General features: G+C 46.7%; 4 protein-coding genes, 1 long non-coding RNA gene and 2 other non-coding genes across 9 annotated transcripts; 2 read left to right on the top strand and 5 right to left on the bottom strand.

The window, feature by feature from the left end:
• Positions 1–19301: 19301 nt before the first annotated feature.
• On the bottom strand, positions 19302–36686 carry LOC146174347 (uncharacterized). Its single transcript, XM_084585380.1, has 7 exons — positions 36250–36686; positions 34951–35720; positions 30154–30740; positions 29837–29852; positions 27837–28801; positions 26096–26482; positions 19302–21617 (listed from the first exon to the last, which is right to left on the bottom strand). The coding sequence occupies exons 1-7, from the start codon at positions 36684–36686 to the stop codon at positions 21195–21197; spliced, it is 3585 nt and encodes a 1194-aa protein (XP_084441506.1). The 3' UTR covers positions 19302–21194.
• Positions 36687–49588: 12902 nt separating this feature from the next.
• On the bottom strand, positions 49589–126383 carry spas (spastin). 3 transcript variants are annotated; one of them, XM_084585687.1, is made up of 15 exons: positions 121451–121589; positions 119882–120260; positions 86011–86097; positions 85764–85847; positions 81467–81718; positions 80138–80367; positions 77631–77876; positions 75564–75710; positions 70842–70917; positions 68711–68802; positions 67607–67686; positions 66598–66720; positions 60866–60936; positions 60321–60361; positions 49589–53495 (listed from the first exon to the last, which is right to left on the bottom strand). In XM_084585687.1, exons 2-15 carry the CDS (start codon positions 120258–120260, stop codon positions 53373–53375), a joined length of 2031 nt encoding a protein of 676 aa, XP_084441813.1. In that variant the 5' UTR covers positions 121451–121589; the 3' UTR covers positions 49589–53372. The 3 variants fall into 3 exon arrangements, with proteins under 3 accessions (XP_084441813.1, XP_084441812.1, XP_084441811.1); XM_084585685.1 differs by lacking the exons at positions 49589–53495; positions 121451–121589 and adding exons at positions 60051–60256; positions 126366–126383; XM_084585686.1 differs by lacking the exons at positions 85764–85847; positions 86011–86097; positions 121451–121589.
• A 3324-nt stretch (positions 126384–129707) lies between these two features.
• LOC146174343 (uncharacterized) lies at positions 129708–181838 on the bottom strand. Its single transcript, XR_014702398.1, has 3 exons — positions 181693–181838; positions 133796–133876; positions 129708–129763 (listed from the first exon to the last, which is right to left on the bottom strand). It is a non-coding gene; the product is annotated as an uncharacterized LOC146174343 (long non-coding RNA).
• TRNAG-UCC (transfer RNA glycine (anticodon UCC)) lies at positions 148429–148500 on the top strand. The gene has a single exon. It is a non-coding gene; the product is annotated as a tRNA-Gly (tRNA).
• Positions 149145–149216, top strand: TRNAG-UCC (transfer RNA glycine (anticodon UCC)). The gene has a single exon. It is a non-coding gene; the product is annotated as a tRNA-Gly (tRNA).
• Positions 181839–215567: 33729 nt separating the features above from the next.
• On the bottom strand, positions 215568–230263 carry LOC146174342 (uncharacterized). The gene is made up of 5 exons (XM_084585682.1): positions 229988–230263; positions 227506–227658; positions 226225–226342; positions 224406–224482; positions 215568–219044 (listed from the first exon to the last, which is right to left on the bottom strand). The coding sequence occupies exons 1-5, from the start codon at positions 230083–230085 to the stop codon at positions 218825–218827; spliced, it is 666 nt and encodes a 221-aa protein (XP_084441808.1). The 5' UTR covers positions 230086–230263; the 3' UTR covers positions 215568–218824.
• Positions 230264–234385: 4122 nt separating this feature from the next.
• LOC146174341 (fructose-2,6-bisphosphatase TIGAR-like) lies at positions 234386–265381 on the bottom strand. Its single transcript, XM_084585680.1, has 6 exons — positions 265161–265381; positions 264358–264395; positions 256531–256649; positions 253039–253113; positions 250799–250909; positions 234386–241414 (listed from the first exon to the last, which is right to left on the bottom strand). The coding sequence occupies exons 1-6, from the start codon at positions 265184–265186 to the stop codon at positions 240692–240694; spliced, it is 1092 nt and encodes a 363-aa protein (XP_084441806.1). The 5' UTR covers positions 265187–265381; the 3' UTR covers positions 234386–240691.
• Positions 265382–288358: the final 22977 nt, after the last annotated feature.

The raw sequence follows: 288358 nt of genomic DNA, 5'->3' as shown, positions 1-288358 counted from the left end.
GCTCCAGCGCGCACCTTCTAGTTCATAACCTTCGCCGCTAGGGAACGAACACTACGGGTAGCCTGGCGCTACTGTAAACCTGTTGATAAAAAGGGTCTATTAGTTCTTTCATTTTTCTTCGTGGTTATAGTTTAATTACCTGTCCACGCTATAATGCACAAGCACCTGTTCTGCGCGTGCGCGCAGCCATTTTTTTTTTCCTTCTTTTTTGAGTTGATTCCGCCGTCAGAGAGCGTACGCGCAGCCGAGGCAGAATCGCGCATTTTTCAAATCCGTTAATTAATGGGCTCATAAAGAAAGTTGTTACAATATAATAAAATGATGTGTATTGGCATTGCCCAAAGAAAACAACAAGACCCTACAGACATTCACGAACAGCAATTGTTTTTGTGGCAGACGACAGGCAGACTGCGGGAAAATATCTGCTGCTCGGTGCTCGGTGCGACCGAGCCAGATTAGATGTAATCGATTGTATGTCTTAAATTATATTTAGCGCAAATTCAGACAAGTTGCGATTGTGTTCGCTTTGGAAGCGACTTATTTGTTCGATGGCATAAAGCGAGTAGCACAGCTAAAGCAAGCAGAATGGTTTACTGCTGCGTACCATTCTGCAAATCTGAGCACGGAAAAACGCCTGGCATAAGCTTTCATGAGTTTCCTGTGACTTGTATGCGGGACCAGTGGATTCGGAATATTGCGAGAAAATGTAAAAACTGTTTTAAATCTCCCATCACTTTCAGCTAGACGACAAAATAACGAGATAGGCAGGTTACAAATTAGAACAGTGGAGAAATATTGAAACCAAACTGTACGCAACGGGTACCACGGGTTTAGCGTTGCAGCATGATTAATTATGAGAGCTTGTAGGCTATCAAATAGAGTCATTCACCCAAGCGGAGCATAGGATATATCCTGTATCTGTTCTTTAACTGTAATGCAAAATTTATCGCATCAGTCGTTTACGTTTAAATACTGGGGAACTTGTGCCAATCATATGCGCCAAATATAAGCATATTAGAAAACAGTAATAGTAACGTGCGCTGGGGAACAACAACTTTATATTATATCTCGCTTTCTCTTCTTATTTCCTTCGGTAAGGCCCAGAAAACCAGCTTTGGCAGCCAACAGACCGGTCGAAAGTGTGCAGTCTGCACTTCACACCTGATGATTTCAGAACAGGCTTGAAGCGACGGGTGCTGAAAAGTGAAGCCGTGCCCTCATTATTTTTACGCCACACCGGGCATGTGATCCCAACTGGAAGGAAGCAGTCATTGCATGCCTTAGATGCGCCGAGAGGAAACCTAGACGACAACGGTGAAAAGTGAGCCATATACGCCACAAAAGTTACTTATTAAACCGGCCACGTACAGTCGCCGCATATGTGATGAATATATATTAAAACTCAATTTTTTTATTTTTTTCGCAGTAGACAAACACTGCCTATTTCATCGTCCTCTCAACTAAGTCAAAATTCTGAGCCCTTCGGTCCACCCTCTCCAACAGCGAGTTATGAGCAAGCTCTCGCGGAACCCTCTGCATCTAACGGCGTCACATTGAGACCTGGACGGAGGAAACCGTCGGTGTCGGCACAAACAAACCTGACATCAAAAAAGATGCGCCTTACAGAAGTGGCCACGAAGACGTTGAAACGAAAAGAACAAAAAATTCTGAAAGAGAACTCTATTTTGAAGAAACAAGTTTCCGAACTGAAGAAAAAGGTATCCAAGGTCAGCGGATACTCGCAGCTTGCTAATGCCGCAATACTTCAGGTACCATTGCACATAATTAAACGAGGTTCTTCAACCTAAGCCTGAGGATTGGCGCACTAAATACCGTAACAAAGTTTCTGTTTTCCAGCAGAAAGTACACGAAAATCACCCCAAAGCGCATTTTCTAAAAGAACACCTGTCCTGTTTGGATAAGAAAAATCACCGCTGGTCAGAGGAGACAATCAGGCAAGCCATACTATGGCATTCCAAATCACCGTGCGCCTATGAAATGCTACGGGAATCGGGGCACTTAAGCCTTCCAAGTCGCACCACGCTGAAAAGGTACATCGGACTATGTAGCGGAGAAGTAGTATCCTCATTAATGAAGCAGCGTTTACACCAGGAAGCTGCACGTTTGTGCGAACGGGTAAGCTCGGGAGATTTATGCGACGGCGCCTATTATAACGCGTGCACTTTTAGTGTTGCATCTCACAGCGCGTTTTTCCTATATGCAGGAAAAAAATGGGATCCCTAGTGGTCGATGAAATGTCGCTAAGGCAGGGTGCAAGCTACCAGAAGCAAGGAGATGCCGTGCATGGGCTTGTGGAAATGGGAGGCCTCGAGAAAGAAGTAGGACTCCAAAATGAGCTGGCAACACACCTTCTTGCCTTCGTCTTTGTGGGCCTGTCAAAGCACTACACGTGAGATATATATATATATATACCAACAATTACACAATGATAAAAGCAATTGGTAAGGATGAAAATCGTCGGACAAATGTAATCTGACGTGGACGTGCAACATTTTTTCAGTCTTCCAGTAGGATACTACTTTACCCAATCCATTAAATGGGAGGAGCTGCACCACTTGACGATGCAAGTAATGAGGCCCGTAGAAGAAGCTGAATTCAAGGTGGTGCGCCTGGTAGCAGACAATCATGCCTCCAACTGCAAAATGTTTGCCATATTAAGCAATGGCAAAATAAGCCCGATGGTGACGTAAGTATTTTTGACGTTATTTCTTGTTTACACGCATGCGCATAACTCTGCTGGGCCTCGGATCAGGTTGTACTACAACTTGACAAACGTTTTTTTTTTTGTTGTTTTTTTTTATTCCCCGCGCATGGTCCTCGTTTGCTGGACGAGGTATCCGCTATTTAGAAGTTCACAGTTTGGTTTATTCTTTTAGGTAAGTAGGTTTAGTAAGTAATTTTAAGGTTTTGTATGTCAGCGTTATCACCTTCATATTCATCGATGTTAATCAGATGAATTAGTTGCGAAGCAACAGCATTAGCGCTATGCTAGCTAAAAGCGGTTAGTTTGCTTGCAATGACCTCAAAAAAAATTAAGATATGGTATATTTTACTTCCTCCACGGCTTTATTCAGTTTTCTTTTCTTTTTTTTTTCAGGCACCCTATAGACAGCAGCAGAAAGTTATTCCTGGCATTTGATCACTGTCACATCCAGAAGAACCTGAGGAACCAGCTACTCGCCTCAAACCGACATCTGTGCAACGGGAATCAAAACTACAGCCCCAAATATCTTAGAATGCTGCTAGAGATCATCGCACGACAGCCTTCTTTCAAGCTAGTGAGATGCCTCACCCGGAAGCACATCTTCCCGACCAATTTTGAGAAGAAGAATGTCAAAAGGGCCCTTGACGTGTTTTCTCCGGAGGCACGTACCAATGATATTTGTTATTTAAAGCCAAAAAAAAATAAGAAGGCACTGAGTCACTGACACGTACTCATCTGCGAGATGCCTAACAAATTTTGCCTCGTGCTTGTTCTTTTTTTTTCTTGTTTTTTTTTCAGGTTACAGCTGTCCTCCGATATCTCCAGCAACACGGACAGAGATTCGGGGTCACCGGGTTTGAAGACAGCCTGCCAACAGTAGACCTGATGGAACTCGTTTTTAAATGGTTCACGATCCACAACATACGCAGCACTACCTTTTATTTTGTGAGCAGGGATCCCAACAGGATGCCATTCAGCTCTCCTGACGATGAGAGGTATAGTCTGTCATATTTTTTGATCGCGCATTGTCATTTTCCTTGGCGATCATTTCAGGTTGTCCTGGTTGGAGAACGAGTTCCTCCCTTTCTTTGATGCGTGGAAGAAAGCAGCGCCCAACAAGAGTGCATTCCTGTCACTCGAAACCTATGAAGCGCTCCGGGTGACAACGGTTTCAACAGTTCTGTGCACCAGATACTTAATTCAATCAGGCTTCGTCTATGTTTTAACTGCAAAATTTTCCAGCGATCCTGTCGAAGCCCTTTTTTCTGGAATCCGGCGCCTGAACGGCTGCGACGACCAGACAGATGCTCGTGCCGCGCTGTCGTCTCTCCAGAAAATGCTTGTCGCTGGTGTTGTTTGCTCTCCATCAAGTAGCAACATCGGGAAAGTTGCCGCCCCACTGGGCTCCGCTCAGCCACTTTCAGGCTATCTGGTGTCACAGACACAGCCAACAGAGACTGGTGCCACACGACAGGAGGAGACACAGGAATCATCGTCTGCCGCTATATCCAGCGGCAGCGGATTCAACGATGCTGGATTTGCCGCAGAACGCGGCGTCACCACCCATGCCAACTCTGCTTTGCAAATGGAACGGGCTATGCAGCCGCACCTTGATGCTCTAAGGATCTCCAATGGTGAACCCCTCCGTTTGTAACCATGCTAGAAACCTTTTTGTGCGTAGAAAGTACAATTTATGAGCACCTTCATTTATAGTTTACTAAAACAAAACTGTTAAGTAAAGGCGCAAATCTCATATAAATTGAAATTATCCCACACAAATTAATGATCTGCAATAGCAAATGAGACAAAAGTATAAAATTATTTAGTTTGTATAGCCTACTTTTACCTTCATTGCTTAAACGAATGATTGCAAACATAACCATTCGCCTCCATAGTATTACCACATGAAGTACCCTAGTGCAATTTTATACGCATGTATTTTCTTCACTGCCTATCTGTCAGTTTGTTTTCTTTGGCTGCTTGATTGCATAGCATGAAAAAGAAAAATGTGACGAGGGACGTAAATGATTACGTAATTAACCAACCTGAGGCACAAAATAATTGTGGTAATTGGGATTCACTCTCCATTTTATTTGCAAAGTATACGAAGCTGAACGATGTACTATTACGTGTATAGCTCTAATTGTAACCTCAGCTAAACATTTGGTTCTCTCTCTCAGGTGCCCCAATTCCTGGGATCAGGACCACCACACTGGGCCTTATAGCAGGATTTTTAGTGAGGGCAGTGGAAGACGGAGTCGATTGTCACCTGTGCGGCGAGAACATCAAGGCCCCACGGTCTTCCGGCCCTGCTACAGCGGTGATATTCAATATGGATCGGGGGGGGGGGGGGGGGGGGGGGCTCTCATACGCTAACTCTGAGTTCATTTCTTTTGTTTGCGCGTTGGAAAAAGCAGCAGAAGCTTTCTCGCCAATGCTCATTTCCAGAAAGAAACCTATGGCACTGTTTGTAAAAAGCGCCTTTCCGGCGGCGGCTCAAAACAGGCTCTTCAGGCATGACGGGTCGACAAAAGAGCACACGGAGACGGTCACGCGGCTCGTCCTAGAAAAGTTCAGCAGGCCTTTTTTCTCTAACTACCTAACCGACAAGACCACTAAGGAAGGAAAAGTAAAAAGAATATCTGAGAAGCCAAAATCTCGAAAGGTGTTTAAAGTTTAAAGCCCCGCGACGGCCGCCAGCTTGCTGCGTGGTCTCGATCAAGAGAGAGATATTTAATGGCAACTGGCGATGTGGGTCTTGATCAAGATATGTTCATGCGACAAAGCCCAATCGACTGGACTGATATCCTCATCGTCTCACAATTTTCTCGCACCAAAAGTGTCAAAATGTATACAAAAAGCAAAACTTGCACGTCTGGATTTTGGTAAGCTCTGATTACATAAGTTTGGAGCTACTGTTTCACTTACGTGCATATACAAACCCGGAAGCATATGAGGCGTAGAGCTCTGCAGTAATTATATATGCACTTCGTCATGACATATGTTCGTCATGACATATGGCACTGAAGAAGAGGCTTCCGTTGCTAACATCAAACTGGGACGTAACAAACTGCGAAAAATGGGTACAACGCACCATCCTTTAGATGTTGGCTTTACCCCCTTGGCTAACTGTACATCTGATTGACCTAATTAGATTTGATTATATATCTAAGTACTTTGCATGCACTAAAGTTTTTCCAGTCGACATTTTTCTGTCCTTTATAAAGTACAACCTTAACTTTTCTTATCACTTCTTTCCTTCCAACTTAATCCTGCCAACAAACTTCTGGTGACACAAAATAGCCGATGCCTGATTGACTTGATAACCTGTCATTAAATAACCGATTACTGTGCATAAAGTTTTCCCCAGCGAGATTCTTTAATTTTGTATCTAGTGCGGCCATTCGCATTCTTATCACTCGCTTCGCTTGAACTTAACCCTGCCAACAATAATCTGGAGGCACAACTTCGAAAACATACCTACCTAATATTTACTCATTAACAATAATAATTGGTTCACACAAAAAAGTACGACGCAGTACCTGTCATCATTGCTCTGTGGATGGATTGATTGATCTATAGGAAGTGAAAAGAGCGGTAACTGTCTCACTTGTTTTCTGTGGGCACCTCTGATTCAAAAAACTGATTTATTTATGGGAAGGGAAAGGCGCGGTAACTGTCTCACTTGTTTTCTGTGAACATCGCAACCACGCCGTAAGGGATGGGAGTGAAAGTGGAAAGAGAGAAAGAGGAGCCGTAGTGGAAGGCTACGAAGTAATTGCGACCACCGGGGGATCTTTAACGTGCGCTGACATCGCACAGCACAAGACGCATCTTGCTCTGTGCACACTGATTGATTGATTTGTAGGAAAGGAAAGGCGCGGTAACTGTCTCACCTGTTTTTTGTGGACACCTCAACCGCGCCGTAAGGGAAGGGAGGAAGGTGAAAGAGCAAGGGGAAGAGAGAAAGGGGAGCTGTAGTGGAGGGCTACGGAGTAATTTCGACCACCTGGGGATCTTTAACGTGCGCTGACATCGCACAGCACACGGACGCCTCTTCATTTCGCCTCCATCGAAACGCAGCCGCCGAGGTCGGATTCGAACCCGGGTACTCCGGCACAGTAGACGGGCGTCTTACCACTGTACCACCCCGGCGGGGCGAAAACGCAGCCGCGCCTGACGCTTACTGATTTATTTATAGGAAGGGAAAACCGCGGTAACTGTCTCACTTGTTTTCTGTGGACACCGCAACCGCGGCGTAAGGGAAGGGAGGAAGGTGGGAGTGAAAGTGGAAAGAGAGAAAGAGGAGCCGTAGTGGAGGGCTACGGAGTAATTTCGACCACCCGGGGATCTTTAACGTGCGCTGACATCGCACAGCACGCACCTGACCACTGCCGTTAGGGACGAGAGAAGGGAGGGGGGGGGGGGGGAAGCTGAAAGAGAAATAGGTGCCATTATGGCGGGCTGCATAGTAATTTTAACCAGCGCTTTTCAATACTACCTGTTGCGAAACTTGCCATAGAGCCCATGTATCAAAGAACAGCGGTTTTGTTTGGTCAAAATTCTGGTGGATGGATGCATGGAACATAGGAGCGTGCCCTTTGAAACGGGGTGGTAGCAGATGCTATCATGCTCGTATTTTTGTCCTTTATCTTAATCATTGTTTTAGATTGGTACACCATCATTCTGTGTATTGAAATTTTATTTCTACATTACTGACATGTTACTTTTCTGCTTTAAAGCCACCAATCTTCCCAGCGTTTTTTACTAGCTTCCCGCGCGCTCCTTCCCCGAGCCTCCTCTCTCTCGGATCAAACGTATGCATCCCCGGTATGCATCACCGATCCGTACATACACACACACGGCGCACGTCTTTCCTTCTGTACATACACAGAACTGCTTGAACACTACAGTCTGTCTCGCCGTACATTACCTCCCCCTTCTCCCACCCTGTGTATACTCAAGAAGCAGCAACTTACCGCCGCCTGCAAGTTACTAATACCTTTATTACACCATTTCTCCTAAACCTCCGGTACCCCTCCCTTTATTCTTCTGACTGCCCACATTGCGGTGAGCGCCTCTTCGTTTCGCCTCCATCGAAACGCAGCCGCCGAGGTGGGATTCGAACCCGGGTACTCCGGCACAGTAGTCGGGCGTCTTACCACTGCACCACCCCAGCGGGGCAAGGCGAAAGCCTTCAATAGCTCATGCAATCAGGACGCCGAAAAAGCGGGACACACTTTGTCCAAGGCGAAAGCTTTTAATGGCTCATGCTGTCATGGACAAAGTGTGTCCCGCTTTCGCGGCGTCCTGATTGGCCGAGGCGGGATGCGTCCCTGCCATCTGCAATTCCACACTTGAACGCGCGCCAAGGAGCGCCATGCGACAGGAGGGGTGGTGTACCGTCCAAACACATTTGCCTGAGAAAGTGTGAAAGGTACTGCGCCTTTCCTTTCCGACAAGAGGCTAAAGATGGGAGGCAAAATTATAGAATAGTTTGGGTAGGCTTTCGCCATTCTCCTCTTAAGAGACTTCTGAGAGACCCTCTAATAATTTACATTTTTGTATGTCATATGTAAATAGCATCCTTATTGGTTTTGTTTTCATGAAATGCAATGTGGCAGGGCCAGGCAATAAATAAAAACGCGAACCCCGGTGGCTTCCGAACTCCGGCCTACGAACTACGAGCTGGGAGCGCCGAACAACTATGTCATGGGCACAGTTGCTCTCTGTCTCTCTCCCTCGCTCGACACACCACCTTTCTCCCATTACTCCTCGTACTTAACTATACTGTGATGGGCATGGCTGCTCTCTCATTCCCGCTCTGTCACTCGACACACCCTTTCTCCACTTCCTCCGCTGGGGTTGCGGTGGCTATGGCTCTCGCGCATGCGCAGCTTGGTCGGCGCAGAGGACGCGCGAAAGTCCTTCAAACCCGCGCAGTGTAGCTCCGGTGTGTGATGCTAAAAGACCAAAACCGAACACGTACACGGTTAGTAAGAAGGGGCACTACACATTACACGTCGCAGAAATACATGAAAATTCAGTAATTACAGACGACTAGATGACGTGTATTACCATTGAATCCGAAGTGCTAGGTTTTGTATTCTGAAAGCAATTCTTGAAAACGGTCTCGAGTGCGCAAGACAACTGTGAGCACTGTTTATATGCTCTTCCAGTAACATCATGCGAATGCACCACAAATGCCCTATTTAAGTTTTCTTCCCTGCTGCGTGCCTACCTTTTACATGGTTGCGATTAAAAGTAGTAATTTAAGCGCGTCGGGGAAGTAGAAGACGCAATCTCTTCAGCCGCTGTTCCTCTGTATTCTTATAATCGTTTTGAGGTCGAACACACGAAAAACTTTTCAGGTTATCTTTGTAAGCTCCTTTTATCGCACCGGCAAAGTTGATTTCGTCGTAATAAGTATTGCTCCATCACAAAGCCCGAATCGTCCGTCAGGAAGAAGACTCGAGCACTAGAGTCCCTGTAGTGGATTCAGTTTGAATTACCCGCACAAGGCCACATTATTATTACTTCCCGAAACAGCATAGTTACTCATGTGACGGGACAAACAATAACGGGGTTATGATTAGGCTTAACACGGACGCTTGGTGTTCGCATCAGCTCCTCCAATTTTCGACCGTGAGTGCGGAATTCTTGACTGTTCATGTTTCGAATAGCCACAATCGACGCATGAAGGTGTTAAGCACCTGCCCACCCTCTCTTCGGGTCCGTCTTCCCGAGTTTGCGGATAAACTTTGAGATTGCTCTGTGAGCCGGCCACCGCCACATTAGGCCTAGGCCTAACCCTTCACTCCCCCGACTTCACGGCCCACCAACAGCGGCATGGTGCGCACTGAAGATGGGACTACTGATACTGCATCAAGATGGGACCGGGCCATGGAGGCTCGACGTATGGCTCACCCCGATGTCCTCTCTGCCCAGCAAGCCCCCACGAGCTCGACTCATCAGCCCCCGGCCGGCACAGCCACACCAACGCAGCCTACGCAAGGCAAGTCTTCCACCGTTCTAAAGCGTCCGCCACCGTTGCCCAAGCTCCCAACACGAGACCTTAAAATCGTATTCCGCCCCGGTGGAGGCCTCGACCTAAGTAAACACAACGGGGGCTATATACTGTCTCTAGTCACCAGCGCTCTGCAGCTACCGATAGACGCAGTGCGAACACAAGACGCCATCCGAATCAACCCCAGACACAATTCATTCACTATCAGCACGCCAGCCGAAGACCGTGCCCGCAGATATGTACAACTAGAATCTATAAAGATAATCGACCAAGTCTACCCAATGAAAACGTATATCGCTCCTCCGGACAACGCCATTCGAGGCATTATTTATAATGCTATCTACGACCAGACATCTGAAGAAATTTTTACAGCGCTAATAACGTTCTTGCCTGTACTCACCTATGGGGCTGAAACGTGGAGGCTAACCAAGAGAGTTCTACTTAAGTTGCGGACAACCCAGAGGGCTATGGAACGAAAAATGGTGGGAGTAACATTAAGAGATAGGAAGCGTGCAGAGTGGGTGAGAGAAGTTACTGACATTCTACTGGAAATTAAGAAGAAGAAGAAATGGAGATTGGCAGGACATGTAGTGCGAAGAGAGGATAACCGATGGTCGCTTAGGGTAACAAACTGGATTCCAAGGGAAGGAAAGCGTAGCAGGGGGCGGCAGAAAGTTAGGTGAGCGGATGAGATTAAGAAGTTCGCAGGGGTCAAGGGGATGCAGCTAGCGCAGAACCGGGTAAAGTGGAGAAATATGGGAGAGGCCTTCGCCCTGCAGTGGGTATAATCAGGCTGATGATGATGATGAAAAACGTTCAACCAAACCCCCTCCTATCTCATCACCGATGCACGCTGACTCGGCCACACCAAATCAATTCTGGTCACCTTCATAAATACCAAATCAGGACCTCAACAGCTGCGCTTCTATGGAGCGGTCTACCGCTGCCCTCCATTCATCGCCAAAGCAGAAGCCTGCTTCAACTGCCGTCGTCCGGGACATCGCGCAGCGACGTGTGCACGGCACCCAAAAAGGACTTATGCCAACGATGTGGGGAGACCCATGTACCGACCGACCCTCCAACGTGTCCACCCCAGTGCATTCTATGCGGCGGCCCTCATTTTACGGGCTCCCGCGATTGCTCGGAGCGATTCAACAGACCGGGCAACAAGAGACTGACACCCTCGACAGCTGGTGCAGACGCCGAGCAAACAACCCGGGAGTCCCGAAGCAAGCACCGGACGAGTTCCACTAACCGCGTCCGCTCCAGGTCCGCCGCGTCCGCCGCTTCGACCAACGCCAGGAACCGCTCGCCATCTTTCCCGCCCCTGACCGACCAGCCTTCGCCGGAAAATAAGATGAGCTGGGGCAACTACTTCTAACACCGTGGCCGGGGCCCACGATCTTCCTCCCTTGTCCGAGAAAATAAGCAACTTAAAGAAAAGCTAGAAACTCAGGGCAAGCAAATTCAGCAACAGAATGATCAGATAAAAAAAACGATGATCATATTGCAAAGCTCACTCAGCAAATGCAAACGCTAATTCTCAGGCTCCCCCCCAGAGGGAATGGAAAGTTCTTCCACTCCCCTCCCAGGTCATTCCACCCCACTTCCGCCTCCTCCTCCCACATGCAACAACACAGCATCTACTACTAAAACTCATACACCCGCCAAACGGAAGGCACCTCACCAAGACATTCCTACAGTGGTCGACTCCCAAAAGCCTGATCTGGTCGCCTCCATAGCTTTACTCGAAGAGAAGCTTGCGGAAAAATTTGAATCTATGACCACCAGCACGAACGCATGGGCAGCTGGAGTAGACGCGCGGATAGCGATGCTCGAGCAGCAGATGCAGCAGCAACAGATCCAGATTCAAACTGCTCTAGAAAAGTTACTCTCTACCACAGTACCTCAAATGACCCCACCCGAATCTCAGCCCCAAGATGGCAGGACGTCGACAGGACATTAAGGTGTGGCAGTGGAACTGCAGAGGCTTTCGTTCCAAGCGTAATAATCTGCAGCTCTACATTCAATCCCTTCCGGCCGATGAAACACCAGCGGTAATCGCACTGCAGGAAACAAACTCCCCTGTAAAACTGCTCAATTACACTCCTCATACACCAACAAACTGTCCTCAGTACAGAGTGGCGACGCTGGTTCACCGCAACTACACAGCAACTGATCATAACATGGACGTTGCAGATATCGACTTCCATTTGATAGAGCTGCTTCCCAAAGAGCGGAAAGGAACGAGTCTATTCATTCTGAATATCTACAGCCCCCCGAAAGGGAGAACTGCTCCTCTAATGGCGGCCATGAAAAAAGCCCTCCAAATAAGCGCTAACCGACCATTGATAGTTGCAGGAGACTTTAATGCCCGCCATATCACATGGGGATGCAAAACGACTTGCAGTAAAGGCGCCCGACTCTGGACACTTCTCCAAAATGAGGGCATAACCCTTGTCAATGATACACAACAGTACACGCGCATCGGCAACAGTGTACAGAACAACACCACCCCCGATCTTACACTCACGAAAAACATAACACAATCCTATTGTACAAACACGCAAACCTCTCTTGGTAGCGATCACTATATAACTGAGACCTCTTTCTCACTATCCTCCATAACCCCCGTGTAAAGTGGAAACTCAAAATCACCAACTGGGATCGCTTTCGCGATCTTCGTACCGCGGCCCCGAAGCAGATAGACCACCTTACAAATTGGCTGGCTAACCTCAACAAGGACATGAACATGGCCACATCGGAAATGCCGTGCAAACAAACCTCGGAAGTGATTGACAGCCGATTACTCCACATGTGGGAAGCTCACTCGAGCTTACAGAAGCGATGGCTTAAAAACAATCACAATCGCGCCATGACGCTACGCATCTCCGCTCTCATAAGAGAAATGGAGACGCACGCGGCACAGCTCGGTCACCAGCAATGGGGTCAAGTATGCGACCGCCTTGCTGGAAACCTAGGACTTAAGGACACGTGGCGGTTGCTACGATGCCTTCTTGAACCCGATCACGCCAAGAATGTACAGCAGAAAAATGTGACGCGTCTTATCCATGGCATAGACATGGACAACGACAACATTATTCAATCCTTAAAAGATACATACCTCACAACCACACCGAAGACACCCTTACCACAGTACCTTGGAACCCAAAACCATGAGCTAGACGAAGACATCACAAAGTATGAAGTCAGAGCAGCCATGCTCCAACTCCGCACTACGTCTGCTCCAGGAGCCGATCAGGTCACGAACAAAACACTTAGAAACCTCGATGAAAACTCCATCTAGGCAATAACGGCTCTTTAACAAACACTGGCGAGAGGGAACGCTTCCCTCTAAGTGGACTCACGCTCAGGTTACCTTTATACCTAAACCGGGCAAACCGCTCACTCTTTCAAACCTTAGGCCCATTTCGCTAACTTCATGTCTTGGTAAACTTTTTGAACACGTTGTCTTGAATCGGCTACATACACACATGCAAACCCGCGACCTTCTTCCTCACACAATGCTGGATTTCCGCAGCCACCTATGCACCCAAGATGTCATGCTACACATATCAGAAGAAATTCTCCATCCCCGACACTGCAAACGCACAAGAGCATTGCTGGCTCTAGACTTGCAAAAGGCATTTGACAATGTCTATCACTCCTCTATATTGGATGCACTATCCACTGTGAATGTGGGAAACCGAACACATGCTTACATTTCAGCATTTCTCCGGGATCGCACAGCAGAAATTCGGTTCGGTCCCCTAAAATCCCCCACTTTTACCCTCGGTAATAGAGGCACCCCGCAGGGATCAGTCCTTTCCCCTTTTTTATTTAACATCACACTCATCTCCATGGCTAAAAAGCTGTCACAAATCCCAAACCTCTCCCATTCTCTATATGCAGATGATATCACCCTGTGGGCCACCACTGGGAATGTAGGTAGCATGGAAGAAACTCTTCAGGAGGGGGCAGACATGGTGTCAAGATGCGCAGCTTCAATAGGCCTTGCATGTTCCTCCACCAAATCCGAGCTCCTGATACTCCACCCAAGCCCGCGGAAACACCACCAACCCCCTATGCTCATCACAGTAGATGGTCAGCCAGTACCACAAGTTCACAAACTTCGAATACTAGGTATGTTCATACAAGACAACGGCCTTAGCACGGATACACTCTCCAGACTGACTAACACAACACATCAGGTCACCCGCCTAATCAAACGTGTAGCCAACAAGCACTGTGGAATGCGCGAGCATGACATCAGACGCTTAGTACAGGCATTTATTACAAGCCGCATTCTTTACTCGATTCCGTATTTATATCTAACAAAAACAGAGACCGACAAGGCGGATCTGTCCACGGTGAGCGCGCAACGCTTTACCACATGATTTGGGCGTGCCAAGTTACCCCTTCAAGCCCTCTCCCCCACCCCTGCATGGAGGATTGGGAGGCCGCCCTGCACATCCTGGACTGAGGGTCACTAGGACACTAGGACACAGCACACCACTAAGTTGGATGCAACGCGACTTCCTTTAGATGTTGACGTTACCTCCCTTGACTATTTTGACATCTGATTGAATTAATTGGCTATAAACAATTACCTAAATATTCTGCATGCACAAAATTATTTCCGTTGCAAGATGTTTCGTCCTATACCTGGTGCTAGCATTCGTTTCATATTAACATGTTTCGTTCAGACAATCTCGCCAACAATCTTCTGGTACTAAACTTGACAACGTATCCGACATCTGATTATGTGAAGTGGCTCTAATAAATAACTACTTACTCTGCATGCACCAAACGTTTTCCCCCGCAAGATTTTTTCTGTATCCATTTCCACCATTGCTTTTCTTCATCGCAGTTTGGTGTTAACATCATCCTGCCACTGGTGGCAAAATATACCCAACGTCTGATTGGCTTAATTGGCGCCAATTAAAAACTAATTATTGTACATAAACCATATTTTCCCAGCAAGATTTTCTATCTAGCGCGATCATTCGTTTTCTTATCATTCGTTTCGTTCGAACGTGATCCTGCCGACAAACTTCTGGTACACGGCCTTGAAAACATACCCAATTAATGCTTCCGTATTGTGAATATTAGTTTATCCACAAAAAAGGACAGGCGCAGTATCTGTCAAACTTACTTAATGGACACCTGACCTGAGCAGTAAGGGAAGAGGGTGGGTAAAGCTCAAAGAGAGAGAAATAGGTGCCATAGTGGAGGACCCTAGTGAAAAAATCTATATGAGTCACAATAACCCCATACAAGTTCTCATACTAAGCTCATACTAAACTCGTACAAATCTCATTCAACGTATGAGAAATATGAGAGATTGTATGACATTTGTATGAGTTTAGTATGAGACCTTTGTTGAGGTTATTGTGACTCATGGCTTTTTTCACTAGGGGACCGCAAAGTAATTTCAATCACATAGGTATCTTAGCGTAGCCTTCATCTCTATATTCGCCTCCATCGAAACGCAGCTGCCGACAATCGGGATCCAACCCGGGATCCAACCGGGGGATCAAACAAATGTGTAATTGCGATCGTTCTTTCACACCAGGGGAACGGGGGCAGAGAGGATCACACTTGTGCGCAGCTAAAAAGAAAAACAATATAAAATGCGTGGGACACCACCATTACGAACAGCACAGCACACACATACAAATCCAACAAAAGGAATAGTTCATAGCCTCTATAGCCCAGCAGACCGCGGCGGTGGCACATCTTCAGTTCTGCATTGAGTTGTCATTCGCGGGGCACTTTTCCAAGAGTTTGCTTGAGAAACATTACGGGCATTTTTTTTTTCAAGTCTATCAAATGTATCACAGCAGGATGCTCCACGCACACCTTCTGAACACGACTCATAACCGCTGTGCAGCAGGTTTGGCACGTCACGTAAGCAACGGGCCGGTTGCATACGCAGCTCTGATGTGCACCGCGTGTGGACGTGACAGCTTCGATGTAAGCGTCCGAACACGCAACTTGCCGTGACATGGCTCAACTGGGATGTGTGAACTGTGAACAACGTAGCACCATAAACGTTCCTCACACGCGCACAGAACATGGTCCTTGATTTTTACCGTAGCAGGCAGGCTACTGGCGAGCTTTTACTCTCAACAACTGGCGCCATCAGCCGTACGCATGCGGCCTGGCACTACTTGTCGCGGGGGCGTCTCAAGTAGATTAAGTTTTACTGAGAAAGAGAGTAAACTTTAATTGTTTAACGGAATAGCGTGAATGGTTTCCTCAGTCCAAGATACCATTGGCCTGGGCTGTCTCCCGTGCCCTGGTGAGCAGGCTGCGCTGCTCAGAGAGACCCGTGTGGGCCAGCTCTGCCTCCCACTCCGCTTGGCTGAGCGCTCGAACTTTACATTTCTCTAATTGCTCTTTGCAGTTACATATCAAAAAATTAGAAAGAAAACGATACGCAGAACCGCACAAAAACCTCAGCAGACAGGAGGCAGTACCCTGGAGGAACTTACAGGCTAGGACATTCCCAAACTTAGCAAAGTGTCACAAAATCTGCCCAGAAAAATTCAAAAATAACACATGCACTGTGCGGTGAAGTTTTACTGGCCTAGCTTCTGATATTCTGTCGCTGACGCGCTGTACCAGCTGTGCATGTAGGCGTGTGTTTTTCACCCTTCGTAGTTTTCCTGTTCCAGCGAAAACTTCTTCAATTTTAAGTGCAATATTATCTCGATGACACGATGTTCGAGGGCAGTCTACAACGCCTGCTACGAACTGTTAATCGATATTTAACGTTGCTGCTTTTTTTTCTTTTGACTGCCCTTCACATGGGATATATGCATAGATATTAGTTTTTGACTTCGTGCATGTCAATGTAAATGTTTATCTCACTTTTGGTGTATAAGGATCGTCGAGGCTGGCGCTGAAATTTCCAAATTACAATCCATATTGGTATTTCCGTATATGGGCAATGGCTGAGCGTGGTATCTTTTTTCTCTCAGGGTCTGCCGCAGGCGCAACAAATAAGCATGGCTTCATTACATGCTAAGACAGTTGCCCAAGCGACTACGCAACGCTTTCGTACGCACTAGTAGCTTCAAAATGAACGATATACTCAGGCTCTGGCTGCGGAGTAGCGATAACTGGCTATGCTGTTCATAATTATTCTACCTAATAAATTAAATTGGTTCACAGGAAGGGAAAGGCGCAGTAACTGTCACACTTGCTCTGTGGACACCCGAACCGCGCCGTAAGGGAAGGGAGGAAGGTGGGAATGAAAGTGGACAGAGAGAAAGAGGAGCCGTAGTGGAGGGCTACGGAGTAATTTCGACCACCTGGGGATCTTTAACGTGCGCTGACATCGCACAGCACACGACACCTCTTCGTTTCGCCTCCATCGAAACGCAGCCGCCGCGGTCGGGTTCGAACCCGGGAACTCCGGCACAGTAGTCGGGCGTCTTACCACTGCACCACCCAAATGGCAAAACGGTGTTGGGCCCCACACCCTCTCGTTATGGGTCTTGACTGCTGAACCCAAATGTGAGTTCGGTCACAATTAAAATGGCCTCGCTTCCATATAGGCAAAGCAAAAGATTCCCGTGTAGTGTGCGATGTAAGCGGATGTTAGGGAACGCCAAATGGTCGGCATTTACTGAACCCTTTGCTACGGTGTACGTCGATTCCACTTGGGGATGCTAAACAATGTATTCCACACGACAACTGAGTTTTTATGCTCCAGATAGCATTACTTTGCTGTTATGCCTTTATTTGGCATGCAGTACAATGCAAGCCATTTTAGAATCATATAAAAAGTAACAACCCTAATGAGACGATGTTTAGAAATAAGGAGCAGAAGAACTTGCCTGCTGCTAGCTTGTCAACTAAGGTGGGCCCGCAGCGATATTTTAGCGATTTGGCTGTACAACGCAAGCGACAATACAGCCTAGTTGGTTAGGTTAGCTGTCCTTGGCACGAAGGATGAAAAAGACAGCAGTGAAGGTAGAATTATATGTGAGCCTTTGTTGATAATGTTTTAGGCAATTTTTGATGTTTTCTCAGATCTAGGGCCCCCAAACGGCGCATTAGTGGGGCTGCGTGCTGAGAACTAACACAATGTGAATGTTCTTCTGTCTTTGTGCTTTTTAATTTATAAAATGACACTATGTAAGATCACGTCATCTGTTCGACTTTTTCAGACGGCTTCGTGATCGATAAAAATGGCTCTGGTTTTCTTCGGTTAAATCGAGTGCGAAGCGCGCCTCTACACATACTCGAGAATGACATCAGCGATCATGTGTCTCGCCACACAGCGGCTCATGCGTTCAGATACATCCCATGTCAGGTGACATTTGACCTTTCTTTATTGTTTCCTTGGGCATTGTCTAAGAGGGCAGCGAGGCTAAAAGGTGACACAGCACCTGACAATAGTCGCTACCACTTTACACAGGCAAAAAATAGCGACGTTTCCTGATGTGTGGCCCAGCACTCATCCTAGACTAAGACAGTGGGAACCTAAGCAAAACAAATGACTAGTTACTATGTGACTGGCATGCTAACACAGGAATTTGATTGGCTATACAGTAACACGTGAAAGGGAAAGTGAATAAACTATAGATCACAAAAATGTCACAGGAATAGACCAATGCGCGCACAGTATACTCCAATGGGAGATTTCTATGTCTTCCCGCAGAGCCAAGTCCTCTCAAATCCAAGGCACAGCAGCACAGCTTCATCATGACCAACCATAATTGTTGGAAATAACAGGAGCATAACAAAGGAACACTTTTTTGGAATAATTTACAGTCATAAAAACTTCAGTTGGTATTCAAAAGAAACTGCCTGCAGTATTTCTTAAATGTTTCTCTATTAAAAATTATCTCCATATCGTAAACCGACAAGATATGCAGACATATTTTAACAGACATTGTGTCGCACAGATGCAGAATAAATGCAATATTGGTATGATACCGTTACCTTCACATTCCTTGTGTGTTCCAGTACATATAACAGAACTGAAGATTTGGCGAGTTGTTGATGATCATACGTATAAAAACCAGCGATTACGATTGCGGACAGAAGCCGAGACGAAACAGCGCCTTCGCATGTAGCACCTTCTGATTCTTTCGTGTCGTCCTCTGTCCTAAAATAAAAATTATCCAGTCACAAGCACATCACACAAAATATCAGACAAGTCTTAATTAGAGAAAAGTATTCATAACTAGGGGCCGTATCGTTTTTAAGCCGTTAGTGATTAATTGTTTCTGATGGCGTGAGGAGAAAAAAATGCAGAAAGCAGCATGTCCATCCGCAAGTGCGATTCTAATGCACAACTTACACATATAAATTGATCGACTCTTGCGAAATGATATAATTCATTTTCCAGTGTCTTAACACTTCCAGCTTCTCACAGTATATTCACTTTTTGTAATAATGCTCCGATTCGATTTTAACAGATCTTTCAGTACACGTTCAATATTTTGAGGGTCATCTTTAGAGGTTTAAAGAATTCAAGAACCACGGAAGATGCGCAATCATTCCAGACAGGATCAGTCTAGGGTTCTCACTTGTACGCTCCTTGTATCAGAATCGGAGACAGTATAATGTTGCCCCGTGACTGATACCCGGTAACAGTTCCGGGTTAGGGCCATCAGATGCGAAGTGTCCGTCTATTTGGGTTACGAGTTAGGTTGTAACTCAAATCGGTGCTAACGTCGCTGGGCCTATTCTGTCATTGTCAGCCTCAGCCAGCAAAGGTCGGAGTGTTCTGATAAATAAAATGGGAAAAAAAGGTGAAAGTCATGGCTCAAACAAAGCAGCGAGAAGAGACGCACACACACCTGCAGCTAAGTTGAGATTTTATTGTGAAGCGCGCTTCTTTTTTCATACACATAGAAGAACAACCATATTGCAAAAAAGCGTTAAAACTGGAGCTCTCACTTATCCACTGCCGACGGTTGCATCAGCCATGCCACACCTTCAGCATGACGCTCGCAGGGATAGGGACTCACGTGACTAATCCGAGGCGGCTAGCGCCAGTCCCGGCCTCATCAGAAGATTGTATGCTAAGGAGGCTATCCTGTGCTTGACTATCTGACGACGACAGCATGCCAGTGGAATAAACTCTATTGGCAAGCGCCTTGGCTCGACTTGTGTCTATACATTCATGCGAGTCAGTCTCACCACTGACAGAGCGGTACATGACGAGCATGTGCACTGGCAAAGTAGGGAAGAGCATTTGCACGTCGTCATTTGTAAGTTCAAAATTGCTAGTCATTATAACAAACACATGAGCTCCTAATCGATTTGATCTTGAGTACTTGCCAGAAACACGCAATACATGTGACATTGCACTGCGTGTTACAACCTGCTGCTGCGAAAATGCGCCTAGGGATCATACGGCAAATTGACAAGCCACAGTGTAACCATTTGTTTTCCCGATTGTTCAAAATAGTTGAATTCCAGTGAGGTGCATTCAAATACTCATGTGCATCAATAAGGCTAATATACAACCAAGGTGCCCATTTAGGCAGACAACGCAACAGGCTCTGGCTCTTGCAGCACAGGGCTGGGCGCAATATTCATAACTGTGTATGTACTCCATATGAACTGATAAAAATAATTATCGTCAAGAGAGCCGGTAAAGATAACGCGAAAAAGTAGTGTGATGTGCATTACCTGCTTATTATTTACGAGCCAGCTTTTCAGTATCTAATCAGCAGGACCCTAGCAGCATAATGTGCACTGCGAGGTTTTCTATAAACACAAACACATATGCAGCAAATAAAAGTGAGTCATACAAAACATCAGGGACAATATACAAAATGTACACCTTATGCTAAACCAGTCTCCGTGTTCGACAAGTAATAAGGCCCAACAACGATTCACTTTCTTTTATGAAACTGAGCTTTACAGTTCGAAGTTTCCCGCTTGCTTTGAATAACGAATTCCATTCTGTGAATTAAACAGCAAACGTCTATGCTTATGAGGGCTATATTAAGGGAAATCAAGAAATTCTTGCAGATATTCTACATTCAGATCATGAGGGATACAACTGAACCTAGAACAAATATGCCACATTCTGCTATTCATTGGTTCCCCTGAGACTAGTTACCTGTAGTATACGGCAGGATGAATAATTACAAACCGGACAGTTAGTACGGTAAATTATCTACAAGGAGGAAAAACCGAAGCATTGAAGTTAAACGTATTTTGTGTAAGGATTAATAGAACCTGATTGGCCTCGCAAAGCACTCATCAGTCAGCCTACGGGGCTAGCACCGATGTTTCTCCCATACGATACCGTCTTCAAACCCGTCCACCAGGCCAAATCGCAAAGGCCAAACTCGGAAATCTTCGATGCGGGGCGGTATTTTGAGTTTTAGACACAATTTGGCAACAAGCGTCCAACCCATGTCATAAAACATGACGTGTCGCGCACGCAAAACGTTCCTTCTTGTGTTACTGTAGGCAAGTGTATGCGGCGAAATCCTCGCGCGTGGTGCAGCCAAAAACAGCGCCGAACTCCGGCATGTTGTGTAGCGGCACGAGGCAGTTGGCGCGGGGCTGCAGTGGCCTGGGCGTCTCGTTGGCATCGCACGACAGCAGGCAGAAGCGAGCGAAGAAGGCCGCCTGTGCCTCGGCCCAGAGCTGCCGGAAGCCATGGGTGGTTGTCGCTATACCGAAGCTGGCCACCAGTCCGTCGTACGCCAGTCGCAGTCCCTGGACGCGGAGGAACATGTCTCGCCCCTGTTGGTCTACTGCGCCACTCTGGTGACGCTGCAGGCCCAGGCGGTTTATCAGTCGGTTAAGACACCTGCTGGTCTCATTGTAGTGGCTGCTCATTTCCGGCACCCACCAAATATCACCGAGTTGACGACGGGTCTGAAATAAGCGTAAATACAGAAACAACAACGCACTGCTGCAAATATGTAAATTCAGGTATATGTTACACGCTGGCTTTACAGAGAAGCACAGCAATCGATTATGTAAAGCGATGCTTCAAATGGGGACTCATACAAAATGGGTATGGTTGCTTAAAGCTTATTATAAAACCCCTTTTCTGCGTGACCATTTATTATAAAAATCCTGTCTACAAACAATCGCTGATTGACGGTAGGCCTAGGTTTCAGCTGTAGATATACAGACAACAGAAAAATCATTAAAATAACGTAGTTTGAAAAAAACGGTATGGGTTCGACCATGGCTTGAACCTAGCAAGACGACCGAAACGTCTGTTAATCATGATTACGTATGACTTAGCAAGGTTGTATACGGTGTGACGGTCTGAATTAGGGGGACGCCGAAGCTTCACTAAATATGGACGTTGTGCACGGCCCCGCGTCGGGTGATGAACAACTTTTACTCCCGATAAGAAGATGTATATATACAGTGGGCTGACGTATTTGGTCATGCGCAAAATAGGCTGGAGCTAGTGACGTCAGCATTACTCAGATCTGCTACATCTTCCTTTTTACGGAAAAACAAGGTTTAGCGTCGCTCGGGTAGAGGGTAGCGACAGGGTTCGCGTCCCTGCCTTGTGCTTCGACGTAGCTCTTGGGCGGGCTTTGTGCAAGGGCCTTCTTGAGGGGCGGGACTTGTTTCAGGTTGCCGTCCTATCTTAGACGTTATCGTGTGCGTCGAATTTCCCTGCCGTCCTAAGTTTTGACGATCGCTGAGCGAGGTTCGTTAGCTGGCCTTCTGCAGTGAGCACGTGTCCCAGGCAGCGTACCTCAGGCTGGAAAAATAAACATTTCTTCAAGTTCAGTTTCAGCTTATGTTCGCGGCAGCGTATTAAAAGATGCTGCAAGTGGTAGCCTTGCCCCCTAAGAGGATTTCAACCATTACTACTGCGACATTTGGCAAACCTTCTTGCACGCGGTGCATTGCTGCTTGAAACACTTCCGGGGCTGAGGCAATTCCCAAAGGCATGCCCAGAAAGCGATAGCGTCCTTAAAGTGTGCTCATTGTGCAGAGCTTGGAGCTTGCGTCGCAAGTTTTAGGCAGATACGTACTTTTTCTTTCTTAACTGCAGTGACTATGTGACTGGACCATTCTGTACGCTCATTTACCTTGGATATGACGCCTTGTTCTTTCATGCTCTGGAGCTCCTCCTTGACGCTTTCTTAAAAGGCCACTGGAACTCTCCTCGCCGGGACGACCACTCCCACGGCTTCGGGCTTTAACTCACCGTGTACTTATCGCCTTTTAACTATCCCAGTCCACTGAAAACATCTGCAAATGATTGCGCTGCTGGGTGCACCTGGTCGACATGAACAGTTTCTACGCGAAAAATAAAACCAAGGCGTTCAGCTACTGAACCACTGAGAGTCACTGGCACATTTTGGTCAACCACGAAAAACGTCTCTTTGTGAACTTTGCTGTTCGAGCACAAATGCACCGGAATTTTTGTTTTGACCAGAGTTTTGTGACCGAAGAACGCTGTTAACGTTGCGCGACATTCTTGGCGAGGATTGTTCGGCAGCTTGCCGGCATCCTTACTCGAGATTACACAGCAGTTCGCTCCTGTGTCCAGCTTGCATGTGAATGGGCGTCCTTCAATGTCAACTGTCACGCTCCAATGGTCTGAGGCTCCAGCGCCGACGGCCAAAGTTTGTAAAATGAAATCACCGTCATCCTCGCCTTTCAGTTCGCGCAGTTCCTTTTTCGAACCTGTGTTATGACGGCGCGCAGATACTTTGCATGCTTGGGCGAAGTGATTACGCCCACCGCACTTTGTGCAGACCTTCCCTTGGGCCGGGCGTGTTACGCCACGGTGAGTGAAATAACCACGACTACAAGGTCGCTTTCGCGGACCGACTGCATGGACTACTGCGTCGCATGCTGTTTCAGTGCCTTCGCTGATTTCCTTAAATTGTTCCTTAGCTCGTGGGTTCGACATATTGCAACTGGCTTCTCATACGAGGGGTTTTCGGCTACAAAGTCTTGCTGTAAAAATTTGTCCTGCACTCCCAGGATAATGCGGCTACGGAGCAAGTGGTCCTCCAAGTCTTCGAACTCGCAGTTATTTGCTAGCAAGCAGCCTTAGGTCTGTCAGCCAGTCATTAAAAGGTTCCCCTTGCTTTTGGTCTCTTGATCCGAAGCGGAACTCATGAAATGTCAAATTTGTGGATGGTTTGTGGAATTCCACAAACATTTTAGGCAAAATGTCGACGCTGTTCTTGTCCTCTTCGTTGTCGAATTTGAAAGAGCTATAAGTTTTCCTTCCGTCTTCTCCGATTGTTAGAGGTAACGTTGCTGCCTGCACTTCTTTAGGCTGTTTACTTAACTGGGTGGCAGTAGAAAATAGCATGAACTCACTTTTCCATGTTTTTCATGCAGCCCATGCCTCTTCCGAGGTATCCAGTGGTTTCGGGACCGGGAGCAGGGTCGACGGAGCGAACATAGTGAATGGCACCGCTGCCACCATGAGCACGGCCCCACGTCGGGTGAGGAACGACTTTTATTGCCAATAAGAGGGTGTATATGTAGTGTGCTGGCGTATTGGGTCATGTGCAGATTAGGCTAGAGCAAATGACGTCAGCTTTACTCAGATCGCTGACGTCATTTGCTCTAGCCTAATCTGCACATGACCCATATAAATATATATATATATATATATATATATATATATATATATATATATATATATATATATATATATATATATATATATATATCTGGAGAAGCGCAGCGTCTGTCTCCAATTTCCGTTGAGCATGTATAATAATTAGGCCAAGGTGACTCTGACACAGCGATCCGAGAGCAGGTCCATTTAGACCCAGTGAAGCAAAATCTGTATTTGCACCTCGACAATTAAAGCCTTAGCTCTAAAGCGTCTAGAGGCGCTATGAAGTTTCTCTTGCATGTTAACAGATGTTCAGCAGAGCTGCACTAAATCATCAGCGTGCCCCGCCTGCTTCTGTACACTTCTGTACTTCTGCACGTTACCGGTTGCGTTACGACCTACGATGCCCGCTAAATAATTATCTATATAGTGACATGAAAGCATCCGAGTGTAAACGCTGTCGATTGCGGATATGTAGAATTATAGCTTATTTCGAACTCTAAGAAACTCCTCTTGAAAAGCCGATTCAACGTACAGCAGTGGTGTTCGCCTTTATCAAACTCCGGTTGAGCGGAACAATTGATATATCAAACTGAGCGCCGTGCTTCTGCAAGGGTTACTTCTCTTAATAGTAACCCCTTTTCGTCGCCTACATGCAGCACTATCGAATAAAAATGCTCGACAAGTGTACATCAAGTCAGATTGAGAGAGGCCTTCAGTGTAAGATGCTCGTTTTCAAAGCGGCACTGCTGCAACGAGAAGGCAGTGTTCGGTGTACTGGTTGTCATGCAATGGAGCTAGCCTAACTGGTCGAAAACTTGAGACGGCTTTCGCATGTCCTGCTTCGCGGCGGAAGGAGAAGAATAAATAAACTATTTTTTTAATTGCATTTATACTCTGCCAGTAACAGAATTAGACCTTTCAGGATGAGCGCTGGTATTCTGCGAAGCACCTTCCGCAATAGCTTTGATGTCAACCCCGACCTCAAAGGCACTTACGGCATACGGTGCAGGGCGTGAGCATTGACACCCCGATTTGTTCCTGTGAAATAATGTGAGTGCGCGCGCTCACGGAGCGGCAGTCAGTGAGACGCTCCTCTTTTTAACGCTTGGTGCGAAGTGAAGGGTGCGCGCGTCTACGCCGCGAGATGTTCACGCTGTGAGCGGTTCGCAGCCGGTACGCCAGCAGGATGCAGGAAGAGCCCCGCTTGCACGTGTACATAAAACAGCTGCTTTAGGTTAGAGAAACTCATCTGTTGGCATGTTTTATATATCGAACCATTGATATATCGAATTATTTCCAGATTTCCTTCAAATTCGATATACCGGACTGACTATATTGCTGTGAAAGACATATTTTGCCCGGCTGGACAGTTTCCCACTTTGAACAGTACAGTACGTTGATTGTGTCGAGAGGAGCAGCCAGAAGCAGTTAAATACAAACATCACTCTACGGCAGGTATGTTTATTTGAATAGCAAGCGGGCACCAGATGCCCGAAAAGGCCCTAAGCTCATCCGTCCATCGAACACAGTGCCGCGTCCTGCTATGGAATTGCCGACTTGTACACTAACCTTCCAGATTATGTAATACTTCATACGGATTGAAATATCCTCTTTAATTTTTAATGCGTAAGTCGCATAACTGCGCTAAGCAAAAAGCTGCATCATAAAGCCCTATAAAGACAAATCCTTAGGGTATACACGACTGGACGTTCGCTCTTCAAGGCGGAAAGTTGCAAAGTGGCAACAGAGGCTTACGTAGTGTGATTTTACTAGACCAACAGCAGTGCGTTACCGTCTCTGCCAAGGAGGATAGAGCCGGTCCAACGGCGTCTGCGATGCTCGATGCCAGCAGTGCCCCAATGGTTCCGTAGTTGAAGTAGGATGGTACTCCCGTCGGGTACAGGTACGGCGGGCTCTGGTACACTGTGGGAACTACCACGGAGTGTATTTCGCTCGAGTATGCCAGCTCGCTGCGCGGCTCCAGGCGCGAAATGATGAAGCGAGCTATCGTTGGAGGATTTCGGAGGCGTTTTTTGTGAGCCACGCTCAGCACCTTCAGGAAGAGCTCGACGAAATTCGCGTCACTGTCCATGAGGGCGCCGACGTCTACAGGGGGGCTGTATTTCATGTCGATCCACGCGCCTTTGGGCTGCGGCATGGAGGATATTTTCAATTTCAGTTAGCAGCGCTTTTATCACCTTCAGGTACACATTATTTTTCTATTCTTTCGAGGTGTCTAAAACCTTACGCGCGAATATTTGTAAGCTGTTGTTTAAACGTCAAAGCAAATTATTTCGAAACCTTCCGCATTCATGCAAGGTGTCACGAGCGCGAAATGTGAGCTTTATAATTCCTTCAAACACAGATGTTCCGAGTAATTGCATTTTTCTACATCCGAAGGTTTCCAGTTCTAGATGAGTAGACCATTCAGTCTCGCCAGGGGAAGTGACAAAACGAGGCTGTATTTCCTAAGTGCACAGCAAACCATTGCGACAACCACCTTTAAAATACTTGAAAAGCGATCTTTTTACACCAGTAAAGGGTGAGCTATTAACTTATTCAGAGGTGTCCAATTAGGTTGATTTCAACTGATTTCGTGCCGCAGACACCAAAACGTTTTAGAAAGGTTTTAAAAAGTGCTGCGCGCAATCGCACACCCGATGCCCCAAAGATATATAATTGGCGAAGATGATCGATTCGTTCAAATTTCCACGGCCCGTCAACGTATCCCTCCTACATCACACAATGCTGCGCAAGTGTTTAGGGGCACTCAACAGCTAAGCACAATGATCCAAATCCATGCCGGCTCTGGTGGCAAAATGCAAGGTGGATGTGTGTATTATGCGAGGCCAGCCCACATTCAGTAATGCTAGCTGAAGTAAATACATTCGGAAACTTTCACGACGTTCCCCGAGTTTTCTTTTCTTGCCAATTCTTACTTATTTTCACCCGCACTGTCTCGAACAGCACACTTAGACACCGTGCTTTTATCATTTTATTCAACAATCTGCAAGGAAACTAGACCCTGATGACAGTGAACACCTAGTCAAAGTAGATTATTGCGCGCTGATGCGCGCATAGCGTGAGAGAGACTTTGTAATGGAAAGTTTCGTATTGCGTTTGACCACCCAAGGCTTCTCAATGTGCCTAGATATCGTGCACTACTGACATTCTCTTTAATATTAACTTCTATCGAAATACCGCCACCACGATCTTAAAAGTAGAAGCCAATGGCACGGCCACCGACAACCGTGGCGTATTATACGGCACTCTAGTATTTTCATCCCAAGAAGCTATTTTCATACGATATGTACCGCTAAGTTTCAAGCACCATGTCATAACCGTGGCCTTTACGTTGCAACCTAGCGATACTTATGAAACCTGATTCATTCAGGCTATTCTGCAGTTCTAGCAATGTACCATTAACACTGCTAACAGATTAAATATGGCCAAATGTTTGTGGAGCTTCCCTATCGCACGCGTACTGGATAATACAAAGCGTGCCTTCGGTGCACTGAGCAAGCGTCACTCACCCACACAGCCTCGGAAACGACCATCAGCTGCACTTTCTGAACCTCTTCTTCCACATACGGGCGCATCATTTTGTGTATCCACGTGAACATTGCGGACTCTTTAAATGAGCCTTGAAGCTGGCTGTGCAGCGTCTGCAGGACCTCACTACTCCCACGTAACTTCAGGAGCCTGGCAGCGAGTTCTGGCCAAAGAAAGGCGTGAGACCTTTGCACCAGCTCCAAGCAAAAACCCGCCGTCTTCATGCGGTCTGAAGAAGCCCGCCTTCCTGACAGTTCCAGACGCAGCACCTCGGCGTCCAAATGAGACGCCAAGTACAACGATACGTCCCTGATTCCGCCTTGGGCGGCAATGTTCTTGAACACCATCCGGATCCTATCTATGCCGGACGCCAGGGCAAGGTCCGAATGCCGCACGGTGTACATACCTAGTGGCGTAAGTACGTCATTAACTGCCACCATCCAATCGGTCTCCTTGGTACCTGGTAAGAGATCATCGATAAACTCCTCCAGCAGACCCCGTATTTCATCGCCTAGCTGTGTTTTGGGGAAGTCACCGGTGTACAGATCCCTTTGGACGATGGCGTCAAACTCGAGAATCTTGGGCAGGTGTTTCGCCTCATAATCCAATAGTCTTCGAAAAATAGCCTGCAGGTTTCCGCCCTGGTCATGTAGGCTCATAATCTTCTGGTGCAGTGATTTCCCTCGCGAAAGTCTCATGACAGCGCGGCCTTCATGACTGAGGACTTCCAATACCATAACTGTATGAAATCCGACCAGCAGTGACGTCTGTACCAGGACTGTGAGAAGTTCGCGGTAATCCCGGCAGCCCACCATTTTGGACCAGTTCAGCTGCTTCCGCGCCGTCTGCAAAGTCCGCTTGAAAGATGATGTGGTCGACCTTTCGGACACGTAGCGATAACACTCGCGGTATACTCCAAGCACCAGACGCATGTCCTCCGTATCATCTGCATCAGAAGTACCATACATAATTATGTATCAGGAACCTTTAAGTCTTGTCACCACTGTGGTGGCATGCGTTAAGGCCATTGCTTCCTGAATCACAAATGGAACAAAATACACTCAACCCTGAAATACCGAATATTCTTTTTCTTTATTGCTGAAATACCGAATATTTATTTGGTATCGGGGTGGGCACCCCCACCCCTATGTTCCAGGAAGCAGCATCGATTGTTATATAGCTCTGACTGCATGGGAGACTTCTCCCGTCTGTTTTAAGGGTCACTTCCTCCGCGTTACCTAAGCTTGCCCCTAGCGCAGGCTATATGGGCACTGCCGGTCATGCACATCAGTAATAGTAATAATAATTGGTTCACGGGAAAGGAACGGCGCAGTATTAGCTGTCACAATTGTTCCGTAGACACCTGAGCCGCACCGTAAAGGGAGGGCGGAAGGGGAGAGTGCATAGGATAGAGAGAAAGGGTAGGCCGTAGTGGGGGGCTACGGAGTAATTTCAACCACCTGGGGATCTTTAACATGCGCTGACATCACACAGCACACGGACGCCTCTTCGTTTTGCCTCCATAGAAACGCAGGCGCAGGCGGTAGAGACATCAGGTGTTTCTATTTCTTTGAAACAACCGCTGTAGTGGCACATTCTTTCTGTTGACGAATGATCAAGGTGACAAACGCGTTACAGGATCAAATATTATATACAACGAACGCTCATCCATTAGTGTAGCTGTTGTTGGATAACAACTAAATGTGTAACACTAAAAAAAACTATTTGACATTCACAAAGAAAAACAGTGCAGTGCACACTAAAATAAATATAGAATCTACAATGTCTGTGAGTTCGAACATTGATTTAGCACAAGTCGACGAAAATTTTTTTCTGAAATCGTGTTGACCAAAAAACGGGCATCTTTTAAGCTGATGGCCAAAAACCATAATTACAAATACGTTTACTATCCATGCAGTGTGAACTGTCTGCCTATCTCTCCCCAAGAAAACTGCTCCAAGGACACAGAAACTTACTATACTTGAGCTGAACACCAACTGTTGGACATAAATCCGATATTCCAGTCCTATGCTTAGCGCTCTGTGATTGGAAGCTCTCCAACCTCGTGTATACCATGGATTCATCAATTTTATGAAAAATGTAAGGATTTAAGCAGATACATTGAGTAGCACAACAAAAGATTTCGCGCACAGATGGAAGTTGATGGAGACGACGACGTACAGTGCAGCGCATGAGAAAGTGCTGAAGTATACGCGCGGGGCGATCAACTGCCGTGATCGTTATGACATTATCTACTCGATTCACAGAAGAAATTTCCGCATTCAAACCTGCTCAAGCCCAGTAATTCCTTTGGCATGAAAGCGCTACAAGCCGAAACAGTAGTGTCACACGTTTTTGCAGGCTGGGAACTTCCGCATAAGTCCTTTCACACAAAAACTTCAAAGATCTTCGAAAAATCGCCGAATGGAGTTCTCGGCGACAGCGATATTGCAGCCCAGCGATCACGTTGGCCAATGACATTCCGTTCTTAAATTTAGCATTTCCGAGCATTGTCCGTACTCTCATACCAACGTCGATCTTGTGGTTCCAAAGTGATTCGTTGATTCTGGCCAGAGATGCAGCGACGCTGTCCTCGTGGAAGCTCCCACCATCCGGACCTCGCGCAAGCCACGAGTCGCACACGTAGCCGTAGAAGTCGCTGCAGGCGTCCTTGCTCTTATTGAGGAGCCCGGCGAGGTAGTCGCGCGCTGCCATGCACTCAGCTGTGACGCATGCCAGCGGCGACACAATGCGGTTGGCGTACAGCAACAGAACAACAGCCGCGATCAGCAACGAGGATGTGACAGCGATGAAGGCGACCACGGCTGCAAGCAGCACTCGTGCCTCGTGACTGTTCATCTCCGTCACGAATGTCACGTTCAGAGCTGCGGTGTTGCAGAGACACAGAAATCACCGGTAAGAATTTTGAATGAGGCTGCACACAAAATCGGGCAGCTCAGCATATTTAATTTGGCATTTATCTGGCAGATTGCTGCATCTTTTAATGCAGGATCATCATCATCATCACCAGCCTGACTATACCCACTGCAGGGCGAAGGCCTCCCATATTTCTCCACCTAACCCGGTTCTGTGCTAGCTGCATCCACTTGACCCCTGCGAACTTCTTAATCTCATCCGCCCACCTAACTTGCTGCCGCCCCCTGCTGCGCTTTCCTTCCCTTGGAATCCAATTTGTTACCCTAAGCGACCATCGGTTATCCTCTCTTCGCACTACATGTCCTGCCCATGTCCATTTCTTCTTAATTTCCACTAGAATGTCGGTAACTTGAGTTATTTCTCTGACCCACTCTGCACGCTTCCTATCTCTGCAGGATGTTTACAGCCAAATATGCAGTCGGGTTCAAACTAAAGGATTTAGGCGGGAACGGCATACCAGAGTCCGCGGTAGATAAGGACGTACTGTTGCCCCACAACGTCCTATCACAATAAAAAACCTGACATTTTAGATCACTTTCTTTGTGCATTTCTGTGGCTGGATAAACATACTCGCCTACTCCGCCAGTGATCAAGCCGGGCACTGTGATCCCAACGCCATCACAAACGATTTCACCTCAAGAAGTGAAATTGCATCGCCCTGGGAAATAAATCTCACTCCCGAGATTTACGTTTCACTGCGGGCTTTGTGCCAACCGAGTCGCGAAGTCAAACCATCAGATTCCCCTAACCACTTGATAGAGTAATATATACGGGGTGATAATGAATGCGCCTAAGTAAAACCAAATTAACGGTCTGAAGAATGCAAATAGAGCACCCAGTGACTTAAAACATTTGACGTATCACGCACGAGGAAGAGGCTTGAAATGCAACGTGTAAGAAATTGGCAGCGAATCAGAACCATTGGCAAGTAATAGAAGAGATATCTGGGCGAGTTAGTACGGTGACATGATGAATAAACAACGCTACAGACTAGGACGAAGATCAAGAAACAAACAGGACGGGCGCTGACTCGCAACTGAAGTTTATTGAAAAACACAAAGTATAAATATCCAAGCCAAGCCAAGACGCATCAAACCACACATTAAACAAAAGCCAAATCATGATGCAGCACACACACCACGTTCAAGAAACCCAACCTCATTATCTGTGGTGTGTGTGCGAGGTCATCATGATTTGGTTTTTGTTTAATGTGTAGTGCGGCTTGGCTTGGCTTGAATATTTATACAATGTTTTTTCAATAAACTTCAGTTGCGAGTGAGCGCCCGTCCTCTTAGCTTCTTGATCTTCATCCTAGTATGTAGCGCTGTTTATTCATCATGTCATTGACAAGGTAATGTAATATATTCAAAACAATTATCTAGAAACCACAAGGTTTGTAGGCAAGGACGCGAACACAACTACGTGCGACCTCGCGCTAAAAGCACGCCTGGAAGTACTGTGGTTCTATAATGAGCTAAAAAATAACCTGGCAAGAAACATACCCTCTTGCAAGAGTTTGCACTAGCCAAAATAACAGTACACTATATTTGCATAACAAATACGAATTAAAAATTTGGATTTTTTAAGTTTCCTGGTAGCACCCTGTTGCTCTGGCTTTCTCCGCTAATGTACTAAGCCTTATTTGGGGCAGTTATTAAAAAAAAAAACTCGCTTACTCCATCTTTCTTTGTATGCTGGGCTATTTCCCATGCATGGTATTTTGGGCTCATTATTCCATCGACCTCCTTCAGTGTATAGAAGGCACTATTTTGTTACCTGACTGCCACCAGATTGAGTAACAAATTGTCACTGTGCTCCACGTCCCTTTTCTCTTCCTACCTTCCATCCCTTTTAGAGGTGTGCACGGGCTGAACCTTTCAGCCCGAACTCAGCCCGACCCGGCACTGAAAGGGCCTGATCCCTTCCCAGCCCTGCCTGGCGCTCAGATTTAAGACCCGCCTTGCCCGGCCCGACGTGCCATAATTGCAGTTAAAGCGACGATACAGAAAGAAAAATTGATTGTGGTGAGTTCATCTAAGATCTTGAAATACTAACTTCCAAAATTTGTAGCACATCGTAGAATTACCCTTCTTACTTATATGCAAAAACAAGTTCTGCAGTTATGATGGCTTGAGGCATTATTGGCGGCGCTCCTTGACCATGAATCCGATAGGGCTGAAGTTTCTTTCGGTGCTTAACTTGTGGCTTGAAGGATTATACGTGTTCTTGGCGAAATGAAACAAACTCGGGTAGAACAGGGTAATTATTTTCATCCCCAAAAGTGCGTTAGCTTTAAATCTAAACAAGCATTTGATTCTGTGGCGAAGAACTCGGTGAGCATGTCTAGATCACCGTCTGTTTCACAAGTACTTTTCACAGCACCGGCAAGGTGTACCACGGCATTGCCTGCGCCTAGAATCAGGAAGAAGCTGAAGCAATGCTTGTGCTTGCTTTGAGCTATGTGCCGCTTCAACCGAGGCATGTCGAGGCAGCAGCAGCCCAAAACATAGACGCGTGAGAAGCGACAGCGTGGAGGCAATCCGAAACGAATACCTAAACAACTTCGCCGGCGTTACGGAAGCAGAGATACGAAACAAACTCATAGCACAAAAGTGGACCCACTGTTCAGGTATCAATGGCTAGCAACGATTCGTTCACAGTGAGGCACGGAGGAAAAGCGGATCGACGCTGGGAAAGACCTCTGAAGTTCTCGAGGGAGGAGGACGCAGGAAAATGCTATGCATTCTAGACGCTTATTCCACCGCAGCCGTGTTCGAGCTTTCACAAAGGTTGCATATGTGCTGGCCCGGCCTGGCCCGACCCAGAAAAATACACCTTGACCCAGGCCCAGCTCGAGCCCGAGGCAAAGGGCTTTTGAGTGGGCCTGAGCACAGCCTGCGGACCGGGCCAGGTACGGGTTTTCGGGCCGGCTGAGCCCGTGCTCAGCTCTAATTTCCAATATCTCTTTTCCCCAATGCAGGGTAGCCAACCGGAAGCCTTTCTGGTTAACATCCCTGCCTTTTTGCCTTCTCTTCCTACATATCCATCCATCCATCCATGCATCCTTCCCTCCCTCGAAACAATTCGATGGTGGAAGGCGCATACAGGGGACACGACTGCTTCGGGGCATAAAACTGGCAGATGGCCCTTCAGTCGACACCTGGAAGAATATCCCATCAAGATACACTGCTACAACCGGCTTTATAAGCGTGTAAACTAGGCGATGTTGCGAAAGTGAGCAAAAAGCCAGCACTTTATGGAGAGAGCTTTTAATAGCACACAACTCATGAAAAATGTCCGAATTCCTCGCGAGATTCCGCGGGATTCCACTTCTCAGTCATCCTGATGGTGTTATCGTAAAAATAAACATCCTGTCTCCCCCACAACCGAACCTTCTTTCCTCGGATCTCCAGCAGGGCGCTTTAACCAACAGCGCCACGTCTGGCAACGTGAAACGTGCATCATTCTCCTTGTCTGCCGTGAGGATGATAGTAGCCAGATTCCCCTTTCCTGTACACAATTTAGAACGCCGTTAAACTTTGATGCTTTCAACGGAACACTGATTGTGTTTGACGAGAGGTGCACGATGTACCATGTCCAGCGGCAACGGTCAGGCTTTTGCATTTCTCCGCAGCAGATGCTGAAATGCACTCGAAATGTTTTCAACAACCATCAAAGCTTATGACGTACTGAAGCACGAGCGTTTTTGTTTTGCAGTTTTTCTTAAACAAACAGAGACTACAATTATTTCAGCCGTTATATATACTACACAACAAAAGATCCCGAAGAAAGGGTAAACAAAAATATATCTTCTGCAAGTTATTGGATGTGCCAGAGTCCAAGGTGCTGTATGAGACCTTAGTTTCAAAAGCAGTCTTGGAAATTTTCCAGTAAGGAAGTGTGGTACAGTTGCTTGTAAGAGGTCCACATCTCTAACCTCTAAATATTCTATGGAAAAATACGTAGGCCATAAACCAAGTAATTTCAATATTTTACGTGACATATCAATTGAAGTAGGCGTGAGCATCTGAGAATGCACTCCGATAATCTCACCCCAAGATGTCGAGGTAAACGTCTCGTCGCTGCAATAAAGATAAGCTAATTTTGTTGCTCGCCCGAAAAAAAAAATCATTTCGGAGAAAGGTATTATAAACGTACGATAGAAAGACCAGTAGGACGATGAGCCAAGGCGGGTCTTTCGTTGAGCGTCGTCGGCTTGCGCATCGCTCCCAACGCCGCCAACTCGCTTGGTGTCAGAGGCGCTTTCACTCTTCAGGTATGTCTCTCGCCCGCCAGAGGTTCCGAGCTGATCCGAGGAGAGGGGATGTCCCTGTGAACTGGTCGCCGAAGACGTAGGCTGAATCAATGGATCCGCCTCGATTTTATCTTCACATTTCGTTGTCTGCGCTTCGCCCTGGGGATGACTAAGCACAACGGCCTTTTTGGTCGTTGGTGCTGCCCCCACAGAGACCCGTCGCTCTTCGGAATTTGCTCGCGTTGCTACTCGTTCGTCGGTAGTCTTACTGTCGTGTGCCGTGTCTACTTGAGTCTTCCCCTGGTTGTCAGCCCCAGTGGTGACACCAACCGACGGCACAGCTGAATAATCCGATAGAGCATGGCAGCTGTCCGCGTTTCTGCCCGCAGAGGCATCAGTAGGGAGAACGCACGAGGACCCTCGTTGCTCTGTGCAAGTAGGCGGAGACCCGCTTGTCGAACTAGCGATCGTCTTGTCAGGCTCAGGCCTAATAACTTCACCAAACATTTGTAACACCCCTGGGGTAGCAGACAGCTGCGCCTCTGTCCCTGATAAAGTGCCGCACGCCTGAGTGTTCCATGAGGAGCCAACGTTTGTCGTTGCAGATATAGCCTCCGGTGGTTTGTCCTCGGAGCGTCCATCAACACCGACCTTTTCATGTGATATATTAAGCCTGCAGTGAGTAAGTATATACGTTGTTGTACACAACCAACCGTGGCATGCATGCAGCGACGCTTATGAAAAGCAGCGTCAGTCAAACGTGAAAATGAGGTACGTAAACTACGCAGGAACAGCCAGCATATATGACACTGTAACGCATGACAGCACAGGATCAGCAGAAATCGAGAATGGCACGATGCCGAACAACCGGCAAGCAGCGTATTGCTATCGGACGACTGCGTTTTTGTGCTATTGATCACATTTATCTTTTAGCATGGCGCGTGAAATCGCAGCTAAAAATGCATTCCTACCTCATTCCTTTACTCATTCTCATATCCTCAATATGTACACAAGGACACACGAACATTTTTCCGGGAGGAAGAACTGGGACCGCTTCACTGAATTAGAGCAGATCCGTCGCCGAGAACATTTTCGGAGCCAATAACAAGATGGACAGTAGCAGTTCGTGTTTTTCCTCCTATATGGCGGGCCTTTTTGAATATCCCCTATTTGGCTGTCTCAAACAGTTAAGCGGAACTAACCTTATTTGGTCGTTGGCTTGTTCGGATTCCAGGAGGTGGGGTGTCATTGTTCTAGTTGAATCTGTGATGGCTTCCTTTTTCGATCGCTGGCTCGATGCAGAGGATGACGATGACAGAGTTGAGGTCTTCGAAGTTTTCCTCTTGGACCGCTTCTCCCTTCGTGCAGAGCGGCGAGCGGAGCGACGAGATGAAGTCTTCGAACGTTCTTCAACAGCGACAATAGCGCCAGCCACGGGAAGTAAGTTGCCTTCAGCGGCAGAGGTCAGACTGGGCTTCCTCTCTGAAATGCCAACACCATCGATCTCTACCGCAGGCAGTACTGAGGGCGGAGGGACGCCCACACTAGAAGCGGCCTGCTTCTTGCTTCTTTCTTTGCGGGCCAAAGTTTTCTTGCGTTTGCGGTTGTCCCTCACACCTTCCTGCTCGACACCGTCCATCTTGCAGCTGAAGAGCTCTCTTCCCTCACAACGTTTGCCTCCTAAATGTGAGCGTCGGTGCCCAGGGCGGATGACAGCGTAGCTTACTAGTCTTCTTCTTTGTTCTCCACCTAAAGTCACGCGCCGAAAAGGACTAGTCAGCACGTGATTTCTTGTAAGCATGAATACTGTATCTTACTTGACGAATATTTTTGCTGCTTTTATTTTTGCGCGAGTTATCCCGTCAGCTTTTTATAAACTTTCGCAAACTCTATAGCAAGGGCACGACTGCGCCCGAAAATCAATACGAAGCTAACTAAGCAGTGGTGTACAGTGTATTTAATTAATCTTGCTACTTTCATCATAAAGCGAAAGTATATACAGATCAATCAACTAAGGAACCAACGTGCAGAATACAGGCATGACACAACTCAGTGAATGAAATACTGATCATCCAACATATTTTCTTGCTTTTAAGATAGCTGGAATTGTATGTGCAAAAAAAAACCTAATGCACAAGCAAGTTCTTTGGAGCAGGTTACCAGCAGCAGGTACAACATGGATGCCCTCCAAACGTTAAAAACACATAATTTAGTACCCCCCTGGTTAGCACAAAGTCAGAAGAAAGAAAACCCTCCAGGCCGTACCACCACAATCAGTGCTCGGATTACACCTAGCAAAGACGATATTTGGGCCCGACCCAAGCTCTTATCCATTTGAGAGTTCGTGCTTGAGGCAGGCATTGGTGTCGAAATGTGATCTTACTGTACCTACTTCCCTCTCCTGTGAATAAGCCTTCGTGCCAGCTTCACTCAAAACAATGGCTCACTCCCTCACGTCACTAGCACTTGAATACAGTCATACTTTTTATCGGATAATCAAAATGAACATTTGTAACTCACAGAAGAAATAGTACGCGACATTCAAACCATTTTTTTTTTCTCCCCCGAGCAGTATCTCCAGAAGACCTCTACAGAAGGACTCTCCGGCGTCTTTAGGGAACGGCTAAGCTTCTATATCACACTCTTAATGCCCGAAGGGACATTTTGCCCCATGCCGCTTTCCTCGAACATAGCAAATAGGAGACAAAATTATAATATTAAGTTGTCTATGATATTTCACATAAACAGGATGTGTGCAAGACGTTGCATAGCTAGTAATCCGATCACAAATTTTGAAACATGACAGAGGTGCTCTTAAGTACCTAGACTTTACGAAACGCTATCATACTCTATAGAGTGAAAATCTGATAATTGGGATTCAGACAGTGTTTTTCATACTTAGAAGTGTAATTTTAAAAGCCGATGTAATGCACTTTGCACTAACCTCTGTCTTTTGATATTTTCAACCACAATGGTAAATAACGCGCAACCTCTCGACTGTACGCGCATAGTTTGTATAGACCAACACCGTGTTTACAAGCACAGGGGGCGCTAGCGGCGCCGAAGTAGACTGGGGGTGAAAAGTAGGGTTAGCGCCCATAAGAACATGGGACCGAAAGATTTCAAAGCAGTTTCCTCATTTCACGGGGCACCTATGATGGGGTTATTCGGTGAAAAGTAACCGTGAACATCCTAGAATAGATCGTGAAAGTAAGGTATCTCAAACCGAGGTGAAGTATATCTAAAACGCCGCTAAACGCATGGGGGTGCAAGTTTGGGAGGGCGGCTCATAGAAACACGTGTAGACATAACTTACCGCAACATTTTTTCTCGTTTTGCAGAGCACCAGAAGTGGTGGCCGGTCGTTAAACGTTGGCCAGCGCTTTGAAGAAGTGTGTGACAAAGTATGCTGCCTTATTGCAGAGGCAGTCCACTTTCAAACCTCCCTCAATAATCTATCGTGAATCCGGACACCCCCAAAATGCTCATGTAGCGAATCACGCTGTTACGTTTACAGTCTTATATGCTGCCGCATGGGGTAAAATTAGCTTGATAATACTGCCGCTAAAGGTATACATCCTAGACAGAATTACATTTAAAAAGCAGTTGTCAAACATATGGGAATATATGGGTCCCGCAACTAGGGAACCCCCCCCCCCCCCCCCAACTGGTGCAAGCATGAACCACAGAATTATTTCGGGCACAATAAATGTTGATTACTCCCATCGCCCTCCAAGCTACACTCTCAATACAATCCAGCCGTCTTCTACCAGTGAAAATCTGGATGTCGCCGAGATCATGTCCTTCACTAAGAAGCTCGTCGTATCCATTGCATCACAAGAGCGCTTGAAGACCTGCTATGGTGGTCACCGCCGGTATGGCATACGCTACGGGCGATATGATCTGGCTTTGAAGTCCAATCCGGTGCCACTACTATAGCCCTTATGCTGTTGTAGCCGGAGTGACATCACATAAGAAATCACATGCGTCACCACCGTGGCCGCCGTTCTGCGAAAACTGAACTGCCACACGTCGCTCGTCTTAAGCCATCTGTCGTGAGACAGCAGAACTCGCCGTAACAATATAATTGTGTGTGTGTGTGTGTGTGTGTGTGTGTGTGTGTGTGTGTGTGTGTGTGTGTGTGTGTGTGTGTGTGTGTGTGTGTGTGTGTGTGTGTGTGTGTGTGTGTGTGTGTGTGTGTGTGTGTGTGTGTGTGTGTGTGTGTGTGTGTGTGTGTGTGTGTGTGTGTGTGTGTGTGTGCGTGTGTGTGTGTGTGTGTGTGTGTGTGTGTGTGTGTGTGTGTGTGTGTGTGTGTGTGTGTGTGTGTGTGTGTGTGTGTGTGTGTGTGTGTGTGTGTGTGTGTGTGTGTGTGTGTGTGTGTGTGTGTGTGTGTGTGTGTGTGTGTGTGTGTGTGTGTGTGTGTGTGTGTGTGTGTGTGTGTGTGTGTGTGTGCGTGTGTGTGTGTGTGTGTGTGGGTGTGTGTGTGCGTGCGTGCGTGCGTGCGTGTGTGTGTGTGTGTGTGTGTGTGGCTTCGCAACACAGCATGACAATGCTTTTGCTTGCATAACCGGGCGCAGCCGCGCTAAGCCGCAGCCATTTGTCACTGCTGCATTTATAGAGGAATATGGTGGCAGTGATCCCTTTCATGGATCACTGCCTTGTCGTGGCGGAGGGGCTTGCGAAACTCGATGAAGTCGTGAGCTTTGCTTTGTAGGGCCACCCAAGATAGACAAGTCACGGCACAGAGTTCTGACAAAATGTGATTCACTGGAGAAGGTAATGGCAACCCACTCCAGTATTTCCTGCCAAGAAAACCCTATGGCCAGTCACAATAGCATTAATTATATGGCGCCGGAAGATGAGCCCCCCCCCCCCCCCCCAGGTTGGAAGGCGTCTCACATGTTACTGGGGATGAACAAAGGGCGATTCCTAGTAGCTCCAGTGCGAATAAAGCGGCTAGGCTAAAGCCAAAAGGACGCTCAGTTGTAGATGTGTCGGGAAGCGACCGGAAAGTCCGATGTTGCAAGGAGATGTATCACATAGCAACATGGAATGTAAGATCTATGACGCAAGGTAAACTGGATGTCGTCAAGCGAGAAATGGACAGATTGAACATTGATATCTTGGGTATCAGCGAGCTCAAGTGGACCGGAATGGGAGAATTCAATTCCGGCGACCATTATGTCTTTTATTGTGGGCACGAATCCAAGAGAAGGAATGGGGTCGCTCTCATAGTAAACAGAAGAATGGGCAAAGCAGTGCTAGTGTACAACCCCAAAAACGATCGAATGATTTCACATCGGATCCAAGGTGACCCTTTCAACATAACAGTTATCCAAGTCTATGCACCAACCACTACTGCTGAAGAAGCTGACATTGAGAGATGTTATGCGGACCTTCAATGCATTTTAGACCACACTCCATCATCAGACGTCGTTTTTCTCATAGGAGACTAGAACGCTAAGGTGGGGAGTGAAGAAATATCCAGAATTACAGGCAAGTTCGGTCTTGGTGAGCCAAATGAAGCTGGGAAGAGGCTAGTAGAGTTTTGTCAAGAAAACAACCTGACCATAGCGAATACGCACGTTAAAGAACCCCAGGTGGTCGAAATTTCCGGAGTCCTCCACTACGGCGTCTCTCATAGCCTGAGTCGCTTTGGGACGCTAAACCCCACAAACCAACCAACCATTTTCAACAGCACAAGAGGCGCCTGTACACATGGACTTCACCAGAAGAGATGGAGAAGCGCTATACAAGCAGTAAAAACAAGGCCTGGGGCCGATTGTGGCACTGATCATCAGCTTCTTGTTTCCAAATTTAAGCTTCGATTCAAGAAACCTCGGAGAACTAGAAGGCCTTTCAGGTATGATCTGGATCAAATTCCATCAGAATATGCTGTGGAAGTGAGGAATCGATTTCAAGAATTAGATATAGAAGACAGAAAGCCTGTGGAGATGTGGACTGATGTTCGTGATATAATACAAGAAGTTGCAACTAAGGTAGTTCCAAAGCAAAAGAAATGCAAGAAAGCAAACTGGTGATCTGAAGAGGCTTTGCAAATAGCTGAGGAAAGGAGGATGGCAAACGTTATGGGGGAAAGAGAAAGATGCAAGGTTCTCAATGCGGATTTTCAGAAAATAGCAAGGAGAGAAGAATGCCTTCCTGAACATACAGTGCCAAGCAGCTGAGGACAACAGCCAATTAAGGAACACAAGAGGTCTGTATAAGACCATCAAAGATATCAAAGGAAGCTTCTGTGCTAAGCTGGGCGTGATAAAGGACAAACGATGCAAGGACTTCACTGAAGCCTCAGAGATAAAGAAGAGGTGGCAGGAATGCACAGAAGAGCTGTACAAGAAGGACCCGGATGTGCTAACCCAGCATAAGATGGTTGTAATTACTGATCTCGAGCCGGGCATCCTGAAGAGTGAAGTTGAATGGGCCTTAGCCAGCTTGGAACAAAGCTAGCGGAATTGATGGCATTCCAGCTGAGTTGCTTCAAAACCTCAACATTGACGCTGTTAACATTCTGCATACATTATGTCAGAAGATTTGGACAACACTGCAGTGGCCACAGGATTGGAGGAGGTCAGCTTACATCCCCATTCCAAAGAAAGGCAGTGCCAAAGATTGTTCCAACTACCGCACGATCGCGCTTATTTCGCATGCTAGCAAGGTGATGTTGAAAATGCTCCAAGGTAGGCTGCAGCAGTATGTGGATCGGGAGCTTCCGGACGTGCGTGCAAGCTGGGTTTCGCAAGGGCAGAGTAACTAGAGACCAGATTGCCAACCTTCGCTGGATCATGTAAAAAGCAAGAGTTCCAGAAACCCATCTACTTCTGCTTTATTGATTGTGCGAAAGCGTTTGACTGTGTAGATCACAGCAGATTGTGGCAACCTCTCCAAGAAATGGGAGTTCCAATTCACCTCTTCTGTCTCCTCAGAAACCTGTATGAAGGGCAAGAGGCCATAGTCAGAACTGGGCATGGTCTTACTGATTGGTTTCCGATTGAGAAAGGAGTGAGACAAGGCTGCAGACTGTCGCCTTGAATATTTAACCTATATGCAGAGTGCATCATGAGGAAGGCCGGCCTGGACGAGTCTTCAGCTGGAGTGAAGATTGCTGGAAAACGTATCAACAACCTTAGATATGCAGATGATACCACTTTAATGACAGAAAGTGAAGTGGAACTCGAGACTTCTGATGGGCGTACAAGAAGAGAGTGAGAAGTTTGGGCTTAAACTGAACATTAAAAAGGCAAAGATCATGGCGTCTGGCCCTATCATGTCCTGGAGCATCAAGGGACAAGAAGTGGGAGCTGTGACAGATTTTCTCTTTTTGGGCTCCAAGATTACCCCGGAAGGAGACTGCAGCTTCTGGGAAAGAGAGCCATGGTTAGCCTTGACCGCCTAGTAAAGAGCAGAGACATTAGTCTGCCAACCAAGATCCGTATAACTCGTGCTATGGTCTTTCCAGTTGTGATGTATGGATGCGAGAGTTGGACTGTGAAGAAGGCTGACCGCCGAGGAATTGTTGCGTTTTAATTGTGGTGCTGACGGAGACTCTTGAGAGTTCCTTGGACTGCCAGAAGATCAAATCAGTCGATATTCGTCTCAGTTCTTCCTCCTTGTAGCATTTCAGACATTTGCCTTGTGCCGCTGCTTTCAGCATCTTGACTTGCTGGCGCCTTTGCCGCATCGTTTCGACTTCTCGTAGCCCCATATCTTCGTCACCACGTTGTCGTTGACGCTTCGCAAGATCAGCACGGCGCGTGGACGGTGAAACGCAGACCTTTAGTGAGGCTTTGCACGACTCACCTCGTCGCTGTCTACAAAATTGCAGTGACGCCCACCCGTAGAACAAGCTAATGTGTGCTGTCCGCTTCCCGTGGATCAAGCGTGAATGAGAGGTGGAACACATACACGAGCGCAGAGGTTGTCCTTGGCGCGCTCTTCCGACAGAGAGAGAGAGAGAAACAACTTTATTTGCTCGAGCTAAATACGACGTCTGCTTAGACGCCGTCGATGGGAGTGGTTCCCTCTTCACGGGACCCATATGCATCCCTGGCCGCCTGGCCTCTGGAGATCAGGACGAGCTGGTCTTCTACGGCGGGGCTGGTTAGCAAGGTCTCCCATCGCTCGGTAAGGGAGGATGACAAAGACCTTGCACCGCCCTCTGAGGGGAAGGAGTACGGAGAAATTATATTCCATCATCAAGTGATCCAAGTTCAGGTTACGCGTCAAAAGCATTGCACTCACTGGTGACTGCTTGGATTTTGCTCGTCTTGTGTTCCTTTGCTGTGGTGTTCGTCTGTCGCGCTGTTTTTCCATCCAATATGTTCCACCAACTCGCCCGTTTGCCTATAGTGTTGTACTTGGATTTCTTGGGGCAGTGTTCCAAGAGCGCAACAGTTTCCTGCGCAGCTCCTTATCAAGCCCCTGCCTCTTACCTTCGACTTCGCGCTGCCGGGCGACGTACTGAGCGTACAGCCGAACGTACCCAGCACGGTCAGGACTGAAATGGCTACCGCAGTATTGATGCCTGCCATCACCATTGGGCGAACCGTCGTTCTGGCGCTGGGCTGGCATATGACAGTTCATCGAATCCGTCAGACAGGCCTCTACTATCCGGCGACTCATGACATCCTTCGCTTCCTACCGACATCCTATCCTCGTGGCAGTCATCTCCAGGCAAGTCTCTTTCTACGTAACGGCAAACAACTGGTGGACTTCCTAAGTTGATCAACCCTTCACCATCTTCCAGGTTCCCAGTCAAATCCCCTCTTCCACGCACAAAGGCCTCCTCTCATCAACTGCAGTCATAGCTGTGGCGAGCACAGCCCTTTGTAATGACCCCATTGAACGCCGCGAGCTGAAGAATGCGCTTAACCGCACAAAAGGAAGAAACCAACGGGAGCAGATTGGCTCACGCTCCAGATGCTCCACTACCTGGACGCCCTGAGAGGACTGCCTACTTGCTAACTTCAATGAAATCTGGCACAGCAGTATCCTAGAAGAAGCCTGGAGGAAAGCCATCGGTGTTCCTATACTAAAGCCTCATAATTCAAATAAGGGACTGGCCTCATACCGTACTGTCTCTCACCTCGGCGCCTGCAAGGCCATAGAGTTCGTGTCCCTGCAACGGCTCTCCTGAATTGTAATGGCCCCGAACCTCCTCCGCGAGATGAAGCAGGATTCCGGAGGCTTCGTTGTACCGCAGATTTCATCGCGAACGTGATCTCCGCACTCTAGGAAACCAAACAGTGAGGACGTTGCCTTCTTAGTTCTTCTAGACGTTCAGTCTGCATTTGGCAACATGCCACATCCCATTATTCAGCAGCCACTGAATGACCTTGGAGTTAGTGGTAATCTCAGGCAATTTATCTCGTCATTCCTCACTAGCCGGCCCTAGCTCCCCCCCCCCCCCCCCGTCTTATCATCTCAAGCATACCACAAAGATTGGCCCTTACTTAGTCATCGGCTATTCTATCTTGTTCGGGCTGGCGTACCGAACAGATGGCACGAGCATTCCTGATTCATCTAAACGGAAGTCTGGCTCTGGATCCGGACTACAAACAGGTAGATTGTCTCAGCTAGAAAGGCCATGTAGCGAGGCCCCAACGGAGTCCAGGACTTCTTAAGGGGTTGCCCGTCTCAGCAAACTAAATCCTAGGACTTGGTCATTCATCTCAGACGAGCACGGAGCACTGACCCACCTACTATCCTAGCTACTTATCCGAGGAACTATCCTGTCTTGAAAATGCTAAGCGGAATACCTTGATCTCACAGTTGAGTATTGGCTCAACCGGATCCCTGCAGACAAGGCTCTCTTGCTCCACCTTGACCATATTGACAAAGCAGTCGAACGCTTCCTAGCCAGACGCAACAGCTATTCCTCCACCTGGGTCATCATCCTCTTGAAAGCAGCGGCGAAATCAGTCATTTACGCCCTGATCTTAGTCTCCTTCCGGCCTACAGTCTCAACCAACTGAATATGATCTATTGGATCCGCTGATTCCTTGATGTCCCTCAAAAGTCTCATATTCCGGCCATCATGGCAGAGGCTGGCGTCTACCATCTGGGCCTCTTCCTCCTCCAGAGTGGAATGAAGCACGTCGACCATCTCAGCCATGCCCCCTACGGTATTGTCATTCTTTCACGACTGTAAGACCAGCGTCCTCCTAGGATTTTCATTTGTCGGCCGTATTCCTTGAAATCATCGAAATTAGTCCCAATTTCCTCGTTGTTGCCTCCATTGCCTAATCTTCCTCTTTGCGGGATTCTCAGGGTCTGGATGGTTTATCAAAGCGGCACACGCTGCTCCCTCCGAGAATCTACCGCACCCTTTGTGGAAGAGTGCAGTTCCACCTTCCTCTTCACGGATGGCTCGGTCGTACCATTCAATGGGCACGCAGTGGTAGTCCTGGCAGTGCCTAAGCTGGATCGGTGTAGGTTTGGTCGCATGTCCTTTCTTGCTAGCCTAACTGCTGCAGAGCTGGCTAGTCTCCACTTAGCCGCGCAGTTCATCGGATCCAGTGTACCACCTGGAATTGTGAATACTCTTGTGACTCCATACCAGTTCTACAGCTCTTGAGCAACCATCAAGGCACCAACCTTATGGTGAATCCTCTCCGAGCCCGCCTCCTTGCCCTCGAGTATTTCACGTATCAACTGTTCCTTCACTTGGTTGCAAAACATACGGGGGAGGAAGCAGGCTCCCTCGCCGAAGCTGTCATGATTAGGGGGCCCGGTCTCTATGGATGTCATGCCTCATGACTCCTCAAGACCTGTTGAGAAAGGCAGTGAAGTCCTTTCACCCTTATTGCCGCGGGAGAACATCTCCAGCGGCTATGGGACAAGGCCCCCTCGAGAAACGTCCTCCTGTTTTCGCCTATGACATATAGGACCATCTCGCATGCTCTCCTGTGGACACGTGCTCTCCGCGGCCTGTCCCTCGTGCGGTGACACTGGCACACTGGGGCATCTTGCATGCTCAACCTTTGCCCATCATCGTCTTTGACTCCAGGCTGGCTACCGGAACCTAGGTATACCTATATGCCGATACGGAACCGCATTTGCTCTTCTCGGCTCGAGTCCAACTTTCAGCCCACCGGCTCCACCTGAGCTTTCTATGAGTATGGCGTTAGCACTGCTCTTTAGGCCCGCACAAGCCACGCATGTAATGTGCTCACCGACGGCAGCGACACAAACGCCTTTGTCGCCACCCTGTCCACCAATTCCTACATCATCCTTCCTATTCCCCTGATTGCCAGGAGTGATGCCATCATGTTGGCTAAGTAGCAACCAGTATCCCCTACTATATAATGCACTATTATTTATTTATTTATTTATTTATTTATTTATTTATTTATTTATTTATTTATTTATTTATTTATTTATTTATTTATTTATTTATTTATTTATTTATTTATTTATTTATTTGAAAATACCTTACAGGCCCATTAGGCATTGTGTAAGGGGGACATAAAATCTATACAGTGCAATATATACATAAAATGTAAGGAAACAGGCAAAAAATACAAAGGTAATTAATATATGAACAAACAAAATAGTACGACGTGGAAATTATTATATCATTAAGAAAAAGAAATACGCGACACAGATTAAAGCACAATGGTACACACACAGATTAAGCACAATAAAAAGCAAGCGGCACACAGTGCCCCGAATGGCGCTTTAAAAAAATGGTAAGGAAAAAAAAAACCGGAAAGAGTACATAGGCAAACACAAGTAAATAAAGCCCATCAAGACATTTAACAGCTGCAACAAATTTAATAAGAATGTATATATAAGACAAATAAGGCAAAATGAAGGCTCAGTGGTATAATGTAATGAGTTGGCGACGGAACGCTTCTAGATTAGGAAGAGAAGCGATAATGTCTGGCAGGTTATTCCATAATCTGATGGCTCGTGGAAGTGCTGATGTGTCACCGTATATTCTTGTAAAACTGAGGTGATTGTGCAATCTTTTGGACGTGCGGGATGGAACATCGAGGTGAAGCGGACAGGATCGATTGGGGTATACATACTTGTGAAATAGTGTTAGGAGGGCGATGTCGTGGCGTGTACCTAAGGATTCTAACGAAATGTTACTTTTAATCACAGTTACACTTGAATGGTAGTTATAGTTTCGAGATATGAATCGTGCTGCCCTATTTTGGATGGATTCTATTGCGGTGATCATGTTGTTATGATAGGGAGACCAAATGGATGAAGCAAATTCAAGTTGTGGACGAAAGGTAAGCTAGTTTACGAATATTAGCAGGAGAATTCCTGAGATTACGTCGTAGGTACCCTATTGACTTTGAGGCGGCAGCGCATATGGGTGTAATATGGAAGGGCCATGAAATATCAGAGGAAAGATTAACACCGAGGTATTTGTAATGGGATACGACAGTCAGTAAATCGTCTTGAATGCGGTATGGAAAGCTGGAATTGTTTCTTTTGCGGCTAAATGATATTATTTTGCACTTCGATACGTTAAGGGTCATTAACCATGAGTTGCACCATTCGTTAATAAGAAGCAGATCTGATTGGAGCGCCAGGTGGTCATCAGAAGATTTAATGGGGCGATAGATGATGCAATCATCCGCGAAAATTCGCATACAAGAGGATATGTTAGTAGGTAAATCATTTATATAAATAAGAAATAATAAGGGTCCGAGCACGCTACCTTGCGGCACACAGGAGATAACAGGGGAAATATTAGAGCACAGATTGTTAACAAATACGAACTGTTGCCGATGCGAAAGGAAGTTACGAAGCCATGTTAAAGTTAACGAGTCTAGACGGAGTGATGATAATTTTGAAATCAGGCGGCAGTGAGCTACCCGATCGGAAGCTTTGGCGAAGTCAAGGAATATACAATCAGTTTGAAGGCTTTCATTCATATCGAAATGCAAGACAGTTGTTAGTTCGAATAACTGTGTTTCGCAGGAATGACCCTTCCTTAATCCATGTTGATTAGTATAGAAAAAGTTGTTCTGCTCAAGATGACTGAAAACGTGAGATGAAATTATGTGTTCAAGCATTTTACAACAGATGCATGCGAGAGATATTGAACGATAATTTTCAGCTGAACTTTTGTTTCCTGCTTTAAAAATCGGTATTATTTTAGCTATCTTCCAATCCGCGGGCAGCAATCCACTAGTTAAAGATTGGTGAAAAATATGAAATAAAAATTTAGTAGAGATTGAAATGGTGTCTTTTTAAGATTTTAGAATTAATGCCATCAACACCAGCTGAAGTAGATACCTTAAGGTTATTTATGAGAGAGATGATACCTTCCTCAGTTATTTCAATGGGTGTCATGTAGCGGCAATTAATGTCGGGTACCTCCGGTAGGTTAGAGCTATCTTCGGAAGAGAATACAGATGAAAAGTATGTGTTGAACATTGCTGGACATTTAATATCTAAAACTGGAATGTTGTTACATTGTAGAGATATGGAACCTCCACCCCGATCTGGACATATGTGTTTCCAAAACTTTTTGGGATTAGTTTTTATAAGGGAAGGAAGGTCGTGTGAAAAGTACTTATCTTTCCCGGAGGATAAGGCGGAGCAATATGTTTTTAGCGTGTCACTGTATTTATTACAAGCAGAACTGGTGCACGCATGCTTAGCATTACACCGTGCATTATATGCAGGTCCATATTATATGCAGCTTTTACGACAAATTTAGCCCCTTTTATTCTCCCAGGTCCATCCACAATGAGAGACTAATGAAACGATCATCACCGTGTTGCTATTCATCCTACAAATTTCACTGGTTGGGTGCAACGAGTTGGGAGCCCCTTAAAAGGCCCACTGTCCACCTACCGGTCGAAAATACTTTTTCACGGTGACTGTGAGACTTGGCCCCCAGAACGCAAGGCCGGAAAAAGGTTTTGAAAACTAATAAAGCAGTTACAGCCACCGCAATCACTTGATTCTGTCATGTTTCTCTTCTACCGTTCCCTCGCAAAGGTTTTTCAGAACTCTCTTGTCCGGTCAGCATCCGCAAGACAAATTCCCCTTCCTCCGCGTTTGGCGGGAGGTGGGGCGCGAAAAAAAAAATGAATAAAACAGGCGAGGGTGCGCGCGCCGCTGCTTTCAGTCCGCACGTGGCAAGGGAAAAGCGCGCAGCGAGCGGTGGACACAATTAGTGGTATATGCCCATCCTTCACCCGACGGACAGCGAGACTGACCAATGGATGTCGTTTCCTGCTCCGACGTCAGCCTTGCAGCTCATAGAGAACTGAGAAGCTGATTTCCCAAGGCGGGTATGAGAGAGCTTTCATTTGTATTTTTGCTGCTTTGCGGCGCCGCGCGTATCGCTGTAACATTTTGCACCGACTATCTCCGGTACCTGATCGAAGCACTGGGCTCCTTTGCTTAAAGGGTCCTTCCCTGGACAGGGGCCCTTTATGAGAGATATGACACAAAACGAGCCAGATTTTGGCACCCACTCTGAGCATAGATACACACAATACCACAACGCTTTAATTACCAGTTGAAAATAAAATCACAAGATACTAAAAGTGGTAAGATCCATCTTTATTTTAAAAACATTCCTTTCACACCCAAGCGTATGAACAGGCCATTATGTCAAAACATTACAATTAAAGATATGAACAAGCCATCAAAACAGTGAATAAGCAGCATTCTCGAAGCAGAGTTTTTTACAAAGCAGTGTTGTGCAAACATTTCTGGACCAGCAGAACACGCTCACCACAGTGAAACGAGAGGAAAATTATACAATATATAAAACATTGAGAGCCAAATATCCTGAAGACCATATGGACACCATATGCAATTTTTTTTGTGCGATGCAAGCACCCTTGTGCGGCCCTCGTCCAATCACCACTTCGTTTGACGGCGTGCGTCGCACTCGCTTAACGCCGCTAAGAATGACTGCGCTGAGCAGAGTGGACGTGGCGCAAACGTCATACAACCGCTTCAAGTGCACGCTTCGTTTGCAGGTAAGCAAATTCGAACGGCACGAGCATATTGACAGCAAGAGCCTAGCGACATTTTTTCAACACAAAGGGCAATGCAAAGCTATTTTCAGGGATACAGCAACGCGAAAATTATGCTAGCTGGTTATTGCTGCCATGTTGGTTACCATGGCAACCACTCCCAACACATCCAAAATGCAGCCAATTTTTTATTTACAGAACAGCTGTAATGTGTAGTCTTGCTACTTTAAACTAGGATGAAACTATGTGACGGAGTGATTTTATAAGCTGTGTTCTGTATTCATCTGTCAGAGGTGTGAAAAATTATGCACAAACAACTGGACCATTTAGGCTCAAATGCCGAACACAGGGTAACTTATGACTCAATATTTTTCGACCATGTAATTAAACGTCTGATCTCTGCTGAATTTTCTGGAATCGGCAAAAAAATCTGCAGTTGTCTGCAGCAAACTTTTCGTCGTGGCAAGCAAATCAGCCGATTTGACCAAGTGCACCAAATGCCAAACTGCGAGGCGACACATCACGCATACGATGCAGTGGGCCTCGCAGGTCGCCAGATGGCGCACCTTGTCAGATCGGCTGATCTGCCTGCCATGAGCAAATGTTCTGCTGCAGTAGACTGCTGCTTTTTTTGCAGATTCCAGAAAATACAGCAAATTCAGACGTCAACTTATATCGTCGAAAACATGGACCATCCCCAGTTACCTATGTAATCGGCATTTGAGCCCGAATAATCCGGTAGTTTGCATGGGAGAATTTTTCACAACTCCAACAGATAAATATAAAACACCCTGTACATGTATGTTTAGCAAGGTAAACCGACATGATTTGGAACCACTTAATGCACTCCGATTGACGTGTTTCGTTCAAAGGCTCTCACAGCAAACAACGGTAGTAACACATACAGGCACGTGGAGGAAACTAGAGGCACGTTTCCACATCTCTAACATGTTGCTTTTTCCGGCAATTTGCATACTGCTGCACTTAACATGGAAAAATAGCCCTCCTTAAAAATACACAGCTCTTCTACAAACTGTATTTTAGCACCTTGGTGGTAACAGAAATTGTAAGCCGAGTCCTAGAGGGTGGGCTCATTTGGGTGTGGCATATTGACAGCGCAAACCTCCAATCTTGGTAGTTGTCAGCTGATGCTAGCGAAGGACCTAAGACTGTCAAAATACAGTACCAACCAGCCCAAACCTCCACTCTGTTCCAGGTGTGGACTAACTATTGATCACAGTTCTCTATTGCAGCTTCCCACTCGGAGCATGGCCGGAGATAAGTGCAGCTTAGCTCGACATACAACTAAGACAATTTGATCTCTAATTTGGTGCACACATAAAAACGAATGTCAAATGTCAGAATGTCGGGTCCCCATAACTGGATTTTCACATATTTCTCTCTCAATAACTTTCAGTAGCAGCTAGCTATAGAATCGGGCCTTAATGGTGATATCTTGAACTTACAGGGCTGTTAAAATAATGCATCTTTCGTGTACTTATATTATCGCTTTGAATCTTAGTTGCTGCAAGCAGTAAAAGAATCTGAACCTTAAAACGAAAATTAACACAGCTTTACCAGCTTATGGCACAGCCTTAATAACCGCAAGATTTATTACTTATAGTAACGAAGAAAATTCTTAATGCAACCATAACCAGGCAGCATAAACACAGTATCACAAAAAGGCTGCTCACATAAAGGATTTACAAAATCTCTGCAAAGACATGCAGCCACACACATTGGCACTGAAAAATTTAATACAAATCATACTATTTACACTAAAATGCACACACAACACACACACAGCCAAACAGGTAAGAGCGGCGTCTTCACATTTGGAATCTTACAGTATCCTAACAGATTATGCAAAGTAGTCTAGAGTCCCCTTTTAGGCTTAAGATAAAGCCATCACTTATCACCCTTCATACAAACCCTGTCACAACGAAACATTTCCGCTAGCCAGCCCTGAACGAAGCATTTCCATGATGCCATGTCAAAAATTCCAATCTATCAAACCTTTGAAGTTTTACTTCGAAAGCAGTCAAAAAAGCTTTATATCAGGTCCTCATTTTTAACCTCATTTACCTGTAGCTTTAATGCATCATTAGCATGGCAGAAATGAACTACAGCAATGTAGAGGTATCATGCTGTAAACATCAAAAGTGAACACAAGATAACCTAAATGTAAAGTCACATATACCGACAAGCCAACCTCACTGTTTTCCCATGGCCAATAACGCCCCTTCCAAATTCTTCAGAGGCAATAACTGACATTGTGTAAGGTGAAGCAAAAGGGCAGAGTTTTAGAGAACCGTCTACAAAAACTGCCTAGAGCTGTGTTAGTGAAAGGGCATCGGCAATTTTTTAAAGTTCTCAGATGCCATCATGTACAGTAGTAATAGTTCTAAGTCTACGCATTTAAAAAATGCTTTCATTAAGGGGCAGCCGTACCGCAAATGAAAAGTAATTAAACACAAGCAGTTACGTCTTACACATACTCCAAACAAGGGTCAGGGGAAGGAGAAAGGCATCCATTCTCAAATGAGCTTTAGTTGAGAAAAACAAGCTGACTTCTTAAACTGGGTACCCAGTACCAATCTAAGATAAAAACTATGAAACAAGAACGTGTAATGTGTGTCCTTTATACATCTATGCTAACCTATTTTTATTCTAAAGGGATGAGAGAGCTTAAGAATGCTATGTGGTCGTTGCGAACATTGTCCATTCAAAAGACTGTCGTCCGCAGGTTTGAAGTTATGGCCTGTTGCTATATACATCAACTATGACGTGCATGTGCGAAGAGCCTCCGTTTTATACAACCCTTCGAAGCCACGTAACTCCATCAGCTGACACATTGTGATCCAATCCAGATTTCTTTTGCTGCAAGATATCATCACGGGCTATCGCCACAACTGTTCGACACCTAGTGGCGCCACAGGTCCGCTTTTTTACCACAAGCAGGCGACAAAAGGCAACTTTTCCCACCCTCATCCGTTCTAGACAGCTCACCAGCGTTTCCCAGCTACCTTTGCTCTTCCAATTCTAACTTTATTTACTTGTAACAGACAAATTTTGTGCACCAAGGTGTCCACAACTGCAAAAGTGGCCGAATCTCTGCGAACAGCACGAGAGAAAATGAGCACGGGGCAGAGGTGAACGAAGGACATTATGAAGCTATGTACAATGCTTGGTGCCTACATGTAAAACCAAATGCAGTGCTGGTCATAGTCATCGAACACATAAAATTGTGAAGCTATGCACAATGCTTCAAGTCTACAAGTAAAAGAAGACCTCCGCTGCCAGTCAGCCAAGCATGGAAAGAAAGAAAACCACAACACAAACAGTTGTCAGACGGTTATATCTCCAAACTGCTGGTTCCACCGATCGTAGAACTCGAGGCTTTGTTGTGGAACACTGCGGCGGACTTTCTTCAGTGACGTCATGAAATCTTCCAGGGTGATGTTTCGCATCTGACCAGGAAAGAGACCAAACAAATGCGTCTGTTATGCGCAAGCCGAGAACCATTACCTTGGTAACCAAATAAAAAGAGAATTTGGAAACATGAACAGCAAAGGTCACCATGCAGTGATGCGCCATGATCACGTGACATAACTAACCACATTTTCTCACCATTCACACTAGGCTGACAGAGCAATGGTGTAACATGCATCAAGTTAGGTTATCTTTGGTAGCTCAGGTCATGTAAGGAGTGACAGCTAAAGCATACATGACCAGGGTGTCTAGCAAGCTATTTTCAAAATCCCTGACTTTTCTAGGTTTTCCCTAACTACTTCAGTTCAAGTTCCCTGACGAGTGAAGAGTCTCAAAAATGTAGCTGATGATGATAATGAGCATAGACGAATAATTTCCAACAAAAAGCTATTTATTAATCACATTCTGCAATATACAATAGCGAACGGCTGCTATTAGTGTTAATGGCCGGTAAAACCGTCAAAAGTTTACTGAAAATTAAAAGCGCTCTGATGCCAGCCTCAGCAGAGCTCTGACACTACCAGTTGCAAAACTTCCTATACAGTCAAACCCGAATATAACGAACTCGGATAGAGCAAATTATGTTTTATATCGAACACTCGAATTTCCGCTAGCATTATGCATATAAAATGTATTTTTTATAACGAACTACACATCGGATATAGCGAACTCAGCGCGCGCGATCTGTCGCCAAACGCCCGCCAACGGGCGGGCCTTTGTGCCGGCTCCGAGTTCTCTCCGGGCAGCCCACGCTGCCGGGCCGCAATACTTCTAGCGCATGCCGTTGTCAGATGGGAGGGGGATTGGCGACGGCTCCGTTCCCCAAGGTCTCGCACAGCGCATACGTCATCACGCGCCCGCTAGGGTGGTGCTGCTGCTTCTGCGCCGATGCCACGCTTCCGTAAAACGCAGGAGGGGCTTTCTACAGCAGCTTCCACAAGGAACCCTTCTGTACGCATGCGCGGCCGTCGCCCGGAGTAGCGTGAGTAGCCTTTAAAATCCGCGCCATCGGTCAGCCTCTCTTTGCAGCGCTCCTATTCGGCAGCTGCCTACCATGTGATCAAAGACGTTCGAGCAGCTCCGGACCTATTGCGCTTCGAGAAAGAAGCAACACCGGCCAGAACTGGTTTCAAGTTTGGGCGAAGGGAAGGCAGCCTCCGAACAACGAACGCGTCAGTGGCGAACTTTCCCGCATCCTCGGAGCTTTCTTTGTTCGCGTTTGCAAGTCGTGCTGCTGCTATCCTCATGATTCCGACGTGCCTAAGTTGCTGCTGGCTTGCATTCCGGCGCTACATCCTGCAAGATGACGACGAAGCAGCGGCGTGCCCTACCGCTTTCCGACAAGCTGGAGATAATTCGCCGCGTTGGCTGCGGCGAAAAAAAGTCTGACGTTGCCGCGCATTTCAAGATTCCGCGGAGCACGTTAAGCACCATTTTGAAAAACCAGTCGGCCATCAGAGGCAATGCACAGGAACGACCAAATGGTGACTGCTTTCGCCACCGCAAGCCGGCTTACGACCAAGTAGAGAAAGCGCTGTACCAATGGTTCTTGGACGTTCCCGCGCGAAATCTGCCGGTCTCTGGCCCCATGCTACAACAGAAGGCAAAAGATTTTGCCTCCATCCTGGACGTCGAGGGGTTTACAGCGGGCAGTGGTTGGCTCCAACGATTTAAAGACCGCTACTCCATCACCGGGAAGGTGGTTGCAGGTGAAAGCCAAGCAGTGGACGCTGAGAGTGCTGAAAAGTGGATGCAAGACTTGTGGCGTGCTGTCACGGAGAGATACGAACCGTGCAATATTTTTAACACCGACGAGACTGCCTTGTTTTGGCAACTGCTGCCGAGCAGAACCTTGGCGCTAAAGAATGAGAAGTGCCATGGCGGCAAATTGAATAAGGCCCGAGTCACCGTTCTTCTCACGACAAACATGGACGGTTCATCAAAGCTGCGGCCGCTTGTCATAGGCAAGTTCAAGTCTCCTGTGTGCCTGCGAGGATGCACTTCACTCCCAGTCACATACAACTCAAATTCTAAGGCATGAATGACCAGAACATTGTTCGAAGCGTGGCTGCGTGGCTGGGACGAGGAACTTGCAACGAGCGGGCGAAAGATTTGCCTCCTCCTCGTTAACTGTTCTGCGCACCACTGCGGCATCACGCTCAAGAACATCGAGCTTTGTTTCCTGCCACCGAACGCAACAGCGGTTTTGCAGCCCCTCGATCAGGGGATCATCCGCGCTTTCAAGCTGGGCTACAGGAAACGCGTCGTTGAGCGGCTGTTGGTGAAATTGCGGGTTAACGACGAGCTCAAGATTAATTTGCTGGCCGCAATAGAAATGATTAACCGTGCCTGGCAAGACGTGACGCAATCCACAATCCGCAACTGCTTCCACCATGCTGGACTATGTCGAGAGGATGCAGAAGCTGCTAGTGAAGCGCGCACTGTGCAAGATGACAGCGATGTTGCCACGCTGTGGGAAGAACTCGCTGATGTTCCGGACGCTGTGCCCGAAGAAGTTGCCCTGGAGGATTTTCTCACTGTTGACGACAACGTAGCCATGACAGCGAGCCCGTTGGACTCGGAAATTGTTGCCGACATGCTGGCATCTGGTGCGAACGAGGAGACCGAGGAGCCGCCGCCGGAGGACGATCGCCCTCGCCCGACGTTGCACGAAGCCCTCGCTGCTACCGATCTGCTGCGCCGATACTGCTCCGGAATACAGGGAAGCGGACTGGAGTTTGTGTAAATGATGTCGCGTGTGGAAAGTGCGATTCTCGCTGATGGAGTTAAATGCAGTGTTCAGGCGAAGATCACTGCCTACTGCAAATAAGTGAGCATTTATCTGCAATAAATTTCTTTTGTAGATTCATGGCGAGTGGCACGGTTTTTCTTTAGTTAGTGCGTTTTCGCTGCGCTGTCTGGACATCGTGTATAACGAATTTGGTACTGAAGTTCGTTATAAACGGGTTTGGTTATAGCGAAATACTTTATATAGCGAACAAATTGCGTTGAATTACGCAGTTCGTTATAACCGGATTTGACTGTAGTACTCATCTATCAAAGAATGGCGATTTTGATTGGTCAAAATTTGGGTGTATATAGAATGCCTCCGATCAAGGCACACTAGGTGCATAATAGTGGCGGCACCCGCGGCCATTAAAGGAAGCTGCATCTAAGTTGCAAACTTTCAGATTGTTGATAAATGCGCAAAGAGGAAATTTGTGCGAAATTCCCCGCGCCGCGGGCGTTGCAGCCGGCCGATCATCGCAATCGTGAGCTTGGTTTCAAGTTTTTATTTGTGCGGAATTTGCGCCATCTCAAAATAGCTTCGTTCAAGCGGACTGGCTACGCATGCCGGCTTTCCGAAGACCGTTTATGGTCTCCAATTACACCTCGCACGGCGCACTCCGTTCTGAGCCTCCCATTGGCTGGCATGATCGGCACGTAAATTTTTCTTTTCTGTTTTGCATTCGCCGCTGCCGCTGCGCCAGCGCACTGTGCTGAGTGGTCGACGCAAAATCCATTCCGTCAGGGAAGTCAGCAAGCCAACGCGAGTTTCACCTGAACGTTAGCGTGGAATGCTACGCCAGTACCGAGTTCATGATTGTGGACATGGAAATGTTAAGTGCGGCCGCAGTGGCAGCCACGCTTAACACTTCTGCATGAATCTGCAGCATAAAAAATATGCATGAATAACATGCTTGCTGTGTGCCACCTTAAAATGAAAATGCACTGCAGAATATATCGTGACATTTTTTCTGACTTGGCAAAATTTTTGACGATTTCCCTGACATTTCCAAGATTTTTCCCGGTGCATAAAATTTCCCTGACAATTCCCGGTTGTCCTGGTTGCTAGACACCCTGATGACCCAAGTAAACAAAGCAACCATATTCGATACTTTCCAAATTGTTTCTCATTCGTAGCTGTTGTAAGCAGCATCCTTGTTTGTGCTCTTGAAGCTATTCTCAAACCCGCATCGTGAACAGAATCTACAAATTGCTGTGCCTTCAGTAGCCCCACACAACCCCAAACATTCTCATTTTGTCGAGATTTCCTCGTTAGTACAAATGCGCTGCACTTGTGTATTTAGGGACAAAATATATGCTGTCGACTGCTGCCATCAGTAATGTTCGTGAGGAAAGCGATGGAAGTGCCCCTATCAAACAAAAGTCACATTTATCTATAAAGACATTCTAAATACTAAATACTTCCAAAATAAAAAAACTAGACAAAATACCACAACAAAACTTCTCCAAAGGGGCAAGAACCAAAAGGTATAATAAAAAGCCATTATGGGTTAAAATGCATTAACGTGTTGAGCAAACAGTTAAGCCAGCACAACTAATACAGCGATACAATGGGGTTAAACCAATTAAAAATAAATAAATTGGTCCATCCAAACAAAGTACTCTTGGCAACTGAGACAATTACAGGAACCGATTTTCACGCTGGTACTACCACTGTTGCAATCCTAACACATTAAGCTACCGCTGTGACATATGATTTGATGACACAAATGTGTATAAATGGACCAGCCAGAGTTAGCCAGATAAGCTCGTGAAACTCCAAAGCTTCCCCGCAATCTGCATGAATTGACAATCAGCAAATCGCAGCAGAAAAATCGGCACCTCACGCTTGTCAGCAAAAGTTGTCCCAGAAAAAGCTTAAATGGTTTAAAAGAGGGCCACGGAACATAGCAATACCGATTAGTCTTCAGTACATCCACAAAATGCCTGCAGGATGACTCAAGTTAGTACTGAGCCATGGCTCAGTAACGTTCCCAATGTTCATGTGGCTGGTAAAGCGATGGACCACCTTTGCAGCCGATGGTGACAAAGTGACCATCATTGCAGCTATGGGCCGACTGCAGACGCAACTAATTCTATCTTGTATGCAAATGCTGGCTCCTTCGTTCTGCACACCCCACTGATTTATTGCACAATATCTGCCTCTAATCTCGTCTCGACCTAACTCCAAGCCCAGTCCAAACAAAGAGTTTGCGATGAGGAAGCAAAGACAATGGAGATGACGCAGAACTTTAAGCAGATGTTTATGTGCCTGTACCTTGCAGCTTCATCCCCATTGCGGAATTTGCAAGTACGGAGAGGAAGCACAATGCTTTAACAGTAGGGTAAGGAGTAGATGTGATATGTATATGTACAATAACCTGAATACAAATAAAAACATGCATATATTTAGTCAGACAATTTTCAGCTATCTAGGTAATATATTTTGTGTATTTCATAACAAAAGTTGGCCAAAATAGCAAAGAAGATAAGTGCAGCACTCCACCTCTTCGCCGTTATTAATTCCCTGTGCCTAAAAAAATATTTTTCCAGCAAAACCAATTGCAGATCTCTTCTTTCCAGTCATCAGGCAGCAATATATAAAACTTACTTTGAAATAAATATGAAAAGTTGACTGACAATCCTTTGTTCCATCTTGCGTGGAAACATCCACCTCTACTTCCCTGCACACTGCTTCAAAAAAGATCTCAGATCCGTTCCAATGAAAACTTGCTATATAAACTTGAGGCTTAAGAATCTCTACCACCCCAGCCTTTCCTGCTGTGTGAAGGCACTGCACCCCACACCGTTTCAGTTATCCTAAGAAAGTTTTCCCCAGTTATCTATAGCTCCAATAAAGCCTTCCTCTCTTCAAAAAATGGGGGGAATAAGTGCTTCTACCGCATGAGGCGGACTTATGGTTGTTCGATTTTGGAACAAATCATTGACCTATCAGCGCAACTTTTTGGTCCATGACCTGGTACCCCTATATGCAAGGCAGATGCTCTACGGCAAGGTCACTGCTTCATTGTCCAGTTTTCAAGAACAACTAATTTTTAATTTTATTTTAATGAAATTCCACCCCATGAAGGGAGTTTTTAAGCAAATAAAACTGAACTGAACCGAACCTGCGTAAATTCCTGCACAAGCTTCAGAGCACTGCTTGGCACTAGAGCACCGCAGTGCTGTTGACAAAGGGCAAAAGTTATGACGCCCTTAGTACTGCCGGCCGTCCTGCAATGTGTGAACCCCTGTCTTTAAGTGACTGATACTTCCGGACAGACCCTGTATGCTTCATATGGAAAGAATATGTGGCACTCTTAAAAGCCATTTAGCAGACAAGGAAAGAGAAAAGAGTGGCATGTTAGCACTACATAATAGAGACAGCAGTTCCCGAAACTTAGGAAAGCGTATAGCGAATGCCAAATTGGAAACCTAATTAATTGTCATGCTAACTCAAATTCACAGTTAACGCTTCAGGGCTGAAAGATGAGCCACTGCAAAGTAAAGGAGATACCACCGTCCAGGTGTGTGTGATCCGAACCTACGACCTCTGAATTTTGCATACGGTGCTCGCCAATGGAATTATGTCCAAGTATAAACACAACAAATACAAAGCAAGAAACATTTCCCTATGTCGTCACTCGTTTTATTGACTATTGGTTTCCTTCTCGTAGAAGGCGCGATCACACGAACCCACCACCGTGGCTTTGCCCAGCCCCATCCAGTCCCATTAATCGACAGGCACAGTTATCATTAGCAGCTTCTTCGGGCCAAACAAAGCGGTTCTCTAGTCTGCAGGCAGGCATGGTCAGTTTCTGAGCAGGTCAGCAGCGAAGCAGATGGCATCAAATGCTTCGCTCTCTTTTTATCCACCTGCCTGTTTTTGCGTGAAGCAAATCTCGCACCTCCGCAATCCCTTTCTGCTCACATCAGAATCCGACCAGCGAGCCTGTCAAACAGGAGAGAGCGAACAGAACTGTGGAGAAAGAGAAACAAATGCGTGCTGGTCGTACCTTCTTGGGATCCACACACCTAACTTGCTCAGGGTTCAGTTCTGCAGAGAGAAAAAAAAAAGAAAGAAGGCAAACTCTTTAGCAGCATTCCTCGTAATCATCACCAGCCCAGCCATGTCCACAGCAGAACAGCGGCCTCTCAATTAACTTAATACAGGGTGGCTGTAGGCCAGTTGGCGGGACATCATAAGCAATTGCAAACTGCGCCTATCTGATCCATGTAAGCCAAGTGTGCTTTCAAGTGTGCTTGCAAGACATTATTTGTCATTACTGCCCCTGTTGTTGCCTTGCCTTGGTCCTGTCGTTTCTGCGATTTCGTTCCTGATTTCTCAATTAAACCAGTCCAGTGCCAACTGTACTCACAAAAATTCTACAGTTAAACTTCTAAGCGACAAAGCTCCAAACAGGAAATTCCTCAATGTTACAAGTTTCCTCGATTCACCAATACACATGCTGCAGGATGGCATTCCAGTTATATTATCTGCGACTTGCACCGCTTAAAACAGAAGTTAAAAGCAGAGAAGACACAGCCCCAGGAAATGTACCTCTGATTGGTCCCAGTGCAGCGTCCTTTGCTAGGCCTGTCAGGTCACTCCCCGAGTACCCGGAGGTTATCCTGCAGAACACAAAAACGGCACTCGCATTTTCAAGGAAAGGACACCACTGCAAGGTCAAGAGGGAGTGAAGGCACAGTAAACAAAGCAGCCATTAGTGAAAGAACATTATATTCTTGAAGGAGTGAAGGGAAAAATCAATACAGGCAAGAAATACTGTAAGGAAACACGTCGCAGTCAAGGGAGTAGTAAGGACACCAAAACATTAGATCTATAGGTGTCCACAAGTTTTCTAAATGCGAGAATCATTAAAAACCAGAATTTCTTTGCTCTCTAAAAGCTCTGCAAGGCATTGAGGGATTGATTATATAGTTTGCCCAGGGATAACGCGCCACCACCCTATTCAAGCTTATTCAGGCACTATAAGTGCTTAGATTTTCGAGCGATTAATTTTGTGTTCTCATTTTAGCGTTGCAAAAACTTTTGTAGGCACCTGTATATAAAAAAATTTTATCACCACATGAAGCTGGCACATCGACAGTCACACTACAGGTATGAATTTCTTCTCCCGCATGATTTCAGTATCGGCTGAACTGTCACTAAGGCGTACAGAGGACGTCAGGAGGAACAAGACATACCAAAAGGTGAAACTGTTTCTAGCTTCAATTAGAACCAACCTCCCACCATTCCACTCACGAGTTAAAATGACAAAAATAAGGAGGAGCCATTACATAGCTGCTTTTGTACGCCAGCTGCTGAAAGCAGAACAGGAGAGAAAATATAATTTAATAACTTTTTTTTTAAGAGATTTCTACCCCATGAGCCAGGCACATTAATATCTTGCATATATAGTGGCGTGTAAGTAGTGATTTTTTCTTTTTTCTTGTAGTGAATTTTCAATTTTTAAATGAAAAGTTTTCCAAGCGAAAGTCAAACAACATAGCTTAGTGCTTCCGTGCGCGAACCAGGTACAGTATTCATATAAAGTGCAGGATGAATGACAAAGTAGTGATCTAGCACAAAATGTTTTGCCCCAAATTGTTTTAATATAAGGCAACTAAACTATCCTGCAATGAGCCTTATTCAGACTGATCTATTATGCACAGCAGGTAATTTTTCTCATCCATCCTTATTAATAAAGGCTGGGTAAATCAGGTAAAGTACACTAGAAGACAACAGCTGAATTTTTGCCAACAGTAGAGCTCACAAGCATTGTAGATTTGAAACAGGATGAGACTGTTGCTGAACAGGTACTATTTGTTCAGCTCTCCAATAGCTATTGTACAATACATCCAGATACTCTAAGTGAGTCACTAACATCTTATTTGGTTTGCTTTATGGTTCAGTTTATAACGTTTAACACACCAAAGCAACACTGACTATGATGGATTGTGATGGAAAGAGTTCGAAATTTTGACCACCTTGAGTTGTTCACAGGGCCCCGATATTGCACATTACATGGGTACCTCGTGCTCTATAGTACTTTCAAGTAATATTTATGGTACAGTGAAAGTTCATTAATTTTAACTTAAGAGAAAGGGGAAAGCATTCCAAATTTTCTCAAAGTTCAACTTGCAGGGGTGGAAATAGGCTCAAGCCTTTTGAAGCAGCTCAGGGAACAGTAATACAGCCATTTTGGAGCAGCTTTGGAGCAATAAAATGACTTTGGAGCCGTCAAATTATTGGTGAATTCCAATCACAGGGCTGGAGCCCTTCCAGAGCAACGTTTTCTGCTCTTTTCAAAGCAATTATACTCCAAATGCAGATCCGGAACACTGATCGCGTATTTCAGACACAGATGGGGAGCAATCACCGAGCCAAGGTCGCTCCCATGGAGTAGTCAAAAGTGCTCCGCCGAAATCGGAGGAACCAGCCCAAAGTTTGCGTGATGTACTCCTTCAGGAGCGCTCTCTATTTCCGCCCACTTGTCGTCTCGGTCATGCAGGCTCCGCCCTCTATGCTTTTTAGCAGACAATCAGTACTTGCCGCCGCTTTCGATGAAAATTCTCATCGCGAACTAGTGCTCCCACTTGGGGACATCGGGCTGGAGAACAGCCTCATCTCAAAGGGAGACTTCAAAACTGTCTTTATGTGCTTCAATTTCATAATTTCGTAAACTCCATGCCATTCAATTATATACTGCTATGCTTTGGGCGACTGAAAACGGCGCACTGCGACTGTTTTATTCGAAAAGCTGCGAAGAACTCTTACCGTGTGCGCCCGCGTTTGACTGTTCGACCATGAATGAAATGATCGCGTAGAATATTGATGTCAATATTTCAAGAACCAGCGGGAGCAACTTAGATATGTTACAGGTTTGAAAACAGACGATACAGCCTATACATGAAGCACAGACAAGAGCAAGGAATGATGAGTTTTTTCTCCGTCAGTTGGCGAACGCTACCTACTCGCTTCGACTGGAGCATGAGTGTTCGAAATGCAGAGACAGAACGCATGCTCTCCGCTGGATTCGAGCACTTTGTCACGAAGTGTGCGGGCCACTCTGGTTCTGTGATTGGAAATATGTTTTGGAGCATGTTTCTTGGCTCAAACGCTTTAAAATGGCAATGGCATCCTATTTGAATGTTTGTGACTCGAAATTCAACGTTTTACTGACTATGCACACATCTCTAACAAGACATGACAAATAGTCGGAACATGTACAGATCTTTAAAGTTGCATTAGAGTTACAGAACTGACCTAAGCAACAATTTGAAAGAGACTAGCAGCAAATGAAATGCTTGCTCCTCTCCTTCATAGCTGAACATCGACTTTGAAAAGTGGTTCACTATTTCGACTTGACAGATTCAAAGGTGGAGTCTACCACTTCAGTGCGCTAAAGTACCAACGCTAATTTTTACCTCACGTAGATGAGAAGCACATTTCTGCTCACTACTCTGTGCACATCTTTTTGATCCTAAGCCTGTGCTGATAATTTTCTGGGCACTAGTCAGTAGCAGCTACAGGGAGGATAGACGGCGCTCCAGATTTTCTACTTCACGGCCTTCTGTCAGCGAAAGCTCACATTATCAGTTGACCTATGCTTGGTCTTCCTTAATTTCAGTACGCTGGCAATAGGCCCGGTGTAGCTTACCAACACTCTCGAGAACGCTTTTAATGGTTGGCACCTAAGTGAAGTCACCCCCACAACAGTTCAAGTATCCTTTCATCTCGCATAGCCTTGACAGCCTCAACGATGTAGCACCTAGTGGTTTGCAAAGCAGAACCATTAGTACAACTCATGTGGTTCTTTGCACAACCACTTAACGGCTCGTAGTACTTCGCGGTGTCTGCTTCACTCAGGCTGAAAAGGTTGAAGAAAGTGCGATGTCATGTGCATAGAGCTTTTTTGTTCTTTTGCAATATCAACTCCCTTCAATCACTTGTGGCTCGTTTGGGAACAAACATTCATTATGCTCCATGCTCTTGTAGTTTACGAATATTTTATATGTATTAAGCCCAGTGAGAGGCGCATTACACCTCTACCACTGGTGTGCTGCCCATAGTTTTGACTAGGCGGCCCCTATACCATGTACACGCAACTCGCATGTCAGCACCCTGCTGCGCTTCTCACGGTCACTTAATAAAAATGCAGTGGATCTCAGTTTTTGTAATCAACATTATTACTGGTCGCTAAATTCAATGGCAAAACACCGCAGCAGCCCATTTGGAGCAATGTTAAGTTTGGCAGCAGGATGGTGCAGGCAAAGCAGTTTGGAGCAGAATGGAGTAAATGGCGCAGAACTTCCACCCCTGGACTTGTCGACTGACTCAGGAAAAAGCTTAATGAACTTTGTATTGTATGTTGGCTGGTGAAATAATGCGGAATGGTTGACAGATTTTGAGCCAAGGCGAGTGCACAACTGGCCACTTTCTCGCTGTTCCTCCAGTGCTCTATTGTATGTACAGTGTTGGCAGCATTGCGGCAGAAATGGTAAAAAAAATCGCAAGGGACTCCCGCATCCTCCATAGTGCAACATGATCAAGCACCAGCATTATCCCCATCATGAGTGGGGATGATGCACGTGGAAGCTTCAATTAAAATTGATTGCTGGGCTAGTTGGTGCATGGTCACATAAAGGAAAGGTTAATCGCGCAGCAAAAGACCCTCACAAATAGACACACAGAACAGGCGCCGACTCCAACGTCTTTCTCGGAACACCACCATACAAACTACTACTTCTTCAACATCCAGATACTCTCACAAAGTCAGCAACAAAGTCATCACAGCATTTTAGGCCTACCCTACGTAACACCATTTAACAGTTGACCTTCACAACTATGCAGCGAGAGAGATGATTCACTAATACATTTTGAACCAAGTCTTTTTATATACGCGGCTTCTAGCAGCTCAGGGGAAAGATTATCCCTGCTCCTGCCTAAAAGCTTAATTTCTTTGAACTTCGGTTCACATTTTGTCTTGAAATGCAAACGCACTGAAAAGGAGGCTTGCACAACCAGACAAGCACTGGCACTTTGCCAAGTTCACTTCCCCCCCCCACCCTCCCTCCTGCTGGAGCTAAAGTCAAAAGATAAACAAGCCATTATCACTGCGCAGCACCTTGACACACTGAAAAGACTTGTTGTGGACCATGACAGCGCGAAACAGAGGTAACAGAGGTACGCACTAACAACTGACGCCTTCTTTTTTTTTTCAGATTCATAGGCACAAATCAGGGCTGGGTGGGTTCATTATGCGAGCAAGTTCGTTACTCGACTAAGTACGGTACATTTACTGTAATACAAATGGTTCTTGTCAGTTTTTTCGAGGCCATTCGATAATTCGAACATCGGATAATTTGAACTTTTTCCCGGTCCCGTAAAGTTCAAATTAACGAGCTTTTACAACCCTCAAACCTCTTAACTCTTCCATCCACCTGACCTTGTGCTGCCCTTTCCTTGGAATCCACTGCAATATCCTCAGGGGCCGCATTGTTATCTTCCCTTTACACTATGTAACCTCCACAACCTCCCATGTCCATCTTTACCCAATTTCAGAGACAATGTTGTTAACTGGCATTTATTCCCTGACTCACTGCACCCTCTTTCCGTCGCTTGATGTTAGACTTGCCTAATTCGATCAAAAGTCGGATGTTCCCATTGTATGCGGCGGCAGCGATGCAAAAGAAGCCGCTTCCCCAACGGTAACACGTCAGAGGCGCCATCTCGTGCTGTTTCCGGCAACTCTGTCACTGCACAATGAAAGGTGATTTAAAGTTGTTGCACAAGATGGCCCCACCGATGTTAGCATTGAGGCAGTGATTTTTTTTACTTTCCCGCCACCACATACGGTAAGAACATCTGGCTTTTTTTGAATTGGGCAAGTAAACCAAACAAATTTGGTATTAAAACATACTAACGACACAATTGCCATTTCCGTGCGAAATTTGTGCTGCGAGGATACCGCGGTTTAGCTGGGAGACGCATTCTAAAGTGCACCGGTGATTGTGCAACGCGCTGTATTTTTGTTAGCCCTGAACTTGGTAAACACGGTGTAACGTCTTATGAAAGGAAAATTACCGGTGCAACATTCAGCAACTAGAAAGAGTCCGGAAGTGCAGGCCTCAGTGGCTGTGATGCGAAGCAGGCCAAGCCTAGCAACCAGTGCACTGCTCGCATTCTCTGACTAGTTGCGATGCTTTTCCTTGCCTACAGTAAACTGTATAGTATACAGTTGAATCCCAATCATTAACATGCTCCAACAGGATTACACGTTGGGTTACCTTGCTAGGTATTTGAGCTTGTCCAGTGAGAGCGGGCTGTTCTGCTTCCTCAGCAGCTTCTCCAGCAGTACCAGCCGGGTGTCTTCGTCTGGCAGCGTCACATACACTCGTTTCGAGAAGCGCCTGCAACACAGAAGCAACACACGCTACGTCACATCGCTAACCGCCTTTGCTGGCACGTCAAACACTGTCTCCAATGCGGCTAGCACGAAGAAACAAAAAGCTCCCAGAAAGCCTAAGTGGTAAGAGAGTCTCACTTAAACGAATAGAGTTCTTATTAACACTTCAACTGCCAGCCTCTAGCTGTATGCTTCGTGAGCGATTGTGCCAATATCGCATATTGCCGACCCTCAAGAATTTGTTTCCCACGGCGACCAACCTTGTGATGCGCACTCACCGAGGAAACGCTAGCAGCCGAGAAAGAACCACCCTCAAAGCAGTTTTTTTTTATTTCTTACTCCTAAACAGAAACCAACGAAGTAATACATTTCAAAAATGCGCGTGTAATGAATGCTTTTTAAGATTTGGATAAAAATCAGGAGTGCAGCAAATGCACAAATCAAAAGAACATTTTCAGTGGTACTTGCCTTTATTAAAACACAGGAGTGTAAGAATGTTATTCACTATAAGTGAGCACAAGTGAGCACGCAATTTTTAACAGGTTCTCAATATGCAATTTAAGTGTGCATAATCGAAGTTGCCAGTGCCTTTAGGCAATACATTATGTAGCTTTATTTTCTTAGTGCTTTTAAAAAAATTCTACTCCAGGCAACTTGTTAAAATGCGTGCTACTCATTTATCATGACAAAGATTGCAAGGAAGGTTAGAATTATGATCTTGTGCATCATAAAACTATCGAGGTTGGCATTTCTGAGAAAGGAATTTTAAATTTTTCTTCCCTAAACAGTGCAACAATGGTGTGCATCTCACACTAAGCGTCGTGTGATGGTTGCCAGCCCACGCACCACAATAAACAAGTCAGGCCGCAGCTGACCTATCAGCAACTCACCTCAACGCTGCATCGTCCAGCTCCTGGGGCCTGTTCGTTGCACCCATCACGAGCACTCGCTCTTCGCTGTCCGTGTGAAGCTGCAGTGAGAAAGGCAGCACATGAAGACACGCAACTTGGACACCTCTACATTCACTACATTCACCTCTACATTCACTGCATTCAACTGCTGTTGCAACACAGACTTGCATACACAACACAGCCCACTGACGACCCGCGATGCAATAACACGTTAACGTGCACCAACATGCATAACAGAGATAGTCGCTGGTCGCTCTGGAGCACGTTTTCTTGCTCAGAGATGACCGGTTTCGCATTTGATTGGTCAACCAAGACAGGCTGAGCGTATTACCCAGGCCGTTTGGAGCAACTCTGGGCACTCTAGCTCGATCCGTCGAGCAAAGTCCGATCTTGCCGCACTTTGTAATCATTCTGTATTGTAAACATTCTACTTGTCTTGCACATTCCTTGAAATATAGAGTGACTGAATTCCTTTCTTTGGTACCTGATGGCTGGAGGAAGGGGGATTATTACGAACATAAAATATCATGTTTCCAGTTAGCGCTTTGTTGTTCAACTTGTTAGTGATGTCATAGCATGACAAGTCCCAAAACTTCCGCACTACGGGCTTTGTATGCACATGACAGATGGTGCGGCGCTACACCCCAGTCATTTTATTTTGCTCACTGATTCCTGACTGCTCGCAAAATTGGCACGTAAAAGGGCAAATGTAGAATGTGGTCTGTATCGGCTGCAGTTTTAGTTCACATCCGATTGTCAAGGTGGCTACTGGTACGTACATGCAATCCACGAGGACTTCATTAAATCAAAACCACAGATAATATTACTTTGTTAAGTTCCAAAAAATATGCAATTTTCAATAGGGCAGAGATTGGGAAATGAAATATGTTAAATGGCGAATTACGTTACATTGAGGTTTCTCATATTGAGCTTCGATTGTACCAGGTGTATAAAACCACGACCAGATTTCGCTTGAAAGAAGTGTTGGAGGTTATAACCCTAAAACTGTGCGTAGCCACTGTGTACTTACTGTTCCCTACTCCAGATGGTACTTTGGAAAAGATCATAAAGCCAGGCACTCACCCCGTCAAACTCCACCAGGAACTCTGTCTTGAGCCTCCGCGTTGCCTCATGCTCATTGTCTTTCCTCTCACTCAACAGGGAGTCAACCTCATCTGCGCAAAGGACCAAGCAGAGCAAACAATTCTCGAATCCATTTCAGTGCGCCGGCAAAAAGCAAGGATGACTATTTTGCTTTGAGAACCACAGACAACCCTCACAAGCCACACCATGTGGAATGCACAAGAAAATATGAGCAATGTCCTAAAAATGTGCAAGGACGATTCTAGAACGATTGCAGGCCCACCTTATGCAAAATTTGCTTACCCAAGAACGTCACCAACCCAGCCTAGTTATCACTCGACCACTTCCCATATCTAACTAGACAAACAATTACTACAGTGCGCAAACCATTGCAATCTACCATGAAGGCAATGGAAGCCACAGGCAACTAAAACACGAAGCGAATTCCTCAATATCGCAAAGTTTTTCGATTCCCAATGCTGCCCCCACTGATATGAGTGCATTTGAAGACTCAATGAACAAATCTGCAGCAGCAATTTGACCATTTAATGAACTCACAGTGCCAGCTATCTCTCAAGTATTGATGAATTACTAAAAAATTTCATCAAGCCCTGTAAGTTTCATGAAGATAAAGCGCAAACTGACGTGTGAGGAGTGTCTAAAATCGCAATGAGTGACCTCATTTGATACAATGCGCCATGAGATTCATGAAGATAAAGTACGATGTGACGATCATCTACGATCGCAACGAACGACCATGGTAGATATGACACGCTGTCTTTCAGCGATAAAAGTGCATCTACACAGTAAAAGCAGCAGTCTCCGCACTGCTGTCATTTTTGGAACATTAATGCTCAAAAGGAGTGAAAAATATCGGTTAAAGATAAAATACGCTCGGCGAGCTACACCCATTGCCACCATGCAGTTGCTCGCAAGAAACTTTTAAGATTTGCTGCAAACATTTTCGAGGTAGTTTCCTTGGTTTGCTTTAGGTTCAGTTATTAATCTGGTTTCCATTTTCCATTGTCATTTTGAGTTTTCAAGCACAAACTGCATATAATGAAAACGTGGATGTAACGAATAATCGCAGACATTTTACAATTTCATTACAACCAGGTTTCACTTTAGAGAATTTCTACACTAGGTTTCCTGAAAACATCGTTAAAGTGACTGTGCTGGAGGGGCTTCGTCAACAGCAGTTCTTGAGCGTGAAAGTAACGCCGACAAGTCCAAGTAGCATTCTCTCGCAGTTTCAGTGTTGGACGACTTTAGCACAAATGGCAGACTTAAACTTTTAACGTATCAATCACCAGCAGAGGAGGCATAGGAGAATTTATCCCACTTTACATGAAGCGAGTAAGACAAGGCATAAAACCAGCTCACGCTGCTCTACTTGAAAATGACTACGGTGTTTTTCTTGTTTTGTTTTTTTGTCATTGTTACATTGTATCCCACAGGAGCTGCTTTTTTTTCTGATTTTTCTTTTCAATCAGAAGCCACAACTTGTCACCACTCCACATGAAGCATAGCTGTTGCCATATGTAAGGATGTGCAAGCATGTGAAAGCAACTTTTCGTGTACCACAGGCATATAAATTTCCGACAGTAACATGGCGTCAGTGGAAAAAGAGGCCTCGAAGTTGTTAAGCCTCAAATTAACAACGGTTTGTTTGTGGGGTTTAATTTTCCAAAGCATTTCATGCCACGAAAGACGCCGTAGTGGAGGACTCTGGAATTTTCATCCCCTTGGTCGCTTTAGCCTGCACTGACATCGCACAGCACAGGGGCGCCTTGCTTTTTCACCTCCATCGAAAAGCGGCCGCCGTGGGCGGGATTCGATCCTGCGTCCTTGGGCACGGCGGTTCAGTGCCCTAACCACTGTCGACCCCTAACCATGGCAGACCTCCACCAGTGCAGGAGCAATGGTGCCTTGGCTTTCCCAAACCGGTTAAAAAGCCTACCCCCCTTGCATCAAGAATGCATCACAGCAGTTCACTGCGAAGGTGAGCAGAACCCATTTTGCAGGCATGTGCATTCTGCAGCACAAGCACGTTATCAAATTTTTAGTGGATTGCAAATACTGAAACATTTTAATACAAACCAAATATAAATATGCGGACAAAAACACTCACCAATAAAGATGATGCTCGGCTGAAGCTCCCGTGCAACAGCAAACAGAGCTCGCACCAGCTTTTCACCCTCACCAACCTACATTGGGAAGAGAGGACAGAGGAAGGTGAAGTGCGAGAGGGAAATGGAAGTATGGTATTTCCTGTGATGCTGAACATGTGCATCAATTGCAGTCAAACTATTTTTCCCTCCCATGAGAGCTATTGCTTTCCTGTGCGGACAGAAGCCATTTATTGGGAGATTTAGAGCAGTAGTCGTGCAAAGATTGGAAAGTTTCAGAATCCGAAGTCTGGAGTCTTCTCAAATGAGGAGGGCTGGCAGGTATGCTTATAACATCCGCTATCTGTCAACTATGGGAAGGGAAGGGGGGGGCAATGCTGAAATAATGCAACAAGATGCATCACAAAACACACTCCATACAAGCAACCTGAGATGTGACGCAAGCAAGAGCATGTCTTCTTCCCGGTTCATCCCCCCACCAGTTCTGCATTTTTGTTTCACCCTCTCTCTCGGGCCAGCCTCAAACAACACAAGCCTTGGCCAGATTTGTTTGCACTGTACTGTGCACTGCCCGATCCCTGACTTGCCACTATATGGTTTCTATCTTTGCATTTCGTGGATCCAGATTTCAAAACGACAGTGTTGTTCGCGTACTGAGGACAGGGATACACAGTAAGGAAGAGGAAACTTGGGGAACATAAGTTCACAAAAATTAGACTAGTATTAGAGGACCTGCGTAGTCACCGGGGGCCCCTTAGCACCTATTGCATGCAGAAATCATGTCTAACGAAGTGCTTTTTAACCCACTCGAACGAATGTGCACTAGTGGCATAAGCGTAGTGCACCTGACACAGAATGTCCCAAAGAGACTCAGGTTATGAGACACGCCGTAATGAAGGGCTCCGGAAATTTCGACTGCCTGGAGTTCTTTAACGTGCACTGACATCGCACAAAAAGCTCAGAGGTTCAAATCTGCTACTTTGCTTTGCAAAATAGCAGAGATGGCAGAGATTCAAAGGTGGCACTTCTCCAGTAGCTTTGATGAGGCCCAACTAGTTATAATTGGCCTTAAAGCTTGATTCATACCCTATTACACTTCTTAAGCATTCTAAATTGTTTTCATGTTCTCACAATTGTGTGGGGGTTTTCTGTTCAGACAGTAAGGTCTGTTCAAGCAAGAACCCAGATTTTACTTTTGTATTATTTCAGAAACTGAGTAGACTCCCGTTAAGACGAACTCGCTTAAGATGAACCCTCGGTTAAGATGAACAGTGGAGGTCGTTTGTTTGGTTCCCCATAGAGTCAATGCAAAAAACATCCGCTTAAGATGAACACTTTGCAATCGCTAATCGGTAAAGATGAATTTTCACGGCCGGCCGCACCCCACCCACGCAGCTTACTCGACCGTCCGAGCAGCGCTTCAGCGGAAAGAAAAAAAAAAAGCTTTTCAGTGCCACGACCATCCGTGCCGCCAACGCACGCAGACCCAAACACGTCGGCGTCGGAAATGAGATTCTACGAAGGCGGAAGAGTGCCGCTGCTCGTCCTCTCCCACCGTTCCCCCGCTCACTCCTTTCGTCCCCGCAGTAGGAGTAGGTTTGCATTTCGCGTCGCGCCGGCTGTCTTGGTACGACCTCGGGCAAGGACGAAACAGAGCGCAGAGAGGAAGAGAGAGAGAAAAAAAAATAGAGCATGCGCGGCCCGGCCAGCAAAACTAGCAAAACGCGAGAAAAAAAACGGTGAGAAGAAAAAGCAGCCAATGACGTTTCCCAATGGTGATCACGTGATAGTGTCGTCATGCCAGTGCTACCGAGCTCCGCGCCTTTGCTGACCGCCAACAACGCCTACTACACAGTGCACAGATCCATTGTTTGTGGCGGGTGTGCGTGTCGTGTCCCGCAATTTTCTACTAGGCTGTACGCTGCCACCTCGTGGTGTGCACCGTTTGTTTTCGTGCGCGCCGTTTTCGCCGTGTTGCTACTATGGCTAGTTGGCCAACAACTCGAAAAAAGCCGCTTGAGCTCCGTGAGAAGGCCGAAGTTTTGACCGAAGTTCGCGCCGGCTGGCTTTCAAAGACTGAAATAGCGTGCAAGTTCGGCATCGCGAAAAGTACCGTGAGCGGTATCGTGAAGGACGAAGTGCGGATTACCAGTGCTTTGGAAGATGGTGAGTTTGCGCTGAAGCGGAAGAGGATGCGCACAGCTACGCACAAAGACCTTGAAGACGTTCTGCTTGCCTGGGTGAAGAGAGCGCGCAGTGCGAATTTGCCAGTGAATGGAGTGCTACTGAAAGCTAAGGTGGAAAAAATCGCCCTGCGACTGAATGTCGAGTTTGCGTGCAGCAATGGGTGGCTCGACCGTTTTTGGAAAAGGCATGGGCTGGCCTTTCGTTGTGTTGTCGGTGAGGCCGCTGCAGTGGATGAAGCGGTCTGCAGCGATTGGAGGCAGAACAAGATGGATGAACTCATGGACGAATATGACCCTCAAGACATATACAATGTAGACGAAACTGCGCTTTTCTACCAGCTGCTCCCAAATAAAATGCTCGCATTTGCTGGTGATGACTGCGTGGCGGGCAAACGGAGCAAGTTTCGAGCATTGGTCCTCGTGGGCGCAAATATGACTGGGACTGACAAACTAAAGTTGCTGGTGATTGGCAAATCTAAAGCACCATGCTGCTTTAAAAACATAAAAACGCTGCCGGTCACGTACACGGCTAATTCAAAAGCGTAGATGACGCAGGCACTTTTCGAGCAGTGGCTTCAAGAGATGGATCGCCACTTCCAGAGACAGAAGAGAAAAGTTCTCGTTGTTGACAACTGTCCCGGACACGGCCACATCGCTGGACTTCATGCCATCCGACTGGAGTTTCTACCAGCGAATACAACGGCGAAGCTGCAGCCTATGGACAAGGGAGTAATAAGTAGCTTGAAGAGGCACTATCGTCGCTCTCTGCTGTAAAGGATGCCGATTTTCATGGAGAGCAGTAAGGAGTACACAGTTAACCTGTTAAGTGCTGTCCACTTACTGACGAGCGCATGGGAGCAGGTTACTCAAGCTACTATTGCCAACGCCTTCTGCCATGCAGGATTTGAGGCGCTTAGTGATTGCTCAGTGCAGAATGACTGCGATACTACGAATGAGCACCACACTGCGAACTTGGAGGATAGAAGCATTGTTTCTGCGCTGAGCAGTAAGGGTGTGTTCATTGACATCAGTGCGTATGTCAGCATTGATGAAAGTGTGGAAACGTGTAGGGCTGACACACTGGACGCTCTGATTGAAGAAGTGCTTGACCTACCATCGGAAACTGCTGCTGAAGATGACAGCTTGAATGTTATGCCTAAATCTGCACTAGTTACCTGTGATGCAGCTGATGCCTGCCTAGACACTTTAGTGCAGTTTTTTTAACAGTGTGAGGGCATTGAAGGGTATCTTCAAAAGTTAAGCGAGATGTCTGCTTTTGTAGCAGGCCGTCGATTTTCACGACAGACAGAAAAAAAATAACAGACTGGGTAACAGTCAACAATGCCTGATGCCTTACTACTGCAAAGTGTAGTAGACAATCATTAGTCCAATAAATGCTTGTATTGCAGTTTATTTTCCTGAAAGGCCATTTTATTCATTTGTTCTCATATACGAGGTATTTGGACACACTCTGCAAGCTTAAACATCATTTTTGGAAGCACTCCTGATTAGACGAACTTCTGATAAGACTAACAATTTTCATGGTCCCTTGGAGTTCGTCTTAAAGGGAGTCTACTGTATGACAAAAATAATTGCACATTTGGACATCAGCATGTCAAGATACACAAAGTGAATTTGAATTTGGTGCAGATCTATTCATAAATAAGAAAGTGGCCAACCAAGTGTAGCATCATTCCCCCCTCCCCCCCCCCCCCTTGACACTAGAACATTAAAAACCAAAACAAAAGGGGGGGGGGGGGGCATATGCACACCCTTGCTAAGCAATGGCACAAAGCCATATAAATTAACTGAGGTTATAATAAAAATTAACTTCAATCCAACCTATGCCCTGCTGCAATATCTTACGAAAATCTGTACATATGCCTGTAAACATTGCCATTGGTATCGTGCATTTCAAACCTGAGTGACTGGGTTTCCAAACACCCGCTAACCTACAGCAAAACTATGTCAGCACTCTGAATCGCCACAACATTCGAACAAACCGTTACCTAATTATGATGCTTTTGGTCTACATAGGCAAAAAAAAATTGTAGAGGATCAACTATTCTCGAACTAGAAGCATTAGCCATTGGCCGCAACCACAGTTGCTGCTGCCGGTTCGGTCTTGGCTCACTTCTGCTCTTGCTCAGCTTCTCGGCAACGGCCTAGTCTGGCTTCTCATTGTTCAATGGTCTCGGCAGCCTGTTTGCCAAGTTTGCAGTCTGCCTTGAGCGAGATGGCACATGTGCATGGTGTATTTATCTAGGTTAAGTGTAGAAGCAACGCAGCTTCATGAAGACAATGTTCACTGCACAGCGCGAGACGAAACATGCCGCACTCAAGTATGTGGTGCCATCTGTGAAACGCATGAGGTACTAGATGCAGGAATAACTCGTTATTCCTCACAAACGAACACAGCAGAGCTGAGGCTATAAGAAATTATTCGAAATGTGACAAGCAGCCCCTAAAGAAGCTGGACACGACGACAGCCTACACACCAGCCGCCTAAAATTATGGGCTCTTGTTCCGGGCACTTACATATTTCGATGTCAGCGAAGCAGCACTGATGTTGAGGAATGTCGAGTTTGACTCGTGGGCAACTGCCTTGGCCAGCATGGTCTTGCCGTTGCCAGGTGGACCGAACAGCAGCAAGCCCTTGGGAGGAGCTCGAAGGCCAGTGAACAGCTGGCAAGGAAAATGCAGGAGACCCTCGGTTATCCTCTCTTCTCAATACATGTCCTGACCACGTCCATCTCTTCTTGATTTCTACTACAATGTCAGTAACTTGAGTTATTTCTCTGACCCACTCTGCACGCTTCCTATCAGTTAAAGTTACACCTACCATTTTCCCTTGCATAGCTCTCTGTGTTGTCATCAACGTAACGCTCCCTAGTTCCCTGCGTGAAATATTGCAGATGTAAGCATTTTTCATACAAGTGTGTACTAGAAGCCATGTTCTCTCCTATTTATGCTAGTTATGTACAGCTGCCAGTATGGCAGTATCATATGAAAATAGCCATTTTGCCCTATTTTGCATCAATAGAAAGCAAAGGAGAGTTCCAGAACCAATGAGAATCTACGAAATATGATTATAATAATATCTGCTCAAGCCAGCCGCAGCCTTGGCCCACATCTCTCAGATTAGGCAGACGGAAACAGGGGTGCACATTGATGCGGAGAGAGGTTAGAGAAGTACCCAACAAAACGCACCTGGTGTGACCATTACTGAACCAGGAAGAAAGAAGCCAGCAGTCAAGGAGGCCAAGGAAAGCGTAGGGGATTTTTTTTTTTTTTTTTTTTAGGTTTCTTTCGCTACTGACATGAATTACTGGCATAATTGTTTTAGGGAGAAAGGAAATTAAATACAAAGTAGAAAAAAAAAGTATGCGCGAATGGTGGAAAATTATAAGCAATTTACTAGTGTCCGGCACGTCACTGCAAAGGAAGCGCAAAGGTAAATTGACTGGCCCCACCCCACTCTCTGAACTGGTCACAGCCATGAAAACAGCAAAGCAAGACACATGCACACCGCTAGAACAGTTAGAACAACAAATAGGATATGGGAATGAACTAGCACAACCGCACAGGCAGAAATACCAGGCGCACCGGGAATGCCTATACGTTCCCTCAATCCTGCAATTCACCAGATTTCCCTCGAAGAATCACTTCGGGAAACAGGCTTTGTTCAGGATGCAGGTGAAGTATAGGTTTGCAAACGCTATGAAAGTGCTGAACAGTTATGAATACAGCATGTCAGGACTTTCCCGTCACTAAATGCTAACATGTAAGTAATGCTTTCTTTCTTTAAAATAACTCATCTATAGTAATCATTTACAATATGTCTTCGGCATGCCAATACTGTTTCAATTGGGTTTGTCTATCTAACAACTGGCATTCTAGAAACCAGACCAGCCTGCCGAATGGACGTCTAACTTCCATTGTGGAGACATGACGTGAGTACAACATGAACAAGACCAGGTTCCTCTTCCTACACTATTGCATGAAAACAGTGCCCTCAAACTGACGAATGTACACGCGAGCAATAGACATCACCCAGTAAATTGTGCTAGCAAAACAAGTACTCAAAATTCTGTTGCAATAACATTTATGAAGCACACAATAACACCAATAATAATATAATAACTGCTTCAGAAAAGGAAAGGTACAGTATCTGACTTTCTTGTGGACACCTGAAACGCCAAAGAGAGGAAGGTAGGAATGAAAACAGAAAGAAAGAGGAGCCGTAGTGGAGGGCTACGGAGTAATTTCGATCAACTGGGGATCTTTAACGTGCACTGACATCGCACAGCACACTGGTACCTTGCTTTTCGCCTCAATCGACAAGCGGCCGCCGCAGCTGGGATTCGATCGCACATCCTTGGACACAGTAGTTGAGTGCTCTAACACTAAAACAATCACTAAAAAGAATGTTTCAACTTTTGGCCAGCCCTTGAAATTAGCAAAAATTACTACATAAATGGTATTTTCCCTCTGAGGTTCCATCATGATCCAAAGTGTCAATGCAAGCGTAGATTGACCGTAACACGTAGATTGACGGCATTCTGAATAGGTCATGCAATGGCACCATCAACCAGCACCCTTCACCTCTGGTCGGTCAGTGGGCAGGATGACCATCTCGCTGAGAGCCTGCTTGGCGACCTCCTGGCCAGCAATGTCACTGAATAGCACTGTGGGGCCCCCGTCCACGATCTCGTCCAGAATCATGTGCGCAAGCCTCGAGTCGACGCCCTTGAGCGTGGACACCCTGCTGTTAGCAGTGTGGCTGCCTCGGAACGAGCCGCCGCGTGCACCGGGTCGCGCTAGTGGCGCTGTCTGTCCTTGTTGTCGACCCTGAAAAAATGCAGAAGTAATGGTCGATTAAAAACAATGGAAACAGAAAAGATAGGTACCAGATGTGAGAAGAGCGCACTGCGTTGACAGGAGAACTAAATTTTTTTAGCAGCATTGTTACTAATTTCAGTGAATTTACCAAATAGTCAAAATGGATGCAGTCAATTACGCTGTAGACCACAAGTGACTACACACACTCAACGCTTTCGCACACACCTAGTGGCCGCCTGCCCCTGAATGTGTGGATGCGCGCCACCCCTTGCATCATGTACACCTGGTACCCCACCAAGCAGAGCACAGCCTTGCCAAAGTACCGTAAAATCCCAAGTTATATAATACAAGGTGTAATTTCGGGATAGCAAAAACGGAAAAGTTTTGATCCGTGCATAATGTGAGCGAGTAAAGATCAAAAAAAAAAAAGGACCACATTTGCCCCGGCAATCACAGAAGCCACATGGCCCTCCAGTTGTTCCATTAAAACCAGTACCACCGTGGACTTTCAGGCAACGTTGTCATGCCGCGGTCGCAAGGATTGTGAGGTCAGCGTGGCGAAATCAAAACCGTCATAACAACCATCGCTAGACAGTGTCTTCTCTTACTGGAAGCCTTATAATGACAGTGCTGATTAATAAAGCCAGAACTGCAAATTTAGGCAGAAATTTGTTCCGATCCACATATACCGTATAAACGCGTGTAAGGGTCATACATTTTTTTCCAGATTCGAGGGACAATTTTTGGGTTGCGGCCCATACACGCTACATACAACAAAAAAAATTAAGTAGAAATAGACCAATAAGTTGGTTTGTTGGTTTGTAGGGTTTAACGTCCCAAAGCAACTCAGGCTATGAGAGACGCCGTAGTGGAGGACTCCGGAAATTTCGACCACCTGGGGTTCTTTAACATGCACTGACATCGCACAGCACAGGGGCGCCTTGCTTTTCGTCTCTATCGATAAGCGGCCGCCGAGGCCGGGATTCGATCCCCCGTCCTTGGGAGCAGTAGTCGAGCGCCGTAACCACTGCGCCACCCCGGCGGGGGAGACCAATAAGTGAATGTGCGGCGTTTATCATTCAATCGTCACTCTCGGGGTCTTCTGACTCCGAGCTGGCGCTGTGCTCTGGTTCAAATTCACCGCACAAGTCGTCTTCAGTCCTGTCTAAAACTCTTTAAAATCCCGATCACCTTAAAACTCCGCGACACGGAGTTACACGCCAAGCACAGTCGCGAGCGGTGCCCTCTTGAGCCACTGGTTGGCGTCTAGTCATGATTTCTGTTTGCAATCGATTATTAGTACTGCCTTCTGAATTCACCCTTAAAGGACCGACTGATGCTGACGTCCAGGGGATGCAGCATGCCGTTAAGGCTGCCCTGAATAACAGCCATGTCAGTGAGGATACTGCGCAAGAGTTATTTAACTATCTGTCAAGTGAGCGCGGAAATTGCAAAACAAAGCCGGGGTGATCGGGGCTGGCAATACCGATGCCGATGTGGATTATGGAAGCTCGCAGCAGAGGGAAATATGATAATGATGATGACCCGCGCCTTCGGACGCCATCTGGAAGCTCCTGTGCACGTGCATTTCGAAGGCTATTCCCTCGTGAATCATGGAAAGTTTGGGTGTGGCCCTTACGCGGATTTCTTTTTTAATATTTGTTTCGGGAACTAGGGAGTGCTGCCCATAAACGGGTGCGACCCTTACACGCGTTTATACGGTAATATGAGGCGGAAATCTGACCTGACAAAATTTGAGAGAAAAAAGCCGTCTTATACGCAGGTTTTTACTTACGGCACACACAAACACACACACAGGCCTCTCCCTCAACTCCACAATAGCAGCTTATGTCGCATGTAAATGTTGGTCTGCAAGCACAAAACACAAACTATCATTCAGAAAGTAAAAACTGCACAACTCTCTAATAGTTGTAGGACTTTTTAAGCAGTGCTGGCTTCTTACAATTTATCCCTGTCACTTTTACTTTTGTATTATGGATGGCAAGCGACTGTACATTTGAATGTCACTGCTTTAGGCTCCGAAGGTCCCAGGGACGTCCATTAGCAAAGATTGTTTCACTGCAGCGTACCATGTGCCTTTGGAAATAAGGGCCCGACTCACAAAGGTCTCTGTGGTGCCTGTGTCACAGAAGTATTAGTGGAGTCAGTTACTTATGAAGTGAAACACCTAAGCGATACAGATATCAGAGTTCAGAAGAAGTGTCTACTAAACGTGACCAATTAAGTAATTTTCAACCTCGTTTCCTCACCTTGGGCTGCTGCTGAGCATTTGGCTGCTGCGCCCCCAAGCGCCGCCTGGCCGCTGTTGGTGTTGGACCACCATCATTGGCTGCTGCCCGGCCGCCGACCCGCGATGGGGACTTGGCCGTTGTCCGAGGACCGGTTGATGTGTTGCGTGGCAGTGTTTGAGCCCTCGCTGGGACACCGTGCGTAGCCATGCTCCCTCGTGAACATGCGGGCGTCTGGCTTTTGATGGTCACTGAGGCGGACGCGCGCAAGATAAAGATCTCAATGTCAGTGACACTAACCTGCCTCAAGGCCATCGACAAAAACATGCCTGTATGATGGGGTGGTTACACATCAACTTGCCACTATTTTAATCAGATGCACAATCCAAATTCAAGCTTTCTTTCTCAGCCCTTTCCACTTGACTCCTCAGGAATTCATTAGAGTACAATGTTCTGTGCATTACATTCAGCGCTAGCACTAACGCCAATCCAAAGCACAGCAAATCAACAAAACAGATTCAGAATGCAGCATCTGTGAGGATCATTGCGTGGACAAGTGCAATAAAGGTGCAGCACAAAGATAAAAAAAAATAAAACAAGATGATGCACCAACACTAAAAAGCGCAAGGTGATTGCACTCAGCCTTGCAGTTATACAAGGCAGTGCAATGGCAGCGACAATCATGAGTCTATAGCTTCCATAAGTTTACCATTCTCGCCTGTTTCCAAGGCAGCCGCACAAGCTCAGAAGCCACATCTTGGCTTACATATTTAGCTTCCATTCCTGCACAAACATGCTTCCAGGAAAAGCAAGGCTTGCCTCTTCATGTTCAAAAACAGAAATGTTGAAAATGGCTGCATAGCACAGGCACTGGACGCCATCGAAACTGTTGGTCAAAATAACAAACCAAAGCATTTTTATCTAGGCCCTACACATCATATGGCTTGCCTTCAGCGTAACCTATATTATGGAAATGGCCTACGGCAATTAAAAGTGCAAGTGCAGAGTGGTACAGATTTTACTGTTTATCACAAGGCACACGGCTGCAATATTTTTTTTTGCAGGATATCCCAGCCAGCCAATAAATCAAACATACTGCGAATGTGTAGAACATTTAGAAAGATCAAGGATGCTTCCTCACTATTTTCTACTTCGATATCAGCTCTGTGCTAAATATAGCATACAGTCAAACATTTGCCGCAGTTCGACAAACTGTCAGCACAGGCGACGCACTGCACGTTCAGCAGCTTGCAGTCGCATTCAGCACCTCCTCAAACCTTTGCACAACACAAAAGCAACTTCTCTAGTCTAGAGCAAGCAAGGGCATAGTACTGATGGCACAGGACTGACCACCAGAGGGTGACTGCGGTGCTAGCGAGGGTGACTTGCAGCGCCCGTGCCGGTCATGCGGCTGACCATTGCTGGCAACGCCTCCATTTTCGGCCATCTTGAGCCAAGACGGGCCGTCCTGGTTGGTGGTGGCGGCGTCATGGCCGGGGGCCGCCTTCTGCCATGCCCGGCGCCTCTGACCACCCTGGGGCCGAGCCACACCCGCATGCCAGGGCAGGTCGTCGCCTAGGTGCTCAATCTTCACCATGCTCTCTGCACGTGCAACAACAGGCAATACGCAACATGCAACATGCAAGCAGCAGCGTGCGTAACACTGCCAGAGCTCTCCTCAACCACATGTCAGTCACCAAATTCTGCTTCAGGACCCCCCCCTCCCTTCTCTGGAACATTTAGGCCCAATATGCAGGTCTTTAAATTGTGGCTGCTGAACTTCGAAAACTGGGTCTTGAATCAGCGTGTACAGTAAAGAACAATTGGGTGTGCAAAGATTTTTCGAACTGGCTGAAGGAAGAGCTCTGGCTGCTGCTAGCACAAGTGCAAAAACGGGAAAAGCCGGGCAAAATTGCACAACTTCGTTCAGTGCTTTCTTTCTTTCTCAGCCCCTTTCCACCTGACTCCTCAGGAATTCATTAGAGTACAATGTTCTGTGCATTACATTCAGCGCAAGCACTAACGCCAATCCAGGGCACAGCAAATCAACAAAGCAGATTTAGAATGCGTATTCGCACGGTAACGTCACCACTACAGGCACAAAGTGAGCACGCGCTCCTCATTCACAGCACCACAATCATTGGCTGCAGTGCCACTAATGCAGCTCAAGTTTTGCACTGCATACCTCGTGCATAGCAGACGGAGTGTAAGGCAACAGCAGAGCTTCATAGTGCAACAAACCTATACAAGGTACACCAGCACAAGCCACACAGCATAGTCACATGTGCAAACTGCACTCCCCTATGCTGGACGGAATTTTCCCTCTGGCTTTAGGCTAGCTTAGATGTAGTGAATAAAACCTACCTATCATGGTTTATATTGATAGGATTTAAAAAAGTAGCTCTGGCTATCAAAGACGCTACAGTGCAGGGCTCCATAAGTTTTGGCCACCTGGGTTTCTTCAACGTGCACTGGCAACAAATACAGTAGAACTGCATTGATACATTTCATTTTCCAGACTTTTGCCATCAACTGTACATATGCTATTGGGCGCTCACGACATGAAAAACTGATCCGCGGCACTGACCTGCCACAGTTGCTTTCCAGCAGTGCCTAGACACAAAACAGCAAAGCATCAAAGAAAACCAATGAGCCAACACAAGAGGTGCCCATTGCTGCCAAAACATGACTTAGAAAAAACACGATGGCTTCTCTGCTGGATTGAACCATTTGATAACTGCAGCAACTTGCTTGCATACAAGTGGGCCGGGTCTGGGGGATGCAGTATGAGCAAAGGTGCGGCAACTGTAAATCAACGCAATGGCTTCTCCTTGTTTGGTCTGTAAGGCTTAAACTGACTTGGGCTATGAGGGGTGTCGTAGTGGAAGACTCCGGAAATGTTGGACACCTGTGTTTCTTTAAAGTTTTCATGAAATTGGTGCACATTCTTATCAAGTCAGCGTGGTGGAAAGGAAGCCTGCGCGGCATCTGCATAGATCCTTCTAGCACTTTACAGAAAAGTCTTCTTTGCCTCGCGAGGAGAGCGTGTAGTGCGTGCATCGGTGTCACCTTCTTCCTCACCACTCGGCGGCGACGATGAATCACCTATCTCAAAGGTACTCGCCATCTCGAGAAAGTTCTGCCACGCCTCACCAATGACGACCCACTGCTCAGCGGGAGCAAGAGAGGTCAGTTAAAGAGAGACAGCTACATGTATGTGCTCGCCAGCCTTGGAACATTGTAACAGACAGATGCTGCGCGCCCTATTTATTAAGGTCGCATCGCTTGTGCCAGCCAGCCAGTGTTAAAGCCAGTGTTGCTGTGAGTTAGCTAGTGCGACTGCTCGGCTCCTGAGGTCAACCTGTTTGGCAAGCCCACTGATCGGCAAGGGAGCAGCACTCGTCTAAACTGCGGTCACATTGCGACTCTCCATAGCCGGTCTGCGACAACTCCCGGTGAACAATTTGGTGTTTGTTTGTTTGACTCTCGAGTATTGTTCAGTGTTGTAAAGCCTCTGTGTTGCTGAATGCCTCTTTAGTTGCATGCTTAGCATTGCCTTTCTGTGAATCTCTCATCTGTGCATTTTTAGTGTTGAATTTCTCTGTATCGTCTCTTGCTGTGTATAAGTTTGTTCGTTTGTTGCTTGTGACTCCGACCCTTACTCTGGCTGGAACCGGCGAAAGCTGGGCACCAAGCGGCCACCCCCTTCTGTCATTACAAGGTAGTTTACTTCCGGCTGAGCTTGCCACTCAAGGCCTACTAATTCGTCCCCACTTCACGGTCGTAGAATTTGACTGGGTTTGTTTGTTGTTGTTTTTTTTTGCAATGTATTTTGAGGTCTGTTAAAGCTTGGCAATAATTATATAAAAAAAACGCAGTCTGCCCTAGTGCCTTAATTTTTCAGCCTAAAGCTTGGCCTAAAGTGTTGCCGCAAGCTCTCCTCAAACATGTAAAAGGCGTCTCGTTTCTCTCCCCCCCCCCCCCCCCCCCCCGAATCTTTTTACTAAGGCCGCAAACCGCAGCAAAGAAAAAAAAATGATACCACGGCCGGACTCACAAGGCTGCAGCATGAGCCACCACTCGAGTACAGCCATGAGGATGCATACGCGGCACCATGGTTACAAACAGCGAGCGCAGAGCGGTTCCCTCTCGAAGCGAACCAATTCGTCGAGGTTCCTGCTGCGGCCGGCAAAACGGTTCCTTTCAGGGCAGTAGCCACGCCCTGTGATGCAGGCGATAAACGCTGAGCCGCCTCCGGAAGTTTTGAGTCATGCCGGACATGACGACAGGCAGCCAATCAGGAGCAGTGAAAGGAACCAGTTCCCAAACGGAAATATCACTAGATCTGGCCCGAGTCTATACTCTTTGAAGTAAATTATAAAGGAGCTGATAACCCTTATGCAATAATTAAGTGGTCACATCGGTGATAAAAAAAAATTGAAATTTGTTTTTCTCGCATGTTTTCTTCAACCTCTTGATAAAAAATTGAACTTCAATACCAAGTCTGCTATGCACACAAGCCCTGCTTGAGTATGCATGCTGCGTACCGACGTGCTGCTGGCAAAAAAGCACAGAAAAGCTGGAAACGCAAGCTGTGCAGCAGTAAAATGGCATTCTCTGCTTCACATTGTGCATACCACACAATATGCCTTAAGAACAGCACAACATGCTTCAACGTCAGCTCAAATCACTGCTAGGGGGAAGTTGAGAAAATAGCTCTACATTCAGAAAATCAGATAATCTATTTAGAAAAATCTCTATAAGCCCACATCACTGGGATGAAGCAACTATTCGGGAGTAAACTTGTGGGAGGTCCCTTTTGGCATTGCTATTTTTAATGTCACACAAACAAAAACTGGAAAGACGAACGGCCTCCAGCAGCCTTTTAACAAATCCCTTGAGTACTCGTACAGTAATGGGAGGTGGAATTTGCCAAATACACAAAAGGCCACAACATGGAAGCCACTGCAGTGAGAACAGTGAGGAAGACCGCACAAGGAACAAAGCTAGGAAGAGTAAGAGTGAAGAAGAGGTTCAGGAAAAGGACAAGGCAGAGGAAGCAGGAACAAAGGAAGAGTAAAGGGAATAAGCAAGGCACTGAGCAAGAGCGAGGAAGAGAGCAAATAAAGCAGTGAGTGAGGAAGCAACGCTGTTGAAGCCACACAAGCAGTTCTCCCATAAAAGGACATCTCTCCGCCACGTATAACTAAGTCCTCAAATTCTCAGTTTTGACAATGCGGAGATAATGTTTCACACTGAAAGTCAAAGCTTAAGAAAGTCATGAGTTCATTTAATGGACCCTCCAATTACTATTTCTGCCGACTTTAAGGCGCAGACTAAGTCCGAGCAAATAGGCGCACAGTCCGAGCAAATAGGCGCACCAGTCACGTGTCCTTTCACTGCATTTCACTCTTTACAAGGCCTCCATGAAGAAATCAAAGGTCAAAAATCGGTAAGAGGTAAATGATTATGTGCGGGACACTGAAACGAGACAGGCTTGTCTGTACTTTGGACAAGTGACAAAACTACCTTTCGGGTGTGGCAAAAAGATAAAGCCTTGCCAGCATTGCACTCCATGCATGGAATACAGTATGAGGGGTTAGAGAGGAGCAGAGAGGAAGTGTGACAGGAAGAGATGTCAACCAACCTAGGAAGTCTAGCCTGTCCCTGGCCATCTGCAGATTCGTCCTCATCTTGTCTGTGAGCCTGTGGGCACGCTCCCAGGTAGGGCCTGCATCAGCCGGGAATAGGGCCATGCGGTGACAAGACATCTTTTCCAAGCATTAAAACTCGGAACAGAGCTTTGGTTCCATGGAGTTGCACTAAGGTTGCTTAGGCAGGATACTATTTGTAATCACTCTCTTTATAGCAACAAGGGAAACTGGGGATTTCACCTTTTCCTTGGGAGAAGTCAATGGCAATGCCCTTCTGGAGTTCGTCAATGCCCTTGCGGTAGAGGTCAATAGCCAGCTCCTTGAAGTCTAGAGGAAAATAAACTAACTTCAGAGCCCTATTCAATCACGAAGTGTAGTTGTAGTGGTTCCCATGTCATTGTACAGAGACCACAAACACCAGTAAACTCAAACCATCTCATCTTCATCGAAGCACACAGAAGCCCTTCTTTTACCGATCACATACCTAGACAGAATTAGTATTAAAGTTCACATGGCATACAATGTAAGTGTGCCCAGGATGGAATGATTATTTTAAGAATGCTTCAATTCCCACAAAAAGTATCACACATTCCTGAAACCTGTGTTTAGACTGCAGTGCTTCTAGTTGTGGAAAACGCCAGCCTGCTAGAGTTAAGTATGGGTTGCAGGCTAGATGCTCACACACTTTCCCCCTGGACGTGACATCTAAACCACATCCTTATTTGACCGTCATTGCACATGTGCCTCAAGTGCCCCAAGTTCAGCAACTTTACCCCCTTCAAGCTAGGAAATGCACTGCTAATTAGGACCTGCGCTGAGTAAAACCCACGCGCGCTGTACTTCGCAATTCAGACTCGAAACAGAGTCGCTTTGGGACCAAAGATAACAATCTCCGCAAGAGCGGGCGAAACGTAGGGAAAAACCGAAGAGCCCCTCCTGGCGGCCGGGCGCAAGGAAAAGAGACGAAGTCGCGCTGGGGCCGAGTCTGACGAATCTAAAATTAAGACCCACGGGACGACCCCCCCCCCCCCCTCCCCGTTTCTCCTTCCCTCATCGATATGCAAATTGCGTGCTGAGTATGCACGAGCGCCGGAGCGAGCTTTGTGTGTCGATCGTTTGCGATAAGCAAAACGCCGCGTTTACGGCAATACGCAACCCCCCCCCCGCTTCCCGCCGCCACCACCACCACCAAAACCCTTGGAGCTGTATCCTACAACGAGACACTAAACCTGACCAGAATAATCTGGCCATGGCATGGTACCGCCAGTTCGTGCTATCGATCGAACCTGCGCGCTGACCATTTTAAGCGCTGCGCTTAATTCGGAATACAAGGCAGGATGTAATGTCGAAAACATATTCCAAAATAGGGCACTCATGTAGAGGGCAAACGATGCTAACATCCGCAACCGACGATGGGACAGACATGCAAGCAGGATAGGCGGCCCATTTCAGTAGCAGAAAACAGTACTGAAACTGTCCCCAGTTCCCTAGCTGTCTTCGAGGTGAAAGCGACCACAAACTTCGAATCGAGCACATTCACCAGTCCACGGTTAGGCTTTATCCACGGTTAAGACAACCACGGTTAAGGCGTTAAGGGATCCACGGTAACATCCGCGCACCCTAGCGCAAAAATATGCGGTGTAAAATGCGGCGAAAGCTAAACAAGCTAGAAAGTGGCCTCGCCTGGTCGAAACTTCAGGGGAAAATAAGCGAATAAATCTTGACCCTGGACCACTTCGCGCTCCGCACTCGTAAAGAGGCGGCAGGCCTTTATTATGCATCCAATGCGCAAAAAACAAGGACCAAGGAGTAGAAGGACACAACACAATCGAGCGCTGTGTTCATTGGTCCTCGTTTTTTGCGCTATACCTTCAATAAGAATAAGATTCAACTCGTCCAGCTTTCAACCTTATATCGGTAATGTTATATGGAAAGCGGGTCCGGATATTATTGCGGGCGTGAAAATATCGTTTCATATCTTGTAGATTGAGCACTCCAAGAAATAACAATTTGACTGCGAAAATCGCATCAAACTGAAAATAAATCGTAAAAAATAATTGGTTCATAGGACAGGCGCATGTCTATGTCACACCTTGTGTGGACACCTGAGCAGCGCCGTAGGCAAGGGAGGAAGGTGGGAGTGAAAGTAGAAAGAAAGAGGTGCCGTAGTGGAGGGCTACGTTACGACCCTCTAGCAGTCTTTAACGTGTGCAGACATCTTACAGCACACGGGCGTCTCTCCGTTCCGCCACCATCAAAACGCAGCCGTCGGCGGTCGGGTTGGAAGCCGGGTACTCCGGAACAGCTGCGGCGAAACGCCGCAATTATCGGCGTACCATGTGACCACATCGTCAAAACAATTTCCTTGAGAGCCCAGTGTGTGCGTGTGCGTGCGCGAGTGTGCGCGTGTGCGCGATTGCTAGTTGTGGGCAATCCAGTGCACCCTTCCTAAAAGCTCCCTCTCATCGCCAATACTTGGCTTTTAGCGTTTGTCACATGGCACCGAAGTGCAAATTTGTTCTTACTCTTCGGATGAAGCGATAACCACCGCGTCCACTATGTCTCTCTGCAAACTGCTCTGAAAGTGGAAACTAAAATGGGTGACCTATGCTAAAGATCTAATTACTGTTTGGTGGGCGATATGTATAGATCACCAGTTCTTGCCCCCGTGTTGCCGTCGCACCGGTGGTGCTAGCTCAATTTCATGTACAGAAGATTCTACATGAAATTCTAAGTGCTCTAAAATCTAGAGCACTGTAGATAAGATTCTACATGAAATTCTAAGTGCTCTAGAATCTAGAGCACTGTAGATAAGATTCTACAAAAAATTCTAATGTGCTCTAGAACATAGAGCACCGTAGATAAGATTCTACATGAAATTCTACTGTGCTCTAGAACCTACAGTACTGTAAGTGCTATAGCATCTAGAGCACTGTAGATAAGATTCTACATGAAATTCTGTGCTCTAGAACCTAGAGCACTGTAGGTAAGATTGTACATAAAATGCTAATGTGCTCTAGAACCTAGATGACTGTACGCTGACTGATCATGGTTTCCAGCACAGGACTCACAGAACTGCACGCACTGATCTAAACAATTCTGTCGTGGAGCAGGCCAGTCTGGGCAGCAAGCTTTTCGCTGCGCCGAAAAAAAAAAAAAACCAAGCTCAAAAACGAATCCTGTTTTAAATACAGGGACCAAAAACAGGCAATTCTCAAGGGTCGTGCAATTTTGTTAAAATAAATTATTCACACCATCGTGATAAATACCGGCATCTATTTAGAGACCAAAGCTACGCTGAGTGCAGAGACCCTTCACGTATGCTCATGTGGCGGCACACGCTTTCTCGGCTCAGCGTTCGCGATTCCTGCGTACGATAAAATCGGATTACCAACAAGGCGCCGCGCACCTCGAGTCACGACACCTCGGTTCGGAGTGAACCACATTATCATAAACTGCGCATGGTGCTTTAGTTTGGCCTCCATATCAGCTACAGTAAAATTCAAGAGCGCAAATTTATTTTTTATTTCGGATGAAGATTTTGCCTCTTTAAGCCTAAAGAGCATTGCGGTCTGAGTTCCCAAAACCAAATGGCGCGCCACGAGGCTGAAATAGTCTCCACGGCCTAGTTTTGCATACGCCCGAACTATAAAGGTGTGGATGTGAAAAACGCTCTAGTTCTACCTCGGTTTGGCACGCAGAAAGCGTATATATTTGTATCAGCAGTAGTATCTGCATACGCCGCAAGCACACGGCTATAGCAGACGATGTGGCTCGTAGGAACACGCTTAGCGCACTCTATACGAAAGAGGTCCGCTAGCTTCCACAGTGATGAGAGTAATAACTCTTTCACAGCCAATTTTCCAAAGATCGAGTACGAACAGCGGCTTTTTCAGGAACACGGTATTCAGAAGATGGAGTCACCAGCGATCCGGGCAATTCGCTGTTTCGGCGCCCCGGAACTTCTCTCTCAGTACGGCGGAGACTGGACTGTGCGAATAGCTACTAACAGACAACGGCGTCCACGTCTTCTCGTGCTCATTGCGAACTGCGGTTACGAAAAGCTCGGAACGACGTCACACAGACACCCATTTTAAATATGGGTGCCCGACATCTTTCATACACACCCGCTCCCCATGCTCGGTGCCAGCAACCATAATGAAGATATAAAGAAAGCACGCGCGTTTCTAGACTATACCTGCAGGCAGCCGCTGAAATTGCTTTCCCACTACTGTAAACGTCGTTCGGAAACGCCGACCACGCAAGGAGAAAAGGCGGGGGGGGGGGGGGGGGGGGGGGGGGCATTATAAGGCAGCCACATGTCCAGGCCTATTTCACCTATCTGCCGACAACACCTCATGAACACCGGACTATAAGATTACATATCAGCGCTTCTGAATGAACTGGTTAACCTAAATTGGGTAACAAAGAAAAAAAAAAGACAGGGGAACGAACGTATCTCGCAAGCCCTTGCAGTATGTACGTATGAGGTGGAGGCGACTCATGGAGAGGCAACTGCTTCTATACGTGCGAGGTTGGCTGGATGAGATCAGCACACTTAAGGAAGCCGTACGTCGCCTCGCGCGCACTCAACCTCCCCACGATACTGCAAGTTTTCATGTGGACTCTGGCTATACCCGGCGTCCCTTCTTTCTACCTCAATGTATTATGCAAGCGGACGTCTCCATCGGGACTACTGCGCTACATTATGCATCCCCCTTGGCTGTTACTAAGATACGTAGCAGCTGAACAAAAACAAAACGAAACCACCGTCAAACTTGTGGAAGGTATACACTTGCGCGAAGGCAATCTGAATGCGTGTGGCACCCCAGTGGTGCGATTGCGAACACTGCTTTGAATGCGGCGGGCACTCTGGTGAAGCTATACCTCGTTTTCCCACACTACGGGTGGCAGGACACGGCGAGGAGACTTCCGCGTGAGAAGACCAGCAGCAGCGTCAAGAAATACGGCTCTGCCTACGCGCACTATTTCCGGATGGTAAATCAGAGCGCACCGTAAACCTGGGATATACTAGGGCACTACAGCGCACTAACTTCGCGAGGCCGAAAAATAGCCGCGGCGGACACCGCACACGCGTGCACAAGCCAACCAAACAGCGCATCCCTATGTACAGGAAGAACGAAAAATGCCAGAGAATCGGGGTACAGGCTAACCGTATAAAGGGCGTGGTGCCGGCAGAAAAAAATGCATTATTCACTGCCAACTACCCCCACGCGCGATCGCTCTCGAAGAAGTCGGTTCCGTAGACAAGGAGCGAAAGTACGTCTCCGTACCGTTCAGACAAACGAAGCCCGTGCCGGCGCTATTAGGCGGCCGCCTCAAGAGCGCCAAAGACGTATACGAGGCCCAACCCTGACCCAGGAAACGGGGCGGGCTGGATTCATCGGCCCACACACTCTTGTGACGACGGCCTCCGAGCGACGCAGGGAAACAACGAAATTCGAGAAACCAGATGAAGAGAGAACGAGAAAAGGCGGCCCTAAACGAGAGCGGACAGGCGCACGTGTATATGGATGATATGTCCTCTCCTCCCGCACATCGAAAATGTGGGTCGTCAGCACTGCGGGGCGTGGGTCGTGCGGGGAAGGTCGGCGCTGCGCGAGTGTCCTGTACGGCACACAAGCACACGGTGCTCGCTCTTCACCCCTCTTCTTCTGTATAAACGTCCTCTATCTATCTATCTCTCTCTCTCTCTGCAGTCGACAGGGGATCAACGGGGGCTCTCATTCAGCCCCCAAAAGACGAGGTCTGCAGTCCCGAGGAGACGAGGAAGGCCTCGATATAAAAAAAAAAAAAAAAAAAAAGAAAAAAAAAAAGGAAAAAGCGGTACGCGACAAGAACACGCGTATCCGCGCGAGTTTAAAGGAATCGACATACAGTCGCTTTCCTCGCGAGAGAAACGAGACTGACACATGTCGCGTATTGAAAAACAAAATAATAATAATAATAAAAAAATTCGCTCAAAGCGTTATTTTCGAAATGCAGAGTAGCAATCGGGACCCGCCTATGGAGAGAAATACGCCCATACAATACGGGCCAATTTATCACCAGAGCTGGGAGCTTTTTCAGAGACTTAACATTTCTAGTGTTATGCTCCGGCAAACAAAGAACGTTGGACACACGGTATTGCCCTCAGGCCTGTTTAGCCCAAAGACGAAGTTGCCAAGATGTTTGGACGCGGGGGTGACGCAAGCCTGTTTAGCCTCAAAACAAAAGCAAAGACGTGTCTTCGTTCCAGCTACAGTACGCTAGTCAGCGGCGCATTCTGGGCAAGCGTCGCTAGTCGCTACTGCGCATGCGCCATAATTATAATTGCTCCGAACCACGAAAGAAGGGAAGAAACGGAGATAAGAGCAGACAGAAGAAGAAGCGGTCAAACGGATGAAGGCGATTCGGAAGACGTCAAGAAGAAGCGTCCAATCGCCGATCCCATCACACGGTTTGCAGGCAGTTCATCGGATTGTAGCTCTCGCTACGCATATCCAGGCTTAACCGAGTTAAGCCGCAATCAATTTTTTTGGCGCTGTTTTAGAGACGACGTAATTTTGGTATTGCTCTCTTGATTATCACGATTAATTTTTATGGTACAAAGAAAGCTACAGTCAGAGGGCCTTAACACATCGCGTTCTTTTTTTTTTTTTTTTTTTTATCAGAGGTTTGGCCAGAGACCCATTTGCCCAGCACTTCACTCCCAATATGCCGATCGCCAATCCAAGGGAAGACAGCGTACCTACTTTCGTATACTGTGTTACCGGTGAGTACAGTCTTTCCAGGGACCATATGGGTGCCCCCCGCTCACCTTTCGTGTCCGAAGAAGATGCTCAAACCCCTAGACCATTACTACCACGTTGATCTTGAAATGAAAACAATCTTGAAAGAAAAAAGGTAGAGGTGTTTAACAAGACCAAACCTAGTATAAAACGCGAAGGCACTAGATTGGAGTATTTTACTAACGTATGTGTAGATGAAGTCACCTACACCTCACCTAATGAGGGGCATCGTGTTGCGCGTAACCCATAATTCCAGGAACCACGCGTGTCTGCGCGTGTCCAAGGAAGGAGCAAGGGATCCAAGGACTACGGACGGCGGGATGCTGACCTCATCCTCTCGTTTAATCGAAACGCGAGTTGGCAGCGCCTGCCATTTCGACGAAACAGGGAACGGTGAGCCCGTTAAACCTCACGAGGTGATGCTTTCCTACTAAAGAAGCGTTCGTCCCTTCCTCACACTTGTGGTTGGCACCACTTATTTTCACCCCTTCCTTTCAAGAATCCATCATTGTTCATCTATTTCGTTTCAGTTCAATAGTGCCACGACCAAGAGAGGCGCGGGAAGCGTGTGACTAGCGTCTGATTATCCCAAACACGAATGCGGATTCCAAGGTCAACAATGCCGGACGCACTTCTTTGTTAAGATGTGGCTACAAACCCGTAGAGATCGTTCTTTTGACGGAGAGGCCGGAGCTAGAAAGGAAAAAACGCGGCTGGTGGATATTTACCCTCCAGAAGTGAGCGGCTCACAAAAACGCCCTGATTGAGCGTCGGAAGAAAGAAAGCGCATCGGGCAGGTTCAGTGACCACCACACGAAGCCAGACTTTCGGGTCAGGTGCGTATTTCCTTTTTTTTTTCCGTTTTTCGATTAGTCGCAGCGCCGTTTCTGTCAAGGGAAGAAATGATCCAGTTTCGCCGATGTACCTGACCTTGTTTACGCGGCGGCGACCGATTTTGAGGTAAAACTGTCTATTGTGATTCCACATTCAGGCTTTGCAGTCGCCAATCACGCGATCCATTCGGGAAAAAGAAGCGGATAAGAAGTGTGTTACGGATTGCAACCGCTTTTCTGGGCCGGTGCTTGGTAATCTGCTGCTGTCCTATCGACGCCCCCGAACACGAAGCGAATTCCTGCGGAACGCAGCGCGGGCAAACAAACAAACGGGCCTTTGCTATAGCACAATGCACATTCAAATGTTCGACAAGCACCCCAGAATCTCAAATGCACATCGCAAGAGCAGACACGGCGGTTATAATCACATGGCATAAGGACAAATCTAATCAACACATCACCCAAAGAACGCGAACACAAAGGGCAGTATAATAAAGCAAATCTCGACCGACGGAAGATCGTAGCCAGAATAAAACCAACACCCAGGAACGCGCTAGTGTCACGCGGCAAACCATGCACGCCCACGCGCGAATTAAACGACCAAACGGTGATCCGCGAACAAGAGCAGAGAGGAACACAGGGGGCACACTCGCGTGTACACAATCGGCCACCGAGAATACAACGCACGAAGTCGTGCTCGATATCACGAAAGCTGCGCCATAAACAACCGATAAAGTTAGGAGCACGGCACGCTGGATGCCCCGCAAACATGGTCTATCGTTCAGCAAACCAACAAGCACAAACTCGAAGACGAAAGCGCATCAAGGTCAAGTGTGCTCATGGAACACTGAAGCAACACTAAAACCGTGCGTGGAGAACAGCGCACTGGACCGGACGCCACTGCGATTGCATTGCATTGCATTGCATAGTATTGTATTGTATTGTATTGTATTGTATTGTATTGTATTGTATTGTATTGTATTGTATTGGGTTTAATGGCGCATAGGCAACTAAGGCCGTCATGCGCCAAACAGGGTTGAGTGTGTGTGTTGTGTTTGAAAGACCATTGTTTAAAAGTTTTGTCAGTTTGTTTAGGACGTTGATTTCTTTTAAAAAAGTTGAGAACACAAGTAAATTCAACAAGGGCATTTTCTCCTAGGAGAAGGTTTGGGTGGAGTGGGATGTGCTTATAGAGATCTATGAAATGCCTTTTCCTTATTCGGTCGAGCTTTGTGCATGACACCAAAAGATGATTGTGAGCTCATCTCCACATGCTTCACATGTAGGTTTCTGTTGCTGCTGGAATAAAAAGTTGTGCGTGAGGTGTGTGTGTCCGATGCGGTGACGGCACAGGATTACTTCGACAAAGCGCTATTAATGGCTGCATGACTTCCATTCTCCAATTATATGCTTAATAAGGTGCAATTTATTGTTTATTTCCCTTGTCCCATGAAGTCTGCCATTTTGTTCATTTACTACGTATGATCTTCATGCCATATTTGCAAGGAATGTCTGTTTTACTATACCGTTACGGGCCCGTGCAGCACATTCATCTACTTTCTCATTCCCCCTAATACCAACATGGATACGGACCCAGCAAAATTTGATTACCTGCCCTCACTTGTAAACCTTTTGCATTGTTTATGATGTCTCCAATTAAGGGCTCCTCTGCATTTTTGGGGTGCAGCGCTGCAATGACAACGCGGTTTTGTCGTTCTATGTTCCATAGGGAATGTGAATAACAGTTCTTGTATTAGGTCATTCGTTCGTACTAACTGTTCCATCTTCGCAAAGCTGAGGAGTTCGTTTGCTCGCTTGTTTGTTTCAACGCCCCAAGGCGACGGCGGCTTTGAATGACACCTTACATAGTGACGGGCTCCGGTTATTTTGGGCCATAAGGGGGCTATTTAAAGTGCACCGATATCGCACAGCACACGGACGCCTCCCGTCTCGCCTCCGTCGAACGCAGCCGGGATCGAAACCACGACCTCGGAGTCAGCAGTCAGAAACCCACTGAGCCACCGAGGCCGAAGTTGGGTGATTTACAGCATCCGGCGCAATTTTTGCCGCCAGAATCCGATCTGCTGTGTCAGATTTGGAGGCATTTAATTCTTTGCGGTGACACTAGACGGGGTGACTTCTGCCTTTCGCTTGTAGTCAGTGCAATTGGACTCCCAAATATGGTGAACTAATAAACCTTTTTTTTTTTTTTTAAACGTCGAAAATATATCGCAAAATTTAAACTTCTTCGCAAGCACCTCACGATCAAACCACTACCAGAGAATACGCATCCTTCTTACCACGAAGGAAGGAGGAAAGCTAAGGCAATAGCTCTACACGAAAAATACGTAATGAGCGAAGGAGCTGTATGTTGACGCGGCAGAATACACAACTAGCGGAGCGTTCGCACTGGTGGTGGTTGAGAAAAACATTTAGCGGTGGTGGACGTGCACGGGCGGCTGCGGGCATCAGGGTCGGTATAGTGACAAAATCTTCGGAAACCGCGGAAGAGGCAGCTGTGGCACTAGCCATAGCTAGCAACGACGCGGATACAATCTTCTACGATTATAACTTTGCTGTCCGTAGATTTGCGGGGGGCACAATCTTAACTGCGGCGCAGAAAATACTGAAACTGGCCAAGCAACCACACAGAAAAATTGAGGTGATATGGGTGCCTGCTCACTCGGGGAATCCGGGAAATGAGGCGGCCCATAACATGACTCGAGGTTTCGTCAACCGAGTCGGTGCATGGGTCCTTCGTATCCATGGGTTACTCCAAGGAGGGGCAGGAATCGTTTCACGATATCACAAGTCATTACAGATTGGAACGGCACAAATTTCCACCACCTGACAAAACGTTGGATAAGGCACAGGAGACTGCTTGGAGGAGACTCCAGACGAGGTCCTTTCTTAACCCATATCTATTAGCAAAAATGTACCCGGATGACGAACCCCGCGTGCAGGTTCTGTGGCGAAACAGCCACGTATGACCACATACTATGGCAATATATGTGATCACATACTTATGGCAATGTGTGAGTGTGTGGATGCGAGAAGAACTTCCACCGGAAGATCTAGTAAATTCCTTCTCTTGAGCGATGGGAGGCCGTTCTGGTCAGCTCGGGCCCTGGAATTCAAGCCTTGGCCACCGAGTGGGCCACTAAGGTCGCCGCCAGCCATGGACTGGAGGCCATCTAGAGCGTCTGCATCTGCATTTTGACGAAATGTTTTCCAATACAATAAGGGCGTAGAAATGAGAGATGAGCCCTTTTTAAATTTCGTTATTCCGCAATCAAATTTCCAACGCCAAAGGTGCACACGTCGGAAATCTCACCGAGTTGGTTTTCACGTATTTCACACTAACAAGATGAATTCGCATAGTAATTGTCATCAAAACTCTATCATCTGCATCAGCATTTAAATGCACAAACTATATCTGCTTTTAAGCCATGAAACAAAATCCCAGGCTACTCAATTTTGAAATTAGGCAATGCGCGAAAAATCAATTCGGGCAGCTTTCAAAAGTATTTATTTTTTGCATTTAAAATTACGATCCCCACTGCCGGTGGCTCGCGAAGAAATAGACGATGTTGGCTAATTTCAGTTCTTATAGTTACGATCTTCCGTGGACATAATGTCCGCCTTGCAGTGCAATCCGACCTGCACAGACCTGTGGCAGCTTGAATGCAAACGTTACAGAGTGCCTCGATGACTGCTAAGACGAGAGCTCATTTGAGGGAAAGGGTGTGCCCTTAATTGTCGCTACGACATCCAACGTTGGGGGCGTCGCTCGAAATTTACGCTACTGCACGTCGCTTCGCTCTCCCTCGTTTACCGGCGTGCCCGTCCGAAGTCGGGAAGTCTGCGCCTGCCTCGTGTGTCTTGGTCATGCCTTGGTTCACGTCGCTTCATCACGCGTATACATTCTGGCACTAGTCCCTCTCCTCTACACACACACACACACACACACACACACACACACACACACACACACACACACACACACACACACACACACACACACACACACACACACACACACACACGCGCGCGCGCACGCACGCACACACACACACACACACACACACACACACACACACACACACACACATACTGCGATCATATTAGCTAGTGTTCAGCGCCGAGTTCTTCGCAAAATCGCAGTAGAAATTATGATGCAAAATGCATATCGACTATGGTAATGGGCGGCATGCACTAAATTTACAGTCCACTGTACTACGAGAAGAGGATGCGCACCACTGCGTTCGACTCCCGTGCTTGCATCAGATCCCGGCTGCCGAGGCCGGGATTCGATCCCGCGTCCTCGGGAACAGTATAGTCGAGCGCCGTAACCACTGCGCCACCCCGGCGGGTCGATCGCTTTTAGAACGCACCGTCCTCTACGCTCGATATCCATGAACGCGTCCCGTGAAGCTGACCGACTGCGTCAGAATGGTTTCGAGAGTGATGTCCCGTGACGCGACGTCGGCTTCTAAGAACCCAACCGACAGCGAGGCGACAGGCAAAGTGCGAGCCCCGAATTTCAAGACGCTTTCCCCAGAGTGATCGCGAGCGAACACGCGGTCCGCCGACTATAGCGAAACTCGGGAGGTCGAACATTATAGCTCGCGCATCAAAAACAGGCACCTATAGCCGGATGCCCATTATAGAGCCTCATCGTGACTGGCTGAACGCTACACGGCAGCCCAGCGCACGACAGACAACAAAACTATACGGCAAGTCACGCGCCGCTCGAGGACTGCGGTGAGCATTGGGCTTCCAGTGAGCACGGCTCAGCCATGCACGACCACGGAGGCGCTCTTAACCACGCGGTCGATTTGTTTCATTAAGGGGACGACGATGAGCCAACGGTGTTTTCGCCGCCGCGGGGTAGGAGGAATAACGCTAACACTCTAATACAAATTATCCTATCATTAAATAAAAGTGAAGGTAGCGTGCCCTCTAGTGCACCCCCTTCCACGTGGACGGTATTCACTGGCCTGGGGTATATTTTCGTCTTTGAATGCACAGAATGTTCATCATCATCATCATCAGCCTGACTATACCCATTGCAGGGCGAAGGCCTCTCCCATATTTCTCCACTTAACCCGGTTCTGTGCTAGCTACACCCACTTGACCCCCGCGAACTTCTTAACCTCATCCGCCCACCTAACTTTCTGCCGCCCCCTGCTACGCTTTCCTTCCCTTGGAATCCAGTTTGTTACCCTCAGCGACCATCGGTTATCCTCTCTTCGCCCTACATGTCCTGCCCATGCCCATTCCTTCTTAATTTCCACTAGAATGTCGGTAACCTGAGTTATTTCTCTGACCCACTCTGCACGCTTTCTATCTCTTAATGTTACCCCTACCATTTTTCGTTCCATAGCCTTCTGGGTTGTCCGCAACTTAAGTAGAACTAAGTAGAACAAAAGATGCAGATTCCTGACGCAAATTCCTTGCTCAGTAAGCAGTTAGCAACGGCAGGAGACCAGACGGCTGCACTAGGCGTTATACAGGCTGGCAATTAGAAGACATTTAAACCTCGGTTCAAACCTTGATAAGTGCTGGAGATCCGTACGGCAATCTCTCTGCGGAGCTTAGAGGGGAACCTCAGACTGTGGTAAACGGCCGAGTTAAACAAACACGAACCGGTGTGTTTTCTTGTTCGGACACACTAGGTGGCGAACGCTATAGCACAGCAGGCAGAAACAAATGGTGCTACAGGGGCGCGCGGGCAACGGTGATGCGCTCGTGTGGCAATAGCGAGCACACACATGAAAGACAGCGACAGTCAGCGCAAGCTATCGCCGTTCACCTCGCTTATCTTAGCGCTCTTATCGCGGGACACGCCCCGGTTTCGCAAACAACCCAGCTGTCCGTATTATTCGCGTTTACACAAACAAAACAGGTTGCGGACAAAAGCAACACGAGCAGGAGGAACACAGGCTGCGCGCACAACACTCATCACAACAACAACAACACGTTGCGGGGGGGGGGGGGGGGGGGGGGGGGGGGCGGCGTCTGAGACGGGTTAATTGACGCCGCACACACCTTCCTCGTCGTCGTCCACTTCTGCCAGGCACACACACCTACCAAAAACGTATTGTGCAACGCCCAAAGTGGAAGACGAGCGGCCAGGGTAATTAGAATGCACGGGAGACGCAAAACATTAAAAAAAAAAAAAAAAAAAAACGGAATAGGGAAGGGAGGAGGTCCGGCAGATCGGCGGCGCTAATGATAGCCGCAGGCTGCAGGAAAAGCAAGCCGACTGCTGCTGCAGCCGCATCGTCAGTCACGCGCGGCGATTAACGCGACACCGAAATAATGCTTCGAACACCACCACCCATGATGCGGCTCTGAGGGAAAAAAAAAAGGGGGGGGGGGGGGGGGGCAGAAAAGGCTTCTGGCAACGAATATGCACTGGGCCTGCTTTGCAGCGCCGTATCACTATACTACACTGCAGTTTTGAGACGCTCCACCGAAAAATAAAAATTGCAAACCTCGTTAGATCACGCGACTCGCCTATGAAAACACCGGGGAACGATGGCAGACCGAAGAAACAACTGCTAGTCGCCGTTCCATCACAACATTAGCGTCATTCGTGGGAAACCGTCACGTCGTTCACGTCGATGTCTAAAAATCGTACACGGACCACACGGGGCGCGCCGCGTATATCGCCGACTTGGTGCAGGGAAAACGCTGCTCTGATAATGAGGTTGCGCACAGCGTCAAATGTACCCATGCTTGAGCCAACTGCATATGTAGTACACCGCGCTTCCGTTGTACGAGAACCCTTGGCAGAAGCAAGCGTCTCGCGGAATCTCGGAAGCGTTCTCCGCGCACAAAAGCGGAGCAGAATTGTTTGGCAACAGAAATTGTTCTTTACGACACTGAGCTGAAAACTGCTTTCGCGCCATGCCTAATATGCACCCGCGGAGGTGTCCAATGAGCCCACCGCGGGATCCGGGAGCAGCGGAATTTCAACGCGGCTGAATTTAAAGAAAAGAAAAGGTGATGTTAGAACGTCCGCATCCAATGCTCGTCGAAGAACCTCAGGCGAAGAAAATTAATCCAGACGCCGCATTAAATAAGGATCCATCGTATATTTTTAGATTCAGTCTGTCTTCCGTTCACTGTTGGGCGACGAATTCGCGGCTTTTAATTAAGCGTCCGTGGGAATTAAGCATTGCCCAAATGGACACCGGATTTCAGCATGTGGCTACTTAATGATTTATGCGACCGGCTACATACCGCTGTCATCGAATGCTGTCGTCACGATGACATGACGTCAGATGAAAAAAAGTTAAGAGGGACTTTACCGACTAAAGTAGTGAATTAGGCAAAAGCCTGAGTGCTGCATTCTGCTCCGCAACTTGCATTGATTAGTAATTAACTAATTAAGCAGTCATTATTTGATGAATTAGTCATTACTCAGGTCAGCAATTGTTCAATCGTTAATCAGTTAGTTACTTGATCGGTCATCAATTCGTAATTAACTAATTACTAATTAGTGATTGGTTGACATATGGCCATATAAGGCACGCATTCACGTATACTGTAATGGTGCTTTGTGATTGGTCGAGACCTCAATGACGTCATCCCGCCTCGGCCAATCAGAGCCTCCGCAAAAGCGGGACACATTTTGTCCACGACAGCATTAGTCATTAAAAGCGTTCGCCTTAATACAAAAATTGATGTCAGTTTCAACTTATGGCATACGGTCTCAGAGCCCTGCACATGGGCGTCTCTTACAGCCTGCCCATGTGGGGCTTCGGTGGCATTGAATAAACTCCACCACGTGACATACACCGCACCATATAGGGCAGCTAGCGACTAATACAGCAAGTGCCCAATTTTTGTGGGAAGGTTGGAAGGGGGGAGGGAAAGAGGGAGGGCCTGCGAGATGCGTCTCAAACATTTTTCAGGTTAGGTTCACTTTTTTTTTTTTTTTCAAGTTACGCTAGTTTCTAGTCAAATAAACTTTTTTTTTGTTGTTGTGTGTGCGTTGTCCCTCATTTTTCGCAACTTTTTTAGGACACCGCGCCGTATCATATCACAGCCTTCATCGAGCAAGAATATAGGCTGCGATTATCGGTTCCAGAACTCCGGCCACGCTTTCTCGAATCGAGTCCAATTGGTCAGCGGAAAGTGAAACGGGAGCTGAGCGGCGCACACCCAGAGACGAAGGCAGGCGGAGCAAATGCATCTATCAGACACCGCTCAAAACACAGGTCGCCTTGACCGAGCGGGGAGTGGGGAAGGCGAAAAAACCTCGACCTCCACAGCACAACACGCCGCCGAGGCAAAATGTTAGGATAGTCGTCAAGTGTACGGCGAGAGAGCAAGGAGAGAAAGCCGACACGACAAAGAGGAAGAAGGAGGGGAGTCGCCCTTCGAAGCGGGCTCTCCCACACAAACCCGCCCACACAGAACAGACCTTCGAACTACCGACCGAGCGCGCACTCAAGCAAGCTAGCGCGCGCGTTCAGGGGACGCCTGGTCTGGCCCTCGGGCGGCCCATCATCTGCCTACGCACGCGGACGTACCGTCTCGGAACGAGCTACGCCGCTCGGCTTCGCGAAAAAGCAGACACGAGCGCAGGGAAAGGATAATAATTGCCACAGCATTACTTTCTCCTCTATTCTTTTTTTCTTTTTTTTTTTTTGTTTCAGCAAGCATCCCACGCCTGTATTCCGCGAACAAGGTGCGATCAAATTGAAAAGATGAGGCCGACCGCCTCCTTGCAAAAGAAGATGCGGCTTTCCTTTGCGCGCCCATCTCGCGCAACTTGGCTGCCCGAGAGCCCGTGGGTGCCGATGAACAAAGAGCGGAGAGGAACGCACAGAAGGTGCGAAGTGTGCCTGCATACATACCAATACACTCTGTCCTTGGAAATACGAGTGAAGACGAGCGGAACGGAGGATGCCAGTCTCCACTTGCCCGCAAGACGACGGGAGCAGAGCTCGCGTCGGATGTCGGCTTCTCGTTTTTCGCCGCATGTGCAACTCAAGTCATCGCTAGAACAGGAGCGAAACATACGAAATACGAGCTTTTGTTTTTTTTTTTTTTTTCCTCCGCACTTTCCAGTATATCGCAATATTAGAAACCTTGCAATGCGCGCCACCGTCCTCTGGTGCGACCGCCCTAGACCGCTTAGCTTTCCGAATACAATCTACGGTAGGCAGACGCATGCGCGCCCGTGGCGATGTCGGCATATTGCATAGCCGGGCTCCGGTTCCGCGCGCCATGCGTATAACGAAACGTCTCGACTTCCCACAAAACTGGGGATGAAAAAGCGTCACATTTCTTGCAACCACGGTACAAAGAAGCGGTAATAACGCGGAAAGCTGAGCTAGTTGATGCGATATTTCGTGGAAACAGTGCGAAACACACAACGGACAAGGAAGAAGACGGCACGTAGCGTCCCGTTTCTAGTCCGTAATTGTGTTTCGCGCTGTTTCCACAACACAAAGAAGCAGACCAGCCCACGAAAAGTTGAAAGGCGTATGCACAGGCCTGTACTATTGCACCACAATCAGAACTACCGAGGCAATTATAGCCTCCACGGAATACAACTGCGAACAAGAAAACTACAGGCACCCTAAAAAGCTCTATGTGCCGCTTAAAGCATAAAAGTTACGTATTTGACAGGATTGATTCCTCCCCCCTCCACCCCCCCCCCCCCCCCCCCTCCGTTCCGCCTTAGTAGCCACTATGCGGTAACTATTTCAGCGATGTTTTTCGAGCTTATAGCTAGGGAACAGGGTCGGATTATCCAGAGTTCAGAGGGTTCAAATGAACCGGGCCCTTCGTTCTCAGGGGCCCTCCAAAAGTTTAAAAAAGTGGAAGATTTCGAGTTTTGATCCAAAACGTAGTCAAATCATTTGCCTGACTTCCGAGCTAAATTTACACCTTACGTATTACAATGTAGAATGCTTCAAAAGCTGCTCGTAGCTTCTCAAGTTTAATCCCAAAGGTAGCCTCATTATTCAGCAGTCAATGCAAAATGTTATACCCTCCTAAATAAAAAAAAGAAAAGGTTAAACTGCTTCTAACTGGTTTCATCTGGTCCCACCTGGTACTGGAAATAAGCGGGTTCAAGTTGGTGGTGAAGTGGAATCAACGGGTTCTAGTTGGCGTTCTGTTGGGAGTCAGCTCCTACCACCTGATAAACCGACCGACTTCTGTCATTGCTGCCGTTGACGTTAGCCGTGTGTTTTATTACTGTGAGCGCAGGTAGTAACAGCTGTAACAAAATCAATATATTATTAGTTAAATACTATGGCCGCTCATAGCTGACAGCTGCTTCAGTAATTTCTAGCTATTGTGAGTAGAGACTCGGGATTCTCAGGCTGGTCAACGTTGAAGGTCTCGTCAAGGAACTCTCCAACTAAAAGGTTCGATGAGCTAGCGGCAAATGGTAGGAGAGGAAGGGCAGGCTTTCGCCATTCCCCTCTTAAGAGACACCTAAGATACCCTACAATTTTTTTGTTTTCATAATTATTATTTTTCATGAATTCGCGTTCCTTTTTTTTTTTTTTTTTCAGGGAGGACGTTGTGTGTCCTGTTCATTCCATTTCATGTTTTACCTTAAAGACCCACGAGGGGTATTACATAAGGAGTGGGTACGTATACTTCGGTGAGCAAGTGTTAACGCCAAGAAACATGACTGGTGACATTATTGGCAAAGTTGAATGAGCACGTGATGGCAGAGATGTTTTTAGGTAGGTCGTCCCAGTTCGCTGCAGTACGGGGAAAAAATGTTGTGGCACAAGTCGTAGTACGGGCCCGAGTTCGGGAAACTTGAAAAGGATGACGAGTGCGATGAGATATGCGAAATATAAGCTCAAGAGTTCGAAGACTTTTCGAGTAAATATGACGTGTGTTCTTTGTAACAAATTCGAAAACGCGTCAAGTCTACGGGGGCAGGGTGAGGTGGTGGGGGCCATAGGGGCCCACTTAATGCTTTTTGAACCGGGCCCTCATCACTGTTAATTCGCCTCTGGTAGGGAACGACGATTTCGGCGGGAATCCATAACCTGCCCTTTGATTTTGGGAACGCAGCGAGCGAATAAAACGAGGACAAAAGAAAGACGGGGACAGACACGACCTCTTCTCGCGATTGAAGCTCTCCTTTCCAATACAAATTCAGTTGTGAGCAAGCGCTCATGTCTGTCTATCCCTCGCTTCTTTTGTCTTATTCTCGCGCCACGTTCCCAAAATGCAAACGCACCAATTCGCCCAGTTTAGCACCTTCATAAATACATTTTGCTACGCGTTTTAAAACCTCAACCTGTGGGCTCGAATGTGTCCAATGTGGGCAGAAGCACAAAGTTTACGAACCACAGAGTAGTATAGTTGCTTTCGTGACGCACACATCAGCTGAGGTGTGCACGCATGATTCCCGATGTGGAGGTCCCCCTTACAAGAAAAGACACATTGACTACGTGCTACTGAGGACAAAAAGGACACGAGAAAATGAAATCTGCCGTACAAGAGCCACATTTGATCTTTTCATTCCTCTAGCTGATGTCACAACACGCGAGTCCGAGTCTGGCCTCCGTACAACGGCTATACACAACAGAGCCATTGGCAACGATTCCCGATGATCATATATGGCAAAATTACTTTTGAAAAAATAAATAAATTACATTACTAATTACTTTACTGAAAATTGCAGAAAAGTAATTAAATTACATTACTCATTACTGCTCCCCAAAGGTAATAAAATTACATTACAATTACTTCTGCTGAGTAATTCAATTACTTTGAAATTACTTTCTAGTTTCCATAAATGCAAAAACTAAGTAAAGCTATTAAACAAAACAACAACTTGTTCTCCACAGTATTCTAGTTGACTATAGTTCTGCTCAATTCTGTCTCCTTTTGCCAATCCGTTACGCTGGCTTCGGATTGCAGCACGTCGTTCCTGCTTTCGCGCACTCTACTTTGTTGTCTATTGAAGGAGTGATGGCGCACTTTAGTAAAAGTAATTTCGAGAGAAATTAGTTACTTTGCTGCGACATTACTACTAAAAAGTAATTCAATACATTACTAAATTACCAAACTGAAAAAGTAATTCATTATGCATTACAAATTACCGAAAAAAGTAATTAAATTACGGTAATTTCATTACTGTAATTCAATTACTGCCATGTCTGCCGATGATGCGTCCTGGAAACTTGGGCGCACCGGTTCGAAAAGAAAAAAAAACACCAGTCCCCACAAGCGACACCGCGTACAGCTACGCAAACAATATATCAACCTGGTTTAACCCGGTTTTTAGGGTTTCCTAGCTCTCTCGTCGAGTTTAGAAAAGTCACCGACCTCGCAGCCCAAAGCACACCAATATGACACCGTCGCTCACGAATAACCAGGCCTCGAAATAGCGATCTCCAAGGGCCGCCACCCGCACCGAAAGTTGTTTCAATCGGCGTATGAGAAAGGCTTCGTGACAATGCCATCGACATCGTCCACAACACGAGATGTCCAAAACCAAATTGAAGAAGCTTGGAAACAGGACGCGAAGAGCGACTACATGCAGGCAAATGTGTCTGCGGCCCCCTCTTGTCTCGACTACCGCAACTCCATGACCCCCCCCCCCCCCCCCACCCCCTTCCCCACGGATGCGGTTTGCTTCGCCATTTAAAAGCCCTAACGAAACCATACCTACCGCAAAGGAGAAGCGCATCACTCCTTAAGAGCGCGCTTCTGTTCCAAGACAAAGTGCACCGTGCACTGCTAGGACTGTCTGGCCCACGGGGCTCAATAGCACATAGTACACCCGAACAAGGACGGGACCAACGAACGCCACTTGCACTCTGCACCCCCCTTCCACGTGCATCGAGAATTCACGGTCCAAGAGATATCGCGTATGTGCCCTGAAAAAAAAAAAAAAAAAAACTGCCGCGAGTTTGGGAGAAAGCGACGGCAAGAGAATGGCGGAAGCAAACGAAACAGAGAGAGTAGATGGAGGAAAGAAAGACGAACACAGAACGGGGAGCAGCTCCCAAATGCTGCGTGCCTGACAAGAGCGCAGAGCCAACGAACCCGCGCGCAGGCAAAAACAAGAACAGCACTCGCTGCAGAGCCAAGCATGATTTCTGGTGGTGGGACCGCGTGTGGTCCACACACTTCTCCCACACCTCATAGCTTTGCCAAATCGCATCTCCCCGTTCCCAACGTGCCCGGCACTCGATGGTTCGTTCAGTGGGAGCGCATCCGGCTTCTGCACACAGCCCCGCTGCAAACGCGGCCGGGCAATAAATCCGACGCATTGCCAAATTCAAACGGGGCAACATAAAAGCCCACACGATCTATATACCAAGAGAACACAGTGCAATCGGCGGCTGGAGCTCCCTTTTCCAAGGCAGCAGAGTTAATCGCGACCCCGCAGAGAGCAGCCCAGTCACACGAATAAAAAAAAATAAAAAAAAACACGGCCGACGCACACTGCCGTTCACCTCTCCACCCTCCAAAGCTGCAAGGCAGAAAGTGCTCGACCGAATGCGGCAGAGGCAAAGATCCAATATTCGCGCACGCGCGAGCAGGCCGAACGAAGCACGGACAATTCCTTTCCTCCTCCTGGGGCCACGCGCAGTGCGGGTTGTACGCAAACGCGGTCAGTGGAGCTCTTCGCCGAAGCATCGAGCGCGCGCGTGTACTAGTATAGCAATAAGCACGCACATAAACTATACACTGGCTGCTCCCACTCCCCCGTTTTCCAGCGCGAAACGACCGCTCCGCCGATACACAAACACGGAGCGAGCGAGCGGGGGTCATTTATATGACAATAAGAACATCGGCGCCACATAGCAGATTGCGTTCGTTTATACACCTTTGTTCTTTAATGCGAGCGAATCGGCTAATAAAAAAAAAAAAATAGCAAAGCCTAAGCTGCGGCGGGTTAGAGACGCGGTGCCATATGGAACACAATGGGGGGCAGCAATGCAGCCAAACAGCGATAGAGTGCGCACGCGTACATATAATAGCAGATGAACTGCGCCGCGTTGTTGCCAGTATATATAGCAGAGCCGCGTTTCGAAGCCAACCGGGAGGAGGTGGAAACCCGCACATTTTAAACCGCGCGTATCGTTCACGAATTACGCGAATGCTTCTCTTGGCGGTCACGGCGAAGTTCCCTCAGTTCCGGTTTCAACCTCTCGCGCTGCACAAGACGGTACAAATGTGCTTAACTAGTCACGGGAAACTAGACACAGACGTCTGACGTATCCCCTGGCAGAGGAACACCGGAAGCTCGCGCTGACTGGCCAGAAACGAAAGTGCGCGGCAGAAGAACGGAAGTCCGGGCTTTTCCCCACCCGAAAGAAGTCCCCGAGGGAAATCGCGCTGTACCATTCTAGGAGCAGCAAGCCAATGAATATGGAGACGGTAATGGGTCACTGAGGTCAATCTTCGATTCGGTCTGCGACTCCGCGTTTCTGAGCGACACTGGCTATATGGGGGACGACGTAAGGTACGGCTCTCGATTAATTTCGACCAGTACGCGTACGCATTGCGTCCCGCCTCCAAGGAAAAAGCAGCCGCCGTCCTCGGGATAAGCAGTCCAGCGCCCTAACCACAATACACTGCGTAGAGGCTGAGGTCAGCCTTCATCTAATCATTGCACTCGCGAAAAGTGACTCGGCCTTTCGCTGGCCACGTCGACATTTTTCACGACAGCAAACGACGCATTTATAGGCGAGAAAATTGGATTTAAATATCCTCTCACCGGTGAATGCCAAGTCGCGAGCCATTGTTTTCAAGTGGACGACGGTCTACCGTATGGCCTCCGAGATATGCACCAAAAGAAAGAAATGGTTTGGTTTTGGGGGCTTAACGTCCGAAAGCGACTCAGGCTATGAGAGACGCCGTAGTGGAGGACTCCGAAATTTCGATCACCTGGGGTTCTTTAACGTGCACAGCTGACATCGCACAGCACACGGGCGGTCTTGCTTTTCGCTTATATCGAAAAGCGGCCGCCGAGGCCGGCATTCGATCCCGCATCCTTGGGAACAGTAGTCGAGCGCCGTAACCACTGCGCCACCTCGGCGGGTCCAAAATAAAGAAATGGTGCCGACACACGCCCCTGAGGCCTCGGTATAGATGATGAAAATGTTCGGATTTTTTTTTTCTGTCTTTTCTCGCCTACAGAAGCTACATACGTTTTAAGTCACAGTGGTATCAGGATCGATGCCCGTGCATACAGGCCACTTCTACAGTGCTGGCTAAGATTAAACCCAAGAGGTCGCCATTTTCCCGACCCTTACGAAAACGCCATATCTAACTTGCATTTGAAAATCCAGATATGGCATATATCTGCGCAATTCCTGATTTGGAGTAACAGATATGGCATACTGCGAGCCCTCCACCAGGCATCACTCGTAGATCCAGTCAGGGACGTTAGGTAAACAAAAACCGGCGACTTTCACAGCTGAGGTCATTTTGTTAATGCAGTTCACACCGCTTGCACAACCGCTTCATTCTAGAAGTGTTTCGCTGCACTGCCTGAGCCGGAAACCGGACGAGGCGCCGCTCCATTGTGACGTCACCGACAACTCCGTGATGCGTCCGCGCGACGACGCAGGAAGAAGGCGCGGCGTGACGCGCTACCCCTCGTGACGTGAACAGTGGCAGCGGACATACCAATGTGCAGGTTTCACTGTCACCTATGACGGAGCGCAGCAAATTGACAAACCGCCGCAACAAGCGGGGACACTGGACAAAAGAAAGGCACTTTCATGGGATATCACCACCGAATATAATGAAGCCAGCCCGGTCAAAAAGCCAGCTGGGTCTCGTGCTGCCAGCCAGCCAAATATGCGCGAAAGGTCGTTCCATGGAATGCTACTGCTGCTGCATGTCTCAAACGATGAGTTTGCAAGATTCTGGTGAAACCGCGGCGCCACTGAACGAGGACATGAGCGAAAGGCACATACGTCGCCAGATGAGTCTGGCCACGCCCGTTTCATCTGTATCACGCGAGCGAACCAGCCGGAACCGAAATTTGGTCAGATGGCTTTGATTTAAAAATACGGCGGTCATAACGGACTGCTTTACCTTTTTCGGGTTGAACAAACGGGTCGACTGCACATGTGCCAAGCCACTAATGTCGACGGTGGCGCTTGACTGGTGTGAACGGCACAGGAGGCGCTCGAGCAGACTGTCGAATACAAACTACGAGCGCATGGACCGTGTCAGGAGAGCACACGTAGCTCTCCCGTTGCGGCGAAGCGACACGGCCATAACGCATACAAAAGGTATCTGTAGGCGGCCATGCTAGATGTTAAAACCATATGCACTAAAGTGTACGCCACTTACAAAAGGTGTAAAAGCAGTGACAGCCGCAAGGAGTGCGAATCCATTTAGAGCATAAAGCTCGGTTTTCAGTTTCTCCTGCACCGCGTGCTGCGAGCACAAAATGGCTATCATACCTCTAACGAGGCAATTTCCCAGCTCACATGAGTCGGTGCAATAATTACTGCCTACAAAAGAACCAGGCACATGTAGCCGAACAACCGAAACAGAAAGCACAATCATTTGGAACCCTCGAAAACTTTATTATGACGTGAACTTTAACAGTATAAGCGAGGTCAGTGACCCCTTATTCAAGCCTGCCCATACCGCGCGCACAGCGCACGGCGGTATATAACAAACGTGCGCAGTAGCGCACGAAGCAACGAGGCGTATCAGCCCTTTTCCTCCCGCTTTTTGTCTTTCGCGAGGCGCGTACTCGCCGCGTGCACTGCATACACGCGTGGCCGAAAACGATAGCGGCCAAAGCGGGTCACTCATTCCATTAGAGAAAGGAAAAGCGGCCCGTGTACAAAACAGAGTGACAATTCCAATTATAACCCTCCCTGCTCCACTCGGACCCACTGTGCAGTGCAGCTGCGCGCCCCTGCACAACGCGACGGCCGTGCGTGTAGCTGTGCACAATACAGCCACACTAAGCTGCAGCCGGTGGGAATTAACCTCGCCGCGGTTGAAAGCGCTCGCGTCGAACTTAACTGGGCCGCGAATACGTCAACAAAGCAACCACTTCTTACACCGTGGAAGCAACTACTGTACTCTACAAAGCGAGATGCGTCACTGTGATTTAAGTTTATACCTCTTGTTCGCATCTTATTACGCTATGAAATTTAAGCATAAAAACTTGCAATATATATGCTCCCTCCCCATAAAGCGCCCCTTTTCTTATTCAGTGGCAACATGCTTCAATCAACGATCGATGGCCTGTTAATGTGTTGGTACAACGTGGCCGGCGATTAGCGACACTGTATATGGCCCAAAGCATTAAAATCCTCGGCGGTTCAGGTACGCTGTCCTGAGTCAGATACAGGCAGATGTCGGTTTCTTCGGCTTCTGCCGCACATTCCAATCGGCGACCCGGAGCGCCGCCCTGAATTCGCGCAGGGATATCAAATCGGCCGCTCTCAGCGTTTGCTACAGTATAGGGCGACGCACTGACGTGACTGGAACCGAGGATTTCAATCCAAGGATGACACTGAAATTCAGTCTGGGGTCGCGGTGCAGGCAAAAAACGCGCTCCGGATCGCCGAATGGAATGCACCAGTCGGGCTTGCAGGGTGAAATAAACGACATTGGCGCCTTAAATCAAACATGGCGATGGCCTTCAATGGCGTGAGTGCTTAGCTGCTGTTGGTTATCGCACCCAGAAGCGACGCGCAACTGGTAGCCAGGTGCAAGTACTAAACGCAATAAACCATAAAAGCAGTATTCATGGATACAAAGCTTATCCCCCCCCCCCCCCCTCAACTCCTCGGCATCTCTGTACTGTCAGCGTAAAATGAGATAAGAACGAGGGAGATTAAATGGAATCAGCAATATGATTACACTTTGCCCGAGACAAGGGATTGATTTTGACTGATTACGCGAACATATGGAAGACCTGTCCTGGATTTCCTCTCCCTCGGCCAAACTGCGTCGTCTTGGCAGTGTAAGTCGTCCCGGTCGCATTTTGAGTTGACGCCAATGGTACACAGGTGGGCAAAAAAATGTGTCTCATACCACCCAGGCTCATAAATGACTCAAAACTACAGTCACAGCCATTTATAAGAATGTTGAATCACCACGAAAATATTGTTATAACCAATCTGTCATAAGTGGACAGAGCCAAAACAACAAAGAAAGCAGGCAACAATATGGAATCGGCAAGTTTAAATTTAATTTGACTGCTTCAAGCCAATATCGCTGACAACTCTCTACAGGGCGTCCAACGGCTGCACATAGCCGAGTGAAAGAATTTTAACACAATGATGACCCGCAGAGGCATTGATAATTCTTAGGACTTCATTATATGGTTTGGTTGGCACATCAGTGTTTTGGAATTGGAATTGGTTTATTGATTCCTCGTACAAGCGAGAGGAGGCAGGGACTAAAGGCTAGGTGAAAGCCTGACAGAGGTCCCTGCCCCCCACACAGATTCTGGCATTAGAAATTAAAAACATGTATCAGTAGCAGTTTGTCATTTCACACACTGTTAGGATAAAAACGCACATAATACCGACAGTGAAAAATGGTTACAATTACTTCTACCATATACTAATTACACAAGAAAAATTTTTATTTCAAAATCATAGATTTCGCACAAAACATTTTCATCTATATGGAACAATTTAGGAAAAAAAATTGATATGAATACACATGAACAGTTCCTATAACTTATGGAAAACAACCTACTGAGATGGCTATACAAAAGTTTTTATCTCAAAATCATACATTTCGCACAAAACATTTTCATCTACATGAAAATGTTTTTTTTTTCTTTTCCTGCTAGGGTTTGCACTCAGTGCACAAATGTAATTGTTACAACAAATACTGTACAGTTACATAATTGTTATATGCGTGTTATTTTAAAACAGAACACATGGCAAAGTTGACGGTGCTGTGGCTGTCCATTGTCATATCGAATATATTGTTCAAAGTGGTATCGTTATAAGTGGGTTATAAGTGCGACAAAGCGTGCCAATCCGGATAGAGGTAACCCGCTGCTCGGATTTGACAGCACGTCAATCCGCGAAGCAGCGCCCGAAATGCGCGGACGTTCGACACGCGTTCCGATACCAATTGAACCCGAGCACGCATGAGATGAAGCGAACGAGGCACGGCTTCAGTTATGCGTGCTTATCTACTCTCGACATAAGAGTGGCGCCTGTCCTTCACCTGTCTCGCCTTTCCAGTGAGTTCGTCGCTTGCTTGTGTAGACATCATGGCCGTTCGAGTGTCCACAAAGAATGCGCCAGCTGTTGCGCCCGTCTAATGCTCGAATGTGTTAAAAATGCAGCGCATTAGACGCGAAGCTGTACCTTCGTGGGCTAGAGGGAATAATTCGAGTTCCAGCGAAAGTACAAAAAAAAAATTCAGCTTCTTTTCACTTCAAGACACTATTCATAGTTCACGCGGTTGAACGTCCCAAAGCACGGGATCTCAGCTACATGCGCGACGAGCTGCGTTAAATGAGCCAAAATGTGAAACACTCAAGTCCTCCCATTGCTGTTAATATTACCAATGACAAAAAAACGAACACGAGGAGAGTGGGTGAAAAGAACTGGACGAGTGCACGTATACCATGGTGTTAACCCAGCTTTCCATAAAACTATACTCCCCTTGATACAGCCGAACGCTTTCATCTTCCTCTAATAGCGACTCGAAAGGCATTCTGGTGGTAGATTAACAGGGCGCGAATTTAAAAAAAAAAAAAGAATACGAGTGTGTGTGTGTGTGTGTGTGTGTGTGTGTGTGTGTGTGTGTGTGTGTGTGTGTGTGTGTGTGTGTGTGTGTGTGTGTGTGTGTGTGTGTGTGTGTGTGTGTGTGTGTGTGAGGGGGGGGATGAAAATATAGCGGTACACTGCGCGTTTCGAATTGAGTATTTTACTTTTTGCCCTACTTCTGCATCCCCCTCTGTTGTAACCGGGATCCCTCAAACGTGCCAGTTCGAGCACCTTCAAACTGTCGCACAGTAGATATCGTCACCGCGTCACGCAATACGGGTCTCAGCAATGGCGCCATGCGAGAAACGGACTCACCCGATTCACAGCGTCAAAAGAAAATAAACCTCATAAACGGCCCAACAAGGTTAACAGGCGTCATTGGGCCCATACATATTTCACGATCGTTCCAACAACTGGCTTTTTTTTTTTTTTCGGGCCGTGGGCGGAGATTAAAAGAGTCGACGTTTCCAATGCTGCAAGAACAGACCCGCGTCCAAGACACGACAGCGTCTTTCGACCTCGTTCAGAAAAGCCGCGAGTAACTGGCCGATCTTGCCACAGAGGGAGCATCCGAGAAACCTTCGCGAAAGGATGCTGCGGCGGGGATAGATAGGCTTTCTTCCCCCGTCTTCGCTGTTCCCAAAAGAGGGAGGGAAAAGAAGGGAGTACGAGGAAAAGTATTGCCACGGATAAGATCCTCACGCATAGCACAACATTCGTTTCCCTTGGCTGAATTCCGAAACGGTTATATAGGAGCATCCCTCGCGCCTTGATTGGCAAAAGGAATGAAAGAAATCTCAATATGCGCGGAAGGCAGCACGCGTTACCAAAGTGAGCCAAAACGAAGACGGCCCATCCAAAACGGAGCCAGAGAGACGGTTAAGTGACGAATGGCGGACAGTGCGCGCATTGCACCCTGGACAGCAGCACAGCGAACTTGAACTGTCCAAAAAGCGGATGGCTGCTTGCTGGCACCTTGCCCATGGAGAGGCGCATGCATCTGCGTGACAGCCTCTGACGGCAGGGCGAATAGCCACGAAGCCGCAAGTCGGAGCGAAGGCCCTTGAAACTGACAAGGTTGAAAAAGATGCCACATTATTATACGCTCGCCCGCAACGAAACACAGTCGCGTAGTCGGAAGAAGACTGTCACACTAGCAGATTTAATGACATTCGATGCATCAATGTCAATTCGGTTGCGTTCGGTGCTGCACAGTTACGTAAAATGCCTTTCGCAAATGACGGCAATTATACGATGGGCGATAAAATACTGCAGTTAAGGAACACTCGGCGCATTAATGACGTTTGTAAATCATTGTGTAGCATTTGAATTAAGCCATTTCTGTACGAAAATTAAAAACCTTACTTCTGGCTGCACTGCAGCAATTTAGCCACCACAATCCAAGCCAAGTACTGAGCCATCCACAAATCCGACAAATGTATGCAAGCGATTTGAAACTGCAGAGAGCCGGATACCCAGAGCGGAGGCAATTAGAGCATGCAATTTATGTCTAAACGGTTAGGTGCCCAATTAAAACTTTAAATAGCTCCGAGATAAACGCACGGGGAGAAGCGGCCACCGAGGAACACATAACCCAAAATGATCGAGAGTCGCTGGAATGACTGGAACGCTGCTGTGACCGAGAGTAATGACGTTCGAGAGCCTGCAGTGCGATTACTGAATGCAGAGCATTTTATCGGCTTGCTTGTTCCTGCTGTGTATGTGGCATCCACAGTGCACATTAGGTTCGCGATCGAAAGCGAACGAGTTTCCCAAGCTCGTTCAACGGTGAATGTAATTTCAACCTAATGACAAACTTCCTCATGCAGTAGGCGATTAATGACATCAGATGCCTATGGAATTCGATTCGAATGACATTAAATTTGCTAGTGTGACAGCGGTAAGAGCTCCTGATGCTTAGCGGAAGTTCATCGATGCACCGGTTATTGCGGCCTATTTCACGCGCTGCATTTCCTCGGGCCAGAACCGATAAGTCGATTAGCGCTAACTTCATATCTCACGAAACGAATTTGAATTTAGACAAGTATTAGTTGACGACGACGCGCTGCGGTGGCTCAGTGGTTAAAGGGCATTCAAATACCGAGCCGAAGGGCCCAAGTTCAATCCGGTCGCATTCGAATACAACCTAAACGCAGAAGGCGCCCGCGAGCTGTGCGATGTAGGTAAGAGCACCGAGTGGTCGGAATATCCGGAGCCCATATTCCATATCGGTATACGCTTTAAAAGCGAAAGCCTCTCTGGGTTCATGAAACGAAATCCAGTGCTCGAGATCTGTGCACTGATGTGTCAATCATCCCGATGACGATCACAAAATCCTGTCTCCACCGAGAATCGAACCTTCATCCCTCGGATGCCCAGTCGAGCGCTTTAACCAACTGCGCCACGCCCGGGGTGTGTGAGTAGCGCATCTTAGTTCTCCTTGTCTACCGAGAGGATGATAGCAGCGATGACAATGACGCTGCAATTAGTGATAATAATGACATTAGCAATAATAAATAATGACGGTGAATTTAGTTGATAATGATAACGAAAGAAAATGTGCGCATCAGCAGCGCTCAGGCTTTCGCATTTCTGCATTGTAGATTCCACGGTGCTCTCGAAATTTTTCTTCCGTACGCCTCTCACCCACAATGTTCCCAACCAGAGAATGCGTCGTTGAAACCGGTGCCGTTTACGCGCGAACTCGTCTGGGGATTTAATCCGCAGCCTAGCGCAAAAGCGATGAAGCAGGGACATTTACAGAAACATCCGGTTCCGATTTCGTTATCCGTGCAGCTCACAATTGCATGTTGCCGCCTCGCAGACTATGCCACCGAGAATTACAATCGTATAGCCTTTTTTAAATGGGAGACTGAAAACGAACAAGGCCGCTCTTCCATGGATAATGCGCGCGCGAATGCACAGTCCCCTCGAAGACTGTACACCGGCACAATACACTAAATCGACAGTGAAATAAACTATGCGTGAATAGCCTGCCCAGCTCGAACAACGGTAAGATAACAGGCTTATTCCCCGAGCAATATTACGAGAGAGAGAAAGGGAACAAAATACCACTGCACCCCGCACTGTACGTTATCACCATTTGACATCAGCCGGACTATACCGACTGCGGTGCAAAGGCATCTATCTCCCACATCCCTTAAATCGACCCGACCCTGTGCCACGTGCATTATCGCCCAAGTGTCCTAATCTCATACGCCCACCTTATCTTCTGTCGCCCTCAGCTTTCCTTGGAATCTGATTTGTTACCCTTAAAGACCAGCGATAATTACCTCGCATTCTCAAAGAGGAGCACAGATGTCCTGAAGTTTTATTGAACCGGACCTGCACGGTATCTACACCTTTCTGCAAAGAAACGGCGTCGCGCAGAGGGTGCCATTTTTCACCGCTGAAAAAAAAGGAAGAAAGAAAATGGCGGAGTGCAGTACCTATAGACAACGAGTTCATGTAGAGCAGCCAAATTTGATGTATCTGAAATTGATGGTGGCGAAGAACAGTACAGATATATGCGGAAAATTGCCTTTTCATGCAACCGCAGTTTGAGAGCGAAATCAGACGGTGATTGCGCGTCGGGTTTCAGCCTCCCGATGTGACTCAGGCTGTAGTGGCGGGCTCCGACGAATCATTTAGAACAAGCTGGGGGATCAGCGATCGGGAGATTTTTATTTCCTTTTCTGCCGTTCACTAGAGGATAAAATCGCTGTTTCTGCAAAAGAAACCTAGCTACCTTATTTCTCTACACTCAAAACGCGGTTATGCATCGATACAGGATAAACTAATTCGCCCTTAGAATTCGTTTCCTGGTGTGTCTGGAGCACACTTAACGAAGGCCACCATGCATCAAAGACAGGGTTATGGTTTGGTTTGTGGGCTTTAACGTCCCAAAATGACTCAGGCTCTGAGAGACGTCGTAGTGGAAGACTCCGAAAATTCTGGCCACACACAACCCTGTCCCCGCCGGGGTTGTGTGTGTGTGTGTGTGTTTTTTTTTTTTTTTTTTTCTGCTTAGAAGGTACGCCTCTTCTGTACAAGTACACACAGGTCTAAAACTAACATCGGTGTTTTCTTCCACTGGCACGCTAAAGTAGTGTGGGATGCGTTCGTAGCGAAATCAAGCATCTTGTTTTGCTTTTTTTTTGTTTTGTTTTTTCATATTTTATGCATGAATATAAGATCGTCTCCCAAACTCATCTGCTAAAATGCAGATGGCCGGGATCAGATGCGACGGGACGAGAAGTCACTTCGATGACGCGCCAGTGACGTCTCTATACAACTTCCACTTATCTACCATCGGCTTAACAATGCCGTGCGCCACCAAGTTAAATTTCTCAAAGGTGATGACCCTGTAGGCCGGGATTCACAATCGCGTTATGACAATAATCACTGGCGGACAGTAACATTACCAGGGGCTTCCCAAGGGGTAGGAGATCGTTTCTAACTCTAGATCACTCAATAATTATGGGCAGACGGACCATTCGGTCTAGAGGCGCTTCAGACGATGAGAATTGGAGCATCATCGAACAGCCCTCGGAACGGCTGAGTTCCGTGAGGCCGAAAAAAAAGTTGCGTGCAACGGGGCGCAGCGACGAGTGATTGATCGAAAGCCGCTAAATTTACCGAGGAACTGGGCTGCAGTGGTTAGGTCACACAACGAACTCGGCCGCTGGTGAGCGAATCTGGGCCGACCATGATCTGGTAGTAAAAGCTCGGAGGGGAGGGGGGGGGGGGGGGGGGGGGGGGGGGGGGGGGGGGGGGGGGATCACGACCTCTTCGTCGATCGTTATAACCAACCACAGAATTACTATGTGTGGTACGGACCTCCGGTTTGCATAGCCGTAATTAACGTGCTGCCTTTGGAGCTCAAAGCAGAAATAAATAAAAAAGTGAGAGAAGGAGACCTCTTTACGATCAGCAACGCTCGAGCACCTATCAAAGTAAGCACTGTGCCAAGATTTTATCGCGGAGGTTGCGGCCGGTTTAACGGTGCTACAGGCACACGAGCTTTATCGATAGCACAGAGAGAGCGTCTGCTGGAGACCCAATACCTAGATGTCTTATAACAAGGATAGTCGTTGCCTCCCCCCCCCCCCCCCCCCATTTACAAATACTCAAAAACAACAAGCAAACCACAATGAGAAGAAGAAAGCAACTGTGGACCACACATAGCTAACCCCGCTCAGGCCCAAACGGCGACGGTAACAGGCAACACAATCGGCGGACCGCTAACGGTCCCGAAACCGAGAGCGGAGAGGAAGGCGCGCGGGCGATAACGGTTCCGCGGCGCTTCCCCGAGACGACCCTGAAAACATGCGCTCGTGGCCAACGCTGCGGTCACGATACTGCAAAATCGAGGCGTGAAGCGTGCTAGCCTTTCCTCAACAAACGCCCCTTCACTCCTGGCCCAGACAACACGGCTCGAAGGAGCGGAAACTTCGTGGGCGTGCGAGACTAGCATACGCCGCGTCCAAACCGACCGACGACCAGCCGATCAGGAAAAGACCAACACCAACAATCACGAACTGCGAGCGTGGCTTCGAAGACGCGCCGTGCAAAACCCACTAAACCGAACTGAAGGTTACGCGAACGACGACAAAATGTTCGCGGGGTCGCCGACAGATGGGGCTACGCGTCAAATCTTAAAAATCGTCTGCTACCACAGCCGGGGTTCTCAATAAATCAATGTTCTAAAGGACGTTGCCACTGAGTTCGGGTTAGGCGTCCTCTTGGGACCCTCCGTGCGTGTTTTTGAGCCAGGTATGGACACCGTTGAAAAACGTTTGCGATCCGCAGCAACAAACCGAAGGCGCGGCAAAACTATATTTGCGCTAAAAGAAGTGAAAAACGAACGCAGGCAGGTCTAAACCGAGCAGCGAAGAAAAGCTGGATGGGGACGTAGAGAGCGTCTGCACACCGAGAACAAAAAGAGCGCAGGCCCAAACACGCCCAAAGGGAGCCAAGGAGTGATTTTGAAATGGCCCGTGCGCTCTCCGAAAAACGCACGGTCGCGAAGCGCAGCTCAGAAACGAACAATCCAAGATGAAAACGCTACCTGGCTGAGTCCATTAGACAGCGCGTCCTTCTGGAAAAAAGTTAACTGAAAAGTGCGAGAGAAAGAACAGGTGCGGCAGGAAACTTCTATCCCGAGGACACCAGAGCATTCACTACAGGCATGTACGAAAGAAGAAAAAAATCACTCGGCAGAAAAGGACGGACGCACCTCCCTCGCGGAGCTTTTGTGTTGCTCACGCAAATCGTTTTCCTTTTTCGCAGCTCCACAGACAGCGTTCCGCTTTGCCGAGCAGACAGGAGTGCACGGCGTTGCGAAAAGTTAGAGGGAGCACGGTAACGGGGAACTTTGAACTCGCGACACGACCTGTCAACGCCTGTCCCGAGCCCGCCTCACCTCGCGGAACAACGCAGAAATACTACGGCCGTCAAAGTTACCCAACCTTTTCCGAGCTTCCTTGATGGGCTTTCAAGTGCTACCCAATGACGTAAATTTGACCCACCGGGAAGGAGATAGGGTTGCATTGATGGAACATGCGACAGCCCTGGCAGGAAGAGACACGCGAGGGGTCGGACAGCTGATAGCACACTTCTTTCGAACGTGTTTTTTGCCGTGCACGACATAGCCCTAACAGACGATGCAGACTTTCGCTATCGTTCGGCCGTTCTAGCTCCCCATTATGCATGCACAGCACTTCGAAACTGAAAAGACAATTTCCGGACTCACCGTCATTCTCTTCGTCGTATTTAAGGGCCTTGGAGATGAAGTCAAAGGCCTTTTTGTGGTGTTGCTTCTGCCGAATGAGCAAGTTTGCATCAGGCTCCCCACTGGCGGCCGCCATCACATCGGTGCCGTCTGCCGCCGTCAGATGGCTCTCGCTCTCGGCGCCGCTTCCGCCGCGCAAAACGAACGCGAGCACCACAAGCACCTGGCTGCACACCCATCGGAGGAGCCAAAACACCAAAAGCACCGGGTAGAAGATCAAGCCCACTCTTCTTAGTGCACCCCGGCGACCGGCGGTTGCTGCATCATCCGGCGTGCCGACGTCGTCGTCGGCGGCGTCGTTCGCGAAGTTGTTCTGCGGCACGGCGACGCTAGCAGCCATCTGCACGTCGCCATAACAAACCACTGTCAGCGTCTGTGCTCCTCTCGTGCGTTGCTTCGCTCGCAAGCAGACGCCGCCGCGCTAGGAGGCGCCGCGGAGCAATGAGCAGTACGTAAGGGGTCACGTGATTGCTGACGTCGGACCAATCGCAGCTTTTGATCCGACTGGCGGGCTCTGTGGCCGGCGTTTCGAGCGCTTTTTAACCCTGCTGTTGAACCACTGCACGATGCCAAGTTCTCTGTGCCTACGCGAGTTTTGCCCGTACACGCTTCCAGCGAGCCCTTGGCGGTTTATCCTAGCGCCCGGCGTGACGAAATTTCTTTTTGTATTTGTCTCGGGACAGCAGCGATCGATCGAGGCAGACGACGCGCGACTACGCGAGCTCTGCACATCTGTGCCCCGGCGAGTCGCGCGGCATCTGGCTCGGCCGTGCACACGTACCAATGAGGGACCCTAACTTGATAGCCCGCGCTGCTCTTTCGGTTTTCGAATTTGCGGCGAATGCCTCTCAACATCAAGAACAAATAAAGGAAAACAACGGAGCACCAACGCCTGCATTGCCATTTTTTCCTCTCCCTTGAATTATTGCACGAGCAATTTAACTTGCCGGATGTTGCAAGGAAGTCCTGCAGGGGCGTTCATGGAAAACGTAATAGTACCAATTACCGACCTGAACGCTGCGTTACGTAAAGGATTTATGATATCGCCCTAAAGGAGTACACCGCTTTTAAGTCTGTTCTTCGAGTCGTATTGCTCAACGCTGTTTCTCTTTTAGCGCGCAAAATTTGTGACGCGATATGAAGTGACGCCCCTGTATTCGTATGAGTCGCAATTCATTAAGCTCCTGCCGCCTTCCTAACAAGGTTAAGCAATGCAGAAGCACGCCATTTTCGCCACACCTCTTTGCGAATGGGCAATGCATGAAAATTCACTTGGTAAGGGGGCCTTTCAGCTTTACACAAAACCGCAACCAATACGCGAAAGCACTCATCGTACATAACCTGACCACCACACGAAGCAAAACTGCAATAAAACGGGGCATTTTTTATAACCACGCGTTAGTTTGGATTCACAAACTACACTTCCCCAATGATGACCGGTACGTTGACAGCAATTCTACTTGTGATTGGTCGTAGCGTCTAATAACTGGCAAGCGGTAATTGACGTCGATTCTGAAGCAATCAACTTGCCTTGGGATCTTCCGGAGAATTTTCAAAGGTTTAGCTTAGCGCTGCTTGGTCAGACGCGTATACGCAGCAATTCAAGCCGTTATGGGGAAGTGCTGAACCCAACAGAACTATCGGTCGTATAATTCAGCTCCGCCTAGCATCTTTCTGTGATACCTCTGGGCACAGCGTACCGCCCACTTTGGGGCATGCGCTGAAACAAGGGTGAACCACGCAAACGCACGATGATGAAGAATTCGCTTTCTCACGTCGCGCGATGGACGAAGCCGGGAGATTACAAAATAGAACACTGAACCCGAGTAGCGGAAGTTCTTTATCTGGAAGTACCTTTTAGATTACGCCTGCGCGCTGAGGTGCGCGACAAATTTTGAAGACTGCACTGAAGAGCCAACCCCCGACTTGATGAGCAGGCGACGAGATTGTGTAGAATTATTGAAGTTGGTTTTTCTCTCCATCTTCAGAACAGTGTGGCTAGCTTCAGAACACTGCAGCGAGTTTTAGTCTAACCTGTGAAAAGAGCACACTGAAAACTACACCAAAGCTAAAGTCTACGAGCCACGCCCCCCCCCCCCCTCCCCCCCTCAAAGTAAATCCTCCATATTTCAATTCACTTCAATTAAGTATTTCTTCCAGCAATACGTTCCCCCCAGCCCGGTCAACTATGATATATTGGTTGTTGCCATCATCATATGGCTTGACATTCGCTTCCGGTTAAACCTCTGTTAAACCTTCCGGAAGAGCTCTGTTAAATCTTCCGCTCTTCTACTTTGTGCTTTCTTGTGTACCCGTCAGCAAAGAAGTAGCCTGAAATTCAACGCTACAAAAACAAAAAAACAAAAAAAAAAGGAAAGTTGAGTTTTCATTTTACATCTTTAAATAAATGTTTGATCTGTACTTGCACCCTTTCTATCGGGTACCTGTACTTAAGCGCACATGTACATTTAATAAAGTTCGGTTCTCTTGCTTACATACACAAGCGTATACTACAAGCAAGCTGTCTCCGTTTTCACCCCGAAAGACAGTGTTGCGCGCTCTGTACGGTTCCCTCCATGTACTCAAGGCACTTTTATTTCCTTGGGCGAAGAAAACAATCGCGAACGGGTTCGTCCGCATGTCTTTCCATTTCGTAGAAATCCACTCGCTCCGCCGCCGAACACAGTTTCGCGACAAAAACCACACAGTGCAAGAAAAGCAAAGAAATAAAATTGCCAACAGCGTCGCGACATGACCCGATACTTTGCTCAAGCCAACGCGCAGCTGCAGCAGGCAGTCTGCGAAAACAGGGCGCAGCTGGCGTATTTCATGTGTTTTGCTTTTTTTTTTTTTTTTTTTTTTTTTGCTTTGCAAGCTTAACTTTGCATCATTCTCATCTTTCTTCCGGGTGCGATCTGTGTCCGCATTTGTCGATTGCTCGCAGAGAATACACAATGCGTTCATCTTTTACTCTGCTGATTTATACGTGCACACAATGTGGTTCATCTGTATTTCAATAGCATCTGGTATAGTGCATCGTTTTCATATATACCATACGCGAGGCGTCGAACTACAAAACCGCCTTCGCGATGTTAACGAGCACAATATTAATCTTCATTGAGAAAAGTATATAAACATCTGCAACGGATGTCTTCGGTGCGACCCTTGTGCAATATGCTTCCCCTGCTGGATCAGAAATTTTCAAAATTGTCGCTGATAGAAGATGATGCATGAAAATTAAGCCCGAATGTTTTCCCGTATATCAACCGCCTCAATAGCTGTCCGGCAGTACGTTTTGTGCCCTGGTGCAGTCGTAGTGGCTGCCGTCGTGTGGCTCACTTCCACTTTCGCAGGCCGCACCCCGCGCCGTCGCATTTTTTGGCTATTTTCCAAGAAGTAAGTACCTCTGCCCCGGGATGCGCTTCACCGCCAACAAAGAGATCGTCACTGCAATGCGTCGATGCCTGCTGACATGCAGCCGCTCCCGTTCAACTATGCGGGTAGAGAAAGTGGAGGATATTTTTTACTTTTTTTAAATGGTAACAAAGTAGGTCAAGACAATAATTTTAGCACCAATAGGGCAAAAAGAGTTTTTAAACCTGTATATTTCACATTTCTTACAACTGCATAAAAATAATAACAATAAGAATAAACGCATATATGCCTCTTTTGCCATTTATTTCTTTAAAAAGCATCATTGGGTTTCTGATGGCGATTTTAAGTATTGGTAGCGAGTGCAGGAAAGAGACGTGGTAGAGCCCGAATTTTCTGGCGCCTCATAATCTTAGGCTATTTCTGTCGATACGTTTAATCAGAAAGAATTCAAAGCTACGCAATATGCTTTATGTGTTGCCGATATCGAAGGACCGACTCAGTCACTGGTGTGCTCTCTTACTATGATCTGAGTCTGCTAAGAACACGTAGACAAAAAAAAATAAAAAAAAAACACGGGCTAAGATTATTAGTGCAGATGCTCCAAGGACATATATATATTAACAAACATGCATACAAGCACCTGGCGAACGGAGCTCTATGGGACGAACAACAATCACATAATCCAGCCATATTGCGTTCTCAGCGAAAATTTTAGACACTCCTCCTTTCCCCATGTAATTTAAATGTGGAATGACTGGTCAAGTGTGCCGTGGAAAAGCCGGATCTGTATGAATTACAAAGAAGTCGGGATGATCAGCTGTTTTGGATTTACGGTTTAATGCTGATGTATTCAATGCTTATGAATAATTACTGTTTTCCTGTGAAATTTTGCTTCTTCGTATCCTCTCTGTAAGGACCCTCGTACTATAGGTCTGACGGTACTGCTAAATAAATTTTAAAAAATACTAAATGAAGTACCTTATAGCGTTACACAATCTCTTGGGGAATATTTTCAGCAACTGAAGCCAATTGGTCTCCTAAGGAAGTTTTAATTAAAACTACTGGTTGCCAGAGCAGGAAAAAAAAGACGCTAGAAATTATTTTTTTTTCTTTTGCTCCGCGCTGGACGCTTAGATCACTCCCACCAATGTGTACATTACAGCATCTTAAACGTCCTACATCATCATCACCATCATAATCAGCCGGACTATACCCTCTGCAGGGCGAAGGATTCTCCCATACTCCAATTTACGCGGTCTTGTGCTAGCTGCATCCACTTGACCCCTGCGAACTTGTTAACCTCATCCGCCCACCTAAGTTTCTGCCGCCCCCTGCTAGGCTTTCCTTCCCTTGGAATCCAGTTTGTTACCCTAAGCGACCATCGGTTATCCTCTCTTCGCACTACATGCCCTGCCCATACCCATTTCTTCTTCGTACGTTACACCTACTATTTTTCTTTCCATGTAGCCCTCTGCCCGTTTCGTTAGCCTCCACGTACGTTTCAGCCCCATAGGTGAATAGCGGTAGGATGCAACTGTTGTATATGTTCCTCTTGAGTGATACCATTAAGCTGCTAGTCATAATCTGTTAGGGCTTGCCAAACGTGCTCAATCCTAATCTTATTCTCCTAATTATTTCCGTTTCATAGTCCAGATCTGCGGTTACTACCTGACCTAAGTAGACATATTCGCCCACCCCCTCCTTTAGTCCCCTGTCCCCCTAACCGATAAGCCAATCCTATTCTAAAATCCGCACCGAGTTGTACGTAGCTGCATGATTACTGGTAATTGATCATTTCTAATTACATTTTGAGTATAATTTTGCAACATAATTGATTACTTTTTTTTTTCGTATGCAGTAACGCTTCGGGATTACCAGTTACTAATTGCTTCTGAGCAGAAAATGGTTCGAAGCGTCTGTGACGATGTGATTGTGTCATATTTTACGGCTGTAAGACGGTGGCTCTCCGCTGTCTTAATCTGCGGTATAGCTTCTGCTGTAACAAGCTGCATCATTTTTTTGTTTATTTGTTTAAGGCCAAATGAATGTTCGTTTAACCGGCCTTGCTTTGTTTTCGCATGAGAAGTCATATCTCTGATGTTCAAAGCAAAACATCTATATATCTTTTATTTTTTATATATATATATATATATATATATATATATATATATATATATATATATATATATATATATATATATATATATATATATATATATTTTTTTTTTTTTTTTTTTTTTAAGTGGGGCCCGGGCGGTTATTTTTAGCCACGTTACCTGCGGTGCCCAAGTGCCGACAACTAAGTACGACGCTTCATAGAGAATGTTTGTTTGGTTTTGAGACTTTAGCGTCCTAAAGCTACGCGAGAAGTCTTAAAGCAGCTTATAGGTTACGAGAGGCGTCGAAGTGCGGATCCCGAAATTTCGACCGCCTTGGGGATTTTGTTTTTTTTTATCTGCACTGATTTCACCCTGTACATGGATGCCTTACTTTTCGCCTCGGTCGAAAAGCGTCCTATAACCGAGATTCGAACCCGTCTCCTTAGGTTCACTAGTGGAGCGCCCTAACCCATTGCATGCGGCGGATCATAGAGGGTCAGAAATTGCCATGCCAGAGGTCTATAGGAACTGCGCAAGTAAAAGGGCGAGTGTGCAAGGTGCTCACGGTATAACACCGCCCTACATTTTAGCGCTAATTTGCAGAGGAGTGTAGCGGATGATGTCTTCCCGATGATGCGTTGCAAAATGAGGGACAACTTTGAAAAACCACTCCTGTTGGAAATTGACCTTACATGTAAAGAAAAGTGTTCACAAACGAGCTCGTGTTATGGCAGTAAAGCGTGACGAAAAATAACGCAATTGTAATCGATTAATGTTATGTAATTATTGGTTCCTTTTCTGGGGCTATAATTAACCACTGTAATAAGGTATAAATTTCAGAATTAGTATTGCAATTGTACAATCGGTTGCTTATTTTCTGTAACGCATGCAAATCCGCTACTAACGCCTTCACGTGTACAGATTAAAGGCAAAGCTTATTACTGCCTGCATTGAAGCAGAGTACTTCCTACCTTCTCTTGTTGCCGCCATTTGAGACTGCCAAAGAGCTCGCCATCATGGCCGGGGAAAAGCCATTGCTTCTGCAGCTTGAGCGAGTTCTGTCGGTAGGGCGCCCCGTTATCCTCTGTCGTAGGCTGACTGGACTCCGCTGAGTTCTTGAGTGACTTCGGACTGATGTTTATGTTCACCTGCGTCGTTATTAATCGTGTACATTTTAGTCCATATTTTTCCGTACAGTAAGTACGAGGCCAATTGAACACTAGCAACATTTATACGAGTGACGTATTTACTGCGTGGCGCTGGTTAATTCTCAATGTGGATAGAAGAATGATGAAATAATGGTGTTCTTGAGGTGATATTGTTGATCTCGGTCGATGGCGTTCCTAATGGTCCGGTAATACGGCGACACGTTGTACAAATGGGATAAACAATTAATTCACGCTACATATACCTTATTACACCTATCATGAAACGTGAGTTACAATAGGCCATGGTGCATGACACCGCTCTGATTCTCACAACTCTCTGGCTTGCCTGTATATTTTTGGCTCAGCCTCTTCCATCATAGGTAGACCGTTATCTGCCATAGTCCCACCACGGTATACGCTAGGAAGTTCTCACTACAGGCTCGCTTGGCTAAACGGGTCACCTGAAGATACATCCGCCTGGGAAGGTCTGGACATGGAACACGAGCCCTATACCGAAAGTTTGCTTGAATTATATGTACCTGAGGAGAAAAGTACGCTCCTTCGAAAGAATTTATTATAGGTGAACTCCTCAAATTTTAACGCACCGCGTTGCACACTGGCAGAATCCATGTTTTCGGCTCAAAACTTCCCGGTATTTGCGTGGTGGGCGAAGTTCGCAGGAAGAAACTCTTACAGCAGTTGGCGCGCCTCTTTCTCTTCGAGGTAATTTTGACAAACTTTACGGTTAAGTGACATGGGAGATAAATTGGAAAGTTTTACCTGCAAACCATGACAGGTCATCATTATCATCATCAGCCTGACTATACCCACTGCAGGGCGAAGGCCTCTCCCATATTTCTTCCATTAACCCGGTTCTGTGCTAGCTGCATCCACTTGACCTCTGCGAACTTCTTAACCTCATCTGCCCATCTAACTTTCTGCTACCCCCTGCTGCGCTTCCTTCCCTTGGAATCCAGTTTGTTACCCTAAACGACCATCGGTTATCCTCTCTTCGCACTACATGTCCTGCCTACCTATTTCATCTTCTTGATTTCCACTAAAACGTCAGTAACTTGAGTTATTTCTCTGACCCACTCTGTACGCTTGCTATATCTTAATGTTACCCCTACCATTACTCGTTCCATGGCCCTCTGCGTTGTCCTCAACTTAAGTAGAACCCTCTTGGTTAACCTCCATCTTTCAGCCCCATAGGTGAGTACAGGTAAGATTCAACTGTTGTATACTTTCCTCTTGAGCGATACCGGTAAGCTGCTAGTCATAATCTGCGACCATGGCAGGTGGTATGAGACTATACGGCCGACTCCGCGGGTGCCGCCGGTTCCACATGATTGGCATTCAATGCAAACGTGTAGCGCATATGCTATATCAGTAGACTGCATGCAGAACAGAACTGAGTGCTCGATAAAGCGTTTTGAATAAGGTATCCTTCCGGACATATATTAAAGCCGACGCAGCTTGAGTATAGTATACACGGGAGTTAGATAAGCATCAGCTCGTCGAAAAAATACCGAACGCCAACAGGCTGGCAACATCTTACGGGCCGGCGAGTGTGTAATGTGGCGTGGATCATTACGCAACCCAAACGAGACGCAAACACGCACACAAGAGGCGCGCTTCCGTCTACGCCCTGTACCGTATTGCGTAATCATGCGCGTGTATAGGTAACATTCGCCCTCTGGCACCGCATGGCAGACTTGGTGTAGGCGAGTTGTCGCCTATACCACAAGTGCGAACTTATAGTGTCAAATAGTGTGAAGAGGTGCATATCTGCTAACCAAACAGCTCAGTGATTCCTGTTTAAGGACTTTTCGGCGCATATTTTCGCGAAAATTAAGGTTCTCTCTCTATGAGTGTGTGCTGCCTGCTATGGCACTAAGTTCACGAAAAAGTCTAAACAAGTCCGTACGGTATCATTTTTGTACGATCGAGGTAACAAGGCGGAACAGGATGAGAAGTAAGGCTTGACATACAAGCACATACTTAACACTCGGCCAATATCGACAGCACGAAACAAGAAAATCCCGCCACCAAATCGAGCAATATTTACTTTTTGTTTCCGAAGTAGAATCCCTTTTAGTGCAACACATAGGGCGATAAAACAGGCCCTAACCCGCAACTGTTTATTCGGGAAGAATACGCGTACATATATAACAAACAAATGTGAGTTAGCGCCTATTTGGTCCCCGTGTGTTGCGCTAGAAAGAATTGCGCTGTGAAAGCAAAAACGAACTAGCCGTGAAATAAACGTACCTAATGTCTTGTGAAGTGGGTCTGAAGAAAGGCTTGACTAACCGCGTTCTTCCGCTACACCCACTTTTATTGACTGCTTGAGTTGGCAGTATATACTGTTCCTTTATGTTGGTGTTCGTCATCTACAAGGCATTATGTATATGACGAACACTAACATAAATCCTAGTGGAAATCAAGAAGAATATTGGTATGGGCAGGGCATGTAATGCGAAGAGAGGATAACCGGTGGTCGCTTAGGGTAACAAACTGGATTCCAAGGGAAGGAAAGCGTAGCAGGGGATGGCAGAAAGTTAGGTGGGCGGATGAGGTTAAGAAGTTCGCAGGGGTCAAGTGGATGCAGCTAGCACAGGACCGGGTCAGTTGGAGGATATGGGAGAGGCTTTCGCCCTGCAGTGCGTATAGTTCGACTGTTGATGATGGTGGTGGTGATGCTGCTGCTGCTGCTGCTGCTGCTGCTGCTGCTGCTGCTGCTGCTGCTGCTGCTGCTGCTGCTGCTGCTGCTGCTGCTGCTGCTGCTGCTGCTGCTGCTGCTGCTGATGATGATGATGATGATGATGGTACGGAGAAAAGGAAATCTTGGACACGGTCAACTGTAGAGAAAACGAAGACCCAGATTGCGTCGAAGGCTGTTCCACAGCCGAAACGTACGTCAGTGTAGGTCTTCGATATATTGTGGGGTCCTTCTTAGCAAATCCCTTGCAAGCCAGCATGAAGAAAGGAGCACCAATTGCTTTTTTATTGCCAGTTGTGTGGCCTATCGAAGTATTCGTTACCTTTATTTGTTGCGAAGTGTGGTCGCCGAAGAGCACGCCATCGTGCACGGCGAGTCGAAGTTCTTGCTTCTGCGGCGTGAGCGAGTTTCTTCGGCGCGGCGACCCTCTACATTCAGTAGTAGGCTGGCCGGGTTGCACCGAGTGCTTGAGGAGCTTTGGAGTGAAGGGTAGGTCCGCCTGCGTAGAGTGCAACATGCAGTGCAGTTTCAGTGTAGGCCAGCTACAAGGTTTCTGGAAACCTCGTCTACAACCCAGTCGAAAAAAACAACAACTAGAGAACCGTGTCAAAAAATAAAACGACAAAATATTCAGTAGTTCTGTAGTACTTTTCTGCTGTAACTACAGAAGAGCCTGATGTTACTAAAAAAAGCTTTCTGATGTCACAACAGGTTTTCTGTCACAAACCGCAGAGAAATTCTATCGCAAGGAGAGAAAATTTTGTGTAACTTTTAATCTGACCGGGAATCCAGTTGTTGCAAGAAGAAAAAGGGGCAGGGGGGGAGTCTACACGAGAGCGTACTAAATTCGTCGCGGCGAAAAGCCATCGCTGTCGGTGTACCCCGCAAACGTCGCGGGAAAATTTGGCATCGTTCTAAATGTGCCGGGAAAAAAATGCGCACCCGATTTCGCATCAAAATTATGACCCAGTCATTCTTTGCGCAACGTTCGTGCCATACGGCTTCCCATTTAGCGTCCACCTGCTAATAAAATTGGATAATAATAATTGCTTCACCTGAACGGAAAGGCTCAGTATCAAGCTAATTGGAGATAGAAAGTTGAACTAATTACATATAAACCTCTAACTGTATGCCTTTCATTGCCAGTGTAGATGTCGACCGAGAAGCGAGACAGGCATACCGCGTCTTCCTTTCCTCAAGGACCACCTTAAAAAATAATAATAATTCACCGAATTGAAGGCAAAGACTCTATGCCGTCTACTCTTAAGGCGAACCTTAAGCGTCCTCCATTTTTTTTTTTTTTTCTGATGTAAATAGCAGCTCCGGCGTCGTCCCGGCATTCCATAACTAAGACCTCTAGCCTAAATCCGCTGCCCTGAAGAGTGTGCCCCAACGAAGCAGGATTCGAAACACCGACGGTATGAACTTATCAGATTTGCTGGCCGTTATGCTTTAAATACCTATACGCCATCGCTACGATCCCGCGCGCTAAGCTGTCAGCCTCTCAAGCTGTGCTTTGGTTGAAGTAGTATTCATCAAATTCCATTCATGCGCAAGTCAGTTCCAAAGCAAAAGTATCCTTTCACTTGTACAGTGGTGAGCAAAAGTGGCATACAACACGGAGCCGGTGAATGAGCTCGGGCGAACTGCATTGCCGCCGTCATCTAGCAGCAGCTATCTGGGATCAAGCAATTGTGGCGGCGCCCCATTTTACCGACATGTATGTGTTGCTGTCGCTGTCTCTGTCGCTCCCGCCAGGTGGTGTTTCTATGCAGTTTCCCTGTGCATGTGCTGTATGTGGTAACTCCAGTGAAACAAGTGACCATATTATACTCGAATGTAATGGTATCCATCCGGAAGTTGATGCAGGCGCAGTCACTGTTCCTGAAGCTCTGGGGTTTAGAGATACCTGTGCCCGGGTGAATAAACAGGCGGTGGAAACTAGCAAAAAATGACTGGAAGATTGGTGGCTTAAAAGCAGAGAAGTGACATAATGTTAGTAATGTAGAAACAAAAATTTAATGAATAGAATGATGGTTTAGTTAACTATAATCTAAATCAATAATTAAGATATGGGGAGAAAAATGAGCATGATAGCTATTGCTACCACCCCGTTTCAAAGAGGACGCTCCTATATTCCATCCATCCATTCCATCCATCCATCCTGAGCTCTATATCACCGGCTGAGTGTTGTACCTTGAGTGTTGTATGCCACTTTTGCTTACGATTGGGGGCCATGACGTTGAATGACGTCACGCATACGCTCACTTTGGCGCGAATTATAAACAAGATTTTTTTTTTTTTAACCTGCCGCGCTGCATTGACGAGCCTGCATCTTTAGAAGCGCGCGCCAAACTTTGTAATATAAAAGAACTCGCGTTTCTGTTTACGTCCTTGTTTATGAGCAGTTGCTCCAGCACAATGAAAGTGGTTAGCAAAGGTGGCGGCATAGAAATTAATGCAGCAACACTTCCAAAGACAGATCAAGCATGCAAATACTGCTGGAAGTCATGCAAGTACTTTGGTCATGTACTTTGTCCCGAAACACTGGGGCAACCGGGCAGTAGTGTCAAGTTCGCAACAGAGTGTGCCAATGTGAACAATTATGTTTTCATATTCACGCTTTATTGCACAAGCAAATACAGCAATAAAGCACAACAATAAAAAATGCATTTCGCAGACAGCACAAACAGTAGCGCTGTTTAAGCGGGCTAATCATCTCAATGATCACAGCCGAGGCATGTTAAAGGCTTGAAGTGCCTGCCGCAAAACATCACCAGATAAGAAACATGCATGTACTACATAAAACAAAGCTATTACGGCTGCAATTGAAATAAAACTGTCATGAAAGTAGGTGCATCAAGACACACGTGGAGCATAGAGCACTTTGATTACTCTTCAAATCTAAATTATTCGGCAGAAATAATACAGCAGTTTTCAAAGCAATTTTAAGATTGCGTCAGTCCAGACAGCTGTAGCATCAACAAACGGGCTTAACACAGGAGCATTAGAACATAGATTGAGTCTGTGTGCAACCTCCAGATCTGCTCCCCGGTGAAAGTCAGCCGGGAAGCGATGTAATAAGACACCGACGGTCGAGTCTACGCTGCCGCAATGTGCCACAGAGCATCACTTTCTCACTTAGCGCGGGCTAATCTTGCGATAAAACGCTAAAAAAAATGCAATGCTGCAAAAAGACTTCGCACTGGCCGCACGTCGAAGGGGACGAAACCACACAAACACGACTGCAGGGGTATATTAAATCTAACCAAACGGCGACAGAGCAGCGACCAGCAAGGACGTCGAAATATTCGCAAAAGGGACATTTTCAGACTTGGGAACTAAATTTATACGCTGTCACGGGCGCACCAAGGCCCGCACCACAGCAGATAGCGATAAGAAACCGTTTCGCGCTTCGATTGTCAGTCTCGTTATCTCCGTTGCCTTGGTTACCTCTGGTTGCCTACTTCGCAAGAACCTAAAGCGACCTGAAATGTTTCGTCACGACCGATGACACATCAAGGGGGCGCGGTAAGAGTGTTGCAAGATTAAAAAAAAAATTGAGTGTCTTAATAAAATACCTTACCTCATTCACAAGCAAAATTATCAAAATATGTATTCTTCTTATGTTGAGTGATACATTTTATTTGTAGTAGTATAATTTCTAAATCTGAGTGATTGCCCCCCCCCCCCCCCGACCTGTGGCTATGCTGCGGTACCGATGAAGAAAAAAATAATGAGCATGAGACCAACTGAAAAGAATGCAGAATGTCTCAATCTTGAGCATATATATCATCATTTACCACTGAGGCGAGCAAACGCGAGTTAAAAGATGTAATGCTCCAACATTGTGAATGAATTATGCTAATTAGAGTATTTTAATTTTATTTTCTTGCTTGATATGGGTGGATTGGTTCAATATATGAGCGTCCTCTTTGTAAAGGATGATGACGCCTGCCAGTATGCCTGGCTTTGTTTCCCTCATATTTATTTAAAATCATTATAAAACGGTGAATTCGCCATTTATTACATTTTCATTCCTACACATCTAACTTTATAGCACCTCTGATTTTTCAGCGACCAGTCTCGGCAATCGCTTTTTACTAACTTCCACCGCAGATTCACTGACCCCTCTACTCCAGTCTACACATCCGCGGATGAATACAACCACACGGATTTATCCACACACTCTACATGTGTCACCATCTTAGTTAAATTTGTTTTCATTGGAGGTGCTGAGCGCCACTGTACATAGCGGCAAGTACCAAAGATTAGCGCAAGTGAAAAATGACCTGAAAATGGTGTAAAAAGCAAAACTATTTTTGATGGCGATAAAAGTGCGTTGAACTATACAGTAGACAGTCGAGAGTGTGAATGAACTTGCCCTCTTTAATAGGACGCGTTCATGAACCACCCTGCTTGTTTAGTATTCCGCCGTTACGGTGATCGGTAGCTTGCACTAATCCTCTTCACACGTCTGCCTGTGACGTAGCTCACAGTTGTGTCAAACGAAGAAAACAGTTTTACTCACTTCACTTTCTGTCAAGCTGAAGCTCGACCTCCTCTTTTGGCGCTGAAAAGCTCTCGCTGCCGTATGCCTTCCATAGGGAACCTGCGATGAAGTTCTCAGTGTTGATGGCAGCGCCATAATGCACTCCTAGCGAGAAAAGCAAGCATTTTTGGGGCGTATAGTCCTTTATAACGCAATCTATATAAACTTCCAAGTGTGAGCTTGCGCGCTCGGTTGAAGCCACGTGCGTCAGCTATCATAACTATGCTTAGTGAATACCTAGGATAGGAATATGTTATAGCCAAACGTGTCCCTATAATCATTTGGCTTGGCTTATGGGGGTTTAACGTCCCTATGTCGGCTATGAGAGACGGCTTAATGGAGGGCTGCGGAGTATTTCGACCACATCTTCAACGTGCATTGATATCGCACACCACACGGGGCGCTTTGCTTAAGTTGTCGCCTATGTCGAAAAGCGGCCGCCGCGACCAGAATCGAATTTCGCGTCCTTGGTGGGTGCAGCTGCCGAGCGCCCTAAGCCCGGTGCCTTCGCGGCAGGGCGTCTATAATCCTTCTAAATGTGGTCACGTGTTTAACGCTGCCGAGGCGACTGATGTCAGCAAGTTTTAGATGGAGCAACTGCATCATCCATGGCCGAACCTATAAGATCGCTGTAGGCCGCATTTTCGACAAACAGCTACACGAAAAAAATTGTTCAAAGGCGGATTTTGCACTTTCGAGTCGCACAGGATGTGCAAACGTTTACGTCGTAATGGAGGGAGTGTGTGGCTCGACCTGCCACACACTCCCTCAATTTCATCGAATCGCATACCGCTAACCCGATCAGCAACTCCCGCGATTGCTGGTGTCACCGTTCGCCCTGTTTTATCGCTCCTCGATATGAGACCCCTGCTTGTCTCATGTTATGCGTGGCTTGAAATTGCATCCTTAAGCAATCAAATAATTTTGAGGCGCAAGTTACGCATGCGCGCAGCGTTACGTACTACATGTACGTACATCATACGGCTGATTGTGTAGGCAGCATGCACTTAGAAAGGCACGGCTTGCGTTTGGAGAGCCACCAACAACTTCGGCACCCGTATTAGACGCGCATAGGATTTACCGTAGGGCTAAACGTACAGTCTCAATCACACTTAGCCGGAACACGGCTCCGCGCAGCTGCACACGTGAGGAGAATCATTGCGCCGAAGCGAGTAGCACATTCACTCAATATGGCGGACGATAAGAAGCACCACTTCGAGGTTCGCATATTCGTATGCCGCTCTCTATTGATTTGTGACTGGGTTATGTGTAATGGCGTTAATCAAGTTCGCGGCCAGACGGAGTGATCGAGACTGTACGGCCTCACAGGGAACAGAACAAGAGATTCAACGTCAATTCTTACGGTCTGCAAACCATCACACTAAAACAAAGAACAGATAAAATTAGATGCTACACTCAGTTCTCTTGAACAGGGGCGTAAGCGGTAAGAGGCTTCGGTTTCAGACCCCTCCCCTTTATATCTTATTTTTATTTCAGACGTGATAGCACGGCTTATTTATTTTTATTTATTTATTTATAGGTACTGCGATCTGGTACAGATCATAGGAGGGTGGGAAAAACAAAAGAAATACAAGCATAAAAACGCACTCAAATTCATAAAATTTGCAGGCACCTTTCAAACATTAGTAAAGAACTTTGAGTTACAGTCTCGCTATTAAGTTTATTCCATTCCGTAATTGTCCTCGGAAAGAAAGAATATTTAAAACAGATATTTCGCGCGTTCACAGGGGTTATTGTTAGTGCATGCCTTTGTCTCGTATTATAACCTGAAGAGTAAGTAATATAATTGGAAATGTTAATATTATAATGACCTTTTACGAGCTGGAAAAGAAACTTTAATCGGCAGATACGATTTCGCTCAGTCACAGAAGGTAATCCACTACGCTTCACAAGCTCGCTGACAGACGCACGGCCATATGAATTAAATACAAACCTAACGACCTTATGCTGTATGCGCTCAAGTTTATGAATGTTAGTTAAGGTGAAAGGGTCCCATATAATTACGGCATATTCTAACAGTGGACGGATGAGGGAGTTGTAAGCTAATAGGCGGACACTGGGCGGAGATGACTTCAGTGAGCGCCTCAAGAAAAAAAGTTTGCGCAGTGAATTAGCTACAACCGTATCTATGTGTTTTGTCCATGAAAGGTTGTTAGTAATCCATAAGCCCAAATATTTATATTCTGTTACCTCCAATAATGATGTGTTGTTAGTACCGTACACAAAATGAAGAGGACTTTTCTTGTGTGTAATTCTCATGAAAACGGTTTTCTCACATTTAATACACATCTGCCAATCGTTGCACCACGCAATCACCTTTTCTAGATCATTATTCAAACACACCTGGTCATCAACAGAAGAAACCTCTTTGTACAATATACAATCATCTGCGTAAAGCTTCACGCGGACAGAAAGGCCAGACACAATATCATTAATAAATTGCAAAAATAAAAGTGGTCCCAAAACGGATCCCTGGGGGACGCCGGACACAACCTGGGCACTGTTAGAAGAAGTATGGTTTAGGGTGACAAATTGACATCTGTTTGAAAGGTAGGCTGTGATCCATGTAAGTATCTGGTCGTTTTTTATATAATAGCTTAGTTTATGAATTAGTTTGTTATGCGACACCTTGTCAAATGCTTTGCGAAAATCCATGAATATGGCATCGGTTTGTTTTCCCTGATTAATCGATTGAGCGAAATCGTGTACTGTCTCAACTAATTGTGTAATTGTAGAAAACCCACGCCTGAAACCATGTTGAACATTTGTAAGTACTTTGTGCTCTTCCAAGAAACCTAATATATGTTTATGAATTATGTGTTCTAAAATTTTGCATGATGTGGACGTCAGGGATATAGGCCGATAATTCTCAATGTGTGCTTTTTTGCCGATTTTGTGCAAAGGTTTAATCTCGGCTGTCCGCCAGTCATCCGGTAAAGAACTATCACGTAAAGATCTAGTGTATACAATTGACAAGTATTTCGCGCACCACTCTGCATACCGTTTCAAAAATGCGTTTGGTATCTTATCGGGGCCTGAAGATTTTTTCACGTCAAGATCCAGGAGCAAATTAAAAACACCGGTCTCTGAAATGACAACATCAGTTATGGCAGGGAGCGATACTGAAAAGTTGGGGACACAACCATTGTCTTGTGTGAATACCGATTGGAAGAATTTGTTGAACGCAGAACAAATCACCGCCTCATCACGTACACATTTGCCGTCTACAATAAATTCATTCGTGGAGGAAGACTTTGGCGTGATTTGGCGCCAGAACTTCTCAGGAGACGTTCTAATGAACGAAGGCAGGAACGTTCCGTAATATTTTTCTTTGTCGCAAATTATTTTCTGCTTAAGTTGTTCGGAAATTTCTTCCACGATTGGTTTTAATGATAAGTTTCTATTTGATTTCTTTTTTAACCTTTTAAGTCTTCGCTGTAAGCGCAACGTCTCCCGAGAGATTTTTTATCTTTATCCTCTTATCTTTATCTTTATTTTTATCTTTACGTCTTTATCGTACAGTTGAACGCCTTTATAATGAAGTGCTTGGGACCTGTAAAGTCCTTTTTTATACACGTCACTTCGTTGTAAATGTCGCGGACCGTATCGCATGCAATAGAGCAATTTAAGCATGTTCAGAAAAGCAAAAGCTTTATTTAACATTAATCCAAGTGATACCGTCAAAAAATTACATCATTCCAGGCTCACAAATTGGAACGGAGCAAAATCCGTCGCTGCAGACATGAGCTTCTTCGTTATATTTGTGCTTGTTGTTAATTGATGTCACCACTGTTGGCTTCCATGTCTACAGCTCACTGCAGCTTACCGCTTAGCGGAACATCCGGAAGGGAGCGCGAGGACCGTTGTAATTTTTGATGGAAGGCTACTCTGGCGCCGTTTGTCAAACATTTCAGTAGCTCTGCCCTCTGCGCACTTTTTTTTTTTTTTTTTGCGTTGGTGTGCGGTAACCATGGCTCCTCAGGAGTTCGGAATTTCCATAGAGGTCTTTGCGGTGGTGTTCCCTACGCACTCCGTAACTCAGTGGCAGCTGCGGAGGGCACTGACCGCGCCGCTACTCGTTGTAAAGGAGCGCATCAGCCATCGTGAACGCTGAAATTTCTTCGTTGTATAGGCAAATTCGTTGTACTGGTCTTCGTTCTATAGTGGCGTTCACAATACATATGAAAAATAGGAATGCGGCCGGGACATACAAAATCCTTCGTTATACAGGTCATTTCGCTGTACAGGTGTTCGCTGTAGAGGCGTTCGACTGTATATTAAAGGAAAGTGCATATACGCGAATGACAATAGGCATGTGGAGGCGGCAAATGAGTACCGTTGACGTTGTCCACCCTATTTTCCGTGCCGACCGTATTTTTTCCAACGACCATCGTCTACGTGGTGGCGTCGGCTTCTCGGTTGTGTGAGCTGTATGCGCTATCTCGTAAAATGTAACTTTATTCCTTAAATTTAAAACAAGAAAAGGTGTGCGATACATTTAGAAGTGCTTTCTTCTGTTTTAAAAGTGATAGTTATGTGTACTATGTAAATATACTGGCTTTGTAAATGTGACAATCTATATAAATGTAAATATATATATATTACTGATTATTAGAGCATGTTGAAGCTTCAATTTTTGTGCCAGTTCATTGGCGATCTCATTTCTGCAAGAGCGATCATTTCGAAAAGGTTTAGCTCCCTGCATTACGACATAGTTTGGAGAAATAAACATTATTTGCTGTACTATACGTCACCATATAGAGCGCATAGTACCGTTTCTGTAGAAACATTGCCTTAGGCGACCTTCAATTCGTCTTGCTGGATGAATTCACAAAAGTATCATACAATTGGTATCATAGTTACGCAAAGAATCCGCGAACAGCTTATGAACAAGACCGCTGTCTACTTCATCTGTGCACACACGGAGCCAATCGTCCAGCGCTATAACATGAGATGTTCTCTGCAGGAAATCCTAAAGCGCGTCAAGTCTCAAGCGTGACAACAGGGTCGGCGAGGTAATTAAGGTAGAAGCGGAGGGGGGTTACAGGGGGCCGCCTAATTTATTTATTTTTTGAACCGGGCCTTCATCACTGTTAATCTGGCCCTGGCTGTGAATACGCATCCGCCACGGTGTGCAGTTGTTAGGGCACTCAACTTCAGCGCCCAAGGATGCGGGATCGAATCCCGACACGGCGGCCGCTTTTCGATGGAGGCCAAAAGCAAGGCGCCCGCGTGTTGTAGATGTCAGTTCACGTTTAAGAACACCAGATGTTCGATATTTTTCCGGAGCATTCCACTACGGCGTCTCTCATATAGCCTAAGTCGCATTGAGACGTTAACCCCGTAAACCAAACCGAACCTTATTGACACGAAACCAGTAAGTGTCCGCCTAAGGTAATACGTAAATGCTTGCTTTTCTCGCACCGGAGGGAAAATTAATTTGAAAATAATACTGCTCCGGCTTGAAATTGAAGCTTCTGCGGGGAAACTGCATAATTGTCATCTCCCAAAACAGCGAAGATATGTAGCCCTGCAGCCCAATTATAGCCTAGAGGGTGATTAAGGATGGCGTACCTTGAAGCCGTCGTCGTCGTAACCTGCTGCCCGACCATTTTCTCCCTGCTTGCGCAGTCGCACGCAACTCTGGTGAAGCGGCCGAAGTGCAACGGGCGTCGAAGGGGCAGATACCGTAGCCATGGCTCGACCTCTTCGCTTCCAACTGTCACGGCCGTGTGCAAATTGACCGGCGCGTTCTGAGCGTGATACTTCTTCCTCGCTTCTTTCGCTTACTCTCTCGTTTCTGGCCTGGAACAAGGAAAGCGTATGTCGCCTACACCGCAATGGTGTACTGAAGGTGAACTGATGCTTGAAAGAGAAAAGTTCTGGCTAAGGAAATAAACCGCAACCGGAATATCTAAATGAACAATTAAGAGTTACTTTTGCAACTAAGGTAGTGAAGTGCTGCATTCTGCTACGCAACCGGCACTAGTTAGTAATTAATTGGTTTAATTTATTTATTAGGTAATAATTAATTGATAGATTCAGTTTAGTTCCATCGTTCAATCGTGTCCGACTCTTCGTGACCCTATGGACCATATCACGCCACGCTATCCGGTCTCTCACTATCTTCCTAGCATCACATAACTTCATCTGCAGCGCCTCGAGGATGCAATCTAACCATCGCGTTCGCTGCCTACCCCTTCTCCGGTGACCCTCAACCTTTCCCAACATCAAATCTTTCTCCAGCGACTCCTCTCTTCTCATCAGATGGCCAAAGTAGCTGAGCTTTAACTTTAGAATTTGACCCTCCAATGAGAAGTCAGGGTTTATGGACTGATTTGATCTTCTGGCAGTCCAAGGAACTCTCAAGAGTCTCCACCAGCACCACAATTCAAACGTGTGAATTCTTCGGTGGTCAGCTTTCTTCACAGTCCAACTCTCGCATCCATACATCACAACTGGAAAGACTATAGCACGAATTATACGGATCTTGGTTGGCAGTCTAGTGTCTCTGCTCTTTGCTAGGCGGTCAAGGCTAGCCATGGCTCTCCTTCCCAGAAGCAGGCGTCTCCTAATGTCTTGGCTGCAGTCTCCTTCCGGAGTAATCTTGGAGCCCAAGTAGAGAAAATCTGTCACAGCTTCCACTTCTTGTCCCTTGATGCTCCAGACTTGATAGGACAAGACGCCATGATCTTTGTCTTTTTAATGTTCAGTTTAAGCCCAAACTTCTCACTCTCTTCTTGTACACGCATCAGAAGTCTCTTGAGTTCTACTTAACTTTCTGCCATTAAAGTGGTATCATCCGTATATCTAAGGTTGTTGATACGTTTTCTAACAATCTTCACTCCAGCTGAAGACTCGTCCAGGCTGGCCTTCCTCATGATGCCCTCTGCATATAGGTTAAATAGGCAGGGCGACAGTATGCAGCCTTGTCTTACTCCTTTCTCAGTCCGAAACCAATCAGTAAGACCATGTCCAGTTCTGACTGTGGCCTCTTGCCCTTCATAAAGGTTCCTGAGGAGACAGATGAGGTGGATTGGAACTCCCATCTCTTGGAGAGCTTGCCACAATCTGCTGTGATCTACGCAGTCAAACGCTTTCGCATAATCAATAAAGCAGAAGTAGATGGGTTTCTGCAACTCTCTTGCTTTTTTCATGATCCAGCGAAGGTTGGCAATTTGGTCTCTAGTTCCTCTGCCCTTGCGAAACCCAGCTTGCACGTCCGGAAGCTCCCGATCCACATACTGCTGCAGCCTACCTAGGAGGATTTTCAACATCACCTTGCTAGCATGCGAAATAAGCGCGATCGTGCGGTAGTTGGAACAATCTTTGGCACTGCCTTTCTTTGGAATGGGGATGTAAACTGATCTTCTCCAATCCTGTGGCCACTGCAGGGTTGTCCAAATTTAGACATTAAATAGAAAATTGATTATAAACTTAATCGATTAATAAATAATTAGTTAATTGACGAATGACTTAATTATTAGCCAATTGCAAATTATCATTTGATCAATTAGTCATTAATTGCTCATTGATTCTTGATTGTCACATGGCCACATAATGCACGCATACACGCATACTATGGTGGTGCTCTGTGATTGGTCGAGACCTCTATGACGACATCCCGCCTCGGCCAATCTGAGCCGCCGCAAAAGTGGGACACATTTTGTCCACGATAGCATGAGCCATTAGAGGCTTTCGCCTTAATATTTAAAAATACTGGCGGGTACTTTGTTCCCCTAAAGTGCGATGAGGCGATATAGCCTTTGTTTGAAACTTAATCTGCTTGTGTCTGCTGTGTGGTGCGACGTTCGAGGAAGCGGCAAATGAAAGGCGTAGCACGGACGCCTATATCGAACTCCCGGCGGAGTCAGCTTCGTATATGCGTGAATCGTCTGGTGAAGTCACCGGTCATGACCTGTCAATGAAGTCACCATGCGATGACGCCACAGTGCGTCATGAGTGCTGACGTCACTATCACTATCATCATCAATTGCCACTGTCATAATCATTATGATCACCATTATCAGCAGGATCACTGTCACTATCACTAACTACTAATAACTGCCACTATCAGTCACTATCTACCACGCTCCCGCGGAAATCTGGCGGTATCCCGCGGAATCCTTCAAGCAGTGTGACACTGTACGCGGACGCACGCATCCCCGGACGAACGGACGGACACTCGTGAGCCTATAGGCTCGCGCCTTAATAACAACCAGTAAACTGTTCACCAGAAATGTTAACAGTTTTTCTAATTATCGGTAATTTTCAAACCTATCAGTGTTTGCGATAATAAGTTTAGCGATAACAAGCGACAACATGCCTTGAAGCTGAACTTGCGCTTCTACGCCACAGTTAGGGGTGCGTCCAGCTTCTGTTGCGCGCAGTGCGCTTACTTCGCACGCATCCCCGTACCACGAGTGTCTGGGATCCCCCGAAACACAAAACACCTGCTGCTTTTTGCGAAGATGCAGCTGAATGACGAGCAGTGTTCAGTGCTGATCGGAGCCACGCCCTCAGCTCCAGAAGAGTAATGAATCTAGACTCGTCGGGAGGAAATTAAACGGTGCCAATGGTGACAATATGCTGTTCGACTTGACTCCAGAGAAAACACCGCAGAGGCGGTAAGTCCCACAGGAGACAGCGGTTCGGGGTGGACATCGAGTTGACATCCTCGCGCTCCCCACAACCACACTGACCGACCTTTCTCACGTAATTAGCTCCGCAATGGCAGCTCCATCTGCGGTGATGCAATCTAAGCTCGTGCACAACGACAGCAAATGCTTGAGCTTCTACACGCTTTCCAGCCACGTGTCAATCTTTCTGCACGCAGATAAGTGAAGAGGGAATGAGGGTGCTCGTTATAATGCATGAAGGAAAGAAGCCAACAGTCAGCGAGGCCAAGGAAAACATTGGGGATTGTACTTTGTCTTTTTTTTTTTTAATTTTTACTTCGGTAAATCACATAAATTAGTGAGAGAGAGAGATAGAGATCAACTTTTATTTAAAATGCCTGCAGAATCGGTTAGGCTCCCTCCAAGCAAGGAGGACAAGCTTTTACCGTGACGCGGCCACTACGTCAGTCTCGTGCGTTGTGCTCCTTGAGGTCTTGTTACGTCCCTCGCTACTTCCGCGGGTTCGAGAGGGCCGCCGCCCCCTTCTTGGGGGTGCTGCCCCCCCTCTCCTCGGTTTCGCTCGGTCGCTGCCTCTCTAGAGCTGCCGAGACCTGCTGGACGGCCTTGAGTTGTGTCTCTTGATCACAGCTCCTCGTTGCAGCCTCTAGCTGCTCCACTTCTGGTCCACTTCTGGATGTCTTCCGGTCTTGTAATTTGAGTGCTTGTTGGGATTTTGACAACGCAAGCCGTTTTTTCGAGTCTGTCTTCGCCCTTCACAGCAGAAACCACAGCTATGCTTTGAGTTGTGGTGCGGCTGCGATGTGTGCAATGCATACGCTGTCTGCAGCAGGGATCACGAGTATGCCCCCGTCTCCACATATTCATCATCATCCCCGTATACGGCATAAATGTCGTTTTGAAGTTTTCGCTTCAGATGCCTCACTCGTGCCTATCTTCCCTCCTGCAGCTCACGATATACATACTTTTAGATACATCTTCTTAATAGCTGCATCGACGTGGCGCAGTGGTTACGGCGCTCGACTGCGATGCCCAAGGACGCGGGATCGAATCCCGGCCTCGGCGGCCGCTTTTCGATGGAGGCGAAAAGTAAGGCGCCCGTGGGCTGTGTGATGTCAGTGCACGTTAAAGAACCCCAGGTGGTCGAAATTTCCGGAGTCCTCCACTACGGCGTCTCTCATAGCCTGAGTCTCTTTGGGACGTTAAACCCTACAAACCAACCAGCAACCATGAAGCGGTTCTTAATGCGGTACCGTATTGTGTTGAGCTTCCGTACATTCCGAATCTTCCGGAGTGCTACTACTGTGAAGGGTAGCTTTGTCTGCTGCCATAGATTTGAACCTTGTTTCTCAGAAACGAGGATCGTATCATTGGTTGTCTGCAGTTGGGCCCGCTCAAGAGTGCCTTCTTCCTTCCTGCCTTGGTTTTGTCAAGTACGCTAAGTGTATGCAAAGCTAGCATATTGGTCTGCATCATTAGTCCAAGTATCCGGAAATTCAGGCCAAATCAAATTTTGGGGACCCAGGGGACCAATTTTTGAAGGTGACCCACCAAATTTGGCAGTTCACCTCTGATTTGGCCATACTCAAACAAAGTGAGACACTAATTTTGGTCAGATTCGGGCGAAGTCAGATTTCGAGGATCTAAGAGGCCAAATTTTGAGAATGCCACCATTTTTGGTCAAATTCGCAGAAAGTAAAATTTCAGCGCTCCAGAGAGGCCACATTTCTGGGATGACCCACGTAAGTTTGGTGATCGCCACTGAATTGGTCGTTAAGTTAGGCATTGATTTTGGTGAAATACTAAAGAGATCGATTTCGTATATCCGGGCCAGTTTCTTGTCCTGAGGGGATAGGGGGGGGGGGGTGCGAGCGGCCATCTCAATTCGGAGGCTACGACCTGAAATGGCTCTCCTCAAATTAAGTTACACATCAAATTGCGACATCAAGTTTTTTTTCGAATTCTAATGTCCAATTTTGAGGGTTCAGGAGGCCAAATTTTGAAGGTGACGCATCCAAATTTAGAGGTCACCATCGAGTTGGCCACACTCTAATTAAACTAAATACGAAATCTGGCACTATTATATTAATTACCTATGCAATTATTGACGCCTCGCGCGGAGCCCCGCCGGGGTGGGGCAGTGGTAAGACGCCCGACCACTGTGCCGGAGTACCCGGGTTCGAACCCGACCGCGGCGGCTGCGTTTCGATGGAGGCGAAACGAAGAGGCGTCCGTGTGCTGTGCGATGTCAGCGCACGTTAAAGATCCCCAGGTGGTCGAAATTACTCCGTAGCCCTCCACTACGGCTCCTCTTTCTCTCTTTCCACTTTCATTCCCACCTTCCTCCCTTCCCTTACGGCGCGGTTCGGGTGTCCACAGAGCAAGTGTGACAGTTACCGCGCCTTTCCCTTCCTGTGAACCAATTAAAAAAATTAATTATTGACGCCTCGCGCGGACATGCTCCTATATCCACGCATTCCGCCAGAATGATTTGTTTTGTGGTTTGGTTTTGTGGGGTTTAACGTCCCAAAGCGACTAGGCTATGATAGACGCTGTAGTGAAGGACTCCGGAAATTTCGACCACCTGGGGTTCCTCTTAACGTACACTGACATCGCACAGCACACAGGCGCCTTGCTTTTCGCTTCAATCGAAAAGCGGCGGCCGAGGCCGGTATTCGATACCGCGTCCTTGGGAACGGTAGTCGAGCGCCGTAACCACTGATGTCATCAAGACGATCAGGTCGCCTACGTGGACGCGGCTAGCGGGAAGTCGGGGGCGGCGGTGGCTGTGGTCGTCAACGGCCGCGGCGTGCCCGCCGCCGCCGCGTCCGTTAGAAGCCGAAATGTAGACACGGCTGAAGAAGTTGCAATAGCGCTCGCTTGCGTTGGAACGGAAGCCAGCATAGTTATTAGTGACAGCAAAACAGCTGTCTGGAACTTTGGAAAAGGGGGGGTCTCGACGGAGGCAGCCAAAATTTTAGAGAAAAGAAAACTTGAAAGAAAGATTCGAATTATTTGGACCCCCGCGCACGAGTCCGTCCCCGGCAACGAGGCGGCGCACGAGCTAGCCCGAGCTCTCTACTTCCGGGCAGCCGTAGAGCCGCCTGATTGCGATGGGATGGACGAGAGGCTGCAAACTTATAAGGAAATTTTAGAACACTACAGACTTAGCAGAAGGTCCCTGCCACCACCGGACCGAACGCTAACTAACAAGGAGGCCGTCGCTTGGCGGCGCCTGCAAGCTGGGAATTTCCCAAGTCCCGTCTGGCTTTTCCACACGCAAGTGGAGGAAAAGGCGGACGATAGATGCGAAACCTGCGGAGAAAGGGGTACTCTTGATCACATAATCTGGCAATGCCTTGATTCCCCTGGCGCCAAGGAAAACATAAACAGTAGAGAAGCCTGGGAACTGCTACTGCGGAGCGAGTCCCCCGCCAACCAGCAGCAAGCTGTCCGCCTGGCGGCTGAAGCCGCGAAGAAACACTGTCACTTCGCCTGTCTTTAGTCGCGGAGGCCCCGGCCTCCGTCTCATAGGCCTGCGTGCCGGGGGCGGGGAGTAGGGGGCCTCCTACATCGGTGGAAAAATAAAGTTCGTAATAACAACAACAACAGGAAGTGGAATCCCGCGGTATCCAGCGAATACTGTATGCTGTGTGGTGCGGCGTTCGAGGAAGCGGCAAATCAAAGGCGCCGCACGGACACCTGATTCGGACCAACGCTATTCTAGCCACTGTACCAACGCCTCCTGAAAAATCGAACGCCCGGCGGGGTCAGCTTCGTCATCTGGTGACGGTCGGATGTGACGTCATGACCGGATGCGACGTCATCGTGGCATCAGTTTAATTATTAGGCACAGCCGGATGTGACGTCACGACTGGTGATGAGATGAGGCCACAAGCTGATCACCTTGGGTAGCAAGGGAACGCCACAAGGCTCTGTCTTGTCTCCCTTTCTATTTAACATTACTATGAGGGGGCTACCAGCACAACTAAAGCAAATACCGGACTTAAAATTTAGCATGTACGCAGATGACATAAATCTCTGGATAAATAAAGGTAGCGACGCAGAAATAGAGAGCAAACTCCAGGCTGCCGCAAATAAGGTGGTTGAGTACGCTGCGAAACGCGGTCTATCCTGCTCGCCGCAGAAGTCAGAACTATTCATCTACAACCCCAAATATAAGAAGAATAAAGCAGACATAAAGATAAATGTTGAAAACTACCCGGTTCCACAAGTAGAGGAAATTAGAATCCTAGGAATGATCCTCCAAGCAAGAGGGCAGAACACAAACACCATCAAAAAATTGGAGAACTACGCAGCCCAAGTTACGGGCATATTCAGAAGAGTAGCGCTTAGAGGACACGGTCTCAAGGAACGTAGTCTACTCAAAATGACACAGGCCTACATCATCAGTCGCATATGTTATGCCACACCTTTTCTCAATCTCAAAAAGATAGAACGTGAAAAAATCGACGTCATAATTCGAAAATGCGTCAAACGCGCACTAGGCCTCCCTGTCTCCACATCAACAGAGAAGCTGGAGAAAATGGGGATTCATAATACATGGCAAGAGCTCACTGAAGCTGTCAGAATCTCTCAACTGGAAAGACTAAGTCAGACGGAGACAGGCAGAGCCATCCTAGACTGGGTCGGACTCCAATCAGACAGAGGCCCACAGACGAAAACATCTATCCCACCCAACATAAGGGAACACATACTGGTACCACCCTTACCTCGAAACATGCACCCAGACTACAACAAAGAACGCAGAGAACACAGAGCCAAAGCCATCGCTAAAAGGATGAAACGCAAAGCAGTCGATGAAGTTGCTTATGTAGACGCATCATGCGGACGACATGGAGCAGCTGTCTCGGCAGTAGTAAATGGAGAAGGTGCACCTAAAATTGCGGCCTCAACACGCACCCGTGACATTAGTACAGCTGAAGAGGTCGCAATAGCGCTCGCATGCACTGGTACACAGGCCAAAACTATAATCAGCGACAGCAAAACGGCTGTCTGGAATTTTGCAAAAGGACGGATCTCAGAGGAGGCCAAAAAGATTCTTCTCACAAGTCCCATTACTAGAACCATATCCATCATATGGATACCAGCACACGAATCTGTCCCTGGCAACGAAGCTGCGCACCTGCTGGCCCGAGATCTCTACCACCGGGCAGCGGTAGAACAGCCCGAATGCAAGGGAATTAAAGATTGCGCTATCACATACAATGAGATCACAGAATCTTACAAATTAGATCGAAAAGTATACCCTCCCCCAGATCGGTCTCTCACTAACAATGAAGCACGCATCTGGAGGCGACTACAAGCCGATAACTACATCTGCCCTGTCTGGGTTTTCTTAACACAGACCGGGGAGGAAGAAGATTCTAAATGTAAAAATTGCGGACAAAAAGGCACGCTAGATCATATAATATGGCAATGCGCCGATTCCCCAGGCGCCGGCATTAACATTGATAGTAGAGAAGCCTGGGAGGTTTGGCTGCGGAGCGGAGATCCCACCGTTCAGCGGCACGCGACCCGCCTGGCGGCTGAGGCCGTGAAGAGTGCTTGTAACCTCACCTGACCTCAGCCTGCGGGGCCCTCCTGACCCGCTACCCGGCCTGCGTGCCGGGGGCGGGAGATGAAGGGCTCCTTTTCGGTGGAAATAAAGTTTTCATTCATTCATTCATTCGATGCATATGAGCCAATAAAGTAAAAAAAAAAAAAGGGGGGGATAGCGCACCTGGATGTTAGCATTTCCGCAGAACAGCGCAAGTGTGGCGGCCGCGTTTAGGCGAAACAACTTCAGCGACTAAAGAACGCGACGAAGGCGGAGCGGCTTCCAGGAGATGTTTTCGCCTACTTCCCATTCATGTCGGCCTCATTAGCCGTATTTCAGTGAATAGTACTCTTATTCGGACAAAACTCTAAATCACTCAAAACGGAGCCGTTCCGGCGTCGGTGGTATAGTGGTTAGCATAGCTGCCTTCCAAGCAGTTGACCCGGGTTCGATTCCCGGCCGACACATCGTTTTTCTCTTTTTGTTTGTTTCGAAATGTACGGGCTCGTCCACATCTAGCTATAACATGGTCACTGCTTAAAGTTAAATTGGTTCACAGGAAGGGAAAGGCGCAGTAACTGTCACACTTGCTATGTGGACACCCGAACCGCGCCGTAAGGGAAGGGAGGAAGGTGGGAATGAAAGTGGAAAGAGAGGAAGAGGAGCCGTAGTGGAGGGCTACGGAATAATTTCGACCACCTGGGGATCTTTAACGTGCGCTGACATCGCACAGCACACGGACGCCACTTCGTTTCGCCTCCATCGAAACGCAGCCGCCGCGGTCGGGTTCGAACCCGGGAACTCCGGCACAGTAGTCGGGCGTCTTACCACTGCACCACCCCGGCGGGGCTGGTCACTGCTTCCAAAGCGCCATTCCATCCGACCCGGCCACGTAATAAAGCCATGAGGCAGGCCATGCAAAGCACCACCTCTGGGTCCCTCTGTGCACGTATCGCTTTGCTTCAATATGCACCTGCTCAGCCTATTACAGTTCAGAGCACCCAGACCAATTCCGAAAAGCCGGTCTAAAAAGAGAAGCTGACCTACTTTCTACTTCGAAGAACCCTCGCAGCCCTTCCAAATTCGCGCGTGTATTGAACGCGAGAGGCCGGCGTCGGTGGTATAGTGGTTAGCATAGCTGCCTTCCAAGCAGTTGACCCGGGTTCGATTCCCGGCCGACGCATCTTTTTTTTTTTTTTCTTTTTTCTTTCACGATGCATTCATGTTAATATAGAAGATGCATTTTGCACTTTACAGTCGCTTGTAATTAACCCAAAGTAAAGTTTTTATCAATTTCTTATCCAGCATGTCAGTCATAAAAAGACAACCGCTCCCTTTTCCGGCAACTGCTTGATTTTATATACATGTGTTTAAATGCGTTGTCACAGTAGTTTTCCTGAACAAATAATAACCAACACGGTGTGTATACACAACGCATATACTTTACAAGTATTTTTTGTTTTTCGGCTCGCACGGAAAACTCTAACATGACAGATGTGCAATGGTAAGGAACAGTGTAGAGCAGAACTAAAACATGGTATACATCATTGCGCATCATTTTGCGAGGCACAAAGTTCAGCATATTCCACATGACGACATGTCCAGCGCAGCAACATGTCACTGCGAAACGTGCCAGTGAAAGCGGCCTACTTCGATTAGTGGTCAGCTAACAACACGCAGGTCTGCACACTGAATAACCGAGAAGATACACCCACATCCTTCATATTTCCCCAAAAAGCGGCCTAGAGCAATTCCCCTTTAGTTTTAATTCATTCATTCATTCGTTCGTTCGTTCATTCATTCATTCATTCATTCATTCATTCATTCATTCATTCATTCATTCATTCATTCGTTCATTCGTTCGTTCGTTCGCTAATTCGCTCGTTCGTTCGTTCGTTCGTTCGTTCGTTCGTTCGTTCGTTCGTTCGTTCGTTCGTTCGTTCGTTCGTTCGTTCGTTCCTGTGTTATATTGAACAACAAGTCATCGTACTGAAGTAATTAAAGAGAGGGATTATTCGTGGGTAAGTAATGGTTCCGCAGAGAGCGGCGACATAAATGTGTACCAGGTAGGGTGCTGGTGACATGCCAACAAAAATTGTTTTTCGGGCAGAGGTTCACGCAGAGACATGCAACCGCAACACACGAGCGGAATTTCTTTTATTTACACACACACAGACACACACACACACACACACACACACACACACACACACACACACACACACACACACACACACACACACACACACACACACACACACACACACACACACACACACACACACACACACACACGCGCGCGCGCACACACACACACACACACACACACACACACACACACACACACACAACACACACCATACATGGCAAAATTACTTTTGAAAAGGAATTAAATTACATTACTAATTACTTTGCTGAAAATTGCAGAAAAGTAATTAAATTACGTTACTCATTACTTCTCCCAAAACGGAATGAAATTACATTACAATTCCTTTTACTGAGTAATTCAATTATTTTAAAATTACTTTCTAGTTTCCATTCATGCAAAAACTAAGAAAACCTAGTAAAAAAAAACTTGTTCTCCAGACGCAAAGCACACATTCTTTCGTCTTTCCGCCAAATTCCGTCCCAGAGAGCTATTCCTTCCTTCTTTCCTATAGCACTTGCCATTACAAAAACAAGACCAGAGCAAAAACCGGAACAGACCAGACGCACTTCAGTAAAAGTAATTTCGAAATGAATTGATTACTTTTGCTGCGAAATTACTACCAAAAGTAATTCATTACATTACTAAATTACCAAACGAGAAACTTAAATAATTACATTACAAGTTACTAAAAAAGTTAATTAAATTACAGTAATTGCAATACTGTAATTCAATTACTGCCATGTCTGACACACACACACACACACACACACACACACACACACACACACACACACACACACACACACACACACACACACACACACACACACACACACACACACACACACACACTGGGGATTATTTGGGCTTGGTTGAACAAAAGTCAGACGTGGTGAAGAAAGAGAGAAAGTATTGACGTTTTGGCCGCGGGTCCGGCCTTCGTCGGAAGAAACTATAGGTTACATGCAGTGTCCTGTATTTATACCTATAGGTCTATCAGTATCAGTACTGATGACGATGACCATCTAATAATAAACCAAACCTAAAATAGGCAGCACTCATACAGTCAAACATGCGTCATGATGCAGATTACAATTGGATTAAAATAAGAAAATAATAACACGTGGTGGTGCGACATTATCGAGAATCCTACGGAGCCCACGCGTGCGCACAAGTGAATCACCAATCATCGAAATAGCAAGCACACCAAGGCACGTGGCTAAACTGCGGACAATGAGGTGGTCCCAATACGTACACATAAAAGAAAAAAAAAACAGAGGGAGAAAGGAGTAATAATCTTTCTTGAGTGTCTATAATATATATACGTAAATCACAATACAAACCCGTCATACATCCGCACTGCGCATCATCATGGACCTCCAAAGTCTGATAGGTACAAACATGCGTCGATATAGACCATACAGCCAGTCACTGGGTTCTTCCTGCGGAGCATATACTGCGCGCCCCAAAGCGCACTGCTCTAGAAAGGCTCATTTCGGTGATCTTGGCAATTGGGCATGTCCCTCCATCACGAGACTCTTCCCTCCACAGACCTAATAGTCTCCTCATTAGAGACTTCAAGCCGTAATCTTGTTTCGCTCAACAGGCATAAATACAATACTCTCGTTTCAATGTCCTTGTTAGCAGGTGCGATAGCGATGAGTGAGGGAAGAGAGGGGGGGGGGGGGGGAGGGGGGCAGGGCTGATGCGACACCAGCGCAACACCGTCTACCTCAATCCCCCAATTCCCACCCCGCTAGAAATAAGACGAAGATATGATGTATATTTACGGAGCTTATTGATGTATGCGTCAGAGCCACAAAGGAAAGAATGTGGAAAGAAAAGTCTAGTCGGCCCTTTCCCTGCAGCACGTTCAGTAGCTGCCATCAAGCCAAGTACTTTTGACGCGTCAAAAGGATTCATTCTTGGTAAACTCTCTTTTATTATGCGTATAAATTTTCACACTGTAAATAATGCCCGACTTTCCGCACAGTCCGTCTGCAATCACTTTTTGCAGGTTTTTAAACAGGAATCTATATTCAATAATCTCAAATATCCGGTACATGTTCGCATTCCAGAGCATAGCCCTGTAGCAGCGGCAACCGTTTTTAGCTCGCAGCAGGGTATCTATTACTCCCGGGTAATATGGAAAATATAATAATATTCCTTACGGGAGAAAAATGTCTACCGGACCACACTGTGAGGGACCGGATAACGAAGCACTCTGTGGGCTAATCAAAATCACCCCGGCTTTTTATTGCACGACCCATTCATATCGTCATAGCCCTCACATCCTCACATTCTATCCCTCGACGTTGGCATTATGTGAAGCCGCAAGTGCAGAGATGAAAAAACTAACATTACAGACCTTTGCGCCGAGCAAGGTAGTTGTCGAAACATCTTTCTGGACTATCGGGAATCGGTTCAGCTGTCCCATCTCCAGTGCTAGCATGGGGTACCTGCGACAGTCCAATGAACAGTTTATGGCTGTGGCTAAGGTACACAGCCTTGAGAGGGATTCGAACCCAGAGCAGCGCAAACAGATCAGCTTCACTATAGGCGCTGTTTAAAACGCCTGGACGAATTTCGTTTTTGTATTTATCTATATGGAAGTGCATTATGAGTGCCTTCTAACTATACTTAACTGTGCCGTGTCCTGCTATTACCCTGTCTACATGTGGAAATTCTGGGAGAGACAGACATGCATCAAATAAAGGCAGCCAAACAGCCCGTCGGTATTGCGTATGCCCGCCCTACACCAACATCAAACCACACTGATCTCCGAAGAGCGATGCGGCGGCTCTGCTTGGCGATCCATCATGCGTGTCTTTTACAGGCAGAGCAGACACGCCAGCACAGAGACATCACAAGCGACGCCAGAACACTCGAATTTAGCAAAAACTCAGTGTACTTTCAAGCATCCGCTGCCGTACGCCACAAAAGAAGAAGAAACATGGCATTTCGACAAAACACAAAGAGATAACCAATATACAGGGTGTCCAAGCAAGGGTTAAAAGATAAAAGATTGGAGGTAGGCCACAAAGACCACTTGTATACAGCTGTCAGCCATCTGGCTAGCCATACGCAATCTTTTCTTTTGTAATGAAGTAACTGTTAATTAAGATAATTTTTCTAATTTACTTGTTTTTCTCATTATACAGCAAATGTGAATTGCATAGTTGAAGAGCACCTTCTGAAATCCCCTTTTTCCATTTATTTCCGATAAAGAAAGCCTGACGCGTATCTCATTTCCAAGCTCTAAACAAAGCCTGTGAAATACAAGAAATGTCACCTGACTGGCTCATTTGCGCGCCGCAATTGTGGCCAGCCTCCATAACCATCATCATCATCATCATCAGCCGGACTGTACCCACTGCAGGGTAAAGGCCTCTCCCATATCGCGCCAGTTAACCCGGTCCTATGCTATAGAGAAATGGCTCTACAAGAGGGCTGAAATGAAAGGCGGAGGAGGATACTGCTGCTCGAAGAAGAGAGGGGAGTAATGGTGGAAGAGGGAAGGACGGAAGCGTAAGATGTAAAGTGGAGGAGGAGAGTATGGAAGGAGAGGAATTGCGCCCACATTGCGCCGTCCAGAGCGCAGTCAGATGTGTAATATGCCATTGTGAAATATGAGTGTGTTGAAGAGAAACATGCCCACGCCGCAAATGCGCCACTTGAGTCGAGGCCGACTCCTCCCACTGCTGTGACGACCTCAGCTAACTCATCACACACCTCGCCGTTCAAAACGGTGTGTTGTTCAGGCGCATAAAGGCATCTGCCACTTCAGACCACAGGCAGTATTTATATCACAAAAAACAACTGGGAAAGAAACCAAACGATTACGTCTCTTTCTGAAGTTATCCACCGGATAACTAGGAAAATCCAAAATACCCGAATAGTTACACTCGATTTCCTCATTACCGAGTATTGCGTAATTGTCCGACATATTTTTTTTTTTATTTCCGTAATCTCCATCCATGTCTTGGTTACGCGAACAGCTGCATGATTGCAGATGCTTGTACTCAATCAAAAGCTGATTTATTTTATTTTAAAAGTAATCCTTCTTGGGTTTTGTCATATTTCCCAGTCGGAAAAAACTACAGAAAATTTTCTGATGTTACGACAGAATTTCTGTGCGGTTTTTGACGGGAAACCTGTTGTGGCAACAGAAAATTCTGTAGTGACATCAGAAATTTCTGTAGTTACAACAGAAAAGTGCTACAGAACTGCAGACAACGGAAATATACTACAGAAAAACTACAGAAAATTTTGATGGTTACAACAGAACTACAGGATATTTTGTCGTATTTTTGATACAGTTCTGTAGTTTTTTTCGGCTGGGTTTCGCCTTTTCTCTGCAGACTGAGAACGCCATATAGATGTTTATAAACAAACCGTTACACATTTATAGCTCAGATTAGCAATCGTACTGCGTAGCCCTTAAGCACAGCAAAGCGTCTCCAGCAAGTATATATATAGCGCTGCTGATGTGACCCGTGTCAACCCAAAAGCACAATAAACTGGCTGAAATCATGGTTATTATTTACGTAAGCTTTAAAAGCCAGCTTCGTAGGTGTAAATTTGCGCTTCGTACCCATACCATTTACATATAACATAGTGAAATCTCCCGCAAAAAAAAAAGTGCAGTACAGTTGGGACAGGGAAACTGAGAATGGCAACACATATGCACTGATTGAACTATCATAATGTATTACGACCAGACTTGAACACGTTACAAAAAAGGGAACCGATTACAATTACAATTACTCCATCAGAAATGCAGTTGATTGCAGGCGTCAATTACAGCCCCGAAAAAGTAAGTGAACAATTACAGAAAAGTAATCAATTACTTTTATGTTACTTTTCTTCCAAAATTATCCATATAACATAAGTGTACAGAGATGACAGAGAAACTGCGGGTTGCGTGGTATACCGTTAAACATTGTCAATTGTAAAGAGGAGCTGTTTTTGCATGTTATATCGTCGCTATTCCTCCCCCGCTTCCTCGTGAAGAGGTCCGCAGCTAAGCTAAACACTCTCTAAATATATGTACTGGGCGGTACTATAGCGAATGATAACCTTGTGCACCAGCTCGTGATTACGCAATGCTTTGAGGCTGGTGTATAAGTCCTCTAGGAACCGCCGCGCTTTGATGCTGCTGCGCTCTTGTTGCGGGATGGGCCAACGAAAAGTAGAAAAACTCGCCTGTAAGCGATTTCTTAGGAGCATCAGATGCGGTCTCTGGCGTGGAAGCATATAGCATGGACTGTTCAATTTAATCGATCAACAGCTGGTGGGCCTCCTGGCATCGCTCTTCACTAGTCACCCATTTAGCCTTAAATCGAGAAATCGCTACGGGGGAAGTTTCGCATTCCTCGAAGAGGTGGCGCACCGAAAAATAGTTCGGACTTCCATTAATGAGCTTTTCGTTAAACATATTATTACGGGGCGGCAAGCCGATGAAGAAAGGAGACAGAACATGACCGATGGCGATGGTAGATGACGTTTTATGAATGATGGCGGACCTAGCGCGAGCCTGCCCACGCCATTGCCCGCTTCTTCTTCATCGCCCGTAACACTACTCGGAGCCACCGAGCAATCGTCACGATTGGTGGACGAAGAAGAAGTAAACGTTGATGAGATTTATGACATGACGGTGATCTTGTGCAGACCGGTGAAGAAAGAAGAGAAAGAAGGTAACGGCTTGCCGCCATGATGACCAATGAAGCCTGGCCCAGAAAGCTTTCGTTGAACCGGTCGCCAGGATGTGATGGCTGGGTACTAGGTACGCATCAAACGACACAGGCGGGGGCGATGTCTTCATCTGTAGTGTTGTATCGGGTCGGTGGGTTCGTCTGGTCGGAGTCTCGGGTCGGTCGGATCCTTCGGTAAGGTCTTTTTCATGCGCTGTGTATTGTGATGTGCCTTTGCACGTGTTCGTGGCGTATCGGGTCGGTGGGATCTTAAAGGTGGGCTACTCGTGTTTCTCCGTGTCTTTTGGTCAGGGCGGCGGACAGGGCGGGGGTGGAAAACGGCGATGTGGCGTCGTGTCCGGCAGGCTGGGGAACAGCCAGGTGATGCGTCGTCACAGGAACCCGCTGCCGACGGCGCAAGATGGCACAAGGCGCCGAAGCTCCGGGCCAGGATGCCGAGTGATGATGATATACCCCGCGCCTCCACCAAGGTGTTAAGGGGTAGTTCAGCTTGGAGCAGAGGGCGGACACGGAAGACAAGGCTTTCAAACAGCAGACGTTTTCTGCAGGCACCAGCCGACTCTGTTGAACGTCGTCTTCTCTAAAACTCACGAGAGTCTTCTTCTTTTCTTATGCGCATGCACCGCCTAATGTGACAATATTATATAGCAGATATTGGTTATATAAGGCATATTTATAACCCAACTGCCACCTTTAAACTTTAGAAAGCCGAGAAAAAAAGAGCGCTTTTCTTGTTTGTAACAAATTCACTAAGCATGCATTGTTACAAAAAGCATCCAGAGATGGCGGAGATGGAAGGCGGAAAGAGCAACGCGCGAGGCAGACAGGCGAAATGTGGCCATACCATTTACTGGAATGGCAGAGTCACCCGCGCTTCGCCCCTTTCCCTTTCCTTTATGCACGAGGAAAGCCTCTTACCACTATGATCACTGCACCACTGCACTCCTCTAGCTTGTGCAAGAGAGCGACCTGCTCAAAAGACCTGCTCAAAAGCAGCTGCGCTATTGTGCCGGCTTCACTCACTTTTATTTGTTTTTAAGTTTGAAGAAGTCATCGATTACCAGTAATCAATTACTCATAAAGTGGCTGAATTACCCGAAACCTTACAGTTTGAAAAAGTAATCGATTGATTACCAAATTACATTGTAATTGATTGCAAGTAATCAATTACGTGTAACGTTTTATGTACAAGTCTGATTACGAAACAGGGGTCTTTGCTGAGGGATAGAAACGGGGTCCCGAAAGAGGAGAAAGAAAACACTCAACGATTTGTCGTAGACCGGCTATCAACGCCTCATGTACTCAAGAAAAGTTCGTTCATGCAAATAACGGTAGTGAGAGGCAGTGCTGACTCATGCGATGCAGGATCCCCCGCCCTAATCTTTACTTATGTAGATGCGGGTTCAGTCCCAGAAATCAGGGTGAGGCTTGCGGCGAGGAAGAAACTATATTGAGCATTTCCTTCTCGCTTGCCGAAGTTTTTGACATCCGAGAAGGGTACATTTAAAAATTTCAGTAGCACAATTGGGATTTACTTTCCTGCTTCTCTCCTTCTATACGAGTACAAGAGGATTTGGGTTGCCTCAATTTTTTCAAGATTTACATGACATCACAGTTACGAACAGATTTCCTTGCTAACTGTAGACTCCAAATTCACAAACTTCTATAACTTTACTCGGTAGATTTTTTTTTGCTTTAATTCAATTCTATGGCCTTAAATCCTAGGCTTTTTGTTAAGTCTATTATTGATTTTTACTCTAATCTAGTATATGCAGTAAATTTGGCTGTCTATACACTGAACCCTAACAAATCCCCTTTCGCGGGTACATACCATTTACCAAGGAAGAAGAAATGCGGCACGCGCAGAAAGCCACGCGCAAGCGCGAGATCTTGACGCTGCCAGAATCACAGTCCGCCGCAAAAGCCCTGCAGTATCCACTGGAAGCCATGAAGGCGAACCCTCAAAATCCCAAGGCCACCGAAGTGTCGACGACAGTGCCGATGTCGCCTATAACATCCCCGGGCATCGTAGCCGTCAAGACGACCTCAAACCTTGCGCCGGTGGCTACATGCATCGGCGCTGCGATCTCGACCTTCTTGGTCATTCTGGTGGTCGCACTAGTATTCGGCGACCACAGGACCCACCCTTCGGTCCAGAACATCAGCTCTTTCTGCTGTGACGACGAAGCACTCATGATGATGCGTGTCGTCAACTCGAGCGCCGACCCTTGCGAAGACTTCTACGCTCACGTCTGCTCCAGGGCGGACGCGGGAGCACCTGAGTACCTGTCACCCATGTTCAGGATCGCCATGATACACAAGCTCGTCGAATTAAACACGGAACGACTGGGTCGCAGTGCTGCCGGCTCGATGCTTGCCGCTCTTAGGAAGCCCACGCGCAAAGAGGACGAGCTGTTCGGAGAAAACATCGCCGAACTTGTGGAGGCCATCGCGGAAGCCGCAGCCATCGACAAGAACACGGAGCCGTCCCACATAGTTCGCCTCTTTGCCGAAGTGAGCTTCAGGTACGGCCTGCCATCCGTCGTTTCTTTCACGGTCTCTGGAAATCGCACCGTTGTGACCATCCGAAAAAACGACGGCTGTGTGTTGAGTTCTGATTTTGCAGACGATGTCGGCGCCGCGGTTGAAGCTTTCAACAAGGCCCTGAACGAGACCGTGACTGTTCAGCAGCTTCAACGGCTTCAAGGTCAGTTGCCCGCTACTCAAGGCTCCGAAGATTCTAAAGTCGTGTCTCTTAGCATCGACCAGGCTCCCTTTTCTGGTCTGTCTGGGCGGGAATGGAAAGCGTTGACGCAAGACCTGATCATCCCTTTGCATCCAAATGTCACGACCATTGAGACACGGGAAGGAGACAGGCTTAGTGACTTCTTCGGAATCCTTGAAAAGGTGCCCGACCGCAGCATCACGTCGGCATACACAGTCATATGCACAGCTTTCATGACTCGAGACAAGTTGTACAATACCTTGCCTGCCGATGCATCGAAAGGAATGGGAATTTCTTGCGACATTCTGGGCGTCTGTGAAATAGAGGATGTATTCTTTGCGGAGATGATAAACAGTCGACTCATGGATAAATACGTTCGCGGCCTATTCGCTCAAATACGTCTCAACGTCATTCTCCAGGCCGCAAGTCACCCAGTTCTCGGTGGCACGTCCAGGGAAGAGATCGCGCAGGAACTTAATAAGCTCCGGTTGATATTACCTGAAGAAATAATCACGTCAGATATCCTCGTCCCAAACGTGTCGGAGACGTTCGTCTCCAACCTGTTGGCGGCGCGCTCGTATGTCTTCGACGTTCGGAAAGCCAAGATGGAGCGCAAGGTACCCGACTCGGACAGCCTGTCTTCGCCAGCTGTAGTGAGGAACGGTGACGTCATCTACGTGCCGACAAACGTGTACGCCCTTCTGGGCAAGAAGCCGAACAGGGTTGCTGCTCTCGGTATTCCAGTCGTGGGAGTGGATTTCGCTGCCGAGATGTGGTCTTTTCTCTTGGAGCACCCGTGGCCTAAAGAGACACGGGAGAAGATACACACCAGTCTGGAATGCATCGCGCACGAGCACTTGCACCATAACCAGTCTCTACGAACGGCCGCCTTGGCCCTGGGTGTGGTGTCCGCGACGGACGCGATGATGACGCCCGAGTGGGACACTGGTTCCATTGTCAACGATACAGAGACTTCGTTGGGACGGTTGGTGTACCTCAAGTGGGCTTACGACAAGTGCAGCAGTCTGCAAGAACAAATGACCCATTTCGATGTCAACTTGGCTCTGCGAAATTCGCCGCAGTTCGCAAAAGTTTTCGGTTGCTCCAAGAACGCGGCCATGGCTGCACCTAGCTGCTGCTTCAAGTCATGCTGAGGAGGCACTGTCGCGAAGATATGGTTTGCCAAGTGCCATAAAATTTCCCGGTGAATAAACTTAATTGCTTCGTTCTTGCTTTAAATGTTACGGGAATTACCTGTGCGTTTCTTGTGCATGTCGATTCGGCAATGACATCTATTTTTCACCGATACAACAAGCGTGTTTCGCTCCAAAATGCTGCTGGCGCCCTGGGAGAATAATGTCTTCGTGGACCGGTGAGTGCAGGTTTCAAGAAAATGCTTTGCTTGCTCAAGTGATGCAGAAAATTATTTTTTAAATAAGCGCAGAAAAGGCTGCTTTTGTTCAGTAGCCGCGTCACAAACGTATTAGTAGTATAAAACTTTTATTTGGGTTTACATGAGTTATGGGTTAAGGGCGGGGTTGGTTGCGTCCGCAGTCTGGAGCTGCTTTAGCTGATGCCGCTGCCCGATCTCTCGCCAGCAAGATCCTTTGTGCCACAGGGTCGGAGCAGGACAGGGCCACCTTCCAATCCGCCGACGTTGAGTTTTCTTTGCGTAGTATGGCTTGGTTTTCTTGGTAAGTCCATTTCATATAGGTCTGGCCGCAAAATGTGCATTCGGGTGAGAAAGTACCCGGACTAATTTTGTGCAGTCTAGCTGCGCTGTTGTATGGCAATGCTTGTAAACATCTGAGGTGACACTCCTCTGATTTATTGAGTCCTTTAGCCACGAGCGTACAAGTTCACAAACAGTAATCATTATCTGTACCTTTTTCGAGGACCTGCTGATTTTTCTTCGAGGTTTAAAGCCAACGCTGCTTTTATTCTGGTAATGATTGCATTAGAAGGTGCGTTTGAGGCAATAAAACGTAATTAGATGCGCGTGCACTTTTTTTTCAAACTTGTGGCGTCACCCTTTTTATAAATTACAACTAATATGACGTTATTTGTTTCTTTGTTTTTTTTTTTTTTCAAATTCTTCATAGTGTAACTGGAGTCGGGTGCAACTGGAAACGCTTCTGTAGCTTATCTTGCAGATACGCTTTTGCTCCTTCACTAGCACCATCTCTACATTGCTCATGGAATTCCAATTCCTTCTGCACCTCTAGCTGTAAAATTACTTCTCTTTTCATAACAGCGTGGTTACTTTACAAAATCGTTACAAAGTCGTGGACAATCTTTCTAGCAATTTAACTGTCATATAGAAATTGATTACAGTTTTTTCATCTTGTATGTTAGCAGCATAGCCACTGTCAAAAACACGCAGCTAAATGGGTTGCCTTCAAGTCTTATTCAAGTTCAATATTACTCCTGGTATATAGTCTCACCCCCATGCTACGGAAAACGCTTCCGATGCAGGACCAGCTGGCCTCCGTGTGCTGTGCGTGTTGTTGTGGCTGTAGGAAGAAGGAAACGAAAATGCACGGGCCTGCTACTGGCTCTGTAGATGAGCCACCTTCGCTGCCTCATGCGGACAGAAGAGAGAGAAAAAAAAAACTGATTTATTTATGGGAAGGGAAAGGCGCGGTAACTGTCTCACTTGTCTTCAGTGGACACCGCAACCGCACCGTAAGGGAAGGGAGGAAGGTGGGAGTGAAAGTGTAAAGAGAGAAAGAGGAGCCGTAGTGGAATGCTACGGAGTAATTTCGACCACCTGGGGATCTTTAACGTGCGCTGATATCGCACAGCACACGGGCGCCTCTTCGTTTCGCCTCCATCGAAACGCAGCCGCCGAGGTCGGGTTCGAAAGGACAGAAGAGAAAATGGAAAAGAAAGAAAAGGAAGAGGGAGAGAAAGACGCGCGCCGCTACAACAGCCGCCGTCCACCACCGAAGCAGTGGCGGGTGCAATGACGGCCTACAACAAACAAAAATTCGGTGCCAGGCAAGCCCCCGCCGCAGCGGCGACCCACCTGTCCCAGCCCCATGAGGGGAGTCTCCTGTGCGATGACAGGGCACGTTACACCCTCCACTACGGCTCCCCTTTCTCTCTTTCCGCATTCACTCCCACATTCCTCCCTTCTCTTCTGGCGCGGTTCAGGTGTCCACAAGCAAGTATGGCAGATACTGCGCCTTTCCCTTCCTATGAACCAATTATTATTATGCGGGACCAGCCATAGGATAAGGTCGTAGAGCCGACCCCGTGGACAAGCAGCATACTTTTTTTTCCCCGAGGGGGCGTGTCTGTTTCCGCTGGCGCCCAGCTTCGTATTTGCAAGCTTTCGGAAATCATGAAAGATGCCTGGACTATATCAGCTGTAGTTAGCTATGAAGTTCATGATGGAAGTGAATAGTATAAGTGACAGAGCAGCCGCCCTGTGCACTCAAACACGTGCTAAGCGAGCTGTTGTGATCAAGCGATGACGGGGACGCCGTGCAATAGCAGACCGGCTATGTGGCTCGGAATTATTTGCGGGATCTTGTGCGGAGGTAGACGAGATAATATTTGGTGAACTGCAATTTTCTGCAGTTGAAAGACAGAGCTGTAAGCGCAACACGTCATTCCTATCAGTGGATGATAGGGCTAGTCTGGTTATGGATGCAATAGGTAGTGGAGCTCTTCCGGTAGAAAAAAAAAACTATTTGCTTATGGTCGTACGTTGATTAGGCGAAAGTCGCGAGCCGGGAAAATAGGTGTAACCATTCAGAACACTCTTTTTGTAGTCTATTTAACAGCGATCTCAATAAGCGAAGCATTACTGAAGTCGATCATGCATGCCGACTTCACCTAGTAATTTTTATCTCAGTACATCTCGAATTTTATATTCGTGTATATTTTGTTCAACCAGTGGATACAAGTATTATTATTGAAAGAAAAGGTAGGGGTTGGCAAGGTAGTCAGCATTATCATTTGGCGCCACCACCATTGGACACAGTCACAGGACTGCTTTTACCACCATGGAAACTTTTTTACTATAGAATCAAATCGTTTGCCTTGCAAAATTTTTTAAACGTCACTTGTTCTACAAATTCCAGTGCCAATATCCCGTTTCCATTTTTATTTAATTTATTTCACCTTTCTATTTCTTTTCCTCTACCCCTTAGTATTCTTTTTTGACATGTAGGCATACTTCAAAGACTTTCTTTGCTGCCCAATGTTTGGCCGATCCACCTGTGTGAATATGTGCAATATGTTATTTGATCAAAAACAGCAACGAGCCTCCAAGACCACGAAGATCCCGTGCGACACGGACCCATACTACGTGGCAGGAGCAGGTGCACGGTGGATGGGAGCAATGAAGAGGGGAAGGTAAGCCTTTTTCAACAGCCCTACTTTTTCTTCTTCTTTTTCTTGTGGTTATGAATGCTTGGTATTCTGTGCAAAACATGATAATTTTTTTTCTTCCCACATGCGGAATACGGGAAGCACTAGAACCGACCGACGAATGCCAATTGAAAGCCCACGCGCACTGGCAGATAGAGCAAAAACTTCTTTTTTTGTGTGTGTGTGCTCTGTTCTTCAGCGTAAGAAGCCAAGTAATGCGAGATGCGTTCTCTCCTCGATTACCGTACGCAGTACCGGAAGCGAATATACGTCTAATGCGTTCCCAGAAATCGATCGATATCGACGCATCTGGGGGCAATGTCCGGTGTTTCGCCGAATGCAGTACGCGCAAACACGACAAAAAATAAATATAGATAGCGAGAACAAAAAAAAAATAAATTAGCAGAAAACACTCCCACAGACTGCCTCCACTCTTCGAAACATCAGAGGAGGAAAGTGATTAGCTCTGTGCCGAAAGCCGTATTAATGCCAAACGCAGCGCTCTGGATCCAATAATAAAGCAATCCAGAAAAGGATGAAATACGAGATTGCTGAGCGCTTAGCAGAATCCGGCCTCGCTTCTTATGTGTACCGTATTTCTTTTTGTTCGTAGTATCTGCAGAAACACCACTTCAAGACGAGTGAAAAAAAGTATTGGGCCCCGGAAGTGATCATAAGAGTAACATCTTTTCGTCGAAACATGCATCCTAACCGGCAGCGGCAGATTAGGACGGTTGTATCCAGAGGCGAAAGAAGCGACAAATACCTTAATAAAGCAATTACATACACTTTCGTCTTCAAAATGGCATGAAAGAGCAAATGCAAAGGTAAGAGGATACCTACACGGAGCGCAGGGCGTTCTTGCTTTCTATGTCCTCTTGCGCTTGTTTTCGTTTATTTTTAAGCACATTTCAAAAACGATTAGGAAGGACTGGCCCACGTGGAAACGGTGCTATCTCTATAAGAAAAGTGTAACCTGTATTAGCACCCTACTGAAAAAGCAAAAGTTCTACGGGGCAATAACCTCACACAATCTCATCAAATCGAATAGACTCTCGTGAGGTGCACACCATTAACATAAAATATCTCCCATAGTTTATGATAATTTGCAAGAGGCTACGAGATCATATGCAATTATATGCGACTTGTACGCGAGATCGTATTGTGAACTGATTGAGATTGTGTGAGAAAATGTGAGAAAATGTTCACACAATTTTTTTTCACTAGGGCAGTCTAACACGCCAACAAATTTTCACTGCGCAGTCCCTTTGCAACTCTTGAGAAGTGTCGAGTGATTACACAGCTGTTGCATCGTCAATAAAATACATTATGATCGTAGTCGAGGTATGCGTTTTCGCGCAGGGCTGGAAAACTCTCGCTTAGCTTTTCTTGTGTTACTGTGCCTTATGCACTGAGCGATTGGAGCAAAAAGAAAAAAAGAAACGCAGCACAGCTTCATCATATAATTAAAATGAGCAGATTATGCGGATTTCTTGCCGTCTATGAAGGACACAACGTGTTGATGTTATCAAGCACTTCCGATATAAAACTCAAGAACACAAGGTGTTAGACTGATTAGGGTCGCATGTGGCTTCAGACCCCGTACGAGCGCGCCCAATCATGTGTTTGTTTTGCTTATGCCTCTGCATCTACTCTTTTGTTATTGTTGTCTCGTACGTGCCAAGATACGCGACGCATAAATGTTAACATGTAATATCATTTCGTTTGACTTGCTCATATAACAGTGCTGTCAAACTTCATGTTGCTTTGCCGGGGATATCCTTCGTTTTACAGCCGACCTTCCGCTTGACACTCACGAGACTGCTTAGATAAGCTAGTAAGGAAATTCAGTGCGTGCGCATTAAAACCCTAAGAACTTCTTTTTTTTTTTTGCGCGCGTAACCTCTCAACCCTGCACCCTACGGAAACTGTTCAAATTTTTACAGTGGCCGTGCCTTAGGTTATGTGCCGGGCGTTGCGAGTAACAGAGCTGGCCGAGTTGGACGGCTAGTCGGACCTCATTCCGAGTCCAAAAGTATAACGCCATCTGAATGCGGGAGTACTCAGTAACGTCATAAAGGCGAACGCAGAGCAGCAATTGTAGTAAAGCTACTGGGAAGCATACAAGACAATGGGGGTGGGGGGAAGGGGGTAATTGAAGAGACGCTAATAGGACCGCTGCTAGACGTTTGCTTTCAACGAAGGCGCCACGCCTTATGTATGGTTATGAAAGCCCTTTAAACGCAATTGCAATAGAGGGTTTACAAAAGTAAGTCTGGCAACCATGAGCGGCACGCTGATCCCGCGCTGGCAGCCATATTTTGTTCGCTCCATCCGTTCGCTTTGGTTCGCTTCGTGTCCGTCCGTAAGCGCCCGCCGTTCTGTCCGCGTTTTTCACGTTGTAACCTAGTGTGCTATGCTTGGGCCTCTCTTCTGTCCCTGGTGGTGTCTGTTAGCGACGCCAAGAAGCGTATTTTGACAGCCGAGGCGTAGCTGGGCCCACCGGCCACGCTGCCGAGCGCAGTTACAAACTGTTCTACGAGTCGTGCATGGGCCCCTCGCTGATCCGCGCAGCGTCATCCCTATCCACAGTATCTAGTTTTGTAATGTGCAGAATTTGGTTTTGTCTGTGTGCCTTTGCTATTTACTTGAACGACTATGAGAGATGATCGCGAGTTTGTTTGCTTGGTTTGCGCATTACCGTCGCTCATCCCACTGGTAGATACTTGGTGAAATGAGCGAGGATGCAATTTATTTTGAGATGAAAGAATCGTGCGTAATTTGACGTAAGTTGGAGTGGCGCTTAGCACTTTCCTGCCTATGCCGTCGACGCAGTAGTTGGCACGGGTCTCGGAAATAATCGAGGTCTGCGTAAAAAAAAAAAATGTGTCATGGTAATTTCTGCTTCCAGTGAGTGAAGATTAATTGGTGTGCGATGGGCGATAAAGAGTTAATAAAAAAATTTGTAATTAATTGATCAATTGATGAAATAAAGAAAAAATTTAAATTGAGGGTTTAAAGGTGTCAAAATGCTAGAATGAAAAAACAGTGCTTGGTGATGCTAATGAAGAAAATTTAGAATGCGTAATTGATTAATTGAAATAATTGAAGAATGAGTTCAGAGGTGTCAAATTACTCAGTGTGGAAAGGCGATTGTTGCTGACCCTGAGTATTGGTGTATAAAATATAAAACAATAAATAAAATAAAGAAGCAAATGATAGAAATATAAAGTAAATAAAAGCTAAAAATTTAAAACGTGAAGAAACATCGTGTGTGTGCATGTGTGTGTGTGTGTGTGTGTGTGTGTGTGTGTGTGTGTGTGTGTGTGTGTGTGTGTGTGTGTGTGTGTGTGTGTGTGTGTGTGTGTGTGTGTGTGTGTGTGTGTGTGAAAGAGACGCTATCGCGTCATATATCCTTAACGGCGGAGCTTAAGTGTCCCTTAAATTTTTTATAACAGTATTATATAATATAAATCTGACTTTATGAACACAGCCAGTTGCACCCAGCACATACACTTTGCAGTAATGTGAGTTGACGTTTCAAATTTCTTTTCGTTTCAGCCGAGTTCCTCTTCCTCCGAGTTCCTCGAAGCTCCCATGACAGCGCTTTCATATGAGATTAAGGCTTCAAATGTCTACTATCTGACAGAGGAAATAAACAAAAAATCGGCATATTTACAAAATCAACTGATTTTCAGGTGGCTGTCAATTAGGGCAGCATCGGGGGACTCGACAAAACACACAAAAGGGAAGCGCACGCTTCGTTATTTTATCAGCCACGCTGGCATGTATGAAGGCACAGAATGCAAAACTGAGCTGCGCGCTCCGGACGCGGACCGGACTTCGCATGCATTATCACGTGATAACATCTTTCGAAACGGGCTGGACATAGCATATTACAACACACTAATGAGATGTCATCTTCTCCTGCTTTACTAGACGCCGCGGGTTTGGCAGCCGCTTTTGCAGCGTGAAGCACACACCTCGGGCGCACTAGACAGCCGTATTGCTCTCTGCACCAAACACTACCATTTCGTACGACTGTGAAAAGTAGTTTCGGTAATCATGCCCTTGTCTGAAATACAATACGCAAGGGTAAATGCAAAACTACGTACAAAAGGTTTCAAAGAACGTATTTGAACTATAGCGTTCGTTATACATGCATTGCTCCTTCTCCCGTGTCCTCCATCGAAGCATCAGCTTATCCTTCAAGTTAACAAGGTTATATTGCACGCAGAACAACCTTGCTGTTTTATGTGGTAGCACTTGTAAAGCCGATTAGGATTGCAAACGAGCGGTCGCATACACGCGTATACCTTGTTTCCGCGCGCGTCTACGACGGTGCGCTTGCTGCAGAAGGGTACACAGCAACATGCTGGCATCATTCCGAATAGAGCTTGGTGCAAGCAGCGACTGCTGTGATGTTAAAAAATGAAACAATCGCTTGTGATCATCTAATGCACCTTGAGGTGCAAGCACGGGTTCCACCAAGGCGCACGTTGACAGCGTACTCGATGGGAGGCGCGGGCGGACTGAACAAAACATGGCCGCCGAGCACAGTTTCTGTCTCTTTCACTAGATGGCGCTAACTTTTAAATGATGTAAGTGACACTTGTAAAGCCGATTAGGATTGCAAACGAGCGGTCGCATACACGCGTATACCTTGTTTCCGCGCGCGTCTACGACGGTGCGCTTGCCGCAGAAGGGTACACAGCAACATGCTGGCATCATTCCGAATAGAGCTTGGTGCAAGTAGCGACTGCTGTGATGTTAAAAAATGAAACAATCGCTTGTGATCATCTAATGCACCTTGCGGTGCAAGCACGGGTTCCACCAAGGCGCACGTTGACAGCGCACTCGATGGGAGGCGCGGGCGGACTGAACAAAACATGGCCGCCGAGCACAGTTTCTGTCTCTTTCACTAGATGGCGCTAACTTTTTAAAGCCTCTATTGTAAACGTAACGCAGGCTACAAAACAGTTTCAGTGCAGAATAAAGGCCACTCCCTTTTGATCTTCACTTAAAGGGCCCCTAGAACGGTACTCTCTGCAATAATCTATAGCGATAGAAGTCCATGGATGGGGTATTTGTGAGTACTCCAGCCAAATTTAAAGGCTTTTCGAGGAGCCTATAATTTACAAATATTTCTTAAAAAGTGCTCCTGACGACCGCTCACAATAGATTAGAGCGAACTGTTAGCCCCGCGCAAACCTCCCATGCGAGGCAAACCTCCCATGTGACGTCATCGGGGCTTGCTGGGAGCGTCCAATGAGTGGGTGCACCTGGCTTATGCGGGCGGAAAGGAGCGGGGTGGGGCACCGTCGCCGCTTGTTTTCTTCCTTTATTCATCCGCGCCGGCATGCGTTTCGATCACCCATATTTTTGGTGTTAGTGACGCTATAGCCTAAATATTTTACTGCGAAAGCAATACTACGCCAGGTTTCAGCCCGTCGTGTAGTCCGTGGCCGCAGTCACGAATGACCTTGAACAGCCGAACACTCGGTCACCCGCAGCTAATGCTTCCCAGTCGGAAACATTACAGAAAATTTTCTGATGTTACAACAGAATTTCTGTGCGGTTTTTGACGGGAAACCTGTTGTGACAAAAAAACATTCTGTAGTTACATCACAAATTTCTGTAGCTACAACAGAAAAGTGCTACAGAACTACAGACAACAGAAATATACTACAGAAAAACTACAGAAATACAGAAAAGTACTACAGAACTACAGAAAAATGTGATGGTTACGACAGAACTACAGGATATTTTGTCGTATTTTTGACACAATTTTGCAGTTTTTTTCGACTGGGATTTCGTTGCATATTCGGTTCAGCAGTGTTAAACCTTTGTCATTCTTTTTTTTTTTTGCGTTGAGGAGATGTGCGTTTTCTGGTTTTAGTAAATAGGTTACGTACGTCAGCGCCGGAACCTTCTCCCTGCACTGTTCTCAATCTTAACACCGACAACCCTGACACCTATCGCCATTTGCTGCGTTTGCATTACTTTATGAATGCTCTTCGTCACCCTCACAGACCCAAATAAGCTAGAACTGCACAAAGGCGAATAATTATTGCACTGAGTGAAACCATAGTCCCCTGCGTAGAAGGTGACATGTTTTGAACATTGGACACGTATTATGGCGATAACGTTGGAAGTCTCAATACGAAAGATTTGTACTCAGTCATGAAATCCACCCATTGGCTGAGAAGAATTCAGCGACGTCACCAGGCCATATCATTCTCGCTGACAGTGAGGAAGTGACATCATCAGAACGGAAGTGAGCGTTATAAGTCTCGATGTATCTTCATTACGTGCTTGCGCTCACCTAGTCTACCTTAGAAGAAATACTAATGTCCAGTTTGCTGACCCGAGGTGATATCTGGTTGTGTGCAAAGACGCGCGCTCAGGGCACGCAAGCACAAAACGCTATATCAAGGCATCAATAGCTCCTAATGCTGCTGCACTGCCCGCACGCAATGTGTTTATTAGTCGCCGTGAAATCTTTGGCCATTTTGCTCCTCGTACAAAATACGGCCGCGGCTCGTACAAAAGCGGCCGTACAAATCCCGGCCGCTTTTAGATGCAGGCGAAAAGCAAAGTGCCCGTGCGCTGTGCGTTAAAGAGCCGCAGGTGGTCGAAATTTCCGGAGTCATCCGCTATGGCGTCTCTCACAGCCTGAGTCGCTTTGGGACGTTATACACCATAAATGAAATAAACTGCACAAAAATTCAATGAATTCCCCCATACCTCTTCACATTATCCTGTAATAAGGAGCGTATACGCAGTGAAGGATGCTTTTGAGCCAATAACACTGTGGTCTCTTATACTTTTCTTCCACTAGTGTGCTGAATGGCAAACATTACATTTTTTTAGGATGTTCGAAAGCCTAATTTACAATTTTCAGTCACTGAATAGGATGAAGCGTGGTAACATCGCGGCAGAAAACGCAGCAAAGTACCGCCGTACTATATACAGGGTGTCCTCGCCAAATGTAAGAAAGGCTTTAAAAATTACGGTGGGCCCTAGCCGAAGGGAACCAACTAAGAGCAGTTCGTAGTCACCTAGTCTATAGTCTGCAGGAAATATTTTTTTTTTTTCGTTCGTAGTAGTTAATTAGTAAAAACTGTCGGGACGCTGGGGCTAATTCGACCCGGCCTTCACTTCGGTAGCGTGCTCAGTCTTTGGGTTGAGAAAGGACTAAGGCTGTGAAGTTGATGAAATGAAAACAAGCAGGTTTATTGCATTGTTACGAAAATCTATTTACATGGCAAAACGGACAGAACAGCATTATAGCAAATAGTTAAAAGTTCATTGCGAGGAGCCACTGGACGAGTCGTTTACCCAGGGTCCACAGTGATATCTCTCGCTCAGAGGCGTCCTTAAATCCTATTAATTTATTTATTTATTTATTTATTTTCAGTACACCCTGCAGCGCCGAAGCATTATAGCAGTGGAGTGGGTACAACATTAAAGTTTCATCCGCATCACTTCAGCGTCCCTGTGACGACGCTCTTCAAGGCTTAGACCTTTGTTGCCGTTTTTGTGATTGCGGCTTTCTTGTTCCTTCCCTCTCTGGTGAGGCCAACCAATCAAATGTAGGACACATCCTTCAGATATCGCCAACCAATTGCACACATCACCACATAGGTGGAACGATGCAAGGGCTGGCCGAGTATTTTTCTAGTAAGCGCGGGGTCATTTAATGTCTGGTAGACCATGGGAAGGCGAGGAGGTAGCAATCACAGTTTACTCTGTAAAGAGCCGTCTTGACGGTGCAGATGAGTTATCTTCTCAGAAGCACTTAAGGGTCAAAAAAAAAAAAAAAAAACGAGCGGCGCCGACTCAGAACAACGCGTACCTCCTTCGCCGGGAAGGGTAAGCGTGGGAAGACGCCTCGGACCGCTTCTCCGAACAGAGTGGCGTTTCTTTCTTTCATTTTCCTTCAATTCGTCAGAAGACACGCTCCTAGCTCGCCGGAGGTACACTCGTGACAAGACTCAGTAGCTAACATTTCATTCACTACTCAGAAGACTAAAGGGTCAATGTAACAGTTGTAGAACTCGAAAAAAAAAATGCTAATTCCGTTGCTTTCATCAAGAAAAGCGTTTTTTTTTTTTACCGGCTGAAAGCGCTATCTTGCGCAGTGAAAAAAAAAAAAAAAAACGGCTCCTTGTGGCAGCGGCACTACTTTGAAGTCTATGACACATCCCTACTAAAAAACCAAAAGTTCTACCGGCCAATAACCTCATAAAATCTCATCTAATCGCATAGACTCTCATATGGTGCATATCATTATCATAAAATATCGTACATAATTTATGATAATGTACAAGAAACTACGAGACCTTATGCACTTATATGCGACTTGTATGTGATTTGTTATATGAATTGAGTAAGATTGTGTGAGAAAATGGGAAGTTACTGACTCATACATTTTTTTTTTTGTTAGTAGGGATCCCAAATAATAAAATACGTTTTTCTCTGCAATGCTCTTTCTCCGATGAACCTTTGTGGGCACTACGTAAATAAATCTACGTAAATGATAGCTAGATGAAAAGAATGTAGCCAGCCGTTCTTCAAGGTGATCGGCAACTTTCGGTTTAACATTTTCTTGTTTGCTTATTGTAGGCTTTACTAAATCTTTAACTTTGGAGAACAAAAAATGCAGCAGTTTAGAACAGGCGACTCTGAACAGGTCTTGATTGGTTTCACGGGGGTCGTGGTTACTTTAGTTGGGACCCAGTATATATGCAGTGCACATTTCAAGTTTAATAATGACCCCTATATGATGTTGCCGCTTGCTGTTTCAATCCAATCATTAGCGAAATATCTTATGAAGTGGCCGTGCGTATCTGTGTCTTTAAATACGGTCACTTGGAGCTTGGCACCGAAGAACTAATCCGATAACCTCCAAATCTTGTGTATTAAAAATAATTATCACTCCCATAAACCCAAGAGCTTATAGGCTGAATCTTCCTGATAGTAGGCCACTGTAAAGACACAGAACTCGGCCTGTAGGCCTTGCCGATGCCCGTATTTCTTGCACGTGGTTCGTACAGCAGGGGAGTGCGATCGGGTACGTTGCTCCGGGATATATCGATCTGACATAACACATTACCGGGTTGTCCGCACGACTGTCTGTGTACCAATCGTTGCACACAGCACCGGGACCAGAAACAGGGGCGAGGTGACGAGAGCAAAACGGTTACGCGCTCTTCGGGGAACAGCAGGTGATGCATGATATTCGCCCAGCCTGCCTCCGCTCTGAACACTGCGTGCCGAGAACGGCTGCTCAATGCTCCCTCTCCTCTGACAATGACGTCACAATGGTGTGCGTGCGTTAGTCTGTTTATTTTTTTTTCTGTCCCTCATTCTATCTAATTCTTCCTCTTCGCACGGGTCTGTGTGTCGCTTGCACAGCGGGTCGCCCAGGTCGCCCCTCCCTGGGTGGTATGTTGTACGAAATCACTTCCGGTCTTCATTTCCTTTACAGCGGCCTTTTGTCGGTTGTTGGCTTCGCTGCCAAAAGCGACGCCTTTTGTCTCTGTGCTGCGGAGTCTGCTTGTCGAACGCAGCTATTGTTGCTCGCTCCGACCATTATTATTGTTCTTACCAAAGAGAATACTGCGAAATGGCTCATTGTTGGGCTGTGCTTGCTCTATCACCCTACATCAACCTATATTAACACTCGGGTGACAGCCCTTTTGTGTTCGACAAGTGATGTATTCGAACACTTAGAACGCTTGATCTGCTGCTGCCGATGGTTTATCACACACTGCAGGATCCAGAGACCAGGGCGCGGACTACGTGGACTTCGGGGCCTATGCCGAGCCGGGCAGGTTCACGAGAGCCGCAGTCGACAATCAGGAGAGGCCAATTATCAGGGCTTGTATGTATGCCAAGGATCGTGCGGAAGCAGAATTTTGGCCATAGCCATAACAATCAAGAATCAAGATCAGCGGGAGAAGTAATCGAATGCCATGACGGACCGGCAAAAAGCCTGCAGAGATTATTACCTTGCTGGAAAACCTCACGGATGGGTGAGCACACTATTAAATACACTCCCACACAACACAATATGAACGCCTGAACACGAATGCTTTGAGGTAAAAGAGGCGGCAAACAATGAAGCCCGAGATCTCACAAGACGGGCTGATCCCCGCCCTACCCTCCGCCCCTCAACTGAACCGTGTGGTGACAGGCTAGGGCATCTTAGGCTAGGAAAGAGAAATGTTTCACCACCACACAAACTATCCTATCCAGATGTTATAGACCGGAAGAGAATATGACCAACAGAGTTCTTAATTAAATAAATATAAATATAAAGCTTTCTCTCTCTCTCTCTCTCTCTCTCTCTCTCTCTTAATTTCATGTTTCAACCAAATTAGTCCATCAAAATACCCAAGTTATGCTATCCTTGGTGCGGAGCAAGCCCCGCGCTCTACCATACCTCTTGGTAGCGCCACATAAAACCTGATAAAAAGTTAATTTGACATACCCAACATCGGCGCAGTTCACGGGTCCACAGAAACGAGTGTGACAGATACTGCGTCTTCCTCTTCCTGTGAACCAATTTTTATGTATACCCGACCCACTAGGAGTGGGAGGCGGCTCTGAACAGCAACCGCCTGGACCACCAGTCCTGGATCATCCAGCTATCTGCAAGTCAGGCGTCGCCAGATGAGCCCTGGACTAGTGACACCGACCATATAGCTGGTGCAAATTATTAACTTTAATAAAAGTTCGTCCTCCCTCCTTTCTATCTCTCTGTCTCCTGAGTTTTTCTGGTCGCCAGTAGCATCAAATTTCGCAGTGGTTCAATGCTTCGTTGCAGCTTAAATGAATTCTAAACTATGCAATTCTCATGGCAGCAGTCGGGGAGATTCCTGGCGGTAACCATGGGCGCGTGACGTCACTGAATACATGACAGTCTGTGTTTTCTCTGTGTTTGAACATAAGGAGGGAGATAAGGAACGCCCTGCCATCCCCCTCTCTCTAAAATATGCATTCGGAGTTTAATAAAGAACGAAGAGAGAAACGAGCTGAGGCCTTAAAGCTAAGGTTCGGAAACATGGCACACCGTGAGGTACGTTGATGCGGCCGGAGGTAAAATTGGGGCGTCGATGGCTTCGGTCATAAACGGCCGAGGAGTGTCAGTCTTCGCTGAGGCTCTCCTGGGGCGCAATATAGAGACTGCGGAGGAAGTGGCGATCGCTTTAGCTTGCGTAGGAACAAAAGCGAAATTCATCATAAGCGGCAGTAAGACTGCCATTCAAAATTTTAGAAAAGGCAGGATTTCGCCGGAAGCGTCAAAGATCCTTAGCGAACAACCGCTGAACAGGAAAATTTAAATAATCTGGACACTGCACACGCTGCCGTTCCTCGCAACGAGGTAGCCCATGAGTTAGCTCGAGCACTCTATTTCCGGGCAGCCATGGGACCACCCTACGGCTGGGGTAACGAAAAGCGGTTGCGAAATCATGGCGAAATAATCAACCATTATCGATTGGCCCGTAAGCTGGTTGATTTGTTGAAGGACGAGAGGATATCGTCCTAGGAAAACTAGCCACCCTGCATACGCAGTGCCTGGTGTCGTCGACGGTACCGGAACTATAGAAGAACGCAAGCATTATTTTAATTCATTAGAAAGGGGACGCTAAGGATCTGAAAAACTATAGACCAATCAGCTTGCTGTTTGTTACGTATAAGGTATTTACTAAGGTAATCGCTAATAGAATCCGGACAACCTTACACTACAATCAAGCAAACAATCAAGCATGTTTTCGGGAAGGGTACTCTACTATCCATCATATCCATACCATCAACCAGGTGGTAGAAAAATGCTCGGAATATATCCAGTCCTTATACATAGCATTCATTGATTACAAAAAAGCATTTGACTCAGTTGAAACTTCGGCGGTGATGCAGGCATTGCGAAATCAGGGGGTAGACGAGCCGTACGTGAAAGTGCTGGAAGAAATATAAAGTGGCTGCCCAGCAACCATAGTTCTGCATAAAGAAAGTAATAAAATTCCTATAAAGAAAGGTATATTAGGCAAGGAGACACGATCTCTCCAGTACTATTCATAGCTTGCTTAGAGGAAGTATTCAGAGACTTGGAATGGGAGCAGTTAGGGATAAGGGTAGATGGAGAATACCTCCGTAATCTGCGATTTGCTGATAGAATTGCCTTGCTAAGTAACTGTGGGGAGGAACTGCAAAGAATGATTGAAGACCTAGGCAGGAAAAGTAGAAAGGGAGGTTTGAAAATCAATATGCAAAAGACTAAGATAATGTTCAACAGCATCGGTAAGGAACAGCAGTTTACATTAGGTAGCGAAACACTGGAAGTAGCCGACGAATATGTCTACTTAGCACATGTAGTAACCCAGATTCCGACCATGAAAAGGAAATAACAAGGAGAATAAGATTGGGATGGAGCGCATTTGGCAAGCACTCACAGATTCTGAATAGCAGCTTACCGGTATCGCTCAAGAGCAAAGTATACAACAGTTGCATCTTACCTGTACTCACCTAGGGGCTGAAACGTGGAGGCTAACGAAGAGGGTTCTACTTAAGTTGAGGACAACGCAGAGGCCTATGGAACGAAAAATGGTAGGGGTAACGTTACGAGATAGGAAGCGCGCAGAGTGGGTCAGAGAAATAACTCAAGTCACTGATATTCTAGTGGAGATCGAGAAGAAAGGGGCACGGGCAGGACATGTAGTACGAAGAGAGGATAACCGATGGTCGCTTATGGTAACAAATTGGATTCCAAGGGAAGGAAAGCGTAGCAGGGGGCGGCAGAAAGATAGGTGGACGGATGAGGTGAACAAGTTTGCAGGGGTCAAGTGGATGGAGCTAGCACAGGACCGAGTTAATTGGAAAAATATGGGAGAGGCCATCGCCCTGCAGTGGGTATAGTCAGGCTAATGATGATGATGACGACGACGTAGGCTGGTAGCCCCGCCAGACTCAAAATTGAATAAAAAAAGAAGCTGCTGCATCGAGGCGTTTGCAAACTAATACGTTCGGTGTTGGCGTACTACCATATGTAGTCGAAACGAGAAAGCATGACATCTCATTGTGGGGCGAGAGGGACCCTCAGCCACTTAATATTGGAATGTCCACATTTACTCGGGGTAGGACAAATATAGCTAGTAGAGAGAACTGGGAGACCCTGCAGCAAATCTCGGACCGTGAGCTCCAGCGGAACATCGTTCACTTGGCGCAGGAGGCGGCTATATGTCAAGGCTTTCCAGCCAGCCTTTAAACGCAGCGGCTCTCCTAGGCCTGCGTCCCGGGGACGGGGGTGATCGGCTTTTTCTGATGACAAATAAAGTTTCCTTCAGTCAATCAATCAATTATGTACGACGTCCGCTATCGGATCTTCAGATCTCCTAGTGACGCTGAATTGAATCCTGAATAAGAACAACTTGGATATCCTTAGGACCGTTTCATGCAAAAATGGAGGCCGAGTGAATGTCTGAAGTACTCTTATGCGGCACGTAATTTTCCCGCAGACGTGCATAAAGCGTCCCACACTATATTCAACTTGCGGCTGACATCCTCTAGACAACACAGCTAGGATGTCCGGACCTCGTCGGACAAACCGTATTCAGGTTTAATTGCCGGAGGTGGGCTATGCCACCGGATGAAAAGGATCGTATAGCTACTTTGTGTCGGTCCTCTGCAAGGAAGTACAGACCTTTCTTGGACAGTTTTGTGGCTACTGTTAAGAGTGTCATGAAGCAGTAAAGTAACATTTCATTTGCATTTTTGAATGCATAAGCACATAAACAGCAATTAACGTGCGAGCAATTGTCGCAAAAATGGTGAGTTAAATCTAGGCTATCAGATACGGCAATGATGACAACAGGATATTCTAACAATTAATGCAGTTGTCAAGTCCGCTGTAATGCGTGTAGGGCGAAACAGAGACCTAAATCTTCTTTACAAGAGTGCACAACCCGCACACACGTTTTAGGAGGTTATGTACTTTTCCTCTTTGCCTCTTAAAGGAGGACGTCTATTATATGTTTTAGTATCCGGTGGTTTACAAGCGAAGTTAGTTAATATTTGCATCATATATTCAAGCTAAGGCAAGGTACATTTAGAGTTTCGAATGCAAAATTATATTAAGCTCAAGAACATCAATAACACATGAGCGAAAAGAATTGGTACAAAAAGTTAGAAATGTACTTCAGATGCTGTTGACACAACAAGATTTTGTTGGAAGTTTCTCCTCTCATTCTTACCACCTGGGCCCGTATTCCGAGTTTGCGTCGTTATCGAAAGTGTCGCTATCTCCCCGACCTCGAGTCATCTGATTGGTGGAAACGCCGGAACATGATGTTGCCACTTTTTTCAGTTCCGTAGTGGCAACACCCGGTTCCGGTGTTTCCACCAATCAGATGGCCCGAGGTCTGAGATAGCGACACTTCGATAACGACGCAAACTCGGAATACGGGCCCTGGTCACATCGAGTGGACAGCATCTCGTGCCGTCAATGCCGCCAAGCAAAATGATGATTTGAACAGGTCCTGCTTTTCTGGTTTGGGTTATTTTACAGTCAGAATGACTCAGACTAAAAGGGACGTCTTAGTGGATGGCTCCTCAAATTTCAATTACCTGGGGCTCTAACGTGCCCTGATATTAAACAGTAGACGGGCGCCTGGCTTTCCGCCTCCACCGAAAGCTGCCGTCGCACTCGCCTGGATTTGATTCCACGTTCCTGGACTAAGCAATCGAGCGCCTTAACCAAAGACACCGTGGCGGGTCGATTCTGCTTTTCTAATTACATTTGCAATGTCTAAATAGAGAGTACAAAGAGGGAAGCAAGTCCCAAAGGCGTCGTGATTTGGTCGTCTTTTCTGATGCGTTCTTCCCTTTCCCCATAGATGTAATAATGTCCATTGCGATCCGAAGTACAGAGGTGCAAACAAGAAGCCTGGATCATTTCAGTTGAGTGAAATGAAAACATCATGAAATAATATTTACCTTCAAAAACCTAAAAAAAGTATTAACTTGCGCATGTGCGCATTAAACTTATCAGCGGAAAAGTCATCCTGTCCATGCATGCGGGCAAGTCGTTTATCCAAAAACATGGCAGACGACCAAAGCGGATATCTGATAGGCAGTCGATGGCGCACAAGTACCGGATTTTGTAAATAACTGAGAGGGACATCCGGTAGACGACCCATGGACACCCAAAATAGCCGTCGGATGTTCTTAACGGGGTGTCCGGCAGATATTTGTGAACCATTCGGTTAAGCCGACTGCAATGACACATTGCATTAAACCCAATAGACTATGATACATACCCACAAGACACAGGAACAAATAGTAAGTATTTACACGATTCTAACGCGCCCTGAAGTGGAATTATTACCTGCATGTTTTTCAAGGTCAGAAATAGTACGCTCTCAGCGTGCAATAGGCGACATAGCGAAATAGTTCTTAAGGTACAAACAAAGAGAAGAGCTTAAACAATCGTTGTGACTTCTTATGTAAAATTTTCGAAATAGGCCAATTCTTCAAGGCACGATGAAACGTCGGCTTGGGACTAGTTTGTTAAATGCCGCAATGCACGACGCGAAATACAGACGCAAAATATAGCTAAATGGGGACTTGCACTTATCTCGTCATTCCATGAACTTTGCCCATTTTATTCGCGTCGCGCAGTCAGGATCCACGGCACGACCCTATAGACTTTGCACTAGAGAAAACTGAAATTGAGGCACTCCTTGGAAATACGGTGGGACGTAGTGTTTCCATAGGGATTCTCTAAGATACTCACCTGTTGCAAAGAAACTTGTAGGCCGATAGAAAACTTGAATATTAAGTACACTAAAATCGCAGCGAGCTCTGGGACCGCCAGAAATAAGCTTTGCATTTTGGGTGAACTGGTTTTTCGTGCTGCGCGGGAATTTTACGGGCACACAACCGGCAGGACACCAAATAGGGTGCACTGTCCCATTGCGTGTCTCGTGTGTTGTGTGCGGGAAAAAATTTCAAATGACAGACAGATACGGGCGTATTCAAGAACTGTGGTAAACAGCCACTTGTCTGCTAGGACGACAGTGCGAGCATCAAATGAAGAGGGCTTAGTGGAGCGCAGTAAAACTTTTTGGGGGAACCGATGGCCGGGGATGGCGTGGAAAAAAGCTGATTGGCGATACTGCTATATTTCTGGACAGCTTTCTCGGGGTCTGCAGCGAAGGCTACGCAGGAAAGGGAAGGCGACACACCTCTGTATCCGAGCTTTGGGGAGTGGATTATTTGTTTTCGTGTTGAGCGCCCAGACAGATGAAGGGAGAGACTGTACGGGCGACAGAGAACTCCCTTCAATGCATAGCCTCTGCCGCGCACGCACGAAGGGTGGTTCTCGATTCCCACAACGAACTTGCAGAACTACGGAAGCTAGAAGGCGTAATTACGATATCTTATTCTTCTTATAGCTTGGTAAATGGCATATACCCACTATGGGGGATTGGCCAGGTTTCAACGGCGGGTCCCGAAACTTCTTTTTCCTAACTGGTTTTCTGTCAGCAAGTTAATCAGTAATTTCGGCTTAGAATGTGTATCTGAACGCAACGTAACGGAACAGACACCCACGGAAGGCGGGAAAAGATTACGGTTAATTTTATAGCAGTGTATGTGTTAGCGTTGTCGTACCTCAACAATCGGCGCTGCTCACGACTGGTTTTCCGGCTATTTTGATTAGAGATCATCACATAAAGCAACCTCAAGGGGAACACACCCCAAGATAATATGTTGATAATTTATTGGATGGCGGGTTTTAATTGTGCTGTTATTCGTTTTAACAATATTTGTGCTATTTGCTCTATAGGTGACGTTGCTCAAAGGACCTTAATGACTTTATACCCCAAGAAGCAATGAAGCGTTGTTAAAAGCTTTGGCAATCATCCTAACGAATAAGCAAACTTTGGAAAGCTGACGGCAGAGTAAGATGAATTTCCTTTATAAAGGGAAATAAAATATGCTGCCAATTAAATCCCACAGGCTGATTACGATAGCATCTTTTTTATCCCGACTGGCAATGCAAGCGGTGAAATTAAAAAATTCAGTCATGGGTAGAAAGTAGTAATATACTGGGAGAACTTCAGAACGGGTTTAGATATGGTAGATGATTAGTTTACCCAATGCATGAAAATAGCAACCGCGGAGCAGGGTTGCTGCCACCACCCTGTTACAAAGGTAATGCATGCCTAAGAGTGAATGGAGCTATGCAGAAGAGACCCCCCCATACCAATCACGGCAGTGCACTTTGCGTCTTCCTGCTCACCGCGTCATCTACGCGTCATCGGCTTACGGCATATGCAGATATGATTCCAAAAGGGCAAATGCTGCCTGCGCACTAAACGCTAAAAGACCATTCTCATGTTTTAGAATAATATTTTGCGTCACGTTACGCTGCTTGTCGCACTATCCATACTTGCAGTTCAACGTACGCAAAGCTGCGGCGACAATTTTAGCTATAGTTTTCTGGTTTTCTGGATTGAAAGTATAGTTTTGCAAATGAGCCCACTTTCTTATTTAGGCCTACGAGAGAGGGGGGGGGGGGGGGGGGGTCAGAATTATTCACAATAAAAAATAAAAGTAATTTCGCTCTCATAGCGGCTTCTGTAGGTTAGATGAGGACAAACGAAAGCCCGACGCGTCGTTTATACATGATTAACGAGCTTACTAAAAAGTTCGGTAGGAACGACGAATTTAGTCGCCCTGCTTCGAAGCCCGCCGCCAACATGGCGGCGTTATTTTATTATTTTATCATCGTGGAAGTCGCGAATACCAAATTTAAGAACTAGTGTATAGTGTAATACAAACCTGAGTTTGAAAGGCTCGGTTTGAAAGAGCGTTGCACGAATGGGCACTTGCGCGCACATGTTTACTCCAAGTGACGAAAGGAGTGAAACAGCACTTGGAAGACGGGACAAGTCGGCGAAACAAAAAATTCCGTTGACTAAATAACCAAATGAATTATTGCAACAAGTGATGCAACGTATTTGCTAATCAGTACAAGCTTTTGTCTCGCTCGTTCGTGCCGTCTTCCTAACCCTGTTTCACCTCTATCGTCAACGTGTGGGAGACTGGCTGAAGTTGCTGTAAGATTATGATTGCTAGCTGAGATCTGGGCCCGTATTCCGAACTTGCTTCATTACCGAAGTGTCGCTATCTCACGTGACCTCGAGCCATCTGATTGGTGGAAACGCCGGAACATGATATCGCTACCTCTTCCGGTTCCGAAGGGAAAACACCGGGTTCCGGCGTTTCGACCAGTCAGATGACTCGAGGTCTCGTGAGATAGCGACACTTCGATAGCGAAGCAAACTCGGAATACGGGCTCTGTTCTCTCCGAAGTGCCGTTTGTAAACGAGAGCTCTTCATACCCGCGACTGACTTTCGTGTTGTAACAGTTAATTGTAGAAAATAATTATGCACCCGTAGGCAGGCATAATTTCACGAGGGTCTTACAAGTTGTCTTGAGCTTCTTGTTTACGGCAAACGAGATTGCAAACCTGCGAGCTTTCATGTGCTTTCAATCTATTACGTGTAGGCCTAATACATGCAGCTCGCCTCCTAGTGAAGCACATTATACTGCACTTATCTAAGCTAGGATAATCCCAGCATACGCAAAGAGGAAACGTAAGAGTGGAGCTGCCCTCACCTGTTCGTTATGGCTGCTGCAGCGGCCGCGTCCTTGATGGTGGCGCCGCTATAATTACGATGTGCCGCGCGCTACCCGTCCAAGCGTGAAAACACGGCCAGGCGGAGCGGCGGCGCAGCAGCGGCCAAAGGCGGGTCGGATGTGCGCCCGCCATATTTTAATGACGCTTCGTATGCGCAATCGGCGCAGCGCTCCCGCTGCGGGGGCAAGCAATATGGATCACGTAACCGCGCTTCCGATATTACGTGATCGGATGGCTGTGCTGGGCTCGTGCTCGCAGCATAGCCGCGCCGTGGCGCGCACGCGGAAAGCTCGCCGGAGCTTGTACACTTATTAACATATGGCTAGGAATAACACGGCGATATTATATCTCCTTACATACTGCAAGGCAGCTTCTGGTCGCTTACACTCTGTGGTCATATGTGTTCACAGCGTTATATTATTTTTACTCTACATAACGCAATACACATTTCAGTGCCTGATATTTATGAAGAGCCGAGAAATATATTTTTAGCGAGATTTTAATGAAAAGAGAAGATGGCGTTCGAATCGAAGTTGTCCATTATTTTATATTTATGAATTTGGGCCAATTCGGAAATTAAGGGGGACAAAAGAAAGAAGAAAGAACGAGTGATTCCAGAGCTACAACTTCTTACCTGAATAAAGTACAATGTATTCATAATAAAGAGCAAACGTTTCTGTGGCAACACATTATTGCATACTACCAGAATATAGGGCTAGATATTGAGAATTTTCGGTATAAGCTCCGATTCTATAATAATTTTTAGATTTGCAAAGCATATAATGCTACACCTTTTCGGTCCCCAATGTTTCTGAGGTACTGAGGGTTCTAGAAAGAGATTTTAATAAAAATCGATGATTTTTTTTCTTTTTGAACTGTAATCAATATGGTAACTTTTTTTGGCTGTTTTCGAAATTTGGCATAATTTGATGCGTTGTGGAGAAAACACACAATAATCTAGAGCTCCAAATTTTGCCTGAAATGGTGGTGGCGGTAGTGGTTATTTATTGTATATACAAAAGGAAAGAAAAGATGTTTGCCAGCCCGGTATCTGCTATTTGATATCTGAAGCACCTGAACTGGGGCGGCGGAAATAAAGGGATAGCGAGGAAAAGGTAGAGGAAATAAAAGAGGTGAGCGATAGGGAGAAAGAAAAGGGTAGGTAAAAATAAAAGAAATATATACACTAGCATTTACATAGCAACATGGAATATAATATCTATGACGCAAGGTGAACTGAATGTCGTCAAGTGAGAAATGGACAGATTGAACATTGATATCTTGGGTATCAGCGAGCTCAAGTGGACCGGAATGGGAGAATTTAACTCCGGCGACCATTATGTCCTTTATTGTGGGCACGAATCCAGGAAAAGCAATGGGGTCGCTCTCATAGTAAACAGAAGAATGGGCAAAACAGTGCTAGGGTACAACCCCCAAAACGACCGAATGATTTCACTTCGGATCCAAGGTCACCCTTTCAACATAACAGTTATCCAAGTCTATGCACCAACCACTACTGCTGAAGAAGCTGACATTGAGAGATTTTATGCGGACCTACAATGCCTTTTAGACCGCACCCCATCATCAGACGTCGTTTTTCTCATAGGAGACTGGAATGCTAAGGTCAGGAGTGAAGAAATATCCGGAATTATAGGCAAGTTCGGTCTTGGCGAGCCAAATGAAACTGGGCAGAGGCTAGTAGAGTTTTGTCAAGAAAACAACCTGACCATAGCGAATACTCATTTTCAACAGCACAAGAGGCGCCTGTACACATGGACTTCACCGGACGGTCTGTACAGGAATCAGATTGATTATATTGTTTGCCGGCAGAGATGGAAAAGCGCTATACAAGCAGTAAAAACAAGGCCTGGGGCCGATTGTGGCACTGATCATCAGCTTGTTGTTGCCAAAATTAAGCTTCGATTGAGGAAAACGCAGAAAACTAGAAGGCCTTTCAGGTATGATCTGGATCAAATTCCATTAGAATATGGTGTGGAAGTGAGGAATCGATTTCAAGAATTAGATCTAGAAGACAGAGCCCGAAGAGATGTGGACTGATGTTCGTGATATAATACAAGAAGTTGCTACTAAGGTAGTTCCAAAGCAAAAGAAATGCAAGAAAGCAAACTGGTTATCTGAAGAGGCTTTGCAAATAGCTGAGGAAAGGAGGATGGCAAAAGTTACGGGGGAAAGAGAAAGATACAAGGTTCTCAATGTGGATTTTCAGAAAATAGCAAGGAGAGATAAGAATGCCTTCCTGAATATACAGTGCCAAGAAGTTGAGGACAACAGCCAATTAAGGAACACAAGAGCTCTGTATAAGACAATCAAAGATATCAAAGGAAGCTTCTGTGCTAAGCTGGGCGTGATAAAGGACAAACGAGGCAAGGACCTCACTGAAGCCTCAGAGATAAAGAAGAGGTGGCAGGAATACACAGAAGAACTGTACAAGAAGGACCCGAATGTGCAAACCCAACATACGACGGTTGTGATTACTGATCTCGAGCCGGGCATCCTGAAGAGTGAAGTTGAATGGGCCTTAGCCAGCCTTGCTAAGAACAAAGCTAGCGGAATTAATGGCATTCCAGCAGAGTTGCTTCAAAACATCAATCATGACGCTGTTAACATTCTGCATACATTATGTCAGAAGATTTGGACAACCCTGCAGTCGCCACAGGATTGGAGGAGGTCAGTTTACATCCCCATTCCAAAGAAAGGCAGTGCCAAAGATTGTTCCAACTACCGCACGATCACGCTTATTTCGCATGCTAGCAAGGTGCTGTTGACAGTCCTCCAAGGTAGGCTGCAGCAGTATGTGGATCGGGAGCTTCCGGACGTGCAAGCTGGGTTTCGCAAGGGCAGAGGAACTAGAGACCAAATTGCCAACCTGTGCTGGATCATGGAAAAAGCAAGAGAGTTCCAGAAACCCATCTACTTCTGCTTTATTGATTAAGCGAAAGCTTTTGACTGCGTAGATTACAGCAGATTGTGGCAAGCTATCCAAGAGATGGGAGTACCAATTCACCTCATCTGTCTGCTCAGGAACCTGTATGAAGGACAAGAGGCCAGAGTCAGAACTGGGCATGGTCTTACTGATTGGTTTCCGATTGAGAAAGGAGTGAGGCAAGGCTGCATACTGTCGCCCTGCCTATTTAACCTATATGCAGAGTGCATCATGAGGAAGGCCGGTCTGGACGAGTCTTCAGCTGGAGTGAAGATTGCTGGAAAACGTATCAACAACCTTAGATATGCGGATGATACCACTTTAATGGCAGAAAGTGAAGTGGAACTCAAAAGACTTCTGATCCGCGTACAAAAAGAGAGTGAGAAGCTGGGGCTTAAACTGAACATTAAAAAGACAAACATCATGGCGTCTTGCCCTATCAAGTCCTGGAGCATCAATGGACAAGAAGTGAAAGCTGTGACAGATTTTCTCTTCTTGGGCTCCAAGATTACCTCGGAAGGAGACTGCAGCCATGAAATTAGGAGACGCCTGCTTCTGGGAAAGAGAGCAATGGTTAGCCTTGACCGCCTAGTAAAGAGCAGAGACATTAGTCTGCCAACCAAGATCCGTATAACTCGTGCTATGGTCTTTCCAGTTGTGATGTATGGATGCGAGAGTTGGACTGTGAAAAAGGCTGACCGCCGAAGAATTGACGCGATTGAATTGTGGTGCTGGCGAAGACTCTTGAGAGTTCCTTGGACTGCCAGAAGATCAAATCAGTCGATATTGTCGACCATAAACCCTGACTGCTCATTGGAGGGTCAAATTCTAAAGTTAGAGCTCAGCTACTTTGGTCATCTGATGAGAAGAGAGGAGTGGCTGGAGAAAGATTTGATGTTGGGAAAGGTTTAGGGTCGCCGGAGAACGGGTAGGCAGCGAACGCGATGGTTAGATGGCATCCTCGAGGCACTGCAGATGAAGTTATGTGATCTTAGGAAGATAGTGAGAGACCGGAAAGCGTGGCGTGGCATGGTCCATAGGGTCACGAAGAGTCGGACACGACTGAACGACTGAACTGAACTGATATACACTATGGTACAGTGCCTGAAATTAAGAACATAACCTTCGTAATCAAATGAAAAAATTTTCATGACAACAAAGCAATTCTTCGTGGCAGAATGTAGGATTGAAAGGTCACTTTTGGACCAACTTTTGCGACGTTTTACTAAAACAACCAGGGCAACAAAAAGATATTTAATAAAGTAGAAAATAAAGTAGAAGTAGAAAATAATGGGCGAGAAAAGTTTAGTGCGCAAGTTCCAATGCTCTAAACTTGCAATTTTTTGAAATGGCAAAAATGGCGTTTCCCCCTCTATCGATATAAAATTTTTTTTTCGTGGAAACTACTGCCTATCCTGCAAAACTAAGGCTCATTCCTTTGTATCCACACATTTGCCCACCACATATAACAGTTCTTTGAAAACAAAGCCTGATCATGAGACCTCGATTACCGTTTACATGAACACAGTCATGTATGTATGTATGTATGTATGTATGTATGTATGTATGTATGTATGTATGTATGTATGTATGTATGTATGTATGTATGTATGTATGTATGTATGTATGTATGTATGTATGTATGTATGTATGTATGTACGTACGTATGTATGTATGTATGTATGTATGTATGTATGTATGTATGTATGTATGTATGTATGTATGTATGTATGTATGTATGTATGCATGTATGTATGTATGTATGTATGTATGTATGTATGTATGTATGTATGTATCAAGGAGGATATATAAGAACTTCTGGAGTGGAGGTGACGTCCAAAAGTGATGCCAACGTGCCTCCATCTTGGGGTGGGCAAAACATACAGGCGGCCGCATTCACGGCACAAGAATGCTAAATTGGGCGAGTTGGTGCATTCGCATTTTAGGAAACGTAGCGACATTCACGGCAGCAGCCGCAGTCAAGCGCGTGGCCCATTTACGGATATTTCTTTACTGCATGGCAACGCCGCTTGGATTAATGTTGGTGTAGGTCGTCCTGATTGGTTTCTGAGCATAATATAGTAGCGTTTTGCGCTAATTAATTACAGATAATTGCAAAATTGTGAATAAATATTAAAATACATGCTATAATACAAGTCGTACATCGTTGGGTAGCTTATGACAAGCCCAACAGCACTGAACTAGCTGCACGTTATAATTATTTACCGCTAATTGCGCTAATTAATTAATGCTAATTGCATAATGGTGACTAAATATTAAAATACATGCTAAAGCTACAAGTCAAATATCATTGGATAGCTTATGCCAAATCCAACAGCACTAGACTAGCTGCATGTTTTAATTACCGATAATTGCGCTAAAATTACTGCTAATTGCAATGATATTCGTTTAGTAAAACTGTACTCAATATAAGCTACACCACGATATGTGACTCATTCAGGTCAGGTTTAATCACAATTGACTAACTAGGGGTAATTAATTAGGACGTGCAGTTAGTCTAGAGCACTTGTACTCGGCATAAGCTATCCAACAATATATGACTTGTAGCCAATGCATGTATTTTAACATTTATGGGCAATTTTCTAATTAGCATAATTAATTAGGAATTAAGTCAGGCCAGTGCACTTATACTCGACATATGCTATCTAACGACATATGACTCGACGATGTGTAAAATTTAAGGTTCATCACCAGTTAATTATTTCACCATGTTTATTTAGACTTGCAATGAAGACTTGCTCAGCTGGTAGCCCCCAACATTGCATCATCATCATCATCACCAGCCTGACTATACCCGCTCCAGGGCGAAGGCCTCTCCCATATTTCTCCACTTAACCCGGTTGTGTGCTAGCTGCATCCACTTGACCCCCGCGAACTTCTTAACCTCATCCACCCACCTAACTTTCTGCCGCCCCCTGCTACGCTTTCCTTCTCTAGGAATCCAGTTTGTTATCTTAGGCGACCATCGGTTATCCTCTCTTCGCACTACATGTCCTGCCCATGCCCATTTCTTCTTCTTAATTTCCACTAGAATGTCAGTAACTTGAGTTATTTCTCTGACCCACTCTGCACGCTTCCTATCTCTTAATGTTACCCCTACCATTTTTCGTTCCATAGCCCTCTGGGTTGTCAACTTAAGTAGAACTCTCTTGGTTAGCCTCCACGTTTCAACCCCATAGGAGAGTACAGGTAAGATGCAACTGTTGTATACTTTCCTCTTGAGCGATACCGGTAAGCTGCTAGTCATAATCTGCGAGTGCTTGCCAAATACGCTCCATCCTAATCTTATTCTTCTTGTTATTTTCTTTTCGTGGTCCTGATCTGCGGTTACTACCTGTCCTAAGTAGACATAATCGCCTACCACTTCCAGTACTTTACCTTTGTCTTCTGCATATTGTTTTTCAAGCCTACCTTTCTACTTTTCCTGTCTAGGACATCAATCATTATTTCCAGTTCATCCTCCGAGTTGCTTAACAAGGCAATGTCATCAGCAAATCGCAAATTACTGAGATATTCTCCATCTACCCTTATCCCTAACTGCTCCCATTCCAAGTCTCTGAATACCTCCTCTAAGCAAGCTGTGAACAGTAGTGGGGAGATTGTGTTTCCTTGCCTAACACCTTTCTTTATGGGAATTTTGTTACTTTCTTTATGCAGAACTATGGTTGCTGTGCAGCCACTATATATATCTTCCAGCACTTTCACGTATGGCTCGTCTACCCCCTGGTTTCGCAATGCCTGCATCACCGCCGATGTTTCAACTGAGTCAAATGCTTTTTCGTAATCAATGAATGCCATGTATAAAGGCTGATTATATTCCGAGTATTTTTCTGTCACCTGATTGATGGTATGGATATAATCTATAGTAGAGTACCGTTTCCGAAAACCTGCTTGATCCTTTGCTTGATTGCAGTCTAAGGTTGCCCTGATTCTATTAGCAATTACCATAGTAAATACCTTATACGTAACAGACAGTAAGCTGATTGGTCTGTAATTTTTAAGGTCCTTAGAGTCCCCTTTCTTATGAATGAGGATAATATTTGCATTCTTCCATGGTTCCGGTACCGTCGATGACACCAGGCACCGCGTATACAGGGTGGCCAGTTTCTCTAGCACGATATCCCCCCCCCCCCCCCCCCGTCCTTTAGCAAATCTGTAGTTATCTGATCCCCTCCAACTGATTTCCCCCTTTTCATAGTTTCTAATGCTTTCTTGACCTCGTCCTTCGTCACTGGTGGAACGTTTGACTGTTTTTCCCTGCCGCCAATCTCGTTACGATCCTGACTATTTTGCTGCTGTAGAGATCTGTATAGAACTCCTCGGCTACTTTGACTATCTTGTCCATATTCGTGATGACGTTGCCCACCTTGTCCCTTATCGCATACACTGGTTTTTGCCTATGCCCAATGTCTTCTTTACTGCTTTAAGGCTTCCCCCTTCTTTACAGCATGTTCAATTTTCTCCATGTTATACTTCCTTATATCAGCCACCTTGCGCTTATTGATTAGCTTTGATATCTCGGCCAGTTTGATCTGGTCTGTTCGATTGGAAGCTTTCATACTCTGGCGTTTCTTAATCAAATCTTTCGTCTCTTTAGACAGCTTACCGGTATCCTCTCTAACTATCCTACCGCCTACTTCTACCGCACACCCAATAATGATATCTCTGAAATTATTGTTCTTTGCTTCTAGGGTAATGTCGCCATCCTCAGTTACAGCTGAATATCTATTCTATAGCGAGATTCTGAATTCTTCTGCCCTCCCCTTCACCGCCAATTCGTTGATGGGTTTCTTTCTTACTAATCTGTTGCGTTCCTTCCTCAGATTTAGGGTAATTCGGGACCTCACCATCCTGTAGTCACTGCATCGCACTTTCCCGATTACCTCTACATCTTGCACAATGGCGGAGGTTGAACACATTATGAAGTCAATTTCATTTTTAGTCTCCCCGTTAGGACTTTTCCATGTCCATTTCCGGTTCTTCCGTTTGCTGAAGAAGGTATCTATGATTAAGTTATTGCGCTCTGCAAACTCAACTAGTAACTCCCCCCATGTAATTCTATAGAACCGATGCCATAGTCACCTACTGCCTGGTCTGCTGCCTGCTTTTTCCCTACCTTGGCATTGAAGTCGCCCATTAGTACAGTATACTGCGTCTTTATTTTTCGCATTGCCGATTCTACATCTTCGTAGAAGCTTTCAACTGCCTGGTCATCATAACTACCTGTAGGCGCATAGGCCTGTACAACCTTCAGTTTATACCGCTTATTAAGCCTAATTACGATGACTGCCACCCTCTCATTAATACTATAGAATTCATCTATATTACCCGCTATATACTTATTGACAAGGAAACCTACTCCTAGTTGTCGCCTCTCTGGTAAGCCTCGATAACACAGTACATGCCCATCCTTCAGTACAGTATATGCTCCCTTCGGCTTCCTAACTTCACTAAGCCCTATGACATACCATTTCATACCTTCTAGTTCCTCTAACAGCACTGCTAAGCTAGCTTCACTAGCTAGGCTTCTAACGTTAAACGTTACCATGGTCAGTTTCCACCAACATTGCATTAGAACATAAAAATCCTTTAAGCACTTGAAACACGCTGGCGACACCCGCCAGTTTGTTTCTTTTTCATTTCTTTTCTTTTTGTTTTGCTGTACCCCGCCTGGGTGGTGCAGTGGTTACGGCGCTCGACTACTGTTCCCAAGGACGCGGGATCGAATCCAGGCCTCGGCGGCAGCTTTTTGATGGAGGCGAAAAGCAAGGTGCCCGTGTTCTGTGCGATGTCAGTGCATGTTAAAGAACCCCAGGTGGTCGAAATTTCCGAAGTCCTCCACTACTGCGTCTCTCATAGCCTGAGTCGCTTTGGAACGTTAAACCCCACAAACCAACTAACCAAAAAATCGCCGACGATTACGTTACTTACTAATGCGAAATTTAAGCGCAGCGCCTCAGCTTTTTCACCTTTTCAATAGATTGAGGCAAAGATTTCGAGCAAGACACGTATGTACAAGACAAAGTTTTTAGAGCGCAGCTCTTTGGCGCCCGTTCCTGGGTTTCGCGTCGGCCTCGTAAACGGCTCCGCCCCCTTTTATCCCCCCAGTTCGAGCCGGCGCTTCGGCAACAGATGCCTCACTAGAAGAGGGGGTACACTCAGAGGCGAACGATGGGGGCAGGAGCACGCACAGCAACCGGAGGACACGAGGGAAGGAAGCGGGGGGGGGGGGGGGGGTCGCCGGAAGCAACGCTAGCAGCGGCTGACTGATGCCGCTGCTGCCGCAAGTGAGTCAAGACAACATGACTGCGTAAACTGATTGATTTATATAGCAAGGAAAAGGCGCGGTAACTGTCTCACGTTCTCTGTGGACACCACAACCGCGCCGTAAGGGAAGGAGGAAGGTGGGAGAGAAAGTGGAAAGAGACACCGTCGCCGCCATGCAGAAAGAGAAGGAGGGGGTCCCTCCTCTTCCTGCGTGGCGGCGAGGGTGCTCTCCGGTTGCTGAAACACCGGATCACGGTGCGTGCAACTCGTTCTCACTCGCTTCGCTAGCTAGCGGCATCAGCGGTATCAGTCAGTCGCTGCTATCTGTTCGTCGCACAACGTTGCTATGGGCTCACGCGCTGCTTCCCGCAACCTTCCGATAACTCAATTTCTCTCTTAATTTCACCGAACACAAAGCTTCTTTCACGACAGCCAAAAACTGTAAGTGGAGTGTTTCTTGAAGGTGTGAAAAATTTTTTTAAAAAGTTGTCTGGAATTGTAGATATGTGTATTGCTAAAAATCTTTGCCTCAGTCTATCGAAAAGGCGAAACAGCTGATGAGCTGCGCTCAAATTTCGCGTTAGGAAGTAACGTAATCGTGGGCAATTTTTTTTTATTTTTTCACAGGTATTCCTTTAAGATACACTCCACTAACAGTTTTTGGCTGTCATGAATGGAGCTTTGTGGTCGGAGAAATGAAGAGAGCAATTAAGTTATCGGGAGGTTGCGGGAGGCAGCGCGTGGGTCCATAGGAACGTTGCGCGACGAACAGATAGCAGCGACTGACTGACGCCGCTGACGCCTCTAAGAGTGAAGAGAACGTGACTCTTGGTCGAAATTGCTCCATAGCTCTTCACTGTAGCTCCTCTTTCTCTCTTTCCACTTTCACTCTCACTCTCACCTTCTTACCTTCCCATACGGCGCGGATCAGGTGTCCAAGATCAAAAAACAGCGCGGCTACTTGGGACAAACAGAGAAGGGAGCAAAACGGACAAGCGCTGCCAAGAGAAACAAGTGTGACAAATACTGCGCCTTTCTCTTTCTGAGAATCAGTTATTATGATTATTATTTCGCCTTGGGAGCACCCACCGTGATTCGCTGATAGCGAGCCGGCATTTCGGCAACCGGAGAGCACCCTCACTGCCACCCATGAAGAGAGGGGGGGGGGGAGAGCGCGCGCAGCTGTCGTATAACGCGTGCGGTCGCCACCACCCTGGAAGCGGGAGGGGGTGGGGGAAGGAGCGCGCGCTGCCCCAGCTGCGAAGCTGGTTGCAGGGACAACGCCGCCGACGCCAACGACGACGCGAAACTGAGTAACGGGCGTCAAAAAGCTGCGCTCTAAACAGCGGTGGCAGGCTAGCCACCGCCGCAAGCGGCAGTGACCTACTAGTCCCAGCGATGTTCGAGGAAGCTGCAAATGAAAGGCGCCGCACGGACGCCTGAATCGGACACCTGGCGGAGTCAGCTTCGTATATGCATGAATGCCCTCGTGACGTTATGACCTGTGGTGACGGTACATCGCACGCCCCTTGTTGAACACAACCACCATTTCATTGAACGCATCAAAGTTCACCGGCGTCCTAAAATTCGTTTACAGGAAATGAAAGACGCAGTGTCACTCGCGAAATCCCGCTATCATCTTCTTCACGATAGACAAGGGGAATTATGAAGAGCGTTTCACGATCCCGATCCGGGGCGTGGCGCAGTTGGCAAAGTGCTGGGCTCTAAGCTGGCTGGGAATTAAAGGGATGGAGGTTCGATTAGCGGTGGAGACCACGTTTATTATGCGAAAGCATTGACTATGTTCACAGATTTCTGTCCGCAGACCATGTCCGCAGAACGTGTCCACAGAACGTGGACCTTGGAACGTGTCCGCAAAATCGTGTCCGCAGTGGTTGTGAGTAATTGAGAAGTGATAGAGGTTAATGAGTGGTGTTAATCGATAGAGGGTGACGTAATGTTGTTGCCAAAAATAATTAGGCCAATTATTTAATTAGGTAATTAATTGAAATAACTGGTTCACAGGAAAGGCGCAGTATCTGCCACACATGTTCTGTGGGCACCTGAACCGCGCGTAAGGGCAGGGAGGAAGCTGGAAGCAAAAGCGGGAAGAGAGAAAGGGGTGCCGTATTGGGTATGACGTCAAGGATGTGAAGTCACGGATTCGCTCACAATTTGAAAGTACCAAAGACTAAAATGGGTAAACAAGATAGGTTTTTAATACCCTCAGAATGCAGGGCCTGGCGAAAAACTCAGGCAAATCGTTTCTTTCCTCGGGTTACTCTGCATAATGAATTGACAGGGTACCCAGAGGCTTACAATCTCTGCAACGTACTTCCGAGTCAAAATCGGAGCATTGCCCCGATTCTCCGGAAGCTAAAGAAACATCCAATTGATCAAATTACCTGGGAGCCCTACATTCGCAGCCCAAATGCGAATGAACAAAAGATCGTCTTACGCCTGGCGGAGGAGGCTTACTCCAAGGCCTCTGCGGCCACGGCGCAGGAGAGCCGGCAAGCAGACCCTCCCCGTGGCAGAGCCCCTGCCCCAAGGTCCATACCAGTGCAATAAAGTCTTCTCACTCACTCACTCACTCACTCACTCACTCACTCACTCACTCACTCACTCACTCACAAACAAGAAGTGCGTTAATGTGAGCCCCGCCGGGGTGGCACAGTGGTAAGACGCCCGACTACTGTCCGGAGTTCCCGGGTTCGAACCCGACCTCGGCGGCTGCGTTTCGATGGAGGCGAAACGAAGTGGCGTCCGTGTGCTGTGCGATGTCAGCGCACGTTAAAGATCCCCAGGTGGTCGAAATTACTCCGTAGCCCTCCACTACGGCTCCTCTTTCTCTCTTTCCACTTTAACTCCCACCTTCCTCCCTTCCTTCACGGCGCGGTTCAGGTGTCCACAGAAAACGAGTAAGACAGTTACGGCGCCTTTCCCTTCCAGTGAACCAATTATTATTAATTATTAATGTGAGGTAGAGGACGTGACATCACGCAACCGGAAGTAGAGCCGATAAAGGGCATACGAAGAGATTGGCGGGCAGTTTGAAAGTACCAAAGACTAAAATGGGCAAACAAAAATTGAATTACGCAGCTAGAATCAACCAAAAGCAACCAACAGCATCATCCGTGCTGTCGCATTGTTCCAATGTAGATTCTGCAGTGCTCTTTAATTTTTTCCTATAACTCTCGCTCTCGAAAGCGTGACCCCTCTGCTGACAACCTTATGTTGACAACGATGAGTCATTAAAGGCTTTCGCCTTACAAGGCGCATATCTGTCACGTTCATCTTAAGCGAGTCGTAATAAAAAGGAGGAAGGTGGGAGTGCAAAGAGAGAAAGAGGTGCCGTAGTGGAGGGCTTAAGGCCACTGCCCAATAGACGCTTTCGCCTCACCGCACTTTAGTGGTCAAAAGTGCCGCCTATGGCATAAAAATGACGAGGGATTTTAGCGACTAAAGTAGTGAAAGGCGAAAGCCTGAGGTGAGGTGGAAGGGAGATGTGGTGAAGGGTGGCTATTCTTGGCCCTACGGGGCTGGGACGGATGGTCAACGCCAATTGCGGCGCTGGCTGTTGTGGCTGTAGGAAGAAGGAAAAGAAAATTTGGAGAACGCTTAAGCTTCGCTTCTAAGAATGGAAAGCGATAGCACAACACCATAGTGCGCCCGACACTGGTAGAAACAAGCGTTTTCATTACATGTCTCTCAAGACTGAGCTCATGTTCCGACGCTTCATGCCCTAGCGGTGACGTCATCGCTTCCCCTAGCGGTCTCGGCGAGAGAACCTTTCGGCTCCAGTTCGCGCGTACAAGCGTTCCTTTAGTTAGAATGCGGCTGAGGCGTGCACTGAGAAGGGAGGCTCTGTTTCGAATTCCTAGATAGATCAACTTGCTATACTCATTTTTATTTATTAATTCTTACGGGACGTAGAAGTGCTGCCAGCCACCTTGCCGAAACGCGCGGGCCTCAAGTTGCAGTCGTATTCGTAGGCAACATCGATCCGAGCCGGCGCGATTAAGATCTCGGAGGCCATGCCTTGTCTATCTTATTCCGTGTGCCACACGCATGATGGCGCTACGTGCACGCTAAGCGAAGAGGAAGTACAGCGGAAAAGTAATTTGCCACTCGCTTAACTGCGTGTTCTGTAATTCTGTAATTTACATGCTCACAATTATTATTATATGGCACAATACACTTCTCTAAGGGACATCTCTGAGACAACACCGCAATCAATAGACGCGCCTTTGGTCATTTCAAACCAGCTGGCGTTGCGGAGTCGTTAGCGTGCTTGTCTCGCACCCCGGAGACCCACGTTAAGTTTCTCAGGTCGGCGATTATTCTACTCCTTTTTATTTATTAATGCTTCTGTGATTTTTCGCTCACGGCCAACGCCGGACGACGTGGGACGGCGGCAGCCGACGACGACACCGACTTTTCTGCGACACGGGGCCAAGGCGCGGTAACTGTCTCACTTGTTCTCTGTGGACACCACAATCGCGCCGTAAGGGAAGGAAGGAAGGTGGGGGTGAGAGTGGAAAGAGAGAAAGAGGAGCCATAGTGGAGGGCTACGGAGCAATTTCGACCACCTGGGGATCTTTAACGTGCGCTGACATCGCACAGCACACGGACGCCTCTTCGTTTCGCCCCCATCGAAACGCAGCCGCCGAGGTCGGGTTCGAACCCGGGTACTCCGGCAGAGTAGTCGGGCGTCTTACCACTGCACCACCCCGGCGGGGCGAGGCAGTGGAGGTGCTGAGCCACCTCCACTGCCTCGTCCAGACAGAAGAGAGAAAGTAGAGAAGGAAATAAGAAGAGGGAAAGAAAGGCGCACGCAGTAACAGCCGTTGTCCACCACCTCAGCGATGGCGGGTTCAATGATGGCCTACAACGGATAAAAATTCAATAGCTGGCTGCCCCCCCCCCCCCCGCCGAAAGCGGCGTTGACCTACAGTCCCAGCCAGCCCCGTAGGGCCAGGAACTTCCCTACCCATATACGCTGCGGTGTGGCGTTCGAGGAAGCGCCGAATGAAAGCTGCCGCCCGGACGCTTAGCATGCGCATTGCGCGACCATAAAAAATTAGTTGTGGTTTAACTGGTTAACCCTAGTTGAATTGCGATAGCAACGGCGTGAGAGCGTAAGTTACCAGCCTTCTCCTTCTTCTGCTCCTCCTCCTCCTCGGCTGTTCAAGGTCAATCGTGGCGTCCGCCGTGTATACGCGACGGCTCGACACCTGGCGCAGTATTGCTATCGCAATAAAAGTTTCCACCACCACCACCGCTGCAGTTGTTGCTTGGCTACTGGCTAATGTTAGCTAGTGGCTAGTTTGTGACAGATACCATGCCTTTTATTGCGAAAGCAGTACTACTTTCACTTTTCAGCCCTTCGCGTAGCGAGGCGGTAGCTACCATTGACCTTTAGCGTGACCTTTGGCGCGCCGCCAATCACAGCTGCGCGAACACAGGGGGCCCCAACTCGCGCCGTCCACTCGCGTGGTGGTATAGCCAACGTTTTTAGATTAGGCCCTAATCTAAAAACGTTGGTATAGCTACCAAACGCGGCCTAACTCCCACCCCCTCCGTAAGGGAGCGCTACAGCCGGAGTGGCGTCATCCCATCTGCCGCAAAAACAGTGGCCCCAACTCGCGCCGTTAACTTGCGAGGCGGTAGCTACCAACCGCAACCTAACTTCCGCTCCCTCCGTAAGGGAGCGCTACAGCCGGAGTGACGTCATCCCATCTGCCGCAAAAACAGGGCCCCCAACTCGCGCCGTCAACTCACGAGGCGGTAGCTACCAACCGCGGCGTAACTCCCGCTCCTATACCGCAGCTACCGCCGGGGCTGCAACGTTGGATACTATTGGGGGTGGCCTAGCGGCAGGTGGAACCAACGCAGTCTCCAGGGATACTTTCATTTCTGCTGGCGTAAAGAATGCCTTTGCAGCCGGTGCCGGAACGGCAGTTGTACATTCTGCCTTAACCTCACCCACAACCAAGTATATCGTTGCAGCAGGTAGCACCCCGCAATAAACAATAGTTGAACCATATGCCGTGGCCAGAGTGAATCACTGCACAACCATAAGCATAACCGCAAGCACCACAACCAGCTACACCACCAACTGAACCTAGGCGTAGCCATAGCTATTACTTTCGCAATTACCAGTCTTAACCAAGCTAAGCCACTGCCAATTTTTTATTTTCAGTAAGCCATTCGAAATGCTGCTGACAGGGGCTGCGTTTCTATGGAGGCGAAACAAAGATGCGTCCGTAGAATACGTGGTGCCATTTACAGGCCCACACCTTTCTCTCCCCTGCACGCCTTGCCCTTATTCACCCCGGTGCCTTCTCGCCCCAATGCACGCTTTGCAGCTCTCCCCGAGCAGACTATGCTCACATTCTTTACTCTTGTCCGGCGCACTTTCCCCCCGTCTCCTGGCAAATAAACAGCCCGCAGCTGTGGGAGGCTGCTTTGGCCAGCTCAGAGCCGCATATGCAACAGCGGCTTACGACCTGGGCAGCGGAAGTCGCCCCAGGCGTGACCTGGAGGCCACGACCAGTAGCCGGAAGGCCACCCACGGAACGACGGCAGCATAATTTTACTTTTTTAATTTTTTTTGGCCTTCACTGAATAATGTTTGTACCACCACCATCCGTTTGCTGTGTGGTTCAACGCACGTTAAACATCCCCAGATGGTGGTAATTACCCCGGAACAGCTAAGCTTGGGGGGTGGCTACTCCTTGTCCTACGGGTCTGGGACTGGTAGGTCATTGCCGCTTGTGGCTGGGGCTAGCCTGCCACCGGATTTTTATCTGTTGTAGGCCATCATTGCCCCCGCCACCACTTCGGTGGTGGACGAGGGCTGTTGCGGCACGTGTCTTTCTCCTCCTTTTAGAGCGCCGCCCTTTGGCGCCCTTTCCTGGGTTTCGCGTCGTTGTCGTCTGCGTCGGCATCGTAACCAGCTCCGCCCCCCTTTCATCCCCCCAGTTCGAGCCGGCGCTTCGGCAACCGGAGCATCGCAGGAAGAGGGGGGGGAGTACACTCAGCGGCGAACGATAGGGGCAGGAGCGCGCGCAGCAACCGGAGAACACGAGAAAAAGGAGGGGGGGGGGGGTCGCCGGAGGCATCGCTAGCAGCGACTCATTGATGCCGCTGACGCCGCTAGCGAGTCAAGAAAACGTGACTACGTAGGAGTGATGTTCTTGTTGGGGAAAATGGATAGAAAGGGGGTTACGTGGTGCGTTCAACTGTCTCCTCGATAGAGGGAATCACCGCCGTTGCACCACGCATGAGATATGGGAATAAAAGAAGAATTGGACGTGGAAAGAAAGAGAAGAAACACCGTCGCCGCCATGCAGAAAGAGGAGGAGGAGGTTCTTCTTTTTCTGCGTGGTGGAGAGGGTGATCTCCGGTTGCCGAAACGCCGGCTCGCTATCAGCGGATCACGGTGCATGCATCCCGTTCTCACTCGCTAGCGACATCGGTCAGTCGCTGCTATCTGTTCGTCGCGCAACGTTCCTATGGGCCCACGCGCTGCCGCCCGCAACCTCCCGATAATTCAACTGCTCTTTTCATTTCTCCGACCACAAAGCTTATTTTATGACAGCCAAGAACTGTTAGTGGAGTGCTTCTTGAAGGAATACGTGTGAAAAATTAAAAAAATAAGTTGTCTGTAATTGTACATGCGTGTCTTGCTCGAAATCTGCCTCAATCTATCGAAAAGGTGAAACAGCTGATGAGCTGCGCTCAAATTTTGCATTAGGAAGTGACGTAATCATGGGCAATTGTTTTCTACCGGTAAAGGGCGTCCACTTCGCCCCGACACGCAGGCCTGGGAAGACGGGGAGTCGTGCGCTCGCGGGTGAGAGGCTGGCAGGTATACCCCTCCTTGGCTTATTGCAGCCTCTTCTACCAGATGGACGGTGCGTAGCTGGATCGCCGGGTCCACGCTTCACAGCAGGATACCCCGACTCCCCTACTTGTTATATTTTGTGCCATGGGATTGTGTGGTCGAGGGCCCCTCTCGCCCCACCGAGTTCGCACTGATCATTGTCCCTAAGCTCTGGTAGCGCGTGAAACGCGTAGACTGGGTTCATGAAACGACAGCGTCTCTATTGTTTAACATCTGGCACCGGTCTACGTTCCAATTTATAATAGTCTGTAATAAGCTCAGCTACTTTGGTCATCTGATTAGAAGAGAGGAGTCGCTGGAGAAAGATTTGATGTTGGGAAAGGTTGAGGGTCGCCGGAGAAGGGGTAGGCAGCGAACGCGATGGTTAGATGGCATCCTCGAGGCACTGCAGATGAAATTATGTGATGTTAGGAAGATAGTGAGAGATCGGAAAGCGTGGCGTGACATGGTCCATAGGGTCACGAAGAGTCGGACACTACTGAACGCCTGAACTGAACTGAATTTGCCCTTAATTTTGCAGACGCTCGTCGTGGGCCCAGTGTGCGGGGGGCTCGACGGCTATCCGGAAATAGAGAACTTGGGCTAGCTGGTGAGCCGCCTCGCTGCCAGAGAAGACAGCGCGCGTGGATGTCTAAATTAACTGAATTTTCATATTCAGCGTTCTGTGGATGTTCGGCTGCCTCCGGCAATGTCCTCCCCTTTCCAAAATTGTCGATGGTAGTTTTGAAATTATGAACTTTGCTTCTGTTCCCAGCCCTGCAGCGGTGCAGTTGTAAGACGAACGACTACTGTGCCGAAGCACCCGGGCTCGATCCCGACCAGCGGCGGCTGCGTTTCGATCGAGACGAAACGAAGAGGCATTCGTGTGATGTGTGATATCAGTGCACGTTAAAGATACCCAGGTGGTCGAATTACCCCGGAGCCTTCCACTACAGTCCTCTTTCTCTTTTCCCTTTCACTTCCACCTTCCTCCCTTCCCGTACGATACGGTTTATGTGTCCACAAAACAAGTGCGACAGATACCTTCCCTGTGAACCAATTAATATTATTCCGTTCGTACGCAAGCTAGCGCTATCGCAACATCCTCCACATTTTATGTTGCTCCTTTTGATGGCTGCCGTAGATACTGGCGCTCCTCGGCCATCGACTACCGAGGCTACCGCCGCACCTGTTCTGCCACTCACCGCATTTACTTAAATTCCTTCGGTTTCGTGTTTTCAAACAATCGCTCTAGAGCTTCGGCTCGTTTGACCCTTCTTTTGGAGTTAAATTCTGGATGCATGTTTTATTGAAGGGGACTACCAAGGCGCTCCTGCTTTCCCTACAAATTGTGACTTTTTGAATCTCTCTGATCGGATTGAGTCCTATATACTCCTGCAAGCGTCAGCCTGCCCGTCTCGGTCGTCGCTCTAACTGGGATACTCGCACTGTCTCCGCCAATTCTGCTCACTTGTGCACCCCGAGTTCGAGCAGTTGTTCGCTCGAGGTGCCCATAGACAGTCCTAGTGCCTTCTTAACGCATCTTCAGATCAGGCAGTCTAGTTTCTCCTTTTATCCGATCTTGATGACGAGGTAGAGCGTTGTTTAACTGATTTTGTTTATTACGGACACCTGAATTAGTTTTAGTAAGTTTCTCTCCTTGAGGCTTCTTCCTTTAGTGGCGACCCTCAAGAGCCCGAGGGTTTGCAACGCGTAACTTTCTAGTTTCTTCAGGACTTCTGCGTTATGTCCCTGAGATTGAATGACCATCCCCAGGATCCTAATCTGGGCCCTTATTCCGAGTTTGCGTCGTTATCGAAAGTGTCGCTATCTCCCCGACCTCGAGTAAACTGATTGGTGGAAACTCCCGAACATCATGATACCACCTCTTCCTGTTCCGTATTGGCAACACCCAGTTTCGGCCAATCAAATGACTCGAGGTCACGTGAGATAGCGACACTTCGATAACGACGCAAACTCGGAAAACGGGCCCTGATCTACTTTTGACACCGGCCTCTGTCTGAATAAGAAACTCCCCGCTATTCTTGTAGCGGAGGTATATTGGATTATATACAAACTCCAATTTTTGCTGAGGCACGAGTTCCTTTTCACCGCGTAATCGACAATGATGTCGGTCGCTGCCTGCAGGCGTTCCTCTGTACTCGCACCGCTTCCCTGGTTAATCCAGCCGGCGGTGTCAGCTTCGTATATGCGTGTGGCGACGTCATGGCCGGATGTGACGCCATCATTAAGTGAGTTCGGTTATCAGACATGGCCGAGTGTGAAGTCATGATGACGTCACAAGGTGACGAGGCCATAGTCATCTCGGTCATTATTATCATCACTATCACTAACTACCACAATCATTATTGATCACTACCACTAACGGTGGCGTTCTACACGGCAACCGCGCTGGCATGACTAGCCTAGAAAGAGGTTTCTCACGTGCCCGGCGTGGCTGTCAGGATCATTGACAGCTATAGTGGGACAGGACGCCGGACACCGCATGATGCATAAAGGCTTTCGCATCAATAATAGTAATAATTGGTTCACAGGAAAGACGCAGTATCTGTCACACTTGTTCTGTGGACACCTGAACTAAGGTGGCTAGCCTACATGAACCATGCTGTAAGGAAAGGGAGGAGGTGGTACTTGAAACGGAAAAAGAGAAAGAGGTGCCTCAGTGGCGGGCTACGGAATAATTTCGACCCCCTGGGGATCTTTAACGTGTACTGGCATCACACAGCATATGCTGCTGTGTGATGTCAGTGCACTGAACCGAATGTGGAGTGAAAGCTTTGGCTGCGGGCGACCGACACTCCCCTGATGGGGCTGGGACAGGTGGCTCGCCGCCGCTTGCGGCGGGGGGCTTGCCTGCCACAGACTTTTTATCTATTGTAGGCCGTCATTGCACCCGCCAGTGTTTCGATGGCGGACGACGGCTGTTGTTGCGGCGCGCGTCTTTCTCTCCCTCTTCCTTTTCTTTCTTCTCTGTTTTCTCTTCTGTATGCACAAAGCAGCGGAGGTGGCTCAGCTACAGAGCCAGTAGCAGGCCCGTGCATTTTCTTTTCCTACTTCCTACAGCCACTACAACAACAATCGGAAGTTGCATTGAACACAACCAGCGTTTCGTTGAACGCATCAATGTTCACCGGCGTTCTACGCAAAATCCACTTAACCTTGTGCATGCGATTTTGGTACTCTTTCCTGCTAGTCCAATCGGTCAGCTATCCACGGCGGCGCGCGCATGCGCAGTGCGGAAGCTACCCTTCCTCCGCGCCGGCGCCTGCATCTACTGGGATGCCGCTACATTTCTCCTGCTCTGTGTAGCGAGCGCAGTGGTTGCCATGGTTACGGCGCATGTGCGGTAGCGGCTCCCCTTCTGCACGGCGACCTTGGGGACAGATAGGACCGCCGCTTGCGGCGGGGGCTAGCCTGTCACCGAATTTTTATCTGTTGTAGGCCGTCATTGCACCCGCCACCGCTTCGGTGGTGGACGACGGCTGTTGTTGCGGCGCGCGTCTTTCTTTCGCTCTTTTCTTTCTTCTCTATATTCTCTTCTGTCTGCACGAGGCAGTGACGCAGCCGCCGAGGTCGGGTTCGAACCCGACCTCGGCGGCTGCGTTTCGATGGAGGCGAAACGAAGAGGCGTCGCGTGCTGTGCGATGTCAGCGCACGTTAAAGATCCCCAGGTGGTCGAAATTACTTCGTAGCCCTCCACTAGGGCTCCTCTTTCTCTCTTTCCACTTTCACTCCCATCTTCCTCCCTTCCCTTACGGCGCGGTTGCGGTGTCCACAGAAAACAAGTGAGACAGTTACCGCGACCTTCCTATAAATAAATCAGGCAGTGGAGGTGGCTCAGCTAGAGCCAGTAGCAGGCCCGTGCATTTTCGTTTCCTTCTTCCTACAGCCACAACAATAACGGCGACCTTGAAGCTCTCGTTTCAAGATGTGAGACATTTATTAAGCGCATTTTATGTTTTCTTTGAGAGCCTCGACATATTGTTTTGTTTTCAAGCTGTCAATTATATTAAAAATAGACCTTTAATTGTATAGAGCGCTTTTTCAGCGGTCATATGATTGTTAGCCGGCTCTTTTATAGTTTTATTTTTGCAATTTACTTTCTTTAGCTTAGAGAAGTTTTTATATATTAACATAAAGTGAAGCATTTTTTGTTTTGACGACTATAGTAAAGACTGTTTTCATGTAACAAGCCAAGCGATTTGATTTGAGCATGCGTATATGCGATTTATTAAAAGCGTTCAAGACAGCTGGTTTTCATGGCAACTGGTGTTTCATGACACTCCTAACATGGCAACGCTCCGCCTGTACTCGCTCGAAATGGAACCTCTTGTCACAGCGAGTCAGCGTTGATGCGAATTTTTGATGGTCCATTTTTTTACGAATGCAAGGTCAGAAATACAGCTAGGCTTCCATTCATCCACGTTTCTACAGCTCGGTTCACGTAATACACATTTTGTCTTGTTATTTATCACGCTGTTCGTGCGTTATACATTGTTTCACCAGCCAGAGTAAATTGGACTGATCTCATTAAAACTTTGAATGCATAGAGAAAGAAACCATTGGTTTAGATTTCAAACACCTACCACGGAATACGAAAGACATTTTGATTTTCGCCTCTTTGAAAGATGACCACTTCGGTCACGAATTCCATTCGTGGAAGTGTGTTCATTGAAGAAAAAGAACTAGTTGTGGTTTAACTCTGGTTAACCCTAGGTGAATTGCGATAGCAACGGGGGAAACTTCTTTTGCCTGCTACATTGTTCCCCTATCACGCCCTATGAGTGTAAGGTGCTTCATTATTGGGGACTGATTTATTTATAGGAAGGGAAAGGCGCGGTAACTGTCTCATTTGTTTTCTGTGGACACCTCAACTGCGCCGGAAGGAAAGGGAGGAAGGCTGGAGTGAAAGTGGAAGGAGAGAAAGAGGAGCCGTAGTGGAGGGCTACGGAGTAATTTCGACCACCTGGGGACCTTTAACGTGCTCTGACATCGCACAGCACACGGACGCATCTTCGTCTCGCCTCCATCGAAACGCAGCCGCTGAAGTATTGGGGACACTTAAGCTCATTCCCTAAGAGTATGACGCGAGAGCGTAAGCTACCAGCCCACATATAAATGACAAGGGTTCACTGCTGCTGAACCGAATGTGGAGCGAAAGTATTAGCTGCCGGTGACCGAGCATTCTTCTTCGCAGCTGTTGAAGGTCAAACGTGGCCCTTCCCGGGACGACGCGACAGGCCGACACCTGGCGCAGTATTGCTATCACGATAAAAATAATTATGCTGATTGCGAGGACAATTTAATATCTAGTTATCGCGGGCCGTATATTTCACTGATCAAAAATCTTGACGAAATGCAGAGTCATTTACCGCATGCATCCGACCCTTTTCATTTGAGGGTCGGGTGAAGCTTCCGAGTTTTATGATTTATATTTGCGCATCAGCGAGATCATTGTTTAAAATGCCAGCCGGATGACCACACATCATTTTCACTTCATTACGCGTATATAAAAAAATTCATCGGTTAACGTGATTCCATCTTACTTGTTGGTCAATTCATTACTTTTGTAGTGAGAGTTACATGCTCATAATGAACAATTAACCGTATGAGTAACTGCGAAAACGGGTCTGGGACAAGCTCAGTAGAGCGATATATTAGCGGGCACGGGCTTGAAGGTGCGGGCCTGGGCAGGGCTCGGGTTTCGGGCCACGAGCTCGGGTCTCGAATTCAGGCCCGTGCATGCTCTAGTTCCACCTCCCAAGTTGCACCGAAACGTTATCATAGCGTTATTCCTTTGTTTGAGCCAAACTTTAATACAATATTCTTAATGTTATTTTTTCTTACGTTGCCAGAACTTTATGCACAAACCTGATTATAATGTTATTTTAACATTATAATAAAAGTATATAAAAATTCAACAACCTAAAATATTGTTTAAAACAACATTGAGAAACCGAATCCAGCAGTTATATTTCGCCTATTCTCACTAGCAGCTTCAATGAACTTAGCCTGAAGAATGCTACAACTGCAAGAATAGCACATCACAACATATATGTGCACAACTTTTTATAAATCATGTCACACTGCACCACTCACCTGATGCTGTTCACCTGCGCCCATCCTTATATATGCTACCCATGAGCTGCACCCTGAATTGTGTTAATGGCGAATTGTAAATAAGTCCAGTTTTAAACAGTTCTTAGCGTACCTATATGTGTTCTCTGGCTGGCACGGTGTCAAGAGGTTTTATTGCAATTTTGTGTTAGTTAAAGAGTATTACTGCTCCAAATCCGAGAAAAATCCCTGAAAATGATAAACTAGGTACTTGAAAGAAGCTGATGTTGCTCTTGAATTTTTTTAACGTTGTAGTAATGTTTTAATATAGTTAGCGCACCATAAATATTGCTCAACCTTATTTGCAATGTTAATGAAGAGTTTTGCCTTGACTTCTATTAAGTATGATTACTAATTTGATATTGAGCATGGTGTTTTGTATTCGTACAACGAGCTTCGTGCCTTATGTATTTCCACGTTCCAGCTGTGCTTGTTTTTAATTCTAATTTCCAGTTTTATATGACGCATTGCATAAATGTTTCGAACATAAAACATTATTTGCCAAGCTTAGATATTTCGTACAAATGTTTTTTATGAACATTAATATGTATCGATATCTTAAATATTGTGTAAACATTTGCAAGAAGACAAATAACATTAAATGTTACATTTTAACGTTATATTAACATTAATACAGAACAAATAACGTCCTTGCAACATACATAACAAACAAATAACGTTACTATAAAGTGTTTCGCTACCTAGGCGGCGCCACTCCTTTATTAAACCTATAGGTAAAAAGTACACTGTAGTAAAAAGCCATACACATACACCACCTGGCCGAATACGCCCGAGGTCCGCAAGCGTATTGTCGGGCGAATCCATCAGGTGGGGTAACAGAAGTCGCAATGCTTTCGTGTTGCTGCACCTAAGCAGAGTTAAGTTGCGCATCTGAATTTTTTTGTATCTAATTAGCAGCAACCTATTATACTGCCCTGCTGCGATATCACGTCAAATCGTTCGGTCACACGACAGTGTGCATGGCTGCCTGGCGTCAGGAGAGCACCCAAAAGCTTTTCGGCGACGAAGAGAACAGGCCTTGCTATGGTTCCACACTAGAAGCTGCGTCTGATGTTTCTAAGAAAAAAAAAACCTACGCACGAGTTTTTCAGCATTTTAGTGGCCTTGCTTGCAGCCCATTCTCACAGCTGCAGTAAGGCGCGCACGAATAAACTGCAAGAACCAATATTCCACCTTCGTCCATTTTCGTTTCCACACACGTCTCGAGCGATCATCACTGTTAGGATGAGGAAGGAGGGGGAATCTGTATAAACCACCATCGCTCTGTTACGGCGTCGTTAAAACCTAAAGAAAGGAGCTCAAAGAACAAATAAAATCCCACCAGGCCTTCTTTCCAGAAAGTATGCGTAATTCGGAGGTGGTAAGTGGCGGCAGACTAATATGGTTTTAAATGCGCAAAGGTACAGCAAAAGCTGAGCTGCAGCTTTATAGTTTTGCGTATATCGCTTCCTGCCGCTACGATATCAACTATTTCTAGCAAGCCAAGCAGTTCATATCAATCAATAACGAAACGATCGAATATCTGCTATTTCCTGTCCGGCCTTCACCTTTCACCGTGAGCAAGCATTCCAGTGTGCCACTGAGCCAATGTCAAAAAGCCTTAATTCTTACCAATCACGAGAAATTAAGCGTCGTGTGTCAGTAAGCACAACCACTAACAGTTTTGTACTTGCGATACGTCACATATAGCGCGCGTTGCTGCGCAGTCCCACTGTCGGTAGGGGATGCAACACGCGAGGCTTATGTTTCGCAAGTTGCAACTGAAATTCGTGGTGCACCGAGTACCGTGCGCTTTCTACTGGCTTTGAATGCACGTCAATCTTGCGTTGTAAAGAACGAATATGTCGTTGCGACTTGCCTGTTTCATGAACTCCGCAGACGAGATGCGTAACACGCAGGCCGCTCCTCCCCGCGCCGCCAGCAGCAGACGACGTGTTCGACCAGAAGCTAGACTCGATGGCAGCGCCGTTAGTTGGCACGACCGCCACCACAGTCACATTTCCCGCGCTTGAACTAGCCTCTGTCTGTAGTTGGATAGTCAGCTTTCATAAAACCTTGTTGATGTAGCGCGCTGTGTTGTAAATCACCCCAAGCTCCTTTCCTTTTTTTTTTTTTTGCCTTCTTTATCCACAAATATAATGCGACCTGCGTTCCTTGCGACAATTGTCGCCTGGCCCAACCACAAATTTATGAGAGCGAATTGACTGGCTGGCAGGCCAATCTTACATTTGATCAATCTTTTCTGACTATAGATTTCATCTCTACTGTCGATAAATTGAACATTTTTGTTGTCTTGTTTACAAAGGTGTGTTGGCAGGCTTACAGTCCAGTGTTGAACATGGCACCAGCTTTCGATCGTTTGCAGTGACCGTTTGTGAAAATGACTGACAGCCATCACATAAAAGTAATTAACCTGCAAAAAAGTGAATTTAAAAAAAAATCCATAATCTAAATTTTAGCAGATCTGGCACCAATAAAGCACGTGCAGGTACCAGAAAAATGCAGCTATCGATGATAAACTTACAAGATGGTTGCATATTTACTACATAGACACAAGAGTAAGTTTGACATGAATGCAACCCTAAATTAAAAAAGGAAATAACTCAGCATTCCAGGTTAGAAGTGACACAAGGGGCAGTGCGGTCGCTCAAATGAACTTCCATATGGAACTTCTGCACATCCATGCACATGCATGTCAGTCTATTGATTTCGGCGAAATGGAGTAAAGGTGCGCGTATAAAAATTTGAGGCAATGCGCCTAGCACTGCTCTGGTTAATCTCAACTCTTTCCATACCGACTCCATTAAGCCCGCTAACTTTGCGCGACGATTTCGGAGCATTCCGCATTGCTTACACACTGCGATATTTGGCATGTATACATGCCAAATATCGCAGTGTTTGCCTTCAGTTTGCCTTCAAAAGAATATGTCTTTTTTACCCAAGGCACCGTTTTTTTTACGTGCCCCGAGCCCTCTAGCAATAATTTCCATGTAGATTTCGGACCCTTCCGCGTTGCTTACGGACACGTTCCGCCTTCTGGCATGACCTAGTACATCTAGCGTGGAATATAACTGAAGTTTCGTTTTTGATGTTTTTTTTCTCTAGTTGCCATTTTTTGAACGCGTTCTCAAGGCGTAGTAGTATCTATGTCAAAAACAAGAATAGCCAGTTCGAAAACGTTGCAAATCTCATGACTTCGCCTAGTCTGCGGTTGACGTATCGACACCGCAAGCAGCAGCTAGTCTGAGCATGCTTTCTTTACCATCATAATTCAGTTATGGCACTACACGTGTAAACCAGGCTGGAACATTAGCAAATGCATCCGCATCCAATGATCCAAGCGTTGGTTATAGTTTCGTTTTCGTTCTTGGCCTCATCTTACATGTCGTTATTTTGTACCCCCAAAAAAATTTAACTCAGAATTTTTCTTTCTCTCGCAGATGGCAGCCAGTACGAAGCCAAACATTTTGCATATTCTAGAAAAATTAAAGTACTTGTTTTTGAGAATTAAAACTGTCTTGTAACACATATTTCATTGGTAAAGGTTATACACATAAATACACATTTATTTAGCCTTCATTTGTGTTAAGTAAAATATTAAATCATAACTTTCGCAAAAAATGAAATGGTACTGAAACGTACAAAAAAAAATGTAATTTTTCCCCATGGCAGGGAACAAGTTGGGAGAGACAAAGGCTGTAAAAGTTGAACACAAAGAGTACTGGTGTGAAGGCTGGCTTTGTGATGCTGCTGGTGAGATGCAGCTTGGAGCAATATTTAGGGCCAATCTGGGGCACTTTATATATACAGCAGATCAACGCTGGTTTAGGAACAGTTAAGACTTCAAGTCTGGAGCACTTTGAGAAATAAAATATTAATTCAACAGCATTGTAGATCATATATCTAAACTTCTGCTGGAAAAGTTGCATAATGGATACAGAATTACAACTGAAAGATCTTGAATTCGATGTTTTATGCTGCATAATTAAAAAGAATTCACACCTTCCAGAGATATCTCAATACAACTGTTTGTCGTAGTTTGCATATGCATATTGTGGGGTCCTGCGCCACATATCTGTAGGGCCCGTGGCGCGCCGCGCATTCGAAGGCCGCGCCACTTCCCAATGCTCCCTGCGCGCTGCCTGCTTCCCTCTCCCCGCTCGTTCGGGGATAACCGGTCCCGCGCGAGGGGGCTATAAAAGAAGGCACGCGCCGCCGTCTCGCCTTCTCTTCGCTCCTGCTCTTCGTTCCTGCTTCTTCGCTCCTGGCGCTTCTCCACGGAGACGACCCGCAGCCCCCCGGACGACGACCCCCGCGCTGACGTGAGATTAAAGGTGTTTGTTACATGGCCCGCTGTGTATTTGTCGTGTGCATCCCTTGGGCAAAGGAATCGCCCACAATATAAAAATACACGTATATAGTTTGCTTTTGACTAACGCAAGAGGGAAATTCAATAAGAATGTCATACAACTATCCCAACAATTGTTTTATTTTACCGACAGTTGTCGTCCACCGTCCGGAACTGTCGGTAAAATAACCGTCCAGAACTTCCTCAGGGTAAAAATGAGCATCCCTAGCTACCTCAAATATATTATTTTTTAACCCTTGGCACTTCCGGTGTGTGTGTGTGTGTGTGAGAGAGAGAGAAAGGAAGGAAGGTCAGGCATGGTGAAGAAATGGACAATGTATATGTAATGATGTTTCGGCCGCGGAACCAGGTTTCTATCTTCAAACGTGTTCTCAACCAAGCCAGCTCAAATGTGTCGATGTGTGGCCAACGACTTTTCATTGCAAAGACTAGGCTTTATATTAAGTCTCCTACACATTAAAAACTCTGCCTTTCCACTTACGTTGGTCAGTTATGTCACAGTTTATGCACACTTGTGCTTCCCTCATGCAGAATGAATTAATCAGCCTCTGTCATCTCCATGACCCCTGCAAGTAAGCCGTCGCCAGTCTTGGAATGGGTGGAAGCCTGTGCTAACCCACCCCAACCTTCTATTTTGAAACAAGATATGTATCGTCGAGATCACCCTGTTACACAATTACTAAAACCAAAGGTGAAGCGGGAACACGACAGCTCCATGCAGTTGCGCCTATTTGGATTGCTCCTAGAAGCCATTTTTTGCCATCAGTCACACTGTCCGAGTTTCATCAGCAGACCTCACAAGATTGACCGAGACTTAATTTGACTGAAGATACGACTATGTAATATAGAACGCGTTCTATGTGTCACCACCCTACCTCTGCAGAACGTTCATACAGGCTCTTCTAAAGAAGATTGTCACTCGTCAGCGTAAAGGAAAGAAGATATTCTGGAAAATACAATTCGTTAACTGCCCCACTAAATTACCGGTCTGTTTCACATTCATGAAGTGCATCCTCTGTGCTATAGGCCTCAAGCTCATGCTATATTAGGTCTAAATGACCAGCCAGCAAGACATGCAGTAAGCCGCAGATATTGATCGGTCTCCATTTCGATGCATGCACTACTCGTGTATTTTTCAGTTAAAGGGCAGCAAATCGAAACGCCTGCTTAAACTTTGTTACCCCATACATGCCTGGGTTGCCTTGAGACAATCATGTCGGTCTAACATAACCATATGTGGAAAAAATGCTACGAAGCCAGATTGGACAACACAGTACTGTGTTGCCCAATTTTTTTTTCCCCGTGTCTTAAAGTTGCAACAGCCCAAAAGGAGTGGGAATACTCACTGTCACGTACGTGTAAACAAGAGCAAGACTACGACACAGCCACGACTCCTAACCCACTGCAGGCTCATAATTTGTGGTCGCTACAGGCTGTCAGCAGTAATGCTTGTCAACACTGTCACTGTAAACTTGTCAACACTGTCAGGGGTGGTGCGGGATCCAAATTTTCAAAAACAACTTTAGTTGCGAACGTGCACCGTTCCTGATGTATGCTCCTGAAGGACCCAAAATAAAGCCTGGCCTTTACATAACTGCTCAAGCATATTTCACAATTTCTCACAGGAAGGTCATTTTGCAAAAGATGTCAAATGGAAAGAATGATGCAGTAACGAAGTGTGGGATGCATGCTTCTTTTTATCTGCTGGGCGGCAATACCTTGTGCAAAAATGGGAGCAGAGCACTCACTTCTTAAATCACCTACACAGCAGACTTGCAGCTTTTTATTGAGTTGTGCTATCATCAGCCTGACTATACCCACTGCAGGGCAAAGGCCTCTCCCATATTTCTTCAATTAATCCGGTTCTGTGCTAGCTGCATCCACTTGACCCTTGCGAACTTCTTAACCTCATCCGCCCACCTAATTTTCTGCCGCCCCCTGCTACGCTTTCCTTCCCTTGGAATCCAGTTTGTTACCCTAAGCGACCATCGGTTATCCTCTCTTCGCACTACATGTCCTGCCCATGCCCATTTCGTCTTCTTGACTTCCACTAGAATGTCAGTAACTTGAGGTGTTTCTCTGACCCACTCTGCACGCTTCCTATCTCTTAATGTTACCCCTACCATTTTTCTTTCCATAGCCCTCTGCGTTGCCCTCAACTTAAGTAGAACTCTCTTGGTTAGCCTCCACGTTTCAGCCCCATAGGTGAGTACAGGTAAGATGCAACTGTTGTATACTTTCCTCTTGAGCGATACCGGTAAGCTGCTAGTCATAATCTGCGAGTCTTGCCAAATGAACTCCATCCTAATCTTGTTCTCCTTGCTATTTCCCTTTCATGATCCGGATATGCGGTTACCACCTGTACTAAGTAGACATATTCGCCTACTACTTCCAGTACTTCGCTACCTAATGAAAACTGCTGTTCCTTCCCTAGGCTACTGAACATTACCTTAGTCTTCTGCATATTGATTTTCAAGCCTACCTTTCTACTTTTCCTGTCTAGGCCATCAATCATTCTTTGCAGTTCATCTCGTGAGTTACTTAGCAAAGCAATGTCATCAGCAAATTGCAGACTATTGAGGTATTCTCCATCTACCCTTATCAATAACTACTCCCATTTCAAGTCTCTGAATACTTTGTCTAAGCAAGCTGTGAATAGTACTGGGGAGATTGTGTCTCCTTGCTTAACACCTTTCTTTCAGCTCTCATTGATTCCGCTTCAAGCAAACTTATAGCATCCTTCATATCACAGAGCTTTTGTACCATCTATTGAATGCTTAATATCTCTCAACACTAAGCTTGGTATCACATCCTGTGCGCAGTCATGTAAGCACATGTTGCCACCAGTAATAGTACTTTTTAATTCAGAATTTCCAGTGCCATCTGCACCTTTAGAGTAAAAAAAAAAAAAAGAGTCAATAGTTCCTTGCTCTTTAATTCAATAAATGTGGGCATTTTGATGCCAAAGCTTTCAGCTACATTCTTGATGCTTTGTACAAAGTTCATTATGCGAGGGGAAAAATTAGGTGTCCTCATTTTGCACTAATAAACTCTAATAAACTGGCTGCTTTGTGGCCTCGATATACTATTTAGGCGGAAAAATGTTTGACTTCAATTGTAATAGCAGACGCCACTGCAAAGGGTCATCAGACATTTCAGGTTTTCTCTCATGGTGTGTTAATATTTTTTAAATCATTAAAAATTCTATTTGGTTGCCTGAATGGAAGTATTCGAGTGATTTGTTTAGTTCTGTCGGCGATAGCTCAACCTTCGTCCTGATGCCAGGTATTGAAAGAAGCACGTGTGGTTTATACAAGAATATATCTAAGGGGAAAACAAAGTTCTGCCCGTACTTATACGGCTGACCATTCAAGGTGGTAAGCGATCACCACGCGCTCTGCTGGCTGGCAAATATGAAAGACCCCTCCGGCCGCCTTGCCTAATGAAGCCCGAGTCTTCAGGAATTCGACATCTGAGTGTATTAAATACCAATGCATCTTTAAAATTATTCAAAATGACTGATTATCTACTTTTAGCTTTCTGAATGGTTTTCAAATAACTTGCAGCAAATTTGAACAGGGTGCAGTAGTCTTTTTTGGAGACTTTCAACAACTTAGTTGATGCTCTATCAGATATGCTGTCTATTTTTCTGCATGGGAGGCAATATTCCAGCAGGGAGGAAGGTTCACTTCTACAATGTGGCCCATTCTTGCCATGGTGCTCATAATGCACCTCCAGTGGTCTTCAACACTGTATGAGGTGACAGGGTACAGTAAGGTTTTGCAAACCTTGCCTTCATTCCCGATAGTGGAGGCCAAAGGTCGCAACTTTAGCCCATGTCATTAAGTAAGATTCGATGCTCTTAGTTTCACTGTTACCACCAGAAAAAAAGTGATTTTTAAGCCTGCCAAAATAGTAGCTTTCTTGGTTCAAAATGAACAGCAATTTTCCTTTGTATAATTTTGAAGAAAATACAGACAATCTCAGATATATCAAAACCAAAAGGAATGGCAAAGCAGTTTGACACATTGATAATTTGATACATGAATAATGCCAACAGCTGAGCCTTTCTTTAACACAGATGTGTGAATAGAGGTTTTCAGCTTACTAAAAATGAGCAAAAGTAAATGTTCACCAGCTTACTGGATGCTGGGTATGCACTCACAAAAGTCGTAGCGCATGTGCAGAAGGTGCCCGGTAGATCAACATCTATTCTAGTACACTTCTGCTTTGCTAAGTCTCTCTGTTGTATTAATACAGTGCACCATTTTAGCAGCGTGCTTCCTGCAGAAACGAGCAGCCCGCGGGATAATGCGCGCTTTATTTGGTGCACCAGTGTGCCGAGCGCCACCTCACACCGGTGTCTGTATTCCGAGTCTGTGTCGCTATTGAAAGTATCGCTATCTCACCTACCTTGAGTCATCTGATTGGTTGAACATCAAGACCAGGAAGTGGCTACTATATTTGGTTCAGACGTTTTCACTGACTGGAGGTCAGGGAGGTAGTGAAACAATCTGACACTTTCGATAATGACGTTAACTCTGTATACAGACATTGGCGTCGAAAGGCTGACACACTACGCACATATTTACAAGTCACCACCCGTAGGCCAGATCGTAGCATTTGAGATTGCATCCCATGCTACGTGGCAAGGGTGCTAGCTGTTAATTGGATTTAAGGCTTGTATCAAAGCAGCAGCGAAAGATACTTTCAGGAAAGCCAATGCCCGTCATTAGATGTATAATTCTCTTTCTGGTACACTATAAAAGCAGAGTTACACAAAAAAAATTAGGGTACTGCATGACAAACTATGCATCGAAAGTTGGCTTTCCCGCATGACTGACGCTTTGCATTGAAAACAAGCCTGCCAGACCAAGGGAAATGTTTTGCAATGTAGGTACTGCCAACAGGTGGCCGACACTCAATCGACGCAGCTCCATGAGCGAACAATAATCATGGGAGGGCGTTGAGGCAACAGAGTGGGAGTTTGATGTATCCATTGTTCCACTGAACAGCAGTCCGATAAAGGCGAACATCGTTGTACATTATGCATAAGATTTTCAAGACTAATTCCGGAAGTTCAAAATAGGCAATAATTCTATATATCTGAGTTCAATATTCAGCGTATATGGATAGTGGAACCGGTAGCGGTTGCTGAAGAAACCTTTGTGGAAATTGCAAATTTGAGACTCGACATTGATAAATGCACAATCACCTGCCAACAAGATGAGTTCAAAAGATGTAGTAGGAAATTTTTTATGCGTAGCAGCCATAGAAGTACGTAAAATGCAAGCGGAGACTAAAAAGCAGTTTTTTAGAACGCAATGACGATAACGGTCGACAGCTCTTACTGGCCGATTCGAGATGGTGCCATAATCCATAGGCACCCAAAACTAGTCTCTTGAAACAAATTTTCCCAAGTGGTACAAAGAGCTCCAACTTGAACAGCACAATCAACACAGAGAAGATTGGCTATGCTGCTGCCAGCTTAGGTTCGTTCACGTTCCATGTGCACGTTTGTCTGGTAGAAATATACAAGTGGTGAATACATAATTGCGCAACTATTAATCTGATAGCCTCAAAGGTCCTGCTCACTAGAAAACCCAGCATTACTGTAGATGTAGAATTAAGACTTTTCTGAAAGGGTTTGTGACGTAGTCATGCCGTTGCATGTAGCTATATCTCAACGAAAAATGGGTGGTCACGTGGTGAACAGAACCGCTGATTCTTGAACTGAGAATCAGAAATTCTGCCCCTATGCCACAAAGACGTTTGTTTGAAAGGAAACAACATGTGCTGGCAACGAGCTTGTCAATGTCTGCAAAAGGGTGCACTGGAGAATCCCCACGCGATTGCAGGGTCCCTTTAACGCTACTGTATCACACTCTCTGAAGGTTAACTTAAGTACTCCCGAAGTTTCTGATTTTATATTCTGCAGCAAAGCTAGCTCATTCACATTCACTTCAGTTTTAAAAATGTACTACATGCATGTATGTATTTTCACGCCTCCTCCACTCTGTGACTGCTTGCACAACTTGACCAGTCTGATTGCAAGAAAAACTGTGCATGCTTGAACATAAACCTGGCACCTTCCTGAGGCCCACAACCCAGGAAATACTTGGTTCATCTCGCACGATGACAGTTGAGCACCTGTTAATGCTCGCCAGACATAACCAAATAAGAATCCACACACAAATAAGAGTACATTCTGTAAAAGCATGTTATTACAATGACTAGTAAAGTACAATGAAACAAAAAGAAAGCACATACTAATCTAAATGCCATCATTTGCTTGCATCACGAAGCTGCATTTCAAAACAGGACTGGTCAACTATTGTGACCTATCACGCCACCTGCAACTTCGACAGTAAAAAGAAAAAATAAAGGAAGACAGCAACACATCTCTTCACCGGTCCAGCTGACAAAAGTGAGGGCAAGTTCTGTCAACCAGTGCTAGCTGCATTTCTAGCCCTCCGTGAACTCTGCAGTGAGCTAGTGAAAGACTAAGCCGTGCTGTAAAATTATGCCGAATTTCTGAAGAGGATGTACTATTCACACAGCAGTGGAACCATGCATCATTGCTGGCAGACAAAAACCTCTTTTTCCATTTGCACCTGACATTTCTTTACAAATGCAATGCCAAGTCATGCTGTCAGCCACAATAAAAGAAAAGATCAGCGCCGACAAAGATTAGTGCTCACGAACTGGGTTTCCACAAGGGAGCCGTAATGAGGGTATAGATTAGTTGTCACATGTAAGAGCTCAATGAACATGCATGAATAAATAATAAGCCTTGAAATATCCTTCCTCTGTTAGGCCTTTGAGACTCGGCTCCATATGGATACAAGTACACAATGTGTGGCTACACGAGAAGGCAGGCCTTTTCCAAACAGGACTTCAGGTATGAAAACAGGAGTTTGAGACCTTGTTTGTAAGCCTGAGATGAAGATGTGTTTGGGAATCTGTGATATAAGCCCCATTTGGCGTAATACACTATAAGCAAAGAATATACACTCTACAAAGTTAGAAATAATAAAGAAGAGATTACGAATATCGTATATTCACTAATAGTATTTGCATATTCAGTAGTCGTCCTTAGCCTGGAATGTGAGGTCTTAGAAATGCACTACGAGCGAAAAAAGCTTATAGATCTTGAAATAAGGAACTCTCGTTGAATGCTGCCACACGACGACAGAATTTTGTTAAAAAATTGCATCCCATTTCTTTGCCTAAAGTCTGTGCATTGCAGAATAGATGCTAGTGCATTCTAAGGCAACTCACAAACAAAGCTACGGTCAAACCCACAAACAACAATATTGAAGTGCCACAAAAATATCATTGTTATAAGCAATTATTGCTAAAAACCCGTTTATGCTGGAAAGAAAAAAAAGAAACAAATAAAGCAGGACGAATTCAAGAAAACCTAATTACGGCAAAGTAGGTTACACGTTTCACTTATCTGCAGGCAGAAAACCGCAATCAGTCACCTTCGACTGCGTCCCAACAATCTTGTTGACGTCTCTCTGCAAGGTGTCCGATTGCTGCACGTAGCTGAATGAGATTTTTAGCAAAAACTAATTTCCACGGGGTCTAGACCATTCATGGAGCCTAGCGATACGATTTGAGTGGCGCGGCCACTACTCAAACCACATCACAAAGTCCCAAGTCTTTCTTTTTTCTTTTAGGGTTGGCGCTGAGTGACCAGACTGAATCGTTATAACTGAGAAATGTATATACACAATTAGTATATACAGTTTATTTCACCATCGTAAAGCTCGCAGTGCCACGGTCGTCCATTGGTATATCTGATATAATGTTCAAAGCAGACAAGATAGACGCTTGGGCATGTTGGTTAGACATTATTGGTGCAGCGCATACAACGAGGACAAGAGGTCTGTGTCTCCTCTCGGCCTCGTCGTATGCGCTGCACCGACAATGTTCAAAGTGGTATTGCTATAAGTGAGTTTGACTGTAATTGCAATCTCAGTTGTGTCCAGGGATTACTGGACTGCCCTTAACGCTTCCGTTCAAAGCTTTCAGCTACATTACATTATGTGGCCGAATCTTTCCAATCTTTAACAATTCAGTGGAATATGTGCACTGGAAAGAAATTCATAGGCGCCGTGTGACAGTCATCCTAACCAGCTGCTTGTGAAGTGTTTAAGAAGCATTTCAGGAATCCGAAGTCACAATATACTATAGAGTGGCAGGAATGGCTTCTCTATGGTGGACTAGTAGGTCTGTTAGCGAAAAGAACATGGCACACATATTAACTAGAAGTAGTTAAAAATGAAGCCACAAGTCTTTCGTGGCCGAAAGGCCTCTTGGGCAGATAAAACCCTGCAATCTGCTGTATCAATGTGTACTTCTTACTGTGTTAACTAGCAGCAAACTATCTCTTTTCTGAAGCCACTGTCAATACACTAGAACTACATAAAAAAAGTGGCTCCAACATCCGTGCTTTCAAGCTGGCCAGTCATAACCATTATGTTAACCCCTACTTGAATCAGGTATGGGTACTTGTGTAGTCTTATTGCAAGCTTGCTAAGGCTCAAATTCCGCAAAGAGGTAGTACTTAGCAGTGAGTCTTTTTGCATGCAGTAACTACTCAATTTAAACTCAACTTGAAATGTACGGTTTGTCACAATGCACACGTTGGTCTCATTAGCCCCAGGTGCATTAAAAGTTAACAAGGCTCCTTCTAATTACAGTGCCATGTCACTGGAACAATTGTCTGGCCTTGTTTGAGTTTTATTTAATTGACAGCTGACTATGCCACGCACAAGTAATTGAACAGCTGCAACGGGTTATAATGCCTGCGGTAATATCCCAGGAGGCACGAACAGTTGGCCAAATATTGGTCCTATGTTGGGCCCGCTATTGCCAGTACAGTACCAATATTAGGCTAAAAGTTTTTGCTGCCTGGGATGTGATCCATACTTTGGTTTTCCTGCAAAGGAACTCTCTAAGAGTCAGCAGAGTCAAGCCCAGAGCAATTCGCTTCACCTCGCTGCAGACAATGGCCCAATGACAAGCGTTAGAAAAAAAAAAAATGCGCTTAACCAAAACCCAACCCAAAATAAACCACCGGGTAAAAACGCACCATAATGGAGCCATCACTTAGTGGCCAGAATTTTTTGCACAAGCTCATTATAAAAATAGAGCATTCTTCGGAGGTAGAGATGTATGCAGTCGGCAACGGACAACTGTCAAAGGATGAACTCCTATATATCCACGTACGCTTTTGCATGTGACACAATTAAAAATGTGAAAACAAACTCTGCACTTGGCCCCTTGTAAGCAATCTTCTCAAATCCATAAGTCCCTAATTTCAACCTTCCGAGAATCCCAACATGGCAAAGAAAGACGTTCACAATGGCTTCAATGTCGACAGCACAAACATATTATGCCGCACCCAATCGTCGACATCGACAAAGAAAACACGGGAAGATTCGTCTCTCAATAATAGTCCACTCTCTGAAGGCACAGCTCCCTTTGAGAGAGACTGAGGAAGACGGTCGTCGGAAGGCGGCCACCTTGGTGGAGAGTGAAGCGGCCATCCTCCAGTCTGCTGCAACGCCAAGGGAGAGGGAAGAATGGTAGGCTCACGTAGGTGGGGCACACGTGACCCTGGGACGATGCGTCACAGCAGGTCACAAACAGGTGGCACGTCCTCCCACTGCGATGGCAAAATAAAAAAAAGAGGAGAAAAAAAAAAAAAACGGCAGCAGAAACAAGCATTCGAGGTCAATCCAGGCCACGAAAGACTCTGCAACGCAAGTGTCAAAAAGGAACGACCGTGCGGTGCCACGCTGTCTAGGCACCAAATAGCAAGGCTGCCACCAGTGCAAAGGTAGATTATGAGTGGCATTTTTCAGTATGGTTGACCTAGTTGCTTAACAGAGTGTAGACATCAAGATTTAACTGCAGGTTTTACCATAATGACATATTCACCCACAGCTGGTAAATAATTCATAACTGAATTACTCCCCTCATGATGCTTCAGTTTTGGTTCTAAACGCTGAACTACAGGTCACATGGGCAAGAAATAAAAATGCAATCACTGCTTGTTCACTGCATGCCGGACAGGCTGGCTTTAGCATTGTAAAAATAATAAAGTTATGAAGCAGCGATTATTTATAGTGTTTATTTGCTTTTGCCCACTTGCCCTTTATCGACCTTTGACGTCATAGTGGTCATTTGGCTGGTGAAACGAAAAAAACAGCACAAGAGGAGAAATTCAATTATCAATGATTCGCTACATCTACATAGCTACATTTTGTTAAAGAAGTCCGAAAGAAGTTGCTGTAGGAAGGTTCTTTGTGTAGGCTAGCTAGGGAGATGTTCCCACTCATACCAGTAAACAGGATCACAAGACGATCACATCTGGTTTCACCGCCAGTTTCGCGTCTTCTTCATGGCCAATGTGTGCGTTTACACGTACAACCCATTTTTTTTGCACCTGCCAGCAGTAAGCATGTGACTGCCACACAGCCAAGTGCCCAAATCTCCCAGGAAAGGAGGTCAGTGTACCTGCTTTCCTTTTCGTTCCTGCGTGTCCCCACAATGGCAGAGTGAAGAACGTGTCGCTGCAGTGCGTGCGGAAAGCAGGAATAGGCTCTTTGGATGTGAAAGAGATGACACGAAGTTATCACGGGTGGCCGAAGAATGGAGAACAAATAGACGCTCGCGTTTTGGGACGACGCAAGCGTAAACTTCAGTTGGTTATGAAGCATACACGTGAGCTTGAGAGATCTTCAAATCCACGCATACAGTCGTGCCTCGTTAATATGGACACTTTGGTTTCTGACCAAAACTGTCCATAAAGTGAGTCATCTGTAATAACGAATCATGAATAAAAACGAAAAGGAACTTATTGCAAAAAAAGAATTGTAATTAATGACTGCTTTTGTAGATAATGGTGTGCACTGGACTCAAAATTTCACAGAACACCGGCAATTTTGAGCGCATTATCCTTATCATTGTTGTCTTCGAAAAATTGTAGTGCAGTATGAAGCGACTCGCGTACCATGACATGCGTGATGGTAGGCTTTGTGTTGGTTGAACTTTCGAGCACGAACTCCTCACTGGCTGATGAATCAGCGTCTGATTCTCTACTCACCGCCACTTCCAAAATGGCCTCGTCACTGAGCAAAGTAGCCGCTAAGTAGCTGCTTGAGATTCTCCTGAGACGAGGAAACAGCTGAGCTGTCGATACTAGTCCCTCGCAGCTTGGATTGACTGAGATGGCTTTTGCCGCTTGTATTCCCAGATTTCTTCGCGCCTACATTCAGCTCCGTTCTTTTGCGTTTAACTCCCGCCATGCCAGAGGCCAGACTCAAGTTGAGGGCTACAGGTTCCTGATGCTGTGCAATTTTTTGCCTAGTTAACCTTTCTGCCTTTTCGTTCTTCTGATTCTTTCTTTTGTTTTTTTTTTGCCTTGTATTGCTTCTGTAAGGAAGCAAGGGAGTCAAGTTAGCAAGCTGCTATGCAGAGGGCTATCGAACATCCCATCTTCTTGGCGCCGTTTTTATGTGTTCCCATAAAACAAACACTGTAAGCTGAAGTACAGTTTAGAACGACGGCTAGCCGACAATGAAGAGCTCAGACCTTGTCAAGGCCGCATCGTTGACTTAAAGCGAAGCCAGCGTGCGAACTGCTTGAGGTGCAAAATGTGACTGTTCGGCAGTGCAACAGGGACGAAAACCAGGAGCAAGAGAGGGAAGCGCATCCAGGACAGGACGCCCGGTTTCGGTTGCATGCTTGTACATCGCCTTTCTTTGTGAGTGTGTCTTAACTCTCGCCGAAAAGCGTTAACTGCTTCCTGAAACACATACTGTGCTTTGGGAAAAAAGACTTCAGTTCCCGCCGCCACTGTAGGCACTTTTCTTTCTTCCTGTATATTCTTGTACCTTGTTTTTTGATGCAAAAATAAACTTTCAACTTTAACTTCCTGTCATTTCTTTCTTAAACTTTTACTGGCCTCTCTGTTCACATTCATCAGAATTTATTGCAACCACATGTGGCTGTTTTCCCAACTGTGGCAACACTGCCACTGCACCCAGAAGTCTCCTGGTTTCCCCCTTTCGGGGTCTTTCTTACGCTGACCCTCAGTTTGCTGTGTACGTTCTGCTCCCCCACTCTGAAACGGCGACACGCCTGCTTTGGTTCTTTCCAACCCCACAGGACTCGTTCAGGCATCCGGTCGTATCGGCTGTCACGTAGGTTCACGGGCGGTGTGCCCTTCTTTAATTGCGTTTGGACTCCTCTGCTTTTTTTCAAGCACTGTCCACATTACAGAGACCAAAATAAATGGGCCCAAGTGGGCCGTGTGCATTCTTCCCCTGTCCATTGTTCAGACAGCGAGTTTCCAGATTAACGAGGCATAAATACACTGAAAAAGTTTCATCCCCAGAAAAACTGTCCATAATTCGGGTCGTCCATATTAACGGCGGTCATATTAAAAGGGTACGACTGTACACTTTAAAATTTTTCATTCGGCACCGTATCCGTGGAATTTTGGTCACATTGTTGCTGTGCTCTCAGACTGTCGCATCTGTCAACTACACAGTATGGTCGCAGAATTGTGGTTTATTCAGCTCCGACACCGTGAACCCCAAGCACCCTCGTTTTGCTGTGTGCGGCAGAGCCGCATCAGGGAACAGGCGATCCTGGTGGTTGAGGCGACGCCTGACTGTAGCCCTTCGCCCGCCGTTAGGCATGCATATATCAGCTAGCTGAATGTTTTTCTTGTGCCTTTAACGTTAATAACAGTTTCGCTGCATGTCGCTGATTTGAATTCACTACACAATGGGTTTAGCACAAAAGCAGCATTTGGCATCCGTGCTACACCTTCATTGTGAAAAATAAGCACTCGCATGAAAGGCATGACAATTATGCCTTGTGGGTCGGCGTACATACGACTCACACAGGGAAGATTTTCTCTTTAATGAATCAAGTGAGAGATGACAGTAGTTCTTAAGGTACCTATCATGCATAAGGTACTCCTACAATATTTCTCAGCAGTTTCCAAAGCACGTCCGCCTTTCTAATGTGCAACAAAATGAGACCACACGCGCGCGCTCCTGGTCCACACACTAACGATGTGCATGTATTAATGTGCGTGCACGTACAGAGGAGTTGGTATCCGCAGCTACACTTGAGAAGGTCCTCAACACCACCGTAAAATAAACAGAGACAACGGGCATGGCAAACGAAATAGCAAATCCGAGCTCAATGAGCACAGTAACAAAGCAAACATCTGTGCTTGTAAATGGCGAGAGCAGATACGTTGTCACACGTACACAAATTAAGTAAACAGAGAGAGTTAAAAAAAAAAAAAAAAGGGGTGTCAGAGGTGAAGCGTACTGTGGACCAACTGAAACGAGCACCTGCACTCAAGATCGAACAAAACGTCACACGAATCACTGTGGTCCTTCTAGTCCACGTCAAAATGGCTGCACAAGCTTCCGACTTGCATATTACCTCTCCGTTGTCTGCTAGCTGTCCGAGCGCAGCCAGCAAAGAATCGTCCTGGCGAGTCTGGCAGCCATTCGCGCAGCCCGAAACTGTGCAGCCAGAGAAAAACGAACATGTTCTGGCAGGAACTATAAGTGGCCGGAATGACCTGAGAAAGATAACGAACGGCTGGCTCCGCACTCGAGCGACCTGTGGGCTGCCAGTCGTAGATAATCGAAGAACCCCAGTGTGCAGCAGCTTTCCTTCTAGGTGTGCGAGTGGTGCCTTGGCCTATTTCGCCTCAACCCTTCCGTGGATGCAACTTGCAACTTCATGGGTGGGGGGACATGGGATGCATACAAATGACAGCCATGCACAGTTGGGTCGAAGAGTCACCCACCCTGCTGCTGTCCACAGTGTGACTCCATCACAAGTGCACGGTTCTTTGCACTATGAGTAAATAGGAGTGTCTATGCCATTTTTTTCTTGTGTCACATCATACCTTCCTGGTACAGGCTTCTCTGAGGGATTGAAGTGCTCTAGGAGCCATATTGCTATAGCATGTATGATTAGTTGAAAGGGTATTCCTGCTTTGACTAATCACCCCATTCTGCATGCAGCCACCAACTGTAGTGTACTAGTATCTCCTCTACAAGCAAAAAAAAAAATATGGTTTACAGGAAAAGGAAGGTGCAGTATCTGTTGAATTTTTTTCTGTCAACACCTGAACCGTGCTATAAGGGAAGGGAGGCCGGTGGGAGACATAGTGGAGAGAGGAAAGAGGTGCTGTAGTGGAGGGCTCTGGACTAATTTCAACCACCAGGGGATCTTATACGTGCACTGACATTGCACAGCATACAGGTGCCTATCTGCTATGCCTCTACTGAAATGCAGCTGCCGGAGGTCGCATTCGAACTTGGGCACTCTGGTACAGAAGTTAGGCACCTTAACCACTGTGCCACCGAGCATGTAGCCAGTAGCTAGTGTCTCCTCTGCTTTCATCAGCTTTGTCTACAGTTTAGAATTTTAAATAAAAAACAAGTAGGACACAGCATTTGCTTGGGCACTCTGCATATCACGAACCGCTTCTGTCCTTGTTTCTTTGGTGCTAGTCAACAGATGCGACAAAGCAGTGCAGAAAAGTGAAAGCATCCCGAAACGCTGCCATCATTATTCACTTCTTCCCGATAGCATCATTAATCACTTCTTCACGCACCTACTGATGAGTGCAGGAGTGGGAAAAAGAAAAATAACTGTCGGTGCTGCAAAGTAAAAGGTGCAATCCCAAAATGCTTTGCACTGAGCAGCCTAGTCCTCTCTCGCATTGCACAGTTGCCTCTATTGAAACCGTTCCACGATTACGTACTTTGCGGCTCAAAGCTAACGACTAGAAGGTCCTCACACTGGAAGTGGATAGAGTTTGGTGCTGAAGAAATTTTGCCCCATCTGAAATGCCCCGAGTCAATAGACTTCACACGTCTCTTTTAAGGTCTTTCTTTTTCTTTTCCCGACATTCTGAACCTCTAGAAAACCTCTGGAAAGTGCCCTTTTCAAGTACACACACCACAGCGGAAACACTCACTTCTTGGAAGTGGCAAAATTTGCGGCGTCCTGCAGCAGCGCGAAGAGGCGGGCCACGGTCTGGTCCCCGGTGTCCGTCTGAAGAGGAACAACAAAGGGGGAAAACAACAATCGACACTCGCTTACAAGTTGATAAAAAGAAAAAAGGAAAAGGATACCGCCCGACACAGACATAGAGCCCCGCTCTAACCAAGCCGTACGAAAGTGAGACTGCGTGGCCTAGCAGTGGCGTGACTGACCCAGGATACCAAAGCCACAGGTGAATTTGATTCCCCATCTCAAAAGTGCAGCCTAAGTTGGCAACACCTATCACTGCCTATCGCCACCCAGCCATGCCACCTGACAACTACCACCTTCCCGAGTGATGCTCGTGAGCAGGACTGGACAGACAAGCAAACGAGCATTGGCAAAGCGTGGAAGCATGCTTCGAAACGTTCCTGCAAGTAAAGCAAGGAAGTGCCATCTGACAAGCACGGAGCAAGTCCAGCGGACTCGCGGAAGATCTTGAGCCACCACGGCAGAATAACAGAGCACTTAAGCTGTCACTGGTGCCACCGAACTCACTTGGCCAACACCCGCAATATCGGAGCCCACATGTGAAAGCCTTCTAACGTAGTACTACCATGAAGGACAAAAGTCCCTGCAACATGCAAACGGCAACCAAAGCACACAGCTTTCTTATCAGCGAGTATTTTCATGCCACGCCTTTGAATGCAAATGTTGGACTAGAGTTCTTTTATGAGTGCTACAAAACTAAGGCGATTATTCATTGCGGTAGATTACTGTGTGCTAATGAGTTGATGAAGGCAATCATATCCAAAGTACAGTGGAAGAGGCTGGCATTTTTACATGTCGCAGAAAAGCTATCGTAATCAAAGGCGGTTTAAAGCTGATCTTCCCAATTTGTCCTTGCAGGAGGCTGGCACTTTTACATGTCGCAGAAAAGCTATCGTAATCAAAGGCGGTTTAAAGCTGATCTTCCCAATTTATCCTTGCAGCTGCTCGAATCCCGCTCAAGGCCAGGTGTTCATTTTCAGCACTGCTCTTCCTGCAACTTCATGGTGCTGATGGCGATGACGGACTAATTTTCGTGACACGAATGCCCCTTCATCAAAATGCTCGAGAACACTCCTTTGTTTTTTTCTCTCGCTTTTTCTAAAATGGTAAGGTTTCCCTGAAAGCATAAGACATGTACGGAAGCTACTAGCACCTCTAACAAGGGTTGCTGTCAGGCTAGTTGGCTAGTCTTTTCAGAAAAAAAAATAAGGTACTGTCCTAACAACACTATTAGGACGCTCATTTTTTCCAATTTATATACAGTCTCATTTGGTTGGGGGAAGGGAAGCGGGGAGGCTGGCAAGGAGAACTCTGCTTACTGGGGCACAAAATTAATAATAATTGGTTCACAGGAAGGGAAAGGCGCAGTATCTGTCGCACTTGTTATGCGGACACCTGAACCGCCCCATAAGGGAAGGAAGGAAGGTGGGAGGGAAAATGGAAAGAGAAAGAGGAGCCGTAGTGGAGGGCTACGAAGTAATTTCGACCACCTGGAGATCTTTAACGTATGCTGACATTGCACAGCACATGGACCCTAAAATTAATTTTAAAATTGGAGGGCAGGTCCCTATTCCTGCGGGGACACACCCATTGCGCTAGTGGAGATACGATTGAACCTTAAGGCAGGGTGAAACACAAGACGAAATGGAAGAAACAAGAGACAACATGTCTCTTGTCGTCTTCCCGAGACTTCGCCTCGTGCTGCTTTAAGATAAATCCTTCCCAACTCGCCCAGTTTTCTGTTTTCGTTGAGATAGACGCACCTCCGCGGCCTCCTGTATGTACGTCTCCAGACCGTGCAGCACGAGGACATTGGGGAGCACCGGGAGCTGCTGGAACTTGACGAGGTAGTTGAAGAGCGAGCTGAGGTCGCCCATGTACCTGCACAAGAGAGTTTCTTATTGAACGCAGAGACAAAAAGAAAGGGAGGGGGAGGCACAAAAGGAATTCACCACGGCAGAGACAAAGGAGAGCCATGTGTTAACTTGTAACGTGCACCCTAGAAGAAGAATATAATCACCTCATGCAAAGGTCACATATATTTTACACATACCAATGTTAAAAATTCTAACAAGTGGCTGCAACAAAAACAAAAATACTCACTGGTAATTCACACCGCAAACCTGATTAACAGGCTTTCTTTGGACCAGTGTTGCCTATTTAGGTGGATAAGAGACTTTTTCTTTTCTGTACACGAATGGCAAGCTGCATTCGAAAAGGCAAAAGAAGGGCACCAACAAAAACAATTTGATTTTCACATTGTCTCTCGCACGCATAGTAATAAATTTGTTGTTGCCCACAAAATAAAACAATACTGATTTCCTGAATGTCGATTAGTACTTGCATTTGCAAGCTTTGATCTTTCAGAGAAGGCAAACCAGTACGACATTGCAGCCTAGTGGTGATGTGTTCAATTTTCACCACACTCTCTTCAAGAACAGCTACTTCTCACAACACATTATCAGCTGCACTCTCTACTGACTTCATTTTCTACCGACTGCACACTCTGCATCACCAGAAAAACAAAGTCTGCCATCTCCATGGCAACATACAGGGGCATCAATAAGCTTCAGCAGAGGATATGAGATGGGGTGTGCTCGCGGCTGTTCAGTCAAGTCTCTCCCAGGACCCTCGTAGCTAGCGGACGCCCAATGTGTGCTAAGCGAACTCATATGCCTCGAAACACTAAACAGGCTCATGCCACAGAGAGCAAAAGTTGGAAACCTCAGAAACGACAGGCAAGTGGTACTTAACGGACTCCTCAATCTCAAACAATGAGGAAGAAGAACTAGCCCTAAATGCTTTCACCTCCATCGCTCTTAAGGGTTCTTATTAAGTACTTCCTTTTTATCCACAGTGACACATACATAAAACGCCATTCTTGCAGAAGAGCAGCAACTAAGGATGGCACCGCATTGAGACACCACAGTGTTGTAAAACAACACATTTAAGTATAGATTACATTTATTAATTGATTCGTGCCCTCAATCAAATGAAGGTGAACTGAATGACAGACAACAAAGGTGTATCAGATGATCGAGCACCTAGGGCGGATGAAGTCAGCCATGTCATGGCTGAAAGTGGGCATGTTGCGGACGTGGTAGGCCGTCTCGATTGCATTGCACCCGACAATGGCCACATACTCGCCAGCTTCGGCAGATGTGACAGCAAGCTGCAGTGCCAAGGAGTCCAAGCACCTGGAACATAGCATGCGTGAATTCCTTGTAGCACTTGACACTTATACCTATTCACCCCATGAGGCTATCAGATATGCAGAGTCACCAAAAGTGATGTGAAAAAAAACCAAAAACAAAGAAAGCTACATAAGCGGTGCTGAGTCATTCAGAACAGCAAACAAGCACACAAGCCCAGCTGCCAAGGAACCTGAATTCTTGTCTTCAAAAGCTTACCAGTTGTTGAACAAAGCTTGTAGGCTGCTATTTTATATTAAGAGTTAGACTTTCAGCTCCTAGTTCGTAAAAATTCAGTAGACTCGTTTGGTGCTTATTCCAGAATGCAGCTTGTAGATTTTTGCAAATAGTACATTTTGGCCTGATATCCATCTTATCTTTTTTTCTTTTGCAGAATTATATTTCCCTGTGCAATCAGAAGTGACATAGCGCATACGGTGGCAGATTTTTTTATGTGCGCTACCCACACAGCAGTAATTACTACATGTATGCTCGTATTAAAGCTGCCCCTGCAGAAGAAAGTCATAGAGTTGTAACAAAAATAAATATGCTGAAGCTAATTAAATGATGAGGCTACAAAACAATAATGTTAATTGAAGTTTAGTTCTTAAAAGCTGATTACATCTGAATGAGTGCATCATACATAATGTGGTCCGCATGCAGGTGGCAGTGATGTTACCGCTTCGGACGCCAGGATATGACATTTTATGGGCCATTCATGCATTCAACTTCACGGTTTTGTTAAATTTAAATTGGCTTACAGGAAAAGAAAGGAGCAGTATTTATTTATCACACTTTTTCAGTGGACACCTGATATTGTCAATGTATTTACTTGCAGTGCCATGAAAAAAAAAAAAAAAAGCCCTCAGCTGACAGAGTTTGTCCAGGATCCTTATTCCGAGTTTGCGACGTTTTCAGGAGTGTCATTATCTCCCTGACCACAAGTCATCTGACTGGTGGAGACACCGAAACCTGCAGCTCCACTTCTGATTCTGGTGTTTCCACCAATGAGTTGACTCGAGGTCAGGGAGATACGATGCTTCTGAAAACGATGCAAAATTGGAACAAGGACCAAGGAAGTGAAGCCTGCCACAGCGGCGAGTCCAAGCTTGACAATCAATGCCTTAAAACTCACAACTAAAAAAAGCTAAAGTCCACAGATATACCACTGCCTACTGCATTCCTCAGCCCAGCACTTTTTTAACTTTACCCTGCAGCATACTTTAAGTGCTACTGTATGGGCAGTTGGTTATGACAAGCATGTCAGATATATAGTTATCTTTTCTTGGTCAAAACTGAGTTTCAAGAAATGAATTCGGCAAACTTTTATCGGCGCTTTTTGGACTCCCAGGTGAAAAGTTTCAGTTGGGAAGGTCGCTGTTGGTCCAACAGTGACCTTGCTGGTTTCAGCTGGGCCAGCTGGTCCCAACAGCAACACTAGCTGGTTTCCAACTGGGTTAGTTGAGAATCTGCTGGTTTCAGCTGGGCCAGTTGGTCCCAACAGGTACACTAGCGGTTTTGAACTGGGCCAGCTGGTCTCGGCAGGAGTTGGCCAGTTGGTCCCAACAGCATCGATCTGCTGGTTTTTGCTGGAGGTATTTGGTCCTCGCAAGTGTTGTTTTTGTTCTGGGCTTGATGGTACCAATAGCATTGTTGGTTTTAGTTTTAGTAACAGTTTACACAGGTACATGTAAAAGGAGTCATTTTGTTAGCACTCAAGAATTTTTTTTTTTTTTGCTCTGAATGCATCTACGGCAAAATTGAATTTTGTAAAGCCACAAAATGCACACTTGTTCACTACTGAGAAGTCAATGCTGCTGCTTCAACCTGTAATTTACCGATGCGTTTTTTTTTTTTCATTAACTACTATTACCATGGAGAAAGCAAGGTTGCAAATTGACACCGTTGACATGAGCTTCTTGCTGCCGATAATCATTCACTGCGTGTGCAACAAAGGTGTTCTGCGTTTGTCTCCGAAAAAAAAAAAAAAAAAAGAAAGAAAGAAAGGAAAAAAAAAAAAGGATTTTTCTCCATGCTGGTAGCAGGTCACCCGTCACCATGAGAGCATGATGAGGTGTATCAGCCTCTAATTCATGAACGCTTAATAGCAAGTATGTACTACGTAGACGTTGAGCCTGTAAGTCGATCGTGAACGCTCCATTGCAAGTACGTATAGACGCTGAATACCTCATCGTCTTCCGAAGACCGTGTTCCGACATACGTTGGAGTTTTAGCCCTGGGACGTTAGAGGATCAAGTGATTAACTGCAATAGTAGCACTTTATTTCTAGTCAGTCGCATAAGCCGGCAGGGACAAGGAGCCAAAACATACTCACGCAGGATCGTCGCCGAGAATGAAAGTTTCGTTCGAGTCGAGACACACCCTTGCCTTGGAGTCGTCTTGCGAAAACGGGAAAATTCGCTTCAAGCTCATCGCACAGCATCACAGGTACAAATCCTTCAAGAGCACAGTGACTGCTGTTGCAGCGGTCAAATTACGTCATGCATAGCGGTTGTTTGTTGCAGCCCGCCGCGCGTCTTATTTCATAGTAAACATAAACATGAAAAAGCAAGCAATCCACTCCAATGGCTGAAGTGCCGGTTTCGACCGGCGGCGGCGTGGCAGTCGTTTTCAGTCTTTCAGTCGACAGCGGCTATCGACGGCGGCGGCGACATATAGAAACTGAAACCAAAACGAACGTTGACCAAAACCAAAACTGCAAAAAGCTGTTTCGCTGTGTCCCTCTTTCAGAATGTTACTTCGTTGAAATTTTGGGCTTTTCGCGCAAAACGACTGAGAGAACTCGAAAAAAAAAAAAATCTAGGCCGACGGCGATTCTAAGCCGACCTCAAAAGTTGAAGACGCAATTTTTCCTTGCCACTTTCCATCGAATAAAAATAATTTTTTTTTTCTGAAGCGGATGCGAATATTTTAATTAGCTGCAATATTTATAGTAGTAGAATTCAAACTCACTAATTTCCTTGTCTCCTCATCGGTATATTCAATGGAATAAGCCCGGAATACTAAAATTGAAATGCAATCTACCGAAGTAAAATTATTTCTAAAAAAGAATCAATCAATTGTGGAACTGTTTTATAATACAAGGGAGATATATAGTTTCATTTAGTTTTTTTATGTGTATAGCTGAATTGCAGTATGAAGCACCACACAGCGCACGTACGCATAATTATCTCTCTCTCTCTATCACACACACACACACACACACACACACACACACACACACACACACACACACACACACACACACACACACACACACACACACACACACACACACACACACACACACACACACACACACACACACACACACACACACACACACACACACACACACACACACACACACACACACACACACACACACACACACACACACACACACACACACACACACACACACACACACACACACACACACACACACACACACACACACACACACACACACACACACACACACACACACACACACACACACACACACACACACACACACACACACACACACACACACACACACACACACACACACACACACACACACACACACACACACACACACACACACACACACACACACACACACACACACACACACACACACACACACACACACACACACACACACACACACACACACACACACACACACACACACACACACACACACACACACACACACACACACAGTGAATAATTTCGTTCTGATGAAAACTTTATATCAACGCAATGAGCTACCACTCCCATTCCTGCTGCACATGCATTTGTCTGCCAGGCAGGCGGTACGATTCTCGACGCGCTTTGCACAGCTAGCAGCAATTAATGGCCTGTTCAACAAAGGGTATTTATTCAGATTTATTTATGTGTACTATGCATAGGCTATTTTTAAAGCATGTTGTGGATTCAACTGATTTATGTGGAGTTGTTCTTCACTTAATTTTTTGTGCCGCGGTCATATGTAATCTTGTAATGCTGCTATTTATCACTGCAGTCTGATGTGCTCATGGTAGGTTGTGGATCTAACCTGCAGTGACCAATAATTAAGTTGTTTTTACACTACATCACGCATTGACTGCGGCCCCATAGCATTAATCGAAAGTGTAGCGCTGCCTAGACATGTCTGTCCGCCGTTGATCTCGGCTGTCACGTGGCCAGCACACGTACCCCTGCGGACAAAAGTAAACGGAGCACACGATTTGCTTCTAAAATTTTTCACGCGTTGCATAATTGAAACTGGCAGCAATGTTATGCGCAGACCGGTTGTAGACGCCAGGGCCCTTTTACCTGGACAAGTATTGTTTTCTTATCTCCAGTGCAGAAAGCCACTGAAAATTCGGCCATGTGGTGACCTGACATCACCTTCTCGACCGATCATTGACTTTTGCGACACCCCTGAATACCACCGGCTTTTTCTACTCACGTGGATTTCTAGTGCTATCACATTAAAATACCGGAGTGTCCGAAGTAAAGCGCTGTGACGAGCGCTGTGAGCACTGTGAACCTCGGTTCCTCGCAGGTGGCGCTGACGAGAGATGCCGCCCCGCCCTCTGCCAACGGACGAGTGTGCACAGATCAGCCAGTTGTCCAACATTTTATTAAAGGCTGTGTAAAGATTGGTGAACCTTTTTCGACCATGTTGCCATTATTTTTTCAAGTAAACTGCATACAAACTCCCAGTGTATGCCTGCCACAAGACACTGCAAAAGTGTGGAGAGGGAAATTATCCTGGGAATTCCAACAGGCTGTTCAGCCGTACACAAGAAAATGAACTTTAGGTTCTACAAAGAGTAAAAACTCACTGTAGGCAATTAAATTGGGCACAAATCCAGTTAGAACAAGCACTGCAAAATTAAACAAATCCCTTATCGACAATGTCTGTTTGCCACAATGACACATATTACTGACAATCCATTTATTCCAACACAGACTGAGGTCAGTACATCAGCGCTGCTGTGTTACCGGCATCGTAAGAATAGCTGGTTATCGGCTGCGCCCCTACAAAACCGCATTATCAATCTGTTGTCGCCAGCAGAGCTTACTGAACAATTTGTACCAAAACAGTTTCAGTTGTTTGCTTCCCTCTCAGAACAGTTGCAAATTGCACCAACAGCTGCAATGTGCAGCAAAACACAACTCCAAAATGTGCTGTTGCTTGCTCTGCAGATCACACAGAGACTTGGCGCTGTGCTGATACTGCAAAGAGAATATGTGCCCATCACACTAAAAAGTCTCAGTAAAGTTGTACTTAGAAAGAGAGAGAAAAACAAAAAAAAAAAAAGCAAAATGAGTACACACTCTTTCCTTTTCTGCTTTCTTTAATTGCCAGCAGCACCCAATGACCTGCTTTGACACCAAAGCAGGACTTGGTTTCGTGCTATTCACAAGGTGTCCTCCGTTCACAGCCCGGTGGTGTGTTACAAGCCATTTTGCATAGCAGCACAAAAACAAAAACAAAATGAGTGCGAGTAAGGGCACCGCGAGTCTCTGACTGCACAATAATTCACTGGAGGAGGAGCGGGGTCCGGAAATTCTCATCGCACACTCTTTCTCTGGAGTCATTTGGAAGACATCAGTAAACATGAGCTGCCGTGTGGCCCAGTAAACAATGTATAATTAATTTTCTTCGTTTGTGCTATTCCACGTTTTTCTGTCGTGTCTTGGTTTCAGCCGCCGAATGGTGGCTACGTCAAAGACAAGGCGAGCAATTTTCTGCAGTTGCATGACACACACACACACAAAAAAAGGGATGTAATGGCTGCTAGTTCTTTTGCCATCCTGTCGTCTTTTTGGGCAGGTTGTCATCAGAGTTGGGGGCAGTTAAAATGGCGAAGTTGCGATCACACCACAGTTGATTCAAACGTCACATTATCTTAACACTGCCTTATGTGCAATGTCACTGCTTGTCTGTCGAAATGACAGCAACGTGAGAGAAAAAGCTGAATGACAGATCCCACAGTGGAGGTAGGCAAGCTTCATGTCATGATCCATAGTATACTGATGTCTTGTGTGCTACTTCCCAAAAAACACAAGGATACAACCAAAACTTAAGTGACCCATCTTCCTTAACATGTCATGACGAAAAAAACAAAAATGCCATTTTCCGTTCCGAACTCTGTCACTCTGAGCTCACACCGTGAGAAGATCCTATAATAACGACATTTTTAATTTGCAAGATCAGGAATGAACATTACATGACCACACTGAAAATTCACAGGTAGCAGACTCGTTGGCACGATGATTCCTATAGCCACTGCAGAGACATTCTCAGACGGTCTAGGAAAAATAATCTGTCACTGTAATGCCCACGAGCAATTGCCAACACCTCATCTACAAAGCCAAGCACCAGAACGAACCATTTAAACATCGCTGCCTCTCGTATTCTGCCACAAAAGGCTCAACAAAATGAGATGCCAAACTGCAAAGGACGGCAGAGCTGGAACGAGTGCTAACATTCAAAGTCTGCGCTCATTTCATCAACTTGTCTGCTGTTGTCCTTATGTCTTTGCCTTTCACATCTCATCACGACCGAACAACAAGCCCAAATCACTTCTCTCCTGGCTCAACAAAGAAAGACAGCACGAGGGAAGTAAGTATGATATTAAGACAGACACTCGCACTGTTTGGATCTGACAAATCCTCGTAATCCACACAACAAGCTAACACATAACAACGTCATATTTTTCAATCTACACACCACATTCGTCAGGGGAAAAAAAAAAAGAAGAAGTAAGAACAGCAGACACCTGGCTTTCATTAAGTCCTTTCTGTCCCGTAATGGAAGAGGATTCTAGCACGCAATGCCAATCAAGTCCTTTGCATGCACACAACAGAAAGCGGCTGCAATCTGTACAACCGCTTTTATTGCTTTGCCAGACGGACAGATCAGAGATCGTCACCACCAATCGAATGCTCCAATCGTGCGTTCTGCATTATCACGATACACCTCTTCAACAGTGGGATCTACCCTCACAGAACCAGGCAGAGATGGGCCGTTGTTGATGTATACAAGTAGTACAAACAAACCATTCCACTCGCTGCTTTGCTTTCGCCAAGAGAAATGTCCCAAAGTTACAATGGCGCATTTCTAGATGTCTTCATAATAACAACAGCCACACAAATTTGACATCTTCGGACAACCAAAACAACAGGAGATTTAACTGGGAACATACAAAGAACCTTGAAAATTGAACTCTCGCAAAAAAGAGAAGGAATGAACATGCCTTCCAGTGGACGAAGTTTTCAAAGCCAGAAATCGCGCACACAAAAGTGAAAATTAACTGCGAAATAAACAAAACAGCAGTGTTCAGGAAGTACGCAAAAACTCAATATCATGCTATCATAGCAAAAACCAGCAACCCCAACAAAGCTTTGTTGTTTTTTTTTACTGCCGTAATACTGCCAAAAGAACATCGGAAGGTACTGCTTCACGATTAGAAAAACTAACACATTTTCTCCACACAGAGAACAGTCACACGAGGGCATTTCGAAATGGCCAGCACCACATGCTGAACATTGCATGCACACTTTCTTTTGGACAACATAAGCACCTGGCAACAAAGGGAAGCTTTAAGATCAATGAAGAGTTTTCAGAAGAAACCGCAAGTGAGAGAGCACTACCTTTCGATATATTAAACGACAGCAATTGTACATGACCCGGACATATCCTACACGTAAGTGATGCTTCATGTCCTATTTCGTCACAATTGTGAACAAATGAAAAAGAAACCTCGAAATAAACCAGAAAGTCCGTGTTAACAACCCGAAAGATCTATAACTTTGCATGTTGTCGACGAGACATATCCACACTGTAACTGTTATACGCATCGTGCCACGATGACAATGTTGCACGAACCTGTGTAGAGTTTCTCGGCGTTAATTCACCAAGAGCCAGCGTACAGTGACAAAAAAAAAAAGAAAATCGATTTTACAAGCATCAAAAGGATTGATGACTGGCAGAAGCATATCTTCCAACAGGTTAGGATGTGTGATATGTTGCACTAAAGGGTTCCAGAAGACTGCTTCCGGTTGGCTCACAGAGTGCCGCACTTTAATGATAGAGACGCTACTCCCACTCGAAACGGCACAATTAAAATGCCTAAAAGGAGCAAGGAAAGATCAAATACAGGTGTTTACCTCACCCAATGATTGTGGAACTGAACTGTACATGCCAAAAAGGTTAGGTTATTCAGACACACAACTTGGAGACTGCCTTGCACTGCCATTCAGCCGAGAACAGCAATCACGGAGTCCGCCTAGACACTACGAGCTTCAGTTGATCAACAAGAAATTTTTATTTTTTTTTTACATCTCTAAAGGTATTTGTCACAGCAGAAATAAACCACAAAATGAATTTCCACAAAGAACAAAATTGCGTGGAACTCCTCTCAGTGTCCCTTCCGGTCCCCCTTGACGAAGCACTTTTATTAAAAGCCATTTACGATCAAGAAAACAGTCTCCTGTCACCCTTTATAACATTGCCATGATGCTGCGTGACAATGCGTCATGTATGCAAAAGGCTGGACAGTTTTTCCATCTGGAAGCATTAGACGTACAATGAATTAATAGCATATCCTAATAAAAACTGAATATATATGAAAATAAGATTATAGGTGACATATATAAAAAAAACAGAAGTTGGTGTAGAAAAGAAAAACACTGCAGAACTATGTTTCCGTTTACTAGTAAAAAAATAATGTTGTGATCAGTGAATGTGGAGGCCGTTCCAAGGAAACTATGGTACTTTAGCATTAAGCTACTTTATGAAAGCGTTTGAATAAACAAACAGCTGTTCCGTTAGTGGCAAGCCTTGCGAGAACTCCTTCCTGCCACACAGTGTTCGAGATTAAATGTATTAAAATGAAATCCCCAAACTGGCTCTACAGAGGCTTGAAGAAAAAATTCTAGGGGGCACTTTAGATCACTAAACTGCGATGAGGCGAAAGCCTCTAGTGCAGTGGTCCGACGCCTTCCATTACGGCACCTCTTTCTCTCTGTTTTCACTCCCACCTTCATGATGACGCGATAGTGTAAGCTACCAGCTAACGTATAAAGCCCCTCTCTAACCAAGCAGTATCAACGTGCCTGCATGGCCTAGGGATAATGTGAATGCAAAGGTTTCTGGCAGGCTGATTCTGATATCACCCTCCCATATTAAAGGAGAGGCCCGAGTTGGCAGCTCCTGCCAAAAGTAATGTCAGGAAGCCCTACGTCCAGCAAGTGCTTGGACATGTCAGCTGTCAGCTTTTACAGCCTTTAAGCATTTGGATGTAACAGACAAACGGTCACTGCGAGTATGAGCACTTAAAGGCTTTTGTCTTAACAGCATTTACTGAATGTCCAATCCTTTCTGTCCCTTTGGCTAATCGTTCACACTGACAAAGGTCAACCATCAAGGGGATGAAAGTTCGGAACTAGGGCCACTGAAACTTAACCGTCTTTAAGCCAGCATCGTTAATATTAGGAACCTTAAACTCTAAGCACTTAAGGCCGTTGGTTTTCCTTCTTGTTGTCAGGTATGAAAGTATGCAAAAAACAAAAACAAAAAAGAGAGAAAAAAAAAAACCAACAACAACAACTAGGTGAGTCAACAGATGTTACCGACACATCATAAAACGCCCTAGAGCACTGCAGTGACTAAATATCGAGCCTCAAACTCTTCTACAAGTGCCAAGAAAGGCTAATGCACAAGGAAAGAATGTTCGGGACGGCCAAAAACAATACAGAGACAACCTTGCATGTGCTCTCCCCGATTCTCCAATAACGACTACAGCCTGTGATCCGGTCACCTTCTATTAGGAAGGAAAAAAGAAACAAACAGAAATTTCACAGATACTTTTCTTTTTGTGCAAAACTCAAAGAGCAGAACACGAAATAACACATTCCTTAAGCAATGAGATCAAGTTAAAAAAGAATAAAAAAGCATTGGCACCTCACGTTACACTGCTTGAAAGCACATATGACAATGGGGGATGAAGAGTTGTGATTGAAACTCTTATAAAAGAAAAAAAGACCGCAATTACAGCAGAAGCAAGGAACCTAGTGAGGCGATAAAAACTTGTTCCTTTTACTGTAAAACCTGAGTAAAGTGATGAGGTCAGGAAAGAAGTTTCACCAAACAAGACTGATTCCCGTTTCGTGAGCTTAGACTTTCTCCCAGTATTCGGGTTTCATTTTCTCTATACGTAGTGTATGACACTGCGATGCATGAAGGCTAAAGGAAAATACCGAAATAAGGATAGGCATTATTTTGAACGCTTCTACAAAAGCTAGTTTTAATCTGACAGTGTCGAAACGCAGCGTGAAAAGGAGACAGAAGACGGATTGGGCGCAATCTGCCTTGCTGGCTGCACAACCAGTTTGAACTTTGCTCCCTCGGAGTCAAGAAAAGGATTATAAATACCAAGTCTCCAAATGCCGTGAAGTTTCGGTTCGGATAAGAACTGGAAAGAAGCCGCAGTAGTGAATGAAAACTAAACAAAAATTATGTTAGATGAGACACTCATGTTGTTTCAAACTGCTATAAAGGAGAGCATCACTATTCCAAGACATATTACTTAGCAGTCTGACACACCTTGGCCAAAAATTTAGGGAGAGGGAGAGAAAAAAAATGAATGGGAGATAATGTTTCAGCTACAAAACTGGTTGCAGCATTTCAATTCTCTCATCAAAGACACGATGAGGGCATTCGTTCGTGCAGTCAGTCACCCCTGCCAGACCATGAAATGTCCTTGAAGAGATGCGTGAAACATATTTTCATCTTACCTCTTTATTTAGAGCTTTGCAAGTGGAATACCTTTCGTTTGCATGCCCTGATTTCAATCAATCTTTCTGCCCTTGTTTCCAGAGTGCACTCAGAATCCGCTGAACCACAATAATGGGTGGTAAAACACATCGCAGTGCCCTTTTAGGTGTGCTCCACAAGCTAAGCTAAGCCAAGCCAAGCCAAGTCAAGCTGAGCAGTCTAATGTGAATGGAAAACAGTGTGCAACCAGTTTAATGCCACGTGCGTGCGCTTTGCTATGCAAAATGACACGCAAATAGCCCAGTGACACATGGCAATAGAAGTGGCGTTTGGAAACTGGGTTGATGATAACCAAAAAGAGAAACGTGCACTCCACATTTCCCGCAGCAGCGTTCATAAGTTTTCGGCGGAAGCTTTTTTTTCCACAACTAGCTAAAAGGCAGGAGAAAGCATTTTCCCAAAAGTTAAGAAGCTTGCAGAGCTTGCCCGAAAGAAAGATGGGGTTTTTGCCACCTCCTCCACAAACACAGAAAAAGAAAGAAATATGCAACTGTTGCAGTAATGGTGGAAGTTGAGGAAGAAATACCAGTAGAAGTTTCGTCGGCACTCAACTTTCACAACAATCCCTTTGTTTGCCTTTAATTTTAACTAACGTCAAGCTCGACAAAAATGTCTGACGCCTAAACGTGCCGCTTGCTTCGGAGGCCCCCACCCGTGAAAAGAAAGATGGCAGACACGAATGTCAGACCGGTCCCTGAAAATACCAGAACAATCGATCACAAAAGCTTTCACAGATTGGTCTTGGTTTGCCGCCAGTTGCGATGTTGGCTAGCCGCTGGCAAAACGCGAGAAGGCGCGACACGCGCCGTTCTGTCGAGAATGTTCCCCAGCACGAAAAAGAAAAAAAAAACGGGAGGAGGGAAAAAGAGTGCGAGGCAGAACAACAACACGGCACCACACCCACACCGCCTTGCACACTTTCTTCACCTGCGACGCCTTAGAGTCCGCACAGGAAAGGTGCAAAATACTGCTTCCACGTGACACACACGGACTGGAGGAAAAAAAAAGTAAAACGTAGAAAAACCATGCTACTCGCACATAGGTGTCGAGACAGGCCACAACAGTCCTCACCCTGAAACACTCTGTCTCGCCGGAACTGTGCATAGCTGTGGAAGCCACAGCAGAATCGTGACAGATCAGCAATGCAGTTTGCAAGACGTTTAGCGAAGCAGCACGTGACCAGTCAGTCCCTGCATAAGTCTTCGCACAAACTTCCGATACATAGACAGCCTATAAATCAATAAATTACAAACCACAAATGGATGTATACCCCATTGCACCTCCATGCCGTTAAGCTCCAGAAAGCAATGCACCAGGCAGGCATACTGAGGTGCTGTTTCAAGGTGCAAGGTAGTTACACACGCTATTCCTGAACTGCCGTTTCTCAAAAGCAAATACGACCGCTTTTTTGACTGGGTAGGCTTTGATTGTTCGGAACAGTTGGAGGCAAGGAATCAGCTTGCATCGACTTATGTTCACACTGCGCCTTCAATAGTGATTCTGTGGGTAAACAAATATCGGTAGCGCTTAAGACTAGCAACAATACAGTCAATTCCGGATATACTGAACTCGAAGGGTGTGAAACAGTTTGATATTACAGATACACAGAATGCTGCCCCAATGTTAAGGGGCGCACATACTACAGGAACGTGACACATGCTGGATGGTCATTAGGCCTAAACTGGTTTGCATTTGACTCACTTGACTTGAGTGGCTACAGTTCAGCCCCAGAGGTGTTAGCACTGCATTTGAAGCACAGTATGCTTGCATTAAGACTACAGTGCAGATCGTTCTTGCAATGCCTTTGACTGAGGCAAGCAGGGCGAGATCTGCGGACAGCTTTTGAGAACTTGGTTAGCTTCCCGCCCGCGTTAAACTACACGATGCAGTTTTACGCTGTTGTCAAATAACTGGTGTGGCCAGTAAGTGCCCGAGGCCATGCCAAACCAAGCGTGAAAACTGCGTATTATTATAAATACCGTACTGTCTATAGGCGCATGCTCACATGTTCCCTGTTGTAATAGTTCTACCTGCACACAAATGCAAGCAGCGGTTAACAGGAGCAGACATGGTAATGGTAACGTAGTTACCTAATCTGCCATTGTGAATTTTATAACCGCATGGCTTGTGTCAGCTCTGGCTCCTACAGCACGGCAGCGTCACAGCGAGACAGAGCGCAGGGCTTTGCAACAGTTCCACTTCCCGTCTATCCCACTACAGCGCAGTCGCGTCCGCTGATAGGCCCGCTGGCTGTGCCTCTCGCCGCCGCGGCGTCGATGAGTCGCGCCGGACCTCTATTCCCGCAACGCCTTGACTCAGGAAGGGGCACGCGCTGCCGCCCATCAGGTGCTGCCTGTCGTGGATCAGGTGGCAGACAACGCGGGGCCGGTCGCGCGGTCCCGACACAGTGAACTTGGAGATACCCGCGTTGGGGCTGATGCGCAGCGCCTGGCATCGACCACCCGGCACGCAACAGCCCAAGTCCTCGACCAGGTGCCGCACCATCTCGCGGAGGAGGGCACCGTGGCTCACTACCAGGACACTGGCCAGCAACGCACCTCCGCCTCCCGCGAAGTCACCGTCGTCCGATGAGCTGCACGCGGACAGCTTGCGCGGTGGGTCTGGGGGCCACTGTTCCACGAGCGGCGAGAGAGAGACGTTGGGTGCTGGGTCGGCAGCGACGCTGCCGTCGTCCGCTGCCGCTGCAGTGACGCCAGGACCGAGTGTGGCGCGGATGAACTCATCGGCAAACGTGGGCGTTGTCGTTGCCGACGATGGGGAGTTGTGGGAAGGTAGGAAGGCAGGAGAACTGCTCAGGGAAGGTTGGTCTTCACGCTTGCGCTTGCTGGGGCTCAGGTTCTCCAGGTCCTCGGTAGGTGGCGCTCCGCGAAGCAGCTGGCAGAGGTCATCGAAGAAGGCGACGGCACGTTGCCGGACCTGTAAAAGTAAAAAAATCAATCAGTATATGTGAACTACCAGACATGACATGAAGACATCAATCAGTCAATAATAACCAAAAATATGACCCCTGCTAAATGACTCTGCAGGGTGATGTGAAACTTTTGTAGTGAGCTATGAGAGGATATCACGAAGACGAGGATGAGAACGACAAAGTGCCGCTGAGCTGCTTGAGCTAGCTTGTGTGTGCCTAGACTGGCTGTGTTATTGTTATTCGCCATGCAGCTTACAGAGGGTTATATTCCCTGTTAAAATACTCAGCATTTGATGGAGGTGAGGATTCCTGCCGCCCTGGAGCTCCGCAACTGCATAGTCCCGACAACAGCCATGATCAACACTAGCACCCCTAGTCCAACTGGCCCTTCGTCCCCCGTCATCTGCACTGGAGCTTAGCGTCATAGGGATCCACCTATTTTCAGCGAAACCGGCGACCACGACGTGGAAGACTGGCTGGCCTCATATGAGTGGGTCAGTGCTTACAACCAATGGGATGACGACCGAAAATTCAGTAATGTCATATTCTACCTAGTGGACGTTGCAAACCTGTGGCTCCGCAACCACGAGGCCGATATCACATCATGGCCTGCTGTCAAGATTAGTTTTGCCGATACCTTCGGCCAGCCTGCAGTGCGCAAGCTGAACGCTGAGCAACGGCTGTGCACAGCTTCTTGGCGAGAATTTTGCAAGTTATATTGAAGATTTTGTAGACCTGTGCAAGCGCATGGACGCTTCAATTCCAGAACGCGCCAAGACTGGTCACATTTTGCAAGGAATGACGATTACGCGTTCCAGATGCTTCTGGCCAGAAATCCAGCAGTCGTCGTCGATGTTATCAACGCATGCCAAAACTTTGATGAATAATGCAAGTGCCGTAACATCCCTCATTTTTCACTCTCATACCCGCAGCCACTTGCAGCTTTAACATTTGACGCAGAACAGTAGACCTTGCTGCAAACAATAAAGCAGTATGTTCGAGAAGAAGTTGCCAGTCAACTATCCCTCATTTACCAGCGTCCTGACGCTCCCTCTCCTTTGGTTCCGAAGCTGCAGCAAATCATCCGCGAACATGTCACAGAAGCCCTTCCCGCGCATCCTGAAGTTCCTTCTGTCGTTCCTTTCATTACTTCGGAGCACCAGTACGGTATAGCCAACCTTCTGTTCCAGCCCCTTTGACCAACGGGGCTGTGGCTGCGCGGCCTCCGCCTGAGCTGTTACTACCCATGCAGCCTGTCCTACGCCATGCACCGCTTCCTCGAACGGCTCCGCTTCATCCTCCCATTCAGCGCTATTACAACCCTTGGCGTACTTCGGACAATCGCCCAATTTGCTACTACTATTGTGGTTACCCTGGACATGTGGCCCGTCGGTGTCGTCGTCGCATGGCCAAGCCTCCCGAGCCTGCGTTTTCTGATTACTCCCCACTGCTGTTTCTTTCTGCCCCCTCTTCTCCTGCGTACGCCACAGAACAGTCTGTATACAATCCATCGTTCTCCTTCTCCACGTGGGCGGTCACTGTCACCAATGTGCCGGCGACCACCACATGCTGATGAGGGAAACTGAGTTCTGCGGTTCCTGAGGCAAGAACTGTATGCTCTGCGAAAAGCTCAAGGCCGCATATTTTGCCCGCGAACATTATAGTGATCTCTATCGAAGGTCTGTCTGTATGTGCGCTGGTTGATACGGGTGCTGCAGTGTAAGTGATTCATGAGCAACTTTGCCGACGATTATAAAATGTTATGTGATTTCACGGTTTGTCGCTCCGCACTGCTAGTGAAGAGAGGATTGCACCTTTAGCAGTATGTACAGCACGTGTCGTCATTGACGGCCTTTTCTACAGTGTCAAGTTCACAGTTTTGTCGTCTTGTTCACATGACGTGACCTTTGGATGAGATTTCTTGTCCAAAACTAACACAGTGACCGATTGCACCAAGCTGAAGTAAAATTTCCTGCACTCTGCGATGCACTGCCCGCCGACAACTGTTCAGCGTGTCCTTAAAAGCTCACCATCACTGAAGACGTCAACGTAGCACCAGAGGCTTGCACCCTTGTGCCTCTTTCATGTCCTGCCGTGTCAGCCGTTACTGTTTTATTGAGTTAGCAATACTCATACCTGCCAGGTTCACAGAAAAGGCATTAGAGAGATCTCATTGGACCGGGGAGGGGGGGGGGGGAATGAAGGAGTTACTAGGCATTTATATTGAATGAGTTTTTATTTGGTTCAAAAGAGCGGGAACTGGGTGCATTTTGTTTGAAAACCACTGACGTGCCACATCACTGCTCACTGTTGGGGAATCTCCGATGTGGCAGATGCTGCCTTTTTCAGAAATTCCTTTGAGTACTGCCGAGAGTAACAGTGTTCGCCTCTGAGACATTTAGCCAAAAGAATGTGACCGAGGGTTGTGTCGGACATAGATGATCTGAACCGGGTGCGATTTTTTTTTACCTGCCTCTCACATTCAGCATTGCTGTGTGGTATACAGAGGATTCCAAGCATTACTGCTGAGATACGGCTAAATTTCTTTTGCCCATCTGCGCCTTTCAGCTGGAAGATGGCGCTCTACTGCCTGTCAGCACGTTCCTCTTGCAGCACATCTTGGGGAATGTCACACGCCTGAAGTATGACAAATTCCATTTCCAGAGAATTCAAAGCTTGGTCTTTCAACTCTTGCTGCTTTAGTGGCAGTAAGACCGGAAACCGCTCCACAAAGAAAAGCACATTCTGAAAGGACATAGTGTCGATGGATTTCAGATCTGCGACTCTAGAATTAATTACTGCATTGTCAGCCAAAAGGAATTTGAGGCGAATATAATTGCATGCAGCGATCATGTATTTCCGAACAGCTACATAAAATTGTTCTTGCTGACTTGGCTTGAGTTTCTGAACAATGCGTTTGGCTTCCAGTCCCACCATAATGTCTTCATCATCCTTCTGTCCATCTTTGTCATGGTAATCAATTGTAAGTAGGTCCTTGTGTTCCTTTAGAAGGCGTGGCTGCACAAACCTTGAAAGGAGGTTTTTAAGAAGCCCAAAAAGTAAAGATTGCAGTGCGTGCATTTGAGGAGCTTGAGACTGCAGCCGACAGTTAAATGCCTCAAAGACAGAAATGGTGTTATTCAAAAAAAGACAGCACGCTTTGTTGAGGTCCGAGCTCGAAAACTGAAACATCCTCTCTTCCCGTGTTATGCATGGTGGCCTACTCTGGTCCACCATATCAGTGGCCTTAGCCTTTTTCACTGCCACTGGTGCAGCACCTGCTGCCTTCTTTCTCTTCAATTTGCACGGCATGTGTCCCAGTTCTGTACTTTGCGCCGACACCAGTGGAGTCTTTAGAATTTGGTAGTATGACAGAAATTGCGCACTTGCGGCTTCTTTTTTCACCTCATGAAGGAAAAAAACTCAACAGAGGTCCCCATTGATTTATTAACCTTTCTAGGCATTTCCCAAGCGACAGTTATTGGGTTGGCGCGTGGTTCAGAATTTTTCGGTACTCAACGTTAGGCATTTCTTGGAAATGTTTAAGGGCAGCTTTTCTTTTTGCACTTTCTTCCAAATAAAAAAAAAATATCTACTAGGATTTCGTCCACCTTCGCTGGGAAACAACATGCCGCTTTTTCTGCTGCAATGTTGATCAAATGGCACGGACAGCCAATTATAATAACGTTTTCATGGGCTTCAGTCAACGCTGCCGCTACGCCATGTTTTTTTCCCAGCATGACGTTGGCATTGTCAGAGCCAAAAGCTATGCAGTTAGATTATGGTATGTCCAAGGAATTCAGAGTATCTATCAGCAATCTGGCGATATTGCGCCCAGTTGACTGGCCCTCTAGGGTGCTCAGCGCAAGAAGTTTGGTATCAATTATGCCCAATTCTTCAACAAAATACGTAACCATGATCGGGTACAGCTGCGCTTGGCTGTATTTACTGCCATCCACGGCAACTGAAAACACACTCTTTTTCAGGGCACTCACCATGCTCTCTTGTGCGTGACGCGCCATTTCACCAACAATAGCTGTCGTTTTGGTTCTAGAACATGCGTAGTGCTTCGCAACGTCAGACTTTGGGAACATTTTGCGCAACAGATGTCCCACATGCTCAGAGGCGCTCAGTGGGACGTTAAGCGCCAACAAGAAATCAGTAAACAAGCACTCCGCACTGATGACATCGCTGTCATCTTGTGCACCGAAGAAATCTTGGAGACGCTGTTGCTTGTCTTGGCACTGAAGGTTGCTTGAGTGCTTCTTCGACGAAATGTGCGTAGCCAAGTGCGTTCTGCCGCCGTGCGAGATGCTGATGTCACAATTGCAAACTGTGCAAAACGCATGATGCTCGCTTTTCTGAGACGGCACAGTACATCCAAACTCAACAGTATACTGTCTTAGGACGACTTGGAGATATTTCTTGCGCTCTTTGCTTAGCGCCATGGCCAAAGACTATGTTAACGCGGCACTAAACAACACACAACGCACACCTCTTGGAAACTGCATTAGACCATGCAACTGAGCTGCCGAAGATAACAAAGAACACTACCCCGCCGGGGTGGCGCAGTGATTACGGCGCTCGACTACTGTTCCCAAGGAGGCAGGATCAAATCCCGGCCTCGGCGGCCGCTTTTCGATGGAGGCGAAAAGCAAAGCACCCGAGTGCTAAGCGATGCCAGTGCACATTAAAGAACCCCAGGTGGTCGAAATTTCCGGAGTCCTTCACTACGGCGTCCCTCATAGCCTTAGTCGCTTTGGAACGTTAAACCCCACAAACCAAACCAAACGTAACAAAGAAAACAAGTAAGCACGGAAGTTGCCTAAGCAAAAACCGGTGTTAGTGTAGAAACATTATAGGCAGAAATTAAGCCACTGGAACTTTAGACAAAACCCGACCTTAGCGCCACACCTGAACCGCCCCAAGTGGTGGCGGCGCTACAGTCTCAAACAGCAAAGTGAAAGTAGTTCTGGCAGTTTTAACTACTGCGCATGGCCGGCTATGCTTTTTAGACCTTTCACTGATCACGATGCCAATCGGTGTCAAGCAGTAGATAGCCTTGGAGCTATGTCGCCAGGCTAAAAAAAGGATTTGGCTAAATGTGGGAGCGTTTCCGGAAGATTTCTGTTTTGGTTGTACAATCATACAAAAGCATCAAGATTTGGGAGACCCGGCAGGTATGAATACTGTGCCAGATTTCAGCCCGTTGCGTAGTCCCGGGAAGGGCCACGTTTGACCTTGAGTCGCAACCGAGCCGAACACGGCTTTAACCGAACCGTAAGAACGTGCCTTAGTGACCTATAGAGGTAACGTGAATGCCAGAGTCCTGGCAGGCTGATTCTGACATAACCGTTCCAAGTGAAACGAGAGACCCAAGTTGACAGCTCCTGCCAGCCCACATATAATGCCCCGCTTTAACATCTCAAGCTACACCATGAGGTACACTACATGCTGAACCATAAGCGCAGTCATAGAGGTATTGCTAACGCGATTCAACCTGGTTTAACCAGAGCTAATCCACAGCCAATTTTTTATGTATGCCATCTGCGTCCTTCATCCATCGCAAGCACCTGCTGCTGCCATCTGCTGTTCTCGATGCACGGTGGCTTCACGCACTTACTCATCTATAATCCGTCTTCGCGTCCTCTTGCTCTGCTACGTGGTGAATCTCCCAGTTCTATTCAACCAGCCCACCCTCTCCCGTACCTGGACATCTCCAAGACCTACCGTAGTAACTACATCTATGCCCTGCAGTCCAATCCGACGTCTGATTCGTTGCCAGATGACTTCGTCCGAACCGCTATCGATGATGCTCTTTCTTCCATCTACTGGACACAGCTTGTGGCCCTTTTACAGAAGTTTCATTCCGCTTTCGACGCCGCCCACACACCTCTCGATCGCACTTTAACAGTCGCACATCACATTCAGACCGGCTCTAACTCGTCTTTTCGACACCCTATCGTGTGTCAGTGAACAAGTTGAGAACATGCTACAATGTGGTGTAATCCACCCATCTCAAAACCCCTGGTCTTCATCAGTGGTGCTAGTAAAGAAGAGAGATGGTTCAATTAGCTTTTATATCGATTACTGGCGCCTCAAAAAAGTTACCCCCAAGAACAATTACCCCCTTAAGTGTATAGACGACTCTCTTGATTGCTTTGAAGGTGCCGAGTACTTTTCGTCTCTTGATTTATGTACCGGTTACTGGCAAGTGCCAATGGCTGCCTGTGACAGAGAAAGACCACATTTGTGACACCTGATAGCCTCTATGAAATTAATGTGATGCCCTTCGGTCTGTGCAATGCGTCCGCCACATTTGAGAGGATGATGGATAACATCTTGCGGAAGTTCAAGTGGCACATTTGCCTCTGCTACTTGGATGACATTGTTGTGTTTTCCTACGACTTCGCTACGCACCTAGAGCGCTTGCGGCAAGTTTTGGTTTGTCTTACTAACGCCGGCCTACAATTGAATCTCAAGTGTCACTTCGGTGCCCGGGAGTTGACCCTTTTGGGGCACATCGTCTCTAAGGAAGGTGTTCGCGCTGATCTTGTCGAGCTGCGCGCAGTGGCGGAGTTTCGTAAACTGGTCTTGCTCAAGCAACTTCGAAGCTTCATAGGTTTATGCTTGTATTTTCAGCGCTTCGTACGGAATTTTGCTTCTACAATTGCACCTGACAAAGCTACTCGGGGGAACAGTGACTTAACTGTGTGGTTGGCCGACTGTGACGAAGCATTCACCCCATTACGCCATCTTTTGACTTCACCATCAATCCTTCGCCACTACGACCCCACAGCCCCCACCGAGGTCCATATTGATGCGGGTGACGTTGGCCTTGGAGCGGTCTTGGATGTTGAAGGATCGGGCGTTTGCTTCGATGTCACTTCTTTTCGAAACAATGCATTGACGACAGCCGCATTAGCACTCATTTCACAAGGAAGAATAAAGACGGAAAAAAAAAAAAAAAGAAAAGAAAACCCACTGCTGCTGACGATGATGGTGCTGCCTACCTGAATGCCCTCTGCTTGACGCAGTGCACGGGCCGCCAGATGTGCCAAGCAAAGCCAAATCAAGCTGCTTTAAAAGCAAACATGGCCGTCTTCACTTGTCACCTAGGTCCGCTTGGGGAGCCAGTTCATGACGTATCACGCGGGAAAGTGCCCAAAGTTATGATGTAACCGAGGAGTTTCTAATACATGGAACCCTATGGCAGTCATGCTGGGATTTGACCACAAGAACGCAGAACCCAGAAACGCAACAGCGGGGACTGTACTTAGCTAAAGCTGGCATTGTGTAGCAGCTTGGCACAACAGGTCAGATTGGTACAGAATGGTGCAATTGGCGCAACACTTCCACCCCTGTCAAAAAATTAAAAAATGACCAGTTTCTTGCCAGAAAGCATTTCTCGAGAGTTCTGTACCAATAAACAAATTTTACCGAAGCACTGCACTAAACAGCATGAAGGCTTTTCCAACTCGTGGGCGAAGAGGTCGAAACATTGGCTATTTGCCTGACTTAGTATTAATCATTGCCTCGCAGACCAGAATTGCACACGATCTGATCTACCACACCACTGCAAAAGCCTGTAATGAAAAAGATGAGAAAATGTGCGAAGCGAACCTGAGGGAAACCAAGATCTCGAACAAGTGAGTAAAGACAAAATAATAGTTTAGAAGAATCTCTTGCTGGGCTAGCTTATGCATAGCTTTTTCTTAACGATGAGTTGTGCACAGCAAAAACACGGTTACAGAAAATCCTATGACTGTTATTTTTTTTTTTTTGCGTGAAACTCATGCTGGAGAAAAAGACACGACAGCCCATGAACTGGTCGAGGCATTCTATATCAAACAAAGCAGCAGTAATAGTAGATGCACCCCGTCTAAAGAGCATTCTTAGATGGAATGCGGTGAGACACGTGTGGCATCAATCTCTGCTCCAATTTGCATACCGCTCGAGCGCATGTATGGTTGTGCATCTCTGCCTTGATCCTCTTGCCTAGTTATCACTCACATCCACTGTGGATAAACAGCAGCAAGTTTGTGCACGCCCCGTCTCTCTTCCTGCGTGCTGTCCGTTTTGGTGCTGAGTCATTGTACAAGAATATTTTGTAGCATATGCAGTTGAAAATAAAGAGAACCTTTTCCTCACGAAACACAGCGATCGAAAGAAACAGATACTTTGAAAAAAAAAAAAAAAGATTCTTTTTCGCCGATCATTGGTACAAGGCCTACCAGGCATTCACTATGAATTATACAAATAGTACCTTTTTTTACTATATTTGATAACGACTGCTACCAGTGAAAAAAAAAAAGTCAAATACCATAGTCTGACTTGCTGCTGACAGGGGAAAAATCCAATCACTGGATAATGTCATAGAAGTGCTGATAAATGAATACCTGCTTACTGGAGGAATGACGTCAGAAGTCAATGACTAGGGAAGACAGTGGAAAAATGTGACAAGATGGCTCATGAAAAAGACGAAAAAGCAGCCACCTGTGCAGCAATGCTAGCAGGACCATCACTTCCCCACTCCTTCGTGATGGGAAGGTATGTGCGCAAAAAAAGACGATCACGAGAAGAGAGGAGACAGTACGGAACGAGCGCAGACTTCAAGTGATGTTTATTCGAAAGGGTGGCAGGCTTACATAGTTTGCCAGTACAGGCTCAAAACAGTTGATAGAAAACAACGCAACCCGGGCCCGCAGTGCCAGCGAAACCTGCCGATATCCGCCGAATGGCTGCCGATACCACGTCCACCTGACAACGCGCTGATAGACTAATAATCAGGGTGGGGTTGCCTTTGGCCGGCCTTTCCCGTCCTGTGCTATCAGCTGTTGTGTAGTGTTGGAATGCAGCAAAGCATGAAGCCGGAGATCATGCCACGAATGCTCGAGTGAGCGAGCAGGCGTGCTAGATGCTTTGTTTACACTCTCTTGCTCACAAAAAATGGGGATGCTTTCTCTGCACATAAGGCGTGGCAAGACCCAATGTCATGAGAAGCTTCAGAATGCGCCCAAAACTACTGACAATTTCCTCCACCATGCTGGCAATGAGAAGTTGACGTAAATATCCCTTGGTCGAAAGCTGGCTTGTCAGACCACCCGATTTCTATGCCGTTTCTGTGACCCCAGAGTGCGTGAGAAGTTGTTCGGCATCTGTACTCCATACTCAGTAAAAAAATTCACCATTAAGAAATGCCAACCTGTAGATGGTGGAGCAATTTCAATTTGCCTCCTCTACGCCCCTCTTGAGAGGTCCATCTATGAGTTATTGTGTTTGGCGTATCATAGCCAGAGTTGCTTATGCGCCACAAAACCCCATATAACTAGCTAACTAACTAAGTAACTAATCATCTGTGAGTGAGTGGTGAGACATGCAGGACCCACCTGAGCGAGTGTCTCGGCACCCGGTGGTGTGTAGGAGCCCACCGACTGGTTGGCCTTGTTTGAGGCCTCTTTCAGGTAGCAGAAGCTGCGGCCTTCCACAGAGCCAAATTTCTGCACGTAAGATAAGTCACAACGCCCTCGGTTAGTGCTCTGCTTGGCCTACTGACACCAGTTGGTTCAATACTGGTATATTTCAGAAAGGCAATAGGTCCTGGAACAAAATGCACCGAAACTGCGTGATCATGGCGATGAAGTTCATCTGATTAGCGGCAAGCTGCCCAAAGGCGTGCCACAGCAATGCAGCAGAGCTTCGTGCTCGTCGGTGATCATCGTCATCAATCCTACGAAGTCCTTTGCAGGAAGACTGCTTCATATCTCTCCTACTAACCCGGCCCTGTGCAAGCAACAACCACCTTAACTCCACAAGCTTCTTAACCTCACCCGCCCACCTAACTTTCTGTCACTCCCTGCTATACTTGCCTTACTTCCCTGGGTATCCAGCCTGTTACGTATAACATCCATTGGCTACTGTGCCTTTATGTTAGATGTTCTTGCTCTTAACTAGGATATGATTAACTAGTGTTTGTTCTTTGAAAAATCTCCTCTCTTACCATCTAATAATGTGACGCGCAATTTTTTTCGCCAAGGCTCACAGCATTAAATTCGAAGGTTGCAAAACAGAAAGCCCAAGATCCAACATGAGCCTAAATGGGCATGCACAGAGGCCCACTCTAGTATATTTCGCTTTGATTCTCAAAGGGCCACAGCAAAACCAAGAAAAATTTCATGCAATTTTTTAGTTTTTCTATGGCTTTCTTGGCAAATTGATGCTCATCCAGTGGCAAAAAGATGAATTTACTGCAGAGAAATTCGCATTTATCAGGGACATCAAGGAAGTTTTCAAGTTAGTTAACCTACTAGGAGGCAGTTTATCTGAAAGATTTTTTTTTTTTTCGATGATGGGTGAAACACGGTGCTGCTGCAGAGAGAAATTGCAACATTTAAGCCTCCCTCATCCTGAATGAACACAGCACAGGAGAACGATGGAAAGAGAAGCCTTGAGGCAGTTGAGCATTTTGGCCTGTGTGATGCAACACTGAAGAGCCAGAGCGAGCTTTCAGCAAGACTTGTTAAAAATTTGTAGCTTGTGTTAAGCATTCGGGAATTTAACGACTCACTAGCAACAAGAAATTAGCAACTGCATATTCTCAGAAGAGCCATCTAGGGTGAATAAGAATGAGTTAAGAAAATAACTAAAATGCATTTGCTGCAGATTCTCGTGCGGTGAGCATGAAACATGGTTTTATAGTTTTTTACAACAGGAACCAATGCAATATTGCAGCAAATTCTAGCTTTCTGTGCACAGTATTCGCCGAGTTAGGAAAGAAAACAGTAGACGAGGTCGACCCCTGGCTGTCTTCTAGCGGAAAACACAACTCCCTGCGCTGCCGGCGGCAAGTAATACTACCCAAAAGACGTCACCCTGAAGATAACAGTTGTGACCTTCAGAACAGTGATCTCTTCCAATCAGCGCGCAGCAAAAGTGGAAATTTCGGGGGAGCGAATGCGAAACTTATTGAGACATGGCTGTCGACGTTCCGGGTCGGTTTGACGCAGTTTAGCTGTCAGTGCTAAAGTCCGAAGAGCTGAATTCGTCTTCTGAGTCATCACCGCTGCTGTTCGCATCCAAAAACGAGCTTTCTGATGAGTCAACTTTCACGGAAACGCCCGTTTTCGCGCAGCAGGGGCGCGCGACGTCAACGCCATGATGTAAACAAGGAGCGTCAATCACCTGACTCTGGAGACCATCTGGACGGGCGCGGCACGGCGGAAAAATTACATCAAAAGCAAAATTGAAAGAAGGGTTTCGCTATTTCCCATTGGATGACACCACTTGTAAAGGAGTGCTTTGAAAGCGGGAAAATTCAAATAGTCAAACCATCGATAGTGGGCTATCTATGGGAATAGGCACGGACAGGACAGTGTTAAGCTACATATAGGGGATACTCATCCGATGCAAAAGGCAGCAAGAAATAAACTCAATAAAACATCCTTGGTGCTTACATGACTCCCATTTGCCCAGGATACCAGTTACCATTTGTGCGAAGTTTAGTTGCCTGAATGATGTCACAGGTATATGATGACCACAAAACACACTGCACCCAACTCTGGAACTACCTTGTAGCTCTCCTCACAAAGCTTTACTTCAGACACCCAGTCTCTCAGAACAGAGCCCTCACCCGTTCCCGGAGCCGCTGGTCTTCAACAATGGGACCGGGCGTCACCTGGTTCTTCTCCAAGATGGACAGGGCTGTCTGGAGACGAAAACGAAAATGCACACCAAGTGGGTGAAGCTTAGATACGGTTTCAGGGAAATGAAACATCAGCAACTATCCCCATGAATGGCCTTGCTCCACAGATTGGCTTCTAACACAGCACATTCTTTTTACCCAGTGGCACCACTGGAGGACACATAGTTAAATTCGTGGGACACTGAAACTCCAACTTTATGGCTACGACGCGACAGCATTAACGGCTCCTGTCTGCCGGCTTCCACTGAGGATCTTTGCTCGCATACGTGCACTTTGCTTCTCGCTTATTCACTAATCTTTCAATCTGTGCCTCTATTATCTCACACATACCTATACCATACAGTCGTAAGACGTCACACTGTCTGAAAAACCAACTGGCATAGACATGAGGCCCCACATTAATCCTTTCGCTGTCAAGAACGTACCGGTACATTCTCTATCGTGCATTCAAAACTTTGCGCCTGAGCGCGAAGCTGGTGCGCTTGGAAAGGCTGCGCCATCTGTCCAACCTTTCTAAAAGTTCGTATTTTCCACCCGCGTTGCATTGGTACGTATATACTGAAGAGTATGGAGCGACCGCGCCCACCCCCGCCACCTTCTTTGCTGGAGGGCACGATCGCTCCATGCGCGTTTCGCGGCGTGTGCGTGCGGTTACGGGTTCAAGGGTAGTTCTGCCAACTGCCGCAGGTTTGTAGGTTTTTATTTTTATTCTGTTGGCGTGTCTGCTACGATGTGTCACATTCAGGGGCTCGCGTCGTTGCTTTCCCAATAGGCCGACATGACTCGATCGCTGCTGCTTTCGCTCTCTCTTGCTGCGCCCTTGCTTACGGCTAGCAGCAGCAAAGGAGGCTGTTTTAGCCTCTTTCCATCTCCCTCTGTCACTTTGATTTCACAACGTACCACTTATTTCTGTTGTGTGGGTCACTGAAATGGGCCCTCAGTGCGCGCGGTTACCTTTGGATGGCTGATTGAGCGGGAACTTCGACTGCGGACTGGAGCGATGGCTCTTTTGATTATAAACACGAGTCGAGCTCGGATTCGGTCTCTAAAGAGCAGATTTTTCCTTATATTATCCTCATTTATCTAATTTATAATTAGGTTAATAATGATGATCCTAATTAACAACACCTGCAGAACACTGAAATGTGCATATTCCGTTGACTACGTTATTTGCATAGCAGTCATAATCAAACATATATAGCTATGCTCGTTCCCTGAAACCAGGCAGACACTGGGGGTGCGTCACGGCCATTGGCCGACAGCGAAAGGGTTAACCAATCTGTATACGAATGTGCCTGCGAGGCCTGGGGGCAGCATGTCTAACTAGAGATCCAGGAGCCCTGGAAGGCTGCATTCTTGTCACCCTCCTATCTCAAAGGTGAAGCTCGTCCTGGTGGCGCTTGCAGACTCAGCCACATCGCGTGGTCTCGGGACGTCACGCAACCCGACGGCAAGTCATTGCACAGTCACATCACCTGGCAACTAGCACCTGTCAGAAGCACACCTTTGATTTTTCGCTCTCAACGCCGAAACTGGATTTTTCTGGTAAATGGGGCCTTTAACGCTATCATGTTCAAAAAGACAGGCATAAGTGCATGAATGTGGAATTTTCCTAACCAAACACAAATATTCAAAGAAAAAGTAATTAGCCAAAACTGATACGTATACATAGTATCTGCCATTTCCAGAAGCTAAAGAAAGGCACCCGCAAACTGAAGCAACTAGATTTCGAGCGTTCAATATGTGCAATGTGATCAAAATGTGGAAGTGAACAGTCACTTGGCGGCACACCATTAATCCCCGATTTCTGTCGTAGCTATAGCAGCTGCGCAATGATAGAACTTGCACACAACTGATGATACAAGTGGAAAGTTTGACTACATAAAGGAGCAACAGGAAGAATGGTATTTAAAAGTTCTTGAAGATGAGGGAGGGGAGATAATACAGCGTGGAACCACTGATCATGCAAGCAAGTTTGGCTTTGTTAAGAGTGTAATGCCTAGGCAACAAAATGCCAGGTAAAGATGATAAACATTAGTACTTCGTCTTAGCAGTCTAAACTGCAAAAAGGCAAAAGGAAGTTTACTGCCACGATTATGATGAGTTGCTAATTAAAATGATTAAACTCTTAAATAGGGCACTGAAATGGTGCCCACAAGGCATAAGAAAAGCCAAAATATGGTCAGATACTAAATTGTATACCACCTTCCTGCAAATGTTTTCTATCCAGCACATGTAGCCCTTAACACATGCCTGACCAAAAATAACTGCTATGCTTTCCCTCTCAACTTGCACAACAGAGATTAGAAAAAAAATACACCCACAAACCAGGGCCACCCTCCACTTCCAAGAGTCCGTCATTCAGGAACCTGGCTTGTTGTGTGCTTGTTTTAATGGAGGGGGTGACATACCTGCCTGCTTCATCTACAGACAACATAGCAGTTTTCCGACAGCTGATGACAGACCTTTTAAATGCCGATGTCGTGTGTGCCTTATGATCTTCAAAGGTGGATTTCAACCCTAGAGGCCAGTGTAGACGGGTGCCACAATGAGAATGGGAATTGAAAATATCAGTTGCAAATTATCGGCTTACTTGTGACAGCTTGGTATATGTCATGCATGCGGACTGGTGTTTATCTCCTACATAATACATGCGTCCGACAGTCACTTTCAGAACCACATTTTGTAATCGTCCCTCCCTTTTTTCAGACAGAAAATAAATAAAAAGAAAGCATCCATGTTCCGGCATACAACATCCACTGCAAAATACAAAACTGTTCCACCACCCCACTTGGCTCTCTGGTGGCTTGCACTTTCCACTTATCCCCTGAAAGAAGTATGCCAGAAAAGGTCGTTTCCTTACTAATGTAAGAAATTGATATAACTCACAAAGACTGAACGAATTTCTGGTTTAGCACAACTGAGAATCGCACACAGAACAGGACGGGAGGAAGAGACAAGACATGGCCACTGCCAAAAACTGACGTTCTATTCCATGCGAATCGATACAAAAGGAAAAAGAGGCACAGTCACCACGCCCACATCCCAATTCGAAAACGTCAAGCATCAGCGCACAGAAGTTATGCCAGGTGAAGTAAGTGGTGACCAAGGTGTGCGCGCTTGGTTGATGTGCTTCGTCTTTTCGCATCACTCCGCATGTGACAGAACATCAGTTAATGGTAGCACTCATGTTATGTCCTTTCCTTCTGTCCTATTCTGTGTGCATATTTTGAGTCATGCCAAGCTAAAACCAACGAGCCCAGGTTCATGCTCCGACGAAATTTCAAGTATCTGTGCTGTACGTGATACGGCCACCATCACGAGGTTACGAGAGCACTTGAGGGCTGTAATCGGTGCTTTCAACAGGGCGGCGCCTTTGCTTTTTGGGTTGTGTGAGAACATGTAGGGGAGGATGCACACCTGTTTGGCACGTGACAGGTCGCTGCTGTAGACGTGGGTGAACTTCTGCTGTTGCAGGTGCTTGCCAAGCAGCTCGGCCTGCTCCAGGCCGATGGTCGACAGCGGCACGTCCAGCTGACCTGCACGACAAAGCAAGGTCTGGTTGCTGGAAATAAACTGCGCGAGTATCTACGAGCAAGCCTCGACCCACTAAATTAATGCACTTGTCATTTATAAACTTTTACTGCCAGCATATTTTATTCCCTGTGACCGTTTCTTCAGGTTCATGCACAGGAGCAGCAGGTGCATGAATAAAAAAGCATGAAACAAGGAAGAAATGACAGGAACGGAAAGGATGCAATGATAACAGTTTGGCAGTATTTGAACTGCATCACTTTCAAGTGAAAAAAAGAACAAAAATGCTGACAACTTGATACAAATCAGCACGAACAGCCCTTGCAACTTCCCTCAGTAAGGCAGTGTGCTGCAGTGTGTATTTAAAATGCCTTCAGGAAATTACAGGATTTGCCCCATCATACACTAGGGCTTTTCAAGCTGTACCCCTGTAAAACTTCAGTAAAACTATAGGGTTGCCTGCAATGCTTCATGGCTTCTAACGTTCCTAGAGCTCCCCGCCCCCCCCTTTTACGTGGTACTGACCACAATCCAGCTGCCCATTGCAGTTTGTTTTATTACACAGTCAGCTGTCATTCTCGCAATTTCACCATTTCTCGAGGAACCATACTCGTTTTCACATTAAAGGACAAGAAGCAACGACATGAAGGGTTCACCAGCAGCATATGTAAAAGCAATTGAAGGCTCTTCCGAGGCTGTTGCAAAATAACAACGCTCGAAACAATTGCGAGGGGACTAAATGCAGTCAATGTGCGCAGTAGGTGGCATTGCAAAGTGGACAGCAATAAGAAATGATAACAGACACTCAACGCACTGCTAACTACTGTGTTATCACTGCACGCTTGCAACAAACTACGCTTTGCATGAGACGGTCTATAAGAGAATGGTACATGGCTCAACTAGGTAGGCTACACTATGCAACTCAGTATGACAAAAGATAACAATAGCACGCTTCCACTAACAGAACACTACTTAACTTTAACTTTAAGAGCAAAGCACCCCATACTTTGGTCTACAGCTGCAAATAACACTGTTGCGCCTAACGTTTCGTGACCACTGCAAAACTGAGCTATGCTGGCCAGCTGGTCTACAGCACTACAGCGGCATCTTTCTGTTTCACAGGCAAGGACCTTCACAAGGTCGCCACTTTTGACATCGCCCTTTTCTTATAGTTCAAAGTAGTGTTACCACACAGCAGAAGCTATCAGTGGCACTCATGGTCCCAGTAACATCTTCTTTGTCCATTCCAATTAAGTGGGAAGTTGCTTCGACATCATAAAAAATGGTCGAAAGAAATTGATTCACTTGTATGCTTCACTCTCTACGCAGTCCAGTACTTTCATTGCTGTAAATCCACTAAAGAAAATTTTTTGTAAAGTCAGATACGCATATCTGAAGAAACACTTAAACAGTTCGTGTTTTTCTCTATCCCTGTTTCTTTGAATATATGATCAGCATGTGACGGAGGTTTCTTCACAACTGCTTTAAGTATTTTGAGCCCATTTGTTTTCTTGCACTCCTGGATCGATCCAAAGCATCTGAACCCACGTGAAGACAGTCTTTGTTTTTCAAGTTTCCTAGTTTTCAATAACTGGTATGAAATTTCCTTCTCAGTCTAGACAAGTTTACAGAAATTGCATTGCAAAAATTAGAATTCAAAAATGAAAACTCTCTTGGAAAAGAAAGATGCCTTTACCTGTAGCTTGCCTGTAGAAAAGCAAGGAATACTGAACCAGCCCTAAGCCATAGATTGTTAACTCCGGCTTTTCACAAGATTTCAGAAATATTTTGTAGAAAAATTTTTTGTTGAGATATAAATAGGAAATTTTTTAAGAGTAGTAATAATACTATTTCCTATAAGACCTTAAAGTTTTGTGCAAAACCAATCAGAAACATTTTGCTGAAGGCTAAATTCCCACTAAAGCTCTTTTTGACACATTGTTACAGGCTGGGATTTATTGCTAAAGCATAGATCAGATGAGAATTCAACAGAGCTCAAGTGGAGGCCATTGCTCAAGCCAAGGAGACAGGCCTCCGGATGTCGTTCTCCCCTTCCTTTCGCAGCTACCCTGTCAACTTAAGTCTCCAGGGCTGTCACGACACGTTTGCTTGACAGATCAAGCAGATAATGACAGCCAGGAGATCACCAAACGTGGAAGCATCTGCAATGCCACAAATTCAAATGGGCGTCCAGAAATTTGCCAGCCACGAGTACCAGGGGGGTTCCCTACCACCGTGACCATCAAAACTCGAGTTAATCTAAAAATATCAAAACTGTCCGCAAAGGATTAAGTTTGCTGGAAGTACAGCCTGTTCGTTATTAGAAAATGGCAACCTATTCCCACATTTTCCACAGTGTCCGCTTAAAGTATACAGAATGGTGTAATACAAAAATATATGTTGGCCTGTACAATTTCCAAGATAATACGGTTTAAACACAAAATAGCACTCAACAGGCCTGACCTATCAGAACGAGCCAGACGAAATCAAGTACCATTACAGCTGACACTACTCATATGCTCCCACAAAACCTATCGCGATTGTCTTCGTAAACAGCTAAACTATCTCAGACATGATGAGTTTATTTTTCAGGCAAGTGGCAATGATCGTGATAAACAGACATTCAGTTATGTTGCAAAACTCATCTCGGTTTGATTAAGTGATCAGCGAGCCAGCAACAAAGTTAAATCACATTGCTATTGGCCATTTTCGCAAGAAAACTATGACGAAGTGAAAGCCTGTCTTGAGCACACATCCCTGATGCCAGCCTAAGTTGTCCTCAACTTCCACACACTGATGAGTTTTTTTTTGTTTTGATGTCGTGAATTTTAATGAACAAGAAGAAAAGTAATGCTCTAATTTTAAATTTTATTCAATTGAACTCACCACTACCAGTAAACTTAATCTTTCAACAGAACAAAAGAGCTGGATGAGGTATGAAATCCCCTCCCCCACCTCTCTTGTCCTCCAGCATTTGAGTGAACACATGACTGCAATTTAATGATTGGTCGCCGGCTGCATTTTTCAGAGGTGCGAAGAACAAAACTAGTGCTCTCGTGTCAGTGTAAAACTATAGGCGCAAGCCGGACAAAAAGTGACTCACTCTCGGGGCCTTAACAGATGCTAACCAGCCAGTTGTGCGCTCCCCAACAATGAAACCACACATCAAGTCAGGTGACGCAACGAAGCAGCTGCACAATGGCACTGTTGCCGACAGCTTCACCAGTCTCGGGCTAGTTACGAAAGATAACCACTTGTCACGTCGGCAGCAGTAGCACAATGGTCAGCTAGGGAATATTATTCGACACGCAAGAACTAGCACACTAACATTCACGACACGGCAACTTGGCAGTTTTTTGAGGATACAGATAGTTTAAAGGAGCACTAACAACAACTCAATCAAATTTCTTTAATTAGTAAGAGCTGGTTCTCCGATCCATTCTGACTACGTTCATGCAGTGACATCACGTTACTTTCTGCTCCACTCTTATTACTGTCAGCAAATCCGGCCAAATCACTACCAATTATCAGCAATGTTACCGATGCTGTATCACCTTACTGCAAAAAGCAGGCAAGGGACCAGGCAGTGGTAGGAATAGCAGGGGGGAGTTACTAGTTGAGTTTGAAGAGCGCAATACCATAAGAATCATTAATACCTTCTTCAGCCAACGGAAGAAACGAAAATGGATATGGAAAAACCCTAATGGGGAGACTAAAAATGAAATTGACTTGATACTGCGTTCAAAACCCGGCATTTCGCAGGATGTAGAGGTAACCAGAAACGTGCGGTGCAGTGACTGCAGGATGGTAGGTTCCGAAATAGTCTACATTTGAAGAGGGAACGAAACAGATTAAGGGAGAAGTCCATCAGCGAATTAACGGTGAGAGAGAAGGCAGAAAAAGTTCAGGATCTTGCTACAGAACATATATTCAACTTTAACGGAGGAAGGCACCTTGGTGTAGAAGCAATAAACAGTACTTTCAGGGATATCATTTCATCAAGTAGGATACTGAAGAGAGTAAATTATCCAAGCAGAAAAAAGATTTGATTAAGAAATGCCAAAGAATGAAAGCTTCCAACCCAACAAACAGGATAGAGCTGGCAGAGCTGTCAAAGCTAATCAATAGGTGTAAAGTGTCCTACATAAAGAAGTATAACATGGAGAAAATTAAGCATGCTCTAAAGAAAGGTCGCAGCTTTAAAGAAATGAAGAGGAAATTAGGCATAGGAAAAAACCAGATGCATGCATTAAGGGACAAGGTGGGCAATATCATTACTAATATCGATAAGACAGTCAACAAAGCTGAGGAGTATTATACTGACCTATAAAAGGCTGAAGTACTCAGGAAAATAATGAGATTGGCAGTAGTGAAGAACAATCAGACGTTCTGCCAGTAACCAAGGAAGACTTTGAGAAAGCTTTAGGAGCTATGAAAAGGGGGAAAGCAGCTGGGGAGGATCAGGTAACTACAGATTTGTTGAAGGATGGGGGGGATATTGTGCTAAAGGAACTGGTTACCCTGTATATGAAATGCCTGCCGACATCGACGGTACCGGAATCATGGAAGAATGCAAACATTACAAGAATTCATAAGAAAGGGGATGCTGAGGACCTGAAAAATTATAGACCAATCAGCTGACTGCAATACATCTGCTTCGCCAAACCATTGCCTCATGTGAAACTACTGAGTTTACGTTTTATTTTGCAGTTGTACATATAAATACGTCTCTCATAACCTGAGTCACACTTTGGGACGCTAAACCCCATAAGCCAAACCGTATATAAAAACGGCTAGTTGAATTGGACAGAGGGAACTGTCAGTGACATAACACAGTACATGAAAAATGTTTACAGCCTATTTTGCCGATTACTTGGTGGGACATCGTAAGGAACCGCACAAACAATCAGACAGAGACAAATGTCCTTGTTTCGAAATCAGCTACCTAATGTCACACAAAACAATGTAATTAATACATCTGAGGAAAACCACTAAAGCTAAATTCGTTGTTTAACTCTTTTGAAGTGTTATCAAAGTGACTCATGCCATTCCTGTTCTTAATCTCCACCTTTAAGGGAATCACCTGAGAGCACTGTTGGCTCCGGTCTACAGTTTCCCATGTGGATCTTCATTCACATACATGCACTTTACCACTAACTTAACTGCTAATCCCATAATTGTGCTCCTATTACCTCAGCCATACTCATTTGCATAGAATCCTGAGCTACCCATTGTGTGGAAGAACACTCGACACAGATATGAAACCTTGCTTTAACTAGCACGTACAAATATGCCTGCATGGCATAGGAGTAGCATGACTAACCCGAGATCCAAGGGTCATCATCATCATCATCCTCAGTCTGACTATACCCACTGCAGGGCGAAGGCCTCCCCCACATTCCTTCAATTAACCCGGTCCTGTGCGAGCTGCATCCACTTGACCCCTGCGAACTTCTGAACCTCAACCACCCACCTAACTTTCTGCCACCCCCTGCTACGCTTTCCTTCCCTTAGAATCCAGTTTGTTGCCCTAAGCAACCATCGGTTATCCTTTCTTCGTGCTACATGTCCTGCTCATACCCATTTCTTTTTCTTGATTTCCACTAGAATGTCAGTGACTTGAGCACGTTTCCTATCTCTTAACGCTATCCATACCATTTTTCTTTCCATAGCCCTCTGTGTTGTCCTAACTTAAGTAGAACCCTCTTGGTTAGCCTCCACGTTTCAGCCCCATAGGTAAGTGCAGGTAAGATGCAACTGTTGTATACTTCCCTCTTGAGCGATACCGGTAAGCTGCTAGTCATAATCTGGGAGTGCTTGCCAAATGCGCTCCATCCCAGTCTTATTCGCCTTGTTATTTCCCTTTCATGGTCCGGATCTGCGGTTACTACCTGTCCTAAGTAGACATATTTGCCTACTACTTGCAGTGCTTCACTACCTAACGTAAACTGCTGGTCCTTCCCGAGGCTGCTGAACATTACTTTTGTCTTCTGCATATTGATTTTCAAGCCTACCTTTCTACTTTTCCTGTCTAGGTCATCAATCATTCTTTGCAATTCATCCCCTGAGTTACTTAGCAAGGCAATGTCATCAACAAATCGCAGATTGCTGAGGTATTCTCCATCTACTCTTATCCCTAAGTACTCCCATTCCAAGTCTCTGAATACTTCTTCTAAGCAAGCTGTGAATAGTACAGGGGAGATTCTGTCTCCTTGCCTAACACCTTTCTTTATAGGAATTTTGTTACTTTATTTATGCAGACCTATGGTTGCTGTGCACCCCTATATATATATATTTCAGCACTTTCACAAATCTACAACCTGATTTTGCAATGCCTGCATGACTGCCGAGGTTTCTACTGAGTCAAATGCTTTTTCATAATCAATGAATGCTATGTATAAGGGCTCGTTATATCCCGAGCATTTTTCTATCACCTGGTCGATGGTATGAATATGATTGATAGTAGAGTATCTTTTCTGAAAATCTGCTTGATTTTTTTTAGATTCAAAGGTATAGAATTCAATTCCCAGCTATTCAATTCCCAGCGGGTAGGTTCTGACTATTTGTTCCTGCGGTGCAGTCTTCTGACGCTATACAACCCACAAACCAAATGTCACCCGCCAAGCGCACCTACCACAGGCAAGCTCGTGACCTTTTTCCCAGAATGCCGATAACGCAAATGCCAGCTTTTCTAAACAATGGGACCTTTAATGCTTCTTGCTGTAATATACTTCTGACATACTTAGCTATTGCCTATTACTTCCATACTCCGTCATTAATACTTGTTCATATAAAAAAGCCAGTAAGAAATTTCACCCCAATTTTTCCTTTCCTTTATGTAAAACTTGGCCTTATCCATAGCATGTATCCATAGCACAGTTCGTTAGGCACCTTCCGATGTATTAAAGAATGATAGTGCAATCATAAATTCGAAATGTTTGAAAAATAAAAAAAGCTTGAAGCCTTTAACAATATTTTAAACCTCTCCAAGCATTGAGAGGTTAAGAGCTGCACAGAAAGCACCTTGAAGTTTAAAGCCTGATACAAAAAAACAAAAATAATGCACAGTTCAAGTTTAAAAATGTTAGCTGCAAAACATGCACTCTAGAACACCGCAATTGCATGTCAAATTGGCTAAGGCAACAAAGCAACCTGCAAAGAAAATGTATACCAGTGTGAACAATTTCAGCTCAGAGGAAAAGGTTTTGTGTTACACACTGCCATGTCAACATACATTTCCGAGTATGTATTATGGATAATTGAAGTACTCATAAATGGCAACTACAGTCCAGTTCAAAACAAACTGAAGGCACAGTTTAAGAACAGAGAAGTTTAACTAGTATGTTGCTAAGCGTAAGAAACGTTGACAAGGCAAATGTTGGCATACATGGATACGTGGACTTTCCCAGCAATAAAAAGATGTCTTTTAGAGTGGCTGGCTAGAACACACTGAATGTCTTACAAGAAAAATTCCAAGTTAACACTTTTAAAACAGCAACAGGACCGATTACTTAACTAAGAAGTACAGCATATAGCACACCATTCTTTATGGCTGGTCATATACACACTTTCGTTCTTTCTCGGAGGTGTGTACATGACTTCAGCAAGTCGGCGACGGTTCTGACGGTGGTCAGAGTGCCAGACGAAAAGTAGATAAAAATTAACGAACGCAAGTTGTCGAGAAAACATCAGCAAGAATTGCGCAGTTCTCACCTTGAATAACGTTGTCTTTGTTGTGCAGTGTCTCCCCACTGAAAGGAAGGTAAGAACGACGGGCGAAAGAAATGCGATCAGCGAAACACTGCACCACAGCAGGAAAGGCGGCAGACGTTCACATGCGAGCAGCCCGGCGCCGGGAGCTTTTGTTTTGTGCCGGGCTCGTTTTGTTTCTACTTTGCCGCATCTAGACACAATCGCAGCGCGTCAGCGGCTAGCAACTGTTCCAAGCCTGCGGATTTCGCTGCCTCCGTGGCTCCAATGCACGCATCATTCACGCTTTGGATAAACACGCTGGTTAAATGCATCCGTGCATTGACGGTTTGGGTCGGGCGCAAAGCTATATAAACATACCATCGGTCACGAGCGAGTTGAGAAAGTTGATGGCGAATACTCCAGCGACGCTGCACTCGACAAGGCACACATATTTTTTTTTTCGCTCAAAAACAAACCACCCAAACAACCACCGGCGACAGTAGAATGAGCTGGAAGCTCATCTACATATCCCTAGTCTCTCTAAAAAGAAACCCCGCACGATAGCGATGTAAGGCTTCGCCTTTTCAGGCCCGATTCACAACGCCGGCCCCCTTTGCCAGCACAAACAAACATTGCCGCACAGCCGAGAGCGGATCTTGCTTACAGGCGAGGCCTTATTTTCATGCTGCCCGTAGATCTATTCCGTAGCGGTGGGCTTCTGCGGCGTTTACTGAAATGCATATGTGGCGGACTAGAAAGACGTGCAAAGGTTTTTGAAGGGGCGCCCAAAGCGGCAGCAGCAACGTGCGGTAGGCGATACTTACTGGCGGACCAACGTGAGTGCAAACATAACCCCCGCTTTTAGGGCAGTATCGAGGGCGGCGAAAACCTAAGGCACGCTCCCGCTGTGGCACTTGTCTCTCACGATTCGCGCATATTACAAACTCGTACTACACACTTTTGCGAAAACACGCACTCACTCGCTCGCACACATACACACGCACGCTCTTCTCTCTGATTTTGCGGGGCTGGTTGGCTCAACAAGAAGCTGCTGATGATGACAGCTACAGAAGGATAGCCAGCGCCACACTGCCGAACGCCGTCAACGTTGAACACATTCATCTACACATTCATGGAACCCATGGTGAAATAAAGTATGGTAAATTCGAATATAATGTAACTTCAAGTTAAACTCGGACGCAGGGCTTCAAATGAGGAGGTTTCACACTTTATTTTTGTGAAACAGCTCCGAGTGCTTAGCTCACTTAGCTAGCGGAGAAAATTTCAAGCCATTCGATGCTGCCGAGGCTGCCGAACGAACCAGCCGAACCACGGCCGCCGAACATATCGAGTGCTAGCAGGTGCTAGTGTTAGGTGTGTTAGATGTTAGCAAGGAGGTTTGAAAAAAAAAAAAAAAAAAACGCATTGTTCGTTGTGGTGCGTAGTTGGCGTGGTGACTTCGTGGCTTCTGGATGTTGCAGTAAAAAATGGTTGCTTCGCGCGTTGTGTACGGCTGTACAAATCTAGCGAAAAAGGGTTCCGGGATTACGTTTCACTTGTAAATACCAATTTTTGAACATATTGAAAACGTATCTGTCTGTCGCGGCGCATGCTGACAACACGTAGTCTGCCTCAGCTTTAATATCTGACGGTCATGACTTTTTGCTAAACAGGTTTCCCAAGGACCCAAATGTGTGAAATATGTGGGAGCGGGCTGTCTGGCGGGAAGGCTGGCAGTCAAAAGACGGGGATATGAATATATATGTTCGACGCATTTCACGGCGGTTTGCTTTGACCGGTCATTAATAGTTGATCATTGTAGTCGCTACCACTGATCGCTAAGTATGTTTACTCGTTTCCAATCAGTCGCGGTCATTCCAAGTCGTCGTTTGACATACTTTTGGTTCTTTTGTCGGCATTAGCAGTAATGATGAGTCATAATTGTTATTATTTGTATTCATTATCTCTACAATGTAACCTCTATTAATTAGTAACTGTACCACCAATGATCACCACAACGATTAAAAATAACGGTGGGGCAAGGCATCAAGCGCGGCGGTCGGGATGCGGCTTCCGATTCTTGCCAATGACAACGTGGCCGCGCGGCTTCTCCTCCGCTCTCCAGCTGTGTTTTTTTTTTTTCAGAAAAAAAAAAACTTCCTTGGGTGTTAGCTCATGAAAAATCACCGTTAAGGGCATATGTTGTTTTTCTATTTATTTTATTTTATTTTTTCTCCTTGCTTTTTATAATATGTGATCACGTGGTATGCATCAGATCCTGTCTCAAGGCTGAGGCAAACTAATGTCAAGGGTCGATTTCGGTATCACCCCAAATTCACTGAATGTCCGCGGTAGAGCCGAGAGCTTACGTGCATAGAGTCGAGTCTTGTCCGCCGATGAAGTCTGATCTCGGGGCAATAGGCCGTGGCCAAGCGTGAAGGTGTTCGCCCGCGCCTCTGTTCGTGACGAGGTTCGAAGCCTCCACTGGTAAAAATTGGTCACCGGTTTTCGGCCTCATGGATGTGCGCTTGAAAAAGGTTCCACAAACCCCGGTACATTCTTTCGAGGCTGAAACCATTTCTTAACTGTACATAAGCCTGCAAAAGTGGTTCGTAATTCCATCAGTTCGAGACGTTCTGAGATCTAGAAGTGAACTTTAGCATCTGGATATATATCAGAAAACCAAACTCTGTATTAAGACTGCTGGGCCGTTAATGTAGTATCCTAACATTTGAAGGCAACTGGAAAAGGCATACAGCGTTTGTCCCGTACAGTTCTGCCGTCCTTCTCCTTCCAAGCGCATATGTTGATGTGCAGCTGCAGGTCCCGAGTTGCGCAATTATACGCAACCACTAGCACGGCTGTGCCATTTAAACCATGCAATTATTCGAGCTCAAATTCTGCACTTAAACGCCGTTTGATCGAATGTTTATAATCTATTTGCTTGGGGTACTTGCTTGGCAGTCCCGCGGTTCCGCGGTGACAGAGAAGCGAAACAAGTCGGATGGATGGATGGATGGATGGATGATGGCCCTACCATTTGTACCGGGCGGCAGCTTCCGCTGCCTGTAGTCTGTTATCCCCCTTTCCTCCTCCCTTAGGAATCAGCCCGTGGTTTTGCGATTTCCCTTCCCCATTGTCCTGCTTCACCAATCTCCCAACCGTCCGATCATTATACTAACTTGTTAACACTGTGACACTGTCAGAGCAATGTCTATGGCACTTGTGGCGCCATCTCGTTTTGTTTGTAGCAACCCCATAGAGATTCGGTGAGAAAGGAGGCACGGATGAATTTGCCTTGCTGAAGATTTTAAAACGCTCCAATACCATCGCAGGGGATGCGAATATTCGAAATCATCCAACCGAGCCAGGAAAGTACAGCGAACAAATGAGTACAAAACAATAGGTTGGACCAAATATAATTTCTATGCCAAATTTGAGGGAATCATTATACGAGGTGCATACACACAATGCACCTTCACGTGCATAAGTGTGGAAAACGATCTGACCTTAAAATTCAGATGCTGCCACCTGTTATAATTATAGGTTATTACGGTGCGCCACTGTTGGTGCGCACCGCTAACACCCTTAGAATGATTGGGGGTAGGGGCCCCGGTCTCAAAGGAGATGCCCTCGACTTGCGTGGCAAGCTCAGCCGGAAGTCAACTAGCTTGCAGTGACAGAAGGAGGTGGCCGTTTGGTGCGCCAGCTTTCGCCGGTTCAAGCCAGAGGAAGTCGGAATCAGAAGTAATAAACTTTATACACAGCAAGAGACGATATAGAGGAATATGCACTAACAGAATACACAGACGAGAGGTTCACAAAAACGCAATGCAAGCATGTAACTAAAGAGGTGTGATTGATTGATTTATAGGAAGGGAAAGGCGCGGTAACTGTCTCACTTGTTTTGCGTGGACACCTCAACCGCGCGGTAAGGGAAGGGAGAAAGGTGGGACTGAGAAAGAGGAGCCGTAGTGGAGGACTGCGGAGTAATTTCGACCACCTGGGGATCTTTAACGTGCGCTGACATCGCACAGCACATGGACGCCTCTTCGTTTCGCCTCCATCGAACTAAAGAATTCAATAACACAGAAGCTTTACGACACTAATACACGAGAGAGTCAGATAAACACCAAATTGTTCTCCAGGCACTGTCGCAGACCAGCGTCTGAAGAGTCACGATGTGGCCGCCATGTATGACGAGCGCCTCTCCCTCGCAGATCTCGTAGGCTTGCCGAACAGCGGGTTGATCCCGGGAGCCGAGCAGTAGCACTTGCTAACACGCAGAAACACTGCCTCTAACACTGACTGGTTGGCTCGGGAAAGGCGGATTATCTGTACACTTGTTTCTGTGGACACCTGAACCGCACCATAAAGGAAGGGAGGAAGGTTGGAGTGAAAGTGGAAAGAGAGGAAGAAGAGCCGTAGTGGAGGGCTTCGGATTAAATTTCGACCCCCCCTCCCCCCCTGGGGACCGTCAACGTGCGCTGACATCGCCCAGCGAGGTGCTGAATGCTGGCATTCCTGGCCCTACGGGGCTGGGACAGTAGGCCAACGCCGCTTGCGGCGGGGGCTACCCAGCCACTGAATTTTATCTGTTGTAGGCCGTCATTGTAACTGCCACTGCGTTGGTGGTGCATGACGGCCGTTGTTGCGGCGCGCGTCTTTCTCTCTCTCTTCTTTTATTGCGAAAGCAATGCAGTGGTAAGACGCCCGACTACTGTGCCGGAGTACCCGGGTTCGAACCCGACCGCAGCGGCTGCGAAACGAAGCGGCGTCTGTGGGCTGTGCAAATTCTAGGTGACGCTGGCTGTGCGATGTCGGCGTTGTTGTTGTGGCTGTAGGAAGAAAGCAAAGAAAATGCACGGGCCTGCTACTGGCTCTGTAGCTGAGCCACCTCCACTGCCTCGTGCAGACAGAAGAGAAAATAGACAAGAAAAAAAGAAGGGGGGAGAAAGACGCGCGCCGCAACAACGGCCGTCGTCCACCACCCCCGTAGCGGTGGCGGGTGCAATGACGGCCTACAACAGATAAAAATTCAGGGACAGGCCAGCCCCCGCCGCAAGCGGCGGTTACCTACCTGCCACAGCCCCATCGGGAAGCGGTAATATGTCCGCCTTAATGATCCCCAGGTGGTCGAAATTAGTCTGTAGCCCTCCACTACGGCTCCTCTTTCTCTCTTTCACTTTAACACTCACCTTCCTCCCTACCTTTACGGCCCGGTTTAGGTGTCCACAGAAACAAGTGTGACAGATACTGCGCCTTTACCTTCCTGTGAACCAATTATTATTATTACCCGGTCATTTGAAGCAGACTTTGTGGACAATCCGTTTGGAAGCATGTGTAGTGTGTGCTAGAGGGTGTGGCACGAAATGGAGTTGACACCGATGAGCAATCCAATGCATGAGACTTGGCGTTTGGAGACTACCAAATCGAAATACTGTATGGACAAAATTGAGACCACTGCATGCAACTTCACAGATCATCGGACAGTCTTGGGCTCTGTCAAGCAAAATGAAAAGTTACGAGGGACTTCAGCGACTAAAGTATTGAAGGCGAAAGCCCGAGAAGCCTTATCTTGTCTAGCGTTTCTGCCATCTGCAACCCCACACTTGATGTGTGCCAAGGAACGCCACGCGACAAGAGCGATGGCGCACCACCCAAACGCATACATGTCAGAGAAAGTGTGAAAGGTACTGCGCCTTTCCTCCAGAAGTTTCGTCTTGTCTAGCGTTCCTGCCATCTGCAACCCCACACTTGAAAGTGCACCAAATACGGCCACGCGACTGCCGCCGCAAAAGGGGACACACGTTTTCCACGACGGTATGAGCCATCAAAAGCTTTCGCCTTAAAATGAGACGGTCTCTGAAGGCGTATCCTTCCTGTCCTATAATTTGCCTCCCATCGTTAGCCTCTTGCTGGAATTCGTTGCAGTGCTACATATAATTGGGTTACAGGAAAGGAAAGGCGCTGTATCTATAAGACTTTCTCCGGCAAGTGTGTTTGGACAGTGCACGTACCCTTGATCCTGTCGGGTGGCGTTCCCTGGCGCGCGTTCAAGTGTGGCATTACAGATAGCAGAGACGCATCCCGCCTCGGCCAATCAGAACGCCGCAAAAGTGGGACACGCTTTGTCCACGACAGCATGAGCCATTAAAGTCTTTCGCCTTAATAAAAGATGTGTATGCCCAACGTCTCTCAATGCTATACATGACCACAAAACAACAAGCTCAGCCAGGGAAAAGTACCTCTCGTTGCGTATACCTTGGCATAGCTGAGTCGAGCCAATGCCATGTTTTTGAAACTGGCGTTAGACCACCGTCACATTGGCGGCGGCGGCGCGCCACCTCTGCTGATAGGGCTGGTACAGGTGGGTCTCCGCCGCTTGCGGCAGGAGGCTAGCCTGGCACCGAATCCTTATCTGCTCCAGGCCGCCATTGCACACGCCACCACCTCTCCTGATAGGGCTGGTACAGGTGGGTCCCCGCCGCTTGAGGCAGGAGGCCAGCCTGGCACCGAATCCTTATTTGCTCCAGGCCGCCATTGCACACGCTCCGCCGCTTGCGGCAGGAGGCCAGCCTGGCACCGAATCCTTATCTGCTCCAGGCCGCCATTGCACACGCCGCCACCACCTCTCCTGATAGGGCTGGTACAGGTGGGTCCCCGCCTCTTGCGGCAGGAGGCCAGCCTGGCACCGAATCCTTATTGCTCCAGGCCGCGAATCCTTATCTGCTCCAGGCCGCCATTGCACACGTCACCGAATCCTTATCTGCTCCAGGCCGCGAATCCTTATCTGCTCCAGGCCGCCATTGCACACGCCACCGGCGGCCTGGAGCAGATAAGGGTTCGGTGCCAGGCTGGCCTCCTGCCGCAAGCGGCGGAGACCCACCTGTACCAGCCCTATCAGGAGAGGCGGACCACGGCTGTTGTTGCGGCGCGCGTCCTTCTTTCCCTCTTCCCTTTCCTTCTCTATATTCTCCTCTATCTGCACGAGGCAGCGGAGGTGGCTCAGCTACAGAGCCAGTAGCAGGCCCGTGCATTTTCCTTTCCTTCTTCCTACAGCCACAACAACAACAACGGCAGGCCAAATCGTTTTGCTGTTGAACGAAGGTATCAATCCGGCAGACCCTGAATCCTGGCGACCGACCACACTCCTTAACAAAGACTACAAACTGGTAGCCGGTTTACTGGCCCGAAGGCATCGTGTTTACAGGATTTGGTCAGCCCGTGGCAGTCCCGTGTGGTACCCGAATTGTCGGTGATCGCGTGCCTAAAACTGACGAGGGACATTTTTGTCTGTGCCTGTGCTAAACAGGTGAATGGAGTCTTTAAAGCCTTGGCTGAAGCGGAAACTTTAGATTGCGTCGAACACAACTACTTGTTTGCTGTGCGGCGCGCGTTTGATTTTCCATATGAATTTATTCATTTGGTTCACTCTCTTTATGCAAGCATTATCAGTGGACTTGCAAGCATGATGAGTGAACGGTCACGATAGGAGTGAGACGAGGATGCCCGCTTTCGCCGGCCTTTTTCATGCTTGCGCTTGAGCCGCTACTACTAAAGTTGATTTCGTTGGCCAGGATGCTCTCGTTGCCTCCGCATATGCGAACGACATTTCTATGTTTGTGGGGGATAGCGATAGGTTTCGAGTTTTATTTTCGATTTTCGCCGAATACTCGTCCCTATCCGGAGCTCACCTCCACACAAGCAAACGACATGTGCTCCGATTCGGTTCATTCAGAGGCCCACAACCAGCGGCGGTTCCTTTGGCGGATGCATGCTCTTGAGAAGAAGCTATCTCTCAGGCAGCACGCGTCCTTTCTGATGCTGCACAGTTTATATTGTCGCTAGATGTGGCGGTAGTCACGAGCAATTCTAGATTCATCTTTTGCGATTCGAAAATAGCCATTCGAAATTTTCATCAGCAACCGAAATTTTGATTGATTGAAAAACGTTTTCCACATGAAGAAGACGATCACCCCCGCCCCCGCACGTTGGCCTGGAAAACGGGGGCCGCCGCGTTAAAGGCTGGCTGGCAGGCCTTGGCCCATGGCAGCCTCCTCCGCCAGGTGGACGATGTTCCGCTGGAGCTCAGGGTCTAAGCTTTGCAGCAGGGTCTCCCAGTTTTCTCTACTAAGTATATTTTTTTCGACCCCGGGAGAGTGCGGGCATTCCCATATTATGTGGTCGAGGGTTCCTCTCGCCCCACAATCACTACATCTTTCATGGTATCTCGTCTTGGGGTACACATGGTACGCCAAGACCGGATTCATGAACGTATTAGTTTACAAGCGCCTCCATGCAGCAGCTTCTTTGTTATTCAATTTTGAGTCTGGTGGGGGTACTAACCTACGTGGCAATCGATAATGGTTGATTATTTCACCATAATTTAGCAACCGCTCCTCGTTACCCCAGTCGTCAGGAGGTCTCATGGCTGCCCGGAAGTAGAGTGCTAGCTCATGAGCCGCCTCGTTGCCAGGGGCGACAGCGTGTGCGGGTGTCCAGATTATCTGAATATCTCTGTTAGTGGTTGTTGGCTAAGAATCTTCGCCGCCTCTGGGGAGATCCTGCCTTTTCCAAAATTTTGAGTGGCACTCCTACTGTCGCTTATGACACATTTTGCTTTTGTTCCTGCGCAAACTAAAGCGATCGCCACATCTTCCGCAGCCTCTATATTGCGTCCCCGGATAGCCGCAGCGGAAACTTGCACTCGTCAGCCGTTTACGACTGAAGCCACCGCCGCCCCGATTTCACTTACGGCCGCATCAACGTACCTCACTGTAATCCATGTTTCAGAACCTTAGCTTTAAGGCCTCAGCTTGTTTCTCCCTTCGTTCTTTCTTAAATTCCGGATGCATATTTTTTAGTAAGTAGGGGACTACCAAGCCGTTCCTTATCTCCCTCTGTATGTCCATGTTCTTTCTCAATCCTTTCTCCGGGTTTATTCCTACTTTAGCAAGAATTACCCTGCCCATATGTGTCGCGCGTCTCTCTATCTGAGATATTTTAACCGCTTCTGCTAACTCCCTCCACATATTGTACTCACAAAGGGAGCAGTCGCTCCGTTGAGGTACACATAGGTAGCCTATAGGGCTCTCTTTACACATTTGCGTGTGAGGGCTGTTCCTCTCCGCCGCTTTGATATACAAGTATGGCGTCGCGTAGCCAGTTCTGCTAATCACGCTTGTACTCGTTTCCCGAGGTTCCTCTCTTTAAGTATACTGCCCTTGACTGCTATGCGTCTAATAAGGCCCATATTCTGTATCGCGTGATGCTCTAGCTTCAATGTGACCTCTTCATTGTACCCATTGGCCTGGAGGATCAATCCTAATATTCTAATCTGTTCCACCTCAATCGTTATGTCCATCAATGTTTTGCATCGCAGGTGGTTTGGATTATACACAAAGAGTTCCAATTTTTTCGGCTAGCACGAGAGCCCTTTCTCAGCGCATACTCGACAATGATGTCAGTAGCAGACTGCAATAAGTTCTCGGCTTCCGCATCGCCCCCCTGGTTTACCCAAAGGTTAATGGCATCCTCGTAGATACTGAGTTTTAGCCCCTCCACCTCCGCGAGTTTTTTCAGGGAGCTTTCTCATTGCCACGTTAAAAGGAAAAGGGGATAGCACCAAGCCCTGTGGCGTACCCCTGCTTCCTAGGTCTATAACGGGCGATTTTAAATTCTTAAAGTTTATGCAAGCAGTCCTGCCTGACAGAAAGTCCTTGATGTGCGTCTATGTTTTCTTCCCTACCCCAAGCTCATTGAGACCGTTGAGGACCGCGTCATGTTTGACATTATTAAACGCCTTCGTGAGGTACCGCAATCTTAGGAAAAGGATAGCGAAACACAACAAAGAAATTGAGGAATATGCATTCAAACTATGTGAACAGAATTGGGGCAATAGGGGCAATAAAATGGAAGAAGGCATGAATCTCTCCAGGACGTGGTTGCAGGATCCGGCATTTGTTGGACCTTACAAAATCGAAAATGCAATCGGGGATTAGTCTAGCCAAAGCCAGGCACGCGGTTGAGGGAGATGACAAGGAGTTTAGAGATAAGATTAAAAGACGAAATTTTGAAAGCTTTTGACCGCTCTAAAAAAGGCAAGTTCGATCAAACTTTTGTGGGTCCTCGCATACGTAGATCCCCCTGGAAACGAGGTGGCGTACGAGTATGCCCGAGGATCAATCGTAGGCCGAGAGGTGCGTTACTCCGAGCCAAGATAGGCTCGTGAGAGAGACCCCACGTACAAAAAGAATTACGAATTTGTATAAAAACAACAGACTGAAATATCCTGACCCCCCCCCCCCCCCCCCAATGCACTACGCGAATCACAATACTACTCTGAACACTTTAGACAAATTCGGGCTTCAATCAACACAAATTAGCACAATGGTATCCAGGCGAATACAGCCCCCTCAGCGGTGATCAGAGGGCAGATCTAGAGCACATCATGTCTAAATGCGAAACTATGCAACCGCCGGAGAGCCTGCAAATTACCAATTCCGAACAGTGCGAGGCCGTATTGCTTAGCTCTGATCCAGGCCGGCAACATGCCATCACGGCCTGGGCCAAGGAGGTCGTCGATCGCCATCGAGAGGCGACCACCCATGGAACGATTTGAGGAGAAGCATCCTCTCACGAAGAAACAACACTCCAATTTATACTTAATAAGGTTTCCTCCTCCTCCTCCATTGTGGTAAAACCCCGCGCTTGTGCTTTTGCATTGTATGTAGTGCGGGTCACGACCATACGACCGGCCACCTCGCGTCTCTCGTTGGTGCGTTCATGTGGGGTGGCTGCGCAGCACTTGTAGCCTGTCGTTTTTGAGAGCTCGCGATCAGCATGGATGACCTCAGGATACCCTGCATCCCTATACTGACGGGAGTGCTTGCTCTAAGCTTGTAATCCCCCTTCTGTCGAATGAGTCGACCTTGGGCGGTCTCTCATGTTGTACTGGATCATCAGTGCGCGACGCGTATTCAAACTGAATGACACCTTGGTCCACAAGCGGAAACGCCACGTCCCTTTGAAGGAAAGGTCACCGAACTCAAATAATGTATTGATTACGACTTGTCGGATATAAGTGTGGACGACATGCCTGTCTCGTATTAGCGAATTAGTTGCCTGTGCCATGCTCACGCCAGATGAGCAAAGACCGCTGTGATCCAAGTGTAGGCAGATGGTAGGCTGCCAAATCATGTGAGAGGACATTGACTGGCAGAAGCGTTGGGGAGTAGTAGTAGTAATAAATTTATTAAAACAGAGGAGTTGGGGCATGGCCTGGACCCCCGCATGGCCCCACTACACTCAAACGTTCATGTTCCTATGGTTCATGACGTCGGGAGCCCAGTCTGTGGCAATCTTGTGCCGAAGCGGGTCCTCAGAGTGCAGCAGGGCCTGTTCTCCCTACGAGAGAACGTCTGGCTAGGTAGAGCATCGTACCCGATGACTAATGGCGAATTGTGGTGCTGCCGAGACCATCAATCATGTGCTTTTTGAATGCGTTGTAGCACGGACTTTCTGGCGGGTTGTGTACCGTATGTTTCAAGTTGGAGCACACTATGACAGAAGGTGCTGGCGCAAACCATTTGCCCTTTTAGTTATTGCAGCTGCAATGTGTGCGCTGTGGCGTTGTCATTGCCTCTGGCCTGTGCAATATAATCCGCGGTTCAGAATCTGCGCCTGGTCGTCTGGAAAAAACTTGTCTGTCCAATTCGTAGCAGACGGAGAGGCGCAGTTTCTGCGGCGCTGGCCCACTCGTTTCTTTGGTATCTATGACAACAAGCTGGAATTGATGACTACCATACTAACTGAATCCTCCTTCGGTTGTCTGTCACCCTGTTATTTGAAACTAAACGCATTATTTTGTCTTTTGTTTGTTTGCCGGAGTACACACAATCTCTATTATAAGCACTTGAGTTGCGTGGTAAGTTTTTAGAGACCATGTTTAACTGCTCGACCTAGTTCTTTGGTGGATCAGTTACCCATGCTTTATTGTTGGCTTTTCCGGGCATTGCCATGCCTTCGCCTTAGTGTGTACCCGTTAAGAATTTGTCGCAGTCTGCATACATTGTCGTATGTTCGTACGAAATAAAATTTCTCTTTTGTGTGTGCACTTGTTTACTCCTCAATTTGGTACCATTCTAGTACTCCTTGTGCAGGACAGAACTGCAGCTTGTATTTCATTGTATAATATAGCGTTGAACAATGTGTATACCCGTATGTATTATCATTTTAAAGTTAAAATGAACTTCTCTCTGTGTAGTTGCATGAGCGCACTCTTACTATGCTACATAGGCGCGCGCACCACTGCCACATATCGTTTTTCCTTGTGCACATATTGCAGTAAATAATGCTCAATTGCGTATTGTATTCAAAGGGCAGGTTATATAAGGGCCAGTGTGCCCTATACGTTTACTGTCTCACAAATGAACACCAGGTGTTAACTGGCGATTTTGAAGACATCGTAATAAACTGATAATCGACAGTAGATATAGAATGCTACCAGCGATGTCCTCTCTTTCGGCTCTACTGCGCAACTTACTGACAGTAACAACATTCTCCGCGCGTAGTTAGCTCGTTTGGCCCCGTCCCGCCGGCAATATACATTGACACGTCTGCATGCCTATAGAGAAAGAAACAAGCGCAAGGAAATGACGGCAAGGCTGCCAGTAGGCAAGTCCGTGAAATGCAGAAAAAGAGGATCGACGGGCTAGAATTGGTGTCTTCGGATAAGGGGCAATGCTACGAAGATTTGCGCAACAACGACAGGTCCGAGAATGCAGTAAGGCTAGCTGGCTACTGATTTTTTTTTGTTGTTGACCCCCGTACTCGCCACTGCTTCGGTGGACGATGGCATGTTGTTGCAGCGCGCGTCTTTCTCTCCCCTTTTCTTTTTATTTCTTCTCTATTTTCTCTTCTGTCCTCACGATGCAGCGGAGGTGGCTCAGATACGGATTCAGTAGCAGGCCCTTGCGTCCTACAGCCACAACAACAACTATAACAGATGGTTTGGTTTGGTTTGTGGGGTTTAACGTCCCAAAGCGACTCAGGCTTGAGAGATGCCGTAGTGCAGGACTCTGGAAATTTCGACCACCTGGGGCTCTTTAACGTGCACTGACATCGCACAGCACACGGGTACCTTGCTTTTTGCCTCCATGGAAAAGCGGCCGCCGAGGCCGGGATTCGATCCCGCGTCCTTAGGCACAGTAGTCGAGCGCCGTAACCACTGCGCAACCCCGGCGGGGCAACAACAGATGGTGAAGGGTGGCTTGTTCTTGGCCCTAAGGAGCTGGGACGGTAGGTCAACGCCGCTTGCGGTGGGGGCTAGCCATCCACCGAATCTTTGGCCGTCATTGCAACCGCGACCACATAGGTAGTGGACTACGGCTGCTGGGGCGCGTGTCTTTCTCTCCTTCTTTTTCTTTCTTCTCTTTTTTCTCTTCTGTCCGCACGAGGCCGCGGAGGTGGCTCAGCTACAGAGCCAGTACAGGCCCGTGCATTTTTAACGCGACAGCGTTAAGGAGCTCGTGTCGCAGAAAAGCCGGTGTCGTCGGCGGCGTTGGCCGTGAGCGATAAATCCCGGCATGCACTTCATAAATAAAAAGCAACTTCCAAGATGGGCTGGGTGGGAATCGAACCAGGGTGTCCGGAGTGTGAGACGGAGACGGTACCACTCAGCCACGAGTTCAATGCTCGAAAGCGGTACAAAAGCGCTTCTAGTGAATGCGGTGTTGCCTTAGAAACGTGCCGTAGAACGTTATACTGCGGTGTATATCGGTAATTATGAGTATGTTACTTACAGAAGTCGCAGTTAATGAGTAGCGAAGTACGTTTCCGCTACATTTCTTCTGCGCTCTGCGCACATGCAGAGCCATCTTGCGGCAAACACAGAAGAACCCCTCCTCGCAATGTGCGGCGCTGCCCCGACATGTGGCGCGCCACTCGCCCCTGACGTTTCGCTGTGCACCCTCACGGGTTGTAGAATCAAGCGTCATTCCTTTCTTTCGATCACTATCTTCGCTCACCCGCTTCTCCCCTTCGGGCCGCGCGGGTACCGGTGCGAGCATGCCTCAATACCCTTGCGTTTAATAAGTTTTCTCGCTCTCTCCCCTTCCAACATCCAGCGTGCGTCACTCGAACAGTGGTGTTTAGGCGACGCGGCTCCTCTTTCCGCTCACAGCGCGATTGCTAGGTGCAGCGTCTGATGCCGGACGCCTCTGACGTGATCACTGCGCCGTAGCGCTTCTGCTGGGAAAGCGTCCCCTGCGATGTGTGCCGAGCTGCTTCCGAGGAATCATGCTTGTGCTCCCAAGCGAGATAGAGGACGATCCCATCAAGGCGTCAGCCCCATGATCGCGTCCGCCTTCATGGCGCGTCGCTGACTGGCTTTCTCCCTCCGAGACACCGAGTTCTTTGGTTCGTTCCGCTTGCTCAGGCGCACGTTTCGTTGCCGCGCCGAACGCTGCGTTGCTCGGCGCTCACCGCGTGATTCGTGAGTGCAAAGTCCGACGCGGGGCGCCTCATCAGTGATTGCTGCGCCGTAACGCATTGTCTTACACTCCTTGGCAGGTCGACGGGTGTTGTATTGCAGGGCCTTGCGCGCTCGCTCTTGAGACGCGTGTGATGGAAGCGGCGCCGTCTACCAGTGCCGGTAGCGCTGGGCGGTGCGAACGAGGTGCAATAACGCGATCGCGTTCCACTCTTGAAGGCGAAGCTTAAGCGTCCTCCAAATATTTTTTCCTTCTTTCTAAAGCCACAACAACAAGATATCACTTCTGAAAGACACGGACTCGGAATACGCCCTTCCCTCACGGCATGGTTATATAATAATAATAATAATAATTATATAACCATGCCGTGAGGGAAGGGAGGATGGTCGTAGTGAAATAGGAAAGAGATCTGCCAGTGGAGGGCTTCGGAAAAATTAAAGAGCTCTACAGAATTTACATTGGAGTAATGCGAAAGCACGGATGCTGCTGTTGGTTGCTTGTGGTTGCTTCTAGTAGCTTAATTCACTTCTTGTTTGCCCATTGTATTCTTTGGTACTTTCAAAATGCGCGCCAATCCCTTCCTGTGACTATTTTCAGCTCTAATTCCGGTTGCGTGTCGTTACAACCTGTACCTCACTATAATTTAATGCTTGTCTACCTCTCTCAGTCTTTGCTCCGCCGGGGTGGTGCAGTGGTAAGACGCCCGACTACTGTGCCGGAGTACCCGGGTTCGAACACGACCTCGGCGGCGGCGTTTCGGTGGAGGCGAAACGAAGAGGCGTCCGTGTGCTGTGCGATGTCAGAGCACGTTAAAGATCCCCAGGCGGTCGAAATTACTCCGTAGCCCTCCACTACGGCTCCTCTTTCCACTTTCACTCCCACCTTCCTCCCTTCCCCTACGGCGCGGTTGGGGTGTCCACACAAAACAAGTGAGACATTTACCACGCCTTTCCCTTCATATAAGTCAATCGATTCAAATTGCGCATCAATCCCTTCCTACGCCCTTTTTTGGATCTACTTTCGGTTGCGTGACGTCACATCCTTGACATCATATCCACTATGACACTGTTTCTGTTCCATTTTTGGGATTTCAGTTTTTTTCCAAGTCTCTCCTTCTCCTTCCACATACTCATTCCTAAGAATATTACAGGCGTACATAACAAGCAGAATCTGTTATGCAATGCCGTACTTAAATATGAACAAAGAGAACATAAATAAACTAGACAGGATACTGAGAAAATGTGCCAAGAGGGCTCTGGGACTTCCCATATCCACATCAACGGAACGTCTTGAGAAAATGGGTATCCACAACAGATGGGCCGAGCTAGCTGAGGAAGTTAGAATAGCTCAGCTGGAGCGACTTAGCCAATCTGAAACAGGAAGAAAAATACTAGAATGGATAGACATCCAACCGGGATACACTGCTTATAAGACAGTGGATATCCTGGAAAAGATAAGAGCCAGGATACGCGTCCCGCCTATGCCAAAAAATATGCACCCCGAATATAACAAAGAGAGGCGCGGGCATAGAGCCAGAGCCTACGAGAAAAGAATGGGAGAACAATCAGCAGAACACACAGTGGCCTACGTAGATGCTGCATGTGGACGGAAAGGAGCAGCCATATCCGCAGTAGTCGACGGAACAGGAGCACCTGTAGTATCGGCTTCAAGCCGCACGAGAGACGCCAACGCGGCGGAGGAATTGGCAGTAGCGCTCGCTTGTGTCGGTACCAAGGCTAAATTCATACTATGCGATAGCAAAAATGCGGTCAGAAATTTTGGGAAGGGAAGAATATCAGAAGAAGCTAAACGAGTCCTCGAATCGAGAGCCCAACGTGGAAGTTATATGGATACCAGCACATGAATCCATCGCAGGGAATCACGAGTTTGCCCAAGCTCTCTATCACCGGGCGGCTGCCGAGCAGCCCTCTTGCATGGATATAAAAGATAGCCTAATCTCGTATAAAGAGGTTACAGAGCACTATAAACTAAGCAGAAGGGTCTATCCGCCGCCAGACAGTTCCCTCGGAAACGGGGAGGCAATTGCATGGAGGAGACTACAAGGGGGCAATTATATTAGTCCCTTTTGGGTTATGCAACAATTTCAAAAGATGAAAAGGATCTACATTGCATAACATGTGGGAGATGGGGCACTCTAGATCATATTATTTGGGAATGTAACAACAGCTCAGGAGCTAAAGAAAAAATAGATAGAGACGCCTGGGAGACCCTGCTGCGAAGCGAGGACCCCGCTCAGCAGCAGCAAGTCATCCGCCTGGCGGCTGAGACCGTGAAGCAACAATGCATATTCACCAGACCTTAGTTCGCGAGGCTCCTGAGTAAGGCTCCATCAGGCCTGCGTGCCGGGGAGTCCGAAACGGAGCTTCTTCTCGGTGGAAATAAAGGTTTTCAACAACAACAACGCGTTTATCTTTTTCCGCCTTCACTCCCACCTTGCTACCTTCCCTTACGGTGCGGCTCAGGCGTCCACAGAACAAGTGTGGCAGATACTGCGTCTTTCCTTTCCTGTGAGCCAGTTATTCTAATTACTAATTAACTTATTGGCCTAATTATTTTTATGCAGCAACATTACGTCAGTCTCTATTGATTGACACCACTCATTAACCTCTACCCCTTCTCAATTATCCGCAACTGCTGCGGACATCATTTTGCGGACGCGGTCTGTGGACAGGGTCAGCGTATCGAAAATCTGTGAACATAGCGAAGTAACGCTTTCGCGTTAATAATGTCAAGCGAGATATTTAACGTGCGCGGTAATTCCACAGCGCACAAAGTCGCCACGTTTCGCCTGAGCCACCCCAGCGGGGCACTCTCTCTGCTTGTGCTACCCCTGTCGCCGCTCGGGATGACGTATTGAGGTAGCAGGATCTGAGCGAGGAGCCAGTGAGCCCTTGTAACATATATAATTCATGGCTTTACCAATAAACCGTCTTCATCCATACTACCCGACAATTACAGCGCTGGATCACGCGTTGCTGTTGTTGTGGATGTAGGAAGAAATAAAAGTAAATGCACGGGCCTGCTACTGGCTCTGTAGCTGAGCCACCTCCGTTGACTCGTGCGCACAGAAGAGAAATAATAATTGGTTCTCTGGAAGGGAAAGGCGCGGTAACTGTCTCACTCGTTTTCTGTGGACACCTGAACGGCGCCGTGAGGGAAGGGAGGAAGGTGGGAGTTAAAGTGGAAAGAGAGAAAGAGGAGATAGAGAAGGAAGAAAAAAGAAGAGGGAGAGAAAGACGCACGCCGCAACAACAGCCGTCGTCCACCACCACCGAAGCGGTGGCGGATGCCATGACGGCCCACAACAGATAAAAATCAGTGGCCGGCTAGCCCCCGCCGCAAGCGGCGGTGACCTACCTGTCACCCTCTGCCCTGTTGCCCTGTCACCCCCCCTCAGGGCAAGCTCAGAAGTGGACAAAAGGTACCGCAATGTGCACAGCAAACAAGTAAATTAGTTATAGGAAATGCTAATACAGCTCTCAGTTGACACCTAACCACGCGCCGTTAAACAATAATTGGTTCACAGGAAATGAGAGGCTTAGTATCTGTTACACTTGTTTCTGTGGACATCTGAACCGCGTCGTAAGGGAAGGGATGGTGGTGGTACAAACTCTATTCACTGAAGGCAAAAAAAAAATAAGTAAAATTATGTTGCCGTCATTCCGTGGGTGGCCTTCCGGCTGCTGGTCGTGGCCTCCAGGTCACGCCTGGCGGCGACTTCCGCTGCCCAGGTCGTAAGCCGCTGTTGAATATGCGGCTCCGAGCTGGCCAAAGCAGCCTCCCACAGCTGAGGGCTGTTGAATGTGAGCATAGTCTGCTCTGGGAGAGCTGCAAAGCGTGCATTGGGGCGAGAAGGCACCGGGGTGAATAAGGGCAAGGCGTGCAGGGGAGAGGAAAGTGTGGCCCTGTAAATGGCGCCACGTATTCTGTTCGATTTTAGATAGGGACTTGTGAGGAAGAGGGAGGGATGGGAAGGGAGGAAGGTAGGAGTTAAAGTGGAAAGAGGAGCCGTAGTTGAGGCCTACGGAGTAATTTAGACCGTTAGAGAAGGAAGCAAGGCGGGAGTGAAATAATAGAGAGAGTTCGAAATAGGTGCCGTGGTGGAGGGTTGCGGTATAATATTGACAACCTCAAATAACGTACACTGACATCGCACTGCGCACGCGCGCCTGTAATTTTCGCAAATAAACGTAAAGCAGAAAGAAACGTGCTGTACCGATCATACATATCTGTGTACATTTGAACCGCAGTTTACGGAACGGAGGAAGAAAAGAGGAAGGTACTCCGAAATAATTTCGACTTCCTGGGGATCATCGACGCATACTACATGGTGCCTGGTGTACCGGCGTGGCACAGCACATGGTCTGATTTGCTTTTCGTCTCCATCGAAACGGCCCTGTCGGGGTGGCGTAGTAATTCTGGAGCACCCGGGTTCGATCCCGATCGCTAGCGGCTGCGTTTCGATGGTCGTTGTTGTGGCTGTAGGAAGAAGAAAAAGAAAACGCACGGGCCTGCTACTGGCTCTGTAGCTGAGCCACCTCCGCTGCCTCGTGCAGACAGAAGAGAAAACAGAGAAGGAAGAAAAGAAAGAGGGAGAGAAAGACGCGCGCCGCAACAACAGCCGTCGTCCACCACCGATGCAGTGGGCGGGTGCCATGACGGCCTACAACAGATAAAAATTCGGTAACAGGCAAGCCCCGCCGCAAGCGGCGGTGACCTTCCTGTCCCAGCCCCATCAGGGGAGTACAATTCTCATAGCTATCCGTTTCGATGGAGGCGAAACGAAGTTGCGTCGTTGTGTTGTGCGATGTCTGTGCACGTTAAAGATCCCAAGTGGTCGAAATTAGTACTCCTGAGCATTTCACTACGGCCCCCTTTCTCTCTTTCCACTTTCACTCTCCCCTTCCTCCAGTCCCTTACGGCGCGGTTGAGGTGTCCACAGAAAACAAGTGAGCCAGTTATCGCGCCTTTCCCTTCCTGTGGCTGTGAGTCAGTTATCACCATCGGGTACAAACCCGTGAATTCCGGAGAGCAGCCGCATGTCTTAGGCACTAAGCAACGTTGGCACTAAGCGACAGCGACAGGTAGCTTTGCGTCTCACCTCCATCCAAATACGGAATGTACCAGCCCTGTGCATATTTTCGCCGCAAGCGAGCGAATTGTTGAAACGGAAGAAGTTTTTGAAAATCTTGATAAAAATGCGTGATAGTTGTAGTAGACCACTGAAACGCAGCACTTAGGCGCCTAATACATCGTTGGCCTGCTGGACGAGCAGGCGCTGTTCTTCCTAACCCTCAGCACCAAGTCATAGGATTATTTTTTCTACAGCACCAAGCCTATCTTCCCAGGTCCACATAGGGGGTGTTGTTGCGACTGTAGGAAGAAGGGAAAGAAAATGTACGGGCCTGTTATTCGTTTCATGGCCTCCGAGATAACCTCCGCGCGCACGTTTCGCGCGCGCGAGTGTGATCTCGGAGGCCATGCTCGTTCTGTAGCTGAGCCACTTCGCTGCCTCGTGCGGACAGAAGAAAAAAAAGAGAAGAAAAAGAAGAGGGAGTAAAGACGCGCGTCGCAACAGAGGTGCAATGACAGCGTACAAAAGATGAAAATTCAGTAGCAGGCTAGCCCTCGCTGCACGCGGCGGTGACTTACCTGTCCTGATTCCGTAGGGCCTGCAGCAGCCACACCCAACAGCGATTCTCACTTGAAAACTCGAGCCTGGGTCTGGAAATAAACCCGATTGCGTTCCAACGGGGCATGAAAATAGGTAGTGGGAAAAGGTTGCCATAAGGGAAAATGTAGGTCGGGCATGATGGATCACAGCGGAATTTGTACAGATATAGCCGTGCAGGGGCTATGAGCGCATTCACCTGTATATGCCGAAGAAGGTGAGCGTAGTATGCAAAATGCAGCGCGGCACTCGAGTACAGGCCCACCGCATTGTTACCACCAATTTCATTCTTATGCGACAAAGCCTCCAGCAGATCGCATGCGCTTGTTGTCTGGTGTTCCGTAGAAATCAGCGAAGGTCTCAGCTTTTGCGGTTTCGGTTTGGTTTATGGAGTTTATCGTCCCAAAGCGACTCAGGCTATGAGAGACACCGTAGTGGAGGACTCCGGAAATTTCTACCACCTGGAGCTCTTCAACGTGCACTGACATCGCGCAGCACACTGACGCCTTGCTTTTCGCTAATCCCGCGTCCTCGGGCACAGCATTCAAACGCCGTAACCCCTGCGTCGCATCTCCGGGTCTTTTGCGGGCGTCATGACCATAAACACGTGGCCAAAAAATGAAGGGGGCGCATTACCACTCAAGTACGCTGGAGCGAATGCCTTCATAGCGCAATGAAAGCGCCTGAAACTGATTCGACGCGCAGCATCTTTATAGGCATTGCGTCAGCGGCGAAGGTTTCCATGGCAATCCCATTGGCATGACGCTAGACAAGAAGAAATAAGGGAAAGGCTTCTCACGTGCCTCGGACGCGATTTGTACATGAATATTATGTGGAGAGCGTTACGAAACTCCATGATGTCCTGATCGACAGATGATGCAGCGAATAAACCGCGGTCCTGTTTGAAAACTCAGGCAAATAAAAAGTTACATTGCACACTGCCAGTTAGGAGTTCTATGGGTGTGTGAAAAAATGGCGTCTATTTATTGCAATGTATTATACTTGTAATATACTGCATTGTTAAGGTCATTTACTTCTAGCTATAACACTGTCACTGCTTTCAAAGCAACATTGCGTTCCACGCAGGCACATATTGATGCAAATCGATGAAAGCACACATGTACCCGGACAGGCTGCTTCACATGGCCTGCCACGCATCTTTATTGCTTGGCCGGGCCAGACGCAATGACGCTTTGAAAGCAATGAGCGTGTTACAGCTAGCAGTGAGCGAAGCTGTACATTATTGTCTTGTTTGTATATTGTATTGTATAGTATTGTATTGTAGTGGTTTATTATATTGTACCCTACTGCCCTAAATGCAATAAAGGTAAAAAAGGTCTACTTGGCTGAGTCTGTTAAGCGGTTGGCTGGTGATCGGAGGGGTAGGACTTCGATTCCTGCTGGGGCACGACTTAAAAAAAAAATGATACGGCGTTCAAGGAAGCGCCGAAGTGAAGGCGCAGGATAATTGACAGTTAGTGTGACAGATTTTGCGGACAGACACGGACAACGATGAGGCATAAAGGTTTTAACCTTAAAAGGGGAAACTTTGAAGACGCTAAAAATGCAGCAGATGAGTAGGCAAACGTTGGTAAACGAGAAGAGATCGATCGGCGCTATTGCGGGAGATCGGCGTCGATGCGGCTGGAAGTGTGCTCGGATGACGTATTTGTTGGCGCAGCTACGAACGGGCCTGCTTCCCCGAGCTTGCGCGTTCGGATAGAAAATGATCAGGATCATTTCAACTCTCGCGTAGGCTAGATCGCAATAATGATGAGTGATGCAGTATCTATTAATGCTCTTACTTTCCTTACATTGCTTGACGTCCATTTTCGAGGCCTATAAAGATATATGAAGAGAAAGACCGTTAGGAAAACAGCCCATCCCATGTAAAACATCAAGGCGCAGCTGCGACGGCGAAATTGCGTCCCAAACGCAACGTTCTTGCTGGAACATGGCCTGCTTAAGGGACAATGTTTCACAGTGCCATAAACGCGAAACAATTTAAATAACCAAATGCTTGTACTTGCGCCGGTTGCAGCAAGCAGAATGCGAATTTCCATCGCCTTTCGCCATGGGCGTTCAGCAATCAGCCTGCAGAACGGGTATGAAAAACAAAAGATATGAACGGTCAACAGGTTGGTTTAATGACCTCGATAGCCGTTAATTGTATACAAGTAATACATCGCATTTACAATCACAGCGAAAAAAGGTGGGCTTGCTCAAGCGATCTGTGCAAGTCTACAATGGCTGGTCGCTACAAAGAATGCCTGCGGCGCACTTCCTCCACCCCCTGGAAATCACTGCAAGCTACTCAAATCTAAACACTGGACTCCGTTCCGCCTCCTCGAGTGCAAGAGAAGAAAGCCAAATGTCGATGTCTCTGTTGAGATGCCAGCAGGACCCCGCGATGTGTGTTATAAGACGAACTCCCAGCGTCCACCACAATGCTGCCATGTCTTATGGCAACGTGGTTTCCGGTCTGTGCGGATGCGGCACTTTGGGTGTGGGTTCCCGGCCGGAGCATGGCCGAAAGCAAATATTTCCGCAGTCTCCTTCGACCAGGATGCGTCAGTAGCGCCACAGGATCACAGGTCATTCTGCGCCAGCGGTGCGGTGTCGATGTAGGCCTAGAGTAGCAGAGTCTGTCGCCGTCGGCAGATGCCTCCAAGTAGTGCGACGGCGCTGCCTCACGAGAGTGGCTGAGAGTACAAGTGACAGTCCCATACTTGGTGAAGGTGCCGGTGGAGAGGACCATTTGGGCGGTTGTCGGAGGACGCTGTCAGAGGAGCAGCAGATCTTCTAACAAGTCTCGGCACTTGAGGCTGAATGGAGGGTCACTTTCGGTGATCAGGGTGAGCCGTGTATTGTCCGAACTGCGTCTCGGATGTTAGTTACTCCGTTTCACACAATACAGTCAGCGCAGCCTAGGTAGCGTAACTCCCATAAAAGCCTGCGTGTCGACTCTGAGCGAGGCTTCAGTTTCCCGGCGCCCCCTGTGAACTGTGAGGCAAAGCAAACACGCGACGTTGTGACGTCAGAGAAGCTTGTGACGTCAGAGTGACGTACATTTGGCGGGGAATTTGATTGTCTTTTTACTTATGGACGAAAAACACGGCCAACGACGATATAGGCAGAACGATGCACGGATAAGGCAGAAAAAGGGGCACCGTATCTGTTCAGCCGATTTTACTTGACATGGATTTCTACTGTCAACTTTTAATCGCGAAAGCAATATACTTTCACTTTTCAGCCCTTCGTGTAGCGAGGCGGTAGCTACCATTGACCTTTAGCGTGACCATTGGCGCGCCGCCAAGCACAGCTGCGCAAAAACAAGGGCCCCAACTCGCGCCGTCCATTCGCGAGGCAGTAGCTACCAAACGCGGCCTAACTCCCGCTCCCTTCGTGAGGGAGCGCTACATCCGGAGTGACGTCATCCCATCTGCCGCAAAAACAGGGGCCCCAACTCACGCCGTCAACTTGCGAGGCGGTAGCTACCCACCGCGTCCTAACTCCCGCTCCTACCGCAGCTACTGCCGGGGGTGCAACGTTGGATACTATAGGAGGTGGCCTAGCGGCAGGTGGAACCAACGCTGCCTCCAGTGATGCTTTCATTTCTGCTGGCGTAAAGGATGCCGTTGCAGCCGGTGCCAGAGCGGCAGTTGTACATTCTGCCTTAACCTCAGGCACAACCAAGTATATCTTTGCAGCCACGGCACTCCTTGCCTCGCTACTAGTTATACATAGAATAACCAGGTAGCACCCCGCAATAAACTATAGTTAAACCATATGCCGTGGCCACTGCATAACCATAAGCATAACGACAAGCACCACA

Source organism: Amblyomma maculatum, chromosome 11 (assembly GCF_055883805.1).
Source record: "Amblyomma maculatum isolate TAMU_Amacu chromosome 11, ASM5588380v1, whole genome shotgun sequence".
In the NCBI taxonomy this organism is placed as follows: Eukaryota; Metazoa; Arthropoda; class Arachnida; order Ixodida; family Ixodidae; genus Amblyomma; species Amblyomma maculatum.
This window is presented reverse-complemented; position numbering and strand designations above follow the sequence as displayed.

Bases quoted from the DNA above. Each gene is read 5' to 3' on its own strand.
- LOC146174347 (XM_084585380.1), bottom strand. From the start codon at position 36,686: ATGGACGGTGTCGAGCAGGAAGGTGTGAGGGACAACCGCAAACGCAAG. The intron at 35,721-36,249 runs GTTAGTTCCGCT...TACTCACTGCAG, and splicing joins CAAGCCAACGACCAAATAAG to GCTTAATATATCACATGAAA. The intron at 26,483-27,836 runs GTGAGTGACGCT...AAGCGCTGCTAA, and splicing joins TCGTTTCCGAGGCTGTGTGG to CTGAAATTGAAAATATCCTC.
- spas (XM_084585687.1), bottom strand. From the start codon at position 120,260: ATGGCTGCTAGCGTCGCCGTGCCGCAGAACAACTTCGCGAACGACGCC. The intron at 81,719-85,763 runs GTTGGTTGACAT...TTGCACGTGCAG, and splicing joins GGACAGGCTAGACTTCCTAG to AGAGCATGGTGAAGATTGAG. The intron at 70,918-75,563 runs GTAAGTGCCCGG...TTCCCAATGTAG, and splicing joins CTTCGCTGACATCGAAATAT to GTTGGTGAGGGTGAAAAGCT.
- LOC146174342 (XM_084585682.1), bottom strand. From the start codon at position 230,085: ATGAGCTTGAAGCGAATTTTCCCGTTTTCGCAAGACGACTCCAAGGCA. The intron at 227,659-229,987 runs GTGAGTATGTTT...GCTATGTTCCAG, and splicing joins ATTCTCGGCGACGATCCTGC to GTGCTTGGACTCCTTGGCAC. The intron at 226,343-227,505 runs GTGCTCGATCAT...TCTCTTGTGCAG, and splicing joins GCTGACTTCATCCGCCCTAG to GTACATGGGCGACCTCAGCT.
- LOC146174341 (XM_084585680.1), bottom strand. From the start codon at position 265,186: ATGTTTGCACTCACGTTGGTCCGCCA. The intron at 253,114-256,530 runs GTGTGCATCCTC...TTTCGTCTCCAG, and splicing joins ACCTGTCACGTGCCAAACAG to ACAGCCCTGTCCATCTTGGA. The intron at 250,910-253,038 runs GTGAGGGCTCTG...TCTTACGTGCAG, and splicing joins ACCAGCGGCTCCGGGAACGG to AAATTTGGCTCTGTGGAAGG.